This window comes from Hippichthys cyanospilos, chromosome 14 (assembly GCF_059441005.1).
Source record: "Hippichthys cyanospilos isolate Australia breed blue-spotted pipefish chromosome 14, RoL_Hcya_1.0, whole genome shotgun sequence".
NCBI lineage: Eukaryota > Metazoa > Chordata > Actinopteri > Syngnathiformes > Syngnathidae > Hippichthys > Hippichthys cyanospilos.
Window position 1 is genome coordinate 19,797,843 of NC_142382.1, and position 288,358 is coordinate 20,086,200.

Genomic DNA, 288,358 nt, shown 5'->3' on the forward strand with positions numbered 1-288,358 from the left:
ACTCTTGCTTGCACAGTATCGTGTGTGCAGTGGTGTCTCTGCATTTGGGATCAATGGGGCCAGGCCCCACCTTCTGGCGCTAGTGGAGTACTGGAAGCTCAAAATAAATGTCTTCTCTTTAGAGTGTAATGATCTATAAATAATATCCTGAATAATAATATTTATGATTATGATTGTTGGGTATTTTCAGTTAGATTCAGTTAGATATTATATTGTTTCTGTGTTTGGTACATGCAGCATCCACTTCAACCTGTGGGCCTGGAAGGGGGCTCCTCCCACCTGTGGTCCCTTCTGGAGGTTTCTGATTTCCCCCAAATTGGGGTTTTTGAGTTTTTCCTTCCCCTTCTGGGAGCTTTGACAGGGGATGCTGTTGTGTTCCTTATACTGAAAAGATGTCTCTGTACGACTTCTTTTCTCGAAAGAGGTCTCCAAATGACCTCTTTTCATCTGTGAAGCCCTTTGAGACTTCGGTGATTTAGGGCTATATAAATAAAATTTGATTGATTGATTGCTTGAGATTCTACTTCAGTACAGCTTCCACATTGCTTTATTTTTTCACTGACCGCTTTAACATACAAGCATGAACAACTTTTCCCGCGACATTACATACGTCACATCTGGAATTGGATAACAAACATCCTTCAAAAAAACAAAAAATACTGTACATAACTCAATGAGTAAATGCGCTTTCTTTCATATTGCTTAACAATGACTACCGATTATGTTACCAAGGCAATTCCGTTGTAAACGTTTTGCATAATCTAAAGGCTTTGCCAAAGCCCAATACAATTTCTCTAACTGTTGTTGGACCCCAGGAAGACTAGTTAGATGTTTCAGCACTAGCTCATTGGCATCTTGTATAAAAACAAATCAAATCTACGAATATGCTCGGTCACAACCCTCTTGAAGATAGGCATCACAGAAGATGGATTGCTGCAATATGCAGAGGTATTAAAAAGAAGTATTTGTCAGGTTGTGACACCACCACAACACAGTATAGCATGGTACTGTGGCGTAGTCACCATTGTTATATTGTTATAGGAGGATTTCTTTTACTCTTACCAGCACTATGTTTTCCTTTTTTTTTACTGTGTTGATGATTATGCAAAGCATTTCACAACCACAATAAACCCCTCATAATTAATTTATGTTTTAAGGAGTCAGCATTCTTTCTGCAAAGAGCACACACACACATCAAGGTGACGTTCAGCTTTTGACCAAGTGACTGACTGATTGCTCATTTACAAAAGGAGGCGTTTTTTACTGCAGTGAAGAGAGTGTCTTGCCACTGTGAGATTCTTTCCTCTCAGTTTCCTTTGCTCTAGCCCTCAGCCAACATAGGCCAACTCATAATCAGTTTGAACTGACATCAAATACCAACTCAGAAATCAGCAAATTTAAGCTGCAGCTTTAGTCTTGGTACCTGAACAAATTCCATCCAGTTTAGGCAGTTTAGGATTGGATGACAGTGATGGTCAACAACATGGACTTGGAGCAGGAGAAGCAACAATACTGCATCCGTGGCAAGCATGTACTCATCATTTGTCTTACAGTAGTAGTCTGCTCATTGGCAGTGGGTCTTGGAGTGGGTCTCTCTAGGCCTGACACAACCACAACTACACCAGCCCCCACAGCAGAGCCAACACAGACCCCTCAACCTGGTAGGGGGCCGTGCAAGCCAACCAGTGACAGCAGTGGTGAGTGGAAGAATTTTCGTCTGCCCGACTATGTGAAACCGGTCCATTATGACTTACTACTGGAACCTGACCTTGTCGAGGATACCTACACAGGCACTGTGGATATCCAAGTGAAAGTCAGCAAGCCTACCCGCCATCTGTGGCTCCACATCAGAGAGACATTTGTCAGTGACAGACCCAGGCTAACGTTTTTGGACAAGCAGGGAGGACAGAAGCAGGTGTCATTGAAGAGTTGCTTTGAATATCCACCACAGGAGTATGTTGTGGTGGAGGCTACAGAGGAGCTGTCTGTCACTGGCCCTGGCGAAGTCTATGTGCTCAGTTTGGATTTCCAAGGATTTCTGAATGGTTCACTGGTGGGATTTTACAGAGTCATTTACACAGAAGCAGGCATAACCAAGTAAGTCCAAAAATATACTTCTGTTAACAGTGATTTAAAACAGTTGTCTTTAATTCATTATTGTTTTAAAAAGTTGTTTAGTGTTAGTTACGCCTCGAGATATTGGTTAAAGACTAGTTAGCACATCTGACTCACAGTGAAGAGGTTGTGGGCTCGCTTCCGGCTCCAGCCTTTCTTGTGTTGAATCGCTCTGTAAATAATGCTGAGGAATGTATTCTTTTGATGATGACTGTATTGACTGTGTTTTCTAGATGAAACAATTATAAAAAGGTGTAAAATATGAAAATTGAAGCATTGATGAGGAAGTCACAATGCATGAAGTATAAATGCAGGGCTGAAATAAAAAAAACAAAAAAAAAAAACAGAATCAGACAGTTCATATATCATTAAAATTAAAGATTGCATAAATGACCATGAATCACCTGAACTTAATGTAAGATGGGTTAAGACAACTTGCAGTTTCTGGAATACTCTTGCATTTATTCAATCAGAAAGATTGCTGCAACTGACCATGAGCCAACAGATGCCAGGAAATCCTTTCCCTGCTTTGATGAACCTAACAAAAAGGCCACCTATAAAATTTCCATCATTCATGATGCCAACTATCGTGCTCTGTCCAACATGCCACATGAGGTACGTATGTATTATTGTTGCAACAACCTCTAAAAAGAATATTCAATATTAAAGAATAATGCCAAATGCGTGGGAACAGAAAGTGTAAGATATCCCTCTATTTTGCAAATGTTTACTTTGTAAAGCTCTTAAATAGCATTGAGCCCACAGTTCATTAATTAAATCCATTGTGTGTGTGTGTGTGTGTGTGTGTGTGTGTGTGTGTGTGTGTTTTTTTATCTACATACACAGTTTATTTACTGTATTTTGCGCACTATAAGGCGCACCCCCAATTCATGACATATTTCAAAACTTTTTCCATATATAAGGCACACCGGATTATAAGGCGCACCCTCAATTAATGACATATGTTAAAACATTTTTAATCACAATGTAGTAATACTCAAAGTAATAATAATAATAACTTAATAACTCTAAACTCTCAATAGCATAATAACTCAATGTCAATATGATCAACCTTGTTCAACTGTAAACACACAAAAGAAAAAGGTAAAGCTTATCTATCAGTTCATTCCCCATCTACGAATTCTCATCTAAATATTGATCCACATATAAGGCGCACCGGACTATAAGGCGCACCATCAGCTTTTTAAAAAAAATAAGGCTTTTAGGTGCGCCTTATAGTGCAGGAAATACGGTACTCAAATCCACACTGGGCAGATATTTGAAGGGTTTAAAGGGATACTGTGTAAGATTTAGACTGTTTTTCATTATGGACAAAAGGAGGTGCTACATTTACCATTGTCCATCGCAATAACAGACATGGCAGCCTCCGAAGAAGTGCCACCCCCTCCATGTAATATAATTTAATGATAACTAAACGAACCAACGATTATATTTAAAACATACTGGTGGTCGTTAAGATCACATTTATTTGCAAGTTTTTGAAATTTATAATCATTTAATTTATTCCTTTTTAATAAAAAAGGTCTAAATCTGGCACATTGTTGCTTCAAGGTGACAGGGTGATAGACAGGACCTTCCAAAAAGCATGAGAGGGTTGCTGGCATACTGAAGTAGTCTTTCCCAGTTCCAAATGATATCCACAAACCCGGCCTTAGCCATCATGCCATCAGAGAAGGGATTTTGTATGTCCCCAAAAACCTGTAATAAGCATGCCTAATTTCCAGTGATGGAAAGTAACAAAGTAAAAATATTTCGGGAGGATCCCCAGGTTTTCGCAGGCCAGCCGAGAGACATAGTCTGTCCAGCGTGTCTTGGGTCATCCCAGTGGGACATGCCCGGAACACCTCCCGAGGGAGGCATCTGGGAGGCATCCTAACCAGATGTCTGAGCCACCTCAACTGGCTCCGCTGAATGTTCAGTTCCAGTGGCTCTACATATAGTCCTTCCCAAATGACCGAGCTTCTCACCCTATCTCTAAGAGAGAGACCAGAAATCCTGTGGAGGAAACTCATTTTTAACGCTTGTATCCAGGATCTTGTTCTTTCGGTCACAAACCACAGCTTGTGACCATAGGTGAGGGCAGGAACCTAGATTGACCGGTAAACAGAAACAGCAGATGCTGCACTGATCCGTCTGTTGCTCTCCCGTTCCATCTTGCCCTCACTCGGAAACAAGATCCCCAGGATACTTGAACTCCTCCAACTTGGAGCAGGACCACCAGGACTACCATTTTTTCACAATTATTCCGACAGGATACCTTCACCTTTTCTCCCATTATTTTCATTAAAGAATCTAACAGACAATCGATGAACAATTGAATGATGAAATAGAACCAAGAATGGAATCGAAATTGGGAAAATCTGTCAATTCCCATCTCTAGTCACAGTACTTCATGCGGTAAAAGGGCAAGAATGACAAAGGAGAACATTGTGAAAACTAACACCAAGGAGTCAATCTTTGCTTTTGTCTTTTGTGGGGCTGGGGAATGTACTCAGCTTCGCAGACTGAAAGACATGCATATCAACCTCATCCGTCATTTGCACTCTCTCTTCAGAGTGCCCCGGAACTTCTCTCTGGCAATAAAATGAGGAGTTCATTCCAGAAGTCCGTTCCAATGAGTACCTATTTGGTATGTTTTGCTGTGCACCAGTTCGATCATGTGGAAAGAAAATCTGCCCGAGGGATTCCAGTGAGTGACTCTTACAGCTTACTCCCACTAGTTTTCTAATTTTACAACAAATATTCACAAAAATGTATTTTGTTCGCATTTCTAGTTGAGAATCTACACCCAGCCAAGTCAGTTATCAACTGCAACATACGCAGCAGACATGACCAAGGTCATTTTTGATTACTTTGAGGAATACTTCAACATGACATACTCCATCTCAAAACTAGGTATAATATTACAGATTGCTTCCCATTTATTCATCAGTCTCTGTATCTAAAATGTTAAGTGCATTGTTTGTGTGTGTGTGTGTATGCGTGCGTGTGTGTGTGTGTGTGTATGTGTGCGTGTGTCTGTGTGTGGAATGTATGCATTTTGTAGACAAGATAGCCATTCCTGACTTTGGCACTGGTGCAATGGAAAACTGGGGACTCATTACCTACAGGGAGACAAACTTGCTGTATGACAAGGAACAATCCTCCTCCTACAATAAGCAGAGAGTTGCCAGTGTCATTGCCCATGAGCTGGTTCACCAGGTATTCTTGTTTTATTTTATTTTTTTAAGTAGAAAATTGTAATGATAGAAATGTAAAAACCACTGATCAACTTAAAGATCAATACATTTCATTACACAACCAAGGGAATGTATTGTTTAATGTAGGATAGGTGACACACGATGATAATGTACTGCAAATTTTAGCCCTATAGTTACGCTGTTTCTCTACAAGGGAAGTTCTTCATCTGGTTAGGTACGTATCTTTTGGCAGTCTCTTATTGCCACATAAAGATAAGCAGATTTGTTGCAGACAATTGCATGACAAGGCTCTACATGGACCTGTGAATCTTTGAATATTACTTCTAAGATAACGTAGGTTGAATACTGGACGCAATGAAATAGTAAAGTTTTACGAACTGTTCAAAAGTCACAAGAAAGAGGCAGGCACAGTGCCAGATCGAGATGCAGTAGTATTAGAGATGAATGCTTTTAATTTCAGACAACAAAAAAAACTCACTTTTTTTGTGTGTTCAAATGTTGCAAATGGACATTATTTTATTAATTTCAATAAGCTGTTCTTTTAGCAAATGCTTTCAAATGTTGTGCTTTTGGTTTTGAAAAATTGTCTGGTGTTTGAAATAGGGGCGTCCAATGAGTGGAGGAAAATCTAATCGGTGTCAAAATCTGTGGTTGTACAACTTATTTGCACAGGAGTGAAAGTGAAGGGCAAAGAATTGAACAAAATAAAATGGTACTGCCGTGTCTCATTTTGGAAAAATACTTTTTAAAGTATAGTGATGGAGAACTGTTTTAAGTCATTGAATTGGCTAAAACCAATTACTTTCTCAGCCCCCCCATATATTTCAGTCATGTCCAATCTATGGCCCATGAGGGAAAAATATCAGAGAGCTGTGCCTGGTAGGAGGCATCAGTGTTCCTTTCATAATAAAACATAACAGTGTTTATCATTTACAACACAGCCCTTTGAAAGACAATAAACAATAAAACTTTGCCCTATGCAGTACTGCATTGTAAAATCATTTGATGACAGTCATATATGTTGCATAGAATATTTTGTTGCTGCTTTCGAGTTTTTTTTTGTTTTTTTAATCCAAAAACTATTGGTAATTTACAATTAGTGCAGAATTCAGCAGCGCTTCAAGTGACAAGGAACACGAGAAACACATCGAACTCCTCAATGGCTCTCAGTTTGTTTCAAGGCCAATTTTGACTGTGCGATTACCCTAGGCCCTTCATGGCTGAGGACCTGTTTTTTTCCTTTTTTACGATATTAATCTTCTCAGACTCTCTGCTTATCTTTCAAGTAATACCCAGTGTCAGTCCATGGCCCTCATCTATGTGAGGGAATGTTGTTGGGTTACAGACATCAGAGTATTTAAAGACTGTTAGAATATTGTCTCGAAATACTTTTTAATCTCTGGAGAATGTACATAAAACCACTGTCATTACTATCTCACTATCAAATGTTTAATACTGTCATTGAAACTTCATTAATGGTTTGGTTGCAAAATCATGTGGATAAAACATATGCCAAGAATCTTGATGAATAACGTTTTGTTTGTTTTTTTTAAATTAAAGTTTGGATGAATGTCTTATTGCAGTGGTTTGGGAATATTGTGACGATGGATTGGTGGGATGATCTCTGGCTCAATGAAGGCTTTGCCAGCTTCTTTGAGTATATTGGTGTGGAGAAAGCAGAGCCCACCTGGGACATGGTAACTTTAGACAGAAAATGAGGGCACTATCAAGACCTTTTTCAATACATGTCTCATTTATTGGGTTTACAGCGGGACATAATGATCATCAGTGATGTGCTTCCTGTTATGATGGATGACGCCCTCCTCTCATCTCATCCAATTATTGTGACTGTCTCATCACCCGCAGAAATCACTTCCGTGTTCGATGCTATATCATACAGCAAGGTTTGATGAGGCCAAAATGAATGTGAGCTTTCTAAATCCAATTTCCAATATATGAATCTCTTTGTTCAGGGAGCATCAATTCTTCGAATGCTTGAAGACTGGATGGGTAAAGATACCTTCAGAGCTGGTTGTCAGGTACAGTAGCCTCTCTCTGCAACCACAATTCAAAGACTTTGGTTGGATCGAGAAATATATGCTCAAATTTTATTTAAATACAAGAGATTGTTCTACAATGTTTAATCAGACAAAATTTTGAAAGTCTTCTTTCTTGTTTTTTTGCAGAAATATTTAAAAGACTACTACTTCAAGAACGCAAAAACAAAAAACTTTTGGGATTCTTTGGCAGATGTGTGTTTATTGTGTCTGTGTCATGATTAAAATTACGTGGTCAATATGTTCTTTTAAATAAAATATAGATATTTGCTTCTGAATAGGTGAGTGGGTTGCCGGTTGGAGAGGTAATGCACACATGGACCAAGCAGATGGGTTATCCAGTAGTGCACTTAAAAGTGACAGAGGAAAAGGCCAAACTGAACCAAAATCGGTTCCTCCTTGATCCTAATGCTGATGAAAACCAACCTCCTTCACCCCTTGGGTAAGAAATACAAAAATAACACAAACTTTGATTGACACATGACTCCGCAGCATCAAGTCATACATAGAAAGTCAGATTAAACCATCACCTTAACGTGGTGGAGGAGTTGTGTGTCCCAATGATCCTAACAGCTAGGTTGTCTGGGGTTTTTTGACCCTGGCAGTGTCACCCATGGCAAACAGGTCCCTCTACTCTGGAGTTTCCCGTGGTGAGAGGCGCAGAGCAGGTGTATGCATAAGCCTCCTGGCTTAGTGCCTGTACATTGCCGTTTACCCTAGTAAACCAGAGGGTAGCCTCCCTCCGCCTTCAGGTGGGGGGACAGGTCCTGACTGTTGTTTGTGCTTATGTACCTAATAGCAGTTCTAATAGCAGTTCCCATCCTTTTTTGAGTCCTTTGAGGGTGTGCTGGAGAGCGCTCCCTCCGGGAACTGCTCGTTCTACTGGGGGACTTCAATGCTCACGTGGGCAACAACAGTGAGACCTGTAGGGGTGTGATTCAGAGGAATGGCCCACCTGTTTTGAACCTGAGTGGTGCTTTATTACTGGACTTCTGTGCTTATCACGGATTGTCGATAATAAACATCATGTTCAAACATAGGGGTGTCCATATGTGCACTTGGCACCAGGACACCCAAGGCCACAATTCGATGATCGACTTTGTGGTCATGTCATGGGATTTGCAGCGCATGGTTTGGACACTCGGGTGCAGAGAGGGACAGAGCTGTCAACTGATCACCACCATCACCGCTTTGATGGTGGGGGAGGATTTTGGTCAGACCAGGGAGACCGAAACGTATCGTGAGGGTCTGCTGGGAACATCTGGCAGAGTCCCCTGTCTGAAGTAGCTTCAACACCCACCTATAACAGAATTTCTCCTACGTCCCAGGGCAGACGGGGGACATTGTGTCTGAGTGGGCCATGTTCCGCGCCTCCATTATCGAGGCAGCTGACCGGAGTTGTGGCCAAAAGGAGGTTGGCGTCTATCGTGGCAGAGATCTCCGAACCTGCTGGTGGACACCAGCGTTCAGGGATGCCGTCAAGCTGAAAAATGAGTCCTGTCTTTTTGGCCTGTTTTTGGCCTTTTTGGCCAAAAGTGTCACTCAAACCATAACTTCAATGAGACTCTAACAAGAAAAATAGCAATTAGTGGATCTGAAATGAGGGAGTCAGCACTGCTCTCATGACCCAGCCTGGCAGTGGACTTTTTTTTTTTCTTAATTATGAATGCAATATGTACGGCAGCTTACCAGGGTTACATTGCAAGTGAAATAAAAACAAAAGATGGAATTACATCCCCCATACAAGCATTTTGACATATTAATAGAAACTGGTGGCTGCAAGAGAGAGTCCAGTCAACAACTTGGCATCACAGCACAAACTAAAATGGCACTTTGCATAAGAATTATGCAAGAGGGTTGTTTTGGTAAATACAAGATTATACAAGGATGGGGGCACCAGATGTATGCAAAACTTTATGATCTCTCTCTGTGTCACTATCTCGAAATGAGATGATTTGAATATTAATCTACAACATAGAAAGGTTTTAAATGATGACCTCTGAATTAGGAGGTGTTTCAAAATACAGACTGGTACAGTAACTGGACTATACCGACGGGCTATACCAACGGGTTTACTGGTAAGACAGGGAACAAAATGTATTTAATGGTGTAAAGCGGGGTGCTCAAAGCATCGTCTGTGGTCTACCGTTTTGCTATTGTTGGTCACCCGCATGATGTAGCACAAAATATAAAAAAATAAAAATTAAAACTCGGATCAAAAAAGAAACATCAATCGAGAAAGATGTTGAGGTAAAAACATTTGGGATTGTCCGGTGTAGGGTGATGCTCTCAGCTTTCACCCAAATGCCACAAAACTAACAGTTCCTCAGAGTGCTGACAGATATTGATGACAATAACCTACTTAAGTACTTTTACGTACTTTTGAAGCAAAATGACAAGTAAAGGCGAGAGATTCTGGTTCTTCCATTCGATTCTGATTCCAAATGATTATGGATTCCGATTCTAAATTTAAAAAATGAAAAAAAAATATCCAAGGGAGGGAAGCGGAGTTATTACTAACAAACCATTAACTTCTTTGTGTTTTAATGGACAGCAACCTAATGGGTTTGGTCCTATTCTTTTTTTTTTTTTTTTTCAAATGGTTCACAATGTAATCTTAAAGGCCAGATGAAACACCCGTGGGCTGGATAATTTTACTATCTGTGAAAGTATGAGTTACAACTATGAGCTATTTTTACTTTAGCATAAAGCTAAATGTGCATGTATTTTCCCGCTCTAAATCTACAAAATAAAAGGGACAACATTGAGGCATTTTTTTAAAATGAACCACAGACTAATTTGTCTGTGTTCCTCATCTTCAGGTAGTCATTGGAAACTGTAGCATTTGTCATAACCACATCCATCCATCCATCCATCCATCATATACTGCTCATCTGGGGAACTGAGCGGTTCTGACCGGCATCCTACTCCACCATCAAAGCCAACTCACCACCAGGTGGTGATCAGCTGACAGCTCTACCCCTCTCTTTACCCGAGTGTCCAAAACATGTCTAATGAACAAATCTAATGAACCCTGTGACTTGTATCTAGGCGGCGGAAAATGTGATCCAATATTGTTTTTCATCATAAAAGTTCTGTGAGTCGTGCTTAGTCTGGTCCCTTCCCTAGGACCTGTTTGTCATGGGTGACCCTACCAGGCACATAAAACCTCCACACCCTAAGCTAGACAACTAAGAGACAACTAAGCTAAAGACAACTAAGCTCTTAGGATCATTGGGACGCACAAACCCCTCCACCATGGCAAGGTGAAGGCTCATAGAGGGGGCCACAATTGTTGATTTTTTTTTTTTTTTTGGTGTCTGTTGATTTTCAAAAGAAACCGCCTAGCTCCTCTTCCCTTTTATGAATGTGGAGGGGACGGGATTGTTATTTTTTTTGTTTGTTTGTATGTTTGTTGATTTTCAAATTCATTCACCTTGCTACTCTTCACTTCTTTGATTGTGAATACAGTGGGCCCCGTGTTACGAGATGAATCCATTCTCTGTTGGGGTCGTAAGGTGAATTTGTCGTATGACAGGCAATCCAAACCTATGTTAAATTGCTAATGCGTTTAGAAACCCAGGTAAAAACATCAACATTATACATACATATTAAAAATTGCTACCAAAATTGTATAGTAGCTCCTATGTATACATAATATACATGTATACAACCAGAAAACATCATAAATAAAAAATATAGAAAGGATTTATTTACCTTTGAGTGCTGCTTGTTATGCCCCTATTCCCTAATGTGGGTTATCTCTAGCATTGTTTCCATATAAATCATCTTGTTATTTCTCTCTTTAACATCACTAGCAATCTTTGGACACATGGCTAACCCTTTCAACTTTGAATTGCGCAGTAAAATGCACTATAAATATGGTTTTGTAACCACTCACAATCTAATAAAGCCATTTTGAAACAAGTGAGGCCGACCAATGGCAGACCACCATCTTCGTGAGGAGACGCCGACCAATGCAAGACCAGCGTTATAGTCAGGCGTTACATGGAAGCAGTTTGATGGCAAAAGTAAATTAGTGCAATTACCTATAAACGCCAGCAGATGGCAAAACAACACAAATACAGCCAACCCCTAGGGCAGTGGTTCTTAACCTTTTTGGAGGCACAGAACCCTACCAGTTTCATTTGCTCATTCACCGAACCCCTACATTTATATTGTGTGTGTGTGTGTGTGTGTGTGTGTGTGTGTGGGGGGGGGGGGGGGGGGGGGTTATGTCGCAATCTTGCAGTGGTCGAGACCGTGCAGACAATTATTACTGTGCTGACAATGCTGCGCTATCGTTAGCTTAGCTCAGTAGGAGTGGACAGTGGAGTGGAGTCAGTGGAGTGAGGAGTGGACCTCTGCAGCGGAGGCTCCACTGAACCCCTGAGACCGACTCACTGAACCCCTAGGGTTCAATAGAACCCAGGTTAAGAACCACTGCCCTAGGATCATGAAAGTTGTTTTTGTTGCAAATCTGAGAAAATGTCATAAAGAGGGTATGAAAAAACTCAGTATTCCAGGTCGCAACATGAAAATAACGTAAATCTGGGACGTTGTAACACAGGGGCCCACTGTATTATTTTTTAAAATATCAACTGTACTTTTTGTATTCTGCTTTCATTTTGGCTTGAAATTCAGAGTTACTACTGCCAAATACTTATTTCTTAATATTATACTGAAGGAGAATTTTCGCCAGAGTTTTGGCACCTCTTGCTGTCCTTCTTGATTAGTGAGCAGACCCTATCTGTGACAAATGCAAAATTTTACTTCCAGTATCTTACAGGAAGTTGTAGACATAAATGTTTATCCAAGAGAGCTGCTAGAAACTAGGTGGAAAGGAAAATGATTTAATTGACTGATATATCATTTTAATTTGTCACATATTCGAATACCTACATCTCCCCCACATTTACTAATTCTCTATGAAACGTGGTGAAGAACATTTGAAATTTGAGAAAAATGTAATATATAACTAATGTATTTTCTTGTGCATTTTCTACAGTTACAAGTGGACTATACCAATCAAGTGGCACTCTGTCGAGAGCAACAAGAACATGTCAGACATGTTTGACAAGAATAGCACAGGTAGGACGCTCTGCTTTATTCATCATGATAATGCTGTGTGAGGACAGGGATTGCAGTCAGTTCCCTCTAAACTGTGTGCATGTGCAATTACGCTCTGCTCACTCACACCATACAGGCTGAGATGCACCCCCCCCCCCCCCCCCCCCGGCCCCAAAAAAAATAATTAAATTTATTGTTTTTATTGAGCAAATAAATTTCACGATACTCAGAAAATACAAGTGAATAGTAATTATAGTAATACTCAAATGAGTTGGCTTGAAGCATGATGCTTGTAAACACCTGCCCCCTTTCCTGTCAAACATCAACAAAAAGTTGCTTATCTTACAGTTGTGTAAAAAACATGACCAGGCCATCATAGCCAAAATAAAAATAAAATAAAACCAAGTAACATCAAACAGATAAAAGAAAATAAATCTGTGTTGACATCAAAGAAATTTTAAGAGATTGTCTTTCAACACGTCGTTGAAAAAAATAATTAGAAATACACAGAGTATTAAGATATCAACTTATTTCAATGTGCACATACAGTGAGCGTGTGCACAAACACCTATGAATTAATTCTTTTTTTTTCGTTTTCTTGAGCTGCTAATCCTCACAAGGGTCGCAAGCCTGCTGGTGCCTATCTTAGCTGGCTTCATGCAGTAGGTGGGGGACCCCCTGATCTGGTCACAGGCCAATCATAGCACACACAAAGACAACCAACCATGCACACTCACAATTCACCCGATGGACATTTGTGAGGGTCCAATAAACCTTCCAAGCATTTTTTTTGAGACTGTGGGAGGAAACGGTGCGCCAAGAAAACACCCACACAGGCATAGGGAGAATATGCAAACCTCACACAGGAAGGCCAGAGCAAAAGTCAGGACTTCTGAACTGTGAGGCAGACATACTAACCAGTCTGCCACATGTGTGTAACACACACTTCGTGATATTAATTATAGTAATATTACAAATTGATAATAATAAGTACTAAATAAGTAGCAATAATGATAATAACAATTGTACATGGCCCACAATACAGTACAAGTTCCCAAGTTAACATTTACCAATTCCATGAGTTTAACAAAGTCTAAACAAAGTCTTGTTACATTTCACAATATATTATACTACTTGGCCCTGTCAAACTATTTATATCTTCATATACTCTGAGTATATTTAAAAGGGGTGCATAATAGAGAAAGCTTTGGGAAGCTGTTACCTTATGTAATAAATTGAAATTTCAAGTCTAATTTCTGCTTGTTATCACGGTTAGTCAGCTACAGTCTCCATTTTAGTTTGACGTCTGAGGGTCGTTACTTTGAGGGCAACTCCAGCCCTCCGCATTACCTGACTACAGCCAAGGGATGGAAACAAGGGATAACAGTTACCATATGGTGGCGGACACTAGGACCATGTCTCTCACCCAGTAGGCATGTTGCTTTGATCCTTTGATGCTTTGAACCTGTTGGCTTTGTCTTTGTTGTTTTGGACTTTGTTATATCAGCTTTGTGATGGCATGCGAAGAGTAAAGATCTCCACTAGCACAGCAACGTGTGGTTTCTTCGCCTCACCACATTGGTGACCCCAGACGTTAAAATGGGTGACCCCGGATGGGTCATCTTGCCATATTATTATCCCAGACGTTAGAAAGTTTCGTCAGGCTGTTGGAGATGTAGTCTCACCACATGGGAGACCCTGAACGTCAGAATATTCAGCGAGAAATCACCGCAGACGTCCCACATCGTGGCATCCCTCCACCAGCCTATATGTCAGGTAATGCAGCAAGCTGGTACCACGTCAGCCAGCCAGCACCCCGACAAGGGTCCTCTCACTCGTCGCCCAGTCCCTTGGCGAACCAGGGATCAAGCCAGCCAGCAACAGGCTGGTACGGGCGGTGGTGAGAACGGCTGTGCAGTCCAATTTCGGAGTCCCTGGCCGTCGACCGGGATCTTCCAGCCGGGCGGCCTCATCTACCACCGATGTCCGTCCAGCCTCAGCAGTAGGCCTCCAGCCACCATCATTCAGTCGCCCCTCCGATTCACCATGCCCGTAGGTATGGTCCGAGTATACATCGGAGTGGGTCAGCTGGTGTTGGTGCCGCAGCAGGTTCATGCCCAGGCACAGACTGGGATGCAGCCGCGACCGGCCGTCCCTCGGAAGCCCACTGTGCCTGCCAGCATGCAGGTCAGCACTGCCACTCCGGCTCCTGCGGAACTTTGGAACGTCCCTTTGCCAACGCTACCTCATGGTTATCACGCTGAGCGTCTCACCCTTACTCCTGTCGCACCTGGGGGCCTGGTGTCACATACACCGCCCAGGACCGGACTGTGACTCAGGGTGCCAGACTGGTGAATACCCTGTGGGGTTTTCTGTTATGCCTTTCTGGGTGTTCGGGTGGGAGCTGTGTGGCGGACACTAGGACCATGTCTCTCACCCAGTAGACATGTTGCTTTGACCCTTTGATGCTTTGAACCTGTTGGCTTTGTCTTTGCTGTTTTGGACTTTGTTGTATCAGTTTTGTGATGGCATGCGAAGAGTAAAGCTCTCCACTAGCACAGCAAAGTGTGGTTTCTTCGCCTCGCCACAATATAAGGTTTAATGATTTAAAGGGCCTATAACATTTGTATTTTACACCTTCCATCATTAAATATATGCTTATAAATAATGGAATCTTACCTTTTGCGCATTGGAAATGAAAAATCTTAAGAAACATCAGTTATTTTGGTTGCCGGAGTTCTCACTATATTGTGAAACGACTTGTTCACCGTAACCCCGCCTCTCAGCAAGCGGCTACCCCACCAAACAGACGTCGATGTAAATTTTAAAAAAAACAAACAAACAAAAAAACAATATTTTGGGAACCGGCCACAAAACAGTCAATAGTACTTACAATGGAAGAACATATCGTCCTCGAACCAGAGTTTGATGACGAATTTTCAGTGGAAGAAGCACCACCAAACCATGACGACATTAGCAGGAGTTTTCTGATTGGTAAGTAGAAAACCTTTGTGAATGTGGTTTGTGAACTTGTTGCTCATGTTTTTGCTATTATTCGTTGGTGTATGTGTAAACAATGCCGAACGATGTCTACAGAGGACGAGAACATTTGCTGTCAGTAAATTCCAGTGTTAGCTTTTGTTTTACTTGAAGAGCTCAGCATTAAAAAGCATTTTCCAGTCATCTTAAGAACGTGTAGCTACTTGGCTACCTGAAATACAAGCTTTAGCACGAACTTATATTTAGCATGCCATGAAATACTGCACTTTTTATTGTCGCTGTTGGTATTTACATAATGATTCAATTTATACTTTGACCAGCTCATTTGAGTAAAATGACAGTTTGATGTTGCCACAGCAAATACACTTTCTCATGACATTTTTACGGTTGTGAGGAGGATACAGCAACTTCTGGAACCCCCTGTACAATACAGCTCATCCTGGCTTTGAGGTCAACTGCTTAAATATATATGCCCTTCAAAATATTAACAACATTTATTGTGCTGATTATGGGCCAATACGTGAAAAGACAGAGGAAGTGTGATTACAAACATGTGGTATGTATTTACGTTACTCAGCAAAAAAAAAAAGCAAGTAAACACACACAGATATGTACATGTATGTACACACACACCCTCACAAACACACACACACACGCACACACACCCTTACACACATGCACACACACGCACACAGTATAATACCAATTATGAAACATTTACAAGTTAGAGTAAGTGCACAGTATTGTGTCTTGTGTTTTGTTGGCATCTCCGCTTCTTAGCCTTTAGAAGCATTTTGAGCTGGTGCTGGGCCTTCCTTGGAGCAAAAAGAGTTGTCATTCCAGTGTGTGCGGTGCTAAGGATCCGCCGAGAGTTTCCAGATCCAGATGGCTGCTATGTGGGTTTTTGACATGCTGATGGAAGTGTGCGGCCACCACTTGACTGAATCTTGAGACTTGAGCAGCAATAATGTTCTCTTTTGATTAACTCTCAAAATGTGCATTTAGGTCCTCGGGTACAGGGACCAATTACAACTGTGCTACACACTTTGCCGGTTTAGGAAACACTTCAGTACAAAACAAATGCATGAGCGCAGCCACATATCAAGAAACATATTTTTTGTTATTATTCTATTGACAAACATTTATACTGCGTGTTGCGTTTTTCCTTACCAAAATGTTACGTTAGTTTTGATTGGTTTTGCTTTGCCTTGGCCTTTTCTGAACGTTGTATATGACTTTTTGAATAAAGCCCTTTAGAAACAGCTTGTTTGCGCTTTGCATTTTCATTTTGGTGCATTCCTGCTAAGTAGAGTCTGCAGAGAAATTAAGAAAAAAATATACACATTTCCAAATGAATTTTAACATCTATCTTACCCGCAAAAATGAACAAATTGGTAAGACCTATTTCCTAACCTGCACATCCTGCCCACATATTTGAAGGCTGATAATTTTGGTGTAAAGTGAAGGATGACATTATGAAATTACATATTTTAAGGGATAGTGAGTAAGATTTAGACTGTTTTTCATTATGGCCAGCAGGAGGTGCTGCAGTTGCTGCATTTATCATTGTCCGAAGCTATAACCAACATGGCCACCTCTGGAGAAGTGCCATCTCCCATGTAATATGGACACCGCCCGACAGAGGCGTCGGCTGGACTTTGTAAGGCGGAGGCATCAGCTGGACGCCGTAAGGCGGAGGCAGAGGATGCCATCAGGCGGAGGCAGAGGCTGGACGCTGTCAGGCGGAGGCCCGGGCGCCACTGAGAGCATGCCACAGACACTACTGAGATCATCAGACTGAGCCGGAACAGAGGGTGCCATTGGTGGCCGACAGGTGACTCATGCGTCGGTTGCCACTGCGTGTTCACCAGCGGCTCGGGAGACTGCGGCAGTGCCATGGCTGACGGCTCGGGAGACTGCGGCAGTGCCGTGGCTAGCGGCTCGGGAGACTGCAGCAGCGCTATGGCTGGCAGCTCGGGAGACGACGGCCGGAGACTTGGCAAGGATAGCCGCCGGAGATTTTTTGGAGGTGGTCGAAGACGGCCGCCGGATATTTCGCAGAGGTGGTCGTGGAGGGCTGGACGGAGATGGCCACTGGGGACTGATCAAAGACAGAGGTTATTTAAGGGGACTGACCTGGGATGTGGGTGGCCGTTGGAGGTTGACATGGAGCTTGGTAGTCGGACTTGGAGCGCCGGCTGGGACCTTGGTGGCCAGCCGGAGGCTTGAGTCTTGTAGGCCAGCCGCTGGGCGGCAATTGCAGGACTGACGCAGGCTGGCAACTGGCCGGGAGGACTGACGCAGGCTGGCGACTGGCCGGGAGGACTGAGGGAGGCTGGTGACTGGCTGGAGGACTGAGGCAGGCTAGCGAATAGCACGGAGGATTGAGGCAGGCTGGCAACTGGCTGGGAGGACTGAGGCTTACTGGTGACTGGCTCGGGCACTTAGGCTGACTGGCTACTGACTGGGAAGACTAAGGCAGACTGGTGACTGGCCGGGAGGTCAGGCCCTGACTCGCAGGGAACACAGAGGTCGGGCACTGGCTCGAAGGAGACTCAGAGGTCGGGCGCTGACTTGCGGGGAACTCAGACGTCGGGCACCAACTAGCAAGGTGCTCAGAAGTCAGGCGCCGACTCGCAGGGCTTACAGAGGTCAGATGCCGACTTGCAGGGCATTCCGAGGTCGAGCGTTGACTTGCAGGAGTCTCAGAGGTCGGTTGGGGGGGAATGCTGTCCTGGGCGCACAGTCGCTGGGACCGGAGCGGACAGCCGCCCAGGCATGGGAACCAGAGCGGACAGCCGCCTAGGCGCAGGGACCGGAGCGCTCGCCACTTCAGCTCGCCGCCAGGAATTTTGGGAAACAGAGACAGAGAAACCAGGGACTGACGTAACAGGAGCTTGGGGCGGTGCGTGTGAAAGAGGTGGTTCAGGACACGGCGAGGAAGACCGGGCACAGCTTAATGCAATAATGTATCCATTAATATGTAAAAACCAACATGTAGAAATGTGATAAACAAATGTGCTTTTGTAGATATGATCTGAAAGAAATGGTAGTCTATGCAAAATGTTGATCACTCTGATGTGCTTGTTTATTATCTCCGTTTGTTCACAGTTAACTTCAAATCTGTGACTCCATGTAATAAAGACACAACTCACTTTTACAATTACTGCTCACTCAACCTTGAATTGTGTGTTTTTCTTTCTATTGTCATATTTGTTGTTCAGATCCCACCTGGTTGATCTAAAATAATATCTTCATTTTCACATATATCATGTGTTTCAGAGCTCTTTCTAAGTAACTACTCAATGTCTGTGGATGGCCTGCTGAAGATCAACAATGATCATATAGGATTCTACCGTGTCAACCATGAAGATCAGATGTGGAACGTGATTAGCCAACAGCTTCAAAAAGACCACTTGGTATACAACAGTACACAGTGTACACACAGCTATTTTTCATGCTTAAAATGATGTTATTCAATTGTTGTATTGTAACAGATACAGTGGGTATAGACCAGGAGTGGGCAAACTTTTTGGCTCGCGGGCCATATTGATTTTGAAAATTTGACAGCCGGACCGGAACAGCAACAAGATACAATACATATAAAAAATAACTACATTTGTTAACAATAGATATGAAACATAAACACAGCTAAAGTAGTAATGTAAAAACATATACTTTTGATTGAGGAAAATGTTGGTGATCCCCCATTTTAGCTAGTGCATCAAAATCTTGACGTAATTCTGTTGCGGCAGATCTGAGGTATTCAACACTCAAAGCCAGTCTGTGTCAGTCAACTCTGGAAAATTGTCAGTATTTTCAAGCAGCTCCAAAAATGTAGTAATCTCCTGTTTGAGCTTCCAGACATGTTGACATACTTTTCCTAAACTTAACGGACATTAGAATGGTACAATAATTTTGTGTGATCAGCATTAGTTTCTTTGAGAAAAAGAATAAATTGGTGATGGCGAAGTCCCCTTGCTCGATTAAAGTGAACAGGTTTTGCAACGTGGTCAACCTGCAACATGGTTTTACACAGTGCTTCCTAGTGCATTATGCAGGGTAATAACATTACCTCTTGAGTATCCTGATGTTTTTCTTGTCAGATTTGGTGATCCATATATGGTAACGTTGACGAGCGTACTCCAAGTTACATTAACTTGTGCTGCTGTATGACCGTTGATATGCTGTTAAATAAGTCCTCTCCCCATAGTTTTCTTTTCAGTGATTCCAAAAAGTCCTCCATTATCTCAAAATGAGTAGTCTCCTTTATATCAGTCATTGCTTTTGTCCAGTGCCAAAGAATATAATGAAAATGATGCCGCTTTATTGTTTAGCTTGCTAGTTAAGTGGTTGTCAATTATTTCTATACGACAAGTCACTGACCAGCATGATAAGTTTTTTTGTTTTGTTTTTTTCAAATCTGTCCTTGCTCTTAGGAAATACAGTAAAATGGTTGAGGGCTCTACCTTGCACTCTTTCAGAAACTTCTCTTCGGGGAAAGGCTTTCTGGCTTTTGCTAGTTTGAATGTCAGTAAATAACTTGACTTCGTGTTTACTTCTTGGATGGTTGTTGCTTGAATAAAGGTGTTTGGCTAAGCCTGCACGCTGGCAACCAACCTGTCAGTGGTAGTTGTACAGTCTTGTTTTGGATAGTTGCTGGTATTATTAGACGCCTTAGTAAACAAGAGACGGCTGCTATTATATTCTTTTAAAACCGCTGTTAAAGACACTGCACCAAGCCACCTGCCTTCACAACACCCCAAGATACTCAAACTATATTTTTGGCAGGATCTCATCCCTGATGTATGCTTTATGCCCCTGGTGTTACATTCTGTTCATTTTTTTTTCTGTTGTGGGTGTAGTGTGATTAGTTCCTCCTGTTGTCCACGTGTTCCAGCCCCCATGTACCCTCCATTCAGGTTCGCCCGGCTATTGTCCTGTGTATCTTAGTCCCAGTTTAGCTTCTGTTAGTTGTTGCCTATGGCACCAAATACCAACAGCTCAGAGTACTCACCTTTGGGTGAGGGTGTGCAGGAGTGCACTGCTTTCGGAATTATATACTCACGTGGACAATGACAGTGAGATCTGGAGAGGCATGATTGGCATTGATCTAAACAAGAGCAGTGCTTTATTTTTGGACTTCTGTGTTCGTCATTGATTGTCCATTAATGAAAACCATATTCAAACATAAGGGTGTCCAGTTGGCGCCAGGACACCCTAGGCCACAATTCGATGAACGACTTTGTGGTCACATCATCGGATTTGTGGCCAATGTTTTGGACAAAGAGAGGGGTGGAGCAGTCAATTGATCATCACATGGTGGTGTGATGGCTCCGATGACTGTGGGAGGATACTTGTCAGTCCTGGTAGACCACAGGTGTCAAACTCAAGGATCAGTGGCCAGATCTACCCCACCACATTTTATGTGGGCTGTGCTGTGTGCGACACATGCTAGATCAGTGGTTTGGTGAGTCGGTCTCAGGGTTTCGGTGGAGCCTCCGCCGCAGATTTTTTTTTTTGCCTCCGCCGCAGAGGTCCACTCCTCAGTCTAGTCTGCAGTTAGTGGGCACAGTCATTAAAAGTGTCCTGCTCTGAGATTTCCCATCGGTCCTACTGAGCTAAGCTAACGATAGCGCAGCATTGTCAGCCCCATAATAATTGTGAGCACGGCCACTGCGAGATTGCGGGCGACAATATAAATGTAAGGATTTGGTGAATTAGCATATTAAACATGTAGGGTTCGGTGACCGCTTAGAGAGGGCTGTATATGTGTCTGAGTGAGATTCCCTACCGGTCCGCTTTGAGAGCACTGCATAAGCAGCATAGTGAGCCCTCCTTCTCAGTCAGCACTCAGTCTAGTCAGCACGGTCTTGCTCGGCCACTGAGAGATTGCGATAGCAATAGTTGGGAAATAACCCCCACATTTGTGTTGCTGCTGAAAAAGTTGTTTAAAAGGGTTTTTTTTAATTTTTTTGAACAAAAAGAAAATAACCTACATCTGACTTGTAGGGAGAAAGGCTTAGTCCTTATAGACAGCACTATTATTATTTCAGTTCTCGTAGTTGTAATATGTTGAAGATTGATGAAAAAAAATGCAATTTCAAAACCGTTGTTATGGTACTATTAAGTACTCGTATCGGTACTTGGTATCGGCAAGTACTTAAATGTCAGTAGTCGTACTCGTACTCAGTAGGCAAAAAAAGTAGTATCAGGACATCCCTAGTTAGCATAACCATTTTCTGTATGTCCACTTCATGCTTGGAGTAAAACTGAGTTATTGCCTGCACAATATCCTGAGCAGTGCATGCTGTCAACTGGATTATTCTACCAAACACAGTTTTATGATTTAAACTATTTTTCTCTCTGTATTTAATGTAAAGACGAGCATTTTGAGCACCATTATGTCTGTGCTCTCATCTACCATAAGGGTGTGCCAAGGTGCATCTTTAACACTGCACATCGTCTCATTCTGTACTTTTGCATTGATTGAATCCACAAATTTAAAAGCATAGTTTTTATTTCGCCAACTGTCTGGTATACTCGCATACTTTGCTATGTGGTTGTGAATTTGTTGTACTGACAGCATTGATGCATTCATTTAGATGGCAAGTATAACATTGTCGATGAGGATTTTGACCTGCTCCGCGTTGGATTTGTTTACGAGTGACAGCTCGTTCCTCTTCTCTCGGTCTTTGGCGCTCTCTGTCAATAACAAACCGATCCCCATTCCCATCTTGCATCGTTTTACAGTTTTTACTGCATTCAAATGACTTTTATGCTGAATGCGACGCTTGAGGTAGTCCTGTTTCCATTCGCTCCACACTTTTCCCTCCTTTTCCCTGCAACTTTAGCTTCGCAACACATTTTACAGAGTAGACCTTTCTCACTCGAAAAAGAAAAAATGTCACCAAGTTTCACAGGTTTGTCTTCCGCTTGCACATACTCTGACAGCCATTCTACCTTAAACGAACCACATTTCTTCTTTACTTGGTTAGTGGATGTGCCACTGCCCGTTCGTTTTGCCATTATTATGATGGGTAAAGAGTGCCTTGCCTCAGGTCGCTCAGCCTCCACGGCGAACACGCCCCTCTGTTTGCAGCACCGTTGGTCAGTAACAAGCAGGCCCAGCTGCCACGTAATGACGTAAATGCATGAGCGAAACGCGTCAAATAACAACCTGGAACAGCCAATCACTTGTTGCATAATACAGAATAAATCATGCATTTATTTTATTTTCAGTACTGGTTTGATTTTTACTTTATGCGCAGCTCAGATATTTTGTGCGCAGACACGCAGATAGCACTGTGCATTTGCTCACAAACCATGCTTAGAGGGAACAGTGATATATATATATATATATATATATATATATATATATATATATATATATATATATATATATATATATATATATATATATATAAAGTAGCAAAATAGTTTAATAAGAGCTACTTATACATAATAAACATGTACACAATTAAATGACATACTAAATAAAAACTATATAAAGGATTTATTTACCTGAGTGACATGATGAGCTTGTTATGGCCATATTCCCTAGTGAGGGTAGCCCAGCCTAGCCTTCGTTTTCCTTATCTCCAGCTTCACTTCCATACAAATAATCTTTTTAGCACTCTCTTTAACATCACTAGCAATTTTGGGCCCCATGGCTAACCAATTCATGATTGAGTTAAGCACTAATAAATACGACATTGTAAGCACTCATACGAGATAGACATGCCACCAGCATGGCACCATCTTTGTGACCCCGTGATGCCGATCGATAGCAGACTAGCATCTTAGTGACTCTGTGACACCAACCAATAGTAGACTAGCATCTTAGGGAGTCATAACGCCAACCAATAGCAGACCAGTACTGTAGTGACGTAGGCCAGTGGTTCCCAACACATATACAGCCCTCTCTAAAAACCACATCACAAACGTATGGACGGGGCTTTCTGTCGCTGTTGTAGTTTTTGTCCACTTTTTTTTTTTTTTTAATCGCGCGTTGAGAGGGGAGGGGAGTGGAGCGAGCTTGCTGTGCACGGTATAGAAGAGTACTACATGAGTACGCAGCCAGGTGCTAGACCGCACAAGCACACAGATTGGATAATTTCCCACGGCACACCTGACAATATCTCGCGGCACACCACAGTGGTTGAAAAACACTGACGTAGGCAGTGACGCATGTAGTGACGTTTGAGCGTGGTCATGTACACACACTGAGTTATTGTTTTTTGTGTTGTAAGGCGAAAAAAATGGCGTTGAAGAAGAGACAAAAAAACATTGCGGTCCAGGTCATAAGGTGAAAAATACATAAGGCAGGGACATACTGTACATAAACACACACATATATATATATATATATATATATATATATATATATATATATATATATGTGTGTGTGTGTGTGTGTGTGTGTATATATATGCACAACGCGTGCAAAAACCTTAGGTAAAAACATCACGACTTTATACACATATTAAAAATGAGTAACATAATCTACTGTACAGTTAAATTAAATAACATATACAAAGGAAAAATGACATTTACCTTTGGGGCGACGTGACTTGAGCTGGTGGTGGGTGGAGGCGGAGGGGAACAGAAACCAACCCGCAGAATTTATTTATTTATTTTCTTAAACGGAAACTTTCCTCAAACGAGAACATATCACCGGTGATTTCCTTCTCTTTAATCTATAATAGAAGAAGCCTCTCCATTTTGTTGTCGACCGAGGTCCGTCCCCCGGCAAGGAAAGTCTTGCCCTTTGAAGATTGCCGAGCGGTTACGGCCATACTCACGAGCAAGGTTAACTATGCGTACGCCTCCTTCGTGTTTTTTTATTATCTCCTGCTTCGTTTCTATTGTCATCATTGTTCGAAAGACGAAAGATTTGTGCGTAAGAGGGGGGCAATTAACGCCGCGGTCCACATTCGTAAGATGAAAAGTTCGTAAAAGAGGGAGTATATATATATATATATATATATATATATATATATATATATATATGAATTAAGTGCTTAATTCTAACTTGAATTGGTTAACCATGAGTCCCAAGATTGCTAGTGATGTTAAAAGAGAGAAGAAGATGATTAGTATGGAAACGAAGCTGGAGATAATCAAGAAATACGAAGAACGCTAACCTAGTCTAGGCTAGGCTACCCTTACGAGGGAATATGTCTATAACTGTGAGGCTTTGCGACACCAGGAATAACGGGAGTGTATGGACTCAGACACTGAACACAAAGTAACAACTTAGGATGAGGTTTAATAACAAAGGAGCACGTCACACGCGACCGGAATTAGGGAGCAGTAAATCAAAACCATACAGGGGCCAAGGGTAGAACGAAAAGTGGCATGGACAAAAGTGTCAATGCGAATCCAGAACTTACAAAATAAGCCATTAGAGGGACGGAACCCACAGGCCGGCGACGTCAAAAGTCATGCCGGATAAAAGCAACAAAGCAAAGCGCTCGACAAAAAGAGAAGAACAAGAGAGAAACAAGCTAGGAAAATTGCAAATAGATATGATACGGAAAAGCTCGGGGCGTATGAAATGCTTACACGGCGGAAGTTCAGAGAATAATCCGACGTCGCCGCCCTGTTCCAGCTGTGCTAAATAGGTGATGATATTGAGAACAGGTGCGCAGCCGGTGGCCCCGCCCCTCAATCAGACACGGTCGTCCTGTTATAAGATAGAGCCCCAGCGGGGGGAGACGTAACAGGTCATGACAATAAAAAGCTTGTCACGTCACTTTGAAAGTAAATAAATCCTCTATATATTTTTATTAATGATGTTATTTAATTGTACACATGTATACTTGTATATAACATGCTTGTATGTATATTCTATATAAGTAGCACTTACTACACTATTTCGATAGCACTTTTTAATATGAACAGTGATACCTCCTTAATCGCGGGGGTTACGTTCCAAAAGTAACACATGCAAAGTGAAATCCGTGTAGTCAGTAGTAGTAGTAGTAGTCAGCTTTATTTTTTTTTTATTATTTTACAATGCAATATAGAATATATTTTAAAGCCCAAAATTTAAAACATTGAATTTAAAACAATAATTTTAATAATTTTAATGTAGTAATACAAGGTTGGAAACATTGTCATTCACGTATTTCACAGTCCCAGCTGTGCCGCGCCGCCTTAGTGTCTGTTTCTACTGAAGGCGCAGGAGTCTTTCTCCGAGAGAAGAACATTGTTATGAGTAGTTGTTAGCGCCCTTTCTTTTTCTGAGCAAGAAATTTTTTATGAACGCATATGCCTGGACATCGAATTAAAGTGAAGCCTCTTATAACAATACACTTGAAATTTTAATGTATGACAAAAGAAGTCTAGGTAAAAGTCAAATTTCCAAAGCTGTGCATTTCTTTGTTGCTGTCTGTGTGCCTACATTAGTGTGTGTGTTTGCTCTCGGCACGCCTACGAGTCACGTGATCAGCTCCCAGAGACCAAGGTGTCAATCAATTTTCTTACTACCACGTTCTAATGTGTGCACACACAGGTGGTTACTGGAGAGACACAGGAGAGACGAAAGTGAGCTTTTGGATCCTCTTTTGTAATAAATTGACAAGTGAAAAACCAATACAGTACAGCTTCAACATTTTATTTCTAGACAACAGTAAAGCCCCTGAGCCAATCAGGATTCGCAGCACTGCACGGTTTTTCATCCTTCTGTGCCTGCAATTGGCTGGCTCAAACCTACTGCCTATAGACAAAGACAGCACTAACAAGCCTCCTGTAACCCTAGGATGAATGAATGTATATACAGTACTAATATAATATTATAGAGGAAAAATCAATGAGCGAGACAAGAGACAAAGTGCGCCATAAATCAATACTAATTATAGTCTAAATAAGAAAACACAGATCATAACATTTTCTTTCTGAAACAGGAGTTTGATGAAGCTGATCGCACAAGCTACATCGACGATGTGTTTGCGCTAGCAAGGTAAAGTTTGCGACAAAATTTCACAGTACACAGTTTTTCAATCTTAATTTCATCTCATTGTACAGGGCAGACATAACAGATTATGGCCATGCCTTCAACCTAACCTTGTATCTAAAAAAAGAGGCCCACTACATTGTATGGGACCGCGTTGCTGCCTCCATTGCCTACATTCGGCAGATGCTGTCAGGCAATGCGACTATCTATCCAAAGTTTCAGGTAGGTAAACGAATACAGTAATGTTCTTTGCATGTGTTTAAAACATTTGCATTTGGGTCATTCTGATCTAATTTCAAAAAACAAATTTCAAGTAACAATAAAGACAAGCTCTAGTTTTCTAAAAAAAAAAAAAAAAAAAAAAACCTTTATCTAATTTTGAGGATTTCTTTATGGTTATTAGTCAATATTTACCAATATACTGATCAGTAGCACTGTAGTTGGTTGGGTTTGAGACCCCAAACTCACTACACGCATCAGTCATATCCCCCTCTTCAAGCTACAACCTTTGGTTTTCTAACAAACTCCCTTTGTCTGATTTTAATGATTATTTTAAGCTCATTGATCAATATTTACCAATAAAATGATCAATAGCTCTACTGTTGGTTGAATTATAACCCCCAATTCACTGCACACATTAGTCACATCTCTCCTTTATGCTAAAACCTCTGGGTGTCTAAAAATAAATAAATAAATAAATAAATAAACAAAATCCCTATATCTAATTTTAATGATTATTTTATACGTATTCATCACTATTTACCAATGTATTGACCAATAGCGCTGCAGTTGGTTGGGTTAGAAACCCCCAAATCATTACAAACATTAGTCACATTCCCCCCTTCATGCTACAACCTGTAGTTTTCTAAAAATCCATTTGCCTAACTTTGAGGATTATTTTATGTTCATTGATCAGTATTTGCCAACATATATATATATATATATATATATATATATATATATATATATATATATATATATCTATATATATATATATATATATACAGTATATTGAAAGACACTGAAGCACTAATCATGGCCAGGAGTTTACCACACCGGGGATCAAAACTGGGGGTAAAATGCTCGAAATACAGGCATGGAGTGTTTTCAAAAAAGGGTTTAAGTGTGACTGAGGAGTGGGAGTCATTTTCTCATGTACTGTAAATTCAAGGTGGCAGAAAAACATTAATCAATTTTAATTTTATTTCTGCACATTTTTACCATGAATGATCAAATCAAATGAAAAGTGTGCCATATATGTTTGTTCTAACATGTGAATAGAAGTTATTAAAGCATCAAAAGAATCAATTACATCGGTACAGGGCAGATAAGATAGGTGTCACAGGAATTATTGCTGCCCACCTGTTTTTATCTCCCCCCACAGAAACTTTTCCGTGATCATGTACGAGCAATTTCATCTGAAGTCGGGTGGAATGATACTGGAACACAGCACCAGAGGTTTGACTTTCCTAGCAAAATTGTGGATTTCTTTGCTTGATATATATATATATATATATATATATATATATATATATATATATATATATATATACAGTCAGCCCCCGGCTTACGAGCACCCTGATTTGCGAACAATTCGCTCGATCAGGGAGATTTTTGTCCTCCGCTTACGAGCAAACCACTCGCCTTACGAGCATTTCAACTAACCAGCCAATGAGTATGTAGAAATGTTCTCGCCTAACTGCGTCAACATATTCAGCAGTTGCGTCATCTACAATCATTAACAAATACTTGTAGCGGTAACGTGAACGCTATTGGTCTTACAACCTCACACTGACTGTCTCACTCACGGTGTCTAAATATATTACCATTTAAGTGTAGTGTTTGTACAGCTAAAGGGAAAAACAGCTGACATGAAATTAAATGTGCCGATTGCAGGACAAAGAATTGTCATTGGTTTAAATGTGTGTTTTTTTTTAATTAATTGTCAATACATTCCAACCGTTTAAAAAAAAAGTGTGAATAATTATCAGTCAGTCAAGGAGACGCCAATATGCTATTGGTCGATTAAGGTCACCCGGTCTCACTCACGGAGATGCTATTGGCCGGCGTCACACGTCAATCACAGAAATGCCGATATGCTATTGGCCGAACGCCTTTATCTAGCTTGATGGGACAGGATGGAAGGAAGTAGAGAAAATGAGTGAAAAACGGAATGTTTTGAAGACTTTGCAAACTTTATCTGTTAGACATAGCTTCTAAAATTACTAGCAGCGGTAAAGGAAGAAATAAGAGGATGATGTTTTAGTATCTCCGTGATTTGCACCATGACTGAAAGAGTTACTGTAACACTGTAAGACCAATAGCCTACCTGCGTTGCCGTATTAACTCAAGACGTTGAGCTCTGCACCCTGTTACCGGTGGTATTACAGTGCTATATAATGGTTGCTTGACAAAACTGCATGTCATGTTAATCGGCGACCTCCCGACATGCTTTGGGACAGCGCCGTTGTTGCAATTCTGTGAGTTGAAACCAACAGTGAACTGACGCTCGAACAAGCTATAAGTGTGGTGCCTAGTTAATACAACACACACAACCTCCCCTCCGCCTCCACCCAGCTCAATTCACGTCGGGAAAAACAGCTGACATGAAATTAAGTGTGCCGATTGCAGGACAAAAAATCGTCACAGGTTTAAATGTGTTTTAATCAATAAGATGTCAATACATTCCAACCGTTTAAAAAAAAAAGTGCGAATAATTATCAGTCAGTCAAGGAGACGCCAATATGCTATTGGTCGATTAAGGTCACCCGGTCTCACTCACGGAGATGCTATTGGCCGGCGTCACACGTCAATCACAGAAGTGCCGATATGCTATTGGCCGAACGCCTTTATCTAGCTTGATGGCACAGCTGGTTGGGATGGAAGGAAGTAGAGAAAACCCTGACTGAAAAAGTTACTGTGACACTGTAAGACCAATAGCATATCTGATTTACCGTATTGACTTCGAGCATTCATCTCTGCTCATCTCTGCTTATCTCAGCACAAGTCACGTCTTACCAAAGGTAAAAGTCATTTTTCCTTTGTATTTGTTATTAAATGCAACTGTACAGTAGATTATGTCACTCAATATTAATATATGTATACAGCGTGATGATTTTACCTAAGGCTTCTGCGCGCGTTGCACGCATTCACGAATTAACATGGGTTTGGATTGCCCGCTATACGAGCAATTCGAGTTACGAGCGTAGCCGTTGAACGGATTAAGTTCGTAACCCGGGGGCCCACTGTATATATATATATATATATATATATATATATATATATATATATATATATATATATATATATATATATATATGAATATGTATATTCACACACAGTGTATCTGGCAAAATATTCAAAATATTCAAGGAAATAGAAATAAAAAACGAAAATGAAATATAATGAAAATAAGGTGTTTCACAACCGAAACACGATATATTGGAAAATGAATGTCACGTTGCAAGATGCGTATTGCGCCCTAATGTATTGCAATATATTGATAATATCGCCCAGCTCCAAAAACAAGCAAAAAAATAAGATTGATGACCAAAGTAACACGCTCCAAGTTTGTCACTTGTTTAAAATCCAACGTAATGCAACAACTTACACCTTCCAAACACGTTGTGGTACAGGCCTTACCACTGTAATAAGAGACTCCCAAGAAAATCTCTCTTCCACTACTGAAAGTGGAATAAAAAAAAATGACAGGCTAAATTTCCACATGGTCCTACAAATACACATAATGCTTGAGTTGACATCATATCAAATCAGTCCGCACACAAGTGAAACTAATGACTAACAATTGCTATTAGAGCCATTATCCCTCCACATTGGTTGCAGTAAGACAAAACATCAGTAGAAATTTGATACCCAAAATTAAACCAAACCACAATAAACAAACCAAAAACAAAATATCACATGAAAAAAAACACATTCACACTTTGCACATGATAAGATTGCAACCAATGAGAGAAAAACAATCGTTTTGACCATTCTTGGGGACTTCCTGAAATACACGTGAACAGCATATGTTGATATCTCGGACATATCCATGGACTATGTCCAAAGTTAGCTAGATTTGTCATAATTTAAACAGAGGGGACACTTTGTCAGCACTGAAGTACTGTCCGTCAGTCCGTCGCCCACAGACGCCCGTTTTGCTGACCGTTTTGATGAATGATGGGAATGCTTGAAAAAAAAAAAAGTGAATTAAAAATATTGTAAATGCAATTTTCATCCGTCGTAGGTCTGTGATCCCATCACACATCCCTTTATTCTTACTGAAATATAATACAACTGGCTTGGGTGTTTTTTTTCTGCTTTATTGCTGCATCTTTATCGTACAAACTGCAACCAGTCTGCAGTCAATGTGCCACTAGACACTTTACAGCTCTATGAAGCAGTGGAGAATTATGTTCAGTTGAGTGAATAAACTGGGTTGGTTCAATTCACTACTTGTCATTCACAGCTATAACACAGCTGACTTTACCGGAGATATATTTGTAGTCCATAGTAGTGAAGTCTATGTGTAGTCCTTCCCTTTCTTAATCCTGGTTTCAGTTTTCTTGCTGGTAATTCAGAGAATGCAGAACAAATTTGCATTCTTTCTCTGATTGACTCTTGGCTAGGTTATGCAAGATATATTTTTTTAAAGGTAGTAATTCTTTACACCTTTTCACAATTGCCTGATTAAAGACATTTTTTAGTAAATTCACCCTCAACAGTACTTTGTTTCACTTGTAGTGTTTGTGACATGTAATTTAAACAAATTTAGACAAATATTAATGAAATCATCTTCTATAGTTGTAGGGAAGGTAGAAATGAGTACAGACATCCACAATTCAGTGTCATGTAAAGCATGATAATGCCAATCATTGTACATGATTTTTAATTGCACTCTTGTCCTCTGCATTTCTCAACTGTAGGATAGTAAACATGATGTTATTATAGTTAAATGATGGTATTATAGTTGGCTTTATTTTTTTTATTACACTTTTATTACACTTACACTTATATTACTGTGTTATGTTTCAATGCAGTATGAGTGTAGAACCACAGACATGGTGTTAACTTTAAGTGTAAGTACTAAAAAAGAAAAAAAATAGTGTGAGTGCAAAAAAAAAGTAGTCCAGTCAGTGCCTGACGAATGACATACCTATTGGTGGCTGAAGGTTGGGCAAAAATACATTAATGGACTGACGATTAGAATTTCGTTTGGCTAGAAGAATTACGGACAGACGTTGATGGAAAGAGGGCAGAGCTCTGACAAATGTTAGAGCAGCAAAATAATTTTAGTTCTTAGAGCAGGTCAATTTGGTACCCAATTGCTTCAGTCACTGCATGCCTGCTGTAGTGTGTAATATGCATCAAACGCGACCACCCAATTGCGGTAACTTCATAATTTCTCAAGGTATCATGTGTTGTTTATCATTTTATAGGAAATTAGGTTCAGAATTAGAATACAAAGAATGAATACCTAAATTTGCATATCTTGACACATGAGGGCTTCTTTTCCAGAGAGATTCACAATTACAGTCCAGTTGATTTAGGAGTATTTTTTTTTCCCAGTTCATATCTGAATCTTACCAAGTCTGTATGTTTTTGATGCTGTTAAGTGTCTGATGGATATTTCTTTCAGGTTACTACGGGAAACTGTGCTCAGCATTAGTTGTCAAATGGGGGATCAGAAGACATTGAATGAAGCTTCACACATTTTTGACCAGTGGATTGATGGTAGTCTCAGGTTTGTAATAGTGTTAAAAAAAGGTCTATTAAGAGCAACTATCTACTAATCAATCATGAAAAAATGTTTTTGTTTTTCTAGCGATGTAGCAGCGAACCTGAGATTGCTCGTCTATCGTTATGGCATGAAGAACTCAGGCAATGAAGCAAAGTGGAACATCATGTTTGAGAGGTACAAAAACACCTCCTTGGCTCAGGAGAAGGACAAGTTGCTGTATGGACTGGCATCTGTGCAAGATATAAAACTTCTTTGGAGGTAACTGAAATATCATCATCGGACTCTTTTTCTCATTGAGCAAATTGGAAATACTCTTAATTCAATCTTGTGTGCGTGTGGTTTTGTGGTGTATTTCAGAAACTGTAACTAACAATTTACTTCATGATTGGCGTCATGGCAATATCAGATGTCGATATTTGTATTGACTAAAATGCACATGAACATCATATCAGTTTTTGTTTTCTAAACGTCAAGCCAAAACAAACACAAAAAAAATCAAAGTAAGTACTGTATTTACAAATAAACATTTTAGAAAATACTTAAGAGTAAATTAAGATTGGTGGCAAGTACATAAGATCAAATATCTTGGCTGGTCACTGATTAAGATACCTGTTTTTAACTTAGAAGCATATACAAACAATCTTTGAAACATTCTATTTTCTGTTGTTGCAGTTCCATGTTTTAGCAAGTTTGTATTGCCTGAATTAATTTCAGCTCATTGCAGCTACAAGAAATTCAATAAATATTTGAGTTCAAGGTTAAAATCAAGAATCAAGTAAGTAATTAATGGGTACAACTAACAATTAGATTGCTCAAAAAATTATTGTCTTTACAAATAGGCTCCTCGAAGCTTCTAAAGATGAAAATGTGGTGAGAAGCCAGGATCTGTTCACTCTGGTGACATATGTGTCATACAACCCACTGGGCCAGAGCATGGCCTGGGATTGGACCACACTCAACTGGGAATATCTGGTTAATAGGTCAGTGCTACACAGCTGACATGTATCAAAATCCAATCCATCCATCCATCTAGCCATCCATCACGTTTTATATTTCTATCGCTACTGTATGCTGCAGGGATATATGTAAGCTAATGTAGATTAATTGTGAAAATTTAACCTACTGGACCATTGTCCACTTTGGTCTAATATACTCTGATAATATACACGTTAAAAAAACATAAATTATTATTTATTATTAAAAGTAGATATATGTATTTCATATTTTTATTTTATATTTGCGATGATAATAAAGACTCAGCGGTCAACTCAGCTGGCGGTGAAGATACTGGATTGATGAATGGATAAAATGTATTTATTTTTTCAGCTGAATGTAAGTTAAATTGAGGTATCAAAACCAATGGTTTTTGTTTGCGTATGTGAATTTTAAATTAAGTGGAATGTAATATATAATTTCATTGTGAGCACAACATTGGTTATGGCTGCTAACCTGACATGCATGACGTGAAATATGAGAGCAAAATAACTGTCATATGAGCATGACGCAGTAAACCTTTAATGGATAACATTCAAAGACTGGTACTCAGTAATACATACATACATACAGAGTCCATACTACAATTGTCATCTGTCTTAGATCGGGGTCAGCAGTGGAGTGTACTTTATATTGCACTTGCTCAAAGCACGTTAAAAAGGTTCACATTTTCCCACAGGAAAAAAATGAAAGCCACAAAATCTTTTGGACATCTGCTGTGAGGATAACACTATAGAAAACTAGTTAAATTCAAAGCTCATCCTCTTATTCACAAAATTAAAGCCTTACCTAAAATATTCACTGCCGCCAAAAATGCTTTCTGTTTTGTCATCGTTTTTGTCACATATATCGTTGAAATCAAATCCAACTGAATTCAGAACTATGTCACTTATTGCAAATAAAAATTTGCAAAATAAAAGCCTAGTAAAATGGTCTGGAACACCTTTGATATCAAATGCTCTCATACATAATCAAGAGGTCAAGAAATTCAATATACTACTTAATGTCACGTTCTGCCTGGGTTATGTTCGGCTATGGGTTTTTATTGTAGTGATTTTGGGTTGTTTAGTCATTTAGTTTCTATAGTTTCTTCTCCGCGTCTGCCTCGCCTCCCTGCCTCATTAGTTTGATCTTGTCCACCTACCTGTTTACCTGCCCTCCTTCTCCTCCAGTCAGCTTCCCCTGCCTTTTGTCTCTCCCCCAGCTGTGTCGTGTCTTCTCGTTAAGTGTGTAGTCTATTTAAGTTCCCAGTTTGCATTTGCTTCTTGTCGGGTCATTGTCTATTTTCTGCGCTGCCTGGTCCTTGTTGCATATCTTTCCCGTGCTGCCTCCCATTCCTTGTTGCCCCAGTAAGTTGAGTTTAGTGTTTTTGGTTGTACTTTGTATTTTTGGTCCATTGCGACCCTGCTTTTGTTTGTTATTAAATATCCTCCTTTGAGCTTCATCCCAGTCTGTCCTGCGTCCTTTTGGTTCCACCTTACCCACATTCCACATTGCCTCAAGTTGCCATGCCCCATTGTGACACTTAAGCTTGAAAAGGCACAGTTGTGAACTGAAAATCATTTGAGGTCATAAAACAACATCCGCAGCTCAAAACTGTAAGAAAAAACCAAGATGTGCAAAACTGTCACCTTGGCAAAAAAGTGTTTTCTTTGAAGAAGCCAAAGTCTAAAATACATTTTAGTTTGAATAACATCACAAATAATAATCTTTTATTTTAATGGTACAAGAGCACAATAATCTTCATATTTACAATTACATTTAGAAAACACACAAACTAATTTAAAATAAAATGATGTGATCATTATTTTCCAAAGTCAGAGAGAGCCGCAGCAGAAGGATGAAAAAGCCACATGCAGCTCTAGGGCCATAGGTTGCACTACGCTGTCTTCGCTCATAAAGATGAAAACTGTTGACGAGCTCAAATTACGTAAATGCTGCTCTATGCAGCTAATGGAGTAAGTGGTGATAACAGGCAAAGTGCCTCATTGTTCCATAAAAAGAGATAAAGCTATACTAAATGCTCATTTGCAGTGTCATCTTTTTCCATTGAATGGTGCTGTTCCAAACAAGAAGCCAAGGATTGTGTAATGACCCATTGCATTTTATTGCTCAGCACTGAATACCCTTCATTTCAGAAAACATCCTTCTTTTTTTTTTTTACCAGTGCCCATGTGACCAATGGCATTATCTTCCTGTATTCTGTTTAATAATTGATGAATTATTTTTTTTTACAGATACACAATCAATGATCGGAACCTTGGCCGCCTTTTGAATCGGCTGTCAACCACTTACAACACAGAGCTACAACTGTGGAAGGTTTGCAATAATTCATATCCAGAGACAGCAATTGCAGTCACGCCAACATAGGAACTACCCAAACACTACTCAAGACAAAATAAGACAGTACCTGTAGTATCAAACAGTGTTACTTGAACAAAAGGCCCTTTAAATTAGATATGTTGATGCCTGCAGAAACCCTTTTACAATCTCATGTACCCTCAAGGGATCTCGTACACCGATTTGAGAATCACTGATCCAGAAGAACCAAAAAATATCACAAGCAGTCAATAAGGCTTCATTGTCCCATCACTAGTTCTAAATATGGTACTCTATTATGACCAATTTTTTATTTATTTTTTAAACAGATGATTAATGCAATATTAACTATGTAATGCATTATTCAAAATCTTATTTTTGCTACATACAGAAACTTTAAATTGTTTACACATACATTCACTTTCTGATGATTGAAAAAGGGACTGACAGTACTTACTGTTATATTGTGTGTTGATCTTGCAGATGGAGCATTTCTTCAGCCTGTATCCCAATGCTGGTGCTGGGGAAATGCCAAGGAAGCAAGCACTGGAGACCGTCCGAAACAACATTCAATGGATCCAGACAAATGAGAATGAGATCAGTGTGTGGCTTGAGAGTAATGTCCAACCAACTCAGTAACATGCGTCTCGGAAAACAACATATTTTAAATGTAAAAATGAAGACGTCTACAAAAAATTCTGATGACTTTAGTCCATTTAGAATGCTCAGCAAGATGTTAAATTGACGTGATCTCTGTCTGTATTTGTCCCTTGTTACAACAGTTTTAGCAGGTATCACAAAAACACACTTTCTTGCTTACCTAATTTAGTGTCCAGCAATGAGTTATGCTATTGAGGAGTACTAACAATGATCTTTCTTTTCAATCTGTATTTAATTTGCATTGACATTGAAAAGCCTTATAAAGTGAAAAGTGAAATCACTTTTTCCTCTGAATACAATATATATTTTTAAGATAATTACTGAAAATGTAATGACTAAGAACTATGTAATATTAAATTGTGATGATATACTGTAACACTGAACTGTTTTTCACCATGTCATTTTTCTTTCTTGTTTGAGTGTCACGGGTGTGCCTGGCGGGTAGGAAGGCCGGCGTGTTTGCAGAGGAGGAGGACCCAAAAGCGTCGAGACAGGGGCTTCATGAAATCCATATTTATTAACTCAACGAACGGGAACAAAAGCGGGAAAAACAGGACAGCAAAAAACTTGAACTCAGGGCGCAGGCAGGCTGGCAAAACAGAAAACAAACACTTCGGGCAGGCTGGCGGGAAAATACGGAGCTGAGGGACGATGGGCGAGACGGGATAACAAGACGACAATACGACTACGAAAACGCAACAGAGACAAAATGATAATGATCCGACACGGGCTGTAACGTAAACTAGGTTTAAATACATTCACACTCTAATCAGACAAACGCACGGCAGCTGGGCAGGGACAATAGGCAAAGGGAGCGGATTGGAGGACACGAGGGGCAGGTAACGCGGACAGGTGGACTAAATCAAAACTAACGCATGGAGACACGAGAGGAGCAGGAGCAGGAACTATATTTGAAAACAGAATCAAACAGAACCCCTCAAAATAAACCCACAACCCAAAATCCAACAAACCATGACATTGAGCATGGTAAACGCAACACACTTTGTCCAGTGACATTTTGGCTCATTGGTCGGTAGAGTCGCATTTCGTTTATTGCCAGTCGTGACTGAAGGTGGAACCAGGACAGGGTTTTACCTTTCTTGTGTAGTAAGCTGACACTGACTGGGACCACATCCCCCAATTTCGTGCCAGCTCGCTCCATAAGCTACTTCTCTTTAGCTTCCTTCCTTTTGGCTCAGGTGGACGGCCCTCGATCATGCTTTAGTTGATCCATCTCAACTCTTTTCCATCGATAACTGGCTCGGAGACCAGGTGTTCCTCAAGGTGCTGACGACCTCGTTGGGACAGTGAACGCTGGGATGGCCCATTCCAGGTGATCGCAGCAACAACAACTGCGGTGAAAGTTGAAGGACGCGACGAGTGGATCCACCAGTGGCAGTGCAAGATCCTTTGACCCCCTGTTGATGGGCCTAGTGACGCCAGTCCCTCGAAGTGAGGATCAGCACCCCCAAGTGCACGGATGGTGCACCAACGAAAGACCACAGTGGGAGAAAGGGTTTTTGTGGTAAACACACCCCTCTCAAGAGAATGGCCTATCCGCCAGTACTCCTCCAAGAAGCATGCTGCTTGGCGGCGCCCTTGTGTCCGGACGACCAACAACGCCTACCTCTCGGTTGCTGGCGGTTGCCCACCAGCGTCATGGGCAACCTCCAGCTCCTGACGGACAACACGGGAATAGTGATAAACGTTACGTTTGTTTCAGTGTTGAGAACTCCACCTATATGTCCAAACGCAACACTGACAAAGCACCAGTCCCAATCACAAGACAAACTTCAGTTTATTTTTGATGCGATTGGTATGACCTGGAGCATTCCTGACAATGAAAAATTGATTGACAAAGCAAATTCAGCGGGTTCGTATTTGCCATAATTGGTGCTCTATTTCCGGAGACTGCGTATAAACTCATCGAGTTGCTCAATTATTTCAATCATAAGGTATACACGTTGACTGATTTCACGGAGGCACCTTTTACGCAACACAGCCTCACAATTACATGTTACTTAGAACCATCCCAAACAGACAATAATGGATGCTGTTGGGGTTAGCAGCGCAAGAGACCATGGCCATGGGTGACTATCAGCCCGTTAACCCTGACTCTGACGACGACTCACCAAATATGTTAACCATTCAAGATGCACCTACGGAAAAGATTTTAGACATAAGATGTTGATATGGTTTGTGATGTTTGTATACTGTATGTATTGGACCAAAAACAGCTTTAGCCTTTGTTTTTTTTTATCTTTTGTAACAAGCTCTTGCTTGGGAAGGGTTTCTACCATTTTCCCACTGGGTTTTTGGGTAGTTTTCCTCCCACTCAAGCAATAGCTTTCGACATCGTTTGATGTGTTTTAATAATGATAATCAGGGGGGATATGTGAAGGGAATTATATATTAGGTTGTTATCATTATGTGCTTATTTCTTGTCTACGGTAGCCCGGAAAACCCAAATTTAGAAAAACACACAAAAAAATTTTTTCAACCATTCAGATGTTGTTGTAGGAGGCCATTGGAGAAGAAAATGAAGTGTTTTCAATTTTTTTTGTTTTTGTAAGTTTTTACAGAAGTGTTGTAATGTTGCAACATTGGGAGAGAGGGAGAGCAGAATTTCCTGTAGTGTGAACTCATTGTCGGAACAACAATAGAGAACAAAGGACACATTTGCAGGCTTTTGCTTTTGTCCCAGAACATTATAACTTAAGAAAATACAGACATCATTCAGACAATACATACAGTACACATTGTCACACATTGTCATACAGACAATATAGACATCAAAGACAATATAGACATCAAAGTCCAGCATCATAGTTTCCAGAGTTTGTCCATCTTTTCAGTGTCTGACACTGTTAAATTGTTCACAAAATGTACGCTTGTCAACAGAGATTGGAATCTGTTGCGTGGCATCACATCAGCAACAGGGGGGATACGTATATTGTTCTCCCAATACATACGGGTTCCCGCCATTTGTACCAAGCCCATCCTAAGGTACATCCCCAACATTTTCTGTATTTCCTTGGTATTAGTGTTGACAGATCTTCCAGTGTTTTGAACGCTGTACTCGCTTGTATTTGTTGCCAGAGCTCCAATCATTTCTTCTGACACAAACTTTTCAAAGTACTGTAGTGGTGTGTGGAGGACAGGTGCATCGTCTGTGATGGCCGGACCAGAGAAATCAGTATTGGGACTGATAAAATCCTTTTTTTTCCAGCAATATCTGTCACGGGACATGATGGGTTTGTTTGCCTGCGGCTAAATGTCCACAAAGGCGGGGCAATCAGCTGGTCTGGTATTTTCTTTGTCCACACAGGCATCATCACCTGACTCCTCATCACTTATCATACTTATCATATGAAGTGCTTACACATTGCCCTGAGGTAACCTAGTGACTCATTTCACTGGTCACACAATGGCCAATTTGTGAACTGATTATAATTTGAACAGGAATTGCAGGGTTGCATGTAGCCTCCAACGACACCTTGCATTCCTGATCGTTAGCAGCTGTTCCAAAAGAATGCATGACCCTCCAAGCATCTCCCACAACTTGTGACCGTGAATTGGTCACAGCTACTGTGACCATTGCTAGGAAGATTTCCTTATCAACAGCCAAGACGAGGGACATGCACAAACAGAATTTCTTTTTTAGAAAGTCCTTCTTTCTGTGACGATGGGAAAACACAGAAGAAAAAAAACAGGAGTGTTGACGGTAGTTAAGAAACCACACGTTGCTGAGCTAGTGGAGATCTTTACCCTTCGCATGCCATCACAAAACTGATACAACAAAGTCCAAAACAGAAAAGACAAAGCCAACAGGTTCAAAGCATCAAAGGATCATAGCAACATGCCTACTGGGTGAGAGACATGGTCCTAGTGTCCGCCACATTAAAACTCATTAAAAGTAAATGAAAACGATCAGATATGGCACTATATTTTTGCAAATTAGATTCTCTTTCATAATATATGTAATGCAATGTCACGCTAAGGGATAAATGTAGTTGTGTGTTTAAAGTTATATTGGGAAAATTTTAGTTGAAGTTCCCCTCAAAACGGGTGTTTTGGCAACCACATTCACCCAATGTTGTAATTTTGCAACACTCACAAAACAAGCTCTAAATAAACTGCAAGGCACATTTTCCATAATAGCTACATATCTACATGTTCTAGACACTGTAATAAACACAAAAAAAATATTTAAAAGCATTTTACTTACTTCTATGGGATAAATCCTGTCAAGGCAATTGTAGGGATGATGCTCGATCGGAAATCTGGAGGTTGTGTGACTTCTTGATCTCGGGGCACGCCTTATATACAAAAGTGTGAGCCAATAGCATTGTGGGATCGAACAATAGGACCCAATGAGCATGTTAATGTAGTTGAACCCCAACATTTATATATATAAGTAGGTTTTTTGTGGACAACAAAAATTGTTGTAATTCTGCAACTGTGGGTAAGCAGGGGCTAGAATAGTGTGCATTGCTATCCATCTATGCAGTCCGAGTTCATCTCGTCCCTGTCCTTAGATAAAGCCGTTGATGCAGCAAAGTGTGAGCTGGGAAGTTGGCCCAGCTGTTGGTGGTGCTCGACTGGCTCTTTTTGTTATGTCTGGTAATGTACAATACTTTGCTAAATGAATAAAAAGCAGGCAGGGACGCTTGAGCGACGAAGAATGCTATTGGCAACGCATAAGTATTTACGCCAAGCTTTATTTCCTTTGCCTGGGCAGAGAAAAGTCAATTTTGGCTGGTCTGAGTTACTATTTTGCTGTTTAGCAGCAGGGCTTGTCTTAATCTACTTTTAAAGATAACCCTGACAATGACGTCACCGGCTTCCAGATGCAGTGTGTGCTCCTTTACGGATACAGGTTTAGGTGCTGGTCAAAGGTTACCGAATGCTACCGAATGCTTTCTTCTGCAAACATTTTCACCTCGTTTGAGGACACTGGCCTTGGCCATGTCCATTGCAGCCCCTTTGCATCCCTCAAGATGCCCTCTGGAAAGTTTTCACTTTAGCCGATCTCTGTTCTGAATAGGGCTGCCATTTTTGGTCAACAAGTCAAATGACATTGATGAAAACCATCAACAATTATTTATAATTGTCATGTACTCATTCATTTATGCATTTGTTTGTTGCTTTGCTTTCCTGTAAAAACTACATATTCCCGTCTCGTGCTTCTCGACTGGCTGATCAATAATTTTTCCTGGAAAATCTCTCGATTTGATGCCCCACTCCAGCGCTTAAAATAGGATAGTGAGTAACCTGTTGGTTATTGATCGACTCATAAAAAAAAATCATTTTTTTGGCAGCCCTTGTTCTGAATAGAAACCTGCCCTCACATATTCATCATTATTATTACACTTATAGTAGTAGCACTGCTTCTAATGAGTTGGCTGGTGCTTGGCTGGTGATCTTAGTTTATGTTACAGTGTATACTATTTAGTCTCTAAACGAGATTTTCCATTTCTGTAAGCTCTCATCGTTTTTACGATGCATGTATACACTGCCACTCTATCTCCAAGGTGTTTTTTAATTGACAATGAACTGACCAAGGTGTGTGTTCAGAGCTTTCATCAATCAATCAATCAATCAAATTTTATTTATATAGCCCTAAATCACCGAAGTCTCAAAGGGCTTCACAGAATGAAAAGAGGTCATACAGAGACATCTTTTCAATGTAAGGTACACAACAGCATCCCCTGTCAAAGCTCCCAGAAGGGGAAGGAAAAACTCAAAAACCCCAATTTGGGGAAAATCAGAAACCTCCAGAAGGGACCACAGGTGGGAGGAGCCCCCTTCCAGGCCCACAGGTTGAAGTGGATGCTGCATGTACCGAACACAGAAACAATATAAATTACAGAAAACATATTGTGCTATATAGTGCAGTGATGTCTTGACAGCAGGCAAAGCCATTGGGCAGGAACCATCCCGCATTCCAGCCAGGTGGACCGCAGACGGCTAGACTCCTAACCCGTGATGGTCGACCAGCGCAGGACCCAATGGAGGCGGTCAAGTCAACCCTCACCATCTAGCTAGCCCCCTCTCCCGGCCGGAAGAGGGGGGCAGGAAAAAAGAAGAAAAAGAAGAAGGCTGCAGACAGGCTAATTTAACTAAATGCTTTTGAGTATAGATGTGTTTTTAGTCGGGATTTAAAGATTTCTACCGAGGTGGCTGCGCGAACTTCCATAGGTAGGGCATTCCATAGTACTGGCGCGCGAATGGAAAATGCCCTTGATCCCGCAGACTTCTTTTTAGCCCGTGGGGTCGATAGCAAACCGGCATTTTGTGATCGAAGTTGTCGGGACGGAACATAAGGTGATACTAAGTCGACGAGATAGGAAGGAGCTAAACCGTGTAAAATTTTATAAGTAATTAACAACACCTTAAAATCACATCTCACGTGTATTGGAAGCCAATGCAGGTCAGCTAGAATCGGAGTAATATGATCAAACTTTCTCGTCCTTGTCAATAGTCTCGCCGCTGCATTCTGTACACACTGCAGGCTTTTAATGTGAGACATGGGAAGGCCAGAAAACAAAATGTTGCAATAGTCTAGGCGCGACGTAACAAATGCATGAATTAATGTTTCTATATGGCTAAGAGAAAGAATAGGGCGAATTTTAGCTATATTGCGGAGGTGAAAAAACGCCGTTCTTGTCATGTTATTAATATGTGTTCGAAAGGAGAGAGTTGAGTCAAATATCACGCCGAGATTTTTTGCAGAACTACTTTGGGAAATAATACAGTTTTCTAGGTTCAGCGTGGTATTCTTAAGCAGGTGCTGATGATGAGCAGGGCCAATAAATAACATCTCAGTTTTATTAGGGTTGAGAAGCAGAAAATTGGAAGACATCCATTGTTTAATCTCGGCAAGGCAAGCCTCCAGTTTACTGCACTTGCACGGATCCGTTATTTCTAAGGGCATATAGAGTTGGGTATCATCAGCATAGCAATGAAAACTAATAGCATGTTTACGTATAATATCGCCAGACACGCCTATAGTCTTTGAAAGTGGATTCAGTGATTTTAAGCCCCATTTTTTAAAAACTTTTTTTAGTCATTTATTTTTGGCAAAGTTGTTAATATTATCCATGGGATATCAATTTTACGAGACATTAATTTTTGCTCTACAGGGTTTTTAACTTATACTAGATTTTTGTAACATGCAATAATTAAATATGCTGTTATATTATTCTCAAACAGGCGGCTCAGTGGAGCAGTGAATAGCATGTCCGCCTCACAGTTCAAAGGGACCGGTTCGAATCCACCTGGCTCCGGCCTTCCTGTGTGGAGTTTGCATGTTCTCCCCAAGCCCGCGTGGGTTCTCTCTGGGCACTCCGGCTTCCTCCCACACTCCAAAAACATGACAGGTGAATTGGACATACTAAATTGTCCTTAGGTGTGATTGGGTGTGTGAATGGTTGTTCATCTCTGTGTGCCCTGCAACTGGCTGGCAACCAGTTCAGGGTGTACCCCGCCTACTGCCCGAAGCCAGCTGAGATAGGCACCAGCAAGACGGCGACCCCAGTGGGGATAAGTGGCTCAATATAATAACAAAATATGTGCCCTGTACAGTACTGTAGATTTGTATTCACAACAACCGGTCAACCAGGGGCTGTCTTGGTTCTGTAAACCCAGATAATAATGTCAGTTGTTTCAAATACTCTTGCTTTATGTCATTACTTAACCACTCTACGTGAGAGGGTATTGACTTGAAAACCTCGGAAGTCACTTTGAGAATGTCAATCCTTCACAATTATTAATTGGTCTAAAGAGAAGATCAAACAAGCTCCTAAGGTTGAACAGGAAAAAGCTCAATGCGAAGAATTACTGATACTGATTTATTCGATGCCATTTATTCATGGATAGAATTACAGTTGTATGTTGCAACACTGAAGACATCCTCTCACAGGGCCAGATGTTGTTGAGAAGTTGTCAAAGGAACCTGAGTATTGATGGTGATTCTTTGTCTGGTTTGACACCGGATCATGCCAATGATGGCTCTTCGGAATCTGCATGAAAAGAAATTCAATTTAAACTTCCTGTTGTATGACATTTTGAAAATGAAAAATAAGGCTGATGTAGCGGGAAAAAAGAAACACTGACTTTTTGTTAGTGATTACATAAATGCAGGGGTTGTAAAAAGTTGATGACTTGGCAAAGAGAGGGGCTATGATAGCCATGGGTGCAGGAATTGTTCTGGGGTCACCAAAAGATGCCCAGAGACACACCATGGAGTATGGAGACCAGGCTACCAGGAACATTATGACCATTAGAATGGACATCTGCAAGACAAGGGCAAAACAACACAATATTCTGGAGGATTTCTGAACTCACGGATGAATATAAAAAAAAAAAAAGTAAAACAAGTGTAATTTAATTCTTGAAAACAAATACAAAAAACTCCACAACAGTTGCAGGGCAATGTACATGCCATCACAATTATTGAACACAATAAAAGCAACATGTGAAATCCTTTTCTACCTTTGTTACATCCTTCTGATCTGACCAGTCAATATGAATGTTATCTTGGCAGTTGCTTGCTTTGTATCTGTTCACTGTGACGGACACATTGTAGTAGCAGAAAAACATGACAGACAGTGGGACAGCAAAGTTGACAATAATCACCATCATAGTGTATGAAATAAAGGATCTGTGAACAAAAACAAAAAACAACAAAATTTGTTAGTACTTGCTTCTGGTTTACTCAAGAAATGCAATGAAGTGCATTAAAATGAGTTCACGAAAAACCTTCCTTTTTGGACAGCATGACTACAGACTTGTTAACTTTGACAACTGTGGTCATGAGGTCCTTTGGATAACTGGCATGACGAACATAACAAGACCTCTGTGGCGAGCTTGTAATTTGCCAGTTGTGAAAATACATTTGTGGATGATGCAGTCAAAGATGATTCATGTTTGTATTGATGTACTTTTGGTTGGTTTTAATCATGTCATGTTTCCCCTGTGTCCTCATTGTTAGGCATTGTCACTTGTAGTTGTAAGTTTACTTTCCCATTTTGAGTTTTATTTTTATTCAATTAATTTAGACTTTTTTTTTTGGATCTTACTCTATATTTGATTGTATTTGTCTTTGTTTGCATGCTTTGCTTCATCCGCATCCCTATATTTGAGTCCTCAAAACTGCCATGTCCTTGACAAGGTTGCACTAAATCCCGTAACATGGCAATTGTTCTGTAACATATGCAAGAATCCTTTTCTCCAAGCTTGTCCAGGTCAGTGCCACGTCTAACACCTGTCAAAGGATACATATCTTCCAAATAAGCAGGAAAGAATAGGTGAGCTGGACTGTTACAACACACATAGCATACTTAGTCTAGGTCACTGCAATCCACACACTGTTTCAATACCTAATGCTGAATGCCCTAATGATAAGATTTCTGCTGAGGTGGTGTTGATTAAGGAAAACAGCCCTGCCTCTTTAATCAGTAAGACTAGTGACAAAGTGCCTAGGCGAAATATTAATATCAATATGCGCGCTGTAGTCGTCGACAATCGAATTCCTACTTTACTAACATCGCGACGAGGTTTTAATTACTCAAAATATAGAGCAAGCCCCAGCCATAAAAATCTTGTTGGTATTAGTACTACCAACACGAGGACTCAGAATAGTCCGGGAAAAATGTCCCAGTTTAAATTCGGCTTCATAAATATTAGGTCACTCGCTTCAAAAGCCCTTCTTGTAAATGATCTTATTACAGATCAAAATCTTAACGTGCTTGGTCTCTGCGAAACCTGGCTAAAACCAAATGAATTCTTACCATTAAATGAGGCCTCACCCGCAAACTTTGTGGGCTCACATGTTGCCCGTCCTTGTAAAAAAGGGGGGGGTGTCGCCCTAATTTCGGAATCTGATTTTAGGCTTAGCACGAGCACGAGTCACACTTTCAAGACATTTGAGGCTCTCGTTATGCGATCGAGCTCCTCACCACCATTTTATGTGGTAGTTATTTACCGTCCTCCTGGCCCATACTCTGGATTCTTAGATGAATTCCCTGAACTTATGGCTGACTTAATAACTCACACAGATAATATATTAATTATGGGTGACTTCAATATTCATATGAACTCCCCATCAGAGCCACTTACTGTAGCTTTTCAAGCAATAATCGATGCATTTGGTTTTACACAAATAATAAAAGCAGCAACACACCGGAATGGCAATATCTTAGACTTAGTGCTAACCCGTGGCCTAACTGCCTCAAACGTCATAATTCTGCCACATACTAACGTTATGTCTGATCATTATCTTATAACATTTGAAGTCCTAGCTCAGTGTGGTCTTGTTGTCCACAACCAAGGCTTTAAGAGCCGTGATATTAATTCTTCAACGACTGCTGCACTTTCTGAATTACTGCCTTCCGCAACAGCTGCCTTTCCGTCTTTCACTGGCTCAGTCGATAAGCTCGCGAATGATTTTAATTCGGTTCTTCTAAATTCCCTAAACTCTATTGCGCCGCTGAAACTTAAAACTCGTCCGAAGCGGCGCACTCCGTGGTTTACGGAGGAAACGCGTACGTGTAAACTGTTAAGTAGACAACTTGAGCGTAAATGGCGAACAACTAAACTTGAGGTCTTCCGTCAGGCCTGGTGCGATAGCTTGCTGAAATATAAAGAGGCTCTTAGGCTAGCAAAAACTAATCACTTTTCCAAAATGATTAGTCTTAATAAAAACAACCCAAAGTATTTATTTGAGACGGTAGCGCAGCTAACACAGCAGCAGCAGGTTAATCAAAATTCCCTCCATTCAGCACACGATTTCATGCAATCCTTTACTCAGCGGATTCAGCTAATAAGGGAAGAAATAAAAAAGGCAGCGCCGCTCACCACCTCAACTGTGATTGTTGATGCTAGTTCGGACAATCAGGTTCATGAAAGTCTGGCTACCCTGTCCCAGTTTGATTTAGTATCCCTGGAGTGTCTTACACAACTGGTTAATGCAGCAAAGCCGACGTCCTGCATGCTCGACCCGCTTCCAGGCAAACTCGTCAAAGAGTTGTTCCCGATCTTGGGGTCGTCTGTCTTGAATATTATCAACCTGTCACTCTCCTCTGGCATTGTACCTGAAGCTTTTAAGACGGCCGTCATTCAACCATTACTTAAGAAACCACACCTAGATCCTGAAGATCTCGCTAACTATAGGCCAGTGTCACACCTTCCGTTTATCGCCAAAATTCTTGAGAAAGTTGTAACACAACAGCTTAGTGATTTTATGATAGACAACAATAGATTTGAACTCCTTCAGTCAGGTTTTAGGGCCAACCACTCAACTGAGACAGCCCTAGTAAAAGTGACGAATGATCTTCTCTTAGCCTCGGATTCCAACATCTCATCAATATTATTACTGCTTGATCTTAGTGCCGCATTTGACACTATTGATCATCATATTCTTATAGAACGTCTTAGATCATGTGTTGGTATCTCGGGATCAGCACTTTCTTGGTTCAGATCTTACATCCTGGGAAGGACGCATAGTGTCTCTTATGGCGACGCAATCTCTGAGTCTTTCTCCGTCTCATGTGGTGTCCCGCAGGGGTCAGTACTTGGCCCCTTACTGTTCAACATCTACATGATTCCTCTCGGCGATATTATACGTAAACATGCTATTAGTTTTCATTGCTATGCTGATGATACCCAACTCTATATGCCCTTAGAAATAACGGATCCGTGCAAGTGCAGTAAACTGGAGGCTTGCCTCGCCGAGATTAAACAATGGATGTCTTCCAATTTTCTGCTTCTCAACCCTAATAAAACTGAGATGTTATTTATTGGCCCTGCTCATCATCAGCACCTGCTTAAGAATACCACGCTGAACCTAGAAAACTGTATTATTTCCCAAAGTAGTTCTGCAAAAAATCTCGGCGTGATATTTGACTCAACTCTCTCCTTTCGAACACATATTAATAACATGACAAGAACGGCGTTTTTTCACCTCCGCAATATAGCTAAAATTCGCCCTATTCTTTCTCTTAGCGATGCAGAAACATTAATTCATGCATTTGTTACGTCGCGCCTAGACTATTGCAACATTTTGTTTTCTGGCCTTCCCATGTCTCACATTAAAAGCCTGCAGTGTGTACAGAATGCAGCGGCGAGACTATTGACAAGGACGAGAAAGTTTGATCATATTACTCCGATTCTAGCTGACCTGCATTGGCTTCCAATACACGTGAGATGTGATTTTAAGGTGCTGTTAATTACTTATAAAATTTTACACGGTTTAGCTCCTTCCTATCTCGTCGACTTAGTATCACCTTATGTTCCGTCCCGACAACTTCGATCACAAAATGCCGGTTTGCTATCGACCCCACGGGCTAAAAAGAAGTCTGCGGGATCAAGGGCATTTTCCATTCGCGCGCCAGTACTATGGAATGCCCTACCTATGGAAGTTCGCGCAGCCACCTCGGTAGAAATCTTTAAATCCCGACTAAAAACACATCTATACTCAAAAGCATTTAGTTAAATTAGCCTGTCTGCAGCCTTCTTCTTTTTCTTCTTTTTTCCTGCCCCCCTCTTCCGGCCGGGAGAGGGGGCTAGCTAGATGGTGAGGGTTGACTTGACCGCCTCCATTGGGTCCTGCGCTGGTCGACCATCACGGGTTAGGAGTCTAGCCGTCTGCGGTCCACCTGGCTGGAATGCGGGATGGTTCCTGCCCAATGGCTTTGCCTGCTGTCAAGACATCACTGCACTATATAGCACAATATGTTTTCTGTAATTTATATTGTTTCTGTGTTCGGTACATGCAGCATCCACTTCAACCTGTGGGCCTGGAAGGGGGCTCCTCCCACCTGTGGTCCCTTCTGGAGGTTTCTGATTTTCCCCAAATTGGGGTTTTTGAGTTTTTCCTTCCCCTTCTGGGAGCTTTGACAGGGGATGCTGTTGTGTACCTTACATTGAAAAGATGTCTCTGTATGACCTCTTTTCATTCTGTGAAGCCCTTTGAGACTTCGGTGATTTAGGGCTATATAAATAAAATTTGATTGATTGATTGATTGAGTGAGCTCGGAAAATATCTAACAACATGCACCAATAGCACCAGTGCTTCCCATGGGTGAATTCCCTCTTGTGTGTCCCTTCCCTTTTCCCCTTCCCTTCCCTTCCCTTCCCTTCCCTTCCCTTCCCTTCCCTTCCCTTCCCTTCCCTTCCCTTCCCTTCCCTTCCCTTCCCTTCCCGTTTGTTGTTTTATATGTGGCCTTTTTATGGCTCTCGGTTCACATCAGCCAAATACCCTTTAACCCCTGGGGGAATTATCGATTCAACTTGGGCTTTTAATGTGTGATATTAAAGGAAAAGCATACAAAAAAAAAACTAAGAGAATAAAATATTGCATAGATTGTCAAAAAATGAAGAATTTCAATATGCCACACTGCCATTCCTTCTAAATACTTGCAAATGGGCTCATTTACTGCCATTCAAAATTGGACATATTGGACCGATTAAAAACCTGTGGAGAATTTCTTTAAAACTTGTAGAGTTTCTGGCCCAGATGGAGAGAGAGAGAGACTTGGAACGGCGGCCAATCGCACTACCAATTCCAGGGGGCAGGGAAGGTGAGAGACCCCTTACTGAATCTGCGACTGCCCCGTCCACGACTCTGGGGGGAGGTGAGCCCATGCAAATCGGGGGAGGGCGCCTCTCGCTCGGAGAAAGGGAGCACCGCATGCGCTCCAAACTTTCTTCGTACTGCGGCCTCTCCGGCCATTTGATAGTCGCTTGCCCCGAGCACCCTGCTGGTGGGGGACATCGCCGGGCCACGCATCACCGAGAAGACCCCACGAACTGTGAAAATCCCAAGGACGCCAGCCGGGCTGGGGGAATAGCCGACACACCAGCCAGCAAGAGACTGATACTCACAAGGGAGGTCACATACGCCAAACGGCTGCGATCCATTAAAGCACTGGTCGACTCCAGCGCCGACAACAACTTCATAGACATCTCCTTGACTCAAGCTTTGGGGTGTTGCCAGGTAAAATTGGGTACTTTTAAACGATTTAATGACCTTGACGGGCATCCTCTGGCCGTAGTTACTTATCAAACGTGTCCAGTATCGCTATTTGTATCGGTAAATCATTGTGAGCAAAGTCGGTTATTTGTCATGCTAACCCGCTGCGCACCTATAGTTCTCGGTCTTCCGTGGCTGAAACTCCATATTCCCGAAATAAATTGGACCAAACTGGTTATTACGGGGTGAAGCACGTTCTGTCATGCGCATTGTTTAAGGGCGGCCGAATACCCGGAGCAGGAAGCCCTCCGCGAATATATTTCCCATTATATATATTATAATTATATATAATTATATATATTTAGGGCCCGAGCAGCTACCGCTGCGAGAGCCCTCCTGTTTTTCTCCAGATTATTATTAGGGCCCGAGCAGCTACCGCTGCGAGAGCCCTCTTGTTTTTCTCCGGATTATTATTAGGGCCCGAGCAGCTACCGCTGCGAGAGCCCTCTTGTTTTTCTCCGGATTATTATTATTAGGGCCCGAGCAGCTACCGCTGCGAGAGTCCTCTTGTTTTTCTCCGGATTATTATGGCCCGAGCAGCTACCCCGAGCAGCTACCGCTGCGAGAGCCCTCTTGTTTTTCTCCAGATTATTATTCTTATTATTATTATTAGGGCCCGAGCAGCTACCGCTGCGAGAGCCCTCTTGTTTTTCTACAGATTATTATTCTTTTTATTAGGGCCCGAGCAGCTACCGCTGCGAGAGCCCTCTTGTTTTTCTCCAGATTATTATTATTATTATTATTATTATTATTAGGGCCCGAGCAGCTAACGCTGCGAGAGCCCTCTTGTTTTTCTCCAGATTATTAGGGCCCGAGCAGCTACCGCTGCGAGAGCCCTCTTGTTTTTCTCCAGATTATTAGGGCCCGAGCAGCTACCGCTGCGAGAGCCCTCTTGTTTTTCTCCAGATTATTATTATTATTATTATTATTATTATTATTATTATTATTATTATTATTTACTGTGCAGCGCTTTTCCATTTTTGAGGGCCTAAACATGCACGAAAAGTCACAAAAATTTGCACATTTGTTGGGCCCGGTGAAAAATTTGATATTTTTGTGTTTCCCAAAACAATGCAAAAAAAATGGCTCTGCAGCGCCACCTAAGGTTGAAAAAGTGCACCTGGTCCCGGCCCGTTTGACCTAGAGCTACGAAAATTTTTAGGCATATGTAGGACCTAGAGACCTACAAAAAAGTCAGCGCGAGCCATGTGCTCAGATGTACAGAAAAAGAGTTATGAATTTTTGAATGTGCATTTTTGGCCCATTTTTGCACGTTTGCAGGTCCCAAACTGCTCCTTGTTTCTCCTAAACGCTTTACTCAATCACCTTCAAATTTGCTGTGGTCCATATTCACACATAGGGGCACAAGTGGGCAAAATTTGGTGCAGATCCGCTGACATATATGATAGGGGCGTGGCTTCAAATTATGTGTTCAATTTTTCCTTCGCCAAGAGTGACATAAACCTTAATAACTTTGTTGTACTAGCTTAAAAAAATCTAAAACTTAATAGACACATGGAAACTTATGTCTTTAACACCTTTAAAAAAAGTTTTTTTAAAAACCTACTAGCGCCGCCTAGTGGTTGATTAAAATGTTATTTTTTACACTTTCATGTATTGTGCTCAGTCTGTTTGAGTAAAACAAATGAAAATTGGTCAGAATATCATTAAGACATGGAATATTAAGGTTTTAAAATTTTACGACTTTTCGATAATGGCCGTAGTCTGCACGCCACCTCAAAGTCAGATGACTCGCCAAAACGAAAAAAGTGGCTGTAATTGGCCCCAAAATGGCCTTATGAGTGGAAAATAGCCTCTCACTCCCGGCCCGTTTGACCTAGAGCTCCAAAAATTTGTAGCCTTATGTAGGACCTCGAGCCCTACAAAAAAGTCAGCACGAGCCATATGCTCAGATGTACAGAAAGAGAGTTATGAATTTTTGAATGTGCACTTTTGGCCCGTTTTTGCTCATTTGCAGGTCCCGAACTGCTCCTTTTTTCTCCCAAACGCTTGACCTGATCAACTTCAAATTTGCTGTGATGTTTTATCTGACTGTGAGGCACAATTGCTCAAATTTTTGTGATGATCCGCCATCAAATATGTTGGGGGCGGGGCTTTATATTATGCCTTTGATGATTACTTTGCCACATGTGAAACAAACCTTTATAACTCAGCTTTACAAGCTTGGAAAAATCTGAAACTTCACAGACACATGGAGACTCAAGCCCTTAACACAAGTGTTTAAAAAAATCTTCAATTGCTTATAAGGCCATCTAGTGGCAAACACAAATGTCAGTCTGATGTCTCGCCAAAACGAACAAAGTTGCTGTGTTTGGTCCCAGATGGTCTTATCTTGTCTAAACTTCATATATTTGATGGGTTTCCAATGCGGAATACACCGATCAATGTATTTTTTGTTATAGTGCGAGCGCCACCTAGTGGCAGCCAAAAATATAGCATTTTTTAAACGTTTTTATGTGTTTAGCTGAGCCCTTTGAAGTAATATCGCTGAAATTAAGTCTGAAAAGCCTCTACATAGTCTTGCTGACCTCCACCAAATTTTACGAAGTTTAGATAATGGGCGTGGCCTCTACGACCATTTTCATTCCGAAGCTTTATCTGTCCAGTAAAAGTTGCTGTAATTTGACCCAGATGATCTGATCTTCTCACAATTTCACACATTGGATGAAAATATTCTCCTGAACATATCGACAAAAATATATTCCAGTTTAAAGCTAGCGCCACTTAGTGGCTGCAAAAAATGTCATTAGTCGAAAGATTACAGTCAATCCTGTTTGGTTTGACCTACAGCTATGAAACTTTGTAGGCTAATGAAGGACTGCAAGACCTACAAAAAAGTCAATAGAAGTGATGTGCTAGGATGTACAGAAAAATTGTTATGAATTTTTTTAATGTGCAGTTTTGTCCCATTCTTAGACATTAGCTGGTCTCAAACTAGTGCCTTTTTCTCTTGAACGATTCATGCCATTACCTTTAACTTTGGCATGAATCATTATCCAACTGAGGGGCACACATAGGCCAAATATCGTGAAGATTTCTTGACATAAAAGATGGGGGCGGAGCTTCAAATTATGTTTAATACTTCCTTCGCCAAGAGTGACAAAAATCTTAATAACTCAGCTATGACAGCTTCAAACCATCTCGAACTTTACGGGGCCTTTAAAAGTAATGCAATAATACAGCTATGTGATAAATTTTCAAATCATTTACAGCGCCACCCAGTGGCGGACGAAAATCTCATTTTTTATACTTTTATGTACTGTGAAATGCCTGTTTGACTAAATGAACTCAAAAATGGTCAGAAAAGCTATGACACATTGGAACATTAAAGTTCTCAACTTTTATGACTTTTCAATAAAGGGCGTGGCCTCTATGCTAACTCAAAGACCAATGTCTCGCCAAAACGGTAAAAGTTGCTGTAATTGGACCTAGATGATCTGATGTTTGCAAAACTTCATATATGGGATGGGAGTCCAATGTGAAACACACCTAGGAGCCTATTTTTTATCATAGTACGAGCGCCACCTAATGGCAGCAAAAAATATAGCAAATCCTTAACGTTTTTATGTACTCTGCTGAGCCCCTTCAAGTGATATCCCTTAAATGTTTTCTGAAAAGCCAGTGGCCATGCCTTATGCCCTCCACAAATCAGTACGATGTTTCGACAGTGGCTGTGGTCTATATGGCAATGAAAGTCACAAAATTGGAACAATAAAAGCTGCAGTAACTCCACCCACATTGTCCCACCTTTTCTAAATTTTACATATTTGGTAATAGTCCTGCACTGAAGGGATCTACAACTAATTTTTCATCATTCATAGTCCTTGTTCATACCCCGACCTGTTCATACCCCAACGTGCACAGGTCTGCGAGGGCCCTTTATAGCTGCTTGCAGCTCTAGTTAGGGCCCGAGCAGCTACCGCTGCGAGAGCCCTCTTGTTTTTCTCCAGATTATTATTAGGGCCCGAGCAGCTACCGCTGCGAGAGCCCTCTTGTTTTTCTCCAGATTATTATTAGGGCCCGAGCAGCTACCGCTGCGAGAGCCCTCTTGTTTTTCTCCAGATTATTATTATTAGGGCCCGAGCAGCTACCGCTGCGAGAGCCCTCTTGTTTTTCTCCAGATTATTATTATTATTATTATTATTATTATTATTATTATTATTATTATTATTATTTACTGTGCAGCGCTTTTCCATTTTTGAGGGCCTAAACATGCACGAAAAGTCACCAAAATTTGCACATTTGTCGGGCCCGGTGAAAAATTGGATATTTTTGTGTTTCCCAAAACGATGCAAAAAAAATGGCTCTGCAGCGCCACCTAAGGTCGAAAAAGTGCACCTGGTCCCGGCCCGTTTGACCTAGAGCTACGAAAATTTTTAGGCATATGTAGGACCTAGAGACCTACAAAAAAGTCAGCGGAAGCCATGTGCTCAGATGTACAGAAAAAGAGTTATGAATTTTTGAATGTGCATTTTTGGCCCATTTTTGCACGTTTGTAGGTCCCAAACTGCTCCTTGTTTCTCCTAAACGCTTTACTCAATCGCCTTCAAATTTGCTGTGGTCCATATTCACACATAGGGGCACAACTGGGCAAAATTTAGTGCAGATCCGCTGACATATATGATAGGGGCGTGGCTTCAAATTATGTGTTCAATTTTTCCTTCGACAAGAGGGACAAAAACCTTAATAACTTTGATGTACTAGCTTAAAAAAATCTAAAACTTCATAGACACATGGAAACTTATGTCTTTAACACCTTTAAAAAAAGTTTTTTTAAATACCTACTAGCGCCGCCTAGTGGTTGATTAAAATGTCATTTTTTACACTTTCATGTATTGTGCTCAGTCTGTTTGAGTAAAACAAATAAAAATTGGTCAGAATATCATTAAGACATGGAATATTAAGGTTTTAAAATTTTACGACTTTTCGATAATGGGCGTAGTCTGCACGCCACCTCAAAGTCAGATGACTCGCCAAAACGAAAAAAGTGGCTGTAATTGGCCCCAAAATGGCCTTATGAGTGGAAAATAGCCTCTCACTCCCGGCCCGTTTGACCTAGAGCTCCAAAAATTTGTAGCCTTATGTAGGACCTCGAGCCCTACAAAAAAGTCAGCGCGAGCCATATGCTCAGATGTACAGAAAGAGAGTTATGAATTTTTGAATGTGCACTTTTGGCCCGTTTTTGCTCATTTGCAGGTCCCGAACTGCTCCTTTTTTCTCCCAAACGCTTGACTCGATCGACTTCAAATTTGCTGTGATGTTTTATCTGACTGTGAGGCACAATTGTTCAAATTTTCGTGATGATCCGCCATCAAATATGTTGGGGGCGGGGCTTCATATTATGCCTTTGATGATTACTTTGCCACATGTGAAACAAACCTTTATAACTCAGCTTTACAAGCTTAGAAAAATCTGAAACTTCACATACACATGAAGACTTAAGCCCTTAACACAAGTGTTTAAAAAAATCTTCAATTGCTTATAAGGCCATCTAGTGGCAAACAAAAATGTCAGTCTGATGTCTCGCCAAAACGAACAAAGTTGCTGTATTTGGACCCAGATGGTCTTATATTTTCTAAACATTACATATTTGATGGATTTCCAATGCGGAATACACCTATCAACTTATTTTTTGTTATAGTGCGCGCGCCACCTAGTGGCAGCCAAAAATATAGCATTTTTTAAACGTTTTTATGTGTTTAGCTGAGCCCTTTGAAGTAATATCGCTAAAATTAAGTCTGCAAAGCCTCTAGACAGCCTTGCTGACCTCCACCAAATTTTACGAAGTTTCCATAATGGGCGTGGCCTCTACGACCATTTTCAATCCAAAGCTTTATCTGTCCAGTAAAAGTTGCTGTAATTTGACCCAGATGATCTGATCTTCTCACAATTTCACACATTGGATGAAAATATTCTCCTGAACATATCGACAAAAATATATTCCAGTTTAAAGCTAGCGCCACCTAGTGGCTGCTAAAAATTTCATTAGTCGAAAGATTACAGTCAATCCTGTTTGGTTTGACCTAGAGCTATGAAACTTTGTAGGCAAATGAAGGACTGCAAGACCTACAAAAAAGTCAATGGAAGTGATGTGCTAGGATGTACAGAAAAATTATGATTTTTTTTAATGTGCAGTTTTGTCCCATTCTTAGACATTAGCTGGTCTCAAACTAGTGCCTTTTTCTCTTAAAAAATTCACCCCATTACCTTCAACTTTGGCATGAATCATTATCCAACTGAGGGGCACACATAGTCCAAATATCGTGAAGATCTCTTGACATAAAAAATTGGGGCGGAGCTTCAAATTATGTTTAATATTTCCTTCGTCAAGAGTGACAAAAATATTATTAACTCAGCTATGACAGCTTCAAACCATCTGAAACTTTCCTGAGCCTTTAAAAGTCATGCAATAATACAGCTATGTGATAAACTTTCAAATCATTTACAGCACCACCCAGTGGCGGACAAAAATCTCATTTTTTATACTTTTATGTACTGTGAAATGCCTTTTGACTAAATGAACTAAAAAATGGTCAGAAAAGCTATGACACATTGGAACATTAAGGTTCTCAACTTTTATGACTTTTCATTAAAGGGCGTGGCCTCTATGCAAACTCAAAGTCTGATGTCTCCCCAAAACGGTAAAAGTTGCTGTAATTGGACCTAGATGATCTGATGTTTGCAAAACATCATATATGGGATGGGAGTCCAATGTGAAACACACCTACAAGCCTATTTTTTATCATAGTAAGAGCGCCACCTAGTGGCAGCAAAAAATATAGCAAATCCTTCATGTTTTTATGTACTCTGCTGAGCCCCTTGAAGTGATATCCCTTAAATGTTTTCTGAAAAGCCAGTGGCCATGCCTTATCCCCCCCACAAATCAGTACAATGTTTCAACAGTGGGTGTGGCCTATATGGCATTGAAAGACACAAAATTGGAACAATAAAAGCTGCAGTAACTCCACGCACATTGTCCCACCTTGTCTAAATTTTACATATTTGGTAATAGTCCTGCACTGAAGTGATCTACAACAAATTTTTCATCATTCATACCCCGACCTGTTCATACCCCAACGTGCACAGGTCTGCGAGGGCCCTTTATAGCTGCTTGCAGCTCTAGTTATTATTATTATTATTATTATTATTTACTGTGCAGCGCTTTTCCATTTTTGAGGGCCTAAACATGCACGAAAAGTCACCAAAATTTGCACATTTGTCGGGCCCGGTGAAAAATTGGATATTTTTGTGTTTCCCAAAACAATGCAAAAAAAATGGCTCTGCAGCGCCACCTAAGGTCGAAAAAGTGCACCTGGTCCCGGCCCGTTTGACCTAGAGCTACGAAAATTTTTAGGCATATGTAGGACCTAGAGACCAACAAAAAAGTCAGTGCGAGCCATGTGCTCAGATGTACAGAAAAAGAGTTATGAATTTTTGAATGTGCATTTTTGGCCCATTTTTGCACGTTTGTAGGTCCCAAACTGCTCCTTGTTTCTCCTAAACGCTTTACTCAATCGCCTTCAAATTTGCTGTGGTCCATATTCACACATAGGGGCACAAGTGGTCAAAATTTGGTGCAGATCCGCTGACATATATGATAGGGGCGTGGCTTCAAATTATGTGTTTAATTTTTCCTTCGCCAAGAGGGACAAAAACCTTAATAACTTTGATGTACTAGCTTAAAAAAATCTAAAACTTCATAGACACATGGAAACTTATGTCTTTAACACCTTTAAAAAAAGTTTTTTTAAATACCTACTAGCGCCGCCTAGTGGTTGATTAAAATGTCATTTTTTACACGTTCATGTATTGTGCTCAGTCTGTTTGAGTAAAACAAATGAAAATTGGTCCGAATATCAATAAGACATGGAATATTAAGGTTTCAAAATTTTATGACTTTTCGATAATGGGCGTAGTCTGCACGCCACCTCAAAGTCAGATGACTCGCCAAAACGAAAAAAGTGGCTGTAATTGGCCCCAAAATGGCCTTATGAGTGGAAAATAGCCTCTCACTCCCGGCCCGTTTGACCTAGAGCTCCAAAAATTTGTAGTCTTATGTAGGACCTCGAGCCCTACAAAAAAGTCAGCGCGAGCCATATGCTCAGATGTACAGAAAGAGAGTTATGAATTTTTGAATGTGCACTTTTGGCCCTTTTTTGCTCATTTGCAGGTCCCGAACTGCTCCTTTTTTCTCCCAAACGCTGGACCCGATCAACTTCAAATTTGCTGTGATGTTTGATCTGACTGTGAGGCACAATTGTTCAAATTTTCGGGATGATCCGCCATCAAATATGTTGGGGGCGGGGCTTCATATTATGCCTTTGATGATTACTTTGCCACATGTGAAACAAACCTTTATAACTCAGCTTTACAAGCTTAGAAAAATCTGAAACTTCACATACACATGAAGACTTAAGCCCTTAACACAAGTGTTTAAAAAAATCTTCAATTGCTTATAAGGCCATCTAGTGGCAAACAAAAATGTCAGTCTGATGTCTCGCCAAAACGAACAAAGTTGCTGTGTTTGGTCCCAGATGGTCTTATCTTTTCCAAACTTCATATATTTGATGGGTTTCCAATGCGGAATACACCTATCAACGTATTTTTTGTTATAGTGCGAGCGCCACCTAGTGGCAGCCAAAAATATAGCATTTTTTAAACGTTTTTATGTGTTTAGCTGAGCCCTTTTATGTAATATCGCTGAAATTAAGTCTGCAAAGCTTCTAGACAGCCCTGCTGACCTCCACCAAATTTTACGAAGTTTCGATAATGGGCGTGGTCTCTATGACCATTTTCATTCCGAAGCTTTATCTGTCCAGTAAAAGTTGCTGTAATTTGACCCAGATGATCTGATCTTCTCACAATTTCACACATTGAATGATAATATTCTCCTGAACATATCGACACAGATATATTCCAGTTTAAAGCTAGCGCCACCTAGTGGCTGCAAAAAATGTCATTAGTCGAAAGATTACAGTCAATCCTGTTTGGTTTGACCTACAGCTATGAAACTTTGTAGGCAAATGAAGGACTGCAAGACCTACAAAAAAGTCAATAGAAGTGATGTGCTAAGATGTACAGAAAAATTGTTATGAATTTTTTTAATGTGCAGTTTTGTCCCATTCTTAGACATTAGCTGGTCTCAAACTAGTGCCTTTTTCTCTTAAACGATTCACCCCATTACCTTCAACTTTGGCATGAATCATTATCCAACTGAGGGGCACACATAGCCCAAATATCGTGAAGATCTCTTGACATAAAAGATGGGGGCGGAGCTTCAAATTATGTTTAAAATTTCCTTCGCCAAGAGTGACAAAAATATTATTAACTCAGCTATGACAGCTTCAAACCATCTGAAACTCTCCTGGGCCTTTAAAAGTAATGCAATAATACAGCTATGTGATAAACTTTCAAATCATTTACAGCGCCACCCAGTGGCGGACAAAAATCTCATTTTTTATACTTTTATGTACTCTGAAATGCCTGTTTGACTAAATGAACTCAAAAATGGTCAGAAAAGCTATGACACATTGGAACATTAAGGTTCTCAACTTATATGACTTTTCATTAAAGGGCGTGGCCTCTATGCAAACTCAAAGTCTGATGTCTCGCCAAAACGGTAAAAGTTGCTGTAATTGGACCTAGATGATCTGATGTTTGCAAAACTTCATATATGGGATGGGAGTCCAATGTGAAACACACCTACAAGCCTATTTTTATCATAGTACGAGCGCCACCTAGTGGCAGCAAAAAATATAGCAATTCCTTAATGTTTTTATGTACTCTGCTGAGCCCCTTGAAGTGATATCCCTTAAATGTTTTCTGAAAAGCCAGTGGCCATGCCTTATGCCCTCCACAAATCAGTACGATGTTTCGACAGTGGGTGTGGCCTATATGGCATTGAAAGTCACAAAATTGGAACAATAAAAGCTGCAGTAACTCCACCCACATTGTCCCACCTTGTCTAAATTTTACATATTTGGTAAGAGTCCTGCACTGAAGTCATCTACAACTACTTTTTGATCGTTCATAGTCCTTGTTCATACCCCGACCTGTTCATACCCCAACGTGCACAGGTCTGCGAGGGCCCTTTATAGCTGCTTGCAGCTCTAGTTATTATTATTATTATTTACTGTGCAGCGCTTTTCCATTTTTGAGGGCCTAAACATGCACGAAAAGTCACCAAAATTTGCACATTTGTCGGGCCCGGTGAAAAATTGGATATTTTTGTGTTTCTCAAAAGAATGCAAAAAAAATTGCTCTGCAGCGCCACCTAAGGTCGAAAAAGTGCACCTGGTCCCGGCCCGTTTGACCTAGAGCTACGAAAATTTTTAGGCATATGAAGGGCCTAGAGACCTACAAAAAAGTCAGCGCGAGCCATGTGCTCAGATGTACAGAAAAAGAGTTATGAATTTTTGAATGTGCATTTTTGGCCCATTTTTGCACGTTTGCAGGTCCCAAACTGCTCCTTGTTTCTCCTAAACGCTTTACTCAATCGCCTTCAAATTTGCTGTGGTATATAATAAGACATAGGGGCACAAGTGGGCAAAATTTGGTGCAGATCCGCTGACATATATGATAGGGGCGTGGCTTCAAATTATGTGTTCAATTTTTCCTTCGCCAAGAGAGACATAAACCTTAATAACTTTGATGTACTAGCTTAAAAAAATCTAAAACTTCATAGACACATGGAAACTTATGTCTTTAACACCTTTAAACAAAGTTTTTTTCAATACCTACTAGCGCCGCCTAGTGGTTGATTAAAATGTCATTTTTTACACTTTCATGTATTGTGCTCAGTCTGTTTGAGTAAGACAAGTGAAAATTGGTCAGAATATCATTAACACATGGAATATTAAGATTTTAAAATTTTATGACTTTTCCATAATGGGCGTGGTCTGCACGCCACTTCAAAGTCAGATGACCCGCCAAAACGAAAAAAGTGGCTGTAATTGGCCCCAAAATGGCCTTATGAGTGGAAAATAGCCTCTTACTCCCGGCCCATTTGACCTAGAGCTACAAAAATTTGTAGCCTTATGTAGGACCTCGAGCCCTACAAAAAAGTCAGCGCGAGCCATATGCTCAGATGTACAGAAAGAGAGTTATGAATTTTTGAATGTGCACCTTTGGCCCGTTTTTGCTCATTTGCAGGTCCCGAACTGATCCTTTTTTCTCCCAAACGCTTGACCCGATCGACTTCAAATTTGCTGTGATGTTTTATCTGACTGTGTGGCACAATTGTTCAAATTTTCGTGACGATCCGCAATCAAATATGTTGGGGGCGGGGCTTCATATTAAGCCTTTGATGATTACTTTGCCACATGTGAAACAAACCTTTATAACTCAGCTTTCCAAGCTTGAAAAAATCTGAAACTTCACAGACACATGAAGACTCAAGCCCTTAACACATGTGTTTAAAAAAATCTTAAATTGCTTATAATGCCACCTAGTGGCAAACAAAAATGTCAGTCTGATTTCTCGCGAAAACGAACAAAGTTGCTGTATTTGAACCCAGATGGTCTTATCTTTTCTAAACATTACATATTTGATGGATTTCCAATGCGGAATACACCTATCAACGTATTTTTTGCTATAGTGCGAGCGCCACCTAGTGGCAGCCAAAAATATAGCATTTTTTAAACGTTTTTATGTGTTTAGCTGAGCCCTTTGAAGTAATATCGCTGAAATTAAGTCTGACAAGCCTCTAGATAGCCTTGCTGACCTCCACCAAATTTTACGAAGTTTCGATAATGGGCGTGGCCTCTATGACCATTTTCATTCCGAAGCTTTATCTGTCCAGTAAAAGTTGCGGTAATTTGACCCAGATGATCTGATCTTCTCACAATTTCACACATTGGATACAAATATTCTCCTGAACATAGCGACAAAAATATATTCCAGTTTAAAGCTAGCGCCACCTAGTGGCTGCACAAAAAGTCATTAGTCGAAAGATTACAGTCAATCCTGTTTGGTTTGACCTACAGCTATGAAACTTTGTAGGCTAATGAAGAACTGTAAGACCTACAAAAAAGTCAATAAAAGTGATGTGCTAGGATGTACAAAAAAAATTGTTATGAATTTTTTTAATGTGCAGTTTTGTCCCATTCTTAGACATTAGCTGGTCTCAAACTAGTGCCTTTTTCTCTTAAAATCTTCACCCCATTACCTTAAACTTTGGCATTAATCATTATCCAACTGAGGGGCACACATAGTCCAAATATCGTGAAGATCTCTTGACATAAAAGATGGGGGCGGAGCTTCAAATTATGTTTAATATTTCCTTCGCCAAGAGTGACAAAAATCTTAATAACTCAGCTATGACAGCTTCAAACCATCTGAAACTTTCCTGGGACTTTAAACGTCATGCAATAATACAGCTATGTGATAAAATTTCAAATCATTTACAGCGCCACCCAGTGGCGGACAAAAATCTCATTTATTATACTTTTATGTACTGTGAAATGCCTGTTTGACTAAATGAACTCAAAAATGGTCAGAAAAGCTATGACACATTGGAACATTAAGGTTCCCAACTTTTATGACTTTTCAATAAAGGGCGTGGCCTCTATGCCAACTCAAAATCCGATGTCTCGTGAAAACGGTAGAAGTTGCTGAAAATGGACCTAGACGATCTGATATTTTTAAAACTTCATATATGGGATGGGAGTCCAATGTGAAACACACCTACATGCCAATTTTTTATCATAGTACAAGCGCCACCTAGTTGCAGCAAAAAAAAAGCCAATCCTTAATGTTTTTATGTACTCTGCTGAGCCCCTTGAAGTGATATCCCTTAAATGTTTTCTGAAAAGCCAGTGGCCATGCCTTATGCCCTCCACAAATCAGTACGATGTTTCGACAGTGGGTGTGGCCTATATGGCATTGAAAGTCACAACATTGGAACAATAAAAGCTGCAGTAACTCCACCCACAATGTCCCACCTTGACTAAATTTTACATATTTGGTAAGAGTCCTGCACTGAAGTCATCTACAACTACTTTTTCATCGTTCATAGTCCTTGTTCATACCCCGACCTGTTCATAGCCCAACGTGCACAGGTCTGCGAGGGCCCTTTATAGCTGCTTGCAGCTCTAGTTATTATTATTATTATTTACTGTGCAGCGCTTTTCCATTTTTGAGGGCCTAAACATGCACGAAAAGTCACCAAAATTTGCACATTTGTCGGGCCCGGTGAAAAATTGGATATTTTTGTGTTTCTTAAAACAATGCAAAAAAAATGGCTCTGCAGCGCCACCTAAGGTCGAAAAAGTGCACCTGCTCCCGGCCCGTTTGACCTAGAGCTACGAAAATTTTTTGGCATATGTAGGACCTAGAGACCTACAAAAAAGTCAGCGCGAGCCATGTGCTCAGATGTACAGAAAAAGAGTTATGAATTTTTGAATGTGCATTTTTGGCCCATTTTTGCACTTTTGCAGGTCCCAAACTGCTCCTTGTTTCTCCTAAACGCTTTACTCTATCGCCTTCAAATTTGCTGTGGTCCATATTCACACATAGGGGCACAAGTGGGCAAAATTTGGTGCAGATCCGCTGACATATATGATAGGGGCGTGGCTTCAAATTATATGTTCAATTTTTCCTTCGCCGAGAGAGACATAAACCTTAATAACTTTGATGTACTAGCTTAAAAAAATCTAAAACTTCATAGACACATGGAAACTTATGTCTTTAACACCTTTAAAAAAATTTTTTTTAAATACCTACTAGCGCCGCCTAGTGGTTGATTAAAATGTCATTTTTTACACTTTCATGTATTGTGCTCAGTCTGTTTGAGTAAAACAAATGAAAATTGGTCATAATATCATTAAGACATGGAATATTAAGGTTTTAAAATTTTACGACTTTTCGATAATGGGCGTAGTCTGCACGCCACCTCAAAGTCAGATGACTCGCCAAAACGAAAAAAGTGGCTGTAATTGGCCCCAAAATGGCCTTATGAGTGGAAAATAGCCTCTCACTCCCGGCCCGTTTGACCTAGAGCTCTAAAAATTTGTAGCCTTATGTAGGACCTCGAGCCCTACAAAAAAGTCAGCGCGAGCCATATGCTCAGATGTACAGAAAGAGAGTTATGAATTTTTGAATGTGCACTTTTGGCCCGTTTTTGCTCATTTGCAGGTCCCGAACTGCTCCTTTTTTCTCCCAAACGCTTGACCCGATCGACTTCAAATTTGCTGTGATGTTTTATCTGACTGTGAGGCACAATTGTTCAAATTTTTGTGACGATCCGCCATCAAATTTGTTGGGGGCGGGGCTTCATATTATACCTTTGCTGTTTACTTTGCCACATGTGAAACAAACCTTTATAACTCAGCTTTACAAGCTTGGAAAAATCTGAAACTTCACAGACACATGGAGACTTAAGCCTTTAACACATGTGTTTAAAAATATCTTGAATTGCTTATAAGGCCACCTAGTGGCAAACAAAAATGTCAGTCTGATGTCTCGCAAAAACGAACAAAGTTGCTGTATTTTGACCCAGATAGTCTTTTCTTTTCTAAACTTCATATATTTGATGGGTTTCCAATGCGGAATACACCTATCATCGTATTTTTTGTTATAGTGCGAGCGCCACCTAGTGGCCGCCAAAAACATAGCATTTTTTAAATGTTTTTATTTTTTTAGCTGAGTCCTTTGAAGTAATATCGCTGAAATTAAGTCTGAAAAGCCTCTAGACAGCCTTGCTGACCTCCACCAAATTTTACGAAGTTTCGATAATGGGCGTGGCCTCTACGACCATTTTCATTCCGAAGCTTTATCTGTCCAGTAAAAGTTGCTGTAATTTGACCCAGATGATCTGATCTTCTCACAATTTCACACATTGGATAAAAATATTCTCCTGAACATAGCGACAAAAATATATTCCAGTTTAAAGCTAGCGCCACCTAGTGGCTGCAAAAAAAGTCATTAGTCGAAAGATTACAGTCAATCCTGTTTGGTTTGACCTACAGCTATGAAACTTTGTAGGCTAATGAAGGACTGTAAGACCTACAAAAATGTCAATAGAAGTGATGTGCTAGGATGTACAGAAAAATTGTTATGAATTTTTTTAATGTGCAGTTTTGTCCCATTCTTAGACATTAGCTGGTCTCAAAGTAGTGCCTTTTTCTCTTAAACGATTCACCCCATTACCTTCAACTTTGGCATGAATCATTATCCAACTGAGGGGCACACATAGTCCAAATATCGTGAGAATCTCTTGACATAAAAGATGCGGGCAGAGCTTCAAATTATGTTTAATACTTCCTTTGCAAAGAGTGACAAAAATCTTAATAACTCAGCTATGACAGCTTCAAACCATCTGAAACTCTCCTGGGCCTTTAAAAGTAATGCAATAATACAGCTATGTGATAAACTTTCAAATCATTTACAGCGCCACCCAGTGGCGGACAAAAATCTCATTTTTTATACTTTTATGTACTGTGAAATGCCTGTTTGACTAAATGAACTAAAAAATGGTCAGAAAAGCTATGACACATTGGAACATTAAGGTTCTCAACTTTTATGACTTTTCATTAAAGGGTGTGGCCTCTATGCAAACTCAAAATCTGATGTCTCGCAAAAACGGTAAAAGTTGCTGTAATTGGACCTAGATGATCTGATGTTTGCAAAACTTCATATATGGGATGGGAGTCCAATGTGAAACACACCTAGGAGCCTATTTTTTATCATAGTACGAGCGCCACCTAATGGCAGTAATGAATATAGCAAATCCTTAACGTTTTTATGTACTCTGCTGAGCCCCTTGAAGTGATATCCCTTAAATGTTTTCTGAAAAGCCAGTGGCCATGCCTTATGCCCTCCACAAATCAGTACGATGTTTCGACAGTGGGTGTGGCCTATATGGCATTGAAAGTTACAATATTGGAACAATAAAAGCTGCAGTAACTCCACCCACATTGTCCCGCCTTGTCTAAATTTTACATTTTTGGTAAGAGTCCTGCACTGAAGTCACCTACAACTACTTTTTCATCATTCATAGTCCTTGTTCATACCCCGACCTGTTCATACCCCAACGTGCACAGGTCTGCGAGGGCCCTTTATAGCTGCTTGCAGCTCTAGTTAGGGCCCGAGCAGCTACCGCTGCGAGAGCCCTCTTGTTTTTCTCCGGATTATTATTATTATTATTATTATTTACTGTGCAGCGCTTTTCCATTTTTGAGGGCCTAAACATGCACGAAAACTCACCAAAATTTGCACATTTGTCGGGCCCGGTGAAAAATTGGATATTTTTGTGTTTCTCAAAAGAATGCAAAAAAAATTACTCTGCAGCGCCACCTAAGGTTGAAAAAGTGCACCTGGTCCCGACCCGTTTGACCTACAGCTACGAAAATTTTTAGGCATATGAAGGGCTTAGAGTCCTACAAAAAAGTCAGCGCGAGCCATGTGCTCAGATGTACAGAAAAAGAGTTATGAATTTTTGAATGTGCATTTTTGGCCCATTTTTGCACGTTTGCAGGTCCCAAACTGCTCCTTGTTTCTCCTAAACGCTTTACTCAATCGCCATCAAATTTGCTGTGGTCCATATTCACACATAGGGGCACAAGTGGGCAAAATTTGGTGCAGATCCGCTGACATATATGATAGGGGCGTGGCTTCAAATTATGTGTTCAATTTTTCCTTCGCCAAGAGGGACAAAAACCTTAATAACTTTGATGTACTAGCTTAAAAAAATCTAAAACTTCATAGACACATGGAAACTTATGCCTTTAACACCTTTGAAAAAAGTTTTTTTTAATACCTACTAGCGCCGCCTAGTGGTTGATTAAAATGTCATTTTTTACACTTTCATGTATTGTGCTCAGTCTGTTTGAGTAAAACAAATGAAAATTGGTCAGAATATCATTAAGACATGGAATATTAAGGTTTTAAAATTTTACGGCATTTCGATAATGGCCGTAGTCTGCACGCCACCTCAAAGTCAGATGACTCGCCAAAACGAAAAAAGTGGCTGGAATTAGCCCCAAAATGGCCTTATGAGTGGAAAATAGCCTCTCACTCCTGGCCCGTTTGACCTAGAGCTCCAAAAATTTGTAGCCTTATGTAGGACCTCGAGCCCTACAAAAAAGTCAGCGCGAGCCATATGCTCAGATGTACAGAAAGAGAGTTATGAATTTTTGAATGTGCACTTTTGGCCCGTTTTTGCTCATTTGCAGGTCCCGAACTGCTCCTTTTTTCTCCCAAATGCTTGACCCGATCGACTTCAAATTTGCTGTGATGTTTTATCTGACTGTGAGGAACAATTGATCAAATTTTTGTGAAGATCCGCCATCAAATATGTTGGGGGCGGGGCTTCATATTATGCCTTTGATGTTTACTTTGCCACATGTGAAACAAACCTTTATAACTCAGCTTTACAAGCTTGGAAAAATCTGAAACTTCACACACAAATGAAGACTTAAGCCCTTAACACATGTGTTTCAAAAGATCTTCAATTGCTTATAAGGCCATCTAGTGGCAAACAAAAATGTCAGTCAGATGTCTCGCCAAAACGAACAAAGTTGCTGTGTTTGGTCCCAGATGGTCTTATCTTGTCTAAACTTCATATATTTGATGGGTTTCCAATGCGGAATACACCTATCAACGTATTTTTTGTTATAGTGCGAGCGCCACCTAGTGGCAGCCAAAAATATAGCATTTTTTAAACGTTTTTATGTGTTCAGATGAGCCCTTTGAAGTAATATCGCTGAAATTAAGTCTGAAAAGCCTCTACACAGCCTTGCTGACCTCCACCAAATTTTACGAAGTTTCGATAATGGGCGTGGCCTCTACGACCATTTTCATTCCGAAGCTTTATCTGTCCAGTAAAAGTTGCTGTAATTTGACCCAGATGATCTGATCTTCTCACAATTTCACACATTGGATGAAAATATTCTCCTGAACATACCGACAAAAATATATTCAAGTTTAAAGCTAGCGTCCCCTAGTGGCTGCAAAAAATGTCATTAGTCGAAAGATTACAGTCAATCCTGTTTGGTTTGACCTACAGCTATGACACTTTGTAGGCAAATGAAGGACTGCAAGACCTATAAAAAAGTCAATAGAAGTGATGTGCTAGGATGAACAGAAAAATTGTTATGAATTTTTTTAATGTGCAGTTTTGTCCCATTCTTAGACATTAGCTGGTCTCAAACTAGTGCCTTTTTCTCTTAAACGATTCACCCCATTACCTTCAACTTTGGCATGAATCATTATCCAACTGAGGGGCACACATAGTCCAAATATCGTGAAGATCTCTTGACATAAAAAATGAGGGCGGAGCTTCAAATTATGTTTAATACTTCCTTTGCCAAGAGTGACAAAAATCTTAATAACTCAGCTATGACAGCTTCAAACCATCTGAAACTTTCCTGGGCCTTTAAAAGTAATGCAATAATACAGCTATGTGATAAACTTTCAAATCATTTACAGCGCCACCCAGTGGCGGACAAAAATCTCATTTTTTATACTTTTATGTACTGTGAAATGCCTGTTTGACTAAATGAACTAAAAAATGGTCAGAAAAGCTATGACACATTGGAACATTAAGGTTCTCAACTTTGATGACTTTTCATTAAAGGGCGTGGCCTCTATGCCAACTCAAAATCCGATGTCTCGCGAAAACGGTAAAAGTTGCTGTAATTGGACCTAGACGATCTTATATTTTTAAAACTTCATATATGGGATGGGAGTCCAATGTGAAACACACCTACAAGCCTATTTTTTAATCATAGTACGAGCGCCACCTAGTGGCACCAAAAAATATAGCAAATCCTTAATGATTTTATGTAGTCTGCTGAGCCCCTTGAAGTGACATCCCTTAAATGTTTTTTGAAAAGCCAGTGGCCATGCCTTATGCCCTCCACAAATCAGTACGATGTTTCGACAGTGAATGTGGCCTATGTTGCATTGAAAGTCACAAAATTGGAACAAAAAAAGCTGCAGTAACTCCACCCACATTGTCCCACCTTGTCTAAATTGTACATATTTGGTAAGAGTCCTGCACTGAAGTCATCTACAACTACTATTTCATCGTTCATAGTCCTTGTTCATACCCCGACCTGTTAATACCCCAACGTGCACAGGTCTGCGAGGGCCCTTTATAGCTGCTTGCAGCTCTAGTTATTATTATTATTTACTGTGCAGCGCTTTTCCATTTTTGAGGGCCTAAACATGCACGAAAAGTCACCAAAATTTGCACATTTGTCGGGCCCGGTGAAAAATTGGATATTTTTGTGTTTCCCAAAACAATGCAAAAAAAATGGCTCTGCAGCGCCACCTAAGGTCGAAAAAGTGCACCTGGTCCCGGCCCGTTTGACCTAGAGCTACGAAAATTTTTAGGCATATGTAGGACCTAGAGACCTACAAAAAAGTCAGCGTGAGCCATGTGCTCAGATGTACATAAAAAGAGTTATGAATTTTTGAATGTGCATTTTTGGCCCTTTTTTGCACGTTTGCAGGTCCCAAACTGCTCCTTGTTTCTCCTAAACGCTTTACTCAATCGCCTTCAAATTTGCTGTGGTCCATATTCACACATAGGGGCACAAGTGGGCAAAATTTGGTGCAGATCTGCTGACATATATGATAGGGGCGTGGCTTCAAATTATGTGTTCAATTTTTCCTTCGCCAAGAGGGACAAAAACCTTAATAACTTTGATGTACTAGCTTAAAAAAATCTAAAACTTCATAGACACATGAAAACTTATGTCTTTAACACCTTTAAAAAAAGTTTTTTAAAAGACCTACTAGCGCCGTCTAGTGGTTGATTAAAATGTCATTTTTTACACTTTCATGTATTGTGCTCAGTCTGTTTGAGTAAAACAAATGAAAATTGGTCAGAATATCAATAAGACATGGAATATTAAGGTTTCAAAATTTTATGACTTTTCGATAATGGGCGTAGTCTGCACGCCACCTCAAAGTCAGATGACTCGCCAAAACGAAAACAGTGGCTGTAATTGGCCCCAAAATGGCCTTATGAGTGGAAAATAGCCTCTCACTCCCGGCCCGTTTGACCTAGAGCTCCAAAAATTTGTAGCCTTATGTAGGACCTCGAGCCCTACAAAAAAGTCAGCGCGAGCCATGTGCTCAGATGTACACAAAGAGAGTTATGAATTTTTGAATGTGCACTTTTGGCCCGTTTTTGCTCATTTGCAGGTCCCGAACTGCTCTTTTTTACTCCCAAACGCTTGACCCGATCGACTTCAAATTTGCTGTGATGTTTTATCTGACTGTGAGGCACAATTGTTCAAATTTTTGTGATGATCCGCCATCAAATATGTTGGGGGCGGGGCTTCATATTATGCCTTTGATGATTACTTTGCCACATGTGAAACAAATCTTTATAACTCAGCTTTACAAGCTTAGAAAAATCTGAAACTTCACAGACACATGGAGACTCAAGCCCTTAACACAAGTGTTTAAAAAAAATCTTCAAATGCTTATAAGGCCATCTAGTGGCAAACAAAAATGTCAGTCTGATGTCTCGCCAAAACGAACAAAGTTGCTGTGTTTGGTCCCAGATGGTCTTATCTTGTCTAAACTTCATATATTTGATGGGTTTCCAATGCGGAATACACCTATCAACGTATTTTTTGTTATAGTGCGAGCGCCACCTAGTGGCAGCCAAAAATATAGCATTTTTTAAACGTTTTCATGTGTTTAGCTGAGCCCTTTGAAGTAATATCGCTGAAATTAAGTCTGAAAAGCCTCTAGACAGCCCTGCTGACCTCCACCAAATTTTACGCATTTTCGATAATGGGCGTGGCCTCTACGACCATTTTCATTCCGAAGCTTTATCTGTCCAGTAAAAGTTGTTGTAATTTGACCCAGATGATCTGATCTTCTCACAATTTCACATATTGGATGAAAATATTCTCCTGAACATATCGACAAAAATATATTCCAGTTTAAAGCTAGCGCCACCTAGTGGCTGCAAAAAATGTCATTAGTCGAAAGATTACAGTCAATCCTGTTTGGTTTGACCTACAGCTATGAAAATTTGTAGGCAAATGAAGGACTGCAAGGCCTACAAAAAAGTCAATAGAAGTGATGTGCTAGGATGTACAGAAAAATTGTTATGAATTTTTTTAATGTGCAGTTTTGTCCCATTCTTAGACATTAGCTGGTCTCAAACTAGTGCCTTTTTCTCTTAAACGATTCACCCCATTACCTTCAACTTTGGCATGAATCATTATCCAACTGAGGGGCACACATAGTCCAAATATCAAGAAGATCTCTTGACATAAAAGATGGGGGCGGAGCTTCAAATTATGTTTAATACTTCCTTTGCCAAGAGTAACAAAAATCTTAATAACTCAGCTATGACAGCTTCAAACCATCTGAAACTTTCCTGGGCCTTTAAAAGTAATGCAATAATACAGCTATGTGATAAACTTTCAAATCATTTACAGCGCCACCCAGTGGCGGACAAAAATCTCATTTTTTATACTTTTATGTACTGTGAAATGCCTGTTTGACTAAATGAACTAAAAAATGGTCAGAAAAGCTATGACACATTGGAACATTAAGGTTCTCAACTTTTATGACTTTTCATTAAAGGGCGTGGCCTCTATGCAAACTCAAAGTCTGATGTCTCCCCAAAACGGTAAAAGTTGCTGTAATTGGACCTAGATGATCTGATGTTTGCAAAACTTCATATATGGGATGGGAGTCCAATGTGAAACACACCTACAAGCCTATTTTTTATCACAGTACGAGCGCCACCTAGTGGCAGCAAAAAATATAGCAAATCCTTAATGTTTTTATGTCCTCTGCTGAGCCCCTTGAAGTGATATCCCTTAAATGTTTTCTGAAAAGCCAGTGGCCATGCCTTATGCCCCCCACAAAACAGTACAATGTTTCGACAGTGGGTGTGGCCTATATGGCATTGAAAGTCACAAAATTGGAACAATAAAAGCTGCAGTAACTCCACCCACATTGTCCCACCTTGTCTAAATTTTACATATTTGGTAATAGTCCTGTACTGAAGTGATCTACAACAAATTTTTCATCATTCATAGTCCTTGTTCATACCCCGACCTGTTCATACCCCAACGTGCACAGGTCTGCGAGGGCCCTTTATAGCTGCTTGCAGCTCTAGTTATTATTAGGGCCCGAGCAGCTACCGCTGCGAGAGCCCTCTTGTTTTTCTCCAGATTATTAGGGCCCGAGCAGCTACCGCTGCGAGAGCCCTCTTGTTTTTCTCCAGATTATTAGGGCCCGAGCAGCTACCGCTGCGAGAGCCCTCTTGTTTTTCTCCAGATTATTATTATTATTATTATTATTATTATTATTATTATTATTATTTACTGTGCAGCGCTTTTCCATTTTTGAGGGCCTAAACATGCACGAAAAGTCACCAAAATTTGCACATTTGTCGGGCCCGGTGAAAAATTGGATATTTTTGTGTTTCTCAAAAGAATGCAAAAAAAATTACTCTGCAGCGCCACCTAAGGTTGAAAAAGTGCACCTGGTCCCGGCCCGTTTGACCTAGAGCTACGAAAATTTTTAGGCATATGAAGGGCTTAGAGTCCTACAAAAAAGTCAGCGCGAGCCATGTGCTCAGATGTACAGAAAAAGAGTTATGAATTTTTGAATGTGCATTTTTGGCCCATTTTTGCACGTTTGCAGGTTCCAAACTGCTCCTTGTTTCTCCTAAACGCTTTACTCAATCGCCTTCAAATTTGCTGTGGTCCATATTCACACATAGGGGCACAACTGGGCAAAATTTGGTGCAGATCCGCTGACATATATGATTGGGGCGTGGCTTCAAATTATGTGTTCAATTTTTCCTTCGCCAAGAGGGACAAAAACCTTAATAACTTTGATGTACTAGCTTAAAAAAATCTAAAACTTCATAGACACATGGAAACTTATGTCTTTAACACCTTTAAAAAAAGTTTTTTTAAATACCTACTAGCGCCGCCTAGTGGTTGATTAAAATGTCATTTTTTACACTTTCATGTATTGTGCTCAGTCTGTTTGAGTAAAACAAATGAAAATTGGTCAGAATATCATTAAGACATGGAATATTAAGGTTTTGAAATTTTACGACTTTTCGATAATGGGCGTAGTCTGCACGCCACCTCAAAGTCAGATGACTCGCCAAAACGAAAAAAGGGGCTGTAATTGGCCCCAAAATGGCCTTATGAGTGGAAAATAGCCTCTCACTCCCGGCCCGTTTGACCTAGAGCTCCAAAAATTTGTAGCCTTATGTAGGACCTCGAGCCCTACAAAAAAGTCAGCGCGAGCCATGTGCTCAGATGTACAGAAAGAGAGTTATGAATTTTTGAATGTGCACCTTTAGCCCGTTTTTGCTCATTTGCAGGTCCCGAACTGCTCCTTTTTTCTCCCAAACGCTTGACCCGATCGACTTCAAATTTGCTGTGATGTTTGATCTGACTGTGAGGCACAATTGTTCAAATTTTCGGGATGATCCGCCATCAAATATGTTGGGGGCGGGGCTTTATATTATGCCTTTGATGATTACTTTGCCACATGTGAAACAAACCATTATAACTCAGCTTTACAAGCTTAGAAAAATCTGAAACTTCACAGACACATGGAGACTCAAGCCCTTAACACAAGTGTTTAAAAAAATATTCAATTGCTTATAAGGCCATCTAGTGGCAAACAAAAATGTCAGTCTGATGTCTCGCCAAAACGAACAAAGTTGCTGTGTTTGGTCCCAGATGGTCTTATCTTTTCTAAACTTCATATATTTGATGGGTTTCCAATGCGGAATACACCTAACAACGTATTTTTTGTTATAGTGCGAGCGCCACCTAGTGGCAGCCAAAAATAGAGCATTTTTTAAACGTTTTTATGTGTTTAGCTGAGCCCTTTGATGTAATATCGCTGAAATTAGGTCTGAAAAGCCTCTAGACAGCCCTGCTGACCTCCACCAAATTTTACGAAGTTTCGATAATGGGCGCGGCCTCTACGACCATTTTCATTCCGAAGCTTTATCTGTCCAGTAAAAGTTGCTCTAATTTGACCCAGATGATCTGATCTTCTCACAATTTCACACATTGGATGAAAATATTCTCCTGAACATATCGACAAAAATATATTCCAGTTTAAAGCTAGCGCCACCTAGTGGCTGCAAAAAATGACCTACAGCTATGAAACTTTGTAGGCAAATGAAGGACTGCAAGACCTACAAAAAATTCAATAGAAGTGATGTGCTAGGATGTACAGAAAAATTGTTAAGAATTTTTTTAATGTGCAGTTTTGTCCCATTCTTAGACATAAGCTGGTCTCAAACTAGTGCCTTTTTCTCTTAAACGATTCACCCCATTACCTTCAACTTTGGCATGAATCATTATCCAACTGAGGGGCACACATAGTCCAAATATCGTGAAGATCTCTTGACAGAAAAGATGGGGGCGGAGCTTCAAATTATGTTTAATACTTCCTTCGCCAAGAGTGACAAAAATGTTAATAACTCAGCTTTGACAGCTTCAAACCATCTGAATCTTTCCTGGGACTTTAAAAGTCATGCAATAATACAGCTATGTGATAAACTTTCAAATCATTTACAGCGCCACCCAGTGGCGGACAAAAATCTCATTTTTTATACTTTTATGTACTGTGAAATGCCTGTTTGACTAAATGAACTAAAAAATGGTCAGAAAAGCTATGACACATTGGAACATTAAGGTTCTCAACTTTTATGACTTTTCATTAAAGGGCGTGGCCTCTATGCAAACTCAAAGTCTGATGTCTCCCCAAAACGGTGAAAGTTGCTGTAATTGGACCTAGATGATCTGATGTTTGCAAAACTTCATTTATGGGATGGGAGTCCAATGTGAAACACACCTACAAGCCTATTTTTTATTATAGTACGAGCGCCACCTAGTGGCAGCAAAAAATATAGCAAATCCTTAATGTTTTTATGTACTCTGCTGAGCCCCTTGAAGTGATATCCCTTAAATGTTTTCTGAAAAGCCAGTGGCCATGCCTTATGCCCTCCACAAATCAGTACGATGTTTCGACAGTGGGTGTGGCCTATATGGCATTGAAAGTCACAAAATTGGAACAATAAAAGCTGCAGTAACTCCACCCACATTGTCCCACCTTGTCTAAATTTTACATATTTGGTAAGAGTCCTGCACTGAAGTCATCTACAACTACTATTTCATTGTTCATAGTCCTTGTTCATACCCCGACCTGTTCATACCCCAACGTGCACAGGTCTGCGAGGGCCCTTTATAGCTGCTTGCAGCTCTAGTTATTAGGGCCCGAGCAGCTACCGCTGCGAGAGCCCTCTTGTTTTTCTCCAGATTATTATTCTTATTATTAGGGCCCGAGCAGCTACCGCTGCGAGAGCCCTCTTGTTTTTCTCCAGATTATTATTCTTATTATTATTATTATTATTATTATTATTATTATTATTATTATTTACTGTGCAGCGCTTTTCCATTTTTGAGGGCCTAAACATGCACGAAAAGTCACCAAAATTTGCACATTTGTCGGGCTCGGTGAAAAATTGGATATTTTTGTGTTTCCCAAAACAATGCAAAAAAAATGGCTCTGCAGCGCCACCTAAGGTCGAAAAAGTGCACCTGGTCCCGGCCCGTTTGACCTAGAGCTACGAAAAATTTTTGGCATATGTAGGACCTAGAGACCTACAAAAAAGTCAGCGCGAGCCATGTGCTCAGATGTACAGAAAAAGAGTTATGAATTTTTGAATGTGCATTTTTGGCCCATTTTTGCACGTTTGTAGGTCCCAAACTGCTCCTTGTTTCTCCTAAACGCTTTACTCAATCACCTTCAAATTTGCTGTGGTCCATATTCACACATAGGGGCACAAGTGTGCGAAATTTGGTGCAGATCCGCTGACATATATGATAGGGGCGTGGCTTCAAATAATGTGTTCAATTTTTCCTTCGCCAAGAGGGACAAAAACCTTAATAACTTTGATGTACTAGCTTAAAAAAATCTAAAACTTCATAGACACATGGAAACTTTTGTCTTTAACACCTTTAAAAAAAAGTTTTTTTAAATACCTACTAGCGCCGCCTAGTGGTTGATTAAAATGTCATTTTTTACACTCTCATGTATTGTGCTCAGTCTGTTTGAGTAAAACAAATGAAAATTGGTCAGAATATCAATAAGACATGGAATATTAAGGTTTTAAATTTTTACGACTTTTCGATAATGGGCGTAGTCTGCACGCCACCTCAAAGTCAGATGACTCGCCAAAACGAAAAAAGTGGCTGTAATTGGCCCCAAAATGGCCTTATGAGTGGAAAATAGCCTCTTACTCCCGGCCCATTTGACCTAGAGCTACAAAAATTTGTAGCCTTATGTAGGACCTCAAGCCCTACAAAAAAGTCAGCGTGAGCCATATGCTCAGATGTACAGAAAGAGAGTTATGAATTTTTGAATGTGCACCTTTGGCCCGTTTTTGCTCATTTGCAGGTCCCGAACTGCTCCTTTTTTCTCCCAAACGCTTGACCCGATCGACTTCAAATTTGCTGTGATGTTTTATCTGACTGTGAGGCACAATTGTTCAAATTTTCGTGACGATCCGCCAACAAATATGTTGGGGGCGGGGCTTCATATTAAGCCTTTGATGATTACTTTGCCACATGTGAAACAAACCTTTATAACTCAGCTTTCCAAGCTTGGAAAAATCTGAAACTTCACAGACACATAAAGACTCAAGCCCTTAACACATGTGTTTAAAAAAATCTTAAATTGCTTATAAGGCCATCTAGTGGCAAACAAAAATGTCAGTCTGATGTCTCGCCAAAACGAACAAAGTTGCTGTGTTTGGTCCCAGATGGTCTTATCTTGTCTAAACTTCATATATTTGATGGGTTTCCAATGCGGAATACACCTATCAACGTATTTTTTGTTATAGTGCGAGCGCCACCTAGTGGCAGCCAAAAATATAGCATTTTTTAAACGTTTTTATGTGTTTAGCTGAGCCCTTTGATGTAATATCGCTGAAATTAAGTCTGCAGAGCGTCTAGACAGCCCTGCTGACCTCCACCAAATTTTACGAAGTTTCGATAATGGTCGTGGTCTCTACGACCATTTTCATTCCGAAGCTTTATCTGTCCAGTAAAAGTTGCTGTAATTTGACCCAGATGATCTGATCTTCTCACAATTTCACACATTGGATGATAATATTCTCCTGAACATATCGACAAAAATATATTCCAGTTTAAAGCTAGCGCCACCTAGTGGCTGCAAAAAATGTCATTAGTCGAAAGATTACAGTCAATCCTGTTTGGTTTGACCTACAGCTATGAAACTTTGTAGGCAAATGAAGGACTGCAAGACCTACAAAAAAGTCAATAGAAGTGATGTGCTAAGATGTACAGAAAAATTGTTATGAATTTTTTTAATGTGCAGTTTTGTCCCATTCTTAGACATTAGCTGGTCTCAAACTAGTGCCTTTTTCTCTTAAACGATTCACCCCATTACCTTCAACTTTGGCATGAATCATTATCCAACTGAGGGGCACACATAGTCCAAATATCGTGAAGATCTCTTGACATAAAAGATGGGGGCGGAGCTTCAAATTATGTTTAATATTTCCTTCGCCAAGAGTGACAAAAATATTATTAACTCAGCTATGACAGCTTCAAACCATCTGAAACTTTCCTGGGCCTTTAAAAGTCATGCAATAATACAGCTATGTGATAAACTTTCAAATCATTTACAGCGCCACCCAGTGGCGGACAAAAATCTCATTTTTTATACTTTTATGTACTCTGAAATGCCTGTTTGACTAAATGAACTCAAAAATGGTCAGAAAAGCTATGACACATTGGAACATTAAGATTCTCAACTTATATGACTTTTCATTAAAGGGCGTGGCCTCTATGCAAACTCAAAGTCTGATGTCTCCCCAAAACGGTAAAAGTTGCTGTAATTGGACCTAGATGATCTGATGTTTGCAAAACTTCATATTTGGGATGGGAGTCCAATGTGAAACACACCTAGGAGCCTATTTTTATCATAGTACGAGCGCCACCTAATGGCAGCAAAAAATATAGCAAATCCTTAATGTTTTTATGTACTCTGCTGAGCCCCTTGAAGTGATATCCCTTAAATGTTTTCTGAAAAGCCAGTGGCCATGCCTTATGCCCTCCACAAATCAGTACGATGTTTCGACAGTGGCTGTGGCCTATATGGCATTGAAAGTCACAAAATTGGAACAATAAAAGCTGCAGTAACTCCACCCACATTGTCCCACCTTGTCTAAATTTTACATATTTGGTAAGAGTCCTGCACTGAAGTCATCTACAACTACTTTTTCATCGTTCATAGTCCTTGTTTATACCCCGACCTGTTCATACCCCAACGTGCACAGGTCTGCGAGGGCCCTTTATAGCTGCTTGCAGCTCTAGTTATTCTTATTATTAGGGCCCGAGCAGCTACCGCTGCGAGAGCCCTCTTGTTTTTCTCCAGATTATTATTCTTATTATTATTATTATTATTATTATTATTATTATTTACTGTGCAGCGCTTTTCCATTTTTGAGGGCCTAAACATGCACGAAAAGTCACCAAAATTTGCACATTTGTCGGGCCCGGTGAAAAATTGGATATTTTTGTGTTTCCCAAAACAATGCAAAAAAAATGGCTCTGCAGCGCCACCTAAGGTCGAAAAAGTGCACCTGGTCCCGGCCCGTTTGACCTAGAGCTACAAAAATTTTTAGGCATATGTAGGACCTAGAGACCTACAAAAAAGTCAGCGCGAGCCATGTGCTCAGATGTACAGAAAAAGAGTTATGATTTTTTGAATGTGCATTTTTGGCCCATTTTTGCACGTTTGCAGGTCCCAAACTGCTCCTTGTTTCTCCTAAACGCTTTACTCAATCGCCTTTAAATTTGCTGTGGTCCATATTCACACATAGGGGCACAAGTGGGCAAAATTTCGTGCAGATCCGCTGACATATATGATAGGGGCGTGGCTTCAAATTATGTGTTCAATTTTTCCTTCGCCAAGAGGGACACAAACCTTAATAACTTTGATGTACTAGCTTAAAAAAATCTAAAACTTCATAGACACATGGAAACTTATGTCTTTAACACCTTTAAAAAGAGTTTTTTTAATACCTACTTGCGCCGCCTAGTGGTTGATTAAAATGTCATTTTTTACACTTTCATGTATTGTTCTCAGTCTGTTTGAGTAAAACAAATGAAAATTGGTCAGAATATCATTAAGACATGGAATATTAAGGTTTTAAAATTTTACGACTTTTCGATAATGGGCGTAGTCTGCACGCCACCTCAAAGTCAGATGACTCGCCAAAACGAAAAAAGGGGCTGTAATTGGCCCCAAAATGGCCTTATGAGTGGAAAATAGCCTCTCACTCCCGGCCCGTTTGACCTAGAGCTCCAAAAATTTGTAGCCTTATGTAGGACCTCGAGCCCTACAAAAAAGTCAGCGCGAGCCATGTGCTCAGATGTACAGAAAGAGAGTTATGAATTTTTGAATGTGCACTTTTGGCCCGTTTTTGCTCATTTGCAGGTCCCGAACTGCTCCTTTTTTCTCCCAAACGCTTGACCCGATCGACTTCAAATTTGCTGTGATGTTTTATCTGACTGTGAGGCACAATTGTTCACATTTTTGTGATGATCCGCCATCAAATATGTTGGGGGCGGGGCTTTCTATTATGCCTTTGATGATTACTTTGCCACATGTGAAACAAACCTTTATAACTCAGCTTTACAAGCTTAGAAAAATCTGAAACTTCACATACACATGAAGACTTAAGCCCTTAACACAAGTGTTTAAAAAAATCTTCAATTGCTTATAAGGCCATCTAGTGGCAAACAAAAATGTCAGTCTGATGTCTTGCCAAAACGAACAAAGTTGCTGTGTTTGGTCCCAGATGGTCTTATCTTTTCTAAACTTCATATATTTGATGGGTTTCCAATGCGGAATACACCTATCAACGTATTTTTTGTTATAGTGCGAGCGCCACCTAGTGGCGGCCAAAAATATAGCATTTTTTAAACGTTTTTATGTGTTTAGCTGAGCCCTTTGAAGTAATATCGCTGAAATTAAGTCTGAAAAGCCTCTAGATAGCCTTGCTGACCTCCACCAAATTTTACGAAGTTTCGATAACGGGCGTGGCCTCTATGACCATTTTCATTCCCAAGCTTTATCTGTCCAGTAAAAGTTGCTGTAATTTGACCCAGATGATCTGATCTTCTCACAATTTCACACATTGGATAAAAATATTCCCCTGAACATATTGACAAAAATATATTCCAGTTTAAAGCTAGCGCCACCTAGTGGCTGCAAAAAATGTCATTAGTCGAAAGATTACAGTCAATCCTGTTTGGTTTGACCTACAGCTATGAAACTTTGTAGGCAAATGAAGGACTGTAAGTCCTACAAAAAAGTCAATAGAAGTGATGTGCTAGGATGTACAGAAAAATTGTTATGAATTTTTTTAATGTGCAGTTTTGTCCCATTCTTAGACATTAGCTGGTCTCAAACTAGTGCCTTTTTCTCTTAAACGATTCACCCCATTACCTTCAACTTTGGCATGAATCATTATCCAACTGAGGGGCACACATAGTCCAAATATCGTGAAGATCTCTTGACAGAAAAGATGGGGGCGGAGCTTCAAATTATGTTTAATACTTCCTTCGCCAAGAGTGACAAAAATATTAATAACTCAGCTATGACAGCTTCAAACCATCTGAAACTTTCCTGGGACTTTAAAAGTCATGCAATAATACAGCTATGTGATAAACTTTCAAATCATTTACAGCGCCACCCAGTGGCGGACAAAAGTCTCATTTTTTATACTTTTATGTACTGTGAAATGCCTGTTTGACGAAATGAACTCAAAAATGGTCGGAAAAGCTATGACACATTGGAACATTAAGGTTCTCAACTTTTATGACTTTTCAATAAAGGGCGTGGCCTCTATGCCAACTCAAAATCCGATGTCTCGCCAAAACGATAAAAGGTGCTAAAATTGGACCTAGATGATCTGATATTTTTAAAACTTCGTATATGGGATGGGAGTCCAATGTGAAACACACCTACAAGCCTATTTTTTATCATAGTACGAGCGCCACCTAGTGGCAGCAAAAAATATAGCAAATCCTTAATGTTTTTATGTACTCTGCTGAGCCCCTTGAAGTGATATCCCTTAAATGTTTTCTGAAAAGCCAGTGGCCACGCCTTATGCCCTCCACAAATCAGTACGATGTTTCGACAGTGGGTGTGGCCTATATGGCATTGAAAGTCACAAAATTGGAACAATAAAAGCTGCAGTAACTCCACCCACATTGTCCCACCTTGTCTAAATTTTACATATTTGGTAAGAGTCCTGCACTGAAAACATCTACAACTACTATTTCATTGTTCATAGTCCTTGTTCATACCCCGACCTGTTCATACCCCAACGTGCACAGGTCTGCGAGGGCCCTTTATAGCTGCTTGCAGCTCTAGTTATTAGGGCCCGAGCAGCTACCGCTGCGAGAGCCCTCTTGTTTTTCACCGGATTATTATTATTATTATTATTATTATTATTATTATTATTATTATTATTATTATTATTTACTGTGCAGCGCTTTTCCATTTTTGAGGGCCTAAACATGCACGAAAAGTCACCAAAATTTGCACATTTGTCGGGCCCGGTGAAAAATTGGATATTTTTGTGTTTCTCAAAAGAATGCAAAAAAAATTGCTCTGCAGCGCCACCTAAGGTTGAAAAAGTGCACCTGGTCCCGGCCCGTTTGACCTAGAGCTACGAAAATTTTTAGGCATATGTAGGACCTAGAGACCTACAAAAAAGTCAGCGCGAGCCATGTGCTCAGATGTACAGAAAAAGAGTTATGAATTTTTGAATGTGCATTTTTGGCCCATTTTTGCACGTTTGCAGGTCCCAAACTGCTCCTTGTTACTCCTAAACGCTTTACTCAATCGCCTTCAAATTTGCTGTGGTTCATATTCACACATAGGGGCACAAGTGGGCTAAATTTGGTGCAGATCCGCTGACATATATGATAGGGGCGTGGCTTCAAATTATGTGTTCAATTTTTCCTTCGCCAAGAGGGACAAAAAGCTTAATAACTTTGATGTACTAGCTTAAAAAAATCTAAAACTTCATAGACACATGGAAACTTATGTCTTTAACACCTTTAAAAAAAGTTTTTTTAAATACCTACTAGCGCCGCCTAGTGGTTGATTAAAATGTCATTTTTTACACTTTCATGTATTGTGCTCAGTCTGTTTGAGTAAAACAAGTGAAAATTGGTCAGAATATCATTAAGACATGGAATATCAAGATTTTAAAATTTTATGACTTTTCGATAATGGGCGTGGTCTGCACGCCACTTCAAAGTCAGATGACTCGCCAAAACGAAAAAAGTGGCTGTAATTGGCCCCAAAATGGCCTTATGAGTGGAAAATAGCCTCTCACTCCCGGCCCGTTTGACCTAGAGCTCCAAAAATTTGTAGTCTTATGTAGGACCTCGAGCCCTACAAAAAAGTCAGCGCGAGCCATATGCTCAGATGTACAGAAAGAGAGTTATGAATTTTTGAATGTGCACTTTTGGCCCGTTTTTGCTCATTTGCAGGTCCCGAACTGCTCCTTTTTTCTCCCAAACGCTTGACCCGATCGACTTCAAATTTGCTGTGATGTTTTATCTGACTGTGAGGAAAAATTGTTCAAATTTTCGTGACAATCCGCAATCAAATATGTTAAGGGCGGGGCTTCATATTATGCCCTTGATGTTTACTTTGCCACATGTGAAACAAACCTTTATAACTCAGCTTTCTAAGCTTGGAAAAATCTGAAACTTCACAGACACATGAATACTCAAGCCCTTAACACATGTTTTAAAAAAAATCTTCAATTGCTTATAAAGCCACCTAGTGGCAAACAAAAATGTCAGTCTGATGTCTCGCCAAAACGAAAAAAGTTGCTGTGTTTGGTCCCAGATGGTCTTATCTTTTCTAAACTTCATATATTTAATGAGTTTCCAATGCGGAATACACCTATCAACGTATTTTTTGTTATAGTGCGAGTGCCACCTAGTGGCAGCCAAAAATATAGCATTTTTTAAACGTTTTTATGTGTTTAGCTGAGCCCTTTGAAGTAATATCGCTGAAATTAAGTCTGAAAAGCCTCTAGACAGCCTTGCTGACCTCCACCAAATTTTACAAAGTTTCCATAATGGGCGTGGCCTCTACGACCATTTTCATTCCGAAGCTTTATCTGTCCAGTAAAAGTTGCTGTAATTTGACCCAGATGATCTGATCTTCTCACAATTTCACACATTGGATGAAAATATTCTCCTGAACATATCGACAAAAATACATTCCAGTTTAAAGCTAGCGCCACCTAGTGGCTGCAAAAAATGTCATTAGTCGAAAGATTACAGTCAATCCTGTTTGGTTTGACCTACAGCTATGAAACTTTGTAGGCAAATGAAGGACTGCAAGACCTACAAAAAAGTCAATAGAAGTGATGTGCTAGGATGTAGAGAAAAATTGTTATGAATTTTTTCAATGTGCAGTTTTGTCCCATTGTTAGACGTTAGCTGGTCTCAAACTAGTGTCTTTTTCTCTTAAACGATTCACCCCATTACCTTCAACTTTGGCATGAATCATTATCCAACTGAGGGGCACACATAGGCCAAATATCGTGAAGATCTCTTGCCATAAAAGATGCGGGCCGAGCTTCAAATTATGTTTAATACTTCCTTTGCCAAGAGTGACAAAAATCTTAATAACTCAGCTATGACAGCTTCAAACCATCTGAAACTTTCCTAGCCCTTTAAAAGTAATGCAATAATTTAGCTATGTGATAAACTTTCAAATCATTTACAGCGCCACCCAGTGGCGGACAAAAATCTCATTTTTTATACTTTTATGTACTGTGAAATGCCTGTTTGACTAAATGAACTACAAAATGGTCAGAAAAGCTATGACACATTGGAACATTAAGGTTCTCAACTTTTATGACTTTTCAATAAAGGGCGTTGCCTCTATGCCAACTCAAAATCCCATGTCTCGCGAAAACGGTAAAAGTTGCGGTAATTGCACCTAGACGATCTGGTATTTTTTAAACTTCGTATATAGGATGGGAGTCCAATGTGAAACACACCTACAAGTCTGATTTTTATCATAGTACGAGCGCCACCTAGTGGCAGCAAAAAATATAGCAAATCCTTAATATTTTTATGTACTCTGCTGAGCCCCTTGAAGTGATATCCCTTAAATGTTTTCTGAAAAGCCAGTGGCCATGCCTTATGCCCTCCACAAATCACTACGATGTTTCGACAGTGGGTGTGGCCTATATGGCATTGAAAGTCACAAAATTGGAACAATAAAAGCTGCAGTTACTCCACCCACATTGTCCCACCTTGTCTAAATTTTACATATTTGGTAAGAGTCCTGCACTGAAGGGATCTACAACTAATTTTTCATCATTCATAGTCCTTGTTCATACCCCGACCTGTTCATACCCCAACGTGCACAGGTCTGCGAGGGCCCTTTATAGCTGCTTGCAGCTCTAGTTATTATTATTATTATTATTATTATTATTTACTGTGCAGCGCTTTTCCATTTTTGAGGGCCTAAACATGCACGAAAAGTCACCAAAATTTGCACATTTGTCGAGCCCGGTGAAAAATTGGATATTTTTGTGTTTCCCAAAACAATGCAAAAAAAATGGCTCTGCAGCGCCACCTAAGGTCGAAAAAGTGCACCTGGTCCCGGCCCGTTTGACCTAGAGCTACGAAAATTTTTAGCCATATGTAGGACCTAGAGACCTACAAAAAAGTCAGCGCGAGCCATGTGCTCAGATGTACAGAAAAAGAGTTATGAATTTTTGAATGTGCATTTTTGGCCCATTTTTGCACGTTTGCAGGTCCCAAACTGCTCCTTGTTTCTCCCAAACGCATTACTCAATCGCCTTCAAATTTGCTGTGGTCCATATTCACACATAGGGGCACAAGTGGGCAAAATTTGGTGCAGATCCGCTGACATATATGATAGGGGCGTGGCTTCAAATTATGTGTTCAATTTTTCCTTCGCCAAGAGTGACAAAAACCTTAATAACTTTGATGTACTAGCTTAAAAAAATCTAAAACTTCATAGACACATGGAAACTTATGTCTTTAACACCTTTAAAAAAAGTTTTTTTAAATACCTACTAGCGCCGCCTAGTGGTTGATTAAAATGTCATTTTTTACACTTTCATGTATTGTGCTCAGTCTGTTGGAGTAAAACAAATGAAAATTGGTCAGAATATCATTAAGACATGGAATATTAAGGTTTTAAAATTTTACGACTTTTCGATAATGGGCGTAGTCTGCACGCCACCTCAAAGTCAGATGACTCGCCAAAACGAAAAAAGTGGCTGTAATTGGCCCCAAAATGGCCTTATGAGTGGAAAATAGCCTCTCACTCCCGGCCCGTTTGACCTAGAGCTCCAAAAATTTGTAGCCTTATGTAGGACCTCGAGCCCTACAAAAAAGTCAGCGCGAGCCCTATGCTCAAATGTACAGAAAGAGAGTTATGAATTTTTGAATGTGCACCTTTAGCCCGTTTTTGCTCATTTGCAGGTCCCGAACTGCTCCTTTTTTCTCCCAAACGCTTGACCCGATCGACTTCAAATTTGCTGTGATGTTTTATCTGACTGTCAGGCACAATTGTTCAAATTTTTGTGATGATCCGCCATCAAATATGTTGGGGGCGGGGCTTTATATTATGCCTTTGATGATTACTTTGCCACATGTGAAACAAACCTTTATAACTCAGCTTTACAAGCTTAGAAAAATCTGAAACTTCACAGACACATGGAGACTCAAGCCCTTAACACAAGTGTTTAAAAAAATATTCAATTGCTTATAAGGCCATCTAGTGGCAAACAAAAATGTCAGTCTGATGTCTCGCCAAAACTAACAAAGTTGCTGTGTTTGGTCCCAGATGGTCTTATCTTTTCTAAACTTCATATATTTGATGGGTTTCCAATGCGGAATACACCTAACAACGTATTTTTTGTTATAGTGCGAGCGCCCCCTAGTGGCAGCCAAAAATAGAGCATTTTTTAAACGTTTTTATGTGTTTAGCTGAGCCCTTTGATGTAATATCGCTGAAATTAGGTCTGAAAAGCCTCTAGACAGCCCTGCTGACCTCCACCAAATTTTACGAACTTTCGATAATGGCCGTGGTCTCTACGACTATTTTCATTCCGAAGCTTTATCTGTCCAGTAAAAGTTGCTGTAATTTGACCCAGATGATCTGATCTTCTCACAATTTCACACATTGGATGAAAATATTCTCCTGAACATATCGACAAAAATATATTCCAGTTTAAAGCTAGCGCCACCTAGTGGCTGCAAAAAATGTCATTAGTTGCAAGATTACAGTCAATCCTGTTTGGTTTGAACTACAGCTATGAAACTTTGTATGCAAATGAAGGACTGGAAGACCTACAAAAAAGTCAATAGAAGTGATGTGCTAGAATGTACAGAAAAATTGTTATGAATTTTTTTAATGTGCAGTTTTGTCCCATTCTTAGACATTAGCTGGTCTCAAACTAGTGCCTTTTTCTCTTAAACGATTCACCCCATTACCTTCAAATTTGGCATGAATCATTATCCAACTGAGGGGCACACATAGTCCAAATATCGTGAAGATATCTTGACAGAAAAGATGGGGGCGGAGCTTCAAATTATGTTTAATACTTCCTTCGCCAAGGTTGACAAAAATATTAATAACTCAGCTATGACAGCGTCAAACCATCTGAAACTTTCCTGGGACTTTAAAAGTCATGCAATAATACAGCTATGTGATAAACTTTCAAATCATTTACAGCGCCACCCAGTGGCGGACAAAAATCTCATTTTTTATACTTTTATGTACTGTGAAATGCCTGTTTGACTAAATGAACTCAAAAATGGTCAGAAAATCTATGACACATTGGAACATTAAGGTTCTCAACTTTTATGACTTTTCATTAAAGGGTGTGGCCTCTATGCAAACTCAAAGTCTGATGTCTCGCAAAAACGGTCAAAGTTGCTGTAATTGGACCTAGATGATCTGATGTTTGCAAAACTTCATATATGGGATGGGAGTCCAATGTCAAACACACCTACAAGCCTATTTTTTATCATAGTACGAGCGCCACCTAGTGGCAGCAAAAAATATAGCAAATCCTTAATGTTTTTATGTACTCTGCTGAGCCCCTTGAAGTGATATCCCTTAAATGTTTTCTGAAAAGCCAGTGGCCATGCCTTATGCCCCCCACAAATCAGTACAATGTTTCGACAGTGGGTGTGGCCTATATGGCATTGAAAGTCACAAAATTGGAACAATGAAAGCTGCAGTAACTCCACACACATTGTCCCACCTTGTCTAAATTTTACATATTTGGTAATAGTCCTGCACTGAAGTGATCTACAACTAATTTTTCATCATTCATAGTCCTTGTTCATACCCCGACCTGTGCATACCCCAACGTGCACAGGTCTGCGAGGGCCCTTTATAGCTGCTTGCAGCTCTAGTTATTATTATTATTTACTGTGCAGCGCTTTTCCATTTTTGAGGGCCTAAACATGCACGAAAAGTCACCAAAATTTGCACATTTGTCGGGCCCGGTTAAAAATTGGATAATTTTGTGTTTCCCAAAACAATGCAAAAAAAATGGCTCTGCAGCGCCACCTAAGGTTGAAAAAGTGCACCTGGTCCCGGCCCGTTTGACTTAGAGCTACGAAAATTTTTAGGCATATGTAGGACCTAGAGACCTACAAAAAAGTCAGCGCGAGCCATGTGCTCAGATGTACAGAAAAAGAGTTATGAATTTTTGAATGTGCATTTTTGGCCCATTTTTGCACGTTTGCAGGTCCCAAACTGCTCCTTGTTTCTCCTAAACGCTTTACTCAATCACCTTCAAATTTGCTGTGGTCAATATTCACACATAGGGGCACAAGTGGGCAAAATTTGGTGCAGATCCGCTGACATATATGATAGGGGCGTGGCTTCAAATTATGTGTTCAATTTTTCCTTCGCCAAGAAGGACAAAAACCTTAATAACTTTGTTGTACTAGCTTAAAAAAATCTAAAACTTCATAGATACATGGAAACTTATGTCTTTAACACCTTTGAAAAAAGGTTTTTTAAATACCTACTAGCGCCGCCTAGTGGTTGATTACAATGTCATTTTTTACACTTTCATGTATTGTGCTCAGTCTATTTGAGTAAAACAAATGAAAATTGGTCAGATTATCATTAAGACATGGAATATTAAGGTTTTAAAATTTTACGACTTTTCGATAATGGGCGTAGTCTGCACGCCACCTCAAAGTCAGATGACTCGCCAAAACGAAAAAAGTGGCTGTAATTGGCCCCAAAATGGCCTTATGAGTGGAAAATAGCCTCTCACTCCCGGCCCGTTTGACCTAGAGCTACAAAAATTTGTAGCCTTATGTAGGACCTCGAGCCCTACAAAAAAGTCAGCGCGAGCCATGTGCTCAGATGTACAGAAAGAGAGTTATGAATTTTTGAATGTGCACTTTTGGCCCGTTTTTGCTCATTTGCAGGTCCCGAACTGCTCCTTTTTTCTCCCAAACGCTTGACTCGATCGACTTCAAATTTGCTGTGATGTTTTATCTGACTCTGAGGCACAAATGTTCAAATTTTTGTGATGATCCGCCATCAAATATGTTGGGGGCGGGGCTTCATAGTATGCCTTTGATGATTACTTTGCCACATGTGAAACAAACCTTTATAACTCAGCTTTACAAGCTTAGAAATATCTGAAACTTCACATACACATGAAGACTTAAGCCCTTAACACATGTGTTTAAAAAAATCTTAAATTGCTTATAAGGCCACCTAGTTGCAAACAAATATGTCAGTCTGATTTCTCGCGAAAACGAACAAAGTTGCTGTATTTGGACCCAGATGGTCTTATCTTTTCTAAACTTCATATATTTGATGGGTTTCCAATGCGGAATACACCTATCAATGTATTTTTTGTTATAGTGCGAGCGCCACCTAGTGGCAGCCAAAAATATAACATTTTTTAAACGTTTTTAAGTGTTTACCAAATAATAATCCCAAATAATAATCTGGAGAAAAACAAGAGGGCTCTCGCAGCGGTAGCTGCTCGGGCCCTAATAAGAACTAGAGCTGCAAGCAGCTATAAAGGGCCCTCGCAGACCTGTGCACGTTGAGGTATGAACAGGTCGGGGTATGAACAAGGACTATGAACGATGAAATAGTAGTTGTATATCACTTCATTGCAGGACTCTTTCCAAATATGTAAAATTTAGACAAGGTGGGACAATGTGGGTGGAGTTACTGCAGCTTTTATTGTTCCAATTTTGTGACTTTCAATGCCATATAGGCCACAGCCACTGTCGAAACATCGTACTGATTTGTGGAGGGCATAAGGCATGGCCACTGGCTTTTCAGAAAACATTTAAGGGATATCACTTCAAGGGGCTTAATTTCAGCGATATTACATCAAAGGGCTCAGCTAAACACATAAAAACGTTTAAAAAATGCTAAATTTTTGGCTGCCACTAGGTGGCGCTCGCACTATAACAAAAAACACGTTGATAGGTGTATTCCGCATTGGAAACCCATCAAATATATGAAGTTTAGAAAAGATAAGACCATCTGGGACCAAACACAGCAACTTTGTTCGTTTTGGCGAGACATCAGACTGACATTTTTGTTTGCCACTAGATGGCCTTATAAGCAATTGAAGATTTTTTTAAACACTTGTGTTAAGGGCTTAAGTCTTCATGTGTATGTGAAGTTTCAGATTTTTCCAAGCTTGTAAACCTGAGTTATAAAGGTTTGTTTCACATGTGGCAAAGTAATCATCAAAGGCATAATATAAAGCCCCGCCCCCAACATATTTGTTGGCGGATCGTCACAAAAATTTGAACAATTGTGCCTCACAGTCAGATAAAACATCACAGCAAATTTGAAGGCGATCGGGTCAAGCGTTTGGGAGAAAAAAGGAGCAGTTCGGGACCTGCAAATGAGCAAAAACGGGCCAAAAGTGCACATTCAAAAATTCATAACTCTCTTTCTGTACATCTGAGCATATGGCTCGCGCTGACTTTTTTGTAGGGCTCGAGGTCCTACATAAGGCTACAAATTTTTGGAGCTCTAGGTCAAACGGGCCGGGAGTGAGAGGCTATTTTCCACTCATAAAGCCATTTTGGGGCCAATTACAGCCACTTTTTTCGTTTTGGCGAGTCATCTGACTTTGAGGTGGCGTGCAGACTACGCCCATTATCGAAATGTCGTAAAATTTTAAAACCTTAATATTCCATGTCTTAATGATATTCTGACCAATTTTCACTTGTTTTACTCAAACAGACTGAGCACAATACATGAAAGTGTAAAAAATAACATTTTAATCAACCACTAGGCGGAGGTAGTAGGTATTTAAAAAAACTTTTTTCAAAGGTGTTAAAGACATAAGTTTCCATGTGTCTATGAAGTTTTAAATTTTTTTAAGCTAGTACAACAAAGTTATTAAGGTTTATGTCACTCTTGGCGAAGGAAAAATTGAACACATAATTTGAAGCCACGCCCCTATCATATATGTCAGCGGATCTGCACCAAATTTTGCCCACTTGTGCCCCTATGTGTGAATATGGACCACAGCAAATTTGAAGGTGATTGAGTAAAGCGTTTAGGAGAAACAAGGAGCAGTTTGGGACCTGCAAACGTGCAAAAATGGGCCAAAAATGCACATTCAAAAATTCATAACTCTTTTTCTGTACATCTGAGCACATGGCTCGCGCTGACTTTTTTGTAGGTCTCTAGGTCCTACATATGGCTAAAAATTTTCGTAGCTCTAGGTCAAACGGGCCGGGACCAGGTGCACTTTTTCAACCTTAGGTGGCGCTGCAGAGACATTTTTTTTGCATTGTTTTGGGAAACAGAAAAATATCCAATTTTTCACCGGGCCCGACAAATGTGCAAATTTTGGTGACTTTTCGTGCATGTTTAGGCCCTCAAAATTGGAAAAGCGCTGCACAGTAAATAATAATAATAACTAGAGCTGCAAGCAGCTATAAAGGGCCCTCGCAGACCTGTGCACGTTGGGGTATGAACAGGTCGGGGTATGAACAAGGACTATGAACAATGAAATAGTAGTTGTAGATGACTTCAGTGCAGGACTCTTACCAAATATGTAAAATTTAGACAAGGTGGGACAATGTGGGTGGAGTTACTGCAGCTTTTATTGTTCCAATTTTGTGACTTTCAATGCCATATAGGCCACACCCACTGTCGAAACATCGTACTGATTTGTGGAGGGCATAAGGCATGGCCACTGGCTTTTCAGAAAACATTTAAGGGATATCACTTCAAGGGGCTCAGCAGAGTACATAAAAACATTAAGGATTTGCTATATTTTTTGCTGCCACTAGGTGGCGCTCGTACTATGACAAAAAATAGGCTTGTAGGTGTGTTTCACATTGGACTCCCATCCCATATATGAAGTTTTGCAAACATCAGATCATCTAGGTCCAATTACAGCAACTTTCACCGTTTTGGGGAGACATCAGACTTTGAGTTTGCATAGAGGCCACGCCCTTTAATGAAAAGTCATAAAAGTTGAGAACCTTAATGTTCCAATGTGTCATAGCTTTTCTGACCATTTTTTAGTTCATTTAGTCAAACAGGCATTTCACAGTACATAAAAGTATAAAAAATGAGATTTTTGTCCGCCACTGGGTGGCGCTGTAAATGATTTGAAAGTTTATCACATAGCTGTATTATTGCATGACTTTTAAAGTCCCAGGAAAGTTTCAGATGGTTTGAAGCTGTCATAGCTGAGTTATTAACATTTTTGTCACTCTTGGCGAAGGAAGTAATAAACAAAATTTGAAGCTCCGCCCCCATCTTTTCTGTCAAGAGATCTTCACGATATTTGGACTATGTGTGCCCCTCAGTTGGATAATGATTCATGCCAAAGTTGAAGGTAATGGGGTGAATCGTTTAAGAGAAAAAGGCACTAGTTTGAGACCAGCTAATGTCTAAGAATGGGACAAAACTGCACATTAAAAAAAGTCAGAACAATTTTTCTGTACATCCTAGCACATCACTTCTATTGACTTTTTTGTAGGTCTTGCAGTCCTTCATTTGCCTACAAAGTTTCATAGCTGTAGGTCAAACCAAACAGGATTGACTGTAATCTTTCGACTAATGACATTTTTTGCAGCCACTAGGTGGCGCTAGCTTTAAACTGGAATATATTTTTGTCGATATGTTCAGGAGAATATTTTCATCCAATGTGTGAAATTGTGAGAAGGTCAGATCATCTGGGTCAAATTACAGCAACTTTTACTGGACAGATAAAGCTTCGGAATGAAAATGGTCGTAGAGGCCACGCCCATTATCGAAACTTCGTAAAATTTGGTGGAGGTCAGCAGGGCTGTCTAGAGGCTTTTCAGACCTAATTTCAGCGATATTACATCAAAGGGCTCAGCTAAACACATAAAAACGTTTAAAAAATGCTCTATTTTTGGCTGCCACTAGGGGGCGCTCGCACTATAACAAAAAATACGTTGTTAGGTGTATTCCGCATTGGAAACCCATCAAATATATGAAGTTTAGAAAAGATAAGACCATCTGGGACCAAACACAGCAACTTTGTTAGTTTTGGCGAGACATCAGACTGACATTTTTGTTTGCCACTAGATGGCCTTATAAGCAATTGAATATTTTTTTAAACACTTGTGTTAAGGGCTTGAGTCTCCATGTGTCTGTGAAGTTTCAGATTTTTCTAAGCTTGTAAAGCTGAGTTATAAAGGTTTGTTTCACATGTGGCAAAGTAATCATCAAAGGCATAATATAAAGCCCCGCCCCCAACATATTTGATGGCGGATCATCACAAAAATTTGAACAATTGTGCCTGACAGTCAGATAAAACATCACAGCAAATTTGAAGTCGATCGGGTCAAGCGTTTGGGAGAAAAAAGGAGCAGTTCGGGACCTGCAAATGAGCAAAAACGGGCTAAAGGTGCACATTCAAAAATTCATAACTCTCTTTCTGTACATTTGAGCATAGGGCTCGCGCTGACTTTTTTGTAGGGCTCGAGGTCCTACATAAGGCTACAAATTTTTGGAGCTCTAGGTCAAACGGGCCGGGAGTGAGAGGCTATTTTCCACTCATAAGGCCATTTTGGGGCCAATTACAGCCACTTTTTTCGTTTTGGCGAGTCATCTGACTTTGAGGTGGCGTGCAGACTACGCCCATTATCGAAAAGTCGTAAAATTTTAAAACCTTAATATTCCATGTCTTAATGATATTCTGACCAATTTTCATTTGTTTTACTCCAACAGACTGAGCACAATACATGAAAGTGTAAAAAATGACATTTTAATCAACCACTAGGCGGCGCTAGTAGGTATTTAAAAAAACTTTTTTTAAAGGTGTTAAAGACATAAGTTTCCATGTGTCTATGAAGTTTTAGATTTTTTTAAGCTAGTACATCAAAGTTATTAAGGTTTTTGTCACTCTTGGCGAAGGAAAAATTGAACACATAATTTGAAGCCACGCCCCTATCATATATGTCAGCGGATCTGCACCAAATTTTGCCCACTTGTGCCCCTATGTGTGAATATGGACCACAGCAAATTTGAAGGCGATTGAGTAATGCGTTTGGGAGAAACAAGGAGCAGTTTGGGACCTGCAAACGTGCAAAAATGGGCCAAAAATGCACATTCAAAAATTCATAACTCTTTTTCTGTACATCTGAGCACATGGCTCGCGCTGACTTTTTTGTAGGTCTCTAGGTCCTACATATGGCTAAAAATTTTCGTAGCTCTAGGTCAAACGGGCCGGGACCAGGTGCACTTTTTCGACCTTAGGTGGCGCTGCAGAGCCATTTTTTTTGCATTGTTTTGGGAAACACAAAAATATCCAATTTTTCACCGGGCTCGACAAATGTGCAAATTTTGGTGACTTTTCGTGCATGTTTAGGCCCTCAAAAATGGAAAAGCGCTGCACAGTAAATAATAATAATAATAATAATAATAATAATAATAATAATAATAATCTGGAGAAAAACAAGAGGGCTCTCGCAGCGGTAGCTGCTCGGGCCCTAATAATAATAATAATAATAATAATAATCTGGAGAAAAACAAGAGGGCTCTCGCAGCGGTAGCTGCTCGGGCCCTAATAATAATCTGGAGAAAAACAAGAGGGCTCTCGCAGCGGTAGCTGCTCGGGCCCTAACTAGAGCTGCAAGCAGCTATAAAGGGCCCTCGCAGACCTGTGCACGTTGGGCTATGAACAGGTCGGGGTATGAACAAGGACTATGAACGATGAAAAAGTAGTTGTAGATGACTTCAGTGCAGGACTCTTACCAAATATGTAAAATATAGTCAAGGTGGGACAATGTGGGTGGAGTTACTGCAGCTTTTATTGTTCCAATGTTGTGACTTTCAATGCCATATAGGCCACACCCACTGTCGAAACATCGTACTGTTTGTGGAGGGCATAAGGCATGGCCACTGGCTTTTCAGAAAACATTTAAGGGATATCACTTCAAGGGGCTCAGCAGAGTACAGAAAAACATTAAGGATTGGCTTTTTTTTTGCTGCAACTAGGTGGCGCTCGTACTATGATAAAAAATTGGCATGTAGGTGTGTTTCACATTGGACTCCCATCCCATATATGAAGTTTTAAAAATATCAGATAGTCTAGGTCCATTTTCAGCAACTTTTACCGTTTTCACGAGACATCGGATTTTGAGTTGGCATAGAGGCCACGCCCTTTATTGAAAAGTCATAAAAGTTGGGAACCTTAATGTTCCAATGTGTCATAGCTTTTCTGACCATTTTTGAGTTCATTTAGTCAAACAGGCATTTCACAGTACATAAAAGTATAAAAAATGAGATTTTTGTCCGCCACTGGGTGGCGCTGTAAATGATTTGAAAGTTTATCACATAGCTGTATTATTGCATGACTTTTAAAGTCCCAGGAAAGTTTCAGATGGTTTGAAGCTGTCATAGCTGAGTTATTAAGATTTTTGTCACTCTTGGCGAAGGAAATATTAAACATAATTTGAAGCTCCGCCCCCATCTTTTATGTCAGGAGATCTTCACGATATTTGGACTATGTGTGCCCCTCAGTTGGATAATGATTCATGCCAAAGTTTAAGGTAATGGGGTGAATCTTTTAAGAGAAAAAGGCACTAGTTTGAGACCAGCTAATGTCTAAGAATGGGACAAAACTGCACATTAAAAAAATTCATAACAATTTTTCTGTACATCCTAGCACATCACTTCTATTGACTTTTTTGTAGGTCTTACAGTTCTTCCTTAGCCTACAAAGTTTCATAGCTGTAGGTCAAACCAAACAGGATTGACTGTAATCTTTCGACTAATGACTTTTTGTGCAGCCACTAGGTGGCGCTAGCTTTAAACTGGAATATATTTTTGTCGATATGTTCAGGAGAATATTTTTATCCAATGTGTGAAATTGTGAGAAGATCAGATCATCTGGGTCAAATTACAGCAACTTTTACTGGACAGATAAAGCTTCGGAATGAAAATGGTCATAGAGGCGACGCCCATTATCGTTTTTAAGTGTTCACCTAGTGGCTGCAAAAAATGTCATTGGTCGAAAGATTACAGTCAATCCTGTTTGGTTTGACCTACAGCTATGAAACTTTGTAGGCAAATGAAGGACTGCAAGACCTACAAAAAAGTCAATAGAAGTGATGTGCTAGGATGTACAGAAAAATTGTTATGAATTTTTTTAATTAAAGTTTTGTCCCATTCTTAGACATTAGCTGGTCTCAAACTAGTGCCTTTTTCTCTTAAATGATTCACCCCATTACCTTCAACTTTGGCATGAATCATTATCCAACTGAGGGGCACACATAGTCCAAATATCGTGAAGATCTCTTGACATAAAAGATGGGGGCGGAGCTTCCAATTATGTTTAATACTTCCTTTGCCAAGAGTGACAAAAATCTTAATAACTCAGCTATGACAGCTTCAAACCATCTGAAACTTTCCTGGGCCTTTAAAAGTAATGCAATAATACAGCTATGTGATAAACTTTCAAATCATTTACAGCGCCACCCAGTGGCGGACAAAAATCTTATTTTTTATACTTTTATGTACTGTGAAATGCCTGTTTGACTAAATGAACTAAAAAATGGTCAGAAAAGCTATGACACATTGGAACATTAAGGTTCTCAACTTTTATGACTTTTCAATAAAGGGCGTGGCCTCTATGCCAACTCAAAATCCGATGTCTCGCGAAAACGGTAAAAGTTGCTGTAATTGGACCTAGACGATCTGATATTTTTAAAACTTCGTATATGGGATGGGAGTCCAATGTGAAACACACCTACAAGCCTATTTTTTATCATAGTACGGGCGCCACCTAGTGGCAGCAAAAAATATAGCAAATCCTTAATGTTTTTACGTACTCTGCTGAGCCCCTTGAAGTGTAGGTCCCAAACTGCTCCTTGTTTCTCCTAAACGCTTTACTCAATCACCTTCAAATTTGCTGTGGTCCATATTCACACGTAGGGGCACAAGTGGGCAAAATTTGGTGCAGATCCACTGGCATATATGATAGGGGCGTGGCTTCAAATTATGTGTTCAATTTTTCCTTCGCCAAGAGGGACAAAAACCTTAATAACTTTGATGTACTAGCTTAAAAAAATCTAAAACTTCATAGACACAGGGAAACTTATGTCTTTAACACCTTTAAAAAAAGTTTTTTTAAATACCTACTAGCGCCGCCTAGTGGTTGATTAAAATGTAATTTTTTACACTTTCATGTATTGTGCTCAGTCTGTTTGAGTACCACAAATGAAAATTGGTCAGAATATCAATAAGACATTGAATATTAAGGTTTCAAAATTTTATGACTTTTCGATAATGGGCGTAGTCTGCACGCCACCTCAAAGTCAGATGACTCGCCAAAACAAAAAAAGTGGCTGTAATTGGCCCCAAAATGGCCTTATGAGTGGAAAATAGCCTCTCACTCCCGGCCCGTTTGACCTAGAGCTCCAAAAATTTGTAGCCTTATGTAGGACCTCGAGCCCTACAAAAAAGTCAGCGCGAGCCATGTGCTCAGATTTACAGAAAGAGAGTTATGAATTTTTGAATGTGCACTTTTGGCCCATTTTTGCTCATTTGCAGGTCCCGAACTGCTCCTTTTTTCTCCCAAACGCTTGACCCGATCGACTTCAAATTTGCTGTGATGTTTTATCTGACTCTGAGGCACAATTGTTCAAATTTTCGTGACGATCCGCAATCAAATATGTTGGGGGCGGGGCTTCATATTATGCCTTTGATGATTACTTTGCCACATGTGAAACAAACCTTTATAACTCAGCTTTACAAGCTTAGAAAAATCTGAAACTTCACAGACACATGGAGACTCAAGCCCTTAACACAAATGTTTAAACAAATCTTCAATTGCTTATAAGGCCATCTAGTGGCAAACAAAAATGTCAGTCTGATGTCTCGCCAAAATGAACAAAGTTGCTGTGTTTGGTCCCAGATGGTCTTATCTTTTCTAAACTTCATATATTTGATGGGTTTCCAATGCAGAATACACCTATCAACGTATTTTTTGTTATAGTGCGAGCGCCACCTAGTGGCAGCCAAAAATATAGCATTTTTTAAACGTTTTTATGTGTTTAGCTGAGCCCTTTGATGTAATATCGCTGAAATTAAGTCTGCTAAGCCTCTAGATAGCCCTGCTGACCTCCACCAAATTTTACGAAGTTTCGATAATGGGCGTGGTCTCTACGACCATTTTCATTCCGAAGCTTTATCTGTCCAGTAAAAGTTGCTGTAATTTGACCCAGATGATCTGATCTTCTCACAATTTCACACATTGGATGATAATATTCTCCTGAACATATCGACAAAAATATATTCCAGTTTAAAGCTAGCGCCACCTAGTGGCTGCAAAAAATGTCATTAGTTGAAAGATTACAGTCAATCCTGTTTGGTTTGACCTACAGCTATGAAACTTTGTAGGCAAATGAAAGACTGCAAGACCTACAAAAAAGTCAATTGAAGTGATGTGCTAGGATGTACAGAAAAATTGTTATGAATTTTTTCAATGTGCAGTTTTGTCCCATTCTTAGACGTTAGCTGGTCTCAAACTAGTGTCTTTTTCTCTTAAACGATTCACCCCATTACCTTCAACTTTGGCATGAATCATTATCCAACTGAGGGGCACACATAGTCCAAATATCGTGAAGATCTCTTGACATAAAAGATGGGGGCGGAGCTTCAAATTATGTTTAATATTTCCTTCGCCAAGAGTGACAAAAATATTATTAACTCAGCTATGACAGCTTCAAACCATCTGAAACTTTCCTGGGCCTTTAAAATTCATGCAATAATACAGCTATGTGATAAACTTTCAAATCATTTACAGCGCCACCCAGTGGCCGACAAAAATCTCATTTTTTATACTTTTATGTACTCTGAAATGCCTGTTTGACTAAATGAACTCAAAAATGGTCAGAAAAGCTATGACACATTGGAACATTAAGGTTCTCAACTTATATGACTTTTCATTAAAGGGCGTGGCCTCTATGCAAACTCAAAGTCTGATGTCTCGCCAAAACGGTAAAAGTTGCTGTAATTGGACCTAGATTATCTGATGTTTGCAAAACTTCATATTTGGGATGCGAGTCCAATGTGAAACACACCTACAAGCCTATTTTTTATCATAGTACGAGCGCCACCTAGTGGCAGCAAAAAATATAGCAAATCCTTAATGTTTTTATGTACTCTGCTGAGCCCCTTGAAGTGATATCCCTTAAATGTTTTCTGAAAAGCCAGTGGCCATGCCTTATGCCCTCCACAAATCAGTACAATGTTTCGACAGTGGCTGTGGCCTATATGGCATTGAAAGTCACAAAATTGGAACAATAAAAGCTGCAGTAACTCCACCCACATTGTCCCACCTTGTCTAAATTTTACATATTTGGTAAGAGTCCTGCACTGAAGTGATCTACAACAAATTTTTCATCATTCATAGTCCTTGTTCATACCCCGACCTGTTCATACCCCAACGTGCACAGGTCTGCGAGGGCACTTTATAGCTGCTTGCAGCTCTAGTTATTATTATTATTATTATTATTATTTACTGTGCAGCGCTTTTCCATTTTTGAGGGCCTAAACATGCACGAAAAGTCACCAAAATTTGCACATTTGTCGGGCCCGGTGAAAAATTGGATATTTTTGTGTTTCCCAAAACAATGCAAAAAAAATGGCTCTGCAGCGCCACCTAAGGTTGAAAAAGTGCACCTGGTCCCGGCCCGTTTGACCTAGAGCTACTAAAATTTTTAGGCATATGTAGGACCTAGAGACCTACAAAAAAGTCAGCGCGAGCCATGTGCTCAGATGTACAGAAAAAGAGTTATGAATTTTTGAATGTGCATTTTTGGCCCATTTTTGCACGTTTGTAGGTCCCAAACTGCTCCTTGTTTCTCCTAAACGCTTTATTCAATCACCTTCAAATTTGCTGTGGTCCATATTCACACGTAGGGGCACAAGTGGGCAAAATTTGGTGCAGATCCGCTGGCATATATGATAGGGGCGTGGCTTCAAATTATGTGTTCAATTTTTCCTTCGCCAAGAGGGACAAAAACCTTAATAACTTTGATGTACTAGCTTAAAAAAATCTAAAACTTCATAGACACATGGAAACTTATGTCTTTAACACTTTTAAAAAACGTTTTTTTTAATACCTACTAGCGCCGCCTAGTGGTTGATTAAAATGTCATTTTTTACACTTTCATGTATTGTGCTCAATCTGTTTGAGTAAAACAAATGAAAATTGGTCAGAATATCAATAAGACGTGGAATATTAAGGTTTTAAAATTTTATGACTTTTCGATAATGGGCGTAGTCTGCACGCCACCTCAAAGTCAGATGACTCGCCAAAACGAAAAAAGTGGCTGTAATTGGCCCCAAAATGGCCTTATGAGTGGAAAATAGCCTCTCACTCCCGGCCCGTTTGACCTAGAGCTCCAAAAATTTGTAGTCTTATGTAGGACCTCGAGCCCTACAAAAAAGTCAGCGCGAGCCATATGCTCAGATGTACAGAAAGAGAGTTATGAATTTTTGAATGTGCACTTTTGGCCCGTTTTTGCTCATTTGCAGGTCCCGAACTGCTCCTTTTTTCTCCCAAACGCTTGACCCGATCGACTTCAAATTTGCTGTGATGTTTGATCTGACTGTGAGGCACAATTGTTCAAATTTTCGGGATGATCCACCATCAAATATGTTGGGGGCGGGGCTTCATATTATGCCTTTGATGATTACTTTGCCACATGTGAAACAAACCTTTATAACTCAGCTTTACAAGCTTAGAAAAATCTGAAACTTCACATACACATGGAGACTTAAGCTCTTAACACAAGTGTTTAAAAAAATCTTCAATTGCTTATAAGGCCATCTAGTGGCAAACAAAAATGTCAGTCTGATGTCTCGCCAAAACGAACAAAGTTGCTGTGTTTGGTCCCAGATGGTCTTATCTTTTCTAAATTTCATATATTTGATGGGTTTCCAATGCGGAATACACCTATCAACGTATTTTTTGTTATAGTGCGAGCGCCACCTAGTGGCAGCCAAAAATATAGCATTTTTTAAACGCTTTTATGTGTTTAGCTGAGCCCTTTGATGTAATATCGCTGAAATTAAGTCTGCAAAGCCTCTAGACAGCCCTGGTGACCTCCACCAAATTTTACGAACTTTCGATAATGGGCGTGGTCTCTACGACCATTTTCATTCCGAAGCTTTATCTGTCCAGTAAAAGTTGCTGTAATTTGACCCAGATGATCTGATCTTCTCACAATTTCACACATTGGATGAAAATATTCTCCTGAACATATCGACAAAAATATATTCCTGTTTAAAGCTAGCGCCACCTAGTGGCTGCAAAAAATGTCATTAGTCGCAAAATTACAGTCAATCCTGTTTGGTTTGACCTACAGCTATGAAACTTTGTAGGCAAATGAAGGGCTGTAAGACCTACAAAAAAGTCAATAGAAGTGATGTGCTAGGATGTACAGAAAAATTGTTATGAATTTTTTTAAAGTGCAGTTTTGTCCCATTCTTAGACATTAGCTGGTCTCAAACTAGTGCCTTTCTCTCTTAAACGATTCACTCCATTACCTTCAACTTTGGCATGAATCATTATCCAACTGAGGGGCACACATAGTCCAAATATCGTTAAGATCTCTTGACAAAAAAGATGGGGGCGGAGCTTCAAATTATGTTTAATACTTCCTTCGCCAAGAGTGACAAAAATATTAATAACTCAGCTATGACAGCTTCAAACCATCTGAAACTTTCCTGGGACTTTAAAAGTCATGCAATAATACAGCTATGTGATAATCTTTCAAATCATTTACAGCGCCACTCAGTGGCAGACAAAAATCTCATTATTTATACTTTTATGTAATGTGAAATGCCTGTTTGACTAAATGAACTCAAAAATGGTCAGAAAAGCTATGACACATTGGAACATTAAGGTTCTCAACTTTTATGACTTTTCAATAAAGGGCGTGGCCTCTATGCCAACTCAAAATCCGATGTCTCGCGAAAACGGTAAAAGTTGCTGTAATTGGACCTAGACGATCTTATATTTTTAAAACTTCATATATGGGATGGGAGTCCAATGTGAAACACACCTACAAGCCTATTTTTTAATCATAGTACGAGCGCCACCTAGTGGCAGCAAAAAATATAGCAAATCCTTAATGTTTTTATGTACTCTGCTGAGCCCCTTGAAGTGACATCCCTTAAATGTTTTTTGAAAAGCCAGTGGCCATGCCTTATGCCCTCCACAAATCAGTACGATGTTTCGACAGTGAATGTGGCCTATATCGCATTGAAAGTCACAAAATTTGAACTATAAAAGCTGCAGTAACTCCACCCACATTGTCCCACCTTGTCTACATTTTACATATTTGGTAAGAGTCCTGCATTGAAGTCATCTACAACTACTTTTTCATCGTTCATAGTCCTTGTTCATACCCCGACCTGTTCATACCCCAACGTGCACAGGTCTGCGAGGGCCCTTTAATAGCTGCTTGCAGCTCTAGTTATTATTATTATTATTATTATTATTATTATTTACTGTGCAGCGCTTTTGCATTTTTGAGGGCCTAAACATGCACGAAAAGTCACCAAAATTTGCACATTTGTCGGGCCCGGTGAAAAATTGGATATTTTTGTGTTTCCCAAAACAATGCAAAAAAAATGGCTCTGCAGCGCCACCTAAGGTTGAAAAAGTGCAGCTGGTCTTCCTTTCCCGTTTGACCTAGAGCTACGAAAATTTTTAGGCATATGTAGGACCTCGAGCCCTACAAAAAAGTCAGCGCGAGCCATATGCTCAGTTGTACAAAAGAGAGTTATGAATTTTTGAATGTGCACTTTTGGCCCGTTTTTGCTCATTTGCAGGTCCCGAACTGCTCCTTTTTTTCCCAAACGCTTGACCCGATCGACTTCAAATTTGCTGTGATGTTTTATCTGACTGTGAGGCACAATTGTTCAAATTTTTGTGACGATCTGCCTTCAAATATGTTAGGGGCGGGGCTTTATATTATGCCTTTGATGATTACTTTGCCACATGTGAAACAAACCTTTATAACTCAGCTTTACAAGCTTAGAAAAATCTGAAACTTCACAGACACATGGAGACTCAAGCCCTTAACACAAGTGTTTAAACAAATCTTCAATTGCCTGTGAGGCCATCTAGTGGCAAACAAAAATGTCAGTCTGATGTCTGGCCAAAACGAACAAAGTTGCTGTGTTTGGTCCCAGATGGTCTTATCTTTTCTAAACTTCATATATTTGATGGGTTTCCAATGCGGAATACACCTATCAACGTATTTTTTGGTATAATGCGAGCGCCACCTAGTGGCAGCCAAAAATATAGCCTTTTTTAAACGTTTTTATGTGTTTAGCTGAGCCCTTTGAAGTAATATCGCTGAAATTAAGTCTGAAAAGCCTCTAGACAGCCCTGCTGACCTCCACCAAATTTTACGAAGTTTCGATAATGGGCGTGGCCTCTACGACCATTTTCATTCCGAACCTTAAACGGACCAGTAAAAGCTGCTGTAATTTGACCCAGATGATCTGATCTCACAATTTCACACATCGGATGAAAATATTCTCTTGAACATATCGACAAAAATATATTCCAGTTTAAAGCTAGCGCCACCTAGTGGCTGCAAAAAATGTCATTAGTCGAAAGATTATAGTCAAACCTGTTTGGTTTGACCTACAGCTATGAAACTTTGTAGGCAAATGAAGGACTGTAAGACCTACAAAAAAAGTCAATAAAAATGATGTGCTAGGATGTACAGAAAAATTGTTATGAATTTTTTTAATGTGCAGTTTTGTCCCATTCTTAGACATTAGCTGGTCTCAAACTAGTGCCTTTTTCTCTTAAACGATTCACCCCATTACCTTCAACTTAGGCATGAATCATTATCCAACTGAGGGGCACACATAGTCCAAATATCGTGAAGATCTCTTGACATAAAAGATGGGGGCGGAGCTTCAAACTATGTTTAATATTTCCTTCTCCAAGAGTGACAAAAATCTTAATAACTCAGCTATGACAGCTTCAAACCATCTGAAACTTTCCTGGGACTTTAAAAGTCATGCAATAATACAGCTATGTGATAAACTTTCAAATCATTTACAGCGCCACCCAGTGGCGGACAAAAATCTCATGTTTTATACTTTTATGTACTGTGAAATGCCTGTTTGACTAAATGAACTCAAAAATGGTCAGAAAAGCGATGACACATTGGAACATTAAGGTTCTCAACTTTTATGACTTTTCAATAAAGGGCGTGGCAGCAAAAAATATAGCAAATGCTTAATGTTTTTATGTACTCTGCTGAGCCCTTTGAAGTGATATCCCTTAAATGTTTTCTGATAAGCCATTGGCCACACCTAATGCCCTCCACCAAATAGTACGATGTTTCGATAATGGGCGTGGCTTATATGACAGTGCAAAGTCACACAACTGTAACAATAAAAGCTGCAGTAACTCAACCCATATTATCCCACCTTGTCTAAATTTTACATATTTGGTAAGAGTCCTGCACTGAAGTCATCTACAACTAAGTTTTCATTGGTCATACTCCTTGTTCATACCCCGACCTGTTCATACCCCAACGTGCACAGGTCTGCGAGGGCCCTTTATAGCTGCTTGCAGCTCTAGTATAATATATTATCCACTGCAGTTGTTTGATGATGCCTTCACATCTCTGCACAAAGCACACATTTTCTCCAAATTGGACCTCCGCAGCACTTACAACCTCATCCACCTCATGAAGGTGATGAATGGAAGACAACATTCAACACACAACTAGGGCATTTTGAATACTTGGTGATCCCGCAGTCTTCCAGGATATGGTTAATGAAGTGTTGCACAACATGATCAATCAATTCTGCTTTTGTCTATCTTGACAACATCCTAATCCACTCAAATATCTTACAGGAACATCAACAACATGTCCGACTTGTGCTTCAATGTCTCCTCGAAAATCGCTTCTTCGTGAAAGCGGAAAAGTGCGAGGTCCATTTGTCTTCCATGCCTTTAGTCGGGTTCATCGTGGAGAAAGGTCAACTCCGAGCCGATCCTGCCAAGATCCAGGCAGTGATTGATTTGCATCTCCCACAACAAGAAAAAAACTGCAAAGGTTCCTGGGGTTCGCAAATTTCTATAGGCATTTCATACGCAACTACAGCATGTTAGCCGAACCCCTGACAAAAAACACCTCGACAAAAGTGCCTTTTGCGTGAGGGCCCACTGGCGAGTTGGCTTTCCGGGTTCTCAAACAGCGGTTCACCAGCACCCTGGTACTGCTCCACGCCAATCCTGCACTTATGTTCACGGTCAAGCTCGATGCGGCAGAGTCAGGGGTGGGGGCTATCTTGTCGCAACGTTCTCCGGTTGATGGCAAATTTTACCCATGTTACTTCTTCTCTCGCCGATTAAGCCCCCCGAAAAGAACTACGACGTAGGTAACCGCGAACTGCTGACCGTGGTGTTGGCGCTGGAGGAGTGGAGGCACTGGTTGGATGGCACCAAACACCCCTTCATCATCTTCTCGGACCACAAAAATCTGACATATCTCCACACTGCGCGCCGACTCAACCCCCGACAAGCCAGGTGGGCACTGTTTCTCACGCGTTTCTACTATCTTCTAACCTTCAGACCTGGTTCAAAGAATGGAAAGCCGGATGCACTCTCACGACTACACGAGGACGACTCCTGCGCTGGCCCCCTAGAGACCATCATCTTGAGCGACCGTGTGCTTGGGGCCCTCCGCTGGACCCTGGCGGAGCAGGTGGAAAGGGAGGCGAGGCAGGGTAACATGGACTGCCCACCGAAAAAGCTGTTCGTGGCACCTAATCTACACACCCCTGTGCTGCAGTGGGGGCGCGACTCTAAGTTGGCCTGCCATTCCGGGATCAGCTGAACTGTTTACCTGATCATCCGTCGGTTTTGGTGGCCAGGTTGGCGGTGAGACGTTATAGACTTTGTTTCAGCCTGCTCTGTGTGTGCCTGAGGTAAATCTTCCCTCGAACCTCCCGACGGCTTGCTGCTGCTGCCACTGCCCATCCTGTCCAGACCTTGGTCCCATATTGCTCTTGTTTTTTTCACGGGACTCCCGTGACCTAAGGAAAAACCATCATTCTTACCGTTGTGGACCGTTTCTCCAAAATGGCCCATTCCATGGCCCGAAGGGGCCTCTCGCCTCCTTACCAAGTATGTGTTCCGCCTCCATGGCATACCTACAAACATTGTTTCAGACAGGGGACCACAGTTTGTTTCCAGATTTTGGAAGGCGTTCGGCCCAGCCATGGGGATGTCGGTCAGCCTGATTTCGGGCTACCACCCGCAATCTAATGGGCAGGGCGAACGCACCAACCAGGCTCTGGAAGCTACGCTACGCTGCGTGTGCCAAAAGAACCCAGCATCCATCCACCTACCCTGGGTGGAGTATGCACACAACTTGAACATCTCCGCGTTTACAGGCAAGTCTCCCTTCCACATCATTTTTGGTTAACAAGCGCCCATCTTCCCCTCACAGGAGAAAGAGGTGTCCGTTCCTCCCATCCAGTGCCACTTACGGAGGTCCTGGAAGGTGTGGAAGGACACCAGGGCGGCGTTAGCTCGGACAGTGGAGCGGAACCGGCTGCTGGCTAATCGGTGGACATCGGAGGCGCCGGACTACCAACTAGGACAAGAAGTGTGGTTGTCCACTCGGGATCTGAACCTGGTCAGGTCGTCCATGAAGTTGGGTCCAAAATTTGTCGGACCATTCAAAATTGTCTCCTTGGGTCACTACATATTTCACTACAACGCTGGTCTGCTATTGGTCGGTGTCTCAACTCCCTAAGATACTGGTCTACTATTGGTCAACGTGATGGTGTCACGAAAATGCTGGTCTACTATTGGTTGGCGCACGGGGTCACAAAGATGGCTGCCTAAAGACTTGAGCCTGTGTGAGAGTGCTTTCAATATTGTATTTATTATGTATTTTAGATCTTAATTCAAACTTGAATTGGTTATCCATGAGTCCCAAGATTTCTAGTGATGTTAAAGAGAGAAGTAAGAAGGTGATTTATCTGGAAACGAAGTTGGAGATAATCAAGAAATACGAAGAAAGCTAAGCTAGCCTAACCTAGGCTGCCCTTACAAGGGAATTTGGCCATCACAAGCGTTCACTCATACGTAAACAAATCTTTTATACATTTTTTTAAATTTATGATGCTATTTAATTGTATGCATGTATATTATATATAAGTATTTGTGTTACAATCCCAACCGCGGAACAAATTATTCTGGTAAACTGGGGGCCCACTATATATATATATATATATATATATATATATATATATATATATATATATATATATATATATATATATATATATATATAGTCTTAAAAGTGTTCTATTTATAATAATTCTATTTATTCTTTTTCATTATCCACACATCATTGGTATCTCTGAACACACAAACATTCTTTTTCAAAAAAAGCATGCAGCATTTTTTTCATTTCAAGCATGCTCTTGACTCTGTTCATATGTCCCCATCAGTTGGGAATATTCTTTCAGATGGCACTCATGTGGCAGGAATACACAAGTAGCACTTTGCCACAACAGAATACTAGTGACAGTGCTCTTCAACCGTAAATGAAACAGATCTGTGACGTCACTTGCGTTGATGGAAAAAAAACCCCAAAAACAACAAAAACCAAGGAGAAATCTCTTTTCATTTATCAAATACAGTGACACCTCGAGATAGGGTTGCTTCTGTATGTTTTTTCCCCCTTCATGTCCTGAAAATTACTTAGCATAACAATACAAAACGAAATTAAACAAAACCAAACTCAAACCCTCAAAATTTCCATTTGACTTAAACACGACATGAGATTCTACTGCTCGTTAATATGGCTGGTCGGATATAATTGCACTTCACGGGAACACATATATAAGCGTACAAATTGAGCAGGAGAGTTTTCTTTTTGTGCTACTTGTCCTCCTTTATCTGTTGAGGCTAGTTTAGTGAAAGGTAATGTATAATTGTCCATCCCTCTTCCAGTTGCCCTCCGGAGTAGACGGCCCTCACATTTTGGCTCCATCGGCAGCCAACAAAATGGGCAGAGGGGAGGCAAGCCCAACATTAGCCGTCACTTGTATTACATTGAAATCCAACACAGAAATCTACGGGTGTCTATTCCGCCACACAGGCGCCTCCTGCAAACTCTCTCTCTCTCGCTCGCTTGCTTGACCAATCTCTCGCTCTGCAGTCACACCATACATACAACACTATGGTAACATTCAATGTGGTGTTTTTGAAACACTTGTAATGATTTATATATAAAACACAATATATAAAACAAAATATGACGAAAACAAGGCATTTCAAAATTGATATGCGATGTATTGGAAAATGAATGTCGTATTGCAATATGCGTATTGCATCACTTTGTATTGCAATATATTGATATACCGATATTATCGCACAACCCTAATTAGAACCTTCCTGTAAGTCTTCCTCAATGTCATTATCATCTCATTGTTGCACCCACATTAATCACACTCTCTGAGTGCGTACTGTGACTTTGCATAATGCAAACCCGCTTCCTCGAAAGGTTTCATAAGTCCATCAGTTAAGGTTTGTGCCAATTCCACAGTTTAGAAAGCACCAAATAGGAAAAAGAACCTGATCTATATCCAGTGTTACGGGTGGGGTCACTCAGGGGTCTTGCTCTCTGTTGTGTTTCTTTTTCCCTGTGTTTCCTGCCATCTTTTGTTTAGGTGTGCCCCAGCAGTGCACGAATTGGTCGGCTCCAGGAAGGCCCACGATTGGCTGCTGCTGATTGGAGGTCGCACACCTGCCATATATTAAGAGGAGACGGCAGACAACTTTGGTCCTCCTTAGTCTTGATACCGAGCAGTAGGGGTGAACTGCCGTTTTTGTTGTATATTTTCTTTCCTCCTGTTTTTGGAGCTAGGGAGGTAAGCTTATTGTCTTTTGGTTGTTTTGTTTGCTAGGTTAGTTAGGTTAGTGCAGAGACAGATTGTTTTGTTTGTTGTTTTGGCCTTGGTTCACCCTGAGTTAATTGCTCCACTCTTTTAGTAACCCTTTTGTAATGTAAATAAATGTATCTTTTGTTTTCCAAACCTGTGGGTTATCGGCTGGCTGCTTGGGAGTTGGGGAAGGCGGGGCCCATTACTCATGTTATGTCCTAGACCCCTAGACTGGGACGTAACACCAGTTTTGCAAAGAAAAAACACTCCACACGGACTCTACATGTCTTCTCCATTGCTGATTGATTGAATGAGCCCAAAAACGGTTCGTTTCCTTTCTTAGTGCCATTGTCATCGAGACAAAAAGAGCAAACACTTTCCTCCTGTTAACTGGCACTGCAACATGTCTACAAATATAGATTGTTTGAGTCGCGATTCTACCAATTCACCTAAATGTTAAAATGAATACTGTATGTACTTATCCATTGTAAATGAAGCAAGCAAAGAAGTGTTATCTGCGCAGACTCGCCACACATAGAGCTTGGTTTGTTTCTGGAAGTTTAAAAAAAACGTTTATTTTATTATTAGTATTCGTAGTAGAAGTAATCACGTGGGTGGGTAGTCCCCACGCATGTGCAGTTTGACTTTCCCGGGACTGCGTGGGGCAGCATGGCTGTGTGTGCAGTGGGCGGGGTATGCGGTGTTGCGATGACACGGAGGGGCACAGTGCGGCGGGGCTGTCACGTATTATGTGGAATTCGTGGGGCAGTGTCTGGAATCTACTGTGAAAGTTTACGCAAATGCGCGCTGTGGACCACGCGACGTTATGCATCAGCGATTTCAGTCTACCTGCGTAACACGTGCATGCCTGTACACACATATTTGTACACACGTGATAGGGTTTGTCTCTGTTGCCATGTGTTCATTGCTTGAGTTGTGCCTTGATTATATGACTAATTGATCATAAAAAGGCACTCTATCTGGAGCCAACTAAGCTTGGCATGCTGGCCAACAGCACCAATCACAGTTGGGGGTGGAACTACTCTCCCTTTTATTAAAGGACAGTGGGTATGGGGAAAAGGTTGTTGATGGTTGCTGCCTGGGCTGGACGTGAGGGCTGTGGAGGGGTTAACAATCTCTGAGAAGATGACCACATCAGAGGAGGCTGTTGGACCCGGAGGTGCAAGCAGCCAAGGAACAGAGGCTTTGCTGATCCTCAGACTACCAGCAGTGCATTAAGGGCCTATGAACGTGAGTGGCAGAGGCTGGAGCTTCTGCCACAAAGTGCGCCCTTTTTGGCATATTGGACACTCTAAGTTTTCCTTAGGTATGATTGGGTGCATCACTCTTGTGTGTCTGCCTTGTGATTGGCTGGCAACCAGTCCAGGGTGTCCCCAGCCTACTGCTCGAAGATTGCTGGGATCGGTACCAGCAAGTCAGCAACCCTAATGAGGATAGTGGCTACAGAAAATGGATGGATGGATTATTTAAAGACATATTTCACCCTGAGTAGCCACAATGCTTCCAGGCATGCAATTTACATGACCCAGTAGGGTTTATCTCTTCTTGTGCTTGACATGACTATGCCTATACTTTATCAAATGCACATGTGAATTGAAACAGCACCCTTCACAAGAAAGCAACTCAGCAAGCCATGAACCATGTGCAACCCAAACCTTGTCTAGTACGGATGACAGATTAGCTTTGAGCTGTTGCACAATTTGTACACACCTGTAAATTGTGGTACGCTACAAATGGCTGCACATGTGTTTGAAATTCTTTGTTTCGTCCGACTGCATCATCCCACTCCTTTTAACTTTTTTTCTTATACTACGGGTACTCCAATCCGGTGTTTAATGGTAAAGCTGATTTCTATCCCAGAGGATTCCCATGACCCACCAGATGTCAGCTACTATTGTAGACCAATATTTGCACATGGAAATATTAACCTGTCAGACTTATGTTAAGTTTTTTTTTTTATTTTTTTTTATTTTTAGTTCAAGCTGTCTTCATAACTCACGCATCATTCTGCCGCCAGTTAATGGTGCATGTCGCTCCAGTTGGGTCTGGGGCATAGCCAGCCCAACCCACTATAGGCATGGTAGACCAGAACAGAGCATTAAGCCACGCCGCTAGAATGAGGAGATTGTATGAACGCACCGTCATTTTCTGTCCTGAAGAAACAAAGGACAAACATGAGCAAATTAAGATTAACACTGACAGTATACTGTATAGATTAAATTTCTATTTCTACATATTTATTAGCAACAAATACTCTCCTGGGTTTGGGAAAAGTAGTTGTACACTATGCACCATAAATGCACTATATGTACTGTACACCAGTGGTCCCCAACCCTCGGTCCGCGGACCGGTACCGGTCCGTGGATCAACTGGTACCGGGCCGTGTGGGCTGCACCCGAAATAATGTTTTGGAAATAATTTAGTTTAATGGTACGCGCACACCGAACGCGAACGAGGCAAAAAAGCGGAGCGTTTTGTGTTGTAGTCAATGGAGTTCGCGTGACTGGGCGCGAATGCACATCGGGCGAATCGATGGTCGCGAATGGAGTGACGCGAATGGCCGCGCGCAGTCACGAGAAGCGAAATTTCGCCTTTCGTGTGAAGTTAATTTTTTTTTTACTTTTTCCGTGTTTCGCGTCACCACAGCCAATCAACTTGGGGAACATTCAACGGCTCACGCAGGCGGCAGGAATGACCGCTTTGCGACCGCAAAAGGAGGGATCCAACACGGCCAGCTGAGCTTTCAATACAAAACAGAGCCAAGCAAGAGCACTCACCTGGCTTGTAGAAAGGCGGAAGCGAGAACGTGGGACAACTAGTATGTGCAGCGTTTGCTTCACTTAACAGCTGTTGAACTGTAGTTACTGTGCTAAGCTAGCGATAGCGCAGCATTGTCAGCACAATATTTAGCAGCCAGCACCCCGCTGTCCACAATATTACCATTGGCCTCTGGCCGCTGAAATAGCGGGATGCAGATGATAGCGGATGATGTGGCTTTTAGCACACACACCCCCGGTCCACAATATAAATGTAAGGCGTTGACCGGTCCATGGTGACCAAAAGGTTGGGGGCCACTGCTGTACACTACAATATGATTAGATACCAATGTCAGGCTTGCAAATTGTGAAGTATCGGTCAATGGCCACCACTGTCAACAAGCCAATGCTAGCCATGCCAAAGAAGATGTTGAGTGCTGCATAAATCTGTAAACAAACAAAATTGCAGCCTAAGATAATGACCATATCACAAAGCTGAACGTTTAGGCTGGGGACAACCTCAAGTACACATCATGTGACCTAAAAGCCTATCAAATTGGAATGACAAAAGAGAGGGGGGGCATGAAAATGACAGAAAATATCTAAAGTATAAATTAAATTCTACTTGCTATAACTTTCACAATCGTGTTCATCTCAGGTTGAGATTTGATCAATGAGCAAATGGTGCAAAGGACACAATTTTGTGCCAGAATAATTGTAAAAATTGTGATTATACATTTGCAACAATCAATATAACGGCTTGCAATGAAGAAATTATTTGTCGTGAGAATAGATGCACTGCTTGCAATGAAACAATGTTTTCTATGAGAAGGTTGCTGTGAAATAGTTGACAGCCCTGAACAGTCTGCTCAAAACAGACATATATCATACACCACATCTACAAAATATCTTGCAGAATGTCTTGACACACAGTGCTGTATCCCACCCACCTGACAACCTGCATAGCCAAATTTCCAGCTTCCATGGATGTCGGAGGCAGCTGACATAGGGTAACCAATGCCTGCCACTCCAATGTCAGTAAAGGCTAAATTGATGATGATAAAATTGGTCGCAGTTCGGAGCTCCTTGAACTTTGCAAACATGAGAAGAACAACAATGTTGCTCATGAGACTGATGATACCTGCAAAGAAGGTAAAAGGGTACAAATAAAGTAGGAATCGGTTTATTTAGCATTGCCAATTTACTACCATCACAAATCATATCGACTGTCAAAAGTTAAAACCTCAGCTCCCGGAACATATTTGCTACATTTACACCAACTAAGTATGATTAATACATGTTTTTGTTTGGTTTTTTCTTTTAGAGTAATACCTGCACTATATAGATCTGTGACTGCACGTTGAAGGACATGTGACTCCACGTGACAAGAGAGGAGTTGGGAGCCTGGTTGACAGCAGTGGACAAATCTGCCTCGTTCTGTCGGTTTTGTTTTCTTGTGGATTTGATTTTGTGTAACTTCAGTTGTAGGTTCTTGTTGTACCTCCCCCGCATCTGTCGCTTATGTGATTTGCCTCACCTGTCATCTGTGTGTTCCAGTCTCATGTCTCAGCCAGTCAGTTTTCCCCCACCTCTTGTTGCTTCCCAGGTGTTGCGCGTCTCCTAATTAGTTCTTCCTGTATTTAAGTTACACTGTTTTGTCTTGTCCTTTGTCGGGTCATTGTCTTCACCTTGCTGTCTCGCTGTCACTTCACTCCTGTTAATTTGCCTTTCCCGTGAATCCTCACCCTCATGTCTGTTTGTCCCCAGTGAGTTTGTTCTTCTGTTTGTTCTCCTGTTTCAGTTTGTGATTAAACCTTCATTATTTGAGTCCTCTCAGTCCTCCATTTTTTTGGTTCCACCTTTACCAGGTCCCGCACCTCCTCACGCCGCCATGTCAAATCGTGACAAAATCAGGGCTACCAGGCAAGTTTAAAGTCCGGATTTACCAACATGGCATGTTGCAACGACTCCTCTGGCCACCGCTGGTCTACGATGTGCAAATGACCACCGCCGAGTGCTTCGAAAGGAAGGTCAGCTCATCCTTGTAGAAATGGTTGGGTCTACCACAAAGCCTCAGCAGTATAGCCTTGTACGGGAGGAACAACAAACCCAAACTACCCTTTAGCAGTCTGAAGGAGGAGGTTATGATTACCCGATCAAGAGAGGTGCTGATGTATACGGCCTCCAGTGACATCAAAGTCTCCTTGGCTGACATAGAAGAGAGGACTGGCAGGAAGTGGTGTCCCCAAGAGGCAGTCGACCAGGCTGAGTCCCGCTTGCGGCACAGCGAGCTGGTGGGAACAGTGGCATGCAGACGGGCAGAACTGGGGAGTAACACAAGACCTTCCTTCAACAAGGCCAAGGGGAAGGAAAGCCGTCAGCTGATCCAGGAAGAGGTCTGGGCAGGGGTGGAGGAAGCAGTAGAAGAGTAGGAATACAGCAGCAGGGGGCGTGGACTCGATGGGATGAGGTAACTGACCGGAAGATATTGTGGACAGAGTTATGGCGATCTGAGCCACACCGGATTGGCGAAGTTCCTCATCCAGGCAGTATACAATGTCCTACCAAGAATAATAAGAATTGCTGGGGATGTGCCCTCTCTGCCAAAGAGCCAGATCCCTGGAACACATCCTGAGCTGCTGCTCAATATCCCTGTTTTGTTGAAAGGATCGGTGCCGGTCGGCGCTCAGGAGACAAAGACAACACTCAACAAAAGACCAACGTTCCCAAATGCTATTTAGCCCAAATAACTGGCATATTTATTTTGACCAAATGCAAGTTCTCAAATAGTTGACATTGCGTGAAATCATCATATGAGCCTCTTACCTATGCCGAGAAGGTGGAGAGCCAACACCCAAGTAGAGCTCCGCTTGTCAACCGGCTGGGCGTCCGTACGTAACCCGCAGCAGACTCTACTTGTTTGTACTCTGCATCTCTCTTTTGTATTTTTTAGTTGCGTGCACGAGGAAGGGCGGGTGGCCTACCCGTCCGCCCTGGCGCCGCAACACCTGTTTCCCGATTTGATATTGACACTTAAGTGTGTCCTTCAGGCTCTGAAAAACATCATACTCGAAAACATCTTGTACAATAATACCTGTCAACTTCCCACGACAATGTTCTTCTTTGTTATGGGAACAAGACAGTGAAGCGGTCAAATGTCCTGACCAAGAACAAGTTAGTGAAAAACAGCATATATAACCATGGTTGCACAATATATTTGGGTTTTCAACGGCTATGGGAAGCATCACTAATTACAATTCCTCTCAATCCCTGTGACCAAGAGCTACGGGTTATTGCTGTGGCCATCAGCACAGGCATCTCCACCAGCAAAATCCAACAGCCAACAAGGCGGTCCATTGCATTCGTTAGGGCTGGGGAGAAGCCACCACAGCTCAGGAGTAATGTAAGGGGTCTCCTGGCAATTGAAATTCGACCTAGGAAAACAGCTCAAATTCCCTGAGGACATCTTAGTGAACACCCTCAGGCCAGACATTGTCTAGGTGTCGTAAACAACAGGCAAGTGGTCCTGTTAGAGTTGACTGTTCCCTGGGAAGATAGGATGGAGGAGACCTTTGAGCGGAAGAGGGCCTAGTATGAGGAGCTGGCAGGTGAATGCCGAAGCAGGGAATGGAGGACTCGTTGCAACCCCATTGAGGTCGGGTGTAGGGATTCGCCGGTCAGACGCTCATCAGAGCACTCAAGATGTTTGGAATCAAGAGACTGCACAACAGCAGGGCCATCAAAAACATCAGCGGGGCAGCAGAAAAGGCATCCAGATGGGTGTGGATCAAGCAGGGTGATGCATGCACACTGTTCGTAAGACACAAGCTGGGACTTGATCTCCCCGACTGGGTCCCCTGGGCGAGGGTGTCTCTTGTGAGACCCAAAACACCCAGTGAACCCAGGTCCTAACACTGATGATGTGTCTTAAGTTTCACCAAAAGTGTATTTTAGAATGCACATGTACTCAGCTCTTGAACTCAGCACCAGTATGGTTCATACATAATATGTCTATAAGATCAATGATGAATAGTTTTCAAGAAATACTTTTTGTTTATTTCTGCCAAAAGCTGAAGAATCACTACAATAGAGAAACAAGCTAAAATAAACAAACTAAGATTGACTTGATGGGCTCCAGCAAAACATGTGTAAAAATAAAAATTGAGTGATTCATATATTTTAATACTTAATTCCAATTAAGAACAGTTATGATATATGAAAGTCCATAAAACTTAACTATGTTATTGCACTTTTGAATGTTGTGCTATCCAGCTAGCTGGGCTAACATGCTGCTAACAGCGTGCTCATTGGGGGGGGGGGGGGACCCACCACGGGGGGACTCTGTGTTTACATCTCTGATGCCTGGTGCTTTGGTTTCCAAACACTGCAAATCAAGTCTGCCCATCCCCCACTCTAGACCCCTTTCAGTTTGCATATTGGACAAATCGGTTACCCGATGACGCAATCTCCATCTACATCGCCATCTCTCCACTCAGTCCTCACCCACCTAGAGACCAAAGAATGCTGTTCATCGACTTCAGCTCAGCGTTCAAGACAATAATCCCCCAGCAGCTCATCCACAAACTGGACCAGCTAGGACTTAACACCTCCCTGTGTAACTGGCTGTTAGACTTCTTGGCAGGAAGACCACAAGCACTTAGGGTCGGCAGCAACACATCCAGCACCATCAAAATGAACAAGGGGGCCCCCCAAGGATATGTGCTGAGCCCCCTCCTCTTCACTCTGCATACCCACAAATGTACCCCAACATCCAGGAGCAACCTATTTGTCAAGTTTGCGGATGACACAACTGTGGTGGATCTCATCACAAGTGACGATGAGACTACCCACGGGAGTGAGGTGAGCAGGCCGGCCCTGTGCTGCAAAGAGAACAATCTCCCAATGTGGAGAAGATCAAGGAGATTATTGTAGGCTACAGGAGAGCGTACTCCCAGCATGCCCCACTAATCATCCTGGGTGTGCATATCAGTAAAAACCTGTCTTGGAGTCAGAACATCACATCACTGGCCAAGAAAGCCCATCAACAACTGTACTTCCTCTGCAAATTTGGAAGAGCAAGAGCCCCGGCCCCATCATGCTCTCATTCTAAAGAGGCACCATTGAGGGCATCCTGACCATCTGCATCACAGTGGTACGGTGCCTTCACATTGTCCTGCCGATCTACAACTCCCGCCTCGCCTGAAAATCCATCAGGATTGTGACCCCGACCACCCATCCCACAGCCTCTTCACTCCAACCCAGAATCAGCAGGTTCAAGGACAGCTTTTTCCATCAGGCTGTAAAGACTCTGAACTCTCTCCCTTCTCTGCTCCCTCTAACCCCTCTGTCTTCTGCTCCTTCCACCAACTGAAATATATCCCCCCAACCCCCACTACACATACATTCATACATACACTCCAATCTAAGGGACTCATTCAAATGCCTCTCACTTCAACCTCCATTACATTGTTTACATCCTAACTTTACATTCAGCATACACAATGCTTCCAAAAATGCACTACCTACACTTACACTTTTGTATATAACTTTGAAAGCATCCATCTTGGCTCTTTTTAACTATACTTTTTATACTTTGTTTTTCTTTTATTATTTGTTTTGCTACCTAGTTATTTGATATTCTTGCTTTTAATTATTGCCTGTTTGCATGCGGAGAAAATAGAAGGCAATTTCCTATGTATTGTATGTTGTGCATATACTGTAGCATATTTGACAATAAAGCTGACTTGATTATTTGATGGCTAAATTGAAATCCCTAATTTTGAGAAAATGGGACAGACATCTTTCGACGTTCCATAGCAGCCATTAATGGTCCATGGCAACCAGTACCATAGATAACATAGATCCTTTTTCCAAAGCTACTTCCTCACAAGGGTTGCTAGCTTGCTGGTGACTATCCCAAATGAGTAGGCATGGGAGGAAACTGGGGTGCCCAGAAAAAACCCACATGGGCTTGGAAAGAACATGCAAACTCCACACAGGAAAGCTGGGGAAAGGTGGATTTGAACTCGGGTGCCTGAACTGTGAGGCGAATGTGTTAAGCAGTGAGCCACTAAAATTGGACTAAAATAAAAATATTTTTTTATTGACTTGTGAAAAATTATTGGAAACACAGAAGACCAAATAAGTAATTTCTAATGAACAAATAACCTTTTTTTCCAGTTATTGTTACTTTGACTGTAAAAGAGCCAAGGACGAGTGAAGTCAGACCCACAGGAGACACATTTGACACATCCTGGTATGTTCAAATGTGATCAGTAGAAACAGCACCCATGTCAATTTTCAATTGAAAACAATTAGATTCAATTAAACATGATTTTGCATCTATATGTAGATGTGCAAAGAATCTACATACTATTGTCTGTTTTGTAGAACAGAATAATAAAGGGAGTTTTTTTGTTTTTTTTTTACATTTATTAAGTTTTGCTTTGTGGGGAGCATGCCTTTTTCCACAAAACCAGCATGTGCAAAACTGCTATTTTTTGAAGTTATCTATAAATTTTGGAGCATTTATCATATTAAATTAAATAAATCAAAAATAAAGTGCATCTGTATCATCATACAGCTAGAAAATGTGTTATTTCACCAGAAAATGCTGTAACAAATTATGATGTGAAAAATTGTTGCCCAAATGAAAATAAATAATATCTCTCAGTACATTTATGATGAAGAAGATGTGAAAATGAAGTTTTTTAAGTGAGCTGCAAAGTTGAGAGTTTGGGCACACAATGAAACGTGTGTCGGTCTGTGTACCTGCAAGCAAATTGGAAACATTACACTGGTCAACACGATTTTTCTGGCAAAAGGTTTTAAAACAAATTCTAACTAAATTTGGGCTGCTGATTACGAATATGTACTCAGTTTTTGTCTATCACATCAGGATTTTGAGTTATAAATTTTTTCAATTTTTGATGAAAATTACCCATCAGCCTATACATCGAAGGTTTCATGATAAAAACACGTGATTTTTAGTACTTCATTTTGTATGTTCTTAATCAAGGAATAACGAAGATTACAAAGTCCATGTACAGCAAATCAAATATAGTGACATAATTAAATGGAAAATAGAAAAGAAAAAAAAAATATATATATATACATATATATATATATATATATATATATATATATATATATATATATATATATATATATATATATATATATATATGGTGCACAGATGAATGGCAAATAACAGTTATTTGAACTTTCTTTTCTTGGCTGATCTCTGATGTACAGTTTCTGGGTTGTCTCTCATCAAGCTCCAGCAATAATCCGCCATCATATGTGAGTCCCACCGGCCTTGATACCGTTCTTCCATTGTTTTAATGTCCTGATGAAAACGCTCCCCTTGTTCATCGCTCACATCCCCAAGATTCTCCGGAAAACTGTCCAAATGGCTATATAAATAGTGAACCTTGATACTCATTCTACATCCAAGATCTCGCAGGCTCATTAGTAGCTCTTCCACAATCGCTTCATAGTTGTCTGCTTTCTTATTCCCTAGAAAATTCTGCACCACATTACAAAATGCATTCCAAGCTCTTTCTTCTGTCTCATTCATTGATGTGATAAAATATGGATCTCTCATAAGTGTTCTTATTGGAGGTCCATCAAATATTCCAACCTTTTTCTTCTCTTCACTAAGACCAGGAAAAGTTGAACGAATATAGCTGAAGCATTCTCCACTATGATCAAGAGCTTTGACGAACTGCTTCATCAATCCAAGTTTAATGTGCAAGGGAGGAAATACAATGTTCTTCCTATCCACTAGAGGATCATTGATGACATTCTTATCGCCAGATGCCAAACTCTGTCGCTGAGGCCATTCATTTCTCACCCAATGCTCTGCTGTAGCTCTACTGTCCCAGTAACACAGAAAACAGGGGTATTTTGTGTACCCTCCTTGCTGACCTAAAAGAAAGTTAACCATTTTCAAATCGACACAAATTAACCACCCGTGAACATGATATTGCAACCTCTCTAGAACAATCTTGATGTTTTTATATTCTTCTTTAAGATTTACAGAATGACCTATTGGTACAGAGACATACTTATTTCCATTGTGTAACAGAACACATTTCAAACTTCTTTTGGAACTGTCAATAAAAAGCCTCCAATCTCTTGAATCATATGCTGGAAGTCCCATAAAGAGAAGTAGTCCTTCTACATCAATACAATAGACAAGCTGGCCATCTGAACAGAAGTACTTACGCAGTTCTGCTTCTCTGTTGCGATAAAATGAGACACTTGTGCCGGGTTTCAACATTCTATTCTCTTGCAGTCTTGAAGCCAACAGTTCAGCAGACTCTTTTGGTAGATAAAGATCTCTAACCAAATCATTCAAAGCAGACTGAGTAAACAGAATTGGTTTGTCACAATCTTCATCACATGGCTGAAAAATATCTGTAGTGTGTTCTTCATCACTAGAAGCAGGTGAGCAGAGATCTGTGTCATCAATTTCTGGAAGCTCAGTAAATATTGGTACAGGTATTTCTTCACTATGGGCAACTGGTCGAATAGCTGAAGGATAATTTTTCTTGAATTTCATGAAAATGGATATACTGATAGCGCAAAAACGTGATGTGATAGAGAAAATATAAGATCAGATTTGAATTCAGCACCCTCAAATTAGTCTAAAACTGTTATTATATTCCATGCCAGAAAAAATTATTTTTTCTTTGTATACCAGTGTTATCAGTCATGATTATTTATGATAGACAGTATTTTCAATCATTTACATGTATTTAAATAATATGTATTTGTGTACCTTTTTGGAGTTGCAAGTTTTGTGTTGTTGATTATGGATCATTTGCTTTCTCTCCTGTTTGTTTTTTCCAGGATAGAGCATTTGATTCACGTGCGTGTGAGAGACAGAGAAAAGTGCATTAGCGCAAGGAAACTAGCATTGTGAGGAGCAATAATTTGTTCCTGTTGTTGTTTAGCCATTTTGCAAGAAGACCACAAATATTTATCACAACTTCTGTCATGTTTTGGTTGGGTTTGCTGCTTTCCTCGGGTCGTGTAGTTTTGGTTCAGGTTCTTAGTTCATGTTAGGTTTCCCTCACGTTAGCAAAATTGGGATTTGACCCACCCTCCTTCGGTCGTCTGCCTCAATCTAATCCCTTGTAATATGGGTGAAAATGTGTACGACTGATACAATTTGACCTGTTTAATGTATGGGAAACCAAATTATTCATCTAAACTGTATTTTTTTATGAATGCCTATGCTATCAACATATGATGTTAAATAGATTAAGACATATCCCATCAGCCCAAACATTTTCATACACCTATACCTACATATAGGCATGTATTGTGAACGGTACTGGGTATGGTTATAAACGCTAGCAAAAATATAAGAAAGCTCCCTTTTAGAGAGGGCTATCATACCAAATAATGTCCCTCAGACATAGATGATTACAACAATCAATGACAGATTTTGCCACCTCAGGTGGTACCAACTTCTGCTCTGGCCCATGGGCTATTATCTATATCAATTTTGGGATGTTTTTGATTGATTTAAACCCTAGTAAATCAGCAATTGTCTTTTTGTGTGTGTGTGTGTGTGTATATATATATATATATATATATATATATATATATATATATATATATATATATATATATATATATATATATATATATATACTCTTATTTTCATTGGTTAATTCACATCATTATCCATCCAGCCATCCAGCCATCAATTTTCTTTGGCAGCCTGTCTTCCTATTCTAACTAGGGTCGCCGGCTTGTTGGTGCCTATCCCAATTTGCTATTACTTTTTAGATATATAAATTTATATTAAGGTATATATGTTCAATCAGCTGTACTATTCTTAAATAGCTTTTATTTACTTGGGTATTTGGCAAAAATCTCAAAACACAAGTATGAAAAAAGACCTTAATAAACAAGTTCTGTTAAAATTATTTCAGATATATAAGATATTTTCAATGAACAGAAAATTAGATTACTAACAGTATGAAGAACATATATTACCCGAATTTCACAAGAAACAAAGTCCTAAAATGTGTTATTACCTGCAGTTATAAGATATGAGGCCACTATGTTGTGCTCCAGTTGGGAAAAGGAACTTTTTCCCCCATAAGGTGGATTGTCATTTGAAATGTTGAGTCCAGTGTCAATTGCCATTCTAGAAAATGTCACACAATATGTGAAGTAAAGTAACAACAAAACATTGAGATAAATACTTTTGACTAGCCTGAGAGAAGATGTCTCCAAAATTCAAAATGTTGTCCCTTGTTAAGCTCCTGTTGTATTGCAACAGGAGGGGAGGTCCATGTACAGGGATGAGGGGAAAGGATTATTACATACCATTGTTCCTTGTTGCCAAGAAACTGGAAGCAGTGTGTTTGTAACATGGGCAGCAAGGTTCTACTTTAGACGATTATTGCTCACGTGGATTTTTTTTTTTTTTGCAAATGAGGCAAGTGCCACTCAGCTTTACACAACAATTGCTACAAACCTTTTAAAAGTACACAGCAGAAATATAACACACACAATGCAAGCATACTGTCAAGTTGAGTGCAGCAAGGTCTACCACAAGAGTAGAAGTGGGGCAGGAAATGCTTCGAAAGGGAGGTCACCATGTCATAACACAACAGTGAGGGCTTGGTCAAGAGACGGCCTTCAGAGGTTCATTCAATAAAATCATTTTATTTCATCATAAATATGTAAATGTAAATATACTGTTAAGGGGGACATAAGAACACTGCCTGCATATACAAATAAGAGAAAATTCTGACATCAGAAATACTTCCTTTAGTTCTGGGGGTGGAGAAAACTGTGGCCAGAGAGGGGTGCCTGAAGCCATCATCTAGCTCTTCTCCATGCAAGAATGGGCTCCTGTCATGGTCTGTTGGATTTTGGGTGGTGGGTTTATGTTTTCATGTTGTTCCACGTTAGTTTTGATTAGGTCCACCTGTCTGTGTCTACCTGCCCCTCAAGTATCCACCAGTCTGCTTGCCCTGCTCATTGTTTCCTCCCCACTTGTTGCGCGTCGGTCATTAGTTTGTGTGTTTGTGTATTTAAGCCGAGTTTTTTGTTACAGCCCTTGCCAGATCATAATCACACATTAGTTGCATTTCTCCTGTTATATGTCCATTTCGTCTTGTCCCTAGCCTCCTTGCCAGCCTACCCTTTGTGTTTGTTTTCCGTCATGCCAGCCTACACCTTTTGTTGTGGGGTCAACCTGCTCTTTCTGTTGCTGTTCTTATCTGCCTGCTAATTATTAAACATGGACAATCACCGACACCTCTGGCCTCAAGCCTCTCTGCTCTTTGGTGCTCTACCCCTGAGATCACGCCACCGTTCCTCCCCGCCTCGCCACCCAATCGTGACAGTCTACATACATTTTCATAAATAATATAGCTAATGTATGCTTTTTTGTATGTGGGAAATATATTTAGCCATCAAGAGCTGTTGTGACTGTTGTGTGCTTGTTTTTACTAAGACATGGCTAAATGAAAACATTGCTGACTCTGCAATACAACTGGAGCAACTAGCATGCTACAGAGTGGACAGGGAGGGCTTTTGTAGATGGAGAAGAGATGCATGGTGGTGGAGTCTGTGTTTACATCCGTGATTCGTGGTGCCGAGATGCCACTGTAGTTGTACGTGGTGTACGTCTTTATTCTTCGCATGCCATCAAAATCTGTACAATGTCCAAATCATCAAAGACAAAACCACAAAGTTCAAAGCATCAAAGGTTAGTTCCCTTTGGGGCATTTAGTCCCATTGTGGAATGTGGAATGCAGGCGTGTGTGTGTGTGTTTGTACGGCTATACTTGTGAGGACCATCGCGGGCTGGGGACCAGCAAAGTGAGGACATTTAGGCCGGTCCTCACTTTTTTTTCATTCTAATAGCCTCTAGGCAGTATATATGTGTCTCCTCAGTTTAAAGCCTTTCATAGTACGTTGCCAGTAGTTGTTGACACTTGTGTGTTATATGTGTTATATGTGTTAGATTATGTGTTGCATGTGTTAGATTTGTCTAAAAATCACTACAAACTTTCTATCTACTCTTCAGATGCAAAATCTAAAATCACAACCTCCTCGCTGGAAGTGTTGCAAAGATTTTTGGGCTAAAAGGGTCAAAACCTCAGTTTCAGGCCTTTCATAGTGTGATTGCTGTAGTTGTTGACACTTGCATGCGTTATATCTGTCTAAAAATCACCACAAACATTCTGTCTACTCCTCAGATGCAGAATATAAAATCTCAACCTCCTAGCTGGAAGTGTTGCAAAGATTTTTGGGCTAAAAAGGTCAAAACCTCAGTTTAAGGCTTTTCATAGTGCGATTGCCGTAGTTTTTGACACTTGCATGTGTCATAAATGTCTAATAATCACGACAAATCTTCTGTCTCCTCCTCAGATGCAAAATCTAAAATTTCAACGTCCTAGCTAAAAGTGTTGCAAAGATTTTTGGGCTTAAAGGGTCAAAACCTCAGTGTAAGGCCTTTCATAGTACGATTGCCGTAGTTGTTGACACTTACTTGTGTCATAAATGTCTAAAAATCATGACAAACCTTCTGTCTCCTCCTCAGATGCAAAATCTAAAATCTCAACCTCCTAGCTGAAAGTGTTGCAAAGATTTTTGGGCTAAAAAGGTCAAAACCTCATTTTAAGGCCTTTCATAGTGCGATTGCCATAGTTGTTGACACTTGCATGCGTTATATTTGTCTAAAAATCACCACAAACTCTCTGTCTACTCCTCAGATGCAGAATACAAAATCTCAACCTCCTAGCTGTAAGTGTTGCAAAGATTTTTGGCCTAAAAGGGTCAAAACCTCAGTTTAAGGTCTTTCATAGTACAATTGCCATAGCTGTTGACACTTGCATGTGTCATAAATGTCTAAAAATCACGAGATCCCTTCTGTCTCCTCCTAAGATGCAATATCTAAAATCTCAACCTCCTAGCTGGAAGTGTTACAAAGATTTTTGGGCTAAAAGGGTCATAACCTCAGTGTCAGACCTTTCATAGTGCACATTCAAAAATTCATAAATCTTTATCTGTACATCTGAGCTTTTTTTTAGAGCTCGAGGTCCTACATAAGGCTACAAATTTTCATAGCTCTAGGTCAAACTGACCGTGAGTGAGAGGCTATTTTCCACTCATAAGGCCATTTTGGGCCAATAACAGCCACTTTTTTCATTTTGGCGAGACATCTGACTTTGAGGTGGCGTGCAAACCACGCTAATTATCGAAAAGTTGTAAAATTTTAAAACCCTTATATTCCATGTCTTAATGGTGTTCTGACCAATTTTCAGTTATTTTACTCAAACACACTGGGCACAATACATGAAAGTATAAAAAAAATGACATTTTTATCAACCACTAGGCGGCGCCAGTTTCTATTTCAAAAATATTTTTTCAGAGGTGTTAAAGGCATAAGTCTCCATGTGTCTATGAAGTTTTAGCTTTTTTTTAAGATTGTACATCAGAGTTATTCATGTTTTTGTCACTCTTGGCAAAGGAAAAATTGAACACATAATTTGAAGCCCCGCCCCTATCATATACGTCGGCGGATCTGCACCAAATTTTGCCCAGTTGTGCCCCTGTGTCTGATAATGCACAACAGCAAATTTGAAGGCGACTGGGTAAAGCGTTTAGGAGAAACAAGGAGCAGTTTGGGACCTGCAAACGTGCAAATATGGGCTAAAAATGCACATTCAAAAATTCATAACTCTTTTTCTGTACATCTGAGCACATAACTGACTTTTTTGTAGGTCTCTGGGTCCTACATATGCCTAAAAAAATTCGTAGCTCTAAGTCAAACAGGTCAGGACCAGCTGCACATTTTCGACCTTAGGTGGTGCTGTAGAGTGCAATTTTTTTGCATTGTTTTAGAAAACACTAAAATATCAAATTTTTCACCAGGCCCAACAACTGTGCAAAATTTGGTGACTTTTTGTGCATGTTTCGGCCCTCAAAAATGGAAAAATTCTGCACAGTAAATAATAATAATACGGAGAAAAACAAGAGGGCTCTCGCAGCAGTAGCTGCTCGGGCCCTAATAATAATAATAATAATAATAATAATAATAATAATAATAATAATAATAATCTGGGGAGGAACAATAGGGACCACGCAGTGGTCACTGCTCGGGCCCTAACTAGAAAAGTTCAAATTTTCATTAGCATTTGTCCAATAGGTTCAACTAAGTAATTAGAATCGCAAACTCAGTAATTCAAAACATCGTAATATTTGGTGGAAGAAATTAAGCGTGTCTGGAGGCCTGTCTGGAAAAAAATCAGTGATATTACTTTCATAGGCTCAACACGGTACCTATAAATGAAATGTAATTTTTTGCTGCCACCAGTTGGCGCCCACACAATGAGGAAAAAAAGTGTGTTTAGCATTGTACTCTCATTAAATAAAATTTAGAGAAGATCATCTTGGTCCAATTAAATTAAGTGTTACTGGTGTGGCCAGACATCGGACTTTGAGGCGGTGTAAAGACCACGCCCAAATGTGAAGACTCATGAAACTTGAGATTCGTAATGTTCGCTATGTCTCAAAATTCTCCTGACTAATTTTCAGTGAATTTACTGAAACCAACATAGCAGAGAACATGAAAGTGTAAAAAATAACTTTTTTGTCTGGCACCAGGTGTCGCTATTGGTAATTTGGAAATGTGTCATGTAAAAGATTTGACCATGAGTCTAAACACTACTGTCAATTTTCAGATATTTTAAAGCTTGTTCAGCTGAGTTATAAAGGTTTATGTCACTCTGGGTGAAGGAAACATTGACTTGTGTTGACATGTTGTTGACATGTTTTGAAAGCCCACCTCCATTTATTTCATGGGATCGTGACTATTTTTGGACCAGTTGTGCCTCTAAGTCTCATAATGTTCTAGGCCAAATTGATAGTTGATGGCGTCAACAGTTTAATAGAAGGCGGCAGCAGTGGAAGACTTACAAAAGGCCATAAATGCATCAAATTTGCAAATTCAATAATCCGTAACTTTTTTTATTCTCTACATCCTAGCATATGGCTGTCTTTGATTGTTATTTAGGTCTTAGGGTCCTGCATATGCCTACAAATGTTGATAGCTGTCAGGCGATCCAACTGAGTTTGGCTGCAATCCTTCGACTATAATGACATTTTTTGCTCCCACTAGGTGGCGCCCAAAGTATGACAAAAAAACTGGTTACTAGGTTTGTTTTCCATTGGACTCCCATCAACTATATGAAATTTAGAAAGGATAGGACCATCTGGGTTCAATTACAGAAACTTTTTGGTATTGGCGAGACATCGAACTTTGAGACAACGTAATGGCCCCGCCCCTTAGTAAAAAATTGTAAAATTGGAGAACCTTCATGTTTCATGCCTCAACGCTATTCTGGCCAATTTTCAGTTAATTTGCTCAAACAGGAATTGCACAGCGCAAAAATTGAAATACTAAGGTTTTTGTCATTGGTGGCAAAGGAAATTTGAATCATGTATTTTGAAGCCCCGCCCCCATCATATATGTTAGCCGATCTTGACGAAATTTTGCCCAGTTGTGCCACTCTGTCGGATAATGGAGCACATCAAATGTGAAGTTGATCGGGTCAAGGGTTTTGGTACCAAAAAATGTAAAAAATTGGGCCAAATGCTACATTCAACAGTTGATAAGTCTGGTTCTGTACATCCTAACACATGGCGCTCTATAAAGGTTTTGTAGGTCTTGAGGTCTTACATATGCATAAAAAATTTCGTAGCTCTAGGTCAAACGGGTTGGAACTGGCTTCCATTTTATGATCAACTGGGCTCAATAACAGTAGGTTTAGCTGATGTGAGCAAACTCTGACTTTGGGGTGGGACACAGACCACCCCCTTTATCACAAAGTCTTAAAATTTGAATACCTTTAATCTCTAAGTCTTGATGCTATACGGACACATTTTTAGTACATTTACCTCTTACGGACTTAGCACAACACATGAAAGTTTAAAAAATGAAATTTTTGTCTGTAACTAGGTGGGGCTACATTTTATTTGAAAAATAACCATTCAGATATTTTAGGGCTGTCACTAGTATATTTTCTGTAAAGTTTTAGAATTTTTATTGCTTGCACATTGGAGTTATTAGGGTTTTTTTTTCTCATGGCAAATGAAATTTAAGTTTGAAACACGTATTTTGAAGCCCCACCCCCATCATATATGTTAGCCGATCTTCACAAAATTTTGCCCAGGTGTGCCCCTATGTCAGATAACGAGGCACGCCAAATTTGAAGTTGATCGGGTCAAGGGTTTCGGTACCGAAAAATGTAGAAAATCGGGCCAAATGCTACATTCAACAATTGATAACTCTGGTTCTATACATCCTAACATATGGCGCTCAGTAATGTTTTTGTAGGTCTTGAGGTCCTACATATGCATAAAATTTTTCGTAGCTCTAGGTCAAACGAGTCAGAAGGGGCTGCCGTTTGAAGGATCATCTGGGCTAAATTACAGCAAGTTTTGCTGATTTGGGCAAACTCCGACTTTGAGGTGGCATACAGACCACAGCAAAGTCGTAAAATTTGAAAACCGATTTTCTCTAAGTCTCGATGGTATTCGGACAAATGTTCAGTTCATTTACTCTTATGGGCTTTGCATAATACATGAAAGTTTCAAAAATGACATTTTTGTCTGTAACTAGGTAGCGCTGTAAATAATTTGAAAATTTATCATGCGGATATTTTAAGGACATAACTAGTAAATTTTCTATAAAGTTTCAGATTTTTTGAAGCTTGCACATTGGAGTTATTTAGGTTTTTGGCGAAGGAAATATGTTGGCCGATCTTTTCAAAATTTGGCTTGGTCCTATGGCTGATAATGTTGCATGCCAAATTTGAAGTCGATCAGGTCAACCGTTTAGGAGCTATTAAGACGAATTTGGCACCTGCAAACATCCAAAAACGTACCAAAAATGCACATAAAAAATTCATATCTCTGGTTCTGTACATCCTAGCATACACGCTCCATAACTTTTTTGCAGGTCTTCAGGTCCTATATATGCCTAAAAAAATTCATAGCTCTAGGTGAAACAGTCTGTTACCCAGGAGAAGTGTTCGACTCTAGGTGGCGCTAAAATCAATTTTTTTCACAATTCTTAAAAAACTTGAATAGGTAGACTTAAAGGGATAGTATGTAAGATTTAGACCATTTTTCATTGCGGCCAGCAGGAGCTGCTGCAGGTGCTATATTTACTACTGTCCTGAGCAAATATGGCCACCTCTGGAGAAGTGCCACCCCCCAAGTAATATAATTTAAGGATAACAAGACCAATGATTATGTTAAAAACATACTGTTGGTCATTAACGCCACATTTATTTGCTAGTTTTTGAAATTTACAATCAATTAATTTATTCAGTTTTAATGAAAAAATGTTTCTATCTTACATACTGTACCTTTAATTCCACGTTGCATGGAAAAAAAGGTAGATAAAAGCACCGCTCCAGTAAGAGATGGCCGGGTAGTCACAGATGGCAGTTTGGTCTGCGCGTCTTCAAACCTGGCTAGCTATAGTCGAGTGGTTTCAGCGGCGTACATAGCCCTCCTGGACAGTAGACGGCACTGTAAAGTTTGTTTGGAATTTCTGCGCGGCAAAGAAGGGAAGTGACCTCATCAGTGAGCCAACGCCACACAACCAACAGCGACGTTGTATATGAGAGGACACGTTTGTCATTCCAAAATGTCTGGGCTTCTGCGAACCATCGCTTGCCGCAGTGCACCCGTAATGCGGGGACACGTCGTTTGTCTGAGGGCAAATGTCTATACTCGACCTGCCAAGGAAAAGATAGGCGCTGTGGTAGGTAACGACTTGCCTGACATTCCGTGCTAACATGTAGCCATTCGCTGTCCTTGACGGACGAGGTCACATGTTGCGTTTTACCAATTAATTCTAGCTACAGATTCAAGTATATTCAAGAGTGGCTGGCGCATGGCGTTATGTATTTTGATATCCTCTTGGCATTCAATCATTTAGGCCAAAGATAATGTGCGTGTAATGTAAGCACAGAGCTGGAGAGCAAAGAGCCGCTGCGCCTGTGCGCGCCGCCATAATCACATTTACCATTGTATTTATAAAACCGTTATTTTACTCTATTTATTCTGTTTTTTAACGAAATGCACTAAGGAGTAGCACCCAAATTTCGTTGTATGCTATACAATGACAATAAAGGCGATTCTGATTCTGATTCTGACGTGTAATGGTCGAGCAAAATTTGCCCCTCGTTCGTTTTTTCCCGTTACACTGACTTAAGTAAAGTTGGCAAGATATTGGCAGATTCGGACTTTTGCGATCAATACCTCTCAGACGAAACGTCGTCGAAACACCAAAGTTGCCTTTATGCCTCCTTCATAACACGGACTACCAGCTACAATGTCAAAAAAGACATTTGTAAAATATTTAAACCGTTTCTTTCGGTGAAAAGACGCAATTGATCTCTATGAGCAGCAGAGGCTGGGCGAGTGCGCAAGGGACCATCTGCAAATTACTAGACGAGGAGGGGAAAAAAAACAATAACGCCACAATTTGTAAATATGAATTCAACGAACACATCAAAGACATTGACATGATCATATTGGGACAGTGCTTTTAAATTAAAAAAAAAGTGTTTGTTTAATTTAGGACAAGTTTTGTTCTTAAAAATCATTAATAAACTGAATATTCATCTATAGCTCCAATATTGTTTTATACTACAGAGCTATTGATCAATATGTGTGTAAATATTGATCAATAATCATAGAAAAATCCTTAAAATTTGGCAAAGGAATTTATTTGAAAACCAGAGAATGTAGCATAAGGGGAGGGATGTAACTGATGTGTGTGGTGATTTTGGAGTTTCTAACCCAACCAACAGCAGAGCTATTGATCAATATATGTGTAAATATTGATCAATAATCATAAAAAAATCCTTAAAATTAGGCAGAGGGATTTATTTGAAAACCAGTGAATGTAGCATAAGGGGAGGGATGCCACTGATGTGTGTGGTGATTTTGGAGTCCCTAACCCAATCAACAGCAGAGCTATTGATCAATATATGTGTAAATATTGATCAATAATCATAAAAAATCATTAAAATTAGGCAGAGGGATTTATTTAAAAACCAAAGAATGTAGCATAAGAGAAGGGGTGTCACTGATGTGTGTGGTGATTTTGGAGTCTCTAACCCAACAAACAGCAGAGCTATTGATCAATATATTGGTAATTAGTGATCAATAAGCATAAAAAAATCCTTAAAATTTGGCAAAGGGGTTTTTCAGAAAACCAAAGAATGTAGCATAAGGGGAGGGGTGTCACTGATATGTGGGATGACTTTGGAGTCTTTAACCCAAACAAACTCAGAGCTAGTGATCAATATATGTGTAAATATTGATCAATAATCGTAAAAAAATCCTTAAAACTAGGCAGAGGGATTTATTTGAAAACCAGAGAGTGTAGCCCAAGGGTAGGGATGCCACTGATGTGTGTGGTGATTTTGGAGTCCCTAACCCAACCAACAGCAGAGCTATTGATCAATATATTGATAATATTGATCAATAAACATAAAAAAATCCTTAAAATTAGGCAGAGGGACGTATTTGAAAACCAGGGAATGTAGCCTGAGGGGAGGGATGCCACTGATGTGTGTGGTGATTTTGAAGTCCCTATCCCAACCAACAGCAGAGCTATTGATCAATATATTGGTAAATATTGATCAGTAATCATAAAAAAGTCCTTAATTGGCAGAGGGATTTATTTGAAAACCAAAGAATGTAGCATAAGGGGAGGGGTGTCACTGTTGTGTGTGGTGATTTTGGAGTCTGTAACTCAACCAACAGCAGAGCTATTGATCAATATATTGGTAAATTGTGGTCAATATGCATTTAAAAAAATCCTTAAAACTAGGCAAAGGAATTTTTTAGAAAACCAGCAGTTGTAGCATAATTGGGAGTACTTCATTGATGGTTTTAGTGATTTAGGAGCGTTTACCCCAACTCAAAAAGGGGAGCCAGTGATTCATTTTGAGGGTATAAATGATTAACAAGCATTTAGAATGAATCCCCAGAATTTATCAAAATAATTTACTGAAAAAACGAGTGTTGTACTGTGATCATGAATGTCATGAATGTGCCCAGTGATTTTGGACTCCTTATATTGAACAATATTGGAGCTACAGATGAATATTCAGTTTATTAATGATTTTTAAGTACAAAAATTGTCCAAAATTAAACAAAGGCTTTTTTATCCAAAAGCACTGTCCCAATATGATTATGTTAATGTCTTTGATGTGTTCGTTGAATTCATAATCACAAATTGTGGCGTTATTGTTTTTTCCCCCTCCTTATCTAGTAATTTGCAGACGGTCCCTTGCGCGCTCGCCCAGCCTCTGCTGCTCATAGAGATTAATTGCGTCTTTTCACCGAAAGAAACGGTTTAGATATTTTACAAATGTCTTTTTTTGACATTGTAACTGGTAGTTCGTGTTACGAAGGAGGCATAAAGGCGACTTTGGTGTTTCGACGACGTTTTGTCTGAGAGGTATTGAGCGCGAAAGTCCGAATCTGCCAATATCTTGCCAACTTTACTTAAGTGTTACACTACCACCTTCTCTAACGATTTTGCAACGTGGTGGACAGTGGCTGGTACACTAGTGTCCTTGCTATACTCCCTTTCAATGCGCGATACGAACTCTTGATACAAACAAACAAGCAAACAAAAACTATGTAGCATTACTGTTTAACCCCCTTATTAACATTTTTCTACAAATGCCAAAGGAGTTCTATAAAAAATGAATGAATGGTATTGCATCAAGCAATATTGCAAACGGCTCCCTGCTCATTTGGTAGCCAGCGAGTTGAGTAGTGGTTGACTCGTCCGCGCTTGCTGTGTTTCTTTATTCCTCTGCGTCACGGCTTCAAGTCTTACACGTGACTCGTGCTCCTTATAGTGTCAAGGTGAAATCTTCACACATATGTAATTGTCCTCCACCATATTCCCACTCTTTATTATTATCTTTTAATTGTGTCAATGTGAAACCTACACACTTATGTTTTTCTTCACCTTTATTGTGTGAAGGTGAAACATATGTTATTCCTCTATTTTATTAGGGGCCCGAGCAGCGACCGCTGCGAGGTCCCTATTGTTCCTCTCCAAATTATTATTATTAGGGCCCGAGCAGCTAGCGCTGCGGGAGCCCTCTTGTTTTTCTCCGGATTATTATTAGGGCCCGAGCAGCTACCGCTGCGAGAGCCCTCTTGTTTTTCTCCAGATTATTATTATTATTATTAGGGCCCGAGCAGCTACCGCTGCGAGAGCCCTCTTGTTTTTCTCCGGATTGTTGTTGTTGTTATTATTATTATTATTATTATTATTTACTTACTGTGCAGAACCTTTCCATTTTTGAGGGCCTAAACATGTACGAAAAGTCACCAAAATTTGCACAGTTGTCAGGCCTGGTGAAAAATTTGTTATTTTTGTGTTTCCTAAAACAATGCAAGAAAAATTGCTCTGCAGCGCCACCTAAGGTCAAAAAAGTGCAGCTGGTCCCGTCCCGTTTGACCTAGAGCTACGAAGATTTTTAGGCATGTGTAGGACCTAGAGACCTACAAAAAAGTCAGCGCGAGCCATGTGCTCAGATGTACAGAAAAAGAGTTATGATTTTTTGAATGTGCATTTTTGGCCCATTTTTGCACGTTTGCAAATTTTTGAATGTGCATTTTTGAATGTGCATTTTTGGACGTTTGCAGGTCCCAAACTGCTCCTTGTTTCTCCTAAACGCTTTAATCAATCGCCTTCAAATTTGCTGTGGTGCATTATCAGACAGAGGGGCACAAATGGGCAAAATGGGCAAAAAAATGATTTAAATAGCTACTAGCGCCGCCTAGTGGTTAGAGGCAGAATTGTTCAAATTTTTGTGAAGATCCGCCATCCAATATGTTGGGGGCGGGGCTTGAAATTATGTGTTCAATTTTTCCTTCGCCAAGAGTGACAAAAACCTTAACTTATGTACTAGCTTAAAAAAATCTAAAACTTCATAAACACATGGAGACTTATGCCTCTAACACCTTTGAAAAAAAAAATTGAAATAGCTACTAGCGCCGCCTAGTGGTTGATAAAAATGTCATTTGTTAAACTTTCATGTATTGTGCTCAGCCTGTTTGATTAAAACAACTGAAAATTGGTCAGAACACCATTAAGACATGGAATATTAAGGTTTTAAAATTTTACGACTTTTCGATAATTGGTGTGGTCTGCATGCCACCCCAAAGTCAGATGTGTCGCAAAAATAAAAAAAGTGGCTGTATTTGGCCCCAAAATGGCTTTGCGAATGGAAAATAGCCTCTCACTCCCGGCCCGTTTGACGTAGAGCTACAAAAATTTGTAAACTTATGTAGGACCTCGAGCCCTACAAAGTCAGCGCGAGCCATACGCTCAGATGTACAGAAAAAGTTATGAATTTCTTTAATGTGTATTTTTGGCCCATACTTGGACATTAGCTAGTCTCAAACTAGTGCCTTTTTCTGTTAAACAGTTCACCCCATTACCTTCAACTTTGGCATGTATCATTATCCGACTGAGGGGCAAACATATTCCAAGTATCGTGAAGATCTCATGACATATAAGATGGAGCTTCAAATTATGTTTAATATTTCCTTCGCCAAGAGTGACAAAAACCTTAATAACTCAGCTGTAACAGCTTCAAACCATCTGAAACTTTGCAGGGACTTTAAAAGTCATGCTCTAATAGAGCTATGTGATAAACTTCCAAATCATTTACAGCGCCACCCAGTGGCGGACAAAAATCTAATTTTTTGTACTTTTATGTACTGTGCAATGCCTGTTTGACTAAATGAACTCAAAAATGGTCAGAAAAGCTATGACACATTGGAACATGAAGGTTCTCAACTTTTATGACTTTTAAATAAAGTGCGTGGCCTGTATGCCAACTCAAAGCCCGATTTCTTGCCAAAATGGTAAAAGATGCTGTAATTGTATGTAGATGATCTGATATTTTCAAAACTTCTTATATGGGATGGGAGTCCAATGTGAAACACACCTACAAGCCAATTTTTTTATTTTAGTACGAGCGCCACCTAGTGGCAGCAAAAAATATAGCAATAACTTAACGGTTTTATGTACTCTGCTGAGGCCCTTGAAGTGATATCCCTTAAATGTTATCTGAAAAACCATTGGCCACACCTAATGCCCTCCACCAAATAGTACGAGGTTTCGTTAATGGGCGTGGCCTATACAAGAGCGCAAAGTCACACAAATGTAACAATAAAAGCTGCAGTAACTCAACCCACATTATCCCACCTTCTCTAAATTTTACAAATTTGGTAAGAGTCCTGCACTGAAGTCATCTACAACTAATATTTCATCGTTCTTAGTCCTTGTCCATACCCAGACCTGTTCATACCCCAATTGCACAGGTCTGCGAGGGCCCTTTATAGCTGCTTGCAGCTCTAGTTATTATTCTTCGAAGCAAATCGCATTTTTGGCGGCCTAAACATGCACGAAAAGTCACCAAAATTTGCACACTCATCGGCCTGCTGTAAAATTTTGTATTTTTGCGCTTTCTTACATAAACTCTAAAAAATTGATTTTTAGCGCCACCTAGAGTCGAACACTTCTTCTGGGTCATGGCCAGTTTCACCTAGGGCTATGAATATATAGGACCTCAAGACCTACAAAAAAGTTAAGAGCGCTATATGCTAGGATGTATAGAACCAAAGATACGTATTTGTTTATGCTCCTTTTTGAACCATTTTTGGATGTTTGAAGGTAGCAAATTCTTCTTAATAGCTCCTAAACAATTAAGCCGATCAACTTTTAATTAGGCGTGCTCCATTATCAGGCTTAGGGCCACATTTGGGCAAAATTTCGTGTCGATCGACCAACATATTTGATGGGGGCGGGGCTTTAAATTATGTGTGTCAATTTTCCTTCACCATGAGTAACAAAAACCTAAATAATTCCAATGTGCAAGCTTCAAAAAATCCGAAACTTTACAGAAAATTTGCTAGTTATGACCTTAAAAAATCTGTATGATAAATTTTAAAAATAATTACAGCGACATCGAGACAAAAATTTCATTTTTTTAAATTCTCATATATTGTGCAAAGCTCATAAGAGTAAACTGAAAATTTGTTCGAATGCTATCGAGACTTAGAGAAAATGGGTTTTCAAATTTTACAACTTTGTGATAAAGGGGGTGGTCTGTATGTCACCTCAAACTCGGAGTTTGCCCAAATCAGCAGAACTTGTATACTTGTAAGATGTAATTTAGGCCAGATGATCCTTCAAACGGCAGCCCCTTTGACCTAGAGCTACGTAAAAGAGGGTGTTCTGTACGCCACCTCAAAGTCAGAGTTTTCTCAAATCAGCAAAAATTGCTGTAACTGAACCCAGATGATTCTAAAACTGCAGCCAGTTCCGGCCTGTTAGACCTGGAACTACGAAATTTTTTTAAACATGTAGGACCTCAAGACCTACAAAAACATTATCGAGCGCCATATGTTAGGATGTACAGAACCAGAGTTATCAATTGTTGAATGTAGCATTTGGCCCGATTTTCTACATTTTTCGGTACCTAAACCCTTGACCTGATCAACTTCACATTTGGCGTGCCCGATTATCTGACATAGGGGCACACCTGGGCAAAAATTCGTGAAGATCATCTCACACGTATGATGAAGGCGGGGCTTCAAAATAATTGTTTCAAATTTCCTTTGTCACTAATGACAATAACCATAATATTCGGCGTGCCCCATTATCTGACATAGGGGCACACCTGGACAAAATTTTGAGAAGATCGGCTAACATATATGATGGGGGCGGAGAAGGCTTCAAAATACCTGTTCCAAAGTCAAATTTCCTTTGCCATGAGCAACAAAAACCTTAATAACTACAATGTGTAAGCTTAAAAAAATCTGAAACTTGACAGAAAATCTACTCGTAATAACTTTAAAATATCTGCATGGTTATTTTTTTTTATAGCGCCACCTATATACAAACAAAAATGTCATTTTTTAAACTTTCATATTTTGTGCTAAGCCCGTAAGAGTAAATGTACTGAAAATTTGTCCGAATAGCATCAAGACTTTGAGAATAAAGGTATCCAAATTTTATGAGTTTCTGATAAAGTGGGTGGTCTTTATAAAACCCCAAAGTCGGAGTTTGCTCAAATCATCTAAACTTTCTATAATTGAGCCCAGATGATCCTAAAATGGCAGCCAGTTCCGACCCGTTTGACTTAGAGCTACGAAATTTTTTATGCATATGTAGGACCTCAAGACCTACAAAAACATCATTGAGCGCCATGTGTTAGGATATACAGAACCAGACTTATCAATTGTTGAATGTAGCATTTGACATGATTTTCTACATATTTTGGTACCGAAACCCTTGACCTGATCAACTTCACATTTGGTATACCTGATTGTCTAACATAGGGGAACACTTAGGCAAAATTTCGTGAAGATCGGCTTACGTATATGATGGTGGCGGGGCTTCAAAATACGTTTTTCAAAGTCAAATTTCCTTCGCCATGAGCAACAAAAACCCTAATAACTCCAATGTGCAAGTTTTGAAAAATGTGAAACTTTACAGATAATTTACCACATAGCTTTAAAATAATTGCATGGTTAATTTTCAAATTAATTATAGCGCCACCTAGTCACAGAAAAAAATGTCATTTTTTACACTTTCATGTATTGTGCTAAGCCAGTAAAAGTAAATTAACTGAAAATATGTCCGAATAGCATCGAGACTCGGAGGATAAGGGTTTCCACATTTTACAACTTTGTGTAAAAGAGGGTGTTTCTGTACGCCACCTCAAAGTCAGAGTTTTCTCAACTCAGCAAAAATTGCTGTAACTGAACCCAGATGATTCTAAAACTGCAGCCAATTCCGGCCTGTTTGACCTGGAACTACGAAATTTTTTAATGATTTTGGACCTAAAGACCTACAAAAATGTTATAGAGCACCATGTGTTGGGATGTACAGAACCAGAGTTATCAACTTTTGAATGTGTCATTTGTCCCGTTCTTGTACATTTCTCGGTACCGTAACCCTTGACCTGATCAACTTTACATTTGGCGTGCCCGATTATCTGACATAGGGGCACACCTGGGCAAAAATTCGTGAAGATCATCTCACACGTATGATGAAGGCGGGGCTTCAAAATAATTGTTTCAAATTTCCTTTGTCACTAATGACAATAACCATAATATTCAAATTTTTGCACTGAGCTAATCTTGTTTGAGCAGTTTAACAGGAAATTGGCCGGAATATTGACGAGAACATTATGAATCTCAAGTTTTATTACTCTTCAAATTTGGGCGTGGCCATTACATCGCTGGCCAGACCGGTAAAACATAATATAATTTGACCTAGATGATGATCTCTAAATTTCATTTTATGGGGGTACAATGTGAAACTCACTTTTTTTCTTTGTAGTGCTGGCGCCACCTGGTGGCAGCAAAAAATTACATTTTCATATATATGTACCTTGTTCAGCCTGTCAAAGTAATATCACTGATTTTTTTTTTCTGACAGGCCGTTAGACACGCCTAATTTCCTCCAGCAAATTTTACGATGTCTTGATAATGGCCATGGCCTATACAGCAGTGCACATTACGATGATTTATCGTCACTGTATGTCGTTCGACCCCTATGATCTCATCATGTCACGACTTCACACGTTGAAAAGTCAATTCCTACAGACATCAACGAGCATATATTCCATTGTGCTAGAATCACCTATTGGCATTAAATATTATATTACCTATTTTTTTATTCCACCTATTGGCATAAAATATTATATTACCTATTTTTTTATTCCATATACTTAGTTGAGCCCGTTGAATAAATGCTAATGAAAATTTGACCTATTCTAAATCATTTCATTTCATTCAGACTTCTACTGTTCGCTTGCATATGCACTAATACATTCATACCCAAATATGTTCATACCTCGAACTGTTCATCCTTCAACGTGCGCATGTCTGCGAGGGCCCGTTATAGCTGCTTGCAGCTCTAGTTATAATTATTATTATTAATTAAAGTTATGATTATGATGTCAAGTTATGACGTGGACTGCGACATTTTTTCGTCCCCTCTTTATTTTTTCCACATTTACGACAAAAACAACTGTCATGACCCTATGGGTTGGTTGTATTTGTGTTTTGTCTTCATCTTCAGGCCTTTTTAGGTAATCGCTCTTATTTTCTGGTCCCGTCAAACTGGCTGCGGTGCAACGCATCACTCAGATGCTGGTCTACGTCACAACTCCCTAAGATACTGGTCTGCTATTGGTCGACGTTATGGTCAAAATGGCAGCAGGCTACAGACTGCATCTTGTCACGAGTGCTTAATATTGTGCATTTTACTGCTTAGTTCAAACTTGAATGGTTTAGCCATGGGTCCCAAGATTGCTAGTGATGTTAAACAGAGAAGTCAGAAGATGATATACAGTGATCCCCTACTTCGCGGTTAATGGGGGCTGGCAACCCGCCGCGAAGTCTGAAACTCGCGAAGTAGGGTATCAGTTCCTAGATTTCTATGTACACCCCAATATAGCCACAGTAACCATAAACAATCCTTTTTTGTATTTTTTGCCTATTTTATTTCCTTTCTCCTATTATTTAATATTACGTTATCCTTATTAACATTATTGTATATTCATTAAATAACTAATATTACTTAGTTTGTTGAGAATTTGTTCTCAGGACTGGATATCTGCACCAAGACTCCGGTGAAAGAGTACGCAAGTCATCACGTTGAACTTCACATTTATTTTGGCTCATGTATCGTGTATCATGTAGTATCTGTTGAATAATAAATCAACAACAATCTTAAAGTCAGTAAACTAACATATAAACACTTAATCTATGAATTTACTGTATTTTTCGCCGACATTAGCGGGTTAGCAACAACTAACAACTACTAACTATAAAGTGCAACATCTACACAAACGAACACATAAACAGAATAAACACTCACCTCTTACTAAACAGGCAGTAGCATGCATTATCAACATAAATGACAATAAACTATAAATATAAGCTTACGTTGTCATTCACTATGTCACCGTAACGAGCCGAATGACGCACAGAGAACGCAAAACAGGAAACGGAAATGCAACGCGACCCGACTAATTAAAAGCATGCATTTCAAAATAAGAAAAAAAAAGTCACGAACTCTAATGCTTGAAGAATTTTTAACATAGTTATTAATTAATACTACTCCGTTATTTGATTAATACAGTACTGTATAATGGACTTTTTTGCTTTTTTCAATTTTTGTACATTTTTGCACATTGTTTTAATGATTTTTTATTTAAAAATATTTTATTTTTCCTGGAAAAAACCACGAAGTACTGAGACCGCGATATCTGAGACCGCGAAGTACGAGGGATCACTGTATATGGAAATGAAGGTGGAGATGATCAATAAATATGAAGAAGGCTAAAATAGCCTAGCCTAGGCTATCCTCACTAGGTAATCTGGCCATAACAAGCTTGTCTCATAAAGGTAAATAAATCCTTTCTATACTTTTTATTTATGATGTTATTAAATGTATACATGTATATTAAATATGTGTAGCACTTACTATTTTGATACAATATTTTAATATGTATATAAAATTTTGATGTTTTTACCTGGGGATTTTTGTATGTATCAGCGAATTAACATAAGTTTGGATTGCCCGCAATACGGCGAATTCACATTACGATCCCAATTGCAGAACGGATTACTCTAGTTAACCGGGGGCTGACTGTATATATATTTAGTAAACATGAATTGTAAATGAAATTGACTTTCATTGTAGTTATTATAATCATTATTATTAATTACAGTTATGATTATGATGTCAAGTTATGTGAGGCCAGCGGAGAAGGCCTTGCTGGCCCCGATGATCTACCACTGGTGACGACACAGTGTAGTAAGTGCTACTAGCGAGGGTTGCCTAGCCTGCTTCGTACTGTATTTCTTAATTATCTCCAGGTTTGTTTTCATACCAATCATCTTCTTAATTCTACCTATAACATCACTAGCAATCTTGGGACCCATGACTAACCAACTTAAGTTTGAATTAAGCACTAAATTGCACAATAAACATGATATTGTAGGCACTCACACTAGATCAAGTCTTGAGCATATTGGCATCGTAGGGACGTTGTGACGCTAACCAGTTGTAGACCAGCATTTTAGTGACGCCAACCAATAACAGGACAGCTATTTAATGACGTATGCAGTGACACATGTTGTGACATATTAGTGTGGTGCGTCTCGCAGTCATTCGCACGCAGACTGACCGCCAATGACACTCAATTGGCCTAAGATACGTAAAAATAAACAACAATGCGCGTATGCCTTTTAACAATCAGTTGTTAACCATCGAGATAAACTACAGAATATCAACGAATTAGTTTTATTCCTAACCTTTGTTTGTTACCCACTGACAGGTCAAAATTCCAGGGGTGAATTTTTGCTCCAGTCGAGCTCGTGTATGAACCCGGGCTGTTGTGAAATTGTGAAATCGCTCATAACATGAACCACACACTTTTTAAATAAAATTATAATACCTGCAATATATAGTGACATAAGAAAAAGTGTGACTCGTCTTTGACAGTGACATCTTTTTGGAAACCAGGAAACTCTGATTGGATTGGGTTTGTTTACCACGGCGATCCTGGGACCATCTGGATGGATCCTGGCCCATTTGGAGGACTACAAGAAGAAAGAGTGAATTGGACATTTTAGCAGTCTATCTGGCCTGACGTTCCCCGTTTCCTGTCGTCAGATGGCACCTTCACCAAGTTCCTTGTCATCAGCCAGTTTTCACTCTTTTGTCATTGAAACGAGACCCCCAAGTTATCGATGAAACTGTACACACACGTGTGTATATATATATATATATATATATATATATATATATATATATATATATATATATGTGCATATTAGTATTGTATGTGCAACATTAAATTTTAAAACCAAATGGTTTATCTAAGTTGAATATTTTGTCTTGGGTGTATGCTAAAATGTTTCCATGTTCACAGTATATAAACGTTTTTTTCAGATGATGCTTAGTCTATACCCCTTACAGAGATATCCCACCATTGGTTTTCTTACATAGATGGAGAAGATGACTGTTAAAGACTTCTCAAAAATTCCAAAGCAGTATCGAATCAACTCTTCAAAGTAATCACTTCAACATCTCAGAAGCAAAATGGCAATTATATATTTCAGTGGCGGTCCGTGACTTTCACACTTCTACGCAGAAGCACATCCCGTGTTGATGCGAATACCCTGGCTTCTCGCCAAGGTAGATAACATACAGCCATACAGGCAACACAAGTTAGATGAATTCTAATTGGCTAAAAACTTCAACTTAAAACTACAACCCTAAAAGGAATGTAACCAAGTGAATATAATATGACACGAAAAAAACTGAATATAGAGAATAATTCTGTATAAAAAAAAATTGGCGGGCCACCACTGCCGGGTACTATTATTGCTGGTGCATCTCACCTGTAGTTTTTGTGAGCGAAGCAGAAGAATACGAAGAAAGAACAAGTAAATGAAAAGGCCAGTGTTTACTGTCGCTCTGTTACTGTACTTGTCCATATGTTATTGTTAGGTCATCTATCCCCAGGTTTGATATGAAGCTGAACTAGAGGATGCTGTGTAGTGTTAGCTTCGAGCAAGAGGAGAATCGAATTCACTCGAATATGCATCAATACAGAGTTACATTTACCCGCTCTCACTCAGAGCAGTCTACTACTGAATAAATGTATCTCGTCGTTGAATATTGTCTTGATGTAGTATGTATTTAATAAGTAAAAATATTCACTAAAAATCACTGAAATGACTTTTTAACATTCCGTTTGCTGTAGTAGGTCATATTTGTAATGCCCCAACTCATTGGTGATCCGTGCATTTCACACTTAGGCCTTCAATGAATGGACCCCTCGTGTTTGAACACAGGCTTTTTTCAGAGCATTTAAACATCAATAAACTCGCATCAACAATTAAAGCCTTTCATACGTGCTAAAATGTATATTAAGTCATAAGAATTTCAAATTGTTTAGTTTATTTAGTTTTATGAAGTCGCCCAAGAGCAGTCAAGCTTTAACAAGATTGTACACTAAATTATAAACGACAATTTAATATACAGTAAGTTTCACGTCTGCCTGGGCAAGGTGAGTTGAGTTGGTACGAGGAAGGAACGAGAAAAAGGAGGTTTTAACAGGGAAATGACGCAGGACCAATGGGAGCACAACTGGATGGACTAAGTGTCACCAGACAGGTAGACGAAATCAAACTAACGAGAACGCAGACATTAAAGCCAGACCCGAGTGAAACATGAACAAAACCCACAACAACAAAAGCCAACCAAACATGACAATTGAATATGAATGACATAAAATGACAAAAACATTAACTCCTCCAAAACTGCTGTCCCCAAGTTAGTTCAGTGCAGTGATCTCTGATTTATCGCGTGGGTTGCTTTCCAAAAATAACATCCTGAAAGTGAAACCCGTGAAGTAGTCAGCTTCATTTATTTTTTATTTCAATGCAATACTGAACCATGGAATAAAACCAAAAATCAAAAACGGTTTTAAAGCCCAAAATGTGTTTAAAACAATCATTTTAATGTAGTAATACAAGGTTGGAAACATTGTCACTCATGTATTTCACAGTCCCAGCTGTGCCTCTCCGTCCTAACTCCGCACATTGTTATGGGTAGTTGTTGGCACTCTTTCTGAGCAAGAAGATTTTTATAAACAGATATGCCCAGACATTGAAATAAAGCGAAGCCTCATATCCTAACAATACACTTGAAATTTCCATTTTTTACAAAAGAAATCTAGGTAAAAGTCCGATTTCCAAAGCTCCCGCCTAAGTTGATGTGTTATGGGTGGGGTCACTCAGGGGTCTTGCTCTCTCCAGCCTGCTTTGTTTCTTTTTCCCTGTGTTTCCTGGCATCTTTTTTTTAGGTGTGCCCCAGCAGTGCATGGATTGGTCGGCTCCAGGAAGGCCCACGATTGGCTGCTGCTGATTGGCAGGTCGCACACCTGCTATATATTGAGCTGAGATGGCAGACAACTCTCTCGTCCTCCTTCGCTCCCAACCAGCCACGCATTTGTGCTAATAGTTATGGAAACCGAGCAGTAGGGGTGAACCGCCGTTTTTGTTGTACATTTTTTTTCCTCCTGTTTTTGGAGCTAGGGAGGTAAGCCTATTGTCTTTTGGTTGTTTTGTTTGTTAGGTTAGTTTGGTTATGGCAAAGACAGATTGTTTTGTTTGTTGTTTTGGCCTTGGTTCACCCTGAGTTAATTGCTCCTATCTTTCAGTAACCCTTTTGTAATGTAAATAAATATATCTTTTGTTTTCCAAACATTTGGTTTGTCGGCTGGATGCTTGGGAGTTGGAGAAGGCGGGGCCCATTACATATGTTGTGTCCTAGGCCCCTAGACTGGGACATAACATTGATTGGGTGCTCGTCCGGCTTCTTGTCGCGCTTTGTTTTCGGTGGATTTTGGTGAGTGGTTTTTTTCCGCTCTCTCTGGTTGGCAGTTTTTGTTTTGGTGTGTGGGGGAGAATATGGAGTTTTCGTTGGAGGAGTTTGTGGCCAGTCCGTCTTTACAGAGACTCGTTGAATGCAGGAAAGCAGATTTAGTGGCTGTTGCGGAATATTATAGTATAAAAGTGCCCTACAGTATGAAAAAAGCAGAGTTTAAACAGTTGCTGTGTGCGGAGTTGGTGGAACAGGGCGTCCTACCTATATCGGAGGTTGGTGCGGCTGACGCGGATGGTGACGCATCAGAAGCGGAGGAGACAGTAGCGAAGGCGGCTGCTCTGCTCGCTGCGGGTGTGGCTCCTGGGCCGCTCACTGATCCCTTTGCTCCCTTTCCCTTTGCTCCTATCTTTCAGTAACCCTTTTGTAATGTAAATAAATATATCTTTTGTTTTCCAAACATTTGGTTTGTCAGCTGGCAGCTTGGGAGTTGGGGAAGGCGGGGCCCATTACATATGTTGTGTCCTAGGCCCCTAGACAAGGACATAACAGGTGTCACGCACTCTCGTTTGCACGTTCCGGGTGAACACAACAAGCAATCTCATTGGATACCAAGCTGTCAATCAAAGTGCTTTTACAAGCTCTGATTGGCTATCTTTGTGGCACAAACGAAACTTGTGAGCAGAACTGAGCACAGGCAGAGGATGACTCGAGCGAGCGAGAGCTCGATGTTGAGCAAACATGATGTTGAGCGAGGGAGGGAGAGAGGAGTATCACGAGCGAGATATGCGAGAGAGAGCGCTATCGCGAACGAGCAAAAACGAATTTTGAGCGAGCAACTTGTTTTCAATAGTTTTTTTTTCCTGCGCTCAAGATCTTTTCGCTCACTCAAGTTTATTTTCATCGCTCATTTTTTTTTTGGGCGCGCTCGCAATTGTGGCACAAATATAACGCCATAGAAGAGACACAGGAGAGACGAAAGCAAGCTTTTGGATACTCTTGCCTTTTGTAATAAATTGACAAGAGAAAAACCGATACAGTACAGCGTCAATAACTGTCTCGTCATTGTTTTCTCTCAAGCAGAAGGAAGGCCGCTCAAGCCTGCCAGTCGGAGCATTCCCACAGCTGTGACTCTTATCGATGTTTTGCTGTGCATTATCAGAATGTTTCGCTACATATTTTTTCATACATGCATTAGTTTCTCACCCACATGTTCACACATAGAACGACAAGTACACAAGGTCCCAGCCATAGACTTGCGTTTTTTCCTGCCCCTTGAGAGCCGGGACCTTCATGTAGTTAGGGATCTCTGTAACAAATAAAAGTAAGGGGAGTCGGAGAGATTGGCAGAGCGCAGTAGAATTGTCCTTGGCCGGTTCCTCTTCGCTCCCCTCATGCATGAGTTGGGAAGATTGCGTTGTCTCCTTTTTTGTGTACAATTTCTTACAAATGTCTGACAAATGAACCTGACTATATATATATATATATATATATATATATATATATATATATATATGTATATATATATATATGTGTGTATATATATATGTGTATATATATATGTGTATATATATATATGTGTATATATATATGTATATATATATATGTATATATATATGTATATATATATATATGTATATATATGTATATGTATATATGTATATATATGTATATGTATATATATATATATATGTATATATATATATATATGTATATGTATATATATGTATATGTATATATATATGTATATATATATATATATATGTATATATATATATATATGTATATATATATGTATATATATATATATATATATATATATGTATATATATGTATATATATATATATATATATGTATATATATGTATATGTATATATATGTATATATATATATATATGTATATATATATATATATATGTATGTATATATATATGTATATGTATATATGTATATATATATATATATGTATATGTATATATATATATATATGTATGTATATATATATGTATATGTATATATATATATATATATATATATATATGTATGTATATATATATGTATATGTATATATATATATATATATATATATATATATATATATATATATATATATATACTTTTGTAATAGTATAATTTTTATAGTTTATTTTAGTTATGATAATTTCAATTTATTTTAGGCCAGCAGAAAAGGCATTGTTGGCTCTGACGGCCCACCACTGCCCTACTACAGGTGAGTTTTTTTTTTTTAATTTATTTATTTTTATTTCCCAGAAAACAACACTTATCATGGTATCAGGACACATTTATTCACATGCAAGAAAGCGGCTAATGTCACACCACCAATCTTCATTTTCAGCTAGAATCCTGTCTAGGGTCAACCAAGGCAAGGTGCATGAAATCATATGGGCTGAAGTGTGCTGGCATCTCCTTCTGCAGCCTTTTCAAGGGTTCCATCAGGAATGAGAGATGACTTCAAGACATTGATCAGCAGGCCCAATTCACTTTTGTTAACATTTCCTTGTATGAGACCTTCCTTATTCTTCGATTTTATGTTCTCAGTTTTCGATTTTATCTTCTCAATTGTTAGCCTTAGCAGCTTGCTTTCTGATGCCTTTTCTTGAGGAGGAAAGGTCTAAGGCCTCATCAGTTTTGACATAGTCTTTCCCCTTCTTTTTTACCCTCTTCTGTTTAGCTACTGGAATTTTGTCTGGAGCAGTGTAGTATTTGGACTGCCCAACTTTCTCTTCTGACTAATCCTTTTTGACCCATGTCTCCTCTGACAACTTTATAACCATGAATGTTTGAGCCTTTGTAATGAGATGATCTGGCACATTTTGTTTCATTATATGCTCAATATATCTATCCTGTAGGGATTGTACATGTTTTTTTTTCCTTAAGAAGTGATGTTTTACTATTCCAAACCACATGACATGACATGACAATTTGTCCTGCTTGTTTTTTCAGTCCTGTCTTCCAGCAACTCTTAATCTTCCTCTTTATATAATATATATAATAATTATATATTTTTATATTATATTATATATATATATATATATATATATAACTATTGAAGCCTGGTGACCTGGTCTTGATCAAAGTCATCAAACGAAAGTGCTGGTCCAGCCCAAAGTGGGACGGACCGTTCAGAATCCAACTGACAACCCCAACGGCCGTAAAAGTTGCTGAAAAAAAAAAAAAATAAATATATATATATATATATATATATATATATATATATATATATATATATATATATATATATACATATATATATATATATACATATATATATATAGTGAAAACACTGCTAATTGTTGAAGCCAGACGGGGTATGAAGATTAACATAGCCTCTGAGTTTAAATGTATGTGGTCTCATAAAAGTAGTCCTACAGTTGAAAATCTTACTGAAGTGACTGATGTAAGGTGTGAGAATTTTAAAATTTGAGAATTTGAGCAAATATGTGATAAACGGGGGGGGGGGGGGACTCGCACCTACACCACCCCACCATCATAAACTCATCGTCTGCATTGTTGTCAGGACCTCTCCCCCACAATCCTTTATGGCAACAATGGCTTTTGTACCTAGGGCCATCTCAAATGAATGAATAGGGAGCAAAAAGGATCTATAACCAGACCGGAAGGAGATCGGAAAAGGTCGGGTTCCTGTCCGCTCTCCTTGCAAGAAAGAAAACCTTGTTGTCTTCATCTTGTTTGTTGTCTATTTGAGTCAGATGCCAAGATACCTGAGGATTCCAGCGGGTGTGGTAGACTCCAGAAAGACCGTGACCACGGCAGGCTACCTAAAGTGAGCCTAAAATCCTTTTCCAGGACTGGACCTCAGCTTGCCAGCTGAGATCTGATGGTTGACGGCATTCCGATGGAGGAAGACAACGGTGGAGCTGTTTGATTTGTTGCAAACACAATTTGCAGGGCAACACCAGGCCTGCAAGGGGCAAACATCCCCGAGGGATATATGCCTTCGAGATCCTCCACATGGATTTCATTGAATTAAACAGAAGTGGTCCCTACAAATATTGTTTACACCGTGTAACACCATTCGAGGCAGTCTATGGTAGACCATTCCATCTTCCGCTGTGGGAAGGACAATCAGTGCAAGATAATGAAGACACACTCGACCCAATGACAGAATGGCGATGCAAATTGTTTAAAGAAAAACATGTTGTAAATGCAAATGATCTGCCGAGGACCCCTCTGTCCTCCCCACAGGAACTATTGAAGCCCGGTGACCTGGTCTTGATCAAAGTCATCAAACGAAAGTGCTGGTCCAGCCCAAAGTGGGACGGACCGTTCAGAATCCAACTGACAACCCCAACGGCCGTAAAAGTTGCTGAAAGAGAAACGTGGATCCACCAGTCACATTGCAAGCGTGTTCCTGTCACCCCAGCTTCCGACAAGCAAGTGTAACCATGACGATCTAGTGTGGGCTCCACAAACTTTCTCCAATTGGACAAGGACAGCTTTTGAAAGTACCGGGTGCTGAGGACCCAGGTACCACTGGTGGGGACATGTGCTAGTAACCTCTGTCCCCCACTCTTTCGGCCTTCAACTGCAATGAACTCTCTTAAGACTCTCACCACCCCAGGGGATGTCCAGGCCACGAGGCTACCGCCTCAAGCGAGGGGTAAAGGGGGAATTTTTCTATATTAAGAAGGTTTTTGCCCCCTTCTGGCTCCCCGACCCTGTTGCAATGTGTTCATGATGATTGTTGATGAATCCTGACGGAAGTCAACATTTTGATGTTTTTACATTGTTTTAAACTCACAACAGGGGGAAAATGTAAGATAAACTGGCTGATTTAATAGTGCAACAGCTTTGCTTCATGTACTCTGTTACTTTTTCAGACACCACAGCGCCTCCTTATCTCATATGTGTGTGTGTGTGTTAAAAACAATGTCAAGGTCAAGGCCTGAATCGCAAGTTATCTGCAAATTTTCCCACGGTGCACAATACTCATGTTGTGTGACGGTTGGAATGTGAGAACCCACGCCTCAGTAACAGTTTTTAATAAAAAGACTGCAGTCCGAAACCTCAAGGAGAGAAAGAGAGAGAGAGAGAGACTTTGCAACGAGGCTGACATGGTCACGCTCTCCTTCAAGCTCTCCCCACTGCAGTGGTAAAACTTAATCTCTGACTCCTGTGTTGTTATTTACACCTCTCCTTGGGTCATTTGTGGGGTATCGAGCCCACTTCAAACCCAACAATATGTTTTGATGCAGTCTTAAACAACCTCACAGAAAGCCCATTGCTGCCTTACTTTTCTCACACTGGAGAAAGATGTGAGGGACCAGGGAAGGAGTCTGTTCTCATACCTGATTCCGGAGAGGATGTGGTTAACACATCTAATTTGAAAATCTTGACCATATCATATTTTTTATTTCATGGACACTATTTATCAGTGTAGCCTCGTAGGAAAACATTTGGTAGTACATTACAATGAATTGGGGTGGCCTTGGCTCAAGCAGTAGAGATGGTCGTCCAGTAACCGAAGGGTTGGGTGTTCAATCCTTGCTCTATCAGAGTCCCGTGTTGTTGTGTCCTTGAGCAAGACACATCACCCACATTGCCTCCAGTGGCTGGTCGGAGGGGCCGTCGGCACAATTTGGCAGAGTCGACTCTGTCAGTCTGCCCCAGGGCAGCTGTGGCTACACAATGTAGTTTACCACCACTTGTGTGTGAGTGCGTTGGTAACTGAGTTGGCAGTATGAGTGCTTTGAGTACCTGAGGATAGTAGAAAAGCATGATATATGTCCATTTACAATTTACCAATTATAAGGTATTATTTCAGAAAATCTATCCTGTAGTACTTAGCACATTTACAGAATGAATCACTACAACAAAAAGAATGTTAAAAAGTAAATCTATTGAATTTTAGTGAATATTTTCATTTGTTAAATACATACTATGTCCATATAAAGTGTTTTGTCAGTGAAATCTCACCTGTAGTAGTTGGGGCATTACAATTATTACCTACTACACCAAAAAGAAAGAAACAAATTAATTTTATTCATTCAATTTTTTTATTTGTGTGTGTGTGTGTGTGTGTGTGTGTGTGTGTGTGTGTGTGTGTGTGTGTGCTATCATTTTCAGTTTTTAAATGCATACAATGTCCATATTGTGTTGTTTTGTTTTATTGTTTTTTTCAGCGAAATCTCACCTGTAGTAGTTAGGACATTACAAATATGACCCACTACACCAAAAAGAAAGATAAAACATTATTTTTGGTGAATATTTTCAGTTATTAAATGAATACAATGTGCATATAAAGTGTTTTGTTTTTTTTACAATAACCTCACCTGTAGTAGTCAGGGAATTACAAGTATGCTCTACTACAGCAAAAAGAATGGTTTAAAATAATTTTAGTGATTTTTAGTGAATATATTTCATGACTAAATTCATATTGAAACATGCAATTTGCTGATGGTCCCTAACATGAACCACGGTGAATGACGGTTGGTTGACAATGTGGACTCGCTGTTTTCTCGTAAAACCTAAATTCTTGAGGATAGTTGACAGTAATCCTATAACATAGAAAAGTATGGTCATCATGCTATAAACTACACTCTTTAATTATGCAGGCACTACCGTGGTCTCCGATTAAAAGCACAGATGAAACCTAATGTCAAGCTAATTATCCAAGAACGAGCCAAATGTACCCCAGTCAATCAATCAATCAAAATTTATTTGTATAGCCCTGAATCAACAAAGTCTCAAAGGGTTTCACAGATAAAAAGAGGTCATGTCAAGACTTCTTTCAAAAAAAGAAGTTTTTTCGGTGTAAGGTACACAACAGCATCCCCTGTCAAAGCTCCCAGAAGGGAAAGGAAAAACTCAAAAAACCCAATTTGGGGAAAATCAGAAACCTTCAGAAGGGACCACAGGTGGGAGGAGCCCCCTTCCAGGCCCACAGGTTGAAGTGGATGCTGCATGTACCAAATACAGACAAATAGATGCACATTACAGACAAGTACAGGTAAACAATATAGATTACAGAAAACATTGTCCGATATAGTGCAATGATGACTTGACAGCAGGCAAAGCCATTGGGCAGGAACTTTCCCACAGTCCAACCAAGTGGACCGCAGACAGTCGATTTCTTAACCCGCAATGGCCGATCATCACAGGGCCAAATGGGGGCGGACAAGTCAAACTTCACCATCTAGCTAGCCCCCTTCTCCGGCAGGAAAAAAAAAGCTGCAGACAGGCCCATTAACTAAATGCTTTAGAGTATAGACGTGTTTTTAGTCGGTATTTAAAAATTTCTACTGACGTGGTAGCGCGAACTTCCATAATTAGGGCATTCATAGTACTGGCGCGCGAATGGAAAATGCCCTTGATCCCGCGGACTTCTTTTTAAGCTGTGGGGTTGTTTACTGTTTACTGTTTTCGCGAGACATCGGATTTTGAACTCTTTTTCTGTACATCTGATCACATGGCTCGCGCTGACGTTTTTGTAGGTCACGAGGTCCTACATATGCCTAAAAATGTTCGTAGCTCTAGGTCAAACGGGCTGGGACCAGGTGCACTTTTTCAACCTTAGGTGGCGCTGCAGAGCCATTTTTTTTGCATTGTTTTAGAAAACACTAAAATATCCAATTTTTCACCAGGCCCGACAACTGTGCAAATTTTGGTGACTTTTTCGTGCATGTTTAGGCCCTTAAAAATGGAAAAGTGCTGCACAGTAAATAATAACTAGAGCTGCAAGCAGCTATAAAGGGCCCTCACAGACATGTGCACGTTGGGGTATGAACAGGTTGGGGTATGAACAAGGACTATGAACAATGAAAAATTAGTTTTAGATGACTTCAGTGCAGAACTCTTGTCAAATTTGTAAAATTTAGAGAAGGTGGGATAATATGGGTTGAGTTACTGCAGCTTTTATTGTTACAGTTGTGTGACTTTGCACTCTCATATAAGCCACGCCCATTATCGAAACATCGTACTATTTGGTGGAGGGCATTAGGTGTGGCCAATGGCTTTGCAGACATTATTTAAGGGATATCACTTAAAGGGGCTCAGCAGAGTACATAAAAACGTTAAGGAATCGCTATATTTTTTGCTGCAACTAGGTGGCGCTCGTGCTATGATAAAAAAATAGGCTTGTAGGTGTGTTTCACATTGGACTCCCATCCCATATACATAGTTTTGAAAATATTAGATCATCTAGGTCCAATTACAGCAACTTTTACCCTTTTGGTGAAACATCGGACTTTGAGTTGGCATAGAGGCCACGCCCTTTATTGAAAAGTCATAAACGTTGAGAACCTTCATTTTCCACTGTGTCATAGCTTTTCTGACCATTTTTGAGTTCATTTAGTCAAACAGGCATTGCACAGTACATGAAAGTATAAATAATGAGATTTTTGTCCGCCACTAGGTGGCGCTGTAAATGAATTGGAAGTTTATCACATAGCTGTATTAGGGCATGACTTTTAAAGTCCCTGCAGTGTTTCACATGGTTTGAAGCTGAAACAGCGGCGTTATTAAGGTTTTTGTCACTCTTGGCAAAGGAAATATTCAAAATAATTTGAAGCTCCGCCCACATCTTACAAGTCATGGGATCTTCACAATTTTTGGCATATTTGTGCTGCTATATCTGCTAATAATCCATGTCGACATAGAAGTTAATCGGGTGAACCGTTTAAGAGAAAAAGGCACTAGTTTGAGACCAGCTAATGTCTAAGAATGGGGCAAAACTGCAAATTAAAAAAAATCATAACAATTTTTCTGTACATCCAAGCACATTACGCCTGTTGACTTGTTTGTAGGTCTTACAGTCCTCCATTTCCCTACAAAGTTTCATAGCTGTAGGTCAAACCAAACAGGATTGACCGTAATCTATCGACTAATGACATTTTTTGCAGCCACTAGGTGGCGCTAGCTTCAAACTGGAATAAATATTTGTCGATATGTTCAGGAGAATATTTTCATCCAATGTGTGAAATTGTGAGAAGATCAGATCATCTGGGTCAAATTACAGCAGCTTTTACTGGTCCAATGAAGCTTCGGAATGAAAATGGACGTAGAGGCCACGCCCATTATCGAAACTTAGTAAAATTTGGTGGAGGTCAGCAAGGCTGTCTAGAGGCTTGTCAGACTTGATTTCAGTGATATTCCTTTAAATGGCTCAGCTAAACACATAAAAACGTTTCAAAAATGCTATATTTTTGCCTGCCACTAGGTGGCGCTCGCCCTATGACAAAAATGTTTGTTTTTATTTATTAAAAATTATGCTATCTAAGACGTCTAAGACGTGGGTAACATAATTATTTTGTGGCAAGATGAAGAAACTACATTGCTGTTCAAGTCTACATCTTTACTCTTCTCATGCCATCACAAAACTACCGCTGCGAGAGCCCTCTTGTTTTTCTCCGGATTATTAGGGCCCGAGCAGCTACCGCTGCGAGAGCCCTCTTGTTTTTCTCCGGATTATTATTAGGGCCCGAGCAGCTACCGCTGCGAGAGCCCTCTTGTTTTTCTCCGGATTATTATTAGGGCCCGAGCAGCTACCGCTGCGAGAGCCCTCTTGTTTTTCTCCGGATTATTATTATTATTATTATTAGGGCCCGAGCAGCTACCGCTGCGAGAGCCCTCTTGTTTTTCTCCGGATTATTAGGGCCCGAGCAGCTACCGCTGCGAGAGCCCTCTTGTTTTTCTCCAGATTATTATTCTTATTAGGGCCCGAGCAGCTACCGCTGCGAGAGCCCTCTTGTTTTTCTCCAGATTATTAGGGCCCGAGCAGCTACCGCTGCGAGAGCCCTCTTGTTTTTCTCCGGATTATTATTATTATTATTAGGGCCCGAGCAGCTACCGCTGCGAGAGCCCTCTTGTTTTTCTCCAGATTATTATTATTATTATTAGGGCCCGAGCAGCTACCGCTGCGAGAGCCCTCTTGTTTTTCTCCAGATTATTATTATTATTATTATTATTATTATTATTAGGGCCCGAGCAGCTACCGCTGCGAGAGCCCTCTTGTTTTTCTCCAGATTATTAGGGCCCGAGCAGCTACCGCTGCGAGAGCCCTCTTGTTTTTCTCCAGATTATTATTATTATTATTATTATTATTAGGGCCCGAGCAGCTACCGCTGCGAGAGCCCTCTTGTTTTTCTCCAGATTATTAGGGCCCGAGCAGCTACCGCTGCGAGAGCCCTCTTGTTTTTCTCCAGATTATTATTATTATTATTTACTGTGCAGCGCTTTTCCATTTTTGAGGGCCTAAACATGCACGAAAAGTCACCAAAATTTGCACATTTGTCGGGCCCGGTGAAAAATTGGATATTTTTGTGTTTCCCAAAACAATGCAAAAAAAATGGCTCTGCAGCGCCACCAAAGGTTGAAAAAGTGCACCTGGTCCCGGCCCGTTTGACCTAGAGCTACGAAAATTTTTAGGCATATGTAGGACCTAGAGACCTACAAAAAAGTCAGCGCGAGCCATGTGCTCAGATGTACAGAAAAAGAGTTATGAATTTTTGAATGTGCATTTTTGGCCCATTTTTGCACGTTTGCAGGTCCCAAACTGCTCCTTGTTTCTCCTAAACGCTTTACTCAATCACCTTCAAATTTGCTGTGGTCCATATTCACACATAGGGGCACAAGTGGGCAAAATTTGGTGCAGATCCACTGACATATATGATAGGGGCGTGGCTTCAAATTATGTGTTCAATTTTTCCTTCGCCAAAAGTGACATAAACCTTAATAACTTTGTTGTACTAGCTTAAAAAAATCTAAAACTTCATTGACACATGGAAACTTATGTCTTTAACACCTTTGAAAAAAGTTTTTTTAAATACCTACTAGCGCCGCCTAGTGGTTGATTACAATGTTATTTTTTACACTTTCATGTATTGTGCTCAGTCTGTTTGAGTAAAACAAATGAAAATTGGTCAGAATATCATTAAGACATGGAATATTAAGGTTTTAAATTTTTACGACATTTCGATAATGGGCGTAGTCTGCACGCCACCTCAAAGTCAGATGACTCGCCAAAACGAAAAAAGTGGCTGTAATTGGCCCCAAAATGGCCTTATGAGTGGAAAATAGCCTCTTACTCCCGGCCCATTTGACCTAGAGCTACAAAAATTTGTAGCCTTATGTAGGACCTCGAGCCCTACAAAAAAGTCAGCGTGAGCCATATGCTCAGATGTACAGAAAGAGAGTTATGAATTTTTGAATGTGCACCTTTGGCCCGTTTTTGCTCATTTGCAGGTCCCGAACTGCTCCTTTTTTCTCCCAAACGCTTGACCCGATCGACTTCAAATTTGCTGTGATGTTTTATCTGACTGTGAGGCACAATTGTTCAAATTTTCGTGACGATCCGCAATCAAATATGTTGGGGGCGGGGCTTCATATTAAGCCTTTGATTATTACTTTGCCACATGTGAAACAAACCTTTATAACTCAGCTTTACAAGCTTGGAAAAATCTGAAACTTCACAGACACATGAAGACTCAAGCCCTTAACACAAGTGTTTAAAAAAATCTTAAATTGCTTATAAGGCCACCTAGTGGCAAACAAAAATGTCAGTCTGATTTCTCGCGAAAACGAACAAAATTGCTGTATTTGGACCCAGATGGTCTTATCTTTTCTAAACATTACATATTTGATGGATTTCCAATGCGGAATACACCTATCAACTTATTTTTTGCTATAGTGTGAGCGCCACCTAGTGGCAGCCAAAAATATAGCATTTTTTAAACGTTTTTATGTGTGTAGCTGAGCCCTTTGAAGTAATATTGCTGAAATTAAGTCTGACAAGCCTCTAGAGAGCCTTGCTGACCTCCATTAAATTTTACGAAGTTTCGATAATGGGCGTGGCCTCTGTGACCATTTTCATTCCGAAGCTTTATCTGTCCAGTAAAAGTTGCTGTAATTTGACCCAGATGATCTGATCTTCTCACAATTTCACACATTGGATAAAAATATTCTCCTGAACATAGCGACAAAAATATATTCCAGTTTAAAGCTAGCGCCACCTAGTGGCTGCAAAAAAAGTCATTAGTCGAAAGATTACAGTCAATCCTGTTTGGTTTGACCTACAGCTATGAAACTTTGTAGGCTAATGAAGGACTGTAAGACCTACAAAAATGTCAATAGAAGTGATGTGCTAGGATGTACAGAAAAATTGTTATGACTTTTTTTAATGTGCAGTTTTGTCCCATTCTTAGACATTAGCTGGTCTCAAACTAGTGCCTTTTTCTCTTAAACGATTCACCCCATTACCTTCAACTTTGGCATGAATCATTATCCAACTGAGGGGCACACATAGTTCAAATATCGTGAAGATCTCTTGACAGAAAAGATGGGGGCGGAGCTTCAAATTATGTTTAATACTTCCTTCGCCAAGAGTGACAAAAATATTAATAACTCAGCTATGACAGCTTCAAACCATCTGAAACTTTCCTGGGACTTTAAAAGTCATGCAACAATACAGCTATGTGATAAACTTTCAAATCATTTACAGCGCCACCCAGTGGCTGACAAAATTCTCATTATTTATACTTTTATGTACTGTGAAATGCCTGTTTGACTAAATGAACTCAAAAATGGTCAGAAAAGCTATGACACATTGGAACATTAAGGTTCTCAACTTTTATGACTTTTCAATAAAGGGCGTGGCCTCTATGCCAACTCAAAATCCGATGTCTCGCCAAAACGGTAAAAGTTGCTGTAATTGGAACTAGATGATCTGATATTTTTTAAAACTTCGTATATGGGATGGGAGTCCAATGTGAAACACACCTACAAGCCTATTTTTTATCATAGTACGAGCGCCACCTAGTGGCAGCAAAAAAAAATAGCAAATCCTTAATGTTTTTATGTACTCTGCTGAGCCCCTTAAAGTGATATCCTTAAAATGTTTTCTGCAAAGCCAGTGGCCATGCCTTATGCCCCCCACATATGAGTACAATGTCTCGACAGTGGGTGTGGCCTATATGGCATTGAAAGTCACAAAATTGGAACAATAAAAGCTGCAGTAACTCCACCCACATTGTCCCACCTTGTCTAAATTTTACATATTTGGTAAGAGTCCTGCACTGAAGGGATCTACAACTAATTTTTCATCATTCATAGTCCTTGTTCATACCCCGACCTGTTCATACCCCAACGTGCACAGGTCTGCGAGGGCCCTTTATAGCTGCTTGCAGCTCTAGTTATTCTTATTAGGGCCCGAGCAGCTACCGCTGCGAGAGCCCTCTTGTTTTTCTCCAGATTATTATTATTATTAGGGCCCGAGCAGCTACCGCTGCGAGAGCCCTCTTGTTTTTCTCCAGATTATTAGGGCCCGAGCAGCTACCGCTGCGAGAGCCCTCTTGTTTTTCTCCAGATTATTATTCTTCTTCTTATTATTATTATTATTATTATTTACTGTGCAGCGCTTTTCCATTTTTGAGGGCCTAAACATGCACGAAAAGTCACCAAAATTTGCACATTTGTCGGGCCCGGTGAAAAATTTGATATTTTTGTGTTTCCCAAAACAATGCAAAAAAAATGGCTCTGCAGCGCCACCTAAGGTCGAAAAAGTGCACCTGGTCCCGGCCCGTTTGACCTAGAGCTACGAAAAGAGCTACGAAAATTTTTAGGCATATGTAGGACCTAGAGACCTACAAAAAAGTCAGCGTGAGCCATGTGCTCAGATGTACAGAAAAAGAGTTATGAATTTTTGAATGTGCATTTTTGGCCCATTTTTGCACGTTTGCAGGTCCCAAACTGCTCCTTGTTTCTCCTAAATGCTTTACTCAATCGCCTTCAAATTTGCTGTGGTCCATATTCACACATAGGGGCACAAGTGGGCAAAATTTGGTGCAGATCCGCTGACATATATGATAGGGGCGTGGCTTCAAATTATGTGTTCAATTTTTCCTTCGCCAAGAGGGACAAAAACCTTAATAACTTTGATGTACTAGCTTAAAAAAATCTAAAACTTCATAGACACATGGAAACTTATGTCTTTAACACCTTTGAAAAAAGTTTTTTTCAATACCTACTAGCGCCGCCTAGTGGTTGATTAAAATGTCATTTTTTACAGTTTCATGTATTGTGCTCAGTCTGTTTGAGTAAAACAAGTGAAACTTGGTCAGAATATCATTAAGACATGGAATATCAAGATTTTAAAATTTTATGACTTTTCGACAATGGGCGTGGTCTGCACGCCACTTCAAAGTCAGATGACTCGCCAAAACGAAAAAAGTGGCTGTAATTGGCCCCAAAATGGCCTTATGAGTGGAAAATACCTTCTTACTCCCGGCCCATTTGACCTAGAGCTACAAAAATTTGTAGCCTTATGTAGGACCTCGAGCCCTACAAAAAAGTCAGCGCGAGCCATGTGCTCAGATGTACAGAAAGAGAGTTATGAATTTTTGAATGTGCACTTTTGGCCCGTTTCTGCTCATTTGCAGGTCCCGAACTGCTCCTTTTTTCTCCCAAACGCTTGACCCGATCGACTTCAAATTTGCTGTGATGTTTTATCTGACTGTGAGGCACAATTGTTCAAATTTTCGTGATGATCCGCAATCAAATATGTTGGGGGCGGGGCTTCATATTATGCCTTTGATGATTACTTTGCCACATGTGAAACAAACCTTTATAACTCAGCTTTACAAGCTTAGAAAAATCTGAAACTTCACATACACATGAACACTTAAGCCCTTAACACAAGTGTTTAAAAAAATCTTCAATTGCTTATAAGGCCATCTAGTGGCAAACAAAAATGTCAGTCTGATGTCTCGCCAAAACGAACAAAGTTGCTGTGTTTGGTCCCAGATGGTCTTATCTTTTCTAAACTTCATATATTTGATGGGTTTCCAATGCGGAATACACCTATCAACGTATTTTTTGTTATAGTGCGAGCGCCACCTAGTGGCAGCCAAAAATATAGCATTTTTTAAACGTTTTTATGTGTTTAGCTGAGCCCTTTGATGTAATATCACTGAAATTAAGTCTGCAAAGCCTCTAGACAGCCTTGCTGACCTCCACCAAATTTTACGAAGTTTCGATAATGGGCGTGGTCTCTACAACCGTTTTCATTCCGAAGCTTTATCTGTCCAGTAAAAGTTGCTGTAATTTGACCCAGATGATCTGATCTTCTCACAATTTCACACATTGGATGAAAATATTCTCCTGAACATATCTACAAAAATATATTCCAGTTTAAAGCTAGCGCCACCTAGTGGCTGCAAAAAATGTCATTAGTCGAAAGATTACAGTCAATCCTGTTTGGTTTGACCTACAGCTATGAAACTTTGTAGGCAAATTAAGGACTGTAAGACCTACAAAAACGTCAATAGAAGTGATGTGCTAGGATGTACAGAAAAATTGTTATGACTTTTTTTAATGTGCAGTTTTGTCCCATTCTTAGACATTAGCTGGTCTCAAACTAGTGCCTTTTTCTCTTAAACGATTCACCCCATTACCTTCAACTTTGGCATGAATCATTATCCAACTGAGGGGCACACATAGTTCAAATATCGTGAAGATCTCTTGACAGAAAAGATGGGGGCGGAGCTTCAAATTATGTTTAATACTTCCTTCGCCAAGAGTGACAAAAATATTAATAACTCAGCTATGACAGCTTCAAACCATCTGAAACTTTCCTGGGACTTTAAAAGTCATGCAACAATACAGCTATGTGATAAACTTTCAAATCATTTACAGCGCCACCCAGTGGCTGACAAAATTCTCATTATTTATACTTTTATGTACTGTGAAATGCCTGTTTGACTAAATGAACTCAAAAATGGTCAGAAAAGCTATGACACATTGGAACATTAAGGTTCTCAACTTTTATGACTTTTCAATAAAGGGCGTGGCCTCTATGCCAACTCAAAATCCGATGTCTCGCCAAAACGGTAAAAGTTGCTGTAATTGGAACTAGATGATCTGATATTTTTTAAAACTTCGTATATGGGATGGGAGTCCAATGTGAAACACACCTACAAGCCTATTTTTTATCATAGTACGAGCGCCACCTAGTGGCAGCAAAAAAAAATAGCAAATCCTTAATGTTTTTATGTACTCTGCTGAGCCCCTTAAAGTGATATCCTTAAAATGTTTTCTGCAAAGCCAGTGGCCATGCCTTATGCCCCCCACATATGAGTACAATGTCTCGACAGTGGGTGTGGCCTATATGGCATTGAAAGTCACAAAATTGGAACAATAAAAGCTGCAGTAACTCCACCCACATTGTCCCACCTTGTCTAAATTTTACATATTTGGTAAGAGTCCTGCACTGAAGGGATCTACAACTAATTTTTCATCATTCATAGTCCTTGTTCATACCCCGACCTGTTCATACCCCAACGTGCACAGGTCTGCGAGGGCCCTTTATAGCTGCTTGCAGCTCTAGTTATTCTTATTAGGGCCCGAGCAGCTACCGCTGCGAGAGCCCTCTTGTTTTTCTCCAGATTATTATTATTATTAGGGCCCGAGCAGCTACCGCTGCGAGAGCCCTCTTGTTTTTCTCCAGATTATTAGGGCCCGAGCAGCTACCGCTGCGAGAGCCCTCTTGTTTTTCTCCAGATTATTATTCTTATTATTATTATTATTATTATTATTATTTACTGTGCAGCGCTTTTCCATTTTTGAGGGCCTAAACATGCACGAAAAGTCACCAAAATTTGCACATTTGTCGGGCCCGGTGAAAAATTTGATATTTTTGTGTTTCCCAAAACAATGCAAAAAAAATGGCTCTGCAGCGCCACCTAAGGTCGAAAAAGTGCACCTGGTCCCGGCCCGTTTGACCTAGAGCTACGAAAAGAGCTACGAAAATTTTTAGGCATATGTAGGACCTAGAGACCTACAAAAAAGTCAGCGTGAGCCATGTGCTCAGATGTACAGAAAAAGAGTTATGAATTTTTGAATGTGCATTTTTGGCCCATTTTTGCACGTTTGCAGGTCCCAAACTGCTCCTTGTTTCTCCTAAATGCTTTACTCAATCGCCTTCAAATTTGCTGTGGTCCATATTCACACATAGGGGCACAAGTGGGCAAAATTTGGTGCAGATCCGCTGACATATATGATAGGGGCGTGGCTTCAAATTATGTGTTCAATTTTTCCTTCGCCAAGAGGGACAAAAACCTTAATAACTTTGATGTACTAGCTTAAAAAAATCTAAAACTTCATAGACACATGGAAACTTATGTCTTTAACACCTTTGAAAAAAGTTTTTTTCAATACCTACTAGCGCCACCTAGTGGTTGATTAAAATGTCATTTTTTACAGTTTCATGTATTGTGCTCAGTCTGTTTGAGTAAAACAAGTGAAACTTGGTCAGAATATCATTAAGACATGGAATATCAAGATTTTAAAATTTTATGACTTTTCGACAATGGGCGTGGTCTGCACGCCACTTCAAAGTCAGATGACTCGCCAAAACGAAAAAAGTGGCTGTAATTGGCCCCAAAATGGCCTTATGAGTGGAAAATACCTTCTTACTCCCGGCCCATTTGACCTAGAGCTACAAAAATTTGTAGCCTTATGTAGGACCTCGAGCCCTACAAAAAAGTCAGCGCGAGCCATGTGCTCAGATGTACAGAAAGAGAGTTATGAATTTTTGAATGTGCACTTTTGGCCCGTTTCTGCTCATTTGCAGGTCCCGAACTGCTCCTTTTTTCTCCCAAACGCTTGACCCGATCGACTTCAAATTTGCTGTGATGTTTGATCTGACTGTGAGGCACAATTGTTCAAATTTTCGTGATGATCCGCAATCAAATATGTTGGGGGCGGGGCTTCATATTATGCCTTTGATGATTACTTTGCCACATGTGAAACAAACCTTTATAACTCAGCTTTACAAGCTTAGAAAAATCTGAAACTTCACATACACATGAACACTTAAGCCCTTAACACAAGTGTTTAAAAAAATCTTCAATTGCTTATAAGGCCATCTAGTGGCAAACAAAAATGTCAGTCTGATGTCTCGCCAAAACGAACAAAGTTGCTGTGTTTGGTCCCAGATGGTCTTATCTTTTCTAAACTTCATATATTTGATGGGTTTCCAATGCGGAATACACCTATCAACGTATTTTTTGTTATAGTGCGAGCGCCACCTAGTGGCAGCCAAAAATATAGCATTTTTTAAACGTTTTTATGTGTTTAGCTGAGCCCTTTGATGTAATATCACTGAAATTAAGTCTGCAAAGCCTCTAGACAGCCTTGCTGACCTCCACCAAATTTTACGAAGTTTCGATAATGGGCGTGGTCTCTACAACCGTTTTCATTCCGAAGCTTTATCTGTCCAGTAAAAGTTGCTGTAATTTGACCCAGATGATCTGATCTTCTCACAATTTCACACATTGGATGAAAATATTCTCCTGAACATATCTACAAAAATATATTCCAGTTTAAAGCTAGCGCCACCTAGTGGCTGCAAAAAATGTCATTAGTCGAAAGATTACAGTCAATCCTGTTTGGTTTGACCTACAGCTATGAAACTTTGTAGGCAAATTAAGGACTGTAAGACCTACAAAAACGTCAATAGAAGTGATGTGCTAGGATGTACAGAAAAATTGTTATGAATTTTTTTAATGTGCAGTTTTGTCCCATTCTTAGACATTAGCTGGTCTCAAACTAGTGCCTTTTTCTCTTAAACGATTCACCCCATTACCTTCAACTTTGGCATGAATCATTATCCAACTGAGGGGCACACATAGTTCAAATATCGTGAAGATCTCTTGACAGAAAAGATGGGGGCGGAGCTTCAAATTATGTTTAATACTTCCTTCGCCAAGAGTGACAAAAATATTAATAACTCAGCTATGACAGCTTCAAACCATCTGAAACTTTCCTGGGACTTTAAAAGTCATGCAACAATACAGCTATGTGATAAACTTTCAAATCATTTACAGCGCCACCCAGTGGCTGACAAAATTCTCATTATTTATACTTTTATGTACTGTGAAATGCCTGTTTGACTAAATGAACTCAAAAATGGTCAGAAAAGCTATGACACATTGGAACATTAAGGTTCTCAACTTTTATGACTTTTCATTAAAGGGCGTGGCCTCTATGCAAACTCAAAGTCTGATGTCTCCCCAAAACGGTAAAAGTTGCTGTAATTGGACCTAGATGATCTGATGTTTGCAAAACTTCATATATGGGATGGGAGTCCAATGTGAAACACACCTACAAGCCTATTTTTTATCATAGTAAGAGCGCCACCTAGTGGCAGCAAAAAATATAGCAAATCCTTAATGTTTTTATGTACTCTGCTGAGCCCCTTGAAGTGATATCCCTTAAATGTTTTCTGAAAAGCCACTGGCCATGCCTTGTGCCCCCCACAAATCAGTACAATGTTTCGACAGTGGGTATGGCCTATATGGCATTGAAAGTCACAAAATTGGAAAAATAAAAGCTGCAGTAACTCCACACACATTGTCCCACCTTGTCTATATTTTACATATTTGGTAATAGTCCTGCACTGAAGTGATCTACAACAAATTTTTCATCATTCATAGTCCTTGTTCATACCCCGACCTGTTCATACCCCAACGTGCACAGGTCTGCGAGGGCCCTTTATAGCTGCTTGCAGCTCTAGTTAGGGCCCGAGCAGCTACCGCTGCGAGAGCCCTCTTGTTTTTCTCCAGATTATTATTAGGGCCCGAGCAGCTACCGCTGCGAGAGCCCTCTTGTTTTTCTCCAGATTATTATTATTATTATTATTATTATTAGGGCCCGAGCAGCTACCGCTGCGAGAGCCCTCTTGTTTTTCTCCAGATTATTATTCTTATTAGGGCCCGAGCAGCTACCGCTGCGAGAGCCCTCTTGTTTTTCTCCAGATTATTATTAGGGCCCGAGCAGCTACCGCTGCGAGAGCCCTCTTGTTTTTCTCCAGATTATTATTATTATTATTATTATTATTATTATTATTATTTACTGTGCAGCGCTTTTCCATTTTTGAGGGCCTAAACATGCACGAAAAGTCACCAAAATTTGCACATTTGTCGGGCCCGGTGAAAAATTGGATATTTTCGTGTTTCCCAAAACAATGCAAAAAAAATGGCTCTGCAGCGCCACCTAAGGTTGAAAAAGTGCACCTGGTCCCGGCCCGTTTGACCTAGAGCTACGAAAATTTTTAGGCATATGTAGGACCTAGAGACCTACAAAAAAGTCAGCGCGAGCCATGTGCTCAGATGTACAGAAAAAGAGTTATGAATTTTTGAATGTGCATTTTTGGCCCATTTTTGCACGTTTGCAGGTCCCAAACTGCTCCTTGTTTCTCCTAAACGCTTTACTCAATCACCTTCAAATTTGCTGTGGTCCATATTCACACATAGGGGCACAAGTGGGCAAAATTTGGTGCAGATCCGCTGACATATATGATAGGGGCGTGGCTTCAAATTATGTGTTCAATTTTTCCTTCGCCAAGAGTGACATAAACCTTAATAACTTTGTTGTACTAGCTTAAAAAAATCTAAAACTTCATAGATACATGGAAACTTATGTCTTTAACACGTTTGAAAAAAGTTTTTTTAAATACCTACTAGCGCCGCCTAGTGGTTGATTAAAATGTTATTTTTTACACTTTCATGTATTGTGCTCAGTCTGTTTGAGTAAAACAAATGAAAATTGGTCAGAATATCATTAAGACATGGAATATTAAGGTTTCAAAATTTTACGACATTTCGATAATGGGCGTAGTCTGCACGCCACCTCAAAGTCAGATGACTCGCCAAAATGAAAAAAGTGGCTGTAATTGGCCCCAAAATGGCCTTATGAGTGGAAAATAGCCTCTCACTCCCGGCCCGTTTGACCTAGAGCTCCAAAAATTTGTAGCCTTATGTAGGACCTCGACCTCTACAAAAAAGTCAGCGCGAGCCATGTGCTCAGATGTACAGAAAGAGAGTTATGAATTTTTGAAGGTGCACCTTTAGCCCGTTTTTGCTCATTTGCAGGTCCCGAACTGCTCCTTTTTTCTCCCAAACGCTTGACCCGATCGACTTCAAATTTGCTGTGATGTTTGATCTGACTGTGAGGCACAATTGTTCAAATTTTCGGGATGATCTGCCAACAAATATGTTGGGGGCGGGGCTTCATATTATGCCTTTGATGATTACTTTGCCACATGTGAAACAAACCTTTATAACTCAGCTTTACAAGCTTAGAAAAATCTGAAACTTCACATACACATGAAGACTTAAGCCCTTAACACAAGTGTTTAAAAAAATCTTCAATTGCTTATAAGGCCATCTAGTGGGAAACAAAAATGTCAGTCTGATGTCTCGCCAAAACGAACAAAGTTGCTGTGTTTGGTCCCAGATGGTCTTATCTTTTCTAAACTTCATATATTTGATGGGTTTTCAATGCGGAATACACCTATCAACGTATTTTTTGTTATAGTGCGAGCGCCACCTAGTGGCAGCCAAAAATAGAGCATTTTTTAAACGTTTTTATGTGTTTAGCTGAGCCCTTTGATGTAATATCGCTGAAATTAGGTCTGAAAAGCCTCTAGACAGCCCTGCTGACCTCCACCAAATTTTACGAAGTTTCGATAATGGGCGTGGCCTCTACGACCATTTTCATTCCGAAGCTTTATCTGTCCAGTAAAAGTTGCTCTAATTTGACCCAGATGATCTGATCTTCTCACAATTTCACACATTGGATGAAAATATTCTCCTGAACATATCGACAAAAATATATTCCAGTTTAAAGCTAGCGCCACCTAGTGGCTGCAAAAAATGTCATTAGTCGAAAGATTACAGTCAATCCTGTTTGGTTTGACCTACAGCTATGAAACTTTGTAGGCAAATGAAGAACTGCAAGACCTACAAAAAAGTCAATAGAAGTGATGTGCTAGGATGTACAGAAAAATTGTTAAGAATTTTTTTAATGTGCAGTTTTGTCCCATTCTTAGACATTAGCTGGTCTCAAACGAGTGCCTTTTTCTCTTAAACGATTCACCCCATTACCTTCAACTTTGGCATGAATCATTATCCAACTGAGGGGCACACATAGTCCAAATATCGTGAAGATCTCTTGACAGAAAAGATGGGGGCGGAGCTTCAAATTATGTTTAATACTTCCTTCGCCAAGAGTGACAAAAATCTTAATAACTCAGCTATGACAGCTTCAAACCATCTGAAACTTTCCTGGGACTTTAAAAGTCATGCAATAATACAGCTATGTGATAAACTTTCAAATCATTTACAGCGCCACCCAGTGGCGGACAAAAATCTCATTTTTTATACTTTTATGTACTGTGAAATGCCTGTTTGACTAAATGAACTAAAAAATGGTCAGAAAAGCTATAACACATTGGAACATTAAGGTTCTCAACTTTTATGACTTTTCATTAAAGGGCGTGGCCTCTATGCAAACTCAAAGTCTGATGTCTCCCCAAAACGGTGAAAGTTGCTGTAATTGGACCTAGATGATCTGATGTTTGCAAAACTTCATATATGGGATGGGAGTCCAATGTGAAACACACCTACAAGCCTATTTTTTATCATAGTACGAGCGCCACCTAGTGGCAGCAAAAAATATAGCAAATCCTTAATGTTTTTATGTACTCTGCTGAGCCCCTTGAAGTGATATCCCTTAAATGTTTTCTGAAAAGCCAGTGGCCATGCCTTATGCCCTCCACAAATCAGTGCGATGTTTCGACAGTGGGTGTGGCCTATATGGCATTGAAAGTCACAAAATTGGAACAATAAAAGCTGCAGTAACTCCACCCACATTGTCCCACCTTGTCTAAATTTTACATATTTGGTAAGAGTCCTGCACTGAAGTCATCTACAACTACTATTTCATTGTTCATAGTCCTTGTTCATACCCCGACCTGTTCATACCCCAACGTGCACAGGTCTGCGAGGGCCCTTTATAGCTGCTTGCAGCTCTAGTTCTTATTATTATTATTATTTACTGTGCAGCGCTTTTCCATTTTTGAGGGCCTAAACATGCACGAAAAGTCACCAAAATTTGCACATTCGTCGGGCCCGGTGAAAAATTGGATATTTTTCTGTTTCCCAAAACAATGCAAAAAAAATGGCTCTGCAGCGCCACCTAAGGTCAAAAAAGTGCACCTGGTCCCGGCCCGTTTGACCTAGAGCTACGAAAATTTTTAGGCATATGTAGGACCTAGAGACCTACAAAAAAGTCAGCGCGAGCCATGTGCTCAGATGTACAGAAAAAGAGTTATGAATTTTTGAATGTGCATTTTTGGCCCATTTTTGCACGTTTGCAGGTCCCAAACTGCTCCTTCTTTCTCCCAAACGCTTTACTCAATCGCCTTCAAATTTGCTGTGGTCCATATTCACACGTAGTGGCACAAGTGGGCAAAATTTGGTGCAGATCCGCTGACATATATGATAGGGGCGTGGCTTCTAATTATGTGTTCAATTTTTCCTTCGCCAAGAGGGACAAAAACCTTAATAACTTTGATGTACTAGCTTAAAAAAATCTAAAACTTCATAGACACATGGAAACTTATGTCTTTAACACCTTTAAAAAAAGTTTTTTTAAATACCTACTAGCGCCGCCTAGTGGTTGATTAAAATGTCATTTTTTACAATTTCATGTATTGTGCTCAGTCTGTTTGAGTAAAACAAATGAAAATTGGTCAGAATATCATTAAGACATGGAATATTAAGGTTTTAAAATTTTACGACTTTTCGATAATGGGCGTAGTCTGCACGCCACCTCAAAGTCAGATGACTCGCCAAAACGAAAAAAGTGGCTGTAATTGGCCCCAAAATGGCCTTATGAGTGGAAAATAGCCTCTCACTCCCGGCCCGTTTGACCTAGAGCTCCAAAAATTTGTAGCCTTATGTAGGACCTCGAGCCCTACAAAAAAGTCAGCGCGAGCCCTATGCTCAGATGTACAGAAAGAGAGTTATGAATTTTTGAATGTGCACCTTTAGCCCGTTTTTGCTCATTTGCAGGTCCCGAACTGCTCCTTTTTTCTCCCAAACGCTTGACCCGATCGACTTCAAATTTGCTGTGATGTTTTATCTGACTGTCAGGCACAATTGTTCAAATTTTTGTGACGATCCGCCAACAAATATGTTGGGGGCGGGGCTTTATATTATGCCTTTGATGATTACTTTGCCACATGTGAAACAAACCTTTATAACTCAGCTTTACAAGCTTAGAAAAATCTGAAACTTCACAGACACATGGAGACTCAAGCCCTTAACACAAGTGTTTAAAAAAATATTCAATTGCTTATAAGGCCATCTAGTGGCAAACAAAAATGTCAGTCTGATGTCTCGCCAAAACGAACAAAGTTGCTGTGTTTGGTCCCAGATGGTCTTATCTTTTCTAAACTTCATATATTTGATGGGTTTCCAATGCGGAATACACCTAACAACGTATTTTTTGTTATAGTGCGAGCGCCACCTAGTGGCAGCCAAAAATAGAGCATTTTTTAAACGTTTTTATGTGTTTAGCTGAGCCCTTTGATGTAATATCGCTGAAATTAGGTCTGAAAAGCCTCTAGACAGCCCTGCTGACCTCCACCAAATTTTACGAAGTTTCGATAATGGGCGTGGCCTCTACGACCATTTTCATTCCGAAGCTTTATCTGTCCAGTAAAAGTTGCTCTAATTTGACCCAGATGATCTGATCTTCTCACAATTTCACACATTGGATGAAAATATTCTCCTGAACATATCGACAAAAATATATTCCAGTTTAAAGCTAGCGCCACCTAGTGGCTGCAAAAAATGTCATTAGTCGAAAGATTACAGTCAATCCTGTTTGGTTTGACCTACAGCTATGAAACTTTGTAGGCAAATGAAGGACTGCAAGACCTACAAAAAAGTCAATAGAAGTGATGTGCTAGGATGTACAGAAAAATTGTTAAGAATTTTTTTAATGTGCAGTTTTGTCCCATTCTTAGACATTAGCTGGTCTCAAACTAGTGCCTTTTTCTCTTAAACGATTCACCCCATTACCTTCAACTTTGGCATGAATCATTATCCAACTGAGGGGCACACATAGTCCAAATATCGTGAAGATCTCTTGACAGAAAAGATGGGGGCGGAGCTTCAAATTATGTTTAATACTTCCTTCGCCAAGAGTGACAAAAATGTTAATAACTCAACTATGACAGCTTCAAACCATCTGAAACTTTCCTGGGACTTTAAAAGTCATGCAATAATACAGCTATGTGATAAACTTTCAAATCATTTACAGCGCCACCCAGTGGCGGACAAAAATCTCATTTTTTTATACTTTTATGTACTGTGAAATGCCTGTTTGACTAAATGAACTAAAAAATGGTCAGAAAAGCTATGACACATTGGAACATTAAGGTTCTCAACTTTTATGACTTTTCATTAAAGGGCGTGGCCTCTATGCAAACTCAAAGTCTGATGTCTCCCCAAAACGGTGAAAGTTGCTGTAATTGGACCTAGATGATCTGATGTTTGCAAAACTTCATATATGGGATGGGAGTCCAATGTGAAACACACCTACAAGCCTATTTTTTATCATAGTACGAGCGCCACCTAGTGGCAGCAAAAAATATAGCAAATCCTTAATGTTTTTATGTACTCTGCTGAGCCCCTTGAAGTGATATCCCTTAAATGTTTTCTGAAAAGCCAGTGGCCATGCCTTATGCCCTCCACAAATCACTACGATGTTTCGACAGTGGGTGTGGCCTATATGGCATTGAAAGTCACAAAATTGGAACAATAAAAGCTGCTGTTACTCCACCCACATTGTCCCACCTTGTCTAAATTTTACATATTTGGTAAGAGTCCTGCACTGAAGGGATCTACAACTAATTTTTCATCGTTCATAGTCCTTGTTCATACCCCGACCTGTTCATACCCCAACGTGCACAGGTCTGCGAGGGCCCTTTATAGCTGCTTGCAGCTCTAGTTATTATTAGGGCCCGAGCAGCTACCGCTGCGAGAGCCCTCTTGTTTTTCTCCGGATTATTATTATTATTAGGGCCCGAGCAGCTACCGCTGCGAGAGCCCTCTTGTTTTTCTCCAGATTATTATTCTTATTAGGGCCCGAGCAGCTACCGCTGCGAGAGCCCTCTTGTTTTTCTCCAGATTATTAGGGCCCGAGCAGCTACCGCTGCGAGAGCCCTCTTGTTTTTCTCCAGATTATTATTATTATTATTATTATTATTATTAGGGCCCGAGCAGCTACCGCTGCGAGAGCCCTCTTGTTTTTCTCCAGATTATTATTATTATTATTATTTACTGTGCAGCGCTTTTCCATTTTTGAGGGCCTAAACATGCACGAAAAGTCACCAAAATTTGCACATTTGTCGGGCCCGGTGAAAAATTGGATATTTTTGTGTTTCCCAAAACAATGCAAAAAAAATGGCTCTGCAGCGCCACCTAAGGTCGAAAAAGTGCACCTGGTCCCGGCCTGTTTGACCTAGAGCTACGAAAATTTTTAGGCATATGTAGGACCTAGAGACCTACAAAAAAGTCAGCGCGAGCCATGTGCTCAGATGTACAGAAAAAGAGTTATGAATTTTTGAATGTGCATTTTTGGCCCATTTTTGCACGTTTGCAGGTCCCAAACTGCTTCTTGTATCTCCTAAACGCTTTACTCAATCGCCTTTAAATTTGCTGTGGTCCATATTCACACATAGGGGCACAAGTGGGTGAAATTTGGTGCAGATCCGCTGACATATATGATAGGGGCGTGGCTTCAAATTATGTGTTCAATTTTTCCTTCGCCAAGAGGGACAAAAACCTTAATAACTTTGATGTACTAGCTTAAAAAAATCTAAAACTTCATAGACACATGAAAACTTATGTCTTTAACACCTTTAAAAAAAGTTTTTTTAAATACCTACTAGCGCCGCCTAGTGGTTGATTAAAATGTCATTTTTTACACTTTCATGTATTGTGCTCAGTCTGTTTGAGTAAAACAAATGAAAATTGGTCAGAATATCATTAAGACATGGAATATTAAGGTTTTAAAATTTTACGACTTTTCGATAATGGGCGTAGTCTGCACGCCACCTCAAAGTCAGATGACTCGCCAAAACGAAAAAAGTGGCTGTAATTGGTCCCAAAATGGCCTTATGCGTGGAAAATAGCCTCTCACTCCCGGCCCGTTTGACCTAGAGCTCCAAAAATTTGTAGCCTTATGTAGGACCTCGAGCCCTACAAAAAAGTCAGCGCGAGCTATGTGCTCAGATGTACAGAAAGAGAGTTATGAATTTTTGAATGTGCACTTTTGGCCCGTTTTTGCTCATTTGCAGGTCCCGAACTGCTCCTTTTTTCTCCCAAACGCTTGACCCGATCGACTTCAAATTTGCTGTGATGTTTTATCTGACTGTGAGGCACAATTGTTCAAATTTTTGTGATGATCCGCCATCAAATATGTTGGGGGCGGGGCTTCATATTATGCCTTTGATGTTTACTTTGCCACATGTGAAACAAACCTTTATAACTCAGCTTTACAAGCTTGGAAAAATCTGAAACTTCACACACACATGAAGACTTAAGCCCTTAACACAAGTGTTTAAAAAAATCTTCAATTGCTTATAAGGCCATCTAGTGGCAAACAAAAATGTCAGTCTGATGTCTCGCCAAAACGAACAAAGTTGCTGTGTTTGGTACCAGATGGTCTTATCTTTTCTAAACTTCATATATTTGATGGGTGTCCAATGGGGAATACACCTATCGACGTATTTTTTGTTATAGTGCGAGCGCCACCTAGTGGCAGCCAAAAATATAGCATTTTTTAAACGTTTTTAAGTGTTTAGCTGAGCCCTTTGAAGTAATATTGCTGAAATTAAGTCTGAAAAGCCTCTAGACAGCCTTGCTGACCTCCACCAAATTTTACGAAGTTTCCATAATGGGCGTGGCCTCTACGACCATTTTCATTCCGAAGCTTTATCTGTCCAGTAAAAATTGCTTTAATTTGACCCAGATGATCTGATCTTCTCACAATTTCACACATTGGATGAAAAAAAATCTCCTGAACATATCGACAAAAATATATTCCAGTTTAAAGCTAGTGCCACCTAGTGGCTGCAAAAAATGTCATTAGTCGAAAGATTACAGTCAATCCTGTTTGGTTTGACCGACAGCTATGAAACTTTGTAGGCAAATGATGGACTGCAAAACCTACAAAAAAGTCAATAAAAGTGATGTGCTAGGATGTACAGAAAAATTGTTATGAATTTTTTCAATGTGCAGTTTTGTCCCATTCTTAGACGTTAGCTGGTCTCAAACTAATGTCTTTTTCTCTTAAACGATTCACCCCATTACCTTCAACTTTGGCATGAATCATTATCCAACTGAGGGGCACACATAGTCCAAATATCGTGAAGATCTCTTGACATAAAAGATGGGGGCGGAGCTTCAAATTATGTTTAATACTTCCTTCGCCAAGAGTGACAAAAATCTTAATAACTCAGCTATGACAGCTTCAAACCATCTGAAACTTTCCTGGGACTTTAAAAGTCATGCAATAATACAGCTATGTGATAAGCTTTCAAATCATTTACAGCGCCACCCAGTGGCGGACAAAAATCTCATTTTTTATACTTTTATGTACTGTGAAATGCCTGTTTGACTAAATGAACTAAAAAATGGTCAGAAAAGCTATGACACATTGAAACCTTAAGGTTCTCAACTTTTATGACTTTTCAATAAAGGGCGTGGCCTCTATGCCAACTCAAAATCCGATGTCTCGCGAAAACGGTAAAAGTTGCTGTAATTGGACCTAGACGATCTGATATTTTTAAAACTTCGTATATGGGATGGGAGTCCAATGTGAAACACACCTACAAGCCTATTTTTTATCATAGTACGAGCGCCACCTAGTGGCAGCAAAAAACATAGCAAATCCTTAATGTTTTTATGTACTCTGCTGAGCTCCTTGAAGCGATATCCCTTAAATGTTTTCTGAAAAGCCAGTGGCCATGCCTTATGCCCTCCACAAATCAGTACGATGTTTCCACAGTGGGTGTGGCCTATATGGCATTGAAAGTAACAAACTTGGAACAATAAAAGCTGCAGTAACTCAACCCACATTGTCCCACCTTGTCTAAATTTTACATATTTGGTAAGAGTCCTGCACTGAAGTCATCTACAACAAATTTTTTATCATTCATAGTCCTTGTTTATACCCCGACCTGTTCATACCCCAACGTGCACAGGTCTGCGAGGGCCCTTTATAGCTGCTTGCAGCTCTAGTTATTATTATTATTATTTACTGTGCAGCGCTTTTCCATTTTTGAGGGCCTAAACATGCACGAAAAGTCACCAAAATTTGCACATTTGTCGGGCCCAGTGAAAAATTGGATATTTTTGTGTTTCCCAAAAAAATGCAAAAAAAATGGCTCTGCAGCGCCACCTAAGGTCGAAAAAGTGCACCTGGTCCCGGCCCGTTTGACCTAGAGCTACGAAAATTTTTAGACATATGTAGGACCTAGAGACCTACAAAAAAGTCAGCGCGAGCCATGTGCTCAGATGTACAGAAAAAGAGTTATGAATTTTTGAATGTGCATTTTTGGCCCATTTTTGCACGTTTGCAGGTCCCAAACTGCTCCTTGTTTCTCCTAAACGCTTTACTCAATCGCCTTCAAATTTGCTGTGGTATATAATAAGACATAGGGGCACAACTGGGCAAAATTTGGTGCAGATCCGCTGACATATATGATAGGGGCGTGGCTTCAAATTATGTGTTCAATTTTTCCTTCGCCAAGAGAGACATAAACCTTAATAACTTTGATGTACTAGCTTAAAAAAATCTAAAACTTCATAGACACATGGAAACTTATGTCTTTAACACCTTTGAACAAAGTTTTTTTCAATACCTACTAGCGCCGCCTAGTGGTTGATTAAAATGTCATTTTTTACACTTTCATGTATTGTGCTCAGTCTGTTTGAGTAAGACAAGTGAAAATTGGTCAGAATATCATTAACACATGGAATATTAAGATTTTAAAATTTTATGACTTTTCCATAATGGGCGTGGTCTGCACGCCACTTCAAAGTCAGATGACCCGCCAAAACGAAAAAAGTGGCTGTAATTGGCCCCAAAATGGCCTTATGAGTGGAAAATAGCCTCTTACTCCCGGCCCATTTGACCTAGAGCTACAAAAATTTGTAGCCTTATGTAGGACCTCACGTCCCACAAAAAAGTCAGAGCGAGCCATATGCTCAGATGTACAGAAAGAGAGTTATGAATTTTTGAATGTGCACCTTTGGCCCGTTTTTGCTCATTTGCAGGTCCCGAACTGATCCTTTTTTCTCCCAAACGCTTGACCCGATCGACTTCAAATTTGCTGTGATGTTTTATCTGACTGTGTGGCACAATTGTTCAAATTTTCGTGACGATCCGCAATCAAATATGTTGGGGGCGGGCTTCATATTAAGCCTTTGATGATTACTTTGCCACATGTGAAACAAACCTTTATAACTCAGCTTTCCAAGCTTGAAAAAATCTGAAACTTCACAGACACATGAAGACTCAAGCCCTTAACACATGTGTTTAAAAAAATCTTCAATTGCTTATAATGCCACCTAGTGGCAAACAAAAATGTCAGTCTGATTTCTCGCGAAAACGAACAAAGTTGCTGTATTTGAACCCAGATGGTCTTATCTTTTCTAAACATTACATATTTGATGGATTTCCAATGCGGAATACACCTATCAACGTATTTTTTGCTATAGTGCGAGCGCCACCTAGTGGCAGCCAAAAATATAGCATTTTTTAAACGTTTTTATGTGTTTAGCTGAGCCCTTTGAAGTAATATCGCTGAAATTAAGTCTGACAAGCCTCTAGATAGCCTTGCTGACCTCCACCAAATTTTACGAAGTTTCGATAATGGGCGTGGCCTCTATGACCATTTTCATTCCGAAGCTTTATCTGTCCAGTAAAAGTTGTGGTAATTTGACCCAGATGATCTGATCTTCTCACAATTTCACACATTGGATAAAAATATTCTCCTGAACATAGCGACAAAAATATATTCCAGTTTAAAGCTAGCGCCACCTAGTGGCTGCACAAAAAGTCATTAGTCGAAAGATTACAGTCAATCCTGTTTGGTTTGACCTACAGCTATGAAACTTTGTAGGCTAATGAAGAACTGTAAGACCTACAAAAAAGTCAATAAAAGTGATGTGCTAGGATGTACAAAAAAAATTGTTATGAATTTTTTTAATGTGCAGTTTTGTCCCATTCTTAGACATTAGCTGGTCTAAAACTAGTGCCTTTTTCTCTTAAAATCTTCACCCCATTACCTTAAACTTTGGCATTAATCATTATCCAACTGAGGGGCACACATAGTCCAAATATCGTGAAGATCTCTTGACATAAAAGATGGGGGCGGAGCTTCAAATTATGTTTAATATTTCCTTCGCCAAGAGTGACAAAAATCTTAATAACTCAGCTATGACAGCTTCAAACCATCTGAAACTTTCCTGGGACTTTAAACGTCATGCAATAATACAGCTATGTGATAAAATTTCAAATCATTTACAGCGCCACCCAGTGGCGGACAAAAATCTCATTTATTATACTTTTATGTACTGTGAAATGCCTGTTTGACTAAATGAACTCAAAAATGGTCAGAAAAGCTATGACACATTGGAACATTAAGGTTCCCAACTTTTATGACTTTTCAATAAAGGGCGTGGCCTCTATGCCAACTCAAAATCCGATGTCTCGTGAAAACGGTAGAAGTTGCTGAAAATGGACCTAGACGATCTGATATTTTTAAAACTTCATATATGGGATGGGAGTCCAATGTGAAACACACCTACATGCCAATTTTTTATCATAGTACAAGCGCCACCTAGTTGCAGCAAAAAAAAAGCCAATCCTTAATGTTTTTATGTACTCTGCTGAGCCCCTTGAAGTGATATCCCTTAAATGTTTTCTGAAAAGCCACTGGCCATGCCTTGTGCCCCCCACAAATCAGTACAATGTTTCGACAGTGGGTATGGCCTATATGGCATTGAAAGTCACAAAATTGGAAAAATAAAAGCTGCAGTAACTCCACCCACATTGTCCCACCTTGTCTAAATTTTACATATTTGGTAAGAGTCCTGCACTGAAGTCATCTACAACTACTTTTTCATCATTCATAGTCCTTGTTCATACCCCGACCTGTTCATACCCCAATGTGCACAGGTCTGCGAGGGCCCTTTATAGCTGCTTGCAGCTCTAGTTAGGGCCCGAGCAGCTACCGCTGCGAGAGCCCTCTTGTTTTTCTCCAGATTATTATTAGGGCCCGAGCAGCTACCGCTGCGAGAGCCCTCTTGTTTTTCTCCAGATTATTATTCTTATTATTATTATTATTTACTGTGCAGCGCTTTTCCATTTTTGAGGGCCTAAACATGCACGAAAAGTCACCAAAATTTGCACATTTGTCGGGCCCGGTGAAAAATTGGATATTTTCCTCTTGTTTTTCTCCAGATTATTATTCTTATTATTATTATTATTTACTGTGCAGCGCTTTTCCATTTTTGAGGGCCTAAACATGCACGAAAAGTCACCAAAATTTGCACATTTGTCGGGCCCGGTGAAAAATTGGATATTTTTCTGTTTCCCAAAACAATGCAAAAAAAATGGCTCTGCAGCGCCACCTAAGGTCGAAAAAGTGCACCTGGTCCCGGCCCGTTTGACCTAGAGCTACGAAAATTTTTAGCCATATGTAGGACCTAGAGACCTACAAAAAAGTCAGCGCAAGCCATGTGCTCAGATGTACAGAAAAAGAGTTATGAATTTTTGAATGTGCATTTTTGGCCCATTTTTGCACGTTTGCAGGTCCCAAACTGCTCCTTGTTTCTCCCAAACGCTTTACTCAATCGCCTTCAAATTTGCTGTGGTCCATATTCACACATAGGGGCACAAGTGGGCAAAATTTGGTGCAGACCTGCTGACATATATGATAGGGGCGTGGCTTCAAATTATGTGTTCAATTTTTCCTTCGCCAAGAGTGACAAAAACCTTAATAACTTTGATGTACTAGCTTAAAAAAATCTAAAACTTCATAGACACATGGAAACTTATGTCTTTAACACCTTTAAAAAAAGTTTTTTTAAATACCTACTAGCGCCGCCTAGTGGTTGATTAAAATGTCATTTTTTACACTTTCATGTATTGTGCTCAGTCTGTTTGAGTAAAACAAATGAAAATTGGTCAGAATATCATTAAGACATGGAATATTAAGGTTTTAAAATTTTACGACTTTTCGATAATGGGCGTAGTCTGCACGCCACCTCAAAGTCAGATGACTCCCCAAAACGAAAAAAGTGGCTGTAATTGGCCCCAAAATGGCCTTATGAGTGGAAAATAGCCTCTCACTCCCGGCCCGTTTGACCTAGAGCTCCAAAAATTTGTAGCCTTATGTAGGACCTCCAGCCCTACAAAAAAGTCAGCGCGAGCCATGTGCTCAGATGTACAGAAAGAGAGTTATGAATTTTTGAATGTGCACCTTTAGCCCGTTTTTGCTCATTTGCAGGTCCCGAACTGCTCCTTTTTTCTCCCAAACGCTTGACCCGATCGACTTCAAATTTGCTGTGATGTTTTATCTGACTGTCAGGCACAATTGTTCAAATTTTTGTGATGATCCGCCATCAAATATGTTGGGGGCTGGGCTTTATATTATGCCTTTGATGATTACTTTGCCACATGTGAAACAAACCTTTATAACTCAGCTTTACAAGCTTAGAAAAATCTGAAACTTCACAGACACATGGAGACTCAAGCCCTTAACACAAGTGTTTAAAAAAATATTCAATTGCTTATAAGGTTATCTAGTGGCAAACAAAAATGTCAGTCTGATGTCTCGCCAAAACGAACAAAGTTGCTGTGTTTGGTCCCAGATGGTCTTATCTTTTCTAAACTTCATATATTTGATGGGTTTCCAATGGGGATTACACCTAACAACGTATTTTTTGTTATAGTGCGAGCGCCACCTAGTGGCAGCCAAAAATAGAGCATTTTTTAAACGTTTTTATGTGTTTAGCTGAGCCCTTTGATGTAATATCGCTGAAATTAGGTCTGAAAAGCCTCTAGACAGCCCTGCTGACCTCCACCAAATTTTACGAAGTTTCGATAATGGGCGTGGCCTCTACGACCATTTTCATTCCGAAGCTTTATCTGTCCAGTAAAAGTTGCTGTAATTTGACCCAGATGATCTGATCTTCTCACAATTTCACACATTGGATGAAAATATTCTCCTGAACATATCGACAAAAATATATTCCAGTTTAAAGCTAGCGCCACCTAGTGGCTGCAAAAAATGTCATTAGTCGAAAGATTACAGTCAATCCTGTTTTGTTTGACCTACAGCTATGAAACTTTGTAGGCAAATGAAGGACTGCAAGACCTACAAAAAAGTCAATAGAAGTGATGTGCTAGGATGTACAGAAAAATTGTTAAGAATTTTTTTAATGTGCAGTTTTGTCCCATTCTTAGACATTAGCTGGTCTCAAACTAGTGCCTTTTTCTCTTAAACGATTCACCCCATTACGTTCAACTTTGGCATGAATCATTATCCAACTGAGGGGCACACATAGTCCAAATATCGTGAAGATCTCTTGACACAAAAGATGGGGGCGGAGCTTCAAATTATGTTTAATACTTCCTTCGCCAAGAGTGACAAAAATGTTAATAACTCAGCTATGACAGCTTCAAACCATCTGAAACTTTCCTGGGACTTTAAAAGTCATGCAATAATACAGCTATGTGATATACTTTCAAATAATTTACAGCGCCACCCAGTGGCGGACAAAAATCTCATTTTTTATACTTTTATGTACTGTGAAATGCCTGTTTGACTAAATGAACTAAAAAATGGTCAGAAAAGCTATGACACATTGGAACATTAAGGTTCTCAACTTTTATGACTTTTCATTAAAGGGCGTGGCCTCTATGCAAACTCAAAGTCTGATGTCTCCCCAAAACGGTGAAAGTTGCTGTAATTGGACCTAGATGATCTGATGTTTGCAAAACTTCATATATGGGATGGGAGTCCAATGTGAAACACACCTACAAGCCTATTTTTTATCATAGTACGAGCGCCACCTAGTGGCAGCAAAAAATATAGCAAATCCTTAATGTTTTATGTACTCTGCTGAGCCCCTTGAAGTGATATCCCTTGAATGTTTTCTGAAAAGCCAGTGGCCATGCCTTATGCCCTCCACAAATCAGTACGATGTTTCGACAGTCAGTGTGGCCTATATGGCATTGAAAGTCACAAAATTGGAACAATAAAAGCTGCAGTAACTCCACCCACATTGTCCCACCTTGTCTAAATTTTACATATTTGGTAAGAGTCCTGCACTGAAGTCATCTACAACTACTATTTCATTGTTCATAGTCCTTGTTCATACCCCGACCTGTTCATACCCCAACGTGCACAGGTCTGCGAGGGCCCTTTATAGCTGCTTGCAGCTCTAGTTATTATTAGGGCCCGAGCAGCTACCGCTGCGAGAGCCCTCTTGTTTTTCTCCAGATTATTATTATTATTATTATTATTATTATTATTATTATTTACTGTGCAGCGCTTTTCCATTTTTTAGGGCCTAAACATGCACGAAAAGTCACCAAAATTTGCACATTTGTCGGGCCCGGTGAAAAATTGGATATTTTTGTGTTTCCCAAAACAATGCAAAAAAAATGGCTCTGCAGCGCCACCTAAGGTCGAAAAAGTGCACCTGGTCCCGGCCCGTTTGACCTAGAGCTACGAAAATTTTTAGACATATGTAGGACCTAGGGACCTACAAAAAAGTCAGCGCGAGCCATGTGCTCAGATGTACAGAAAAAGAGTTATGAATTTTTGCATGTGCATTTTTGGCCCATTTTTGCACGTTTGCAGGTCCCAAACTGCTCCTTGTTTCTCCCAAACGCTTTACTCAATCGCCTTCAAATTTGCTGTGGTCCATATTCACACATAGGGGCACAAGTGGACAAAATTTGGTGCAGATCCGCTGACATATATGATAGGGGCGTGGCTTCAAATTATGTGTTCAATTTTTCCTTCGCCAAGAGTGACAAAAACCTTAATAACTTTGATGTACTAGCTTAAAAAAATCTAAAACTTCATAGACACATGGAAACTTATGTCTTTAACACCTTTAAAAAAAGTTTTTTTAAATACCTACTAGCGCCGCCTAGTGGTTGATTAAAATGTCATTTTTTACACTTTCATGTATTGTGCTCAGTCTGTTTGAGTAAAACAAATGAAAATTGGTCAGAATATCATTAAGACATGGAATATTAAGGTTTTATAATTTTACGACTTTTCGATAATGGGCGTAGTCTGCACGCCACCTCAAAGTCAGATGACTCGCCAAAACAAAAAAGTGGCTGTAATTGGCCCCAAAATGGCCTTATGAGTGGAAAATAGCCTCTCACTCCCGGCCCGTTTGACCTAGAGCTCCAAAAATTTGTAGCCTTATGTAGGACCTCGAGCCCTACAAAAAAGTCAGCGCGAGCCCTATGCTCAGATGTACAGAAAGAGAGTTATGAATTTTTGAATGTGCACCTTTAGCCCGTTTTTGCTCATTTGCAGGTCCCGAACTGCTCCTTTTTTCTCCCAAACGCTTGACCCGATCGACTTCAAATTTGCTGTGATGTTTTATCTGACTGTCAGGCACAATTGTTCAAATTTTTGTGATGATCCGCCATCAAATATGTTGGGGGCGGGGCTTTATATTATGCCTTTGATGATTACTTTGCCACATGTGAAACAAACCTTTATAACTCAGCTTTACAAGCTTAGAAAAATCTGAAACTTCACAGACACATGGAGACTCAAGCCCTTAACACAAGTGTTTAATAAAATATTCAATTGCTTATAAGGCCATCTAGTGGCAAAAAAAAATGTCAGTCTGATGTCTCGCCAAAACGAACAAAGTTGCTGTGTTTGGTCCCAGATGGTCTTATCTTTTCTAAACTTCATATATTTGATAAGTTTCCAATGCGGAATACACCTAACAACGTATTTTTTGTTATAGTGCGAGCGCCACCTAGTGGCAGCCAAAAATAGAGCATTTTTTAAACGTTTTTATGTGTTTAGCTGAGCCCTTTGATGTAATATCGCTGAAATTAGGTCTGAAAAGCCTCTAGACAGCCCTGCTGACCTCCACCAAATTTTACGAAGTTTCGATAATGGGCGTGGCCTCTACGACCATTTTCATTCCGAAGCTTTATCTGTCCAGTAAAAGTTGCTGTAATTTGACCCAGATGATCTGATCTTCTCACAATTTCACACATTGGATGAAAATATTCTCCTGAACATATCGACAAAAATATATTCCAGTTTAAAGCTAGCGCCACCTAGTGGCTGCAAAAAATATCATTAGTTGCAAGATTACAGTCAATCCTGTTTGGTTTGACCTACAGCTATGAAACTTTGTATGCAAATGAAGGACTGGAAGACCTACAAAAAAGTCAATAGAAGTGATGTGCTAGAATGTACAGAAAAATTGTTATGATTTTTTTTAATGTGCAGTTTTGTCCCATTCTTAGACATTAGCTGGTCACAAACTAGTGCCTTTTTCTCTTAAACGATTCACCCCATTACCTTCAAATTTGGCATGAATCATTATCCAACTGAGGGGCACACATAGTCCAAATATCGTGAAGATCTCTTGACAGAAAAGATGGGGGCGGAGCTTCAAATTATGTTTAATACTTCCTTCGCCAAGGTTGACAAAAATATTAATAACTCAGCTATGACAGCGTCAAAACATCTGAAACTTTCCTGGGACTTTAAAAGTCATGCAATAATACAGCTATGTGATAAACTTTCAAATCATTTACAGCGCCACCCAGTGGCGGACAAAAATCTCATTTTTTATACTTTTATGTACTGTGAAATGCCTGTTTGACTAAATGAACTCAAAAATGGTCAGAAAATCTATGACACATTGGAACATTAAGGTTCTCAACTTTTATGACTTTTCATTAAAGGGCGTGGCCTCTATGCCAACTCAAAATCCGATGTCTCGCAAAAACAGTAAAAGTTGCTGTAATTGGACCTAGACGATCTGATATTTTTAAAACTTCATATATGGGATGGGAGTCCAATGTGAAACACACCTACAAGCCTATTTTTTAATCATAGTACGAGCGCCACCTAGTGGCAGCAAAAAATATAGCAAATCCTTAATGTTTTTATGTACTCTGCTGAGCCCCTTGAAGTGATATCCCTTAAATGTTTTCTGAAAAGCCAGTGGCCATGCATTATGCCCTCCACAAATCAGTACGATGTTTCCACAGTGGGTGTGGCCTATATGGCATTGAAAGTAACAAAATTGGAACAATAAAAGCTGCAGTAACTCCACCCACATTGTCCCACCTTGTCCAAATTTTACATATTTGGTAAGAGTCCTGCACTGAAGTCATCTACAACTACTTTTTCATCGTTCATAGTCCTTGTTCATACCCCGACCTGTTCATACCCCAACGTGCACAGGTCTGCGAGGGCCCTTTATAGCTGCTTGCAGCTCTAGTTAGGGCCCGAGCAGCTACCGCTGCGAGAGCCCTCTTGTTTTTCTCCAGATTATTATTATTATTATTAGGGCCCGAGCAGCTACCGCTGCGAGAGCCCTCTTGTTTTTCTCCAGATTATTATTATTATTATTATTATTATTATTATTATTTACTGTGCAGCGCTTTTCCATTTTTGAGGGCCTAAACATGCACGAAAAGTCACCAAAATTTGCACATTTGTCGGGCCCGGTGAAAAATTTGATATTTTTGTGTTTCCCAAAACAATGCAAAAAAAATGGCTCTGCAGCGCCACCTAAGGTTGAAAAAGTGCACCTGGTCCCGGCCCGTTTGACCTAGAGCTACGAAAATTTTTAGGCATATGTAGGACCTAGAGACCTACAAAAAAGTCAGCGCGAGCCATGTGCTCAGATGTACAGAAAAAGAGTTATGAATTTTTGAATGTGCATTTTTGGCCCATTTTTGCACGTTTGTAGGTCCCAAACTGCTCCTTGTTTCTCCTAAACGCTTTACTCAATCACCTTCAAATTTGCTGTGGTCCATATTCACACATAGGGGCACAAGTGGGCAAAATTTGGTGCAGATCCGCTGGCATATATGATAGGGGCGTGGCTTCAAATTATGTGTTGTATTTTTCCTTCGCCAAGAGGGACATAAACCTTAATAACTTTGATGTACTAGCTTAAAAAAATCTAAAACTTCATAGACACATGGAAACTTATGTCTTTAACACCTTTGAAAAAAGTTTTTTCAAATACCTACTAGCGCCGCCTAGTGGTTGATTAAAATGTCATTTTTTACACTTTCATGTATTGTGCTCAGTCTGTTTGAGTAAAACAAATGAAAATTGGTCAGAATATCATTAAGACATGGAATATTAAGGCTTTAAAATTTTACGACTTTTCGATAATGGGCGTGGTCTGCACGCCACTTCAAAGTCAGATGACTCGCCAAAACGAAAAAAGTGGCTGTAATTGGCCCCAAAATGGCCTTATGAGTGGAAAATAGCCTCTCACTCCCGGCCCGTTTGACCAAGAGCTCCAAAAATTTGTAGACTTATGTAGGACCTCGAGCCCTACAAAAAAGTCAGCGCGAGCCATATGCTCAGATGTACAGAAAGAGAGTTATGAATTTTTGAATGTGCACCTTTGGCCCGTTTTTGCTCATTTGCAGGTCCCGAACTGCTCCTTTTTTCTCCCAAACCCTTGACCTGATCGACTTCAAATTTGCTGTGATGTTTTATCTTACTGTGAGGCACAATTGTTCAAATTTTTGTGATGATCCGCCATCAAATATGTTGGGGGCGGGGCTTTATATTATGCCTTTGATGATTACTTTGCCACATGTGAAACAAACCTTTATAACTCAGCTTTACAAGCTTGGAAAAATCTGAAAATTCACAGACACATGAAGACTCAAGCCCTTAACACAAGTGTTTAAAAAAATCTTCAATTGCTTATAAAGCCATCTAGTGGCAAACAAAAATGTCAGTCTGATGTCTCGCCAAAACGAACAAAGTTGCTGTGTTTGGTCCCAGATGGGCTTATCTTTTCTAAACTTCATATATTTGATGGGTTTCCAATGCGGAATACACCTATTAACGTATTTTTTGTTATAGTGCGAGCGCCACCTAGTGGCAGCCAAAAATATAGCATTTTTTAAACATTTTTATGTGTTTAGCTGAGCCCTTTGAAGTAATATCGCTGAAATTAAGTCTGAAAAGCCTCTAGACAGCCCTGCTGACCTCCACCAAATTTTACGAAGTTTCGATAATGGGTGTGGCCTCTACGGCCATTTTCATTCCGAATTTTTATCTGTCCAGTAAAAGTTGCTGTAATTTTACCCAGATGATCTGATCTTCTCACAATTTCACACATTGGATGAAAATATTCTCCTGAACATATCGACAAAAATATATTCCAGTTTAAAGCTAGCGCCACTTAGTGGCTGCAAAAAATGTCATTAGTCGAACGATTACAGTCAATCCTGTTTGGTTTGACCTACAGCTATGAAACTTTGTAGGCAAATGAAGGACTGCATGCCCTACAAAAAAGTCAATACAAGTGATGTGCTAGGATGTACAGAAAAATTGTTATGAATTTTTTTAATGTGCAGTTTTGTCCCATTCTTAGACATTAGCTGGTCTCAAACTAGTGCCTTTTTCTCTTAAATGATTCACCCCATTACCTTCAACTTTGGCATGAATCATTATCCAACTGAGGGGCACACATAGTCCAAATATCGTGAAGATCTCTTGACATAAAAGATGGGGGCGGAGCTTCAAATTATGTTTAATACTTCCTTTGCCAAGAGTAACAAAAATCTTAATAACTCAGCTATGACAGCTTCAAACCATCTGAAACTTTCCTGGGCCTTTAAAAGTAATGCAATAATACAGCTATGTGATAAACTTTCAAATCATTTACAGCGCCACCCAGTGGCGGACAAAAATATCATTTTTTATACTTTTATGTACTGTGAAATGCCTGTTTGACTAAATGAACTAAAAAATGGTCAGAAAAGCTATGACACATTGGAACATTAAGGTTCTCAACTTTTATGACTTTTCATTAAAGGGTGTGGCCTCTATGCAAACTCAAAGTCTGATGTCTCCCCAAAACGGTAAAAGTTGCTGTAATTGGACCTAGATGATCTGATGTTTGCAAAACTTCATATATGGGATGGGAGTCCAATGTGAAACACACCTACAAGCCTATTTTTTATCATAGTACGAGCGCCACCTAGTGGCAGCAAAAAATATAGCAAATCCTTAATGTTTTTATGTACTCTGCTGAGCCCCTTGAAGTGATATATCCCTTAAATGTTTTCTGAAAAGCCAGTGGCCATGCCTTATGCCCCCCACAAATCAGTACAATGTTTCGACAGTGGGTGTGGCCTATATGGCATTGAAAGTCACAAAATTTGAACAATAAAAGCTGCAGTAACTCCACACACATTGTCCCACCTTGTCTAAATTTTACATATTTGGTAATAGTCCTGCACTGAAGTGATCTACAACAAATTTTTCATCATTCATAGTCCTTGTTCATACCCCGACCTGTTCATACCCCAACGTGCACAGGTCTGCGAGGGCCCTTTATAGCTGCTTGCAGCTCTAGTTATTATTATTATTATTATTATTTACTGTGCAGCGCTTTTCCATTTTTGAGGGCCTAAACATGCACGAAAAGTCACCAAAATTTGCACATTCGTCGGGCCCGGTGAAAAATTGGATATTTTTGTGTTTCCCAAAACAATGCAAAAAAAATGGCTCTGCAGCGCCACCTATGGTCGAAAAAGTGCACCTGGTCCCGGCCCGTTTGACCTAGAGCTACGAAAATTTTTAGGCATATGTAGGACTTAGGGACCTACAAAAAAGTCAGCGTGAGCCATGTGCTCAGATGTACAGAAAAAGAGTTATGAATTTTTGAATGTGCATTTTTGGCCCATTTTTGCACGTTTGCAGGTCCCAAACTGCTCCTTGTTTCTCCTAAACACTTTACTCAATCGCCTTCAAATTTGCTGTGGTCCATATTCACACATAGGGGCACAAGTGGGCAAAATTTGGTGCAGATCCGCTGACATATATGATAGGGGCGTGGCTTCAAATTATGTGTTCAATTTTTCCTTCGCCAAGAGGGACAAAAACCTTAATAACTTTGATGTACTAGCTTAAAAAAATCTACAACTTCATAGACACATGGAAACTTATGTCTTTAACACCTTTAAAAAAAGGTTTTTTAAATACCTACTAGCGCCGCCTAGTGGTTGATTAAAATGTCATTTTTTACACTTTCATGTATTGTGCTCAGTCTGTTTGAGTAAAACAAATGAAAATTGGTCAGAATATCATTAAGACATGGAATATTAAGGTTTTAAAATTTTACGACTTTTCGATAATGGGCGTAGTCTGCACGCCACCTCAAAGTCAGATGACTCGCCAAAACGAAAAAAGGGGCTGTAATTGGCCCCAAAATGGCCTTATGAGTGGAAAATAGCCTCTCACTCCCGGCACATTTTACCTAGAGCTCCAAAAATTTGTAGCCTTATGTAGGACCTCGAGCCCTACAAAAAAGTCAGCGCAAGCCATGTGCTCAGATGTACAGAAAGAGAGTTATGAATTTTTGAATGTGCACTTTCGGCCCGTTTTTGCTCATTTGCAGGTCCCGAACTGCTCCTTTTTTCTCCCAAACGCTTGACCCGATCGACTTCAAATTTGCTGTGATGTTTTATCTGACTGTGAGGCACAATTGTTCAAATTTTTGTGATGATCCGCCATCAAATATGTTGGGGGCGGGGCTTTATATTACGCCTTTGATGATTACTTTGCCACATGTGAAACAAACCTTTATATCTCAGCTTTCCAAGCTTGGAAAAATCTGAAACTTCACAGACACATGAAGACTTAAACCCTTAACAAATGTGTTTAAAAAAATCTTAAATTGCTTATAAGGCCACCTAGTGGCAAACAAAAGTGTCAGTCTGATTTCTCGCGAAAACGAACAAAGTTGCTGTATTTGGACCCAGATGGTCTCATCTTTTCTAAACATTACATATTTGATGGGTTTCCAATGCGGAACACACCTATCAACTTTTTTTTTGTTATAGTGCGAGCGCCACCTAGTGGCGGCCAAAAATATAGCATTTTTTAAACGTTTTTATGTGTTTAGCTGAGCCCTTTGAAGTAATATCGCTGAAATTAAGTCTGAAAAGCCTCTAGACAGCCTTGCTGACCTCCACCAAATTTTACGAAGTTTCGATAATGGGCGTGGCCTCTACGACCATTTTCATTCCGAAGCTTTATCTGTCCAGTAAAAGTTGCTGTAATTTGACCCAGATGATCTGATCTTCTCACAATTTCACACATTGGATAAAAATATTCTCATGAACATAGCGACAAAAATATATTCCAGTTTAAAGCTAGCGCCACCTAGTGGCTGCAAAAAAAGTCATTAGTCGAAAGATTACAGTCAATCCTGTTTGGTTTGACCTACAGCTATGAAACCTTGTAGGCTAATGAAGGACTGTAAGACCTACAAAAAAGTCAATTGAAGTGATGTGCTAGGATGTACAGAAAAATTGTTATGAATTTTTTTAATGTGCAGTTTTGTCCCATTCATAGACATTAGCTGGTCTCAAACTAGTGCCTTTTTCTCTTAAACGATTCACCCTATTACCTTCAACTTTGGCAAAAATCATTATCCAACTGAGGGGCACACATAGTTCAAATATCGTGAAGATCTCTTGACATCAAAGATGGGGGCGGAGCTTCAAATTATGTTTAATACTTCCTTCGCCAAGAGTGACAAAAATCTTAATAACTGAGCTATGGTAGCTTCAAACCATCTGAAACTTTCCTGGGACTTTAAAAGTCATGCAATAATACAGCTATGTGATAAACTTTCTAATCATTTACAGCGCCACCCAGTGGCGGACAAAAATCTCATTTTTTATACTTTTATGTACTCTGAAATGCCTGTTTGACTAAATGAACTCAAAAATGGTCAGAAAAGCTATGACACATTGGAACATTAAGGTTTCCAACTTATATGACTTTTCATTAAAGGGCGTGGCCTCTATGCAAACTCAAAGTCTGATGTCTCGCCAAAACGGTAAAAGTTGCTGTAATTGGACTTAGATGATCTGATGTTTGCAAAACTTCATATATGGGATGGGAGTCCAATGTGAAACACACCTACAAGCCTATTTTTCATAGTACGAGCGCCACCTAATGGCAGCAAAAAATATAGCAAATCCTTAATGTTTTTATGTACTCTGCTGAGCCCCTTGAAGTGATATCCCTTAAATGTTTTCTGAAAAGCCAGTGGCCATGCTTTATGCCCTCCACAAATCAGTACGATGTTTCGACAGTGGCTGTGGCCTATATGGCATTGAAAGTCACAAAATTGGAACAATAAAAGCTGCAGTAACTCCACCCACATTGTCCGACCTTGTCTAAATTTGACATATTTGGTAAGAGTCCTGCACTGAAGTGATCTACAACTACTTTTTCATCGTTCATAGTCCTTGTTCATACCCCGACCTGTTCATACCCCAACATGCACAGGTCTGCGAGGGCCCTTTATAGCTGCTTGCAGCTCTAGTTATTATTAGGGCCCGAGCAGCTACCGCTGCGAGAGCCCTCTTGTTTTTCTCCAGATTATTATTATTATTATTTACTGTGCAGCGCTTTTCCATTTTTGAGGGCCTAAACATGCACGAAAAGTCACCAAAATTTGCACATTCGTCGGGCCCGGTGAAAAATTGGATATTTTTGTGTTTCCCAAAAAAATGCAAAAAAAATGGCTCTGCAGCGCCACCTAAGGTCGAAAAAGTGCACCTGGTCCCGGCCCGTTTGACCTAGAGCTACGAAATTTTTTAGGCATATGTAGGACCTAGGGACCTACAAAAAAGTCAGCGTGAGCCATGTGCTCAGATGTACAGAAAAAGAGTTATGAATTTTTGAATGTGCATTTTTGGCCCATTTTTGCACGTTTGCAGGTCCCAAACTGCTCCTTGTTTCTCCTAAACACTTTACTCAATCGCCTTCAAATTTGCTGTGGTCCATATTCACACATAGGGGCACAAGTGGGCAAAATTTGGTGCAGATCCGCTGACATATATGATAGGGGCGTGGCTTCAAATTATGTGTTCAATTTTTCCTTCGCCAAGAGGGACAAAAACCTTAATAACTTTGATGTACTAGCTTAAAAAAATCTACAACTTCATAGACACATGGAAACTTATGTCTTTAACACCTTTAAAAAAAGGTTTTTTAAATACCTACTAGCGCCGCCTAGTGGTTGATTAAAATGTCATTTTTTACACTTTCATGTATTGTGCTCAGTCTGTTTGAGTAAAACAAATGAAAATTGGTCAGAATATCATTAAGACATGGAATATTAAGGTTTTAAAATTTTACGACTTTTCGATAATGGGCGTAGTCTGCACGCCACCTCAAAGTCAGATGACTCGCCAAAACGAAAAAAGGGGCTGTAATTGGCCCCAAAATGGCCTTATGAGTGGAAAATAGCCTCTCACTCCCGGCACATTTTACCTAGAGCTCCAAAAATTTGTAGCCTTATGTAGGACCTCGAGCCCTACAAAAAAGTCAGCGCGAGCCATGTGCTCAGATGTACAGAAAGAGAGTTATGAATTTTTGAATGTGCACTTTCGGCCCGTTTTTGCTCATTTGCAGGTCCCGAACTGCTCCTTTTTTCTCCCAAACGCTTGACCCGATCGACTTCAAATTTGCTGTGATGTTTTATCTGACTGTGAGGCACAATTGTTCAAATTTTTGTGATGATCCGCCATCAAATATGTTGGGGGCGGGGCTTTATATTACGCCTTTGATGATTACTTTGCCACATGTGAAACAAACCTTTATATCTCAGCTTTCCAAGCTTGGAAAAATCTGAAACTTCACAGACACATGAAGACTTAAACCCTTAACAAATGTGTTTAAAAAAATCTTAAATTGCTTATAAGGCCACCTAGTGGCAAACAAAAGTGTCAGTCTGATTTCTCGCGAAAACGAACAAAGTTGCTGTATTTGGACCCAGATGGTCTCATCTTTTCTAAACATTACATATTTGATGGGTTTCCAATGCGGAACACACCTATCAACGTATTTTTTGTTATAGTGCGAGCGCCACCTAGTGGCGGCCAAAAATATAGCATTTTTTAAACGTTTTTATGTGTTTAGCTGAGCCCTTTGAAGTAATATCGCTGAAATTAAGTCTGAAAAGCCTCTAGACAGCCTTGCTGACCTCCACCAAATTTTACGAAGTTTCGATAATGGGCGTGGCCTCTACAACCATTTTCATTCCGAAACTTTATCTGTCCAGTAAAAGTTGCTGTAATATGACCCAGATGATCTGATCTTCTCACAATTTCACACATTGGATGAAAATATTCTCCTGAACATATCGACAAAAATATATTCCAGTTTAAAGCTAGTGCCACCTAGTGGCTGCAAAAAATGTCATTAGTCGAAAGATTACAGTCAATCCTGTTTGGTTTGACCTACAGCTATGAAACTTTGTAGGCAAATGAAGGACTGCAAGACCTACAAAAAAGGCAATAGAAGTGATGTGCTAGGATGTACAGAAAATTTGTTATGAATTTTTTTAATTAAAGTTTTGTCCCATTCTTAGACATTAGCTGGTCTCAAACTAGTGCCTTTTTCTCTTAAATGATTCACCCCATTACCTTCAACTTTGGCATGAATCATTATCCAACTGAGGGGCACTCATAGTCCAAATATTGTGAAGATCTCTTGACATAAAAGATGGGGGCGGAGCTTCCAATTATGTTTATTACTTCCTTTGCCAAGAGTGACAAAAATCTTAATAACTCAGCTATGACAGCTTCAAACCATCTGAAACTTTCCTGGGCCTTTAAAAGTAATGCAATAATACAGCTATGTGATAAACTTTCAAATCATTTACAGCGCCACCCAGTGGCGGACAAAAATCTTATTTTTTATACTTTTATGTACTGTGAAATGCCTGTTTGACTAAATGAACTAAAAAATGGTCAAAAAAGCTATGACACATTGGAACATTAAGGTTCTCAACTTTTATGACTTTTCATTAAAGGGCGTGGCCTCTATGCCAACTCAAAATCCGATGTCTCGCGAAAACGGTAAAAGTTGCTGTAATTGGACTTAGATGATCTGATGTTTGCAAAACTTCATATATGGGATGGGAGTCCAATGTGAAACACACCTACAAGCCTATTTTTTAATCATAGTACGAGCGCCACCTCGTGGCAGCAAAAAATATAGCAAATCCTTAATGTTTTTATGTACTCTGCTGAGCCCCTTGAAGTGATATCCCTTAAATGTTTTCTGAAAAGCCAGTGGCCATGCCTTATGCCCTCCACAAATCGGTACGATGTTTCGACAGTGGCTGTGGCGTATATGGCATTGAAAGTCACAAAATTGGAACAATAAAAGCTGCAGTAACTCCACCCACATCGTCCCACCTTGTCTAAATTTTACATATTTGGTAAGAGTCCTGCACTGAAGTCATCTACAACTACTTTTTCATCGTTCATAGTCCTTGTTCATACCCCGACCTGTTAATACCCCAACGTGCACAGGTCTGCGAGGGCCCTTTATAGCTGCTTGCAGCTCTAGTTATTATTATTATTATTTACTGTGCAGCGCTTTTCCATTTTTGAGGGCCTAAACATGCACGAAAAGTCACCAAAATTTGCACATTTGTCGGGCCCGGTGAAAAATTGGATATTTTTGTGTTTCCCAAAACAATGCAAAAAAAATGGCTCTGCAGTGCCACCTAAGGTCGAAAAAGTGCACCTGGTCTCGGCCTGTTTGACCTAGAGCTACGAAAATTTTTAGCCATATGTAGGACCTAGAGACCTACAAAAAAGTCAGCGCGAGCCATGTGCTCAGATGTACAGAAAAAGAGTTATGAATTTTTGAATGTGCATTTTTGGCCCATTTTTGCACGTTTGCAGGTCCCAAACTGCTCCTTGTTTCTCCCAAACGCTTTACTCAATCGCCTTCAAATTTGCTGTGGTCCATATTCACACATAGGGGCACAAGTGGGCAAAATTTGGTGCAGATCCGCTGACATATATGATAGGGGCGTGGCTTCAAATTATGTGTTCAATTTTTCCTTCGCCAAGAGTGACAAAAACCTTAATAACTTTGATGTACTAGCTTAAAAAAATCTAAAACTTCATAGACACATGGAAACTTATGTCTTTAACACCTTTAAAAAAAGTTTTTAAATACCTACTAGCGCCGCCTAGTGGTTGATTAAAATGTCATTTTTTACACTTTCATGTATTGTGCTCAGTCTGTTTGAGTAAAACAAATGAAAATTGGTCAGAATATCATTAAGACATGGAATATTAAGGTTTTAAAATTTTACGACTTTTCGATAATGGGCGTAGTCTGCACGCCACCTCAAAGTCAGATGACTCGCCAAAACAAAAAAAGTGGCTGTAATTGGCCCCAAAATGGCCTTATGAGTGGAAAATAGCCTCTCACTCCCGGCCCGTTTGACCTAGAGCTCCAAAAATTTGTAGCCTTATGTAGGACCTCGAGCCCTACAAAAAAGTCAGCGCGAGCCCTATGCTCAGATGTACAGAAAGAGAGTTATGAATTTTTGAATGTGCACCTTTAGCCCGTTTTTGCTCATTTGCAGGTCCCGAACTGCTCCTTTTTTCTCCCAAACGCTTGACCTGATCGACTTCAAATTTGCTGTGATGTTTTATCTGACTGTCAGGCACAATTGTTCAAATTTTTGTGATGATCCGCCATCAAATATGTTGGGGGCGGGGCTTTATATTATGCCTTTGATGATTACTTTGCCACATGTGAAACAAACCTTTATAACTCAGCTTTACAAGCTTAGAAAAATCTGAAACTTCACAGACACATGGAGACTCAAGCCCTTAACACAAGTGTTTAAAAAAATATTCAATTGCTTATAAGACCATCTAGTGGCAAACAAAAATGTCAGTCTGATGTCTCGCCAAAACGAACAAAGTTGCTGTGTTTGGTCCCAGATGGTCTTATCTTTTCCAAACTTCATATATTTAATGAGTTTCCAATGCAGAATACACCTATCAACGTATTTTTCGTTATAGTGCGAGTGCCACCTAGTGGCAGCCAAAAATATAGCATTTTTTAAACGTTTTTATGTGTTTAGTTGAGCCCTTTGAAGTCATATCGCTGAAATTAAGTCTGAAAAGCCTCTAGACAGCCTTGCTGACCTCCACCAAATTTTACGAAGTTTCGATAATGGGCGTGGCCTCTACGACCATTTTCATTCCAAAGCTTTATCTGTCCAGTAAAATTTGCTGTAATTTGACCCAGATGATCTGATCTTCTCACAATTTCACACATTGCATGAAAATATTCTCCTGAACATATCAACAAAAATATATTCCAGTTTAAAGCTAGCGCCACCTAGTGGCTGCAAAAAATGTCATTAGTCGAAAGATTACAAACAATCCTGTTTGGTTTGACCTACAGCTATGAAACTTTGTAGGCAAATGAAGGACTGCAAGACCTACAAAAAAGGCAATAGAAGTGATGTGCTAGGATGTACAGAAAATTTGTTATGAATTTTTTTAATTAAAGTTTTGTCCCATTCTTAGACATTAGCTGGTCTCAAACTAGTGCCTTTTTCTCTTAAATGATTCACCCCATTACCTTCAACTTTGGCATGAATCATTATCCAACTGAGGGGCACACATAGTCCAAATATTGTGAAGATCTCTTGACATAAAAGATGGGGGCGGAGCTTCCAATTATGTTTATTACTTCCTTTGCCAAGAGTGACAAAAATCTTAATAACTCAGCTATGACAGCTTCAAACCATCTGAAACTTTCCTGGGCCTTTAAAAGTAATGCAATAATACAGCTATGTGATAAACTTTCAAATCATTTACAGCGCCACCCAGTGGCGGACAAAAATCTTATTTTTTATACTTTTATGTACTGTGAAATGCCTGTTTGACTAAATGAACTAAAAAATGGTCAAAAAAGCTATGACACATTGGAACATTAAGGTTCTCAACTTTTATGACTTTTCATTAAAGGGCGTGGCCTCTATGCCAACTCAAAATCCGATGTCTCGCGAAAACGGTAAAAGTTGCTGTAATTGGACTTAGATGATCTGATGTTTGCAAAACTTCATATATGGGATGGGAGTCCAATGTGAAACACACCTACAAGCCTATTTTTTAATCATAGTACGAGCGCCACCTCGTGGCAGCAAAAAATATAGCAAATCCTTAATGTTTTTATGTACTCTGCTGAGCCCCTTGAAGTGATATCCCTTAAATGTTTTCTGAAAAGCCAGTGGCCATGCCTTATGCCCTCCACAAATCGGTACGATGTTTCGACAGTGGCTGTGGCGTATATGGCATTGAAAGTCACAAAATTGGAACAATAAAAGCTGCAGTAACTCCACCCACATCGTCCCACCTTGTCTAAATTTTACATATTTGGTAAGAGTCCTGCACTGAAGTCATCTACAACTACTTTTTCATCGTTCATAGTCCTTGTTCATACCCCGACCTGTTAATACCCCAACGTGCACAGGTCTGCGAGGGCCCTTTATAGCTGCTTGCAGCTCTAGTTATTATTATTATTATTTACTGTGCAGCGCTTTTCCATTTTTGAGGGCCTAAACATGCACGAAAAGTCACCAAAATTTGCACATTTGTCGGGCCCGGTGAAAAATTGGATATTTTTGTGTTTCCCAAAACAATGCAAAAAAAATGGCTCTGCAGTGCCACCTAAGGTCGAAAAAGTGCACCTGGTCTCGGCCTGTTTGACCTAGAGCTACGAAAATTTTTAGCCATATGTAGGACCTAGAGACCTACAAAAAAGTCAGCGCGAGCCATGTGCTCAGATGTACAGAAAAAGAGTTATGAATTTTTGAATGTGCATTTTTGGCCCATTTTTGCACGTTTGCAGGTCCCAAACTGCTCCTTGTTTCTCCCAAACGCTTTACTCAATCGCCTTCAAATTTGCTGTGGTCCATATTCACACATAGGGGCACAAGTGGGCAAAATTTGGTGCAGATCCGCTGACATATATGATAGGGGCGTGGCTTCAAATTATGTGTTCAATTTTTCCTTCGCCAAGAGTGACAAAAACCTTAATAACTTTGATGTACTAGCTTAAAAAAATCTAAAAATACATAGACACATGGAAACTTATGTCTTTAACACCTTTAAAAAAAGTTTTTAAATACCTACTAGCGCCGCCTAGTGGTTGATTAAAATGTCATTTTTTACACTTTCATGTATTGTGCTCAGTCTGTTTGAGTAAAACAAATGAAAATTGGTCAGAATATCATTAAGACATGGAATATTAAGGTTTTAAAATTTTACGACTTTTCGATAATGGGCGTAGTCTGCACGCCACCTCAAAGTCAGATGACTCGCCAAAACAAAAAAAGTGGCTGTAATTGGCCCCAAAATGGCCTTATGAGTGGAAAATAGCCTCTCACTCCCGGCCCGTTTGACCTAGAGCTCCAAAAATTTGTAGCCTTATGTAGGACCTCGAGCCCTACAAAAAAGTCAGCGCGAGCCCTATGCTCAGATGTACAGAAAGAGAGTTATGAATTTTTGAATGTGCACCTTTAGCCCGTTTTTGCTCATTTGCAGGTCCCGAACTGCTCCTTTTTTCTCCCAAACGCTTGACCTGATCGACTTCAAATTTGCTGTGATGTTTTATCTGACTGTCAGGCACAATTGTTCAAATTTTTGTGATGATCCGCCATCAAATATGTTGGGGGCGGGGCTTTATATTATGCCTTTGATGATTACTTTGCCACATGTGAAACAAACCTTTATAACTCAGCTTTACAAGCTTAGAAAAATCTGAAACTTCACAGACACATGGAGACTCAAGCCCTTAACACAAGTGTTTAAAAAAATATTCAATTGCTTATAAGACCATCTAGTGGCAAACAAAAATGTCAGTCTGATGTCTCGCCAAAACGAACAAAGTTGCTGTGTTTGGTCCCAGATGGTCTTATCTTTTCCAAACTTCATATATTTAATGAGTTTCCAATGCAGAATACACCTATCAACGTATTTTTCGTTATAGTGCGAGTGCCACCTAGTGGCAGCCAAAAATATAGCATTTTTTAAACGTTTTTATGTGTTTAGTTGAGCCCTTTGAAGTCATATCGCTGAAATTAAGTCTGAAAAGCCTCTAGACAGCCCTGCTGACCTCCACCAAATTTTACGAAGTTTCGATAATGGGCGTGGCCTCTACGACCATTTTCATTCCAAAGCTTTATCTGTCCAGTAAAATTTGCTGTAATTTGACCCAGATGATCTGATCTTCTCACAATTTCACACATTGCATGAAAATATTCTCCTGAACATATCAACAAAAATATATTCCAGTTTAAAGCTAGCGCCACCTAGTGGCTGCAAAAAATGTCATTAGTCGAAAGATTACAAACAATCCTGTTTGGTTTGACCTACAGCTATGAAACTTTGTAGGCAAATGAAGGACTGTAAGACCTACAAAAAAGTCAATAGAAAAGATGTGCTAGGATGTACAGAAAAATTGTTATGAATTTTTTTAATGTGCAGTTTTGTCCCATTCTTAGACATTAGCTGGTCTCAAACTAGTGCTTTTTTCTCTTGAACGATTCACCCCATTACCTTCAACTTTGGCATGAATCATTATCCAACTGAGGGGCACACATAGTCCAAATATCGTGAAGATCTCTTGACATAAAAGATGCGGGCGGAGCTTCAAATTATGTTTAATACTTCCTTTGCCAAGAGTGACAACAATCTTAATAACTCAGCTATGACAGCTTCAAACCATCTGAAACTTTCCTGGGTCTTTAAAAGTAATGCAATAATACAGCTATGTGATAAACTTTCAAATCATTTACAGCGCCACCCAGTGGCGGACAAAAATCTCATTTTTTATACTTTTATGTACTGTGAAATGCCTGTTTGACTAAATAAACTAAATAATGGTCAAAAAAGCTATGACACATTGGAACATTAAGGTTCTCAAATTTTATGACTTTTCATTAAAGGGCGTGCCCTCTATGCAAACTCAAAGTCTGATGTCTCCCCAAAACGGTAAAAGTTGCTGTAATTGGACCTAGATGATCTGATGTTTGCAAAACTTCATATATGGGACGGGAGTCCAATGTGAAACACACCTAGGAGCCTATTTTTTATCATAGTACGAGCGCCACCTAATGGCAGCAAAAAATATAGCAAATCCTTAACGTTTTTATGTACTCTGCTGAGCCCCTTGAAGTGATATCTCTTAAATGTTTTCTGAAAAGCCAGTGGCCATGCCTTATGCCCTCCACAAATCAGTACGATGTTTTGACAGTGGCTGTGGCGTATATGGCATTGAAAGTCACAAAATTGGAACAATAAAAGCTGCAGTAACTCCACCCACATTGTCCCACCTTGTCTAAATTTTACATATTTGGTAATAGTCCTGCACTGAAGGGATCTACAACTAATTTTTCATCATTCATAGTCCTTGTTCATACCCCGACCTGTTCATACCCCAACGTGCACAGGTCTGCGAGGGCCCTTACTGTGCAGCGCTTTTCCATTTTTGAGGGCCTAAACATGCACGAAAAGTCACCAAAATTTGCACATTTGTCGGGCCCGGTGAAAAATTTGATATTTTTGTGTTTCCCAAAACAATGCAAAAAAAATGGCTCTGCAGCGCCACCTAAGGTCGAAAAAGTGCACCTGGTCCCGGCCCGTTTGACCTAGAGCTACGAAAATTTTTAGGCATATGTAGGACCTAGAGACCTACAAAAAAGTCAGCGTGAGCCATGTGCTCAGATGTACAGAAAAAGAGTTATGAATTTTTGAATGTGCATTTTTGGCCCATTTTTGCACATTTGCAGGTCCCAAACTGCTCCTTGTTTCTCCTAAACGCTTTACTCAATCGCCTTCAAATTTGCTGTGGTCAATATTCACACATAGAGGCACAAGTTGGCAAAATTTGGTGCAGATCCGCTGACATATATGATAGGGGCGTGGCTTCAAATTATGTGTTCAATTTTTCCTTCGCCAAGAGTGACATAAACCTTAATAACTGATGTGCTAGCTTAAAAAAATCTAAAACATCATAGACACATGGAAACTTATGTCTTTAACACCTTTAAAAAAAGGTTTTTTAAATACCTACAAGCGCCGCCTAGTGGTTGATTAAAATGTCATTTTTTACACTTTCATGTATTGTGCTCAGTCTATTTGAGTAAAACAAGTGAAAACTGGTCAGAATATCATTAAGACATGGAATATTAAGGTTTTAAAATTTTACGCCTTTTCGATAATGGGCGTAGTCTGCACGCCACCTCAAAGTCAGATGACTCGCCAAAACGAAAAAAGTGGCTGTAATTGGCCCCAAAATGGCCTTATGAGTGGAAAATAGCCTCTCACTCCCGGCCCGTTTGACCTAAAGCTACAAAAATTTGTAGCCTTATGTAGGACCTCGAGCACTACAAAAAAGTCAGCGCGAGCCATATGCTCAGATGTACAGAAAGAGAGTTATGAATTTTTGAATGTGCACTTTTGGCCCGTTTTTGCTCATCTGCAGGTCCCGAACTGCTCCTTTTTTCTCCCAAACGCTTGACCCGATCGACTTCACATTGTCTGTGATGTTTTAACTGACTGTGAGGCACAATTGTTCAAATTTTTGTGACGATCCGCCCACAAATATGTTGGGGGCGGGGCTTTATATTAAGCCTTTGATGATTACTTTGCCACATGTGAAACAAACCTTTATAACTCAGCTTTACAAGCTTAGAAAAATCTGAAACTTCACAGACACATGGAGACTCAAGCCCTTAACACAAGTGGTTAAACAAATCTTCAATTGCTTGTGAGGCCATCTAGTGGCAAACAAAAATGTCAGTCTGATGTCTCGCCAAAACGAACAAAGTTGCTGTGTTTGGTCCCAGATGGTCTTATCTTTTCTAAACATTACATATTTGATGGATTTCCAATGCGGAATACACCTATCAACGTATTTTTTGCTATAGTGCGAGCGCCACCTAGTGGCAGCCAAAAATATAGCATTTTTGAAACATTTTTACGTGTTTAGCTGAGCCCTTTGAAGTAATATCGCTGAAATTAAGTGTGACAAGCCTCTAGACAGCCCTGCTGACCTCCACAAAATTTTACGAAATTTCGATAATGGGCGTGGCCTTTACGTCCATTTTCATTCCGAAAATTTAACGGACCAGTAAAAGCTGCTGTAATTTGACCCAGATGATCTGATCTTCTCACAATTTCACACATTGGATGAAAATCTATTCCTGAAGACATCGACAAACATATATTCCAGTTTAAAGCTAGCGCCACCTAGTGGCTGCAAAAAATGTCATTAGTCGAAAGATTGGAGTCATTCCTGTTTGGTTTGACCTAACACTATAAAAGTTTTTAGGCATATGTAGGATCGTAAGACCTACAAAAAATCAATAGGAGTGATGTGCTAAGATGTACAGAATAATTTTTATGATTTTTTTTTATGTGCAATTTTGCCCCATTCTTAGACATTAGCCGGTCTAAATCTAGTGCCTTTTTCTCTTAAACGGTTCACCCGATTAACTTCTACGTTGGCATGGACTATTAGCAGATATAGCGGCACAAATCTCCCAAAAATTGTGAAGATCCCATGGCTTGTAAGATGTGGGCGGAGCTTCAAATTGTTTTGAATATTTCCTTCGCCAAGAGTGACAAAAACCTTAATAACTCAGCTGTTTCAGCTTCAAATCAAGTGAAACACTTGCAGGGAGTTTAAAAGTCATGCCCTAATACAGTTATGTGATAAACATCCAAATCATTTACAGCGCCACCTAGTGGCGGACAAAAATCTAATTTTTTATACTCTCATGTACTGTGCAATGTCTGTTTGACTACATGAACTAAAAAATGGTCAGAAAAGCTATGACACAGTGGAGAATGAAGGTTCTCAACTTTTATGATTTTTCAAAAAAGGCGTGGCCTGTATGCCAGCTCAAAGTCCGATTTCTCACCAAAACGGTAAAAGTTGCTGTAATTGGACCTAGATGATCTGATGTTTGCAAAACTTCATATATGGGATGGGAGTCCAATGTGAAACACACCTACAAGCCTATTTTTTATCATAGTACGAGCGCCACCTAGTGGCAGCAAAAATATAGCAAATCCTTAATGTTTTTATGTACTCTGCTGAGCCCCTTGAAGTGATATCCCTTAAATGTTTTCTGAAAAGCCAGTGGCCATGCCTTATGCCCCCCACAAATCAGTACAATGTTTCGACAGTGCCTGTGGCCTATATGGCATTGAAAGTCACAAAATTGGAACAATAAAAGCTGCAGTAACTCCACACACATTGTCCCACCTTGTCTAAATTTTACATATTTGGTAATAGTCCTGCACTGAAGTGATCAACAACAAATTTTTCATCATTCATAGTCCTTGTTCATACCCTGACCTGTTCATACCTCAACGTGCACAGGTCTGCGAGGGCCCTTTATAGCTAAAAATGTGACGTGTCAATATGAAAATGTAAGAGAAAATGATGTGAATTAGGCTACGTAAACTATTAATTCTAACACAAATTAATTTTAAAAAATTAGTATTTACAATAGTTTAAAATTAAGTGTTTTGATTGCTAGTGATTACTTGTTTTCGTTTTTATCCATTATTCGATGAATGAAGCAAGAACAGTTAATGTTATTGAATAAATTGTACAAGCAGATTCTTATTTTTTTTTTGTTTGTTTGTTTGTTTTATAGCCAACACAAAGCACAGTGGTGGATGAAAGTGTGTCTTCCAGTGCTGTAAACGTCACTGTGCAAGAGGAGGTATGTTTCTGAATTTGATTTACTCGATCTACAAAAAGTTCAAATGATTGATATGATCTGGATATTGTGCCCTTTCTTTACGTTTAACAACATTGACAAGATTTGTTGCATGTATTATTATGGTATAGCAGGATAAACTGACTGTTACTTTTTCAGTTATGATTAATGCAAAGAAAAAACGTGAAGAAAAAGGTTTAAATGATATTACATTTATTTCAAATGATAACTGCTAAAATGTTAGCAGAAAATAACACTGGGGGCAAGCTAATGATAGACTACCTATCATGTAAAGACATGCAGAGTTGTGATTTAATCAATGGAGCATGGATTGGCTTGCCCTTGTTTTGCCTTGTCACTGTCATGTTGTATGCATTAAGGGTGTGTAATTTAGAAACTTCTGTTTTATAGGCAACACAAAGACCTGTGGTGAATAGAAGTTCGTCTTCTTCCAGTCCAGTGAAAAAGGCAGTGCAGGAGGTTAGTTCCCTGGATTAGATGTACAAAATTGCTTAAAAGTACTTTGATTGTCTTGTTTATTTTTATCTTGCCTGTAAAGTTTTAGCTAAATACTTGATGTCTGGAGGTCGTGATTAACGCTGTTGTCAGTGTAGAAGGAAATTCTTTAATATAACTATTGTGTAATCTACTGTAAACCTCATCTGTGATGCTGTGTATGACAACACTTCTGTAGTCCTATTTTTGTGTAGTGTGTTCAATTTTTTATACAGTTAATTTGCAATTTGTGCATTAAAAATGAATGCTTTCCTGAATGGTTTACTGTTCATTGCAGAGAAAGAGAGCTTCCAACAAGCAGCATACACCGCAGATCAGTTCCAAGATCATCCGAAATACGACTGCTGGTCAAGGAAATGTCTCTACATTCTATGTTTTTGGGTCTAGTTATACTTTTGAGTCATCTGCAACTGAGTTTAACTTCACATTTGAGGCTCATCCACACATTGAGGGAGCAAACACTACCTACCAGCCTATTTGCTTTGGGCGTCCAAGCCATACTACAGAGTGTCATGACAAAAGTTTGAATGGGTCTTTTCATCAGGGAGACAGTCGGTTGAACCATCCAGGCAAGCAGTGTATGGCCATATGTTATGTAGGTGTGGCAAAGCACACGGTTAGCAGCATTTTTTCATGGTGTGCAGAAGATTTAGATAAAGTTGTTGTTTTAGGTGATAGTCTGTACACGTACTTATACAACAATAACATGATCGGTGGCTATCACGATTATTTAAACGGGGATGAATTACCTAAGCAGCTAGTGCTTGAAGGTAAGAAATTTCAGTTCGACAATGTAATTGTGGCACAAGGTTATTTATCCTTTGTTGACGAAACCAAGATTGTGGAGGGTGGAAGCCTCAGTCTGTTACATGCATTGTGCACAATTTTTGATAAAGTTGACACGTGTTTACTGACCATCGGCTGTTATACCACTGCAATTATTTGTCAAAGTGGACACTATTCAGTTTTGGATTCCCGTGCCCGCAGTGCATGTGGAATGCCAGTTGCTGGTGGTAAAAGTGTCATAGTTTACTTTCGTGGGCTACAAGATGTTTATGATCACTTATGCAATTTCATCAAAATGACATGTAAAGGCAAAACTCTTTATGAGTTTTCAGGGTTGCATGTTGTGCACACAGGCTCATATGACAAATCTGTTGATCTCGAAATGATAGTTTTGGATTCCCTTGAACTTAAATCTAAGATAATCTTAAGGAGCAGTATTTCAAAAACAGCGAAAATTCATGATTCCATTCCACGAAATACAGATAAATTGTGTGTGAGCAATTTTACTTCGACAAACAAGCCGATTAGTCCTACAATAATCCAAAGGAAATCCATTAGTGCACATACGAATGAATTCAACATACCAATGTCATTTGGAGCGTCAATTGACCCTTCAGAGTGTGGCAGCAATGGTTTAAATGAAACTTCTCCGATAGACACATTGATTTCCTCGATGGTTCAGCAATCTGAACATTGTGTTGAAATGCCTGCAGTGGAAGACCCTCTGTCACAGTCGCATAAGATGTCATTGAGAAGTCGCGTTTCAACTGCACTCAAAAATCACAACGACAAAGCACATGTTGAGGACATTCAATTTGTTGGTAATATGATCTCTAAAAGTATGGCGTTTGAACCAGTTTGTAAAGAAGCAGCTCAAGCAATATGTGATCGGCTAAAATTGGAGTTTCAAAATCCAGATGCACCAGAGTCATCAGCTTTTGGTTTGTTAGGTTCTCCTTGCAAAAAAGAGAAAATTGTCAGTGATGGCAACTGTTTCTTTCGAGCAGTCTCCCAAGGTGTGAGTGGCTCACAAAAGAACCACAGGAAAATTAGACTCGCTGTTGTAAAGCAAATGGAATCCAATCTTTTATATAAAAAATATTTAAGAAATCAGCACTCTTCCGTAGAAGAATATATAAAAAAATCAAAGATGCAATACGTTGGTAGTTGGGCTACTGAAGTAGAGATTCAAGCAGCAGCAGATTGTGTAGGGCTAAATATCTTTACATTCTATCAGAATAAGTGGCTAAAATATAGTTCAAAGGCAAAACAAGGCATTTACCTGGAAAATTGCAATGGCAAACATTATGAAACAGTTATTTGTGTAAATAAGCCGGAATGGCAAAACTGTTATGGTTTGTGTGAAAATACATTCAACACAGTATACAATTTTCGGAAGCAAAATACAAGTCAAAGTTCATGTGAATGTAGGACAACTGCTAACAGTACTGCCATTTTGAGTATGGGTAAAAGGCTAAGTATTGACAATAAAGCAGCTAATGTTAATGACAATGTTACAAGTCACCAAACGCGTTCTTCCAAATATTTGAAGGAGAAACACCGACATCAAAGAAAAAGTCAATATCAAGAAAACATACAAAATCCTTTGTACAAGGCAAAGGTTAACAAAACTAGTTTAAAAAGGCCCCAACAAAACCCTTGGCACAAAGAGAAATTTAAAGAAATGAGTATAAAGAGATATATGCAAAATGCATTGCATCAAGAAAAAGTGAAAGAAAGTAGTATTGGGAAATATCGGCAAAACGCATTGCATCAAGAAAAAGTGAAAGAAAGTAGTATTCGGAAATATCGGCAAAACGCATTGCATCAAGAAAAAGTGAAGGAAACTAGTATTCGCAAATATCGGCAAAACGCATTGCATCAAGAAAAAGTGAAGGAAAGTAGTATTCGGAAATATCGACAAAACGCATTGCATCAAGAAAAAGTGAAAGAAAGTAGTATTCGGAAATACTGTATCGGCAAAACGCATTGCATAGAGAAAAAGTGAAAGAAAGTAGTATTCGGAAATATTGGCAAAACACATTGCATAGAGAAAAAGTGAAAGAAAGAAGTATTGTCATAGTGTGTTACACAGAGAGAACGTGAAACTGAGAAGTATAAACAAATACCATAATAATCCTGATCATAGGAAAAATGTAAAAGAAGCCAACAAAAAGAGAAAACAAAAATTTAAAAATAAATTAGCACAATTTGAAGCTGTTCTAGAGAATTTTTATGATAAAGTAAAAAATGGGCCAGAATTTGTATGTAGCATTTGCCATAGATTACTGTTTAGACATCAGGCTTTACAATGTAAAAGAGACAATTATATTACAAACAAGGCAATATCTATAATAGCACAGAAATGTATAACTGAGGACTATTTACATAAATGTAGTGATGAATGTGTAGAACCATGTAGCTTGTTAGATTCAGCTCGAGGCCAGCTGTGGATTTGATTCACGTGCAATAGTAAGATCAAAAAGGGTGTAATGCCTCCCGAATCCACAATTAATAATTTGACAGTCAAACCTATTCCGCCCGAATTGGCATGTTTGAACAGCTTAGAACAACATTTGATTGCGTTACATATACCATTCATGAAAATGCTAGCGTTACCTAAAGGTGGCCAAAATGGAGTACATGGACCAGTTACATGTGTTCCTGCGAACGTTGTGCAAACTACTAATATGCTGCTTCGTCTAAGTATGGAAGGTTCTTTATTGCCTGTAAAATTGAAGCGTAAGATAACATATAAAGGTCATTATGAATATCAATTTGTCGACACAATGCACATTCAACAAGCATTACAATTTTTAAAATGAACAAATGTGTATTATAAAGATGTAGAATTTAATGAAGCATGGATAAACGAGTTTCGCAGGGAACAGGACGAGGATGGAGAGATTAAGAATAATACTAATGTAGAAAGTTGCAAAAAAACTATTGGTTGAAGATGAGCTTTTGCATGATAGACAACAACATTGCATGTTCCAAGACACCTGTCTAATGCCTGTTGATATAGGCCAGGAAGCATTAGATCAGTATTTTGATGACATTTTGAATTTGGCCCCGGCAGAAGGGAATACCCCTGTTAAATTGCTTTCCGATCGTACAAATGAAGCCAAATGTTTCCCAGTGTTATTTCCACAGGGACAAAATACATACCATAATAGCAGACCATATCGACTTACATTGGCACGTTATTTCAATAACAGAATTTTACATGCTGATGGCATGTTTGCAAAAAATGTAGAGTATAATCTTTTTTGCCCAGTACATGTCCGAGATTGATCAGGTTATGTCAAATGTATCTATCGCGTTGCGTAAAGGAAATAAAGGCCAGTCACATCAAAAGCTGAGTGATGACCTTTTAAACAATGAAGAATCTTTAAAAAAGTTATTACAATTTGATGAAGGGTATCGTTTTCTTAAACCCATAAGAGGCACACCAGCTTTTTGGTCCGGGGTTCAAAAAGACTTGACAGCATGCATTCGGCAACTTGGGATACCGACATGGTTTTGTTCATTTTCTTCTGCTGATTTGAGGTGGAAAACACTTCTGTACAGTATTTTGAAAAATGAGGGTAGAACACAGACAGTGCAAGACTTAGAATGGGCAGACAAATGCGAGCTTTTGCGTCACAATCCTGTAGCAGCAGCAAGATATTTTGATTTTCTCTGGCATGTCTTTTTACGGGAGGTGCTCATGTGTAATTCACAGCCAATTGGAAAAATCGTGGACTACTTTTATCGGATAGAATTTCAGCAGCGCGGTTCACCTCATACTCACTGTCTTTTTTGGATCCAAAATGCGCCACTGATTGACAAAAACACTGATGACGAAGTATGTCAATTTATAGATAAATATGTAACATGTGAAATACCGTCAAAAGATCAGCCATTATTGGACATAGTAAAGTCAGTACAAGAGCATTAAAAGCAACATACCAAAACTTGTAAAAAGAAAAACACAGTTTGCCGTTTCAATTTTCCCAGGCAACCATCCACTAGGACATTTATTTGTCGGAGCAAAAGTGATAACTCAACCAAAGAACAATGCAAATGTGCGGTAGATGACACAAATAATTTAGCAAAATGCACGTGTGTGAATGAGAGTAAGAAAAACAGTACCCAAGCAGCCGAAATTATGAGAGCAATTAAGACTGCGCTTTCGGATAAAAATGCAAACTATGATAATGTAGAACATTTGTTTGCGAGCCTTGGTATGAATCAGACAATGTTTGAGGATGCATATCAATGCTTTAGTCGAAATACACATGTCGTTTTGAAAAGGGAAGTTAATGAGGTGTGGATAAATCAGTATAATAAGCCACTGCTAAAATGCTGGAATGCAAACATGGACATACAGTACGTGGTAGATGCTTACGCATGTATCGTGTACATCATTTCGTATATATCAAAGGCAGAGAGAGAAATTGGGCTGTTGTTGCGGAATGCACAACAAGAAGCACTAAAAGAAGGTAATACATCTGCAAAGGAAGCATTGAAAAAGCTAGGCAGTGTCTACCTGCATAACAGAGAGGTGTGCGCACAAGAGGCGGTTTACAGGTTAACTAATATGCATCTCAAAGAATGCTCAAGAAAAGTAGTATTTGTACCAACAGGGGACAATCAAGTAAAAATGAGTTTGCCTTTAAATGTGTTAAGACAAAAGGCAGCGACAAACAATCTGACCACAGATGATATGTGGATGACTAGTTTTGTTGATCGGTATAAAAATAGACCGAATGACTCTGTTTTTAATGATATGTGTATGGCCACATTTGCATCTGAGTATCGCGTTTTGAGTAAAAATGAGAAGTCACAAAATCGGATCAAACTAAACAACAATTATGGTTTTATCACTAGGAGAACACACACAAATCCAGCAGTAATTCGTTATATGCGGTTTTCTGAAACAAAAAATCCGGAGTTATTTTATCAAAGTGTGATGCAGTTATTTTTACCGTACCGCATAGATGCACAGCTCAAACCGCTAAACTGTGTATTATTTGAGCAGTTTTATAAAAATGGTCTTGTAGAGTTCAGTGATGGCTCAAGACATTCTTTGAAGTCGGTTGTTGAATACAATCGAAGCATGTTTGAAAAAGAAGCCGATGAATTGGAATCTGTCCAGAATATGATTGATTCGGAAGGTATTTTGGAAGATGCATGGTGTGCGCTCTTTCCCAAACAAGAACTAGAGCGGTTACAATACATGCAGGAACAAAAAGCGAAAGACCAAATGCAAGAACAACATGTTGAAAATATTCCAGATTTAGCAGAAGGTAACCAAAAAAGTTTGCATTTGGAAAAGAGAAAAAACATCATGAGCAGAAGTGATGGCTTGGTTTTAATTAGATCTCTCAATCAGACACAACTATCAGTTTTCTTTGAAATTCGACAATGGTGCTTAGGAAAGATAGCGGGCAAAAATCCAGATCCATTACACTTATTTATCACAGGTGGTGCCAGGACAGGGAAAAGTTATCTAATTAAAGCAATTCAATATGAAGCAACAAGATTGTTGTCAACAATTTGTCAACGTCCTGAAAGCATTAGTGTTTTAATAACTGCTCCTACAGGGATTGCTGCATACAATTTACATGCATCAACCATTCACAACACATTTAGTATTAGCAAAGATTGTCGACTACCTTACACACCACAGTGCGAAGAAAAGCTGAATTCATTGCGCGCTTACTAATGTGAATTGCAGATTCTGATAAGTGATGAAATATCTATGGTTGATCACAAAATGTTGTCAAACATTCACGGTAGATTGAGACAAATTAAACAAACCGGTGACTTTTACCCCTTTGGTAAAGTCAGTATAATTGTGGTCGGAGATTTTTTCCAGTTACCTCCAGTGAAAGGAAAACCTCTTTATGTAGATGAGGTGGGTTTTAACTTATGGTCCAGTCTTTTTAAAGTTGTAGAATTGAAAGACATAGTCCGACAGAAAGACACCGCGTTTGCAGAGTTGCTAAATAGAATAAGAACTCGATCCAAAGGAACCCCAATGTTAAAAACTGACAGACACACTAAAAAAATGTGAAACCGGTGAAGTCAGCCCAGCACTGCACATATTTCCGACAAACAAACAAGTAAATGATCACAATATTCAACAGCTTACAAAGACTTGTCCTGAGTATTTTGAGATAGATGCGCAGGATTTTGTAACTAATAAGAAAACAGGCAAACTAGAGCTAAAAAGTGGACACCATGCCAGAACTTACAACACGTATTTAGCAGAAAAAATCTTTCTGGGAAAAGGTGCACGCATAATGTTGTATAAGAATGTCGATGTTATGGACGGTCTCGTTAATGGTGTATGCGGAAAAGTTACAGATATTAGTTCCCAGCACAATGGTTTTCCCCAGGCGATTTATGTTAAATTTGATGATGATAGTATCAGTGCGCAAAGTAGGAAACGTGCAGGTTCCAATTCATTTGCTTCTATAGGTTCCACCGCGATACAACCAGAGGGAGAAAGGGTCACAAAACAAGGTGGCCTGCGCCGTCAATTTCCGCTTAAACTTTCATGGTCTTGTACAATACACAAAGTACAAGGAATTACGGTTGATAAAGTTGTTGTGTCCCTCCAAAAAATATTTTCTGCCGGACAGGCATATGTGGCCTTAAGTCGTGTTACCAGTTTGTCTGGGTTAATTATTGAAGATTTTCAAGAAAAAGCGCTGTATTGTAAAGAATACATTAAGGATGCAATGCAGAGTATGTCCAGATTCCCAATTGAAAACGTAATAAATACCAAACTCAACACGCATGCATTTTCAATTTTTATGATGAATGTGCAAAATTTGACCCGCCATGTATCTGATTTGGCATTATGTACACAGCATTTGCAACTTAATTGTATTGCTGTTACTGAAACATGGTTACCTGCTGCTTTCTCAGAGGAAACAGTCAAAATTGATGGTTACAGTTTTCATAGTGCACCTTGGAGTTTAGCATATAATGGCAGCAACCCCACTTTGATTGCTTTGCACCAACAACAACATGGTGGCGTAGGCATGTATGTTGAACACCATATGAAATATGAGATAATCAAAGTACCAAATGTCAATTTAGAATGCTTGGCTTACAAATGTGCTGCGTCCAATATTTTAGTTGTAATCATTTATCGACCGCCATCATACCCCAAGACATTATTTAAAGAAAATCTCGGCAAGTTACTTGATTGGCTAAATCCGTTAAGTAACACCATAGCTGTCATGGGAGATTTCAATGATGACTTTCTTCAATCATCCACAATCTGCAAATTTGTAATAGACAAAGGCTACTCTCAGTTTGTCACTCAGCCAACAACAGAAAAGGGAACACTAATTGATCATGTGTATGTAAAAACAACACACTATGATGTCGAATCATTGGTGTTGCCAACATATTTCAGTGATCACGAAGGAATATTATGTACTTTTAACTTAAATGTATTTCTACTGACACAGAAAATTGATGTATTTTCTCACCCGAATGACAACAGTTTTGCACGAAGATTCAAGGACCGTGCCAATCTTGCAGTTCGCATCATTATGAGTCCTTTGACGCGAGCTTCCAACTACTCCATGATGACAACCGTTCTGCTTGAGGAATCAAGAATTGCATAAAGTTTGCAGTTCAGGTCACTCATAGCAACAGTCTGAGCGTTGGTAACGCTCGCATTGCTTTAGAAATGGGCTCACGGGCTCTCCTCCAAACTCATGAAATTTGTCAATACAGTTATCCCCCCTACATCACGGTTAATAGGGGGTGTCAACCTCCCGCAAAGTCTGAAACCCGCGAAGTAGGGTATCAGTTCCTAGATTTCTATGTACGCTGGAATAGCCACAGTAACCATAAACAGTCCTTTTTTTTTGTTGTATTTTTTATATATTTTATTTCCTTTCTCCTATTATTTAACATTACATTATCCTTATTAACATTATTGTAGCTTCATTAAATAACTAATATTACTTAGTTTGTTGAGAATTTGTTCTCAGGACTGGTTATCTGCACCAAGACTCCGGTGAAAGAGTACGCAAGTCATCACGTTAAACTTCACATTTATTTTGGCTCATGTATGGTGTATCATGTAGTATCTGTTGAATAATAAATCAACAACAATGTTAAAGTCAGTCAACTAACATATAAACACTTGCCAAACTTTAATCTATGAATTTACTGTATTTTTAGCAGACATTAGTGGGTTAGCAACAACTAACAACTATAAAGTGCAACCTCTACACAAACGAACACATAAACAGAATAAATACTCATCGCTTACTAAACATAGGCAGCAGCGTGTGTTATCACCATAAATGATAAACTATAAATATGAGCTTACGTTGTCATTCACTACGTCACCGTAACGAGCCGAATGACGCATAAATTCTTTTTTATTTTGAAATATTTTTAATTTTTCCTGTGAAAACGTGCGAAGTACTGAGACCGCGATATCTGAGACTGCGAAGTAGGAGGGATCACTGTACAGCAGAAATCCACTGGCTTTGATTGTCACGTTGGCTTCAGATTGTCACAGAACCAATAAATGAAAAAGGTATACAAATTGAGCACATAAACAACACACTATGATGTAGAATCAGTTGTGTTGCCGACATATATCAATCATTTAGGGATAGTATATATTTTTTAAATTAATTCTCTGTGTTGTGGTAAGTACATTTAACTAATTTTCACACACATTCACAGAGTAGCTATCCTCCAGAAACGTATATGACATTGTTTGTGAAGTTGTCAAGAACATTACTATTTTGCAATACAGTACATGCTGTCATTCTAACATTATAGCAGTGGCATTATGCTCCTCCTAAACTAATGGAGCAGAGTGTGGGGACACTTTACCTGATGAGATTTAGATGACGTATATACGTATTAGGCAATTGGAATTCTACCAATTTAAATGCTGTCAGAGTGATTCATGGAAAGAATAAAATGCTCAAATATTTGTACATGTAAACTATGTTTAAATGTTACCAAGCTGGTAAATGTGGAGCCTTGGCACTTGTTAAGTAGTTCATGTATTTATTCATGCATTAATATTTATTTTGGGGGGGAAAATAAATGTACATAACTTGTTTGTTCATATAGCTTGCAAAACCAACTGTTTTTCTTTTAATTGGACAAACTTAAAATTTTAAAATTAAAATATAAAACTTTAAAATCTTAAAACAATGTGCCATTAGAAATTGTAAAGTGTTTATTTGAATTATTATTATTTTTTAAGTCTCTCCCTGTCTGATTAAAGGAAAAGCAACAATTGATTCTAAACTATTGACATAATGAAGGCTGGTCAAGTGCCTCGCAATACTTGTGTAAAAATGCATAAGTATTGTGCAGAAGCATCACAGCCTAATAATTCATTTAGGAAAAGGCGATTAAGAGGTGAAAATGTGTCTGTAATGTCATACCTGCAGAAAGTGAAACTAATGTATTCCCTCAGTAGAACGCAACTGTCAACTTATTTTTTTTTAATTACATTTGAATTTAGTTCACTGAAATTTTTGCCTGTTTGACTGCCGCTGCTTTGTCTTATTTCGTGCCCCCTCCTCGTGGCATGGAGGGGGTGCTAGATGGCGATGACCAAATTGGATGCAGCTGTCTGGATTCTGTGACGACCCACCAGAACAACATTTGAGATGGGCCATCTCCAAAGTGATGCGGCTATGGCGAAGGATAGGCATCAGGTTTTGTGGAGGACTTCCTTGTTAGCTTCATCATCATTCATCTTCATTGTAATAATCATCAAAATGGACCCTTATCGTTTAATGTGGTACAATGTGTTATCTTAGCACTCTGCATCACTTGTGAAGCCCTTAGAAAAACTGTTGTGATAAAGGACTATGTAAATAAATTAGACTGGTTGTGATGTTCTTAGAGACTGTGTAGTGATCGAGGACAATTTCAAATAAATTTGACTTGACAACTGACTTGACAAGCCCTTTGAGACTTTATGGTTTATGCGCTATGCAAAAGAATTTTACTTCACCTCACTCTTAAAATGCTCAAGCATTTAGGAGAAAAAATGAGCAGTTCAGGACCTGCAAACGAGAAAAAACAGGCCAAAAGTGCACATTCAAAAATTCATAACTCCTTTTCTGTACATCTGAGCACATGGCTCATGTAGACTTTTTTGTAGGTCTCTAGGTCCTAAATATGCCTAAAAATTTCCGTAGCTCTAGGTCAAACGGTCCAGGACGAGCTGCACTTTTTGGACCTTAAGTGGCACTGCAGAGTCATTTTTTTGCATTGTTTTAGGAAACACAAAAATATCAAATTTTTCACCAGACGTTGGAGTATAAACAGGTCGGGGTATGAACAAGGACTATGAACGATGAAAAAGTAGTTGTAGATGACTTCAGTGCAGGACTCTTACCAAATATGTAAAATTTAGACAAGGTGGGACAATGTGGGTGGAGTTACTGCAGCTTTTATTGTTCCAATTTTGTGACTTTCAATGCCATATAGGCCACACCCACTGTCGAAACATCGTACTGATTTGTGGAGGGCATAAGGCATGGCCACTGGCTTTTCAGAAAACATTTAAGGGGTATCACTTCAAGGGGCTCAGCAGAGTACATAAAAACATTAAGGATTTGCTATATTTTTTGCTGCCACTAGGTGGCACTCGTACTATGATAAAAAATAGGCTTGTAGGTGTGTTTCCACATTGGACTCCCATCCCATATACGAAGTTTTAAAAATATCAGATCGTCTAGGTCCAATTACAGCAACTTTTACCGTTTTGGCGAGACATCAGACTTTGAGTTTGCATAGAGGCCAAGCCCTTTAATGAAAAGTCATAAAAGTTGAGAACCTTAATGTTCCAATGTGTCATAGCTTTTCTGACCATTTTTGAGTTCATTTAGTCAAACAGGCGATTCACAGTACATAAAAGTATAAAAAATGAGATTTTTGTCCGCCACTGGGTGGCGCTGTAAATGATTTGAAAGTTTATCACATAGCTGCATTATTGCATTACTTTTAAATGCCCAGGAAAGTTTCAGATGGTTTGAAGCTGTCATAGCTGAGTTATTAAGATTTTTGTCACTCTTGGCGAAGGAAGTATTAAACATAATTTGAAGCTCCGCCCCCATCTTTTATGTCAAGAGATCTTCACGATATTTGGACTATGTGTGCCCCTCAGTTGGATAATGATTCATGCCAAAGTTGAAGGTAATGGGGTGAATCATTTAAGAGAAAAAGGCACTAGTTTGAGACCAGCTAATGTCTAAGAATGGGACAAAACTGCACATTAAAAAAATTCATAACAAATTTTTCTGTACATCCTAGCACATCACTTCTATTGACTTTTTTGTAGGTCTTGCAGTCCTTCGTTTGCCTACAAAGTTTCATAGCTGTAGGTCAAACCAAACAGGATTGACTGTAATCTTTCGACTAATGACATTTTTTGCAGCCACTAGGTGGCGCTAGCTTTAAACTGGAATATATTTTTGTCGATATGTTCAGGAGAACATTTTCATCCAATGTGTGAAATTGTGAGAAGATCAGATCATCTGGGTCAAATTACAGCAACTTTTACTGGACAGATGTCTAAGAATGGGACAAAACTGCACATTAAAAAAATTCATAACAATTTTTCTGTACATCCTGAAGGAAATTCATATTTTTCAAATACAATATATCAATAAAATAGTGTGTACATGGAACTGTGTTATTCTAATGAAGATTGAGACGATGTAATGTCAGTATAAAGCAGATAAGGTCCTGGCCCAGGGGAAGTGGGGACAAGTCGGCACCTCCAAAAGGAACAGATGGCATCCCCCGACCAACATTACACCAGGAACAAAAGGCTAGGTGTGGCCTTCAAGAGAAGATATCAGTCAGGGTTTTATGGTGCTCAGACTTCCTCCCGCTTCAAAGAATGGCCGGCAGAACAAAGACTTTTGAAGACACCATCCCCACGCAAACAGACCCCCACGCACGCACACACCCACACCCCGACAGGCACGCACGCACGTGCACGCACACACACGCACACACCGACAGGCACGCACGCACGTGCACGCACACACACACACTTGCATTCCACAGTGAAACTAGAGGCCCCAAAAGGGTATAAGAACTGAATGTTGAAGGTGAAAGGTTGCCATTTTCTGCTCCGACCTGTGGCAGGACTGGCCCGAGGCCTCGTGTACTTTCTCACTCTGTCTGGATTAAAGCAATTGTTTCACTATGTTGTGGTATGGGCGATCTTTCAACAAACACGCTAGGAACTAGTTTAAGGCAAGAAGCTTTTTCTAGATTCCTTCAATCCTAGCACATCACTTCTATTGACTTTTTTGTAGGTCTTGCAGTCCTTCATTTACCTACAAAGTTTCATAGCTGTAGGTCAAACCAAACAGGATTGACTGTAATCTTTCGACTGACATTTTTTGCAGCCACTAGGTGGCGCTAGCTTTAAACTGGAATATAATTTTGTCGATATGTTCAGGAGAATATTTTCATCCAATGTGTGAAATTGTGAGAAGATCAGATCATCTGGGTCAAATTACAGCAACTTTTACTGGACAGATAAAGTTTCGGAATGAAAATGGTCGTAGAGGCCACGCCCATTATGGAAACTTCGTAAAATTTGGTGGAGGTCAGCAAGGCTGTCTAGAGGCTTTTCAGACTTAATTTCAGCGATATTACTTCAAAGGGCTGAGCTAAACACATAAAAACGTTTAAAAAATGCTATATTTTTGGCTGCCACAAGGTGGCGCTCGCACTATAACAAAAAATACCTTGATAAGTGTATTTCGCATTGGAAACCCATCAAATATATGAAGTTTAGAAAAGATAAGACCATCTGGGACCAAACACAGCAACTTTGTTCGTTTTGGCCAGACATCAGACTGACATTTTTGTTTGCCACTAGATGGCCTTATAAGCAATTGAAGATTTTTTTTAAACACTTGTGTTAAGGGCTTGAGTCTCCATGTGTCTGTGAAGTTTCAGATTTTTCCAAGCTTGTAAAGCTGAGTTATAAAGGTTTGTTTCACATGTGGCAAAGTAATCATCAAAGGCATAATATAAAGCCCCGCCCCAAACATATTTGATGGCGGATCGTCACAAAAATTTGAACAATTGTGCCTCACGGTCAGATAAAACATCACAGCAAATTTGAAGTCGATCAGGTCAAGCGTTTGGGAGAAAAAAGGAGCAGTTCGGGACCTGCAAATGAGCAAAAACGGGCCAAAAGTGCACATTCAAAAATTCATAACTCTCTTTCTGTACATCTGAGCATATGGCTCGCGCTGACTTTTTTGTAGGGCTCGAGGTCCTACATAAGGCTACAAATTTTTGTAGCTCTAGGTCAAACGGGCCGGGAGTGAGAGGCTATTTTCCACTCATAAGGCCATTTTGGGGCCAATTACAGCCACTTTTTTCGTTTTGGCGAGTCATCTGACTTTGAGGTGGCGTGCAGACTACGCCCATTATCGAAAAGTCGTAAAATTTTAAAACCTTAATATTCCATGTCTTAATGAAATTTTGACCAATTTTCATTTGTTTTACTCAAACAGACTGAGCACAATACATGAAAGTGTAAAAAATGACATTTTAATCAACCACTAGGCGGCGCTAGTAGGTATTTAAAAAAACTTATTTCAAAGGTGTTAAAGACATAAGTTTCCATGTTTCTATGAAGTTTTGGATTTTTTTAAGCTAGTACATCAAAGTTATTAAGGTTTATGTCACTCTTGGCGAAGGAAAAATTGAACACATAATTTGAAGCCACGCCCCTATCATATATGTCAGCGGATCTGCACCAAATTTTGCCCACTTGTGCCCCTGTGTGTGAATATGGACCACAGCAAATTTGAAGGCGATTGAGTAAAGCATTTAGGAGAAACAAGGAGCAGTTTGGGACCTGCAAACGTGCAAAAATGGGCCAAAAATGCACATTCAAAAATTCATAACTCTTTCTCTGTACATCTGAGAACATGGCTCACGTTGACTTTTTTTGTAGGTCTCTAAGTCCTTCATATGCCTAAAAATTTTCGTAGCTCTAGGTCAAACGGGCCGGGACCAGGTGCACTTTTTCGACCTTAGGTGGCGCTGCAGAGCCATTTTTTTTGCATTGTTTTGGGAAACACAAAAATATCAAATTTTTCACCAGGCCCAAAATAATAATAATAATAATAATAATAATAATAATCCGGAGAAATACAAGAGGGTTCTCGCAGCGGTAGCTGCTCGGGCCCTAATAATCCGGAGAAAAACAAGAGGGCTCTCGCAGCGGTAGCTGCTCGGGCCCTAATAATAATAATAATAATCCGGAGAAAAACGAGGGCTCTCGCAGCGGTAGCTGCTCGGGCCCTAATAATAATAATAATAATCCGGAGAAAAACAAGAGGGCTCTCGCAGCGGTAGCTGCTCGGGCCCTAATAATCTGGGGAGGAACAATAGGGACCTCGCAGTGGTCACTGTTCGGGCCCTAATAATAATAATAATAATGATAATAATCTGGGGAGGAACAATAGGGACCTCGCAGTGGTCACTGCTCGGGCCCTAATAATAATAATAATCTGGGGAGGAACAATAGGGACCTCGCAGTGGTCGAGGGCTCTCGCAGCGGTAGCTGCTCGGGCCCTAATTATTATTATTATCAACTCTTACAGCATGATTGGGAGGATGTGACTGATGTGTTTTTGGAGTTGTTTTGGAGTCTATCCTGTTATCAACAGCATTGATGTATTGATAAATGAACAAAAAAAAAATGTGGCAAAATGATTTATTTTGAAAACCAGCAGTTGTATTATGGTTGTGAGAAAGAGATTAATGTGAGTTGTTATTATAGATTTTATTATTATTATAGAGTCTCTACCCTATTTAACAGTGGAGCTTTTGATTAATACAGTGGACCCCTGGGTTACAGCGTCCCTGGTTTACGTTTTTTTTCATGTTGCTTTGTGGAATACTGAGTGTTTTTGGCCCCTCTTTAAGGTATTTTCCCGGCATTGTGACAAAACACCTGTCATGACCTTAAGGGATTGGCTTTACTTGTGTTTTTTTTTTTGTTTCCATTTGCAGGCGTTTTTAGGTAATTGCATTTATCTTCTGTTGCCGTCAAACTTCCTCCCTGCAACGCTTCACTACAATGCTGGTCAGCGTCACCTCACAAAGATGCTGGTCTGCTATTGGTCGGCCTTACTTGTTTCAAAATGGCGGAATGGTAAAGCTTTGTTCTATTGCGAGTGGTTACAAAACCGTATTTAGCATTTTTACTGCTTAAGCCATTTAAACCCATGGGTCACAAAAGTGGCCATAAAGAAAATTATATTTATTCAGCTTTTTAAAGATGTTTTCAATCATTTTCCATGAAGTACTGAAATACTACAATATGTAGATCAAATGTGTGCAATGTCACATGTTTAGAGAATATTGTCACATGACCAGAGCTGTTTACTTTGTGGTTACACATTGAGAGAAAGATGTCAGCCTCAAAGCTCCCAAACAAAAGGTTAGCAAAGTACAGTGGACCCCCATGTTACAACGTCCATGACTTACATTATTTTCATGTTGCGACATGGATACTGAGTTTTTTCTCCCCTCTTTATGGTATTTTCCCAGTTTTGCGACAAAAGCAACTCATGACCTTAGTGTCTTGGCTGTATTTGTGTTGTTTCATCTCCATCTGCAGGCATTTTTAGGTAATTACACTTATTTTCAGTTGCCATCCCTGCAACGCGTCACTACAATTCTGGTCTGCTATTTGTTGGCGTCTCCTCATGGAGATAGTGGATAGTGGATGATGCTGGCTTGAGGCCTACTACCGATGTCCGTCCGGTCTCAGCAGAAGGCCTCAAGCCAGCATCATTCAGCTGCCCCACCGTATCACCATGCCCGCAGGTATGGTCCTGGTATCAGCACATTTGGCTGGCCTCCTCCCTGCCTGTTTTTAAATCACTTGTCAAAACCCACCTCTTCTCCTTGGTGTTTCACACTTATCCCCACCATTTTTATTCGCTATTTTATACTTTTTATCCCTCATTTTATTCTGCTGTTGTTCTGATGTTTGACCCTTACTCATTTGTCTTCATTTGTCTAAATCAGATTTAGTGTTTTATGTCTTTTAGCTATTGTGTCTGTTGTGATGTTTTATTTTTTTTGTACAGCACTTTGGGTCAGCTGTGGTTGTTTTAAAGTGCTTAACGAATAAAGTTGGATTGGATTGGATTGCTATTGGTCGGCCTCACTTGTTTCAAAATGGCGGAACGGTAAAGCTTTGTTTGATTGTGAGTAGTTACAATTATAGTGCATTTTACTGCTTAATTCAAAGTTGAAAGGTTAGCCATGGGTCCCAAAATTGGTAGTGATGTTAAAGAGAGAAGTAAGATGATGTTTTAAATTGAAACAATGCTGGAGATAACCCTTTTTTTTAGGGAATATGGGCATAACAAGCGTGAGAGGAATTGTAATTAGTGATGCTTCCCATAGCCGTTGAAAACCCAAATATATTGTGCAACCATGGTTATATATGCTGTTTTTCACTAACTTGTTCTTGGTCAGGACATTTGACCGCTTCACTGTCTTGTTCCCATAACAAAGAAGAACATTGTCGTGGGAAGTTGACAGGTATTATTGTACAAGATGTTTTCGAGTATGATGTTTTTCAGAGCCTGAAGGACACACTTAAGTGTCAATATCAAATCGGGAAACAGGTGTTGCGGCGCCAGGGCGGACGGGTAGGCCACCCGCCCTTCCTCGTGCACGCAACTAAAAAATACAAAAGAGAGATGCAGAGTACAAACAAGTAGAGTCTGCTGCGGGTTACGTACGGACGCCCAGCCGGTTGACAAGCGGAGCTCTACTTGGGTGTTGGCTCTCCACCCTCTCGGCATAGGTAAGAGGCTCATATGATGATTTCACGCAATGTCAACTATTTGAGAACTTGCATTTGGTCAAAATAAATATGCCAGTTATTTGGGCTAAATAGCATTTGGGAACGTTGGTCTTTTGTTGAGTGTTGTCTTTGTCTCCTGAGCGCCGACCGGCACCGATCCTTTCAGCAGAACAAAGCGCTATTCTGATTTTTCATACACATGATCTTTAAGATGATATATGCATTTTTGCACTTACTCAAATTGGTTTGGTGTGTTTGCACAATGAGTAATCACATTGTTGTGACGTGTGTGTCATAAAATACACCTTTTCATTAAATATTTCTGGGGTGTTTTACGGTCTTGATTATTTCAAAGGGTTACCAATGGCATATGATTTGGATGTTTTCATGTCCAGGAAAAATTTGGGCTTAAATGGGTTAATTCAAACTTGAATGCATTAGCAATGGGTCCCAAAATTGCTCGTGATGTTAAAGAGAGAAGTAAAAAGATGATTTATATGGAAATGCAGCTGGAGATAATCAAGAAATACGAAGTTAGCCTAGCCTAGGCTACCCTTACTAGGGTATATGGGCATAACAAACGCCACTCATAGGTAAATTAATCCTTTCTTTTTTTATTTATTTATGATGTTTTCTATTGTATACATGTATATTTAATATACGTAGCACTTACAATACTATTTTGATACAAATTTTTAATATTTATGTACAATTTATGTTTTTAACCTGGGGTTCTAAACGCATTAACTATTTAACATAGGTTTGGATTGGCGAATTCGCCTTACGAGTCCAACCGCAAAACGGAATAATCTCGTAACTCGGGGGCCCACTGTATTGGGTTCATTCAAGATTAATGAGAATAAAAATTCACTAAAGTTAAACAAAATAATTGTTTAATTATTGTGTATCTTTGGTATTTATTTTCATTTTAGACACAAGACTGATTATATTGTAGGATTGCCATGAACATGCTAGAGTGCCCTATTTTCTCTGCACTGATTTTGTACCATGCTGCTATGCTGATGTGTGTTTATATGTGTGTTTTATATGTATCTGTCAGGGTTATCTTTCAAAGAAGACAAAGACAAGCCCAGCAGCTAAGCAGCAAAATAGTAACTCAGACCAACCAAACTTGCCTGTTCTCTGCCGGCAAAGGGAAGGCTTGGTGTACATTCTCATGCTTGCCAACAGCGTTTGCAGCTCAAGCATCCCTGCGTGCTTTTTATTTATTCAGCAAAGCATTGCACATTACAAGACATTACGAAAAGAGCCAGCCGGGCGCCACCAACAGCTGGGCCAAAGTCCCAGCTCACACTTTTCTGTGTCAACAGCTTTATCTAAGGACTAGATGAACTAGGACTGCATAGGTGGATAGCAATGCATAATGATAACAACCTAATATATGATGCCTTTCACATATCCCCTGTTTATCATTATTGAGACCAAACATCAACCGAAGTCGAAAGTTATTGCTTGATTGAGAAGAAAGTTAGGCGTGTAGGTCGTCCGGACACAAGGGCGCCGCCCAGCACCAAGCAGCATGCTGCTTGGAGGAGTGCTGGCGGACAGGCCATTCTCCTGAGAGGGGTGTGTTTTACCAGGAAAACGCTCTCTACCACTGTGGTCTTTCATTGGAGTGCCGTCCGTGCACTTGGGGGTGCTGATCCTCACTTTGAGGGACTGGCGTCGCTAAGCCCGTCAACAGGGGGTTGAAGGATCTTGCACTGCGACTGGTAGATCCACCCATCGCGTCCTTCAACCTTCACTGCAGTTGGTGTCGCTGCAATCACCTGGAATCGGCCATCACTGTCCCAACGAGGTCGTCTCAGCACCTTAAGGAACACCTGGTCTCCGATCTGGACCTAGGTATTCTGTGGGATAGGATACACTGGCCATTCATTTTGCTTATGCACCTTTCTTGTACCAAACAGTCTTTTCATGTGAACTGGAATGGTTGGTTGGTTTTGTGGAAATGTGGCCGTGTCTTCCAAAGTCATGTGGAGTGCCGTCGACAGGTGTGGGCAAAAGTGTCGCTGGGTTCAATGTTCCACAGCTAAAAATTACAATGTGTCCCTGTGATAGTAGTAACATGGTGCAAAATAAATGTCATGCAGGTGATAAGAGTGTCATTTTTTGTTTCCAACAACAAAATAAATACATAGGGAACCCTCAATGTGAGGGGGTGAAACAGCACCACCTCCACTTAAGCCTCCACTGCCAATGCTGCGGCCAGCACCACCTGAACACATTCAGGGGTTCCCCCAGCAACAGCATCCAACTGCTGCGAATAAAATGCGACTGGCCTAAGTTTCCCGCCATGCTACTGCAACAAGACTGATGTCATGAATCCCTCTTTAGCTGTCACTCTTATCTCAAATGGTTTGCTGTAATCAGGTAGTGCCAATACGGATGAATTAATTAATTCCAATTTCACACTTTTAAATGCAGCATCAGGTTTTTCATAGATGATATCCAACAGTGGCCGAGTCAATTCAAAATAATTTGGAATAGGTGTCCTACAATAATTACACAACCCCCAGAAATAATATAATTTGTCTTTTGGTCTGTGGTTTTGGGACCTTTGCAACGGCCTCCTTTTGTCTATCACTAAGAATTCTGCCATCCTTATCTTGTTAGTTATGCCAACCTTCTTCCATTTGTTTTCACTTGCTGAAAATCTTTCTTGCCACAACTCCAAAACTCTTATGCATTCAATTTTGTCTTTCAACTCTCTTATACAACCTTCTTTTTCTCTACCACAATTCCTGTTTCCAACACAATGCTCTTCTTCTTCTCCATCACACCAGAATGTCTGTTTTCTTCACTACATTCTTTTACCATTTTTCCTATTACTCCGCTCTCAGCTGAATAGAATTTATCTAATCTCTGAGTGTTGGAGTTCCTTCACATCTACAATTTTATATGTTGTATAATTCCATTTAACCTTGCATTTTTTCAGCTGATGTCAATATGTTCAGCCTGTTAATCCATTATCTACCATAATGCTATTTGTTTTTAAAACACTTGCAAACTATGCTATATCCAACCATTAACATATCAATCATCAAGGTTCATCCTCCTTTTTTACAGTTGAATCTATTTTACTGTATAATATAATTTTATCCTGCTAATCTATCCAAACAATTGTGACACAATAAGGCACAAATCTTCTACAGTCTTCATTTATATTGTGTAAGGTGCCAAGCTTTTCTACACTTTCATGCACAGGGCCTGTAAAAAAAAAAAAAAAAAAAAAAACATTCTGCCCTTTCTGCCTCCCTCATCTTAACATGCAGGATTTGCTACTTGGATCATGAAATACAACTCTCTTTCACTTATCTCTGCAATTTTTTTATACAGGTGTGGCTGGTAGAGAAGGGCTACATTCCTGTTTCTAGAAAGTGGAGCATAAATTACAAAATAAAATCGCAGTTGCGGTAAAAAGAAAGGCAGAGGCCTCTGATTGCCACCCCTGCTCTCTGTACCCCTGCTTTGTCCCGCTATCTGCAATCCTCCCAAGCAGCTTTTGTTTGGTGTCTACTTGGCTGTTTTATTTTTCTACAGATCATTTATTGGCTGCTGCTATTTTAATGGCTCCTGCTATTTCCTTATCTAACTATTTCTCTTTCATTGATTTTACTTTTTGAAGTTTTTCCTCGGCTTTTTTCTAACAAATTCATTGGTCTCTATCAATTTCACAATTTTGAATATTTTCCACTTTGAAGAAGAACAACAACAATAAAATCAACTTTAGCAATAACAACAATAACAACTATGGCAATAACAATAACAACAACACACACAACAAACTGAGTGAAAATTTCAACAAAGCAAGCTTCACAGGTTTACACTAACAAATCACTTCTCAATTTCATACTACAGTCTCCCTAGCTGGCTATAATACAACAGTCATGTCTAAATATTCAGCGATTAAAACACATTATATACAATCAATTCAACATTCTCTAGCTATCCACCCCTGGTATAGCTTCCCAAAACAACCAACCTTGTGTATTTTATTTATGTTTAAACCACTAATTAACTAGAATATTTGCAATTTCTGAAGAAATTGCGTGTGAAGGTGTAACCTCTGAAGGCAAAGGTGTTGAATGATGTGGAATGGTGGGAATTGGGGGAATTGATTAAAGTTGGAACGGTCCGAATCGGATGAAGAATGACAAAGATAGAAGTGATAAACTAAAAAAGTGGAATTGTGGGTAATTTTTGAACTCTGGAAAGAAGAAAATTCAAACTACCATTGAATGGGGGGAATTGGATGAATCGATTAAACTTGGAACGGTCGCAATCGGATGAAGAATGGCAAAGGTAGAAGGGAAAAACTGAAAAAGTGGAATTGTGGGAAATTTTTGAATTGTGAGTAAAAATGGAGTGGCGGGCATTGGGAGAATGGATTAAAGTTAGAACGGTAAAAATCGGATGAAGAATGGTGAAGATAGAAGGGAAAAACTGAAAAAGTGGAATTATGGGTAATTTTTGAATTGTGGGTAAAAATGGAGTGGCGGGCATTGGGGGAATTGATGAAAGTTGGAACGGTCAGAATCGGATGAAGAATGGCAAAGATAGAAGGGAAAAACTGAAAAAGTGGAATTATGGGTAATTTTTGAATTGTGGGTAAAAATGGAGTGGCGGGCATCAGGGGAATTGATTAATGTTGGAACGGTCACAATCGGATGAAGAATGGAAAAGATAGAAGGGAAAAACTGAAAAAGTGGAATTGTGGGTAATTTTTTAATTCAGGTAAGAAGAAAATAGATACCACCATGTAATGGCGGGAATTGGGGGAATTGATTCAAGTTGGAACGGTCGCAATTGGATGAAGAATGGCAAAGATAGAAGGGAAAAACTGAAAAAGTGGAATTATGGGTAATTTTTGAATTGTGGGTAAAAATGGAGTGGCGGGCATCGGGGGAATTGATGAAAGTTGGAACGGTCAGAATCGGATGAAGAATGGCAAAGATAGAAGGGAAAAACTGAAAAAGTGGAATTATGGGTAATTTTTGAATTGTGGGTAAAAATGGAGTGGCGGGCATTGGGGGAATTGATTAAAGTTGGAATGGTCAGAATCGGATAAAGAATGGAAAAGATAGAGGGGAAAAACTGATAAAGTGGAATTGTGGGTAATTTTTGAATCATGGGAAGAGGAAAGGGGATACACAAATGAAATGGTGGGAATTGGGGGAATCCATTAAAGTTGGAACGGTGGGAATCGGAGCAGGAATGGCCAAGATAGAAGGTTACAAAGTTTTGGATGAGGAAAATGGGAATGAGGAATTATGGGTAAAAATATGAAAATAGTTATGAATTACTGGAAGGTGTGAATATGAGTAGTATTGATATTGGGGAATGTATTAACTGATTAATGTGAGTGTGAAGTGGAGAAGCTTCAAGTAAAAAATGTTAAATCCACCACTGGGAATGAATTATGAATTGTTATAAATGAAAAATATTGAATTATGGGAAAATATTAATAATTATTAACTGTTACAATGGTGGGAATGAGCCATAAGGCGAAATGTATGAAATAAATGTTATGAATATGAAATAGGAAAGCTCAAAATGTAAAATGTTTAATCTCCCATTGGGAATGAATGGGAAGCCCTTCCATTGGAAATGAATTATGAATATTTGAAGGATGAAAAATATGGAATTATGGGAAAATATTAGAATGTATTAATTACTGGAATGATAGGAAGGATCCCTATAACGAGATGAATAAGTTAAATATTGAAAATATGAAAAGGGAGAGCTGTAATAATGAAACAAAAAATGACCCAATGTAAGTCAATGGGACTTTTTGGGGTGGAAAACCGGGAATTCTGGGAAAACTGTGAATACTTGGAATTCCAAAAATGGAAACGCCCTTCGGGCGCTTAACTGGAATAATGTGAAATTGGAACGGTGTGAATCGGATAAACTGGGAATGAGCTGAAATCCGTCGAAAAACAGGCAGAATAAGAATAATAATAATAACTAGAATATTTGCAATTTCTGAAGAAATTGCGTGTGAAGGTGTAACCTCTGAAGGCAAAGGTGTTGAATGATGTGGAATGGTGGGAATTGGGGGAATTGATTAAAGTTGGAACGGTCCGAATCGGATGAAGAATGACAAAGATAGAAGTGATAAACTGAAAAAGTGGAATTGTGGGTAATTTTTGAACTCTGGAAAGAAGAAAATTCAAACTACCATTGAATGGGGGGAATTGGATGAATCGATTAAACTTGGAACGGTCGCAATCGGATGAAGAATGGCAAAGGTAGAAGGGAAAAACTGAAAAAGTGGAATTGTGGGAAATTTTTGAATTGTGAGTAAAAATGGAGTGGCGGGCATTGGGAGAATGGATTAAAGTTAGAACGGTAAAAATCGGATGAAGAATGGTGAAGATAGAAGGGAAAAACTGAAAAAGTGGAATTATGGGTAATTTTTGAATTGTGGGTAAAAATGGAGTGGCGGGCATTGGGGGAATTGATTAAAGTTGGAACGGTCAGAATCGGATGAAGAATGGCAAAGATAGAAGGGAAAAACTGAAAAAGTGGAATTATGGGTAATTTTTGAATTGTGGGTAAAAATGGAGTGGCGGGCATTGGGGGAATTGATTAAAGTTGGAACGGTCAGAATCGGATGAAGAATGGCAAAGATAGAAGGGAAAAACTGAAAAAGTGGAATTATGGGTAATTTTTGAATTGTGGGTAAAAATGGAGTGGCGGGCATCAGGGGAATTGATTAATGTTGGAACGGTCACAATCGGATGAAGAATGGAAAAGATAGAAGGGAAAAACTGAAAAAGTGGAATTGTGGGTAATTTTTTAATTCAGGTAAGAAGAAAATAGATACCACCATGTAATGGCGGGAATTGGGGGAATTGATTCAAGTTGGAACGGTCGCAATTGGATGAAGAATGGCAAAGATAGAAGGGAAAAACTGAAAAAGTGGAATTATGGGTAATTTTTGAATTGTGGGTAAAAATGGAGTGGCGGGCATCGGGGGAATTGATGAAAGTTGGAACGGTCAGAATCGGATGAAGAATGGCAAAGATAGAAGGGAAAAACTGAAAAAGTGGAATTATGGGTAATTTTTGAATTGTGGGTAAAAATGGAGTGGCGGGCATTGGGGGAATTGATTAAAGTTGGAATGGTCAGAATCGGATAAAGAATGGAAAAGATAGAGGGGAAAAACTGATAAAGTGGAATTGTGGGTAATTTTTGAATCATGGGAAGAGGAAAGGGGATACACAAATGAAATGGTGGGAATTGGGGGAATCCATTAAAGTTGGAACGGTGGGAATCGGAGCAGGAATGGCCAAGATAGAAGGTTACAAAGTTTTGGATGAGGAAAATGGGAATGAGGAATTATGGGTAAAAATATGAAAATAGTTATGAATTACTGGAAGGTGTGAATATGAGTAGTATTCAAATTGGGGAATGTATTAACTGATTAATGTGAGTGTGAAGTGGAGAAGCTTTAAATAAAAAATGTTAAGTCCGCCACTGGGAATGAATTATGAATTGTTATACATGAAAAATATGTAATTATGGGAAAATATTGAAAATTATTAATTGTTACAATAGTGGGAATGAGCCAACAGGCGAAATGTATGAGTTAAATGTTATGAATATGAAATAGGAAAGCTCAAAATGTGAAATGTTTAATCTCCCATTGGGAATGAATGGGAAGCCCTCCCATTGGAAATGAATTATGAATATTTGAAGGATGAAAAATATGGAATTATGGGAAAATATTGGAATGTATTAATTACTGGAATGATAGGAAGGATCCCTATAACGAGATGAATAAGTTAAATATTGAAAATATGAAAAGGGAGAGCTGTAATAATGAAACAAAATATGACCCAATGTTAGTCAATGGGACTTTTTGGGGTGGAAAACCGGGAATTCTGGGAAAACTGTGAATACTTGGAATTCCAAAAATGGAAACGCCCTTCGGGCGCTTTACTGGAATAATGTGAAATTGGAACGGTGTGAATCGGATAAACTGGGAATGAGCTGAAATCCGTCGAAAAACAGGCAGAATAAGAATAATAATAATAACTAGAATATTTGCAATTTCTGAAGAAATTGCGTGTGAAGGTGTAACCTCTGAAGGCAAAGGTGTTGAATGATGTGGAATGGTGGGAATTGGGGGAATTGATTAAAGTTGGAACGGTCCGAATCGGATGAAGAATGACAAAGATAGAAGTGATAAACTAAAAAAGTGGAATTGTGGGTAATTTTTGAACTCTGGAAAGAAGAAAATTCATACTACCATTGAATGGGGGGAATTGGATGAATCGATTAAACTTGGAACGGTCGCAATCGGATGAAGAATGGCAAAGGTAGAAGGGAAAAACGGAAAAAGTGGAATTGTGGGAAATTTTTGAATTGTGAGTAAAAATGGAGTGGCGGGCATTGGGAGAATGGATTAAAGTTAGAACGGTAAAAATCGGATGAAGAATGGTGAAGATAGAAGGGAAAAACTGAAAAAGTGGAATTATGGGTAATTTTTGAATTGTGGGTAAAAATGGAGTGGCGGGCATTGGGGGAATTGATGAAAGTTGGAACGGTCAGAATCGGATGAAGAATGGCAAAGATAGAAGGGAAAAACTGAAAAAGTGGAATTATGGGTAATTTTTGAATTGTGGGTAAAAATGGAGTGGCGGGCATCAGGGGAATTGATTAATGTTGGAACGGTCACAATCGGATGAAGAATGGAAAAGATAGAAGGGAAAAACTGAAAAAGTGGAATTGTGGGTAATTTTTTAATTCAGGTAAGAAGAAAATAGATACCACCATGTAATGGCGGGAATTGGGGGAATTGATTCAAGTTGGAACGGTCGCAATTGGATGAAGAATGGCAAAGATAGAAGGGAAAAACTGAAAAAGTGGAATTATGGGTAATTTTTGAATTGTGGGTAAAAATGGAGTGGCGGGCATCGGGGGAATTGATGAAAGTTGGAACGGTCAGAATCGGATGAAGAATGGCAAAGATAGAAGGGAAAAACTGAAAAAGTGGAATTATGGGTAATTTTTGAATTGTGGGTAAAAATGGAGTGGCGGGCATTGGGGGAATTGATTAAAGTTGGAATGGTCAGAATCGGATAAAGAATGGAAAAGATAGAGGGGAAAAACTGATAAAGTGGAATTGTGGGTAATTTTTGAATCATGGGAAGAGGAAAGGGGATACACAAATGAAATGGTGGGAATTGGGGGAATCCATTAAAGTTGGAACGGTGGGAATCGGAGCAGGAATGGCCAAGATAGAAGGTTACAAAGTTTTGGATGAGGAAAATGGGAATGAGGAATTATGGGTAAAAATATGAAAATAGTTATGAATTACTGGAAGGTGTGAATATGAGTAGTATTGATATTGGGGAATGTATTAACTGATTAATGTGAGTGTGAAGTGGAGAAGCTTCAAGTAAAAAATGTTAAATCCACCACTGGGAATGAATTATGAATTGTTATAAATGAAAAATATTGAATTATGGGAAAATATTAATAATTATTAACTGTTACAATGGTGGGAATGAGCCATAAGGCGAAATGTATGAGATAAATGTTATGAATATGAAATAGGAAAGCTCAAAATGTAAAATGTTTAATCTCCCATTGGGAATGAATGGGAAGCCCTCCCATTGGAAATGAATTATGAATATTTGAAGGATGAAAAATATGGAATTATGGGAAAATATTGGAATGTATTAATTACTGGAATGATAGGAAGGATCCCTATAACGAGATGAATAAGTTAAATATAGAAAATATGAAAAGGGAGAGCTGTAATAATGAAACAAAAAATGACCCAATGTAAGTCAATGGGCCTTTTTGGGGTGGAAAACCGGGAATTCTGGGAAAACTGTGAATACTTGGAATTCCAAAAATGGAAACGCCCTTCGGGCGCTTAACTGGAATAATGTGAAATTGGAACGGTGTGAATCGGATAAACTGGGAATGAGCTGAAATCCGTCGAAAAACAGGCAGAATAAGAATAATAATAATAATAATAAAGAAAATGGCCGAGCACAATAACATATGTGTGAAGGTTCCACCTTCACACAATAATAATAATAAAGAAAATGGCCGAGCACAATAACATATGTGTGAAGGTTCCACCTTCACACAATTATTGCCAGTTAATTTAGCATTTTAAATCTCCTAATTCATAATTTAGTTTCACCTAATCCCATAGGATATATTTCTATTTTTCTCTCATTTCACCTGTGTGCTGAGAATTCACCCTGTGAATGGACAAGTTTCTGCCCACAAACCTAAGGTTTGACACCATCTGAAATTTGTCATTTTGACTTTTAACCATGAAGACTAGATAAAGCATGATCTAACGATGCCTTTTAGCCCAATTTAAACCAATTTCATTATTTATTTCTAACAATCTAACATAAAAACCTGTAAAACACAAATAGTTACACACCAGCAAACTGACAGATACACACGCAGGCCTAAAACACACAACACACAGGTTACAATGTTTATGCGGACTCTATTAAGCACATACAAGACAAATTTTTGCGCACACCATTTCAAAAGCCTTTACTCCTTCGGCTTCGTGTCAACCCTCAGTCCTCAGATGTGGAGCCGAGACCCATTCCCTAAAAAAGGGTCTTACTGCCGTGGCCACGGTCTTGCCTGGTTTTCAACTCTACTTCTGAAAACCTCAGTTGTCTGGGTTTAAAAACAGGTACAAACTCTCATTTGTTGGTGTCTGGTTCCACCGTTAATTTGGGTTTCCTGTCTGACTATATTAGTCGCCGACAGGGCAGTGGCTGTCCTCAAATCATTGTCTACTTTTTTTTTTTCTTCTTTTTTTGTCAGCCACTTTCCTCTCTCATTTCTGTCTGGTTCTATCAACTCATGCTTTGCATTTAAACATTTAAGCAGTTTATCATCTTCACTGTTTTTACTCTTTTCTCTGTCCTTCAACGACAACTTTCTCAACATTTTCTCCAATTCCCCACACTCATCTACATCCCCTGAAAAATCATATTGGTTTTTCCATTTTTCCCCCACACTCAGTACTTTCTATTTCTGCTAAACGTACATTTTCTTTCAATTCATCTAGTGTTACAACATTCCTGTTCCCATTACGCTTCCTTGGGTCGAGTTGCGACCTCGAAGGACTTATTTTTGTTACTCATGATTAACTATGTTTCCTTTGTCATGGGAAAAATGTGACATGCCTGGTGTCGTGTCAGATACCGAGCTTCTACCTCGAAAGGCGGATACCCAGGTATTTATACTCACGACTATTTCACCAGTTTTAGAGTTCCCGACACTCAGGACATTGACTCCACATTCATTCCACACTCATACTTAACAGAAATGATCAGTAACTGTGCCCTAAAAATTAAACTTTGTCTTCTGAAATTAGCTTGATTTCCCACTATCTTTTTAAGTCTGACTGGGCGTTTAAGATCCGATGGACCGTGCATGTAAGATCTGATGGACCGGTCATTTAAGGTCCGATGGACCGGGCGTTCAAGGTGTTTATCACGTAATACAATTCTTGCTATCCTGTCAGACTGACATTTTGTTCCTGCAATCTCTCTACTGGTTGAGTCACTCTGGTTAGTTGGATGGTGTTTGCGTTCCTCCAGTGAGTGGTGACCGACGTCTGGCCTCGTGGAAAGGAGGGCTTCCAGAATCCAACAGATTCCGACGGTATACAGATTGTTTGAGTCGTCGCCAATTATCCACAGAAGAGAAGGCTTCTTAAACATCTGGCTTGAAGGACCAAATTATGTTAGGGTTATTTTTAAAAGAAGACTAAGACAAGTCCCGCTGCTAAGCAGCAAAATAGTAACTCAAACCAACCAAGATTGATTTTTCTCTGCTGGCAAAGGGAAGGCTTTGTGTACATTCTCATGCTTGCGTTCGCAGCTCAAGTGTCCCCGCCTGTCAGCAAAGCATTGCCCATTACATGACATAACATAAAGAGCCAGCCGGGCGCCACCAACAGCTGGACCAAGGTCCCAGCTCACAATTTCCTGCATCAACAGCTTTATCTGAGGACTGGGATGAGATGAACTAGGACTGCATAGATGGATCGCAATGCACACTCTTCTAGACAAGAAATAAACACAAAATGATAACCTAATATATGATTCCTTTCACAGAATGTATGTTTTAACACTCTTGTGGTCAAAGCACTTTTGGCCAAGACAAATTTCCCCCTGGGAACAATAAAGTTAATTGTATCTTATCTTAAAAAAAAAGAAACAAAAATAAACTTGAGCGTGAATGTGTTTTTTTAGAATTAGAAGTGAGAATTGTATTGAAAAGACTTTGCACTCACAGGTTTTAATTTAGTAGTCACAAGATAAGAATTCAAAATCACACATTTTTGATTCGTACTAACAGGAAAAATGTCCATGCCCACACAATTTAGAGTCTTACAAGCTTTGATGATGACAGATACAAAGGGTTATTGGGGTAGAACAGATCGTCCAGTAACTGAAAGGTCGGCTGTTCACAAATCCCCATCTGTCTGAGTCGCGTGTCGTTAGGCAAGACACTTCACCCTCCTTGCCTTCATTGGTTGGTCGGAAGGTCCTTAGGCACGATATGGCAGCCTTCCTTCGATCAACCTGCCCCAGGGCACCTGTTGCTACATAATGTAGTTTTCCACTACTGCTGTGTGAGTTTATGACTAATGAATCCATTGTAACGTGTCTTCGGTGACTTGAAAAGTGCGATATAAAAGGAACCTTACTCCATATCCACTGATGAGCACAGACTGTTTACGTGAGTAAAAGTAAAACTACTCTATGTGAAAAAAATACTGGAATAAAGGTGTAAGGGTTGAACCAAAAATCCACTCGTTAGAGTAAAAGTATAAGCTCTGAAATGTACTTTTCTTTGACTTATCCGGGGTCGGGTCGCGGGGGCAGTGACTTCAGCAGGGAAGCCCAGACTTCCCTCTCCCTGACCACTTCATCCGGCTACGCCGCGAGGATCCCAAGGTGTTCCCAGGCCAGCCAAGAGACATAGTCCCTCCAGCGTGTACTGGGTCATCCCCGGGGCCTCCGCCCAGTGGGACATGCCTGGAACACCTCACTAGGATGGTGTCCAGGAGGCATCCTAACCAGATTCCCAAACCACCTCAACTGGCTCCACTCAACGTGGAGGAGCAGCGGCTCAACACTGAGTCCCACCCGGATGACGAAGCTCTTCACCTTATCTGTAAGGGAGAGCCCGTACACCCTGCGGAGGAATCTCATTTTGGCCATTTGTATCCAGGATCTAGTTCTTTCGGTCACGACCCACAGTTCATGACCATAGGCGAGGGCAGGAACATGGATCGACAGATAAATAGAGAGCTTTACCCTTCGGCTCAGCTCTCTCTTCACCACCACAGACCAGTACAGAGTCCGCATTACCACAGACACTGCACCAATCTGCAAGTTGATCTTACCTTCCATCCTACCCTCACTTGTTAACAAGACCCCAAGATACTTGAACTCCTCCACTTGGGGGAGGACCTCTTTCCCAACCCGGAGAGATCACTTCATCCTTTTCAGACTGAGGACCATGGTCTCAGATTTGGAGATGCTGATTGTCATCCCAGCCACTTCATACTAGGCTGTGAAGGTCACGGTCTGAAGAAGCCAACAGCACCACATAGTCTGCAAACAGCAGAGATGCAATGCTGAGACTCCCAAAACGTACTCCATCAACGCTTCGGCTACGTCTAGAAATTCTGTCCATAAAAGTAATGTACAGAATCGGTGATAAAGGGCAGCCTTGGCAGAGTCCATCCCCCACTGGAAACGGATTCGACTTACTGCCGGCAATGCGGACCAAACTCTGACAGCCCGTGTCAGAGCGTTTAGTACCCCATACTCCCAAAGCACTGCCCACAGAATTCCCCAAGGGACACGGTTGAACGCCTTCCCTAAGTCCATAAAACACATGTAGACTGGATGGGCGAACTCCCATGCACCCTCGAGGATTCTGCCGAGGGTGTAGAGCTGCTCCACTGTTCCACGGCCGGGACGAAAACCACATTGCTCCTCCTGAATCCAAGGTTTGACTTCCAGACAGACTCTCCTCTCCAGCACACCTGATTAGACTTTACCGGGGAGGCTGAGGAGTGTCATCCCTCTGTAGTTGGAACGCACCCTCCAATCCCCTTTTTTAAAAAGGAGGACCACCATCCCATTCTGCCAATCCAGGGGTGCTGTCCCCGATGTTCACGTGATGTGGCAGAGGCGTGTCAGTCTCTAGACCATGCTTCCTCAGGGTAAGATGTGTTGTTGGAATTGAGGAGGTCTTCAAACTATTCTTCCCACTGGCAGCGCCCCATCCCCTCTATACAGTGTTTCCCCTCCTTCGATGCCGGAATTTCCTCGAAGCCGTCTGGAAGTCATTTTCCTTAGCCTCACTGAACTCCTCCCACACCCTAGTTTTTGCCTTGGCAACTGCCGAAGGTGCACACCGTTTGGCCAGACAGTACCTGTCAGCTGCCTCTAGAGTTCCACGGGCCAAAAATGTCTGACAGGACTCCTTCAGCTTGAAGGCATTCCTTACCGCTGTTGTCCACCAGCGGGTTCGGGGATTGCCGCCACTACAGGCACCGACCACCTTGCGGCCACAACTCCGATCAACCGCCTTGACAATGGAGGTGCGGAACATGGTCCACTCTGACTCAATGTCCCCTGCCTCCTCGGGATGTGAGAGAAATTCTTCTGGAGGTGGGTGTTGAAACTCCTTCTGACAGGGGCCTCTGTCAGACGTTCCCAGCAGACCCTCACGATACGTTTGGGTCTGTCAGGTCTGACCGGCATCCACCCCACCATCGGAGCCAAAACACCACAGGGTGGTGATTAGTTGAGAGCTCCGCCCCTCTCTTAACTCGAGTGTCCAAAACATGTGGCCGCAAATCCAATGATATAACCACAACCTCGATCATCGAACTGTGGCCTAGGGTGTCCTGGTGCCAAGTGCACATATGGACACCCTTATGTTTTAACATAGTGTTAATAATTGACAGTCCGAGACGAGCACAGAAGGTCAACAACAAAGCACCACTCGAGTTCAGATCAGGGGGCCGTTCCTCCGAATCACATCCTTCCAGGTCTCACTGTCATTGCCCACATGAGCACTGAAGTCCCCAGAGGGAGCGCTCTCCAGCGCACCCTCCAAGGACTCCAAAAGAGAGGGTACTCTGAACTGTTGTTTAATGCATAAGCACAAACAACAGTCAGGTCACGTCCCCCCACCCGAAGTCGGAGGGAGGCTACCCTCTTTTCCACTGGGGTAAACCCCAATGTACAGGCGCTGAGCTGGGGGGGCAATAAGTATGCCCACACCTGCTCTGCGCCTCTCAAGGGCAACTCTAGAGTGGAAAGAGTCCAAACCCTCTCGAGAGGACTAGTACCAGAGCCAAAGTTGTGTGTGGAAGCGAGTCCCGTCTATATCTAGTTGGAACTTCTCAGCCTCACACACCAGCTCAGACTCCTTCTCTAATCGAGAGGTGATATTTCATGTCCCGAGAGCAGCTCTTGGTATTGGAGCACCAAAGCAGTGACCCAGTGACCCGCGTCCGTGCGAGGGAAACTGGAATCCATTTATTTCTATCATCATTAGAAGTCGATGGACCATGCTTAGTCTGGTCCCTCACCAATGAGTAGTTTGCCAGGGGTGACCCTGCCAGGGGCATAACGCCCCAAACAACTTAGCGCCTAGGATCATTGGGACGTGCAAACCCCTGCACCACGATAAGGTGATGGATGCCGTGAGGCCGAGTGAGCATCTGACCCCAGAGGAAGAGCGGCTGAACGATTTATGCTTGAATCATCAGGCAACCCTCTCGCCGCTCGGCTCAGACGCAGATGCGGAAGGAACTGCTATATTGCATGGATGGATGCATTTAAAACAAACAAAATTAAGTTGCGTACTGTGAAAATCCTCCATCCACCCTTTATCTGTAGCCACTTATCCTCACTAGGGGCGCTGGCTTGCTCATGCCTATCCCAACTGTCTATGGGCAGTAGGAAGGGGACACGCTGGACTGGGAGTGTCCAATACTAGACTAGAGTGTCCAATACACCTGCCACGCATGTTTTTAGAACGTGGAAATAAGTCGGAGAGAATCCACACAGGCTCAGGGAGAAAAAGCAAAATCCGCACAGGTCAGCACGAGCAGGATTTTAACTTGGGACTCTGAACTGTGATGCGGATGTGCTAACCACACTTACTCCCAGCTGCGATGTGCAAATCAAACAACCAAATAAAAACACATATGTATGCCAAGGTTCAATAAATGTAACACTGCAAATGAATCAAGTTGAAGTACTAAATTCCTTTCAAAGGCCACTCTCCTTATTTGCACAACAGTGTCATAAACAGATAAATAAAATAATAATAATATAACAAAAATATGATCAAAATGATTTTTGATTTTCTTATTTCTGCTTTTGTGATGTGTGGAGGTTTTCCACAGCCAACTTCAATTATGTCTAAAATGCATATCATATTTAATCTTAAATTTACACAATGAAGCCCTCTGTAGGCTAAAAACTTTTATTTCCATTCAAAGACTTGGCATCCTTTTGTTACTAAGACACTGCCCTGTTGTTATTTGTATAGACATCCAACTTCATATTGAGATCTGATGTGTGTGTCTTATGTGTTTCTTTAATTTTTGTGGGCAGTATATTATATATATATATATATATATATATATATATATATTTTTTTTTCTATATGTGCTTTCCAGTACAATTGTGAATCAAGTATGAGACCAAGAAATTTTATCTTATTTACTCTTTCTATATCAGTTGATTTGACCATAATTTTGACTGGAAGTCTGCATTGTCTGGTACCATAAATAATCAATTTTGTTTTAGCTAAATTCAAAGATAATTTATTTGAATCAAACCAGTTCTTTAACGTATTTAATTCTTTTTCCACAGTATTCATTAGTTGTTTGAGATTTTTCCCAGAGTAATATAAGGTAGTCATGGGCAAAAAGTATTTTTTAAAATATTTTACAAGCACAACAGATATCATTGACATATAATATAAATAATTTCGGACGAAGGACAGACCCTTGAAGGACTCTGTGAGTTATTGTCAGTAGATCTGAGTTTACTTTGTTAAGCGGTACATACTGCTTCCAGTCATCTAGGTAACACTTTATCCTTTTGTATGCCACACCTCGTATTCCATACCTAGATAACTTATCCATTAATATAGTGTGATCAATTGTTTCAAATGCTTTTGTTAAGTCAATAAAAATCCCTAAAGTAAATTATTTGTTATCAATACTTGTCGCAATCTCTTCTACAAGTTCCAATACAGCCAGAGAGGTGGATCTTTTTTCTCTGAAGCTGTATGGGTAGTCACTTAAGAGACTATGTTTCTCTATAAATGATCAAGTCTTTGTTAAAATTATTTTTCAAGAATTTTTGAGAAGTGTGCAAACAATAACATTGGCCGATAGTTTGAAAATTAGTGTTTGTCTCCACCTTTGTGGATTGGAATTACTTTTGCAGTTTTCATTTGCAAAGGGATAGTCCCAGTTTTAAAAGACAAGTTACAGATCTATGTAAATGGTTGCACTGCATGTTTTATGATATCTGTTATTAATGTCATATCAATTTTAAAACAATCTGTGAAAATGTTATTTTTTTTATGTTTTGACTATTTAAGACTTCTGTGTCAGCACTGAGGAACATAGTAGAGGGATTACTCTTCAAACATTTATTTTTTTCAATTTTTTTTATTGGCTCACAAATGTCATTTCTTAGCTTACTACTTATATCAATGAAAAATTTGATGAATTCATTAGTTATATGTGTTATTTTTTCAATTGTTATATTTTTGTATTTAAAAATTATTCAAGACAGCTATTTTGTTGCTATTATTGATTATATAATTCATATTCTCCATGTCCATTATACCTGTTCTGTTCTAATAATAAAATAAATAATAAATAAATAATAAAACTCTTTTGTTAATGAGTTTAAAAGATGAGTTTAAAAAAAATGTATAAAATGTTTTTCTTTTTACATGCATTTTCTATCTCTTCGTCATCCAAGGTTTGATTGAGCTTTGACGCTTCCTCTTACTTGTTTTCAATGGACAGTTTCTGTCATATAGAGAACTTATAATTGAAGAAAATTCTTGTTATACTGAGTTAGTGTCATCTTTTGAGTGCTATATACCTCAGACCAATTTTGCTGTCCTCGATCCTGTTTGAAAGCAGCGATGGCACTTTGTGTTCTTTTTCCTTTTTCTGTTGTCCAATTTATTTGCTTTACCGTTGTGTTGTTGAAAGTTTGGAGGATTAAAAATATCAGCAAGAGATCACTTATATCATTTATAAGAAGTTCACTTGCTAATCCAAGTTCAATTTTGTTTATAAATATATTTTCTCTCAACGTGGCTGTATCTGTTGTTAGTAGGTTTCATAATAACTGGGAAAAGGTCATTGCTATGAATAAAATTATTGAAATGTGTTGTTTTTTGATGGGTTTTTGGGTTTAACAAGTCTCCACAAACTATTTACTTTTTTTTTTTTTTAATTTTTATTATGATGAAGCATATTGACGAGTGTGTCATTGAAAATATCCAGGCAAGCTTCTGGAGATCTGTAGCCAAAGCTTATGCTTACATTTGGTACTTTTTCAATTTGTTTTTCTACTGTTAGACATTCCATTGTTATTTTTAGCGTAGGTTGACCCAACAATCTCATTTCATTTCAGTGACTTATCCACATATAGAGCAACTCCTGTCCTGTTCGTCTTATTCATTTTTAAGTTTGTAGCCTTCCATTTCCACTTATCTTATCACGATTTAGTCAAGTTTCTGATATCGCTACTATTTGAAATTTATTCATTTTACTTCGGTATTTTTTTAATATTGACACAATTTTTACAGAGACTTCTGCTGTTGCAATGTATGACTGAGTGTACTTCATCCATGCTTATTTAATCATTAAATTGATCATTTGTGAAACACTTGAAGTAAAAATAAATATATTTTTATTGTCGTAACAGTGCAGATCAAAATAATTTTCTAGATCAAATGTCTTGTGTTCACTAAATTGGAGTGTTTGGTGGTTTATTTCTTCAGTTTGCATGTTCGTCTATGTTGTATGTTCACAAGGGGATTTGACTACTTTGTTGACCATGTGGGGTGTCCGATCTCATTATTTGTTGCTTGTTTGTGTTGCGCATATTGGTGCTGATGTCCTAGTACTGTCATGATTGTGACTCGGGCAGGTTGATTGTGAACCCCGGGACACACAGGAGACAGCGTGGAGTTGAGAAAAGGGTTTATTAACACAAAAAGCACGCACCGTGTGGGTTTCTAACCAAGTTACTTCAAAGTACAACAAAAAGATGATAAGGGGACTCAAAGTACAACTAAAAGAGATTATGCAAAAGTGCAAGTAGCTTACTAAGACTTGGGGGGCAGACCCAGCAGGAGGGTGTCGCCGAAAATACAAAGTAACAAATTAAAGTGCTGACCAACTGGCAGACTGGAGGCAAGGAGAAAAAGTAGCAAATAAAACACTTAGGCAAAGGCGCTAGGAATCGAGGGAACGGGGAACGAGGAACTGGCATATATACAAGAAGGCTGCAGACGTAATAATCCGGCGACGCCCTCCAGCTCTGACCGCACCTAAATAGTCTCCTGATTGGAATGAGGAGCAGGTGTGCGGCCAGTGGTTCCGCTCCCCAATCTGCAAATAGGACAACAAATTAGGGACGCAGGATTTGACAAGTACGGAGGCGAACTATGAGTTTGTCATAATGGAGAAATTGTATCTTTCCTTAATTGCGTGCTGCTTTTAATTGTGGAATGAGTTCTTTCATTTTGCTTCTGTGAAGTCCTTGTTGATATATATGTTGAATCCAACATATTTAGATCTGAGTTTACTTTGTTAAGCTGTACATGTAGTGTTTTGTTCTCTGTAAAATCCTTTGTTTATCTTTGTAAGTCTCACCACAATTTTCCTAGATTTGGTCCTTGCAGGTTCAGGTTTTCCAATGCGGCGAACTCGCTCCAGCTCAATTTTATCTTGCAGCTGTAGTATGTCTTTAAACAATTTTGATACTTTATTTTCAATTTCAGTCCATGATTTGCCAGGTGTTTCTCCGATTCCATCAATAACTAGTTTGTTCATCTTTGAGTGACCTTCTAAGTTGTCCACTTTGTCTATTAGTACTGATAATATATCATATAACTTATACATTTCTGTTTGCATATTTATACAAATTTCTGTTTCTTTAGTTAGAATTTTCTTAATTTCGTCAACTTCCTTTTGACTGAATTGTATGCTGGTTCTTACTACTTGCAGGTCCTTTGTTATGGTATTGAGTCTCGCATTATTGAGGTCCAGTATAATTTTATCAAAATCTTTGAAATGTTCCTGGTGTTGATAAAATAACGCTGTGAACATTTGTGGTTTTTGTTGTAATTGTTCGTTTACCTCTGTAAATATTATAAAGTCCTCCTCCGGTTTTACTTCAGGCTTTTGTTTTGACAGTATGTATGGTTGGACTTGATTTGTGGCAATACCACAGACCGGCAAGCAGGAGCAGCGACGAACCAAACAGGAAGGCCGGGCCAATAGTGACAAGCCAGGTACCCAGCAGCGGCGATACAAAGTGACGCAATATGCATATTGCAATACGGCGTTCAGTTTCCAATATATCGCATATAGGTATTGAAATGTCTTACTTTCGTAAAAAAAAAAAAAGTCAATCTGCTCCAGAGTGGCTTTTGTATCATGATTTTTTTCAATCATGTTTGACACGTAAACATTCAAAAACAACACATTAAATCTTACAATAGATGGCATACAAGAAGTTATTTAGGGATTTTGCTGAAGATGTAGTCCAACTGCTCAAAGCAATGTAAGTTTCAGCAAAGAGTGGGAACGACTGAATTGTCAATCATCTAAAAAGCAAATCTCATCCAAGAGTGTACTGCAACTGTAGCCTGTCCTCCGGTATGTCATAAATAGTTTATGATACATTTCAATAAAAGAAAATCTGGCAGCACTTTTGTCTCTGAGCAACACATAAATACTGCAAATAATCACTGAAAGCATGAGATCTCTGTTGAATATTGAAATCTGAACTATAATTAGAATCATTTCAAAGATGAAACCAAAATGTAACTGAAAATACGTTGACTGTCTTTATGTACAAGTATTATCACACCACTGCCATCCTTTGGAGAACCAACTTTTGCATATTTATTTATTTATTTAAAGTCAGTTTTAAACAGCATTTATTAGAGTATCTGAGGTACCATATTCTAAGAAAGGGGTTCTCAAATGGAGATACAGATATCGTAAAGGGTACATGATAGCAGCAAATCTAATTGGATTGTTTTTGATGCCTTTACAGGAACAGTACTTTTTACTTTTAAACTTTAGCACAAACAGATGAAGCAACTTATTGTTAAATTGTGTTAGAGATTCCATTGTAAAGCGGTGTATGTGTTTATTTTGTTCAGTTTCACACAACTGTGCATTGTTTTTAGTGATGCAGTTATCTGGCTGATGAGCCAGAAATTATACAGATGATGTTACATGACCTAAATTCTTGATTTACAGAATTCTATAGCCAAGAGGTACTGTAAAAATGTAGTTCCAAAGTTAAAAAAAAAAAAAATAAATAATCAGACATCGATGATTGAAGTAGATGTATATCTGCTTGGAGAAGGAGCGATCCAATGAAGCGTCCATAAAATAAAAAAAATCTCCCCCCAAAATTAAAGAATATGTTAGTCCCGAGAGCTTAGAAAAAAATTGAATATTGTCAAAATTGGGCGCATAAACATTAACCAATGTCACAAGCTTATGACCCAGCCTGCCTAAGACAACAGTGCTCTGTTTATGTCTCTGTTTAAAATCTTTTCGCAACGCTCATTTGCTGAGATTTTTTGTCCTTTGGGAGGCTTTTCTTGATTGGGCAGTTTACGGTAAATAGGGAAAGGAGAGCATTGTTGAAAACCCTTACTTTACTTTACACTATTACAGTAGAGTAAATCCATTCATCCAAAGCAGGCCTCCCAAGTTCCTCCTTCACCATTTTACAAGCCAGGTGACTTGTTTGGCTGTGTTGTGGGATTGAAACCTCACTTAGCAGTATTGTGAAGCTCCGAGTGCCTGCAAATCATCCAGCATGACTTATTTCCCCTGTGTTTGACAATGAATGTTGCTGAAGCTGATTGGCTTTCGCGACACAAAAGAAACTAAAGTTACATTTATGTAACGTGCAAACGGGCAACGTGAATTACGCGCATGGAGTGACACAACATGAAATTTTGCTCATTTTGCCGAACATGAAGGACGTGCATGGAGCGTCATGTTGCATGAACAACATTGACTAAAATTTCAATGCTTCACTTGTTTCACTATCTACACAGTTGTTCTGAAACCAGGATTAGGGGATACTTCGCTGAAGGAGGAAAAAAAAAATCACACGGGGAACATTTATAAAAGGTTAAGAAACAGTGATCTATGACTTTCAAAAGAAAAATAAATAAAAATTGAAAATCACTTACTTGAATGGATGCATCTCACAATGAGCTGTCAATAGTATCAAGGCCTTCTGGATGGAAATGTGCAGCCTTGTGAAAGCTTGGACTAGTCTCATGACATGGGTTCTCCAACATGATAATGACCAAATACACATACTAATATCATCATACTAATACTGTAACATAACTACCTAATTCATGTTTTTCTAACAATATTTTGATTTTGGGTCAAAATGCTTAACTTGATAAAAGCAAATTTAAAGAGGCGGGCATTTTACATTCTTTTGCTGATATCTCAGTCGTTGATGCCCCGCCCCTCTTCACTCATCATCGGTCTGTCGTTTTCCCCTTTCACACTACAGGAACTCTTCCGCTGTACCCTGAGCCCCTTTCACACCACAGGAACCCTTCTGACTGGGTTGTTCTTCTTTCAGACAAAAAAGTTTTATTTTGGAAGAAATAACTGTAATGAATTTCTCATCTGTAAGCAAATATGGATCCAGTCTCCAATGCCTTCTGATTTTATTGCACTGGGTCAGTGGCACTAAAGTCCTCTAGGAAAGATTTAATATACAAAGCTGATATGTTCGTACTGGCCCATGTTAATGAATGAGAGCGGTTATGAAGCGTCTATAAAATAAATAAAATCTCCCCCCAAAATTAAAGAATGTGTTAGGCCCGGGAGCTTAGAAAAAATTGAACATTGTCAAAATTGGGCACATAAACATTAACCAATGTCACAAACTTATGACCCAGCCTGCCTAAGACAATGACAAATTATCCATTATTTTCTGAAATAATATCGAAATAGATAAAAGGTATGTTTCGATCAATTAAAGTAGCTGTACCTCTGGCTTTTATTGTGAATTTAGATTGAAAGTACTGCCCAGACCAACATTTCCCAACCGCTACTGGTCTTGATCCCTCAGGTGTGTTTCCTCTCGGAAAATTACCCCAGAACTGAGCAATCATGTAAAGACCTTTTTAGGTTTCACTGTATGGTTTAGCCCTTTTACATTCCAGCTGACAAATTTGAGGTTACTGTTCATACAATTGTCAATGAACAAGAAGAACGACAAATATGAAATTAAAAATAATTAAAGGGAAAAGAAAAAAAAACTGAAGAAAAAACAAGGGGGACAGCAAACACAGATGCACATATAAGCACATTCATACACACTTGCTCTGTCATAACACCCCAAAACCAAAACAGAATAGGTCGCAAAGAAAAAACTGTGACCCTTCTCATCTCCACTGCTCCACATTGAAATTCAAAAATATAATTCCCTTGCTAAGGGTCCAGCAACAACATTGAATGTCTGTTTAACCAAAAGGGCAAAGGACAACCCTAACCCTAACACAACCCACAGGGTTTAAAAAATGAGACCAAAAGAAGAGAAATAAAAATAAGATGCAAACAATAATACAAAAAAGGAATAATATTAGTAACAATAATAATCTAATTTACTTAAGACTATGTTGAGCATCGGAGTCACATAGTAAAGAGCAACAGTCATTGTGGGTCAATTAAAAAAAAACAAAAAAAACTGAGAAACCAAGCAAGCCGGTTACACACTACCAGACTCACGTAACTGGAGTAACTGGACGTTGGTCCCCATCTGTGGACTTGATCAACTCAACAGCGTTGGAAACTGAAGAAAGCCAACACTTCTCGCCATCTGGATATGTGATTTGCAGCTTTGCCAGGAAGAGAAGGGACGGACTGCGTCCTTTCTTGTAAAGTTGGGCCATGACGTACCAATACTCAGCCCACTTCTTTTACACATCTGCGCTGTAATCTTCATAAAAGCGAAATTTGTGGCCATTATGCTCCACAGTAACAAGTTTCCGCGCCTCTCGCATCACTAAGTCTTTGGTTTGGAATCTATACATCTATATCAACATATCTATATTGAGTTGCCTATGACTCCTCCACAGTCCGCAAAAATGAAATCCTTTAGACTTACATGATGACATTCTGCTAATAAACAGGAGCTAACTAGTTGACACCAGGTGTAATGAAAATCTAATATCTTGAAATACAGCCATCCTTTAAGTTTTTTTTCTCTTTTTGTTGCTTTTTTTCCTCACTGTTTTCTAACAAGCCAAGCAATAGGGTAGTGACTGGACTACCGACAGTCATTTTACAATTGCAATATATCTGTGCAAGTCAGGTCAGAAGGAAACCATGGACTGTATTTATAACATATAAGAATGTTCTCAATTCCATTAAGTCACAGGTATAAAACTCCAGTCCTCGAGAGCTGGTATCCTGCATGTTTTCGAACCTTTTCCCTCAACCACACCTGATTCAAATAATCAGGTTCATTTTGAACCTTCCCCTCTGTGAGCCGTCACCTTAACGTGGTGAAGAGGTTTCCGTGTTCAAGTGATTCCAAGAGCTAAGTTGTCGGGGGCTTTATGACCATGAGAGGGTCACCCATGACAAACAGGTCCTAGGTGAGGTTCCAGACTAAACATGGTTCACAGATCCCATGTGAAGAGTACAATAATTGGATCTGGTTTTCCCTTGCCCGGACGCGGGTCACTGGGGCCCCCCTCTGGAGCCAGGCCTGGATGTGGGGCTTGTTGGCCAACATTTGGTGGCAAAGCCTGCACCCATGGAGCCCGGCCGGGCTTAGTGGGTCCCCCTTCCCATGGGCTCACCACCAGTGAGAGGGGCCATAGGGGTCGGGTGCGAAGTGAGCTGAGGGGTGGCCAAAGGCAGGGACCTTGGTGCACCGATCCCCATCTACAGAAGCTAGCTCTTGGGACATAGAATGTCACCTATGTTTCGGCTAGATATAGTTGGACTTGCCTCCGCACACAGCTTGGGCTCTGGTACCAGTCCTCTTGAGAGGGTTTAGACTCTCTTCCACTCTGGAGTTGCCTGTGGTGAGAGGTGCAGAGCTGGTGTGGGCATTCTTATTGCAACCCAGCTCAGCGCCTGTACATTGGAGTTTACCCCATTGGAAGAGAGAGTAGCTTCCCTCCGCCTCCGGGTGTGGTGACGGGTCCTGACTGTAGTTAGTGCTTATGCACTAAGCAGCAGTCCAGAGTACCCACCCTTTTTGGCATCCTTAGAGGGTGTGCTATAGAGCGCTCCCTCTGGGGACTCCCATGTTCTGTGAGGGGACTTCAATGCTCACATGGGTAATGACAATGATACCTGGAAGAGCGTAATTGGGAGGAACGCCACCCCACCCAAATCTGAACCTGAGTGGTGGTTTGTTATTGGACTTCTGTGCTCGTCACGGATTGTCCATTATGAGTACCATGTACAAACATAGCGGTTTACATATGTGCACTTGACACCAGGACTCCCTAGACCGCAGTTCGAGGATCAAGGTTGTGGTTGTATCATTGAATTTGCGGCCACATGATTTGGACATTCGGGTGAAGAGAGAGACGTAATTGTCAACTGATCACCACCTGGTGGTGTGTTGGCTCTGATGGTGGGGGAGGATGCCGACCAGACCTGGCAGGCCCCAAACATATCATGAGGGTCTGCTGGGAACGTCTGGTAGAGTCCCCGTCAGAAGGCGTTTCAACTCCCACCGACAGCAGAATTTCTCCCACGTCCCAGAGGAAGCAGGGGACATTGAGTCCGAGTGCACCATTGTCGAGGCGGCGGATCGGAGTTGTGGCCATAAGATGGTCGGTGCTTATCGTGGCCACAATCCCCGAACACGCTGGAGGGTGCCAGCGGTTTGGGAGGCCATCAAACTGAAGAAGGAGTCCTATCTGGCCTTTTTGGCCTGTGGGACTCCAGAGGCAGTTGATAGGTACCGGCTGGCCAAGTGGAGTGCAGCTTTGGTGGTCACCAAGGCAAAACTTCGAGTGTGGCAGGAATTCGGTGAGGCCATGAAAAACGACTTCCAGATGGCTTTGAGGAAATTCTGGTCCACCATCTGGCATCTCAAGAGAGGGAAGCTGTGCACCATTAACACTGTGTACAGAAGAGATGGGGCACTGCTGACCTCAACTCAGGAAGTTGTGAACTGGTGGGCAAAATACTTCAAAGACCAAAACGTCTTCCTCTGAGAAAGCCCCATCTCTGGGGTTGAATTTACTGAGGCGGTCAAAGAACTCCTTGGTGGCAAGGCCCCAGGGATGGATGAGATCCGCCCGGAGTTCCTGAAGCTCTGGATGTTGTAGGGCTGTCCTGGCCTACACGACTCTGCAACATCGCGTGGACATTGGGGACAGTGCCCATGGATTGGCAGACTGGGGTGGTGATCCCCCTTTAAGAAGGGTGTGTTCCAACTACATAGGAATCACACTCCTGAGCCTCCCCTGTAAGGTCTATTCAGGAGTGCTGGAGAGGACGGTCTGTCAGGAAGTTGAATCTCGGATTCAGGAGGAAAAGTGTGGTTTTCGTTCTGGCCGTGGAACAGTGGACCAGTTCAACACCCTCGGCAGGGTCCTTGAGGGTGAATGGGAGTTCGCCCAACCAGTCTACATGTGCTTTGTGGACTTGGAGAATGCATTCGACCATGTCCCTCGGGGATGCTTCGGGAGTATGGGGTACCAGACACGGGCTGTTCAGTCCCTGTATGACCAATGTCAGAGTTTGGTACGCATTTCCGGCAGTGAGTTGAATTCCTTTCCAGTGAGGGTTGGACTCTGCCAAGTCTACCCTTTGTCACTATTTCTGTTCATTACTTTTATGGACAGATTTTCTAGGTGCAGTTGAAGCATTTAGGAGGTTTGGTTTGGGAGCCTCAGCATTGCATCTTTGCTTTTTGCGGATGATGTGATGCTGTTGGCTTTTTCAGGCCGTGACCTCCAACTCTCACTGGAGTGGTGAAGCGGCAGGGATGAAGATCAGCACTTCCAAATCTGAGACCAGGGTCCTCAGTCGGAAAAGAGTGGAGTATCCGCTCTGGATTGGGGATGAGGTTCTGCCCCAAGTGGAGGAGTTCAAGTATCTCAGGGTCTTGTTCACCAGTGAGGGTAGGGTGGAACGGGAGATCGACAGGCAAATCAATGCGGCATCTGCTCTAATGCGGACTCTGCACTGGTCTGTCGTCTTGGCTCAGCTCTCTATTTATCAGTTGTTTTATGTTCCTGCCCTCACCTATGGTCATGAGTTGTGGGTCATGACAAAAAGAACAGGATCCCGGATACAAGTGGCCGAAATGAGTTTCCTCCGCTGGGAGGGGCCAAGCGTCGAGCTGCTGCTCCTCTACATTGAGCGTTGGTGTGGAAATCCAACTATTTATCCTCTATAAGAGACATGTCCCAAAGCACATATTGTATGACTGTTCTGGGATGCAAAATGAAAGTGAAAATGTATGGTAAACTGGCTACATGCTGGTAAACTGGCTACATGCCTAACCTCATTTTGAGTAATACTAATGGATGAAACTATTGTTAGCATACTTTCATTAAATGTTTAACCCAAGTCATCTAAGTTATTAATCAAGCAATGCACTTAATGATAAAAATTGATTTCTTAAGCTATCTCCGGTGAGATTTTGCGATGATGTAAATGAACCAGTGTCAGTCATGTAAAGAAAATGCATTGACTCAGGGATTCCACAGACAGCATTGTGTCCCTGCTCAGCTGCTTTCAGTTGCGTCATGCGCAGCACTACGCAGCCATGTTAATGAATTAGAATTTGAGTCAAGATTCTATAAATTCACTTAAAAGTAAAAACAAACATTGTATGTGATCACCCATTGTAAATAAACCATGGAATAAAGCGTTATCCACGCAGATTTTACACAAATGGTTTATTTCCAGAAATTTAGCAAACTTTTATTTTTTTCTTTTTAATCTCGCCAGTTGGTAGTCCCCGCGCAAGTGTAGTTTGTCCTTCCAGGGACTCTGTAACGAGGCGGAGCGGAGACATATGCAGTGGGCGGGGGTGTGCAACGTTGTTGCCGTGGTGCACCGCAGCGCATTGGAGCGGAGACTTAATGCACAATGTGGACTCCTCCTTGTGTTAATATTCATTATGTATTTATGTAGCAGAACATGATGAATGTGATGACCAGAGCTGAACACATCTGCTCATTGTTGATGGATAGCCACGTTGCGGCGGGCGCTTTTGCACTTTTGGTGAGTGTTTTTTGATGTAAAGCTTTGTAAAATTACATTGATTAAAAAACACTGAGTCTGTTGTTTGTACTGGTCCAGACCGATGGACATAAACCTGCTTTAGTCAGTGGTCAGTGCGTGTATTATTTATTTGTTTTTGAGACTTTGCCGTTCATACCAAAATTGTGGAAGCGCTTGCCAATTTTTCGCATGTAGTCGGTACTGCAATTTCCTTTGAAATGATACAATGTATATGTAGCTTCATAGAGTAGCAGTTGTTCACATGTTATTTTGGTGGGAAAAGGGCATGTTCCTTATAAATCAAAATTTAATGAATGTAAAATAAAAAACAGACCCTCTTTTAGTATTTTTATTTCTTGCAAAGCAGGCTGAAGTTGTATGATTATTATTTGGACATTTATAGAGGGAAGCAGAAATCATGTTTGATTTCATCGAATTGAATCATTTTGAATCAAAAATCGTTTTAAATCTAAAATCGATTCTGATTAGGAACCAAATTGTGAGACCCATTCCTAGTTCTTTTACATTAAAATATTAACAGTCATTAATTTACTCTATGATTCAGCAAAACTTGCTCACTTACGAATATTTTTTTTCATTTGTCCACCATGTTTGTTTTGGATATCATCATAGAAAAAAGGGCTCCTATCTTTAGGCCTGAACAACATCAACTTTGCAATTTCTTTAATATTAGTGACAAGTCAAGTAGTACACAATCAGGTTACAATGAGCCAGTGTTGGGGAGGACCCAAAAACTTGAAGTCACTTACACACACAAGCTGGATGAACAAGAGAGGAAGAGCCCCCCTTTATTGTTGCAAGACTGGCTAATATAGTCTTTGGTTACATAACAAGATGGGTCAACACATTCCATTATATTGACGAAATCCAACCATAAACGGAAAAACATCTGGATTCTTGTGTAACACAAGGCCCTGCCAAATCACATCCGCAATCAGTTCACCACAAGTTCAAAATCACTCTCCAGCACCAGTAAATAAAAAGCGAAAATGAAACACTTCGGAAGATCGAGAAGAGGAAAAAAAGCCATGTTGAAACTAAACAAACGAACAATCAAAGTAAAAAGTGTAAAATAAGTAAAAAGACTTTTCTACCAAAATGGAAGTTATATCAGTAATTGCATAATGAAGAAGATGATGACAGATGCTACATGTAAGTCCATTCTGGTTCTTTGTCTTGTAAATGCAGTGTGAACCTTAGACTTACGTTACCCTTTTTACGGTGCAATTTGGGGGACTCAAAACATTTCTGTTGGGACCAAGAGCTTTTTTGTATTGGGAGTCCCAGGGACCCAAAACATTCCGGAGGTAAAATGATGACTGAATACTACTAGGATACTGATAATTGCACCAGGACATGTGAATAAAAAAAAAAAAAGGAAAATAAACGAGAGCGGCTCTGTGCCTCACAGTTCAAAGGTCCTGGTTCGAATCCACCTGGCTCCGGCCTTCCTGTGCAGAGTTTGCATGTTCTCCCTAAGGCCGCGTGGCTTCTCTCCGAGTACTCCGGCTTCCTCCCACACTCCAAAAACATGCATGGCAGGTGAATTGGACATACTAAATTGTCCGTAGGTGTGATTGGGTGCGTGAGTGGTTGTTCGTCTCTGTTGGTTGTTCGTGTGCCCTGCGAATGGCTGGCAACCAGTTCAAGGTGTCCCCCACCTACTGCCTGAAGCCAGCTGAGATAGGCACCAGCAAGCCTGCGACCCCTGTGGGGATAAGCAGCTTTCGAAAATGGATGGATAGAAAATAAACTACGCCTTCACACACACACACATGCTGTACATACCCATGCGAACTCGCATGCATGCAACTCATTTTTACAACACTGCAAAAATTGCCCAACCAAAAACAAGAAAAAAAACTTTAAAAATAGGCAAATTGTCTTGTTTTAAGCAAAAAAATGGGGTAAGCATTTTTTTTGCTCTAGAAAACCTAATTCAAGACTTTTTTTCTAATGGCATTTAGAACAATGAGAGCAAAAACAAGTGAAAAATTCTTAATTTAAGCAAGATGTAAATCAAATAGTTCTCAAAATGAAGGAATCTAGAAAAAGCTTCTTGCCTTAACCTAGTTCCTAGCGTGTTCGTTTTTGTTGAAAGATAGCCCATACCACAACATAGTGAAACAATTGATTTAATCCAGACAGAGTGGGAAAGTACACAAGGCCTCGGGCCAGTCCTGCCACAGGTCGGAGCAGAAAATGTCAACGTTTCACCTTCACCATTCAGTTCTTATACCCTTTTGGGGCATCTAGTCCCACTGTGGAATGCAAGTGTGTGTGTGTGTGTGTGTGTGTGTGCGTGCATGTGCGTGCGTGCGTGTTGGTGTGTGCGTGTGTGGGGCTCTGTTTGTGTGGGGATAGTATCTTCAAAAGTCTTTGTTCTGCTGGCCATTCTTTGAAGCGGGAGGAAGTCTGAGCACCATAAACTGTGACTGATATCTTCTCTTGAAGGCCACACCTAGCCTTTTGCTCCTGGTGGAATGTTGTTTCGGGGGATGCCATCTGTTCCTTTTGGAGGTGCCAACTTGTCTTTATTCCTCCTGGGCCAGGACCATATCTGCTTTATACTATTACGTCGTCTCAATCTTTATTAGAATAACACAGTTCCATGTACACACTATTTTATTGATATATCGAATTTGAAAAATATGAATTTCCTTCAATCCCCCAATTGACCACTAATTATTAGAGGTCAAACACCAAAAGGATATATCCACATGGCAACAGTGCCATAGCCAGGAGGACAGCCAGCTGCCTCCACATGAATTGGGTCAGGATCCAGCGACACAAGATGTAATTGCCCAATCAGGTCCTTGTCCCCGAAAGCCATGTGCATGATCCTGAGAACAAACGGCTGAAGCAAGAGACAATACAAAAACCACCCTGCGATAGCTCACCCAAAACTATCCAAACGGTGGTTCCCAAAGTGACAACAAAGCCCCTCCATCTGCCCAAAACGATGACATGACAGAATGGAAGAGGTCGTTGTCCACCCTGGACATAGTTTTCAACTTAATAGACATTGTTTATACAAAAGGCTAAATTTGGTCATGATGAAGATTGATCAACTTTGCATTCCATTGGGTGTGGTTTCAACAAATATACTTTCAAACCCTGCTGTTATCTAGCTGCAAGCTTTGTTGGGACTTGCGGGGGATGCCGATTGCATCTAAATTGGTGGGGTCGTCTGCTGCACCCCAAGCGTTACCTCCTACATCAAAGCCTGCAATTGCACCTCGGCTCCGGGGGAGCCAGGACCACCAGTGGCTTTAGGAAGGCTGTAAAACATTCATGTTGAAGCACCAAACACAAAATGGATAGAAACACTGAAAACGTTACATAAACATAATTCAATTGCAGGAATACTATTCCATAATATCCCTGGACAGCGTACCCCCTTTTGTTAAATTGTTAAACAAACAATTGAACACCCTCAAAAAATACATAAACGACCCCACAAAGCAGGCTTCAGGAATAAAGATTGAATGGAAAAAGAAAATGAGAGAAGAACATATAAAAACAAAACAGCAAAAAATAAAAATAATCCACAAAAAATAATTCTCAAAGGGGCAGGACATGTCATTGACACGTGGTACCACCTGTCCCCTATTGAGCCCAGCTGAACCTCGTAAGAGGTCCATGCACTAATTTTGAATGGACCCAACTAATGGAAGGTCCGGCGAATGTGCCCCCGCTCCCACACTGGCAGATGCACAATGCAAAGAGAAGAGACCAGTGATGACAGCTGCTCCCAGTAATACCCTTTAGGGATCCAGGTCTGGGTGGCGCAAACCCAAGGATGGACCCGGTATCATACGGCCAGTCAGGAGTCCAAAAGGTGTGAACCCTTTCTGGTGATTTACAGATTGTCTGATGGAAAACAACGCCAACGGCAGGGCTTGGAGCCAATTCAGCCCTGTCTGAGCGCACCTATATGTGAGGCGTTATTTGAGTTGTATTCATGCGCTCCACGTGGGTCTGTGATTGTGAATACCACACTGGCCCAAATTCATGTTTGGGGCCCATCATTTCCTCAACCGTAGCCAATGGGGTTGGAGTGAAATGTGAGCGCTGTTAGATCTAATAATCCACGGGAACCCGCGAGCCGATTGATGAGAGCTTTAATCAAAAACAGCGCATCCTCTTCAGCACAGGGTTAGGTCTTTGGTTATCCTGAAAAAGTCTCGACAATAATTGATTGATTGATTGATCCTGAGAAAGTCTCGACAATAACTAAAAAATAACTAAAAAGGTACCTTTCGCCCTGGACTTAGACCAACATGTCAGTATAGTCCACTACATTGTGTAAATTACCATATGGCATATGACCTTCGGAAAATTAACAAAATTACCAAAAACCCCTTGCATTCTTGTGCCGCGATCAAACATCGCTGTTTGAGCGGGTTGAGCCCGACAATGCAATGGTTCACTGTGATTAAATTGGCTAATGCATTTTTCTGCCTGCTACTGGCAGAAGAGTAAAGACAATATTTTGCTTTTAGATTTAACGGCTGTACATTACAATACACACAAGTCTCGACAATAATTGATTGATTGATTGATCCTGAGAAAGTCTCGACAATAACTAAAAAATAACTAAAAAGGTACCTTTCGCCCTGGACTTAGACCAACATGTCAGTATAGTCCACTACATTATTGGGCACCGCCCGGTTTCTGTTTGATTTAATTTTGTTTTAGTCGTGGGGCCCACACTCTAAGTCTAACATTCCATACACCCCATTTCATTCATACGACAATTCTTTTCACTCTGTCTAACATTCCATACACCTCATTCATTCATACGACAATTCTTTTCACTCTAAGTCTAACATTCCATACAACCCATTTCAGTTATATGACACTCACTCATTTTTACCTCTTTAAACGCCAAGTCCCGACACCTCAGACTGGTGACTCATAGCTGCTTTAGCCTCTGTGTCAGTAGATTAGGTTTCCCCCGTGCCACTGACTGCCACCTCTGCTGGTCTGTCCTTCATATTGTCCAACCAAGTCCATGTGAGCCACTTGATCCCTGGTAGCTGTAACAAACACTTGACTCTGCCAGGCGGAAAGGTTCATGTTCAGGCAACCAACTACACAAGTCAAATCAGAAAAAATTGTCACCTGCCAATTGCCAATTCAAGGGCTACCCACACGGCCTTTAATTCCATCGCCGGAAGTCGCTGATCGTCGAAACGGTCTAGAAGTCTGAGGTCGGTTCCTTCGGGTCAGGGGCCTCCACACCTGCGGCGTTGGCATGCAGGGTCCTAAAGTTTTCCTCCAGCAACAGCCGTTGGTGAAGGAGACCCTATCCCCTCGGAGAGGATACCACGAAAGTCTTGTCTGGCTTTAAAGTCTCGGGTGGTCATCTCAACGCAGTCATGTCAAAAATTGCACTTGTCGTCAGCATCACTGTAACTTGTTTTGTGACACTTTGAACCCCAATTCACCAAGTCGAGTAAGACATAAAGGAGTAGTTGTTAAACAGATTTAAGACAACTCACCAATTAATAAGTTGTCACTCCGGTACCTCTTCCGTTTGTTGCACTTCGCGCAAAAACTTATTTCGAAAATCCCAGGGCTTAGCCTCCCACCTTGGGAGACGTGTGTGTATTGTAATGTACAGCCGTTAAATCTAAAAGCAAAATACAGTCGGCCCCCGGTTTACGAACACCCTCTTTTACGAACATTTCGACTTACGAGCGTGGACCACGGAGTTTTTTGTCCCCCACTTACGTGCAAACCTTTCGTCTTACAAACAATCTGACATGCCGGCCATTGTATTAGTTCAGATATTTTTGCTCTGCTGCGTCAACAAAATCAATAGACGACGCTGGTCACAGCAACGTTGAACGCTATTGCTCTTACAATGTCACAGTCACTGTCTCAGTCACGGTGTCAGTCACGGAGTCAGTCACGGAGATGCCGATATACTATTGGTCGATTAAGGTCACGGTCGGTCTCACTCACTGAGATGCTATTGGCCGGCGTCACGTCAATCACAGAAATGCCGATATGCTATTGGCCGAACGCCTTTATCTAGCTTGACGGCACAGCTGGTCGGGATGGAAGGAAGGAGAAAAAATGAGTGAAAAACGGAAGGAAGGAATGTTGTGAAGACTTTGCAAACTTTATCTGTTAGACATGGCTTCTAAAATTGCAAGTGGCAGTAAAGGAAAAAGTAAGAGGATGATGACAATAGAAACCAAGCAGGAGATAATAAAAAAAAATACAAAGGAGGCGCATGCATAGTTAACCTTGCTCGTAAGTATGGACAGAACCGCTTCTAAGGGCAATCTTCTAAGGGCAAGACTTTCCTTGCCGGGGGACGGACCTCGCTCGACAACAAAATGGAGAGGCTTCTTCTATTATGGATTAAAGAGAAGGCAATCGTCGGTGATATGTTTTAGTTTGAGAAAAGTTCTTGTTTAAGAAAATAAATAAATAAATTCTGTGGGTTGGTCTCTGCTCACCTCCGTCTCCACTCAGCTCAAATCACGTCGCCCCAGAGGAAAATGTCATTTATCCTTTGTGTATCCATGTTAATTAAATTGACTACACAGTAGGTTATGGTGCTAATGTGAAATGTGTGTGTAAATACGTGATGGTTTTGTCTCTGATTTAACCACGCGTTGCCAGTCAATGTGTACGTACAATTGATATCGTTTTACTACTTCAACAAAATCATCTGCTCACGTATGACACGGAAACGCTGATATGCTATTGCTCTTACAATGTCACAGTCACTGTTTCAGTCACGGTGTCAGTCACGGAGATGCCGATATGCTATTGGTCGAACGCCTTCATCTAGCTTGATGGCACAGCTGGTCGGGACGGAAGGAAGGAGAGAAAATCAGTCAAAAACGGAAAGAAGGAATGTTGTTAAGACTTTGCAAACTTTATGTTAGACATGGCTTCTAAAATTGCAAGTGGCGGTAAAGGAAGAAGTGAGAGGATGATGACAATAGAAACGAAGCAGGAGATAATAAAAAAAAAAATACGAAGGAGGCGCACGCATGGTTAACCTTGCTCGTGAGTATGGCCGTAACCGCTCGGCAATCTTCTAAGGGCAAGACTTTCCTTGCCGGGGGACGGACCTTGATCGACAACAAAATGGAGAGGCTTCTTCTATTATGGATTAAAAAGAAGGAAATCGCCGGTGATATGTTCTAGTTTGAGAAAAGTTCCCGTTTAAGAAAATAAATAAATAAATTATGCGGGTTGGTCTCCTCTCCCCTCCCCTCCGCCTCCACCCAGTTCAAGTCACGTCGCCCCAAAGGTAAATGTCATTTTTCCTTTGTATATGTTATTTAACTGTATAGTAGATTATGTTACTCATTTTTAATATGTGTTTAAAGTCGTGATGTTTTTACCTAAGGTTTTTGGACGCGTTGCACGCATTCACTAATTAACATAGGTTTGGATTGCCCGTCATACGAGCAATTCAAGTTACGAGCGTAGCCGCTGAACGGATTAAGTTCGTAACACGGGGGCCCACTGTATTGTCTTTACTCTTCTGCCAGTAGCAGGCAGAAAAATGCATTAGCCAATTTAATCACAGTGAACCATTGCATTGTCGGACTCAACCCGCTCAAACAGCGATGTTTGATCGCGGCACAAGAATGCAAGGGGTTTTCGGTAATTTTGTTAATTTTCCGAAGGTCATATGCCATATGGTAATTTACACAATCCGCTTTCAAAACTGGGAGAATGGGAATGTTGAAGGAGGAGTCCGATAACTCAAGAACTCCGACCTCCCACAGTCCCTAAAGAGTGTTAGTAATGCGACCTGCCGACTTTGGTTTGCATGTGCATTGGAGCACGCCAAAATTATGATGTGTCACTTTGAATGGTACCGGAAGAACGGGGTGGCAAAAACTTATGTCAGAGGGGCCCCCGGACCACAACAAGTCCGGCAACTTGTCCAAAAGTGGAGCGGCGTCCTCGTGGTCCGCGAGCTCCCTGCCGTGAACTCGAGAGCGTGTGACATGCTCCAGCAACCCAGGATCCACAGCGTCAACCTGGATACAAAAACATTCAGTGCTCTGGGAATACATTACCAAGGAAATTTCACTTTGTGTTCAATCACTGGCCAATTGGCATTACCACACCATGGGTCCCAGTTCACGTGCCTCCCAGCCTGCTCCTACAGCCAGTTATGTGTGGTGTGAATGACTCACCTATCATGAACAATTGAGATCGCTTATCTGTCAGTGATGTGTACGTCGCAATGCCTCGTCTCTCCACAAAAATTTGGTGACTAGTCAATTTCCACTCATCGCCTTTGATTGTTTGAAATTCTTCCTAATAATTAAATGATTGTTGCAGGCATACAACAGTGTGAGATGGAGAGAGTCGGCTGAGGCAGAAGGAGAACAAGTCGATTCAGGGTTTTCACCGCAGGAGCGTCAAGTAGACACTCCCTCCCTCCCTTAGTTCATGTAGATGGCTGCTTGTGTCTTTGTTCATAGGTCTTGCCACATGCGATGAATAGGTGTTTGATTTTCAGTCAACACCAAGCGGTGGGTGAGAGTTTGTCCAGAAATAGAAGTAATTTTGTGGTGTGGAGACAGGTAGAGTTGTGGGAAGACCAACAAAACCCATCTTTGGCCCAGTCATCGTCATCTGCATAGAGATGGCTGATGACCGCCTGCTGGTGTGGCTTGCTCAGTTATTGCTGTCGCCAGGGTGCAGGGCCATGCTGCCCAAATCCTTGCTTCGTGGAGGTTGTCTTCCTCTTTCTCCCATCAGGGGAGGAGGGCCCTGGTGCTGGCTTTGTTCTGGCCAAGGAAACGTGCACTGTCTCCACCAATGGTCCATACCATCACACCTGAAGCAGCCTTGATTTGGAGCTTGGCGAGAGCCGCCTTGACCTCCATTGGTGTTCCCCCTTCCATGACACGCCCCTCTGCCTCTCGCCGGCCGTCCCTCAACCATCCATATCCGTTGATCTGCCACCCCCTTTTTGGACTTTGCGTCCTTTGCTTTTTGCGCACTTGTGCTAATTGAAGTCTCAGAAGCCGTTCCTGCATTCCTTTCACTGGCTCATCAGATTTGTTTTGCCTGTGAACATATAATTTTACGTGGTGAGTCACATGTTGATTAAAATAACCCTCATTACCTTCCAGCAGATCAGGGTCTTCAGAAAGCTTCTCCCTGACCTCCATGTGTCTAGATGCACATGTCGACAAATCACGCAAAGCGGCTTGTCGCAAGATGGATGTGAACTGGTCTTATCTGTCAACGCGGCCTGGCAGGCATTGAGGTGTGCAGCGGGATCCATGGTGGGTTTCAAGTCTGGAAGTTTTGCTACGGCTGACGCGGAAGAAGGAAAGAGATCCTGGAGCACAGCAAACAGTCGCATGGTGAAAGGAGCAAACAACCATATTAGGGCCGGAACGCCTCAGGACTTCGTCAGATTGGTGAATTGAGGAACAACATGCCTGGATTAATCTTACCATGTCGCCGCAAGCCAAATTCATACCATCAGTGTGTCTCCTGAAAGCTTGGATCCAGGGCTTGGCGCCGCCCATTAATGAGGGGAGCCTCTTCTGCAAAAAATCTAAATTTTTCAACGTCATTTCTTGATAAACTAACCCACGAGGAGCTGATATCATGGGGTAATTTCTCATTGGTCGGGTATATCTATCAGATGGTTTAGTTTGAAATCCAGATTGTGGTCTGATCTGACTCTTTTCATAATTAGGGGTCAAACAGTTGTTGTCATTTGTTGCTTGTCTTCTCCAGTCATCCTCTGTTGAGTGTGCGCGTCGCATGTATGTGGCAAGAGGTGAGGAGTCAGTTGGAAGGGGGAGTGTGAAATCAAACAATGGGTTCCCCCCCTCCCATGTCTCAATGTCTGTGTTCACCCCATCCTGCGGCTGCGTGCGATCTTTTGCCATACTGGCTTTTAATTTGTCCTCTAAGGACAACCACTCTGGACCTTGGGATGCACATTGTCCACAGTTTGCCTGTCTAACTGCTCTGTCCAGTTTTATGTCTTTGGGTTGGGGGTCGTCTGGTCAGTCACCATGATTTCCTGTTGATTTCCCCCGCCTAGGTCCTCTACAACAAGTTTTAGTCCGTCAGTCTTTTCAGTATTGGCAGTCCCTACAAAAATTCCTCCCCCGCCCAGTTCGTAAACTGAGGTTAGCAAAGCTACTCTTTGACCATTATATGCAGTTTGGGATGGCTCAGTGTGCTCGGCGGGTGCAGCGGTCCTGCCCTGTTTTGCAACCCCCAATAGTGGGTCAAAGTGACCCTCTTTTTCCTCCTGACCAGCAGCCACAGCAGTCATCATCAAACACATTTCATGCAAATTGCGCTGCAACTTTTCATAGTCCTTTATTTCTCCGGTTAAATTCATCCACTTTCCTCCATCTTCTCCCTCAATCCCCCACTCTTTTTCCACTCCAATGACTTCTTTCTGCCATTTGAAAATCCTTAGCCAAATGTGCAAATGTACATTTCTCTCTATTAATCTTTTTATCCTCCTTCCATTTCACCCACACTTTTTTCCACTTTGCTTGTTTTACTTTTTGCTTTTCCTTTTCCACACATGAACTGACCCATTGTTTTATGCCATCTTCCACCATAACTTTCACAACCAAATTTACAACATTCTGCATCCCTTTCTTCCTCCGAATTCACTGGTGGCATACTCATCTCCCGAACTAGTAGTCAATTAAGTCCCTGTCCCTAAACTAAACACGATCCGTGTCCTCTTTCTGTTACCACGGTTGAATTAATCGGGCCATGTCCTTCGTTACCACGGTTAAACTAAACACCGATCCGTGCCCTCTAACTTTTACCACGGTTGCATTATCGGGCCGTGTCCTTTGTTACCACGGTTAAACTAAACACCAAAATAAAATTACTGTACTTACAGTAAAGTCCCTAGCCGTTTTTGAGGGTCCCAAATCCCCAAAGTATACGGAAACGTTGCAATGCCCCCCTGCGTTCGGGGGCGGCGTCAGCTACAATGGGACACAATCCTTTTTGCTCAACTAAACACCGATCCGTGCCCTCTAACTGTTACCACGGTTGAATTAATCGGGCCGTGTCCTTTGTTACCACGGTTAAACTAAACACCGATCCGTGTCCTCTAACTGTTACCATGGTTGAATTAAGCGGGCCGTGTCCTTTGTTACCACGGTTAAACTAAACACCAAATAAAATTACAGTACTTACAGAGACATCACCATATCTTCAGCCTGCCAAAATTTAGAATACTCAATCCAGCATTCGAATATACAACAGGTTTCTTCTTACCTTTTTTTTGGTGCACCAGGGAGACCAAAGTCCGGCAAAATCTCTGCCCACTCCTCTGTCCTTTCAACCTGATCTTCCAAGAATCACGTCGGGGTCAGCAACTGAAGGAATCTAGAAAAAGCTTCTTGCCTTAACCTAGTTCCTAGCGTGTTCGTTTTTGTTGAAAGATTGCCCATACCACAACATAGTGAAACAATTGATTTAATCCAGACAGAGTGGGAAAGTACACGAGAACTTGGGCCAGTCCTGCCACAGGTCGGAGCAGAAAATGGAAACATTTCACCTTCAACATTCAGTTCTTATACCCTTTTGGGGCATCTAGTCCCACTGTGGAATGCAAGTGTGTGTGTGTGTGTGTGTGCACGTGCGTGTCAGTGTGTGCGTGTGTCCGTGCGTGGGGTCTGTTTGTGTGGGAATAGTGTCTTTGAAAGTCTTTGTTCTGCCGGCCATTCTTTGAAGCGGCACAATTATGAGTTTGAAGTCTCATAATTGTAAAAATGTGGTTGGAGTTTATTTGTATCAGAATTTTCAGTTGTTTTAAAATTGAATAGTGTTGGGGTTTTCTGTTCAATTCTGTTCCTTTTCCCCTTGTGGTTGTGTCTCATCATTGTGATTGCGACACCTGTCTGTGTTACCCTGCTTTCCTTGTGTTGGCCACTCAGCTCCCTTTTCCAATTGTTTCTTGTCCAGGTTCTCCTTGTTGTTTCGCTCCTTGTTGTCTCGTTAGTTTCAAATGTTTTTTGTTTCCTGTTTCCTCTCAGTTCCTTTCGGATCAAAATGTTGGTGTCAAGTTGATGCTGTCAAAGTGTTGTTAGACTCTGCTAGTTTCATGTTCTTCAGCATCTGTCCAAGTTTTTGTCATAAGTTCATTTCAGAGTTTTAGTTTGTTATTTCGTACACTTTTGTCAACTTTCTTTTCTTCATATTAAATACAATTTTGGGGAGCACAACCTGCCTCTCTGCACATAGGTCCACACCACCTCACCCACCATGCCGCATCAAAACACCACCTCTTTTTTATGTTATTCACAATTGGTGTTAAGTTGCTCCAGTGTGTTAATATAATGATTCAAACAATCAATTAGAGCATAAAAATGTTAGTTATGAACCTACAATGCATGTATACTAATTATATTATTAATTTAGCAACCACCTTTTTGTAATGAGTGCCTTATTCAAGTCTTCGTCACTTTGTATTCAGCTTTGACCTTGTTTGTTTTCATTTCCAAATAAATCATTGTTGAGCGCACCCTGCCTTACTGCATTTAAATTCACTACCATGACATCCTCAACACACCTGCTAAATCCTGACAGAATAACCCTACCAGAAAAGGGCCAAGCTGGAAGCGTTTGACAGCGGCCAAGATGTTTCCGCTCTGCTCACTCATGCTCTCAGCTTGCCGACCATCCCAGTTCTCCTCAAGTAAGCCCCTTGTTCTCTTTCTTTGTGGGGGGGTTTTCACCCGCGTCTTAAGTTAGTCTTCTTGTGGGACCTTCCCCTACTGCATTGCCTCCACATTGATTGAGATTATTTTATATTTCGGAATTGAAGATGGGCTCCCTTTCATTAAACTTTTATACAATTCTAATTTAGACACTTTTGATTTCGATTTTCAATGAATATTTCTAAACGCTAGTGACGTTTTGCCCCACTTTTTTGGGGCGGATCCCAAGTCCATGACTCCAGTTAATCATGACCTTTACTTGGGCACCTGTTTGACCAAGTACCCTCTTTGTGGTGACCAGCGAGGACCCATGTAAAGGACACAATTCTTCCACACGTAATTCATTTCCCACCTTTTCTGCACAACATAAATCAGAGATGCTCCCTCGTGACTCTGCCTCCACATTGCGAGGTTTTCTGTCTCTTGCCTTGCCTTGCTTCACTTTGTTCATGTGCACCTTGCCCAATTTCAGTAACTTTGGTCCCTTGTGTCCCTGGTTCCGCTCAAGTCCAATGATGGCAGGCTATCGTGGCTCAGGCCCCAAATCCCACACCCATGCAGCCCCCTGCTTTTGCACCTCGGCGGCTGGCTGCCTCAGTGCTTGGCCTCGATGGCGAGAGGCCCTAGGCCCTGCTCCTTGGCGACTGGAGGCCCCAGTTCCTACACCTCAGCAGCTGGGGGACTCGCATGTTTTCTGGTTCCCTTGTCACTGTCGTGATGGTTTGATTGAGTCCACCTGTCGTGCTTTTCCCTTGTCAGCCAATCAGCTCCCTGTAAGAATTGTCTTATCCAGGTTTTCATCATTGGCTCATCAGTTAGGAGGAGTGTATTTAGTTTTCTGTTTCCTTTCAGCTATTATCGGGTCATTGTTGTCGCTGTTACTCAGTCATCATGTCTACTCAGTCTCCATGATTTCATCCCTGTTTTACCACAATCCCTTGCTGAAGTGTTTTTGTAGTGAGTTTTTTATGGGTTTTGTCACTTTGGATTCAGTTTTTTTTTTTTTTAATCGTATTTTATTATTATTTGTAGCCAAATTCAAGTTTTGTTGAGCACATCCTGTTTCTTTCCATTGGGTCCTCTACCTTCTAACTTCTACCATTCTTCTACCATTCTTTGAAGTGGGAGTAAGTCTGAGCACCATAAACTCTCACTGATATCTTCTCTTGAAGGCCACACCTAGCCTTTTGCTCCTGGTGGAATGTTGTGTCGGGGGATGCCATCTGCTCCTTTTGGAGGTGCCGACTTGTCTTTATTTCTCCTGGGCCAAGACTATATCTGCTTTATACTGACATTACGTCGTCTCAATCTTTATTAGAATAACACAGTTCCATGTACACACTATTTTATTGATACATTGAATTTGAAAAATTTGAATAATTTCCTTCAGTCTGAAGTTGATGTTCATTCAAAATCATCTTTTCATCTTATGAGAAAAAATATAAAAGTTTTGAACAAAAAAATCTTAAGAAAAGTCAAGTATTAATATCTTAAAATAAGCATTATTTTCTTAAGATTTTTTTTTTGCTACACAAGGTATTTTTTTCGTTTTAGACCAAAAATAAGACTATATTTCTATTATAAGCCTTTTTTACTTTCTTAAAATTTAGTTTTTGCAGTGAAAATAAAATAACAACTAAAAATTAAGTACCCCCCGCCGTTTGTACAGCTATGCTTGTGAGGACATACATTGGCATAATGCATTTCCTAGCTCCAAGAACGAATAGAAAATGATTGCCTTACACCACAGGTGTCAAAGTCAAGGCCCGGGGGCCAGATCCGGCCCGCCACTTCACTTTTTGTGGCCCTTAATGCTGATGTGACTTCAGGTTTCTGACTAAAATACCAAAATTGCAAGTTGTCTTTAACTTTTAAACATTTGGGGGAAGAAAAACAAACATTTTCTTATTCTCCAAATCTCTTTTAAACAGTTTTTGCCGGCTTCTGATATTAAATCTTGGTAAATGTGTGATCAACACACTTAAAATGTATTTGAATTCACAGTCATTCCGGCCCTCTGACAGAAGCTATCACTACAATGCGGCCCAAAATAAAAATTTGTTTGACACCACTGCCTTACCCTAACCATAACAATATCCAAATTCATACTCTAAAATCAAGTTTTGACCCTCAAGTTTTGAGGTCTGAACAAGTGAGGACCAGCCTAAATGTCCTCACTTCTCCAAAATGTCCTCACTAGATGGGTAGAAAACACAAATCCGTTCTCACAACTATTGCCGAACAGGAACACACACACGCACACACACCTCAAGTTCCTCAGTATACTTTTAATGCTTTACAATCGTTACTTTTTAATGCTAAGTACATAACAAAGATAGGTGGTCCATAAAATGGTTGGACGTTATTAATATCTGTGAAGACACTGAATCATGATTACTCATTACAATATGCAATACTAATTTTACAAATATCTGTTCTTATTTTAAGTGATCAACAGCATTCCTCTGAAATCACAGTGTCGCTTCACTGGTGGGATGTTTTATAACAGGCTAGTCATGTTTTTCTAGTCATGGTTAGTGCTTTCCTAATACCTGAAGACACCCTGTTGGAAACCATTGCTCTTAAGACATGGAGACTGAGATAGTATCATCGTAATCAAATTTTAATTGTTAGGAAAATAACTTAAATGCTTTACAATAATTTGCATGAAGGTTGTACTAACCAGCATGAAACTTCTAGCAATACATGTAAAAGAGAGATACAATAGATAGATAGATGGATGGATGGATGGCTAGAGTACATTTGTTGTTTTATAAGTGAATTTCCTCAATTTAAAATCATTATATATGTTAATAAATACAAATAAATGAGCTTCAAAAACATACTAGTGTTAATAACAGAAAACGTTTGCAACAAAGTTTATACAGCACTGTAGTTTTATTACATTCTTCCTTTATGTGATAATTTGAAAAATAAAAGACAGCTCAAGGGAGCAGCTCAGGCTTTAGTTTTCAACAGGTTATTTAGCTGCTATCGAAAGAAAATAGTATAAATTAAGTATAAATGTCAATATTTTAGTAATTTAGTATATTAAATAGGGTAGGGAATGTCTGTACCTTGAAAGCAGCATACTGCAGTTTTTGATGTCTCTCACTTTCAACATGATCAGGATTGTTACTAGGCTTTCACACAGCTTGCCGATGAGCAGACAATTGAACACAGGAAGCATAGTGCTCTTGAGGAATTGGATTTCCTTATTCCTTTATTTTATGAAAGCGAAAGCATGTTATTCCTCTTTATTATTCCACCCACTTTTGGACACATTACAACCGATTCACACAGTTCTAATTTCATATTATTCCAATTAATCGTGTGACAACTGCTTCCATTTTTTTCATTCCAATTATTTATCGTTTTCCCACAATTCCCTGTTTTCCACCCCAAAAATCCCATTGACTTAACATTGGGTGATTTTACATTTCATATTTACAGCTTTCACATTTCATATTTTCAATATTTGGCTCCTTCATCTCACCTTAGGGATCATTCCAATCATTCTGGTAATTCATCATTTTCAATATTTTCCCATAAGTCCCTATTTTTCACCCTTTTAATAATTCAAAACTGATTTCCAATAGGAGGCCTTCCCATTCGTTCCCAATGGGAGATTAAACATTTCACATTTTGAGCTTTACCATTTCATATTCACAAAATTTAACATTCATATCATCTTATGGATCATTCCCATCATCCCAATAATTCATGCAAATTAATATTTTACCATAATTCCGAATTTTCACCTCAATACTCCAATATTCATATCCAACGGCAGATTTTCCCCATTTTCATATTGACAACATTGAACTCATTCATTTTCGCCTTATTAAATCGTATTTTATTATTATTTGTAGCCAAATTCAAGTTTTACTGAGCACATCCTGTTTCTTTCCATTGGGTCCTCTACCTTCACATTCTCCACATGCATGCTGAATACTAACACACTTTGTTTTTCCTTGTTTGCGATTATCACATGCTATTTTTTGTTTTAACTACAGTATTTGAAAGTGCTTGAATTGTTATTTGATCATGCCTTTGATTATTGTCTGACAGCAAGTTAGAATCTTCATCATAACTAAATAAAGTCTGTAAAACGGTAAATTTGGTTATTTTCAAACAACAAACAGCTTCAGATGTGGGAACCATTCATACAGAGTTTTCATTATCCATGATGCAATGACACCATCAATGACCATAATCAAGTAGACATAACCTGGGACAGAGTCCATTTTTACTTTTGAAATCATCAAAAAAAGTTTTAAAAATTAGTTTTTTTGTTCTTTTTTTTATACTACTTGTTTGCAACAGGACTGATATTACTACTGTAACAATAGCTCTTTCCCTGAAAAAGGTTAACCTTACAAAACTCTGAGCACCCTTCTTTGAGGTGCTGATTTTATAGATAAAGATAACCTATCCAATAAACCAAATTAAAAAGGCCAAAAGCTGTAGGGAAGAATATTCGTGAGTAAGAATCAATCTTACTCACTCGAACATGCATCCTGTTTTCTCGCCAGGCTCCTGAGCGACAGTCATCAAAGCAGCAGAAGAAGCTTGTACAGTCTTTTCCATCCATACAGTCATAAACATAATCGTCGTCATGATAGTGCATAATGTTGTTCATTTGCAGAAGGGTTGGTCTGGTGCGGATATTGACCAGACTAGATGGCTGCTGCTGTAAAACAAAGCATTAGAAATAGGTACACAGATATTTTTCCCTAAGCACTTTAAGACATTGGAGGTCAGGACATTATTTTTCTCTCTCAGATACTTTCATTGAGAACAAAGTATGTATGGTAAAATTGTACTCATTTATTGCTTCTACACATTACAGTGCATCTGGAAAGTTACATAGCTTAAATTTTTCCCGCTTTAGGTTATGTTACAATCTGATTTAAACTGTGTTAAAACAATTTTTGTGAAAATTGTTAACATATCCCATAATGACAATGTGAATAACAGATTTGGGCACAGAACATCAGTAAGACTGAAGAAATTATTTTTTTATTTGGCAACGTTCAGTGATTGCATGCATGTCGTTTTTTCTGAGCGACTTAATATCACTAATCACTAGTTTTGTTTTAAAGCTTCTTTACAATCTCACAGAATTTCCGGAATCAACTATCACTTGTCTGAGACAATCAATGATATTTTCATCTTTAAAATGTAGATATTTTGTTGGATTGCTTTCTTGAATTTGGCTGTGGCTTTGATTTGATTTTCCTGTCTTACAATTCCTTATTTCTTCTTCTCCTTTTTACGTCTATAGGTTTTTTGTTTTCCTATGTTGGTTACATCTCTAACTACTATTGCATACTCTCTTCTCACACTGATGCGTCTAGCTCCGGGGTCAGCAACCTGCGGCTCTTTCCTCCTTATGTTGCAGCTCTCAGTGGCTTGGTTTGGGTAAATAAATAATGCTTGGTTTAGATCGAGTACGTGGATATGGCGTTAGAGTTGTGCCACAATTGCGAGCGTGCAAAAAAAACATTGAGCGCAGAAAATAAAACTGAGCAAGCGAAAACAAATTTTGAGCACAGGAAAAAAAACTATTGAGCGTGGAATAAGAGTTTGAGCGAGCGCTGATGGATTTTGAACACAGAAAAAGAAGTTGCTTGCTCAAAGTTCCTTTTTGCTCGCTCGTGGTAGCCCTCTCTCGCTCAACATCTCGCTGTTGCTCGCAATACTCCTCCCGCCCTCGCTCAACATCGCGTTTGCTCAACATCGAGCTCTCGCTCGCTCAAGTCGTCCTCTGTGTGCGCTCAGTTCTGTGCACACGTTACGTTTGTGCCACAAAACCAGCCAATCAGAGCTTGTAAAAGCATATTGATTGACAGCTTAGTATCCAATGAGATTGGTTGTTGTGTTCACCCGGAACGAGCAAATGATAGTGCTTCACATCCATTTGGGCGGGAGGAGGTGGGCTTATATTATTAAAGTACAAAAATTAACAAGGTAGGTCTGTCAAATGATACAATACAGTAATAATAGTATTAAAAGTAATTCTCCTGCCCAAGTCCGTGTTGACGCACTCTCGTTTGCCCTTTCTGGGTGAACACAGGGCAAACAAGAGTGAATCAACAGATTGACGTACAAGCAATCTCATTGGATACCAAGCTGTCAATCAAAGTGCTTTTACAAGCTCTGATTGGCTGGTTTTGTGGCACAAACGTAACGTGTGTGCACAACTGAGCGCACACAGAGGACGACTTGAGCGAGCGAGAGCTCGATGTTGAGCAAACGCGATGTTGAGCGAGGAAGGGAGGAGTATTGCGTGCAACAGCGAGATGTTGAGCGAGAGAGCTATCGCGAGCGTGCAAAAATGAATTTTGAACATGCAACTTCTTTTTCTGTGTTCAAAATCCATTGGCACTCGCTCAAACTCTTATCATCCCGCACTCAATAGTTTTTTTTCCTGCGCTCAAAATCTGTTTTCGGTCGCTCAGTTTTATTTCATGCGCTCAAAATGTTATTTTGCACGCTCGCAATTGTGGCAAAAATATAATGCCATACGTGGACGGTGTGACGAGCAACACATTTGATCAGCAGTCAAAGAAGTTCGGGTGATTGGGTAATAGAGTGACATCTATAGAACGTGCTGTGTGCGACGGGACACAAAACCTGACGTGAGACAGCCAAACAGACTTTCGGGAAGGTAAAAACAGGAAACAGAAATATAGTGAGGCCTTCCAGGTTGTAAACACACATTTTCAAAATAAGGTATAAGTAAGAATTAAAAAATAAAGCGCTTGAAGAAACACAAAATAAATGTCATCTTAATGCCCCTGCAGGTGAATAAGAATGGGTTTAAATGTTGGATCTGTCCGCTCGTTCTTTTCTTGAAACAAAGTAGTTTAACAAACTTGGTAAACACGAACGCCACTAAAAGCTAAATGATGAACGGAGAACGTAAACAGAAAATACAGCACAGCCTTCCAGACTAGAAGCATCTTGATTTTCTCTTAGCCTTGGATTCCAACATCTCATCAATATTATTACTGCTTGATCTTAGTGCCGCATTTGACACTATTGATCATCATATTCTTATAGAACGTCTTAGATCATATGTTAGTATCTCAGGATCAGCACTTTCTTGGTTCAGATTTACATCCTGGGAAGGACGCATAGTGTCTCTTATGGCAATGCGATCTCTGAATCTTTCTCCGTCTCATGTGGTGTCCCGCAGGGGTCAGTACTTGGTCCCTTATTGTTCAACATATATATGTTATATATATATAACACATATATGCCCTTAGAAATAACGGATCCGTGCAAGTGCAGTAAACTGGAGGCTTGCCTTGCCGAGATTAAACAATGGATGTCTTCCAATTTTCTGCTTCTCAACCCTAATAAAACTGAGATGTTATTTATTGGCCTTGCTCAAGAATACCACGCTGAACCTAGAAAACTGTATTATTTCCCAAAGTAGTTCTGCAAAAAATCTCGGCGTGATATTTGACTCAACTCTCTCCTTTTGAACACATATTGATAACATGACAAAAACGGCGTTTTTTCACCTCCGCAATATAGCTAAAATTCACCCTATTCTTTCTCTTAGCAATGCAGAAACATTAATTCATGCATTTGTTACGTCGCGCCTAGACTATTTTAACATTTTGTTTTCTGGACTTCCCATGTCCTACATTAAACGCCTGCAGTGTGTACAGAATGCAGCAGCGAGACTATTGACAAGGATGAGAAAGTTCGATCATATTACTCCGATTCTAGCTGACCTGCATTGGCTTCCAATACACGTGAGATGTGATTTTAAGGTGCTGTTAATTACTTATAAAATTTTACACAGTTTAGCTTCTTTCTATCTCGTCGACTTAGTATCACCATATGTTCCGTCCCGACAACTTCGATCACAAAATGCCGGTTTGCTATCGACCCCATGGGCTAAAAAGAAGTCTGCGGGATCAAGGGCATTTTCCATTCGCACGCCAGTACGATGGAATGCCCTACCTGTGGAAGTTCGCACAGCCACCTCAGTAGAAATCTTTAAATCCCGACTAAAAACACATTTATATTCAAAAGCATTTAGTTAATTGAGCCTGTCTGCAGCTTTCTTCTTCTTTCTTTTTTCCTGCCCCCCTCTTCCGGCCGGGAGAGGGGGCTAGCTAGATGGTGAGGGTTGACTTGACCACCTCCATTGGGTCCTGCGCTGGTCGACCATCACGGGTTAGGAGTTCGGCCGTCTGCGGTCCACCTGGCTAGAATGTGGGATGGTTCCTGCGCCAATGGCTTTGCCTGCAGTCAAGACATCACTGCACTATATAGCACATCATGTTTTCTGTAATTAGGGCCCGAGCAGCTACCGCTGCGAGAGCCCTCTTGTTTTTCTCCGGATTATTATTCTTATTATTAGGGCCCGAGCAGCTACCGCTGCGAGAGCCCTCTTGTTTTTCTCCGGATTATTATTAGGGCCCGAGCAGCTACCGCTGCGAGAGCCCTCTTGTTTTTCTCCGGATTATTATTATTATTATTATTAGGGCCCGAGCAGCTACCGCTGCGAGAGCCCTCTTGTTTTTCTCCAGATTATTAGGGCCCGAGCAGCTACCGCTGCGAGAGCCCTCTTGTTTTTCTCCAGATTATTATTATTATTATTATTATTATTATTATTATTATTATTATTATTTACTGTGCAGCGCTTTTCCATTTTTGAGGGCCTAAACATGCACGAAAAGTCACCAAAATTTGCACATTTGTCGGGCCCGGTGAAAAATTTGATATTTTTGTGTTTCCCAAAAAAATGCAAAAAAAATGGCTCTGCAGCGCCACCTAAGGTCAAAAAAGTGCACCTGGTCCCAGCCCGTTTGACCTAGAGCTACGAAAATTTTTAGGCATATGTAGGACCTAGAGACCTACAAAAAAGTCAGCGTGAGCCATGTGCTCAGATGTACAGAAAAAGAGTTATGAATTTTTGAATGTGCATTTTTGGCCCATTTTTGCACGTGCATTTTTGGCCCATTTTTGCACGTTTGCAGGTCCCAAACTGCTCCTTGTTTCTCCTAAACACTTTACTTAATCGCCTTCAAATTTGCTGTGGTCCATATTCACACACAGGGGCACAAGTGGGCAAAATTTGGTGCAGATCCGCTGACATATATGATAGGGGCGTGGCTTCAAATTATGTGTTCAATTTTTCCTTCAAATTTGCTGTGATGTTTTATCTGACTGTGAGGCACAATTGTTCAAATTTTTGTGATGATCCACCATCAAATATGTTGGGGGCGGGGCTTTATATTATGCCTTTGATGATTACTTTGCCACATGTGAAACAAACCTTTATAACTCATCTTTACAAGCTTAGAAAAATCTGAAACGTCACAGACACATGGAGACTCAAGCCCTTAACACAAGTGTTTAAAAAAATTTTCAATTGCTTATAAGGCCATCTAGTGGCAAACAAAAATGTCAGTCTGATGTCTCGCCAAAACGAACAAAGTTGCTGTGTTTGGTCCCAGATGGTCTTATCTTTTCTAAACTTCATATATTTGATGGGTTTCTAATGCGGAATACACCTATCAACGTATTTTTTGTTATAGTGCGAGCGCCACCTAGTGGCAGCCAAAAATATAGCATTTTTTAAATGTTTTTATGTGTTTAGCTGAGCCCTTTAAAGTAATATCGTTGAAATTAAGTCTGAAAAGCCACTAGAGAGCCTTGCTGACCTCCACCAAATTTTACAAAGTTTCGATAATGGGCGTGGCCTATACGACCATTTTCATTTCGAAACTTTATCTGTCCAGTAAAAGTTGCTGTAATTTGACCCAGATGATCTGATCTTCTCACAATTTCACACATTGGATGAAAATATTCTCCTGAACATATCGACAAAAATATATTCCAGTTTAAAGCTAGCGCCACCTAGTGGCTGCAAAAAATGTCATTAGTCGAAAGATTACAGTCAATCCTGTTTGGTTTGACCTACAGCTATGAAACTTTGTAGGCAAATGAAGGACTGCAAGACCTACAAAAAAGTCAATAGAAGTGATGTGCTAGGATGTACAGAAAATTTGTTATGAATTTTTTTAATGTGCAGTTTTGTCCCATTCTTAGACATTAGCTGGTCTCAAACTAGTGCCTTTTTCTCTTGAATGATTCACCCCATTACCTTCAACTTTGGCATGAATCATTATCCAACTGAGGGGCACACATAGTCCAAATATCGTGAAGATCTCTTGACATAAAAGATGGGGGCGAAGCTTCAAATTATGTTTAATACTTCCTTTGCCAAGAGTGACAAAAATCTCAACTCAGCTATGACAGCTTCAAACCATCTGAAACTTTCCTGGGCCTTTAAAAGTAATGCAATAATACAGCTATGTCATAAACTTTCAAATCATTTACAGCGCCACCCAGTGGCGGACAAAAATCTCATTTTTTATACTTTTATGTACTGTGAAATGCCTGTTTGACTAAATGAACTAAAAAATGGTCAGAAAAGCTATGACACATTGGAACATTAAGGTTCTCAACTTTTATGACTTTTCATTAAAGGGCGTGGCTTCTATGCAAACTCAAAGTCTGATGTCTCCCCAAAACGGTAAAAGTTGCTGTAATTGGACCTAGATGATCTGATGTTTGCAAAACTTCATATATGGGATGGGAGTCCAATGTGAAACACACCTACAAGCCTATTTTTTATCATAGTACGAGCACCACCTAGTGGCAGCAAAAAATATAGCAAATCCTTAATGTTTTTATGTACTCTGCTGAGCCCCTTGAAGTGATATCCCTTAAATGTTTTCTGAAAAGCCAGTGGCCATGCCTTATGCCCTCCACAAATCGGTACGATGTTTCGACAGTGGCTGTGGCGTATATGGCATTGAAAGTCACAAAATTGGAACAATAAAAGCTGCAGTAACTCCACCCACATTGTCCCACCTTGTCTAAATTTTACATATTTGGTAATAGTCCTGCACTGAAGGGATCTACAACTAATTTTTCATCATTCATAGTCCTTGTTCATACCCCGACCTGTTCATACCCCAACGTGCACAGGTCTGCGAGGGCCCTTTATAGCTGCTTGCAGCTCTAGTTATTCTTATTAGGGCCCGAGCAGCTACCGCTGCGAGAGCCCTCTTGTTTTTCTCCAGATTATTATTATTATTAGGGCCCGAGCAGCTACCGCTGCGAAAGCCCTCTTGTTTTTCTCCAGATTATTATTATTATTATTATTATTAGGGCCCGAGCAGCTACCGCTGCGAGAGCCCTCTTGTTTTTCTCCAGATTATTATTAGGGCCCGAGCAGCTACCGCTGCGAGAGCCCTCTTGTTTTTCTCCAGATTATTATTAGGGCCCGAGCAGCTACCGCTGCGAGAGCCCTCTTGTTTTTCTCCGGATTATTATTAGGGCCCGAGCAGCTACCGCTGCGAGAGCCCTCTTGTTTTTCTCCAGATTATTATTATTATTATTATTATTTACTGTGCAGCGCTTTTCCATTTTTGAGGGCCTAAACATGCACGAAAAGTCACCAAAATTTGCACATTTGTCGGGCCCGGTGAAAAATTGGATATTTTTCTGTTTCCCAAAAAAATGCAAAAAAAATGGCTCTGCAGCGCCACCTAAAGTCGAAAAAGTGCACCTGGTCCCGGCCCGTTTGACCTAGAGCTACGAAAATTTTTAGGCATATGTAGGACCTAGAGACCTACAAAAAAGTCAGCGTGAGCCATGTGCTCAGATGTACAGAAAAAGAGTTATGAATTTTTGAATGAGCATTTTTGGCCCATTTTTGCACGTTTGCAGGTCCCAAACTGCTCCTTGTTTCTCCTAAACGCTTTACTCAATCGCCATCAAATTTGCTGTGGTCCATATTCACACATAGGGGCACAACTGGGCAAAAATTGGTGCAGATAAGCTGACATATATGATAGGGGCGTGGCTTCAAATTATGTGTTCAATTTTTCCTTCGCCAAGAGGGACAAAAACCTTAATAACTTTGATGTACTAGCTTAAAAAAATCTAAAACTTCATAGACACATGGAAATTTATGTCTTTAACACCTTTAAAAAAAGTTTTTTTAAATACCTACTAGCGCCGCCTAGTGGTTGATTAAAATGTCATTTTTTACACTTTCATGTATTGTGCTCAGTCTCTTTGAGTAAAACAAATGAAAATTGGTCAGAATATCATTAAGACATGGAATATAAAGGTTTTTAAATTTTACGACTTTTCGATAATGGGCGTAGTCTGCACGCCACCTCAAAGTCAGATGACTCGCCAAAACGAAAAAAGTGGCTGTAATTGGCCCCAAAATGGCCTTATGAGTGGAAAATAGCCTCTCACTCCCGGCCCGTTTGACCTAAAGCTCCAAAAATTTGTAGCCTTATGTAGGACCTCGAGCCCTACAAAAAAGTCAGCGCGAGCCATATGCTCAGATGTACAGAAAGAGAGTTATGAATTTTTGAATGTGCACTTTTGGCCCGTTTGTGCTCATTTGCAGGTCCCGAACTGCTCCTTTTTTCTCCCAAACGCTTGACCCAATCGACTTCAAATTTGCTGTGATGTTTTATCTGACTGTGAGGCACAATTGTTCAAATTTTTGTGACGATCCGCCAACAAATATGTTGGGGGCGGGGCTTTATATTATGCCTTTGATGATTACTTTGCCACATGTGAAACAAACCTTTATAACTCAGCTTTACAAGCTTAGAAAAATCTGAAACTTCACAGACACATGGAGACTCAAGCCCTTAACACAAGTGTTTAAACAAATCTTCAATTGCTTGTGAGGCCATCTAGTGGCAAACAAAAATGTCAGTCTGATGTCTCGCCAAAACGAACAAAAGTGCTGTGTTTGGTCCCAGATGGGCTTATCTTTTCTAAACTTCATATATTTGATGGGTTTCCAATGCGGAATACACCTATTAACGTATTTTTTGTTATAGTGCGAGCGCCACCTAGTGGCAGCCAAAAATATAGCATTTTTTAAACGTTTTTATGTGTTTAGCTGAGCCCTTTGAAGTAATATCGCTGAAATTAAGTCTAAAAAGCCTCTAGACAGCCCTGCTGACCTCCACCAAATTTTACGAAGTTTCGATAATGGGCGTGGCTTCTACGACCATTTTCATTCCTAAACTTTATCTGTCCAGTAAAAGTTGCTGTAATTTGACCCAGATGATCTGATCTTCTCACAATTTCACACCTTGGATGAAAATATTCTCCTGAACATATCGACGAAAATATAATCCAGTTTAAAGCTAGCGCCACCTAGTGGCTGCAAAAAAATGTCATTAGTCGAAAGATTACAGTCAATCCTGTTTGGTTTGACCTACAGCTATGAAACTTTGTAGGCAAATGAAGGACTGCAAGACCTACAAAATAGTCAATAAAAGTGATGTGCTAGGATGTACAGAAAAATTGTTATGAATTTTTTTAATGTGCAGTTTTGTCCCATTCTTAGACATTAGCTGGTCTCAAACTAGTGCCTTTTTCTCTTAAACGATTCACCCCATTATCTTCAACTTTGGCATGAATCATTATCCAACTGAGGGGCACACAAAGGCCAAATATCGTGAAGATCTCTTGACATAAAAGATGGGAGCGGAGCTTCAAATTAGGTTTAATACTTCCTTCGCCAAGAGTGACAAAAATCTTAATAACTCAGCTATGACAGCTTCAAACCATCTGAAACTTTCCTGGGACTTTAAACGTCATGCAATAATACAGCTATGTGATAAACTTTCAAATCATTTACAGCGCCACCCAGTGGCGGACAAAAATCTCATTTTTTATACTTTTATGTACTGTGAAAGGCCTGTTTGACTAAATGAACTCAAAAATGGTCAGAAAAGCTATGACACATTGGAACATTAAGGTTCTCAACTTTTAGGACTTTTCAATAAAGGGCGTAGCCTTTATGCCAACTCAAAATCCGATGTCTCACGAAAACGGTAGAAGTTGCTGTAATTGGACATAGACGATCCGATATTTTTAAAGCTTCATATATGGGATGGGAGTCCAATGTGAAACACACCTACAAGCCTATTTTTTATCATAGTACGAGCGCCACCTAGTGGCAGCAAAAAATATAGCAAATCCTTAATGTTTTTATGTACTCTGCTGAGCCCTTTGAAGTGATATCCCTTAAATGTTTTCTGAAAAGCCAGTGGCCATGCCTTATGCCCTCCACAAATCAGTACGATGTTTCAACAGTGGGTGTGGCCTATATGGCATTATAAGTCACAAAATTGGAACAATAAAAGCTGCAGAAACTCCACCCACATTATCCCACCTTGTCTAAATTTTACATATTTGGTAAGAGTCCTGCACTGAAGTCATCTAAAACTACTTTTTCATCATTCAGAGTCCTTGTTCATACCCCGACCTCTTCATACCCCAACGTGCACAGGTCTGCGAGGGCCCTTTATAGCTGCTTGCAGCTCTAGTTATTATTATTATTATTATTATTATTATTTACTGTGCAGCGCTTTTCCATTTTTGAGGGCCTAAACATGCACGAAAAGTCACCAAAATTTGCACATTTGTCGGGCCCGGTGAAAAATTGGATATTTTTGTGTTTCCCAAAACAATGCAAAAAAAATGGCTCTGCAGCGCCACCTAAGGTTGAAAAAGTGCACCTGGTCCCGGCCCGTTTGACCTAGAGCTACGAAAATTTTTAGGCATATGTAGGACCTAGAGACCTACAAAAAAGTCAGCGTGAGCCATGTGCTCAGATGTACAGAAAAAGAGTTATGAATTTTTGAATGTGCATTTTTGGCCCATTTTTGCACGTTTGCAGGTCCCAAACTGCTCCTTGTTTCTCCTAAACGCTTTACTCAATCGCCTTCAAATTTCCTGTGGTCCATATTCACACATTAGGGGCACAAGTGGGCAAAATTTGGTGCAGATCCGCTGAGATATATGATAGGGGCGTGGCTTCAAATTATGTGTTCAAATTTTCCTTCGCCAAGAGGGACAAAAACCTTAATAACTTTGATGTACTAGCTTAAAAAAATCTAAAACTTCATAGACACATGGAAATTTATGTCTTTAACACCTTTAAAAAAAGTTTTTTTAAATACCTACTAGCGCCGCCTAGTGGTTGATTAAAATGTCATTTTTTACAATTTCATGTATTGTGCTCAGTCTGTTTGAGTAAAACAAATGAAAATTGGTCAGAATATCATTAAGACATGGAATATTAAGGTTTTAAAATTTTACGACTTTTCGATAATGGGCGTAGTCTGCACGCCACCTCAAAGTCAGATGACTCGCCAAAACGAAAAAAGTGGCTGTAATTGGCCCCAAAATGGCCTTATGAGTGGAAAATAGCCTCTCACTCCCGGCCCGTTTGACCTAGAGATCCAAAAATTTGTAGCCTTATGTAGGACCTTGAGCCCTACAAAAAAGTCAGCGCGAGCCATGTGCTCAGATGTACAGAAAGAGAGTTATGAATTTTTGAATGTGCACTTTTGGCCCGTTTTTGCTCATTTGCAGGTCCCGAACTGCTCCTTTTTTCTCCCAAACGCTTGACCCGATCGACTTCAAATTTGCTGTGATGTTTTATCTGACTGTGAGGCACAATTGTTCAAATTTTTGTGATGATCCGCCATCAAATATGTTGGGGGCGGAGCTTTATAGTATGCCTTTGATGATTACTTTGCCACATGTGAAACAAACCTTTATAACTCAGCTTTACAAGCTTAGAAAAATCTGAAACTTCACAGACACATGGAGACTCAAGCCCTTAACACAAGTGTTTAAAAAAATCTTCAATTGCTTATAAGGCCATCTAGTGGCAAACAAAAATGTCAGTCTGATGTCTCGCGAAAACGAACAAAGTTGCTGTGTTTGGTCCCAGATAGTCTTATCTTTTCTAAACTTCGTATATTTGATGGGTTTCCAATGCGGAATACACCTATCAACGTATTTTTTGTTATAGTGCGAGCGCCACCTAGTGGCAGCCAAAAATATAGCATTTTTTAAACGTTTTTATGTGTTTAGCTGAGCCCTTTGAAGTAATATCGCTGAAATTAAGTCTGAAAAGCCTCTAGACAGCCTTGCTGACCTCCACCAAATTTTACGAAGTTTCGATAATGGGCGTGGCCTCTACGACCATTTTCATTCCGAAACTTTATCTGTCCAGTAAAAGTTGCTGTAATTTGACCCAGATGATCTGATCTGCTCACAATTTCACACATTGGATGAAAATATTCTCCTGAACATATCGACAAAAATATATTCCAGTTTAAAGCTAGCGCCACCTAGTGGCTGCAAAAAATGTCATTAGTCGAAAGATTATAGTCAATCCTGTTTGGTTTGACCTACAGCTATGAAAATTTGTAGGCAAATGAAGGACTGCAAGGCCTACAAAAAAGTCAATAGAAGTGATGAGCTAGGATGTACAGAATGTATTTTTTATCATAGTACGAGCGCCACCTAGTGGCAGCAAAAAATATAGCAAATCCTTAATGTTTTTATGTACTCTGCTGAGCCCCTTGAAGTGATATCCCTTAAATGTTTTCTGAAAAGCCAGTGGCCATGCCTTATGCCCTCCACAAATTAGTACAATGATTCGACAGTGGGTGTGGCCTATATGGCATTGAAAGTCACAAAATTGGAACAATAAAAGCTGCAGTAACTCCACTCACATTGTCCCACCTTGTCTAAATTTTACATATTTGATAAGAGTCCTGCACTGAAGTCATCTACAACTAATTTTTCATCGTTCATAGTCCTTGTTCATACCCCAACCTGTTCATACCCCAACGTGCACAGGTCTGCGAGGGCCCTTTATAGCTGCTTGCAGCTCTAGTTATTATTATTATTATTAGGGCCCGAGCAGCTACCGCTGCGAGAGCCCTCTTGTTTTTCTCCAGATTATTCTTCTTCTTATTATTATTATTATTATTAGGGCCCAAGCAGCTACCGCTGCGAGAGCCCTCTTGTTTTTCTCCGGATTATTATTATTATTAGGGCCCGAGCAGCTACCGCTGCGAGAGCCCTCTTGTTTTTCTCCAGATTATTATTCTTATTAGGGCCCGAGCAGCTACCGCTGCGAGAGCCCTCTTGTTTTTCTCCAGATTATTATTCTTATTAGGGCCCGAGCAGCTACCGCTGCGAGAGCCCTCTTGTTTTTCTCCAGATTATTAGGGCCCGAGCAGCTACCGCTGCGAGAGCCCTCTTGTTTTTCTCCAGATTATTAGGGCCCGAGCAGCTACCGCTGCGAGAGCCCTCTTGTTTTTCTCCAGATTATTATTCTTATTATCATTGTTATTATTAGGGCCCGAGCAGCTACCGCTGCGAGAGCCCTCTTGTTTTTCTCCAGATTATTATTCTTATTCTTCTTCTTCTTATTATTATTATTATTATTATTTACTGTGCAGCGCTTTTCCATTTTTGAGGGCCTAAACATGCACGAAAAGTCACCAAAATTTGCACATTTGTCGGGCCCGGTGAAAAATTGGATATTTTTGTGTTTCCCAAAACAATGCTAAAAAAATGGCTCTGCAGCGCCACCTAAGGTTGAAAAAGTGCACCTGGTCCCGGCCCGTTTGACCTAGAGCTACGAAAATTTTTAGGCATATGTAGGACCTAGAGACCTACAAAAAAGTCAGCGCGAGCCATGTGCTCAGATGTACAGAAAAAGTTATGAATTTTTGAATGTGCATTTTTGGCCCATTTTTGCACGTTTGCAGGTCCCAAACTGCTCCTTGTTTCTCCTAAACGCTTTACTCAATCACCTTCAATTTTGCTGTGGTTCATATTCACACATAGGGGCACAAGTGGGCAAAATTTGGTGCAGATCCGCTGACATATATGATAGGGGCGTGGCTTCAAATTATGTGTTCAATTTTTCCTTCGCCAAGAGTGACATAAACCTTAATAACTTTGTTGTACTAGCTTAAAAAAATCTAAAACTTCATAGATACATGGAAACTTATGTCTTTAACACGTTTGAAAAAAGTTTTTTTAAATACCTACTAGCGCCGCCTAGTGGTTGATTAAAATGTTATTTTTTACACTTTCATGTATTGTGCTCAGTCTGTTTGAGTAAAACAAATGAAAATTGGTCAGAATATCATTAAGACATGGAATATTAAGGTTTTAAAATTTTACGACATTTCGATAATGGGCGTAGTCTGCACGCCACCTCAAAGTCAGATGACTCGCCAAAATGAAAAAAGTGGCTGTAATTGGCCCCAAAATGGCCTTATGAGTGGAAAATAGCCTCTCACTCCCGGCCCGTTTGACCTAGAGCTCCAAAAATTTGTAGCCTTATGTAGGACCTCGACCTCTACAAAAAAGTCAACGCGAGCCATGTGCTCAGATGTACAGAAAGAGAGTTATGAATTTTTGAAGGTGCACCTTTAGCCCGTTTTTGCTCATTTGCAGGTCCCGAACTGCTCCTTTTTTCTCCCAAACGCTTGACCCGATCGACTTCAAATTTGCTGTGATGTTTTATCTGACTCTGAGGCACAATTGTTCAAATTTTCGTGACGATCCGCTATCAAATATGGTGGGGGCGGGCCTTCATATTATGCCTTTGATGATTACTTTTCCACATGTGAAACAAATCTTTATAACTCAGCTTTCCAAGCTTGGAAAAATCTGAAACTTCACAGACACATGGAGACTCAAGCCCTTAACACAAGTGTTTAAAAAAATCTTCAATTGCTTATAAGGCCATCTAGTGGCAAACAAAAATGTCAGTCTGATGTCTCGCCAAAACGAACAAAGTTGCTGTGTTTGGTCCCAGATGGTCTTATCTTTTCTAAACTTCATATATTTGATGGGTTTCCAATGCGGAATACACCTATCAACGTATTTTTTGTTATAGTGCGAGCGCCACCTAGTGGCAGCCAAAAATATAACATTTTTTAAACGTTTTTAAGTGTTTAGCTGAGCCCTTTGATGTAATATCGCTGAAATTAGGTCTGAAAAGCCTCTAGACAGCCCTGCTGACCTCCACCAAATTTTACGAAGTTTCGATAATGGGCGTGGCCTCTACGACCATTTTCATTCCGAAGCTTTATCTGTCCAGTAAAAGTTGCTCTAATTTGACCCAGATGATCTGATCTTCTCACAATTTCACACATTGGATGAAAATATTCTCCTGAACATATCGACAAAAATATATTCCAGTTTAAAGCTAGCGCCACCTAGTGGCTGCAAAAAATGTCATTAGTCGAAAGATTACAGTCAATCCTGTTTGGTTTGACCTACAGCTATGAAACTTTGTAGGCAAATGAAGGACTGCAAGACCTACAAAAAAGTCAATAGAAGTGATGTGCTAGGATGTACAGAAAAATTGTTAAGAATTTTTTTAATGTGCAGTTTTGTCCCATTCTTAGACATTAGCTGGTCTCAAACTAGTGCCTTTTTCTCTTAAACGATTCACCCCATTACCTTCAACTTTGGCATGAATCATTATCCAACTGAGGGGCACACATAGTCCAAATATCGTGAAGATCTCTTGACAGAAAAGATGGGGGCGGAGCTTCAAATTATGTTTAATACTTCCTTCGCCAAGAGTGACAAAAATATGAATAACTCAGCTATGACAGCTTCAAACCATCTGAAACTTTCCTGGGACTTTAAAAGTCATGCAATAATACAGCTATGTGATAAACTTTCAAATCATTTACAGCGCCACTCAGTGGCGGACAAAAATCTCATTATTTATACTTTTATGTACTGTGAAATGCCTGTTTGACTAAATGAACTCAAAAATGGTCAGAAAAGCTATGACACATTGGAACATTAAGGTTCTCAACTTTTATGACTTTTCAATAAAGGGCGTGGCCTCTATGCCAACTCAAAATCCGATGTCTCGCCAAAACGGTAAAAGTTGCTGTAATTGGACCTAGATGATCTGATATTTTTAAAACGTCGTATATGGGATGGGAGTCCAATGTGAAACACACCTACAAGCCTATATTTTATCATAGTACAAGCACCACCTAGTGGCAGCAAAAAATATAGCAAATCCTTAATGTTTTTATGTACTCTGCTGAGCCCCTTGAAGTGATATCCCTTAAATGTTTTCTGAAAAGCCAGTGGCCATGCCTTATGCCCTCCACAAATCAGTACGATGTTTCGACAGTGGGTGTGGCCTATATGGAATTGAAAGTTACAATATTGGAAAAATAAAAGCTGCAGTAACTCCACCCACATTGTCCCGCCTTGTCTAAATTTTACATATTTGGTAAGAGTCCTGCACTGAAGTCATCTCCAACTACTTTTTCATCATTCATAGTCCTTGTTCATACCCCGACCTGTTCATACCCCAACGTGCACAGGTCTGCGAGGGCCCTTTATAGCTGCTTGCAGCTCTAGTTAGGGCCCGAGCAGCTACCGCTGCGAGAGCCCTCTTGTTTTTCTCCAGATTATTATTCTTATTAGGGCCCGAGCAGCTACCGCTGCGAGAGCCCTCTTGTTTTTCTCCAGATTATTATTATTATTATTATTATTATTATTATTATTATTTACTGTGCAGCGCTTTTCCATTTTTGAGGGCCTAAACATGCACGAAAAGTCACCAAATTTTGCACATTTGTCGGGCCCGGTGAAAAATTGGATATTTTTGTGTTTCCCAAAACAATGCAAAAAAAATGGCTCTGCAGCGCCACCTAAGGTCCAAAAAGTGCACCTGGTCCCGGCCCGTTTGACCTAGAGCTACGAAAATTTTTAGGCATATGTAGGACCTAGAGACCTACAAAAAAGTCATCGCGAGCCATGTGCTCAGATGTACAGAAAAAGAGTTATGATTTTTTGAATGTGCACTTTTGGCCCATTTTTGCACGTTTGCAGGTCCCAAACTGCTCCTTGTTTCTCCTAAATGCTTTACTCAATCGCCTTCAAATTTGCTGTGGTCCATATTCACACATAGGGGCACAAGTGGGCAAAATTTGGTGCAGATCCGCTGACATATATGATAGGGGCGTGGCTTCAAATTATGTGTTCAATTTTTCCTTCGCCAAGAGTGACATAAACCTTAATAACTTTGATGTACTAGCTTAAAAAAATCTAAAACTTCATAGACACATGAAAACTTATGTCTTTAACACATTTGAAAAAAGTTTTTTTCAATACCTACTAGCGCCGCCTAGTGGTTGATTAAAATGTAAATTTTTACACTTTCATGTATTGTGCTCAGTCTGTTTGAGTAAAACAAGTGAAAATTGGTCAGAATATCATTAAGACATGGAATATTAAGGTTTTAAAATTTTACGACATTTCGATAATGGGCGTAGTCTGCACGCCACCTCAAAGTCAGATGACTCGCCAAAACGAAAAAAGTGGCTGTAATTGGCCCCAAAATGGCCTTATGCGTGGAAAATAGCCTCTCACTCCCGGCCCGTTTGACCTAGAGCTCCAAAAATTTGTAGCCTTATGCAGCACCTCGAGCCCTACAAAAAAGTCAGCGCGAGCCATGTGCTCAGATGTACAGAAAGAGAGTTATGAATTTTTGAATGTGCACTTTTGGCCCGTTTTTGCTCATTTGCAGGTCCCGAACTGCTCCTTTTTTCTCCCAAACGCTTGACCCGATCGACTTCAAATTTGCTGTGATGTTTTATCTGACTGTGAGGCACAATTGTTCAAATTTTTGTGATGATCCGCCATCAAATATGTTGGGGGCGGGGCTTTATATTATGCCTTTGATGATTACTTTGCCACATGTGAAACAAACCTTTATAACTCAGCTTTACAAGCTTAGAAAAAACTGAAACTTCACAGACACATGGAGACTCAAGCCTTTAACACAAGTGTTTAAAAAAATATTCAATTGCTTATAAGGCCATCTAGTGGCAAACAAAAATGTCAGTCTGATGTCTCGCCAAAACGAAAAAAGTTGCTGTGTTTGGTCCCAGATGGTCTTATCTTTTCTAAACTTCATATATTTGATGGGTTTCCAATGTGGAATACACCTAACAACGTATTTTTTGTTATAGTGCGAGCGCCACCTAGTGGCAGCCAAAAATATAGCATTTTTTAAACGTTTTTATGTGTTTAGCTGAGCCCTTTGATCTAATATCGCTGAAATTAGGTCTGCTAAGCCTCTAGACAGCCCTGCTGACCTCCACCAAATTTTACGAAGTTTCGATAATGGGCGTGGCCTCTACGACCATTTTCATTCCGAAGCTTTATCTGTCCAGTAAAAGTTGCTGTAATTTGACCCAGATGATCTGATCTTCTCACAATTTCACACATTGGATGAAAATATTCTCCTGAACATATCGACAAAAATATATTCCAGTTTAAAGCTAGCGCCACCTAGTGGCTGCAAAAAATGTCATTAGTCGAAAGATTACAGTCAATCCTGTTTGGTTTGACCTACGGCTATGAAACTTTGTAGGCAAATGAAGGACTGCAAGACCTACAAAAAAGTCAAAAGAAGTGATGTGCTAGGATGTACAGAAAAATTGTTATGAATTTTTTTAATGTGCAGTTTTGTCCCATTCTTAGAAATTAGCTGGTCTCAAACTAGTGCCTTTTTCTCTTAAACGATTCACCCCATTACCTTCAACTTTGGCATGAATCATTATCCAACTGAGGGGCACACATAGTCCAAATATCGTGAAGATCTCTAGACATAAAAGATGGGGGCGGAGCTTCAAATTATGTTTAATACTTCCTTTGCCAAGAGTGACAAAAATCTTAATAACTCAGCTATGACAGCTTCAAACCATCTGAAACTTTCCTGGGCCTTTAAAACTAATGCAATAATACAGCTATGTGATAAACTTTCAAATCATTTACAGCGCCACCCAGTGGCGGACAAAAATCTCATTTTTTATACTTTTATGTACTGTGAAATGCCTGTTTGACTAAATGAACTCAAAAATGGTCATAAAAGCTATGACACATTGGAATATTAAGGTTCTCAACTTTTATGACTTTTCATTAAAGGGCGTGGCCTCTATGCAAACTCAAAGTCTGATGTCTCCCCAAAACGGTAAAAGTTGCTGTAATTGGACCTAGATGATCTGATGTTTGCAGAACTTCATATATGGGATGGGAGTCCAATCTGAAACACACCTACAAGCCTATTTTTTATCATAGTACGAGCGCCACCTAGTGGCAGCAAAAAATATAGCAAATCCTTAATGTTTTTATGTACTCTGCTGAGCCCCTTGAAGTGAAACCCCTAAATGTTTTCTGAAAAGCCAGTGGCCATGCCTTATGCCCCCCACAAATCAGTACAATGTTTCGACAGTGGGTGTGGCCTATATGGCATTGAAAGTCACAAAATTGGAACAATAAAAGCTGCAGTAACTCCACACACATTGTCCCACCTTGTCTAAATTTTACATATTTGGTAAGAGTCCTGCACTGAAGGGATCTACAACTACTTTTTCATCATTCATAGTCCTTGTTCATACCCCGACCTGTTCATACCACAACGTGCACAGGTCTGCGAGGGCCCTTTATAGCTGCTTGCAGCTCTAGTTATTATTATTATTTACTGTGCAGCGCTTTTCCATTTTTGAGGGCCTAAACATGCACGAAAAGTCACCAAAATTTGCACATTTGTCGGGCCCGGTGAAAAATTGGATATTTTTGTGTTTCCCAAAACAATGCAAAAAAAATGGCTCTGCAGCGCCACCTAAGGTCGAAAAAGTGCACCTGGTCCCGGCCCGTTTGACCTAGAGCTACGAAAATTTTTAGGCATATGAAGGGCCTAGAGACCTAAAAAAAAGTCAGCGCGAGCCATGTGCTCAGATGTACAGAAAAAGAGTTATGAATTTTTGAATGTGCATTTTTGGCCCATTTTTGCACGTTTGTAGGTCCCAAACTGCTCCTTGTTTCTCCTAAACGCTTTACTCAATCACCTTCAAAATTGCTGTGGTCCATATTCACACGTAGGGGCACAAGTGGGCAAAATTTGGTGCAGATCCGCTGGCATATATTATAGGGGCGTGGCTTCAAATTATGTGTTCAATTTTTCCTTCGCAAAGAGGGACAAAAACCTTAATAACTTTGATGTACTAGCTTAAAAAAATCTAAAACTTCATAGACACATGGAAACTTATGTCTTTAACACCTTTAAATAAAGTTTTTTTAAATACCTACTAGCGCCGCCTAGTGGTTGATTAAAATGTCATTTTTTACACTTTCATGTATTGTGCTCAGTCTGTTTGAGTACAACAAATGAAAATTGGTCAGAATATCAATAAGACATGGAATATTAAGGTTTCAAAATTTTATGACTTTTCGATAATGGGCGTAGTCTGCACGCCACCTCAAAGTCAGATGACTCGCCAAAACGAAAAAAGTGGCTGTAATTGGCCCCAAAATGGCCTTATGAGTGGAAAATAGCCTCTCACTCCCGGCCCGTTTGACCTAGAGCTCCAAAAATTTGTAGCCGTATGTAGGACCTCGAGCCCTACAAAAAAGTCAGCGCGAGCCATGTGCTCAGATGTACAGAAAGAGAGTTATGAATTTTTGAATGTGCACCTTTGGCCCGTTTTTGCTCATTTGCAGGTCCCGAACTGCTCCTTTTTTCTCCCAAACGCTTGACCCGATCGACTTCAAATTTGCTGTGATGTTTTATCTGACTGTGAGGCACAATTGTTCAAATTTTTGTGACGATCCGCCAACAAATATGTTGGGGGCGGGGCTTCATATTATGCCTTTGATGTTTACTTTGCCACATGTGAAACAAACCTTTATAACTCAGCTTTACAAGCTTGAAAAAATCTGAAACTTCACAGACACATGGAGACTTAAGCCTTTACCACATGTGTTTAAAAAGATCTTGAATTGCTTATAAGGCCACCTAGTGGCAAACAAAAATGTCAGTCTGATGTCTCGCAAAAACGAACAAAGTTGCTGTGTTTGGACCCAGATAGTCTTTTCTTTTCTAAACTTCATATATTTGATGGATTTCCAATGCGGAATACACCTATCAACGTATTTTTTGTTATAGTGCGAGCGCCACCTAGTGGCAGCCAAAAATATAGCAGTTTTTAAACGTTTTTATGTGTTTAGCTGAGCCCTTTGAAGTAATATCGCTGAAATTAAGTCTGAAAAGCCTCTAGACAGCCCTGCTGACCTCCACCAAATTTTACGATATTTCGATAATGGGCGTGGCCTCTACGACCATTTTCATTCCGAAGCTTTATCTGTCCAGTAAAAGTTGTTGTAATTTGACCCAGATGATCTGATCTTCTCACAATTTCACATATTGGATGAAAATATTCTCCTGAACATATCGACAAAAATATATTCCAGTTTAAAGCTAGCGCCACCTAGTGGCTGCAAAAAATGTAATTAGTCAAATGATTACAGTCAATCCTGTTTGGTTTGACCTACAGCTATAAAACTTTGTAGGCAAATGAAGGACTGTAAGACCTACAAAAAAGTCAATAGAAGTGATGTGCTAGGATGTACAGAAAAATTGTTATGAATTTCTTTAATGTGCAGTTTTGTCCCATTCTTAGACATTAGCTGGTCTCAAACTAGTGCCTTTTTCTCTTAAACGATTCACCCCATTACCTTCAACTTTGGCATGAATCATTATCCAACTGAGGTGCACACATAATCCAAATATCGTGAAGACCTCTTGACATAAAAGATGGGGGCGGAGCTTCAATTTATGTTTAATATTTCCTTCGCCAAGAGTGACAAAAATCTTAATAACTCAGCTATGACAGCTTCAAACCATCTGAAACTTTCCTGGGACTTTAAACGTCATGCAATAATACATTTATGTGATAAACTTTCAAATCATTTACAGCGCCACCCAGTGGCGGACAAAATTCTCATTTTTTATACTTTTATGTACTGTGAAATGCCTGTTTGACTAAATGAACTCAAAAATGGTCAGAAAAGCTATGACACATTGGAACATTAAGGTTCTCAACTTTTATGACTTTTCAATAAAGGGCGTGGCCTCTATGCCAACTCAAAATCCGATGTCTCGCCAAAACGGTAAAAGTTGCTGTAATTGGACCTAGATGATCTGATATTTTTAAAACTTCATATATGGGATGGGAGTCCAATGTGAAACACACCTACAAGCCTAATTTTTATCATAGTACGAGCGCCACCTAGTGGCAGCAAAAACTATAGCAAATCCTTAACGTTTTTATGTACTCTGCTGAGCCCCTTGAAGTGATATCCCTTAAATGTTTTCTGAAAAGCCAGTGGCCATGCCTTATGCCCTCCACAAATCAGTATGATGTTTCCACAGTGGGTGTGGCCTATACGGCATTGAAAGCTACAAAACTGTAACATTAAAAGCTGCAGTAACTCCACCCACATTGTCCCATTGTCACATTGCTCATTTGCAGGTCCCGAACTGCTCCTTTTTTCTCCCAAACGCTTGACCCGATCGCTTTCAAATTTGCTGTGATGTTTTATCTGACTGTGAGGCACAATTGTTCCAATTTTTGTGACGATCCGCCAACAAATATGTTGGGGGCGGGGCTTTATATTATGCCTTTGATGATTACTTTGCCACATGTGAAACAAACCTTTATAACTCAGCTTTACAAGCTTGGAAAAATCTGAAACTTCACAGACACATGGAAACTTAAGCCCTTAACACAAGTGTTTAAAAAAATCTTCAATTGCTTATAAGGCCATCTAGTGGCAAACAAAAATGTCAGTCTGATGTCTCGCCAAAACGAACAAAGTTGCTGTGTTTGGTCCCAGATAGTCTTATCTTTTCTAAACTTCATATATTTAATGAGTTTCCAATGCGGAATACACCTATCAACGTATTTTTTGTTATAGTGCGAGTGCCACCTAGTGGCAGCCAAAAATATAGAAATTTTTAAACGTTTTTATGTGTTTAGCTGAGCCCTTTGAAGTCATATCGCTGAAATTAAGTCTGAAAAGCCTCTAGACAGCCCTGCTGACCTCCACCAAATTTTACGAAGTTTCAATAATGGGCGTGGCCTCTACGACCATTTTCATTCCAAAGCTTTATCTGTCCAGTAAAATTTGCTGTAATTTGACCCAGATGATCTGATCTTCTCACAATTTCACACATTGCATGAAAATATTCTCCTGAACATATCGACAAAAATATATTCCAGTTTAAAGCTAGCGCCACCTAGTGGCTGCAAAAAATGTCATTAGTCGAAAGATTACAAACAATCCTGTTTGGTTTGACCTACAGCTATGAAACTTTGTAGGCAAATGAAGGACTGTAAGACCTACAAAAAAGTCAATAGAAAAGATCTGCTAGGATGTACAGAAAAATTGTTATGAATTTTTTTAATGTGCAGTTTTGTCCCATTCTTAGACATGGGCCTTTAAAAGTAATGCAATAATACAGCTATGTGATAAACTTTCAAATCATTTACAGCGCCACCCAGTGGCGGACAAAAATCTCATTTTTTATACTTTTATGTACTGTGAAATGCCTGTTTGACTAAATGAACTAAAAAATGGTCAGAAAAGCTATGACACATTGGAACATTAAGGTTCTCAACTTTTATGACTTTTCATTAAAGGGCGTGGCCTCTATGCAAACTCAAAATCTGATGTCTCCCCAAAACGGTAAAAGTTGCTGTAATTGGACCTAGATGATCTGATGTTTGCAAAACTTCATATATGGGACGGGAGTCCAATGTGAAACACACCTAGGAGCCTATTTTTTATCATAGTACGAGCGCCACCTAATGGCAGCAAAAAATATAGCAAATCCTTAACGTTTTTATTTACTCTGCTGAGCCCCTTGAAGTGATATCCCTTAAATGTTTTCTGAAAAGCCAGTGGCCATGCCTTATGCCCTCCACAAATGAGTACGATGTTTCCACAGTGGGTGTGGCCCATACGGCATTGAGAGTCACAAAACTGTAACAATAAAAGCTGCAGTAACTCAACCCAAATTGTCCCACCTTGTCTAAATTTTAGATATTTGGTAAGAGTCCTGCACTGAAGTTTTCATCGTTCATACTCCTTGTTCATACCCCGACCTGTTCATACCCCAACGTGCACAGGTCTGCGAGGGCCCTTTATAGCTGCTTGCAGCTCTTGTTTATATTGTTTCTGTGTTTGGTACAAGCAGCATCCACTTCAACCTGGGGGCCTGGAAGGGGGCTCCTCCCACCTGTGGTCCCTTCTGGAGG

The 288,358-nt window shown here is 40.0% G+C and overlaps 4 protein-coding genes and 2 long non-coding RNA genes across 11 annotated transcripts in view; 3 read left to right on the forward strand and 3 right to left on the reverse strand.

The window, feature by feature from the left end:
* Positions 1 to 1,462: 1,462 nt before the first annotated feature.
* enpep (glutamyl aminopeptidase) lies at positions 1,463 to 36,468 on the forward strand. Of its 2 annotated transcripts, XM_088433266.1 has the most exons (20): positions 1,463 to 2,097; positions 2,589 to 2,730; positions 4,691 to 4,825; positions 4,911 to 5,031; positions 5,183 to 5,337; positions 6,920 to 7,033; positions 7,106 to 7,240; positions 7,310 to 7,375; positions 7,523 to 7,588; positions 7,675 to 7,835; positions 12,402 to 12,484; positions 18,746 to 18,882; positions 26,374 to 26,429; positions 26,495 to 26,645; positions 27,808 to 27,881; positions 32,065 to 32,169; positions 32,251 to 32,424; positions 33,006 to 33,146; positions 35,397 to 35,478; positions 35,962 to 36,468. In XM_088433266.1, the coding sequence occupies exons 1-20, from the start codon at positions 1,463 to 1,465 to the stop codon at positions 36,115 to 36,117; spliced, it is 2,889 nt and encodes a 962-aa protein (XP_088289392.1). In that variant the 3' UTR covers positions 36,118 to 36,468. The 2 variants fall into 2 exon arrangements, with proteins under 2 accessions (XP_088289392.1, XP_088289393.1); XM_088433267.1 differs by lacking the exons at positions 26,374 to 26,429; positions 26,495 to 26,645 and having other exon boundaries at positions 1,481 to 2,097.
* Positions 36,469 to 43,977: 7,509 nt separating this feature from the next.
* rrh (retinal pigment epithelium-derived rhodopsin homolog) lies at positions 43,978 to 121,880 on the reverse strand. 2 transcript variants are annotated; one of them, XM_088433373.1, is made up of 8 exons: positions 121,748 to 121,880; positions 121,566 to 121,678; positions 112,461 to 112,651; positions 111,858 to 111,957; positions 110,754 to 110,907; positions 44,635 to 44,803; positions 44,257 to 44,435; positions 43,978 to 44,162 (listed from the first exon to the last, which is right to left on the reverse strand). In XM_088433373.1, the coding sequence occupies exons 2-8, from the start codon at positions 121,675 to 121,677 to the stop codon at positions 44,057 to 44,059; spliced, it is 1,011 nt and encodes a 336-aa protein (XP_088289499.1). In that variant the 5' UTR covers position 121,678; positions 121,748 to 121,880; the 3' UTR covers positions 43,978 to 44,056. The 2 variants fall into 2 exon arrangements, with proteins under 2 accessions (XP_088289499.1, XP_088289501.1); XM_088433375.1 differs by lacking the exons at positions 121,566 to 121,678; positions 121,748 to 121,880 and adding an exon at positions 120,296 to 120,349.
* Positions 121,881 to 129,128: 7,248 nt separating this feature from the next.
* Positions 129,129 to 142,319, forward strand: LOC148413258 (cytochrome c oxidase subunit 8A, mitochondrial-like). Its single transcript, XM_088433376.1, has 2 exons — positions 129,129 to 129,325; positions 141,161 to 142,319. The coding sequence occupies exons 1-2, from the start codon at positions 129,182 to 129,184 to the stop codon at positions 141,254 to 141,256; spliced, it is 240 nt and encodes a 79-aa protein (XP_088289502.1). The 5' UTR covers positions 129,129 to 129,181; the 3' UTR covers positions 141,257 to 142,319.
* A 5,090-nt stretch (positions 142,320 to 147,409) lies between these two features.
* On the forward strand, positions 147,410 to 149,177 carry LOC148413259 (uncharacterized). Its single transcript, XR_015867722.1, has 2 exons — positions 147,410 to 147,686; positions 147,764 to 149,177. It is a non-coding gene; the product is annotated as an uncharacterized LOC148413259 (long non-coding RNA).
* Positions 149,178 to 248,235: 99,058 nt separating this feature from the next.
* Positions 248,236 to 261,640, reverse strand: LOC148413260 (uncharacterized). The gene is made up of 2 exons (XR_015867805.1): positions 252,467 to 261,640; positions 248,236 to 249,295 (listed from the first exon to the last, which is right to left on the reverse strand). It is a non-coding gene; the product is annotated as an uncharacterized LOC148413260 (long non-coding RNA).
* Positions 261,641 to 262,903: 1,263 nt separating this feature from the next.
* The window catches only part of gabrg1 (gamma-aminobutyric acid type A receptor subunit gamma1), an 80,985-nt gene continuing 55,530 nt past the window's right edge, over positions 262,904 to 288,358 (reverse strand). For 2 of the 4 annotated variants that reach the window (XM_088432907.1, XM_088432910.1), the window contains one exon: positions 262,904 to 264,999. In XM_088432907.1, the coding sequence (XP_088289033.1) occupies positions 264,721 to 264,999 (279 nt within the window). In that variant the 3' untranslated portion in view covers positions 262,904 to 264,720. The remainder of the gene's footprint in view (positions 265,000 to 288,358) is intronic. The other 2 variants (XM_088432909.1, XM_088432911.1) reach the window with 2 other exon arrangements.

What these genes read in the sequence shown, in the direction of transcription:
- rrh (XM_088433373.1), bottom strand. Translation starts at nt 121,677, where the DNA reads ATGGCAATTGACACTGGACTCAACATTTCAAATGACAATCCACCTTAT. An exon ending in TTGGCTATGCAGGTTGTCAG is followed by an intron (nt 111,958 to 112,460) that starts GTGGGTGGGATA and finishes GTTTGTTTACAG; the next exon opens with ATTTATGCAGCACTCAACAT. An exon ending in TATGTAATCACTAACAAAAA is followed by an intron (nt 44,163 to 44,256) that starts GTCAGTGTTTCT and finishes CTTTTCATGCAG; the next exon opens with ATTCCGAAGAGCCATCATTG.
- enpep (XM_088433266.1), top strand. Translation starts at nt 1,463, where the DNA reads ATGACAGTGATGGTCAACAACATGGACTTGGAGCAGGAGAAGCAACAA. An exon ending in CCTTCAGAGCTGGTTGTCAG is followed by an intron (nt 7,376 to 7,522) that starts GTACAGTAGCCT and finishes GTTTTTTTGCAG; the next exon opens with AAATATTTAAAAGACTACTA. An exon ending in TGGGAATATCTGGTTAATAG is followed by an intron (nt 33,147 to 35,396) that starts GTCAGTGCTACA and finishes TTTTTTTTACAG; the next exon opens with ATACACAATCAATGATCGGA.
- LOC148413258 (XM_088433376.1), top strand. Translation starts at nt 129,182, where the DNA reads ATGAGAGGACACGTTTGTCATTCCAAAATGTCTGGGCTTCTGCGAACC. An exon ending in AGGAAAAGATAGGCGCTGTG is followed by an intron (nt 129,326 to 141,160) that starts GTAGGTAACGAC and finishes TTTGGAAACCAG; the next exon opens with GAAACTCTGATTGGATTGGG.